The sequence below is a fragment of the Pieris napi genome, chromosome 5 (assembly GCF_905475465.1).
Source record: "Pieris napi chromosome 5, ilPieNapi1.2, whole genome shotgun sequence".
Lineage (NCBI taxonomy): Eukaryota > Metazoa > Arthropoda > Insecta > Lepidoptera > Pieridae > Pieris > Pieris napi.
In genome coordinates this window covers 5,423,359-5,711,716 of record NC_062238.1, presented here as the reverse complement: position 1 = coordinate 5,711,716, position 288,358 = coordinate 5,423,359, and the positions used below count along the sequence as shown (strand labels likewise).

General features: G+C 33.5%; 6 protein-coding genes, 1 long non-coding RNA gene and 3 other non-coding genes across 19 annotated transcripts; 7 read left to right on the top strand and 3 right to left on the bottom strand.

Moving 5' to 3' along the window:
• Window positions 1-111,752: 111,752 nt before the first annotated feature.
• Window positions 111,753-146,833, bottom strand: LOC125049383 (monocarboxylate transporter 9-like). Of its 2 annotated transcripts, none has more exons than XM_047648613.1 (5): window positions 146,452-146,833; window positions 123,935-125,593; window positions 123,451-123,684; window positions 116,643-116,925; window positions 111,753-114,443 (listed from the first exon to the last, which is right to left on the bottom strand). In XM_047648613.1, exons 2-5 carry the CDS (start codon window positions 125,486-125,488, stop codon window positions 114,259-114,261), a joined length of 2,256 nt encoding a protein of 751 aa, XP_047504569.1. In that variant the 5' UTR covers window positions 125,489-125,593; window positions 146,452-146,833; the 3' UTR covers window positions 111,753-114,258. The 2 variants fall into 2 exon arrangements, with proteins under 2 accessions (XP_047504569.1, XP_047504570.1); XM_047648614.1 differs by lacking the exon at window positions 146,452-146,833 and adding an exon at window positions 131,986-132,109.
• Window positions 146,834-150,271: 3,438 nt separating this feature from the next.
• On the top strand, window positions 150,272-161,580 carry LOC125049946 (cilia- and flagella-associated protein 52). The gene is made up of 16 exons (XM_047649490.1): window positions 150,272-150,564; window positions 150,971-151,233; window positions 151,615-151,819; window positions 152,628-152,763; window positions 152,949-153,097; window positions 153,813-153,958; window positions 154,590-154,783; window positions 155,449-155,597; window positions 156,494-156,639; window positions 157,196-157,347; window positions 158,189-158,333; window positions 158,589-158,681; window positions 159,280-159,423; window positions 160,354-160,512; window positions 161,129-161,273; window positions 161,452-161,580. The coding sequence occupies exons 1-16, from the start codon at window positions 150,519-150,521 to the stop codon at window positions 161,511-161,513; spliced, it is 2,334 nt and encodes a 777-aa protein (XP_047505446.1). The 5' UTR covers window positions 150,272-150,518; the 3' UTR covers window positions 161,514-161,580.
• Window positions 155,909-156,111, top strand: LOC125050010. Its single transcript, XR_007117091.1, has one exon. It is a non-coding gene; the product is annotated as a small nucleolar RNA U3 (small nucleolar RNA).
• A 447-nt stretch (window positions 161,581-162,027) lies between the features above and the next one.
• LOC125050011 lies at window positions 162,028-162,237 on the top strand. The gene has a single exon (XR_007117092.1). It is a non-coding gene; the product is annotated as a small nucleolar RNA U3 (small nucleolar RNA).
• Window positions 162,238-164,526: 2,289 nt separating this feature from the next.
• LOC125049964 lies at window positions 164,527-165,979 on the top strand. The gene is made up of 3 exons (XR_007117077.1): window positions 164,527-164,633; window positions 164,965-165,139; window positions 165,388-165,979. It is a non-coding gene; the product is annotated as an uncharacterized LOC125049964 (long non-coding RNA).
• A 9,397-nt stretch (window positions 165,980-175,376) lies between these two features.
• LOC125049474 (ubiquitin carboxyl-terminal hydrolase nonstop) lies at window positions 175,377-187,391 on the bottom strand. 2 transcript variants are annotated; one of them, XM_047648791.1, is made up of 10 exons: window positions 187,256-187,391; window positions 186,993-187,164; window positions 186,260-186,495; window positions 185,766-185,931; window positions 184,889-184,999; window positions 184,078-184,217; window positions 183,602-183,781; window positions 182,194-182,499; window positions 180,229-180,378; window positions 175,377-178,676 (listed from the first exon to the last, which is right to left on the bottom strand). In XM_047648791.1, exons 2-10 carry the CDS (start codon window positions 187,110-187,112, stop codon window positions 178,622-178,624), a joined length of 1,464 nt encoding a protein of 487 aa, XP_047504747.1. In that variant the 5' UTR covers window positions 187,113-187,164; window positions 187,256-187,391; the 3' UTR covers window positions 175,377-178,621. The 2 variants fall into 2 exon arrangements, with proteins under 2 accessions (XP_047504747.1, XP_047504748.1); XM_047648792.1 differs by having other exon boundaries at window positions 187,367-187,382.
• Window positions 187,392-189,999: 2,608 nt separating this feature from the next.
• On the top strand, window positions 190,000-225,694 carry LOC125049595 (cytohesin-1). 5 transcript variants are annotated; one of them, XM_047648981.1, is made up of 9 exons: window positions 190,000-190,161; window positions 190,280-190,353; window positions 212,944-213,076; window positions 216,730-216,928; window positions 217,211-217,472; window positions 221,408-221,526; window positions 222,570-222,681; window positions 224,333-224,463; window positions 225,140-225,694. In XM_047648981.1, the coding sequence occupies exons 1-9, from the start codon at window positions 190,083-190,085 to the stop codon at window positions 225,273-225,275; spliced, it is 1,245 nt and encodes a 414-aa protein (XP_047504937.1). In that variant the 5' UTR covers window positions 190,000-190,082; the 3' UTR covers window positions 225,276-225,694. The 5 variants fall into 5 exon arrangements, with proteins under 5 accessions (XP_047504937.1, XP_047504934.1, XP_047504935.1 ...); XM_047648978.1 differs by lacking the exons at window positions 190,000-190,161; window positions 190,280-190,353 and adding exons at window positions 191,986-192,097; window positions 193,787-194,092; XM_047648979.1 differs by lacking the exons at window positions 190,000-190,161; window positions 190,280-190,353 and adding exons at window positions 191,986-192,143; window positions 193,787-194,092.
• A 21,123-nt stretch (window positions 225,695-246,817) lies between these two features.
• On the bottom strand, window positions 246,818-248,842 carry LOC125049413 (protein yellow-like). The gene has a single exon (XM_047648679.1). It carries the CDS (start codon window positions 248,770-248,772, stop codon window positions 247,417-247,419), a length of 1,356 nt encoding a protein of 451 aa, XP_047504635.1. The 5' UTR covers window positions 248,773-248,842; the 3' UTR covers window positions 246,818-247,416.
• A 4,332-nt stretch (window positions 248,843-253,174) lies between these two features.
• On the top strand, window positions 253,175-253,246 carry Trnae-uuc. Its single transcript has one exon. It is a non-coding gene; the product is annotated as a tRNA-Glu (tRNA).
• A 4,209-nt stretch (window positions 253,247-257,455) lies between these two features.
• Window positions 257,456-286,169, top strand: LOC125049423 (G protein-activated inward rectifier potassium channel 3). 4 transcript variants are annotated; one of them, XM_047648699.1, is made up of 9 exons: window positions 257,456-257,871; window positions 265,909-266,414; window positions 278,246-278,687; window positions 279,266-279,445; window positions 280,213-280,402; window positions 281,595-281,719; window positions 282,286-282,391; window positions 284,739-285,111; window positions 285,767-286,169. In XM_047648699.1, the coding sequence occupies exons 2-9, from the start codon at window positions 266,053-266,055 to the stop codon at window positions 285,846-285,848; spliced, it is 1,860 nt and encodes a 619-aa protein (XP_047504655.1). In that variant the 5' UTR covers window positions 257,456-257,871; window positions 265,909-266,052; the 3' UTR covers window positions 285,849-286,169. The 4 variants fall into 4 exon arrangements, with proteins under 4 accessions (XP_047504655.1, XP_047504654.1, XP_047504658.1 ...); XM_047648698.1 differs by lacking the exon at window positions 279,266-279,445 and adding an exon at window positions 279,652-279,831 and having other exon boundaries at window positions 257,460-257,871; XM_047648700.1 differs by lacking the exons at window positions 257,456-257,871; window positions 265,909-266,414 and adding an exon at window positions 274,120-274,596.
• Window positions 286,170-288,358: the final 2,189 nt, after the last annotated feature.

The following is a 288,358-nucleotide window of genomic DNA, read 5'->3' as shown; positions in this document are numbered from 1 at the left end:
GCACGGAAATTCTTCCCGCCTGATAATTGCGAGATGGATGATGACATCCATCAAAGAATGAGAAAAACGGTTGAGGAAATGACCAGCAGCTTGCAGGGAAAAAGTGCTGATGAAGTGCCAATCACAATGGCGGAGCTCATCAGTACTGCTAGAAGTTTCAACCCGAGGAAGGCCCCGGGAGCTGACGGACTCACTGCGGATATCTGCTGCGCAGCTATCACGGCGAACCCGGAGGTTCCCTTGGCCATCTTCAACAAATGCCTCGAAGTGGGATGCTTCCCTGATCTATGGAAGGAAGCCACGATAGTTGTACTGAGGAAGCCAGGAAAGGAGGACTACGCGGCCGCCAAATCCTACCGTCCAATAGGCCTCCTGCCAGTCATGGGGAAGATACTCGAAAAGGTAATAATCAACAGAATAAGACATAGCCTACTCCCCAGGATGAGCAGGAGACAATACGGATTCATGCCAGGAAAAAGCACGGAGGATGCTCTCTACGATATCCTTACGAAAGCGAGAAACCACATCGGAAACAAAGAAATAGTGTTGATGGTGTCGCTAGATATCGAGGGGGCTTTCGACAACGCATGGTGGCCGGCGATCAAGTATCAACTGGCAAAGAAGGAGTGTCCCAAGCAACTTAGGCTGGTAGTGGAAGACTACTTTAAAGGCAGGAAGGTGGTGGTCCGCTACGCAAACAAAGAGAATGTGAGGCAACCTGAAAAGGGATGCATTCAGGGCTCGATTAGCGGGCCCACCTTCTGGAACATCTTGCTCGACCCACTACTGGTCGAACTAGAAGAGGATGGGACATACGCACAAGCTTTCGCAGACGATGTTGTGTTAATGTTCAGCGGAACGGACACGCACTCCATCGAAAACCGAGCAAACGTTGCCCTCGAGTATGTGAGGAAGTGGGGTATCGACAACAAGCTCAACTTCGCGCCACAAAAAACCAAAGCAATGGTCCTGACGCGAAGGTTGAAGTTCGATACTCCAAGAATAAGAATGAACGGTCAAGATATAGTAATGGAAAAGGAGATTAAATTACTGGGGTTGACGATAGACGATGGGCTAACGTTTAACAAGCATGTGCAAAATGTCACGAGAAAGGCGGCAGACATACACAAAAAAGTAGCTAGAATGGCGAAGCTGGAATGGGGAATGACGGGAGACATGGTTCACCAGGTATACCAAGCCGTCATAGAGCCGATAGTAACATACGCGTCGGCAGCCTGGGCACCGACAGTTAAGAAACTGTGCACAAGGAAGAAACTGGAGACGGTGCAGAGGGCTTTCGCACAAAAAATAGCGAAGACGTACAGGACGGCATCGCTAAATTCCGCGACGCTATTGGCGGGGATACTGCCCCTCGACCTCAGGGTGGAAGAAGCCGCCGCGATGTTTGAGGCCAGAAGGGGGTCGTCTCCGTTCATACGCGAAGGAGACCGGATTGAGCGAGCCGTACCTGCGTTAGAACAACCCCATCCCGCGGAAAAACCGGATATTAGCTTCGCCATCACCAATGACCCTGGCCAAATAGAAAATGACAACACAACGGCAATTTACACGGACGGGAGCAAGACGGAGAAAGGAGTAGGAGCTGCCTGGTCCAAATGGGAGAGTGGAAGGGAAAAGAAGTGGAAGAAGATAAAGATGGCCCCTTACTGCACCGTATATCAAGCAGAGCTGGCAGCTCTCGTTGGTGCAGTGAGGGAGGCGGTGATAGCGGGTACTGACGTGAATATCTGCAGCGACTCGCGGTCTTCGCTCGAGGCGATTGCGGGCGGACGCTCTCGAAACCCCCGAGTAGTCGAGATCCGCAGATACCTGGTGGAGAGCCGAAAAAAGGGCCAAAACATAAGACTCCATTGGGTGAAAGCGCACGTCGGCACGGAGGGGAATGAGAGGGCGGACGAACTCGCGAGAGCCGCTGCGGAGACCTCGAAGGTCAGAGCAGCTCACGTAGAGTACCCGCTGTCATACATAAGGAAAGAGATTAGAAGGAAAGCAATAGAGGAATGGGACCGGCGGTTCAAAGAAGGAACGACAGGAGGAACCACAAAACTGTTCCTGACAAATGTCACAGTGGCACACAAGCTAGTAAGGGAAAAAAGATTTAGTCCAGAGATGACACAAGTCCTTACAGGTCATGGGCCTTTTGCCGAATACCTGTACCGGTTTAAAATCAAAGACAAATCTGACTGTGAGTGTGAGAGTGGGGTGGAACAAACCATCCCACACCTTTTGATAGAGTGCCCCATTTTTGCCTCCTCCAGGTGCGACCTGGAACAGATGACAGGCATGTCGCTTAGTCTTCAGGGACTAACTGACATGCTAACCTGTAACAGATCGAATCTGGAGGATTTCTGCCTTAAAATAACTAAACGCACCGCAAAGTTCAATGGAAGTAAGGCCGGGGCGGGGACCGCGAGGCGGCCGGCGCCCACTTGCTAATGGGTATTATGAGGATACTCACGGAGAAGTAAAAGCCGCCCGCGTCGCGGGCCACGTCTCGTGATTAGAATGTTTAAACGAAAAGAAATAAATAAAAAAAAAAAAAAAAAAAAAAAAGTAAATAGGAATAAGACTGAAAATAAAAAACTGTAACTGTGATATTGTAACGTGTAAAACCCTAATAAAAATTAAAGTTGTTGTCTATTATTATGAGGAAGGATGATAGAAATGACGGAAGTTTAGCTTAGTCAACACCCCTGGCGATAAAGTAGCCGGGGAAGGTAGGCCTATTAGGTGCATTAAAAAAAAAAAAAAAAAAAAAAAAAAAAAAAAAAAAAAAAAAAACCTAACCTAACCTAACCTAACCTAACCTAACCTAACCTAACCTAACCAATCTAAATAATATTTGTTTTTTTGGACAGCTCCGACCTAAACAATAATTGTTTATTCAAGCCTCGGCAACTCGGCGTCGTGGTCGCCTTCGGCGAATAAATATTCATATACTGACCTAACCTAACCTAACCTAACCAATCTAAATAATATTTGTTTTTTTGGACAGCTCCGACCTAAATAATAATTGTTTATTCAAGCCTCGGCAACTCGGCGTCTTGGTCGCCTTCGGCGAATAAATATTCATATACTGACCTAACCTAACCTAACCTAACCAATCTAAATAATATTTGTTTTTTTGGACAGCTCCGACCTAAATAATAATTGTTTATTCAAGCCTCGGCAACTCGGCGTCTTGGTCGCCTTCGGCGACCAAATATTCATATACTAACCTAACCTAACCAATCTAAATAATATTTGTTTTTTTGGACAGCTCCGACCTAAATAATAATTGTTTATTCAAGCCTCGGCAACTCGGCGTCTTGGTCGCCTTCGGCGATCAAATATTCATATACTAACCTAACCTAACCAATCTAAATAATATTTGTTTTTTTGGACAGCTCCGACCTAAATAATAATTGTTTATTCAAGCCTCGGCAACTCGGCGTCTTGGTCGCCTTCGGCGACCAAATATTCATATACTAACCTAACCTAACCAATCTAAATAATATTTGTTTTTTTGGACAGCTCCGACCTAAATAATAATTGTTTATTCAAGCCTCGGCAACTCGGCGTCTTGGTCGCCTTCGGCGATCAAATATTCATATACTAACCTAACCTAACCAATCTAAATAATATTTGTTTTTTTGGACAGCTCCGACCTAAATAATAATTGTTTATTCAAGCCTTGGCAACTCGGCGTCTTGGTCGCCTTCGGCGAATAAATATTCATATACTGACCTAACTTAACCTAACCTAACCTAACCAATCTAAATAATATTTGTTTTTTTGGACAGCTCCGACCTAAATAATAATTGTTTATTCAAGCCTCGGCAACTCGGCGTCTTGGTCGCTTTCGGCGATCAAATATTCATATACTAACCTAACCTAACCTAACCTAACCAAACTAAATAATATTTGTTTTTTTGGACAGCTCCGACCTAAATAATAATTGTTTATTCAAGCCTCGGCAACTCGGCGTCTTGGTCGCCTTCGGCGAATAAATATTCATATACTGACCTAACCTAACCTAACCTAACCAATCTAAATAATATTTGTTTTTTTGGACAGCTCCGACCTAAATAATAATTGTTTATTCAAGCCTCGGCAACTCGGCGTCTTGGTCGCCTTCGGCGATCAAATATTCATATACTAACCTAACCTAACCTAACCTAACCTAACCAAACTAAATAATATTTGTTTTTTTGGACAGCTCCGACCTAAATAATAATTGTTTATTCAAGCCTCGGCAACTCGGCGTCTTGGTCGCCTTCGGCGATCAAATATTCATATACTAACCTAACCTAACCTAACCTAACCTAACCTAACCTAACCTAACCTAACCAAACTAAATAATATTTGTTTTTTTGGACAGCTCCGACCTAAATAATAATTGTTTATTCAAGCCTCGGCAACTCGGCGTCTTGGTCGCCTTCGGCGAATAAATATTCATATACTGACCTAATCTAACCAATCTAAATAATATTTGTTTTTTTGGACAGCTCCGACCTAAATAATAATTGTTTATTCAAGCCTCGGCAACTCGGCGTCTTGGTCGCCTTCGGCGAATAAATATTCATATACTGATCTAACCTAACCTAACCTAACCAATCTAAATAATATTTGTTTTTTTGGACAGCTCCGACCTAAATAATAATTGTTTATTCAAGCCTCGGCAACTCGGCGTCTTGGTCGCCTTCGGCGAATAAATATTCATATACTGACCTAACCTAACCTAACCTAACCAATCTAAATAATATTTGTTTTTTTGGACAGCTCCGACCTAAATAATAATTGTTTATTCAAGCCTCGGCAACTCGGCGTCTTGGTCGCCTTCGGCGACCAAATATTCATATACTAACCTAACCTAACCAATCTAAATAATATTTGTTTTTTTGGACAGCTCCGACCTAAATAATAATTGTTTATTCAAGCCTCGGCAACTCGGCGTCTTGGTCGCCTTCGGCGAATAAATATTCATATACTGACCTAACCTAACCTAACCTAACCAATCTAAATAATATTTGTTTTTTTGGACAGCTCCGACCTAAATAATAATTGTTTATTCAAGCCTCGGCAACTCGGCGTCGTGGTCGCCTTCGGCGACCAAATATTCATATACTAACCTAACCTAACCAATCTAAATAATATTTGTTTTTTTGGACAGCTCCGACCTAAATAATAATTGTTTATTCAAGCCTCGGCAACTCGGCGTCTTGGTCGCCTTCGGCGATCAAATATTCATATACTAACCTAACCTAACCAATCTAAATAATATTTGTTTTTTTGGACAGCTCCGACCTAAATAATAATTGTTTATTCAAGCCTCGGCAACTCGGCGTCTTGGTCGCCTTCGGCGATCAAATATTCATATACTAACCTAACCTAACCTAACCTAACCAATCTAAATAATATTTGTTTTTTTGGACAGCTCCGACCTAAATAATAATTGTTTATTCAAGCCTCGGCAACTCGGCGTCTTGGTCGCCTTCGGCGATCAAATATTCATATACTAACCTAACCTAACCTAACCTAACCTAACCTAACCTAACCTAACCTAACCTAACCTAACCAAACTAAATAATATTTGTTTTTTTGGACAGCTCCGACCTAAATAATAATTGTTTATTCAAGCCTCGGCAACTCGGCGTCTTGGTCGCCTTTGGCGACCAAATATTCATATACTAACCTAATCTAACCAATCTAAATAATATTTGTTTTTTTGGACAGCTCCGACCTAAATAATAATTGTTTATTCAAGCCTCGGCAACTCGGCGTCTTGGTCGCCTTCGGCGAATAAATATTCATATACTGACCTAATCTAACCAATCTAAATAATATTTGTTTTTTTGGACAGCTCCGACCTAAATAATAATTGTTTATTCAAGCCTCGGCAACTCGGCGTCTTGGTCGCCTTCGGCGACCAAATATTCATATACTAACCTAACCTAACCAATCTAAATAATATTTGTTTTTTTGGACAGCTCCGACCTAAATAATAATTGTTTATTCAAGCCTTGGCAACTCGGCGTCTTGGTCGCCTTCGGCGAATAAATATTCATATACTGACCTAACTTAACCTAACCTAACCTAACCAATCTAAATAATATTTGTTTTTTTGGACAGCTCCGACCTAAATAATAATTGTTTATTCAAGCCTCGGCAACTCGGCGTCTTGGTCGCTTTCGGCGATCAAATATTCATATACTAACCTAACCTAACCTAACCTAACCAAACTAAATAATATTTGTTTTTTTGGACAGCTCCGACCTAAATAATAATTGTTTATTCAAGCCTCGGCAACTCGGCGTCTTGGTCGCCTTCGGCGAATAAATATTCATATACTGACCTAACCTAACCTAACCTAACCAATCTAAATAATATTTGTTTTTTTGGACAGCTCCGACCTAAATAATAATTGTTTATTCAAGCCTCGGCAACTCGGCGTCTTGGTCGCCTTCGGCGAATAAATATTCATATACTGACCTAACCTAACCTAACCTAACCAATCTAAATAATATTTGTTTTTTTGGACAGCTCCGACCTAAATAATAATTGTTTATTCAAGCCTCGGCAACTCGGCGTCTTGGTCGCCTTCGGCGACCAAATATTCATATACTAACCTAACCTAACCTAACCTAACCTAACCTAACCTAACCTTACCTAACCTAACCTAACCAAACTAAATAATATTTGTTTTTTTGGACAGCTCCGACCTAAATAATAATTGTTTATTCAAGCCTCGGCAACTCGGCGTCTTGGTCGCCTTCGGCGAATAAATATTCATATACTGACCTAATCTAACCAATCTAAATAATATTTGTTTTTTTGGACAGCTCCGACCTAAATAATAATTGTTTATTCAAGCCTCGGCAACTCGGCGTCTTGGTCGCCTTCGGCGAATAAATATTCATATACTGATCTAACCTAACCTAACCTAACCAATCTAAATAATATTTGTTTTTTTGGACAGCTCCGACCTAAATAATAATTGTTTATTCAAGCCTCGGCAACTCGGCGTCTTGGTCGCCTTCGGCGAATAAATATTCATATACTGACCTAACCTAACCTAACCTAACCAATCTAAATAATATTTGTTTTTTTGGACAGCTCCGACCTAAATAATAATTGTTTATTCAAGCCTCGGCAACTCGGCGTCTTGGTCGCCTTCGGCGACCAAATATTCATATACTAACCTAACCTAACCAATCTAAATAATATTTGTTTTTTTGGACAGCTCCGACCTAAATAATAATTGTTTATTCAAGCCTCGGCAACTCGGCGTCTTGGTCGCCTTCGGCGAATAAATATTCATATACTGACCTAACCTAACCTAACCTAACCAATCTTAATAATATTTGTTTTTTTGGACAGCTCCGACCTAAATAATAATTGTTTATTCAAGCCTCGGCAACTCGGCGTCTTGGTCGCCTTCGGCGATCAAATATTCATATACTAACCTAACCTAACCTAACCTAACCTAACCTAACCAATCTAAATAATATTTGTTTTTTTGGACAGCTCCGACCTAAATAATAATTGTTTATTCAAGCCTCGGCAACTCGGCGTCTTGGTCGCCTTCGGCGATCAAATATTCATATACTAACCTAACCTAACCTAACCTAACCTAACCTAACCTAACCTAACCTAACCTAACCTAACCAAACTAAATAATATTTGTTTTTTTGGACAGCTCCGACCTAAATAATAATTGTTTATTCAAGCCTCGGCAACTCGGCGTCTTGGTCGCCTTTGGCGACCAAATATTCATATACTAACCTAATCTAACCAATCTAAATAATATTTGTTTTTTTGGACAGCTCCGACCTAAATAATAATTGTTTATTCAAGCCTCGGCAACTCGGCGTCTTGGTCGCCTTCGGCGAATAAATATTCATATACTGACCTAATCTAACCAATCTAAATAATATTTGTTTTTTTGGACAGCTCCGACCTAAATAATAATTGTTTATTCAAGCCTCGGCAACTCGGCGTCTTGGTCGCCTTCGGCGACCAAATATTCTTTTACTAACCTAACCTAACCAATCTAAATAATATTTGTTTTTTTGGACAGCTCCGACCTAAATAATAATTGTTTATTCAAGCCTCGGCAACTCGGCGTCTTGGTCGCCTTCGGCGAATAAATATTCATATACTGACCTAACCTAACCTAACCTAACCAATCTAAATAATATTTGTTTTTTTGGACAGCTCCGACCTAAATAATAATTGTTTATTCAAGCCTCGGCAACTCGGCGTCTTGGTCGCCTTCGGCGACCAAATATTCATATACTTACCTAACCTAACCAATCTAAATAATATTTGTTTTTTTGGACAGCTCCGACCTAAATAATAATTGTTTAGTCAAGCCTCGGCAACTCGGCGTCTTGGTCGCCTTTGGCGACCAAATATTTATATAATAATAAGTCATTTAATCATTTAGGTACAATTTGTACTCTTATGCATGTCAACTCCCCATCTTACAGCGGCACTAGTGCCCACACATTGTCATCGTCTATAAATTCCCGAACAGTGTAATATCCTCCCTTTGTTAGGGTTTTCTTGATGCAAAGCTTAAACTCATGTATCGGAAGTTTGGTTACACGGTCCGGAATCTTGTTAAATATCTGTATACATTTCCCCATAAATGAGTGAGCAGTTTTATGAAGTCTGAAAGCTGGAAAATCAAGTCTATTCCTACTTCTTGTGTTTAAATTGTGACAGTCACTGCGCTTTATAAATTTATTAATGTTTTTATAAACGTACATAATATTTTCATACACATATTGGGAGGCAACTGTTAAAATACCAATCTCTTTAAATAATTCTCTTAGCGAGTCACGCGGTTTTAATTTGTATATAGCGCGTATTGCTCTTTTTTGTAAAACAAAAATATCTTGAATATCGGCCGCTGAGCCCCACAACAATATACCATATGTCATAACACTATGGAAGTAACTGAAGTATACAAGCCTCGCCATTTCGACATCAGACATCCATCTAATCTTTCTTATCGCAAAAGCAGCCGAACTAAGTCTTGCCGATAGATTTGTAATATGGGGCTTCCATTGCAAACGAGAATCTAGAGTGATCCCTAAAAATACAGTTGAATCAACACATTGAATTATTTCCTCATTAATATTAATGTTTGTACTGACCTGTTTTACGTTAGGCAAAGAAAATCTAATACATTTTGTTTTATTAGAATTTAGTAACAAGTTATTATAAGTAAACCAACACATAACTCGGGAAAGGGCATCATTTACCTCGTCAAAATTTATTGCGTTCCTACTGATTTTAAAAATAAGAGATGTATTATCTGCAAATAATACCGTTTCACATAAGTTATTTATATAAAATGGCAGGTCATTTATGTAGATAAGAAAGAGCAACGGCCCCAATATCGACCCCTGAGGCACACCCATGAGAATAGGAGCTCCTAAAGACTCTGCTTTATTTATAACCACTTTTTGTAATCGGTCACTCAAGTATGAATTTATTATTTTTATTGAGTTTGCTGAGACGCCATAATACTGTAATTTTCCCAATAATGTTTTATGCTCTACACAGTCAAAAGCCTTGGACAGGTCACAGAAGACAGCTAAAGCATCCTGTTTATTTTCCCAGGCATCGAATATTTGCTTCATGAGCTCCACACCCGCATCCGTACTACATCTACCCTTAGTAAAACCGAATTGTCTATCATGAAATAGTTTATTTAATCTAAAATGTGAAAGCAATTGATTATGAATAATTTTTTCAAATATTTTACTTAGAGTTGGTAAAATTGATATAGGGCGGAAATTCGTGGGGTCCGATTTGTCTCCAGACTTAAATAAAGGAATAATTTTACTATATTTCATGAGATTGGGAAAAACCCCATCATCGAATAGTTAACTGGTTTAATGTAAATAACTTATTGCTTAATGAGAATAAAACAAAATGTATTAGATTTACAACTACTAGCGTAAAGCGAGATATTGGTAACCTGAAAATTAAGGACAGTGAACTAAACTTTGTTGACAAAACTGTTTTTCTAGGCATAACAATAGATAGTAAACTCCAATGGGGCCCACACATAGAGACTCTTTCGAATAGGCTGAGCTCTGCAGCATATGCAGTAAAGAAAATCCGACAGTTTACTGATGAGGACACGGCTAAAATTGTGTATCATAGCTACTTTCATAGCGTTATGTCGTACGGCATTTTATTGTGGGGTGCTGCTGCAGAGGTTCAATCCATATTTGTGCTGCAGAAGCGGGCTGTTCGGGGTATTTGTTGTGTTTCTCCGAGGGAGTCGGTACGGAATAAGTTTAAGGAATTAAATATTATGACACTATCTGGTCAATATATTCTTGAAGCCTTGTTGTATGTCCAAAAAAATATAAACGATTTTAAAACAAATGGTGACTTTCACCAGTATAATACGCGAAATAGAACTAATTTGAGTGTACGACCAACCAGGCTCCAAAAGATAAATCACTCTTTATATGGAAATTGTATTCGTTTTTACAACAAACTCCCAAGCGCAATTAGAGAATTATCACTAAATAAATTCAAAGTCCTCGTTAAACGAAAATTAATCAACAAAGCTTTTTATAAATTTGAGGACTACTTAAATGATCCTAATCCTTGGGATTGAATTGCTCCAGTTCAAACAATTTGTATGACAATACTTGGCGATTAAAAAGAGTGGCGGAAAGTTTCTTGCCAGTTCTTCTTACCCGCTCTACGCCCTTGACTTGCGAACTGGTAGTAAATGTAAATTTACGATTAATTTAACTTGACTATTCAAAAGTGTACTTAGTTACCTACTTGAATAAAGATATTTTGAGTTTGAGTTTGAGTTTGATACATCTATTAAAAATAATCGTTAGATAAGGAGAAATATTTCCAATTATTGGTGCTATTACAGCTACTGATATGCCCCATAGATCTTCTGTTTTCTTCTTATTCAACGATCTAAATGCCTTTACAATAGAATCCGTGTTAATTTTATGAAAATCGAATGCACTACTATTTTTATTTGTGCTAGACGTTAAAAGTGAAAGCGCGAATTGCGTAGATGAATTCAGTTTACTAGTGATTCTTGCAGGGATTTCAGAGAAAAAGGACTCCATAGCATTTGCGACCGCTGCATCTTTTTTTATAATTTTGCCATTAATATTAATTTCAAAAGAGCTATCTTTAAATGAAGTTTTACCAGTTTCTTGATTAATAATGTTCCAAGTGGTCTTAATTTTATTGTCCAATTTTTTTATTTTATTACTCAAACAATTTGCCTTTGCTATATTACAAACTTTTTTAAATATTTTTGAATAATTTCTGACATAGTTTATAAGCGACTGCTCAGTAGAAATAGACTTTTCATAATATAGATCATACAATTTTCTTCTACTAACGTAAATACCTGGTGTGGCCCAGTCACAGAATTTCATTTTAGAGTTTAAAGAAACAGTTTTTTGTTTAAATATGCTAGCAAATTCTATGCTTATTTGTTGACATAAATATTCGTATTGCTCATTAGCATCATTTGAATTTTTAAGAAACCTAAGTTTAATATACTAACCTAACCTAACCAATCAAAATAATATTTGTTTTTTTGGACAGCTCCGACCTAAATAATAATTGTTTATTCAAGCCTCGGCAACTCGGCGTCTTGGTCGCCTTCGGCGATCAAATATTCATATACTAACCTAACCTAACCAATCTAAATAATATTTGTTTTTTTGGACAGCTCCGACCTAAATAATAATTGTTTATTCAAGCCTCGGCAACTCGGCGTCTTGGTCGCCTTCGGCGATCAAATATTCATATACTAACCTAACCTAACCAATCTAAATAATATTTGTTTTTTTGGACAGCTCCGACCTAAATAATAATTGTTTATTCAAGCCTCGGCAACTCGGCGTCTTGGTCGCCTTCGGCGAATAAATATTATTTATTCTATCAAGTATGATTTAAATGTTTGGACTTGCGTAAACTAAAAACAATAATAGCATGTGTTGCGTTCCTTATATATACTTAAAAGTATGATTATTTTTGAGGGGTTTACAGCGTAACAAGGCATCTGAGTTCATTTCGACGTGATGATATCATAAGTAATGTGACATTTTAGTGCCCATAAACTTGCCTACCAGGAAAATATCAATAAAATTAATCAACTTACATTAATAGGTTGTATATAGCAATTTATATTATATTATTATATGTTTATATAACACTTTGCTTGGCTTACAGAACTAGTTATACATGGTTATAGCACAGCCATCTGGGCGAAACACTTTCACATAAAGAAAACAGACACATCAATATATATATCCCAAAATTTAAGTAAGTGTATAGTGTACAGCTAAGCTATTTTCTCAGTCAAAGCTGTTGTAGTTGTTAAGGAACTCCGTTGGTTCTTTTGTACAGTTGTTTAACCCGTAAAAGAAAGTATCGAGACGTAACTAGACCTCGTTAAAGTTCAGCAATTAGCAAAGTCAGACAAAAACTAGTGTCTGAAAAAGATTCTTGAAGGTAATAATTAAGAAATGGAGTTTCTCTAAATACAAGTGACGTGACAATTCCTTTTTCTGAACTTTTAAGGGTCCCCGCACATGGCGGCGTTTGTGGCTGTGGCGTGTGGCCCGTGTGCGGCGACAGTAAGTGTAGCAATCTCTTTAATCGATATCTTAAAATGTATATCTAATACTATACATTATTTAATACAATCTCTTACCTAGATATTAGAGTATTAAGATCTACCAGTAATAGTAGTTTTAACCTGGCCCTAGACTGTTTGAGAGTAAGTATAATTATTATATATTGGTAGCCATTCTTCTCTTTATTGCATTGCACAAATTCTGGAGTATTGTCTATCACATGTATACTTAAATATTTAATTTACATCTATACTTATAGCCGAATGGCCCAAGCGCCTTTATTCCTAAGGTAGTAGTTACGTAGTTAGGGAAAGACATTTATTTTTGCCATTTAAGGTTTTTTGCCTTCTCTTTATGCTTGTCTGAGAGATTAGCTGTAACACTATTATTGAATATTTTTGTATTAATTTCAATGGTAAATTTTCTAGAAATCAATAATAAATCTTATTTTAAATCACTCAGTATCAGTAATAATCAGTTTAATGAATCGATATTTGGTTGAGAGATTTAATGTAAAATGCTATGTTTTTTATTTAGTATGTCATTATAATTGTATCAGTTCAGTTTTACCAAGGGTCGCTCGACAGCCGATGCCGGTGTTGAGTTATATAGATATATAATTAAGGCTTGGGAGGAGTCGCATGACGCTTTAGGTGTTTTCTGCGACTTATCCAAAGCATTTGATTGTGTCCTTGTCCATTGGTTTAGTATGAATAACCTTCTACTTAATGCAAAAAAGACAAAATGCATTAAATTTTGTGCAAAAAATTCAAGGATTATGGATACTAGACCAATTATAAACGGTGAGGATTTGAATCTGGATGATACAACTGTATTTCTCGGAATCACCATGGATTCAAAACTTCAGTGGTCCCCTCATATTAACGGATTGGCGAATAGACTTAGTTCTGCAGCCTACGCGGTTAAAAAAATTCGCTCTCTAACTGATGTCGATACAGCTAGACTTGTTTATTTTAGTTACTTTCATAGCTTAATGACTTATGGCTTATTATTATGGGGTCATGCTGCTGATGTCGAAACTATTTTCATCCTGCAGAAGAGGGCTATTCGTGCAATCTATAATTTAAAATGTAGGGAATCTCTTAGAGATAAATTCAAGGAAATTAATATACTTACCTTTCCCTCGCAATATATTTATGAAAATATTATGTATGTATACAAAAATAGTGATAAGTTTACTAGAATAGAACATACGCACAATGTTAATACACGGAACAAACGCAGGCTGCAATTTCCCCGTACTAGACTATCTAAAGTTAGTAATTCTTTTTTGGGGAAAGGGATACTCTTCTTTAATAAAATCCCAGAAGCTCTTTTATCACTGCCTTTCAATAAATTTAAGAAATGTATTAAAGAAAAGCTGTGTAAAAAGGCTTACTATAAAGTCAACGATTATCTAATTGATAAAAGGGCCTGGGACTAGTGCTAGACAGGCTACTTCTAATTAATTTGCGATATTTGTTATAAATAAGTTTTGTTTGATGATTTGCTGTTTTAAAAGAGTACCGAGAGTTTTTTACGCCGGCTTTTTCTCTCGGCCTACACCCTCTGTCTTCTTTGCCGATGAGTAGGGATGCCTTCAAATTTAATGACGTGGAATAAGTGATACATGTATCTTACGTTCCATAATAAACATATTTTATTTTATTTTTATTTATTTATCAATTTGGTCGCAGGAAATATGTTTATGTGTCTTAATTCTGCACGTAGCTTAGGTGCCTATTTGATTTAGGCGTGACGCTCATCTCTTCCATCTTATATACGCAATCCTTTTTAATCCTCTGAAAGATGCATTAAAAATTCCATCTCACATCTTTTTCTCATAAATGTATGATGTATGTATGATATGGATCTACGAGGATTATGATACACGCTCAATCGTGATTTTTGTAATAAATTCTTATTGAATTTTGGCACCTAGCATTAATTGTAGTTTAGTTTTTATTGTTACTGGTGATTTTATTTTTGTTTTCCCTAAGAATTCCTTTTATTTTAGTTTTTTTTGCTTCGGTTAACGATAAGGCCGCGTGTTTAGAACCCAGGTAGGGTTCCTGTTTTTATCTGTATTTATAATATAACAAAGTTTCATTAAACAAATATATAATCAAAGATTTTGTTCGTATATTTATTTTGTAGTAAAATATTGAAATAATTTGAATCGAAAACCTTATTTAAAATTATTTTAAAGGTGAAGGAATTATTATATCTGAAACGCTTTTCACATTTTCCAACCTTCAGCTCACCTGTCAGGCATTTTGAAATCTGATTTTGATTATAAATTAAAAATAACCCGAATTCGCGTTTTAATGAACGGTGTATTCAGCTAGAACTTGGACAGAAATTTAATGAATTGCATCCTTCACTCAGACGTTAATCACGGCTTTGATCTGATGTCGAATGAAAAGGATAGCGCGACAACCAATCAAAGCTTTGTAATTAGTCCACTCGCTATGTACATTTCGACATACAGAAATAGATTTTTGTGGAGTCATTTAGCGAAAAACCATATAAGCTTTCGCTGAGTCGTTTTAGCAACCATACTATGTTAATTACTAACTATTGTTATTGTTTTCTTTTGCTTTGTTATATTTCTACCTTTATGTCTTTAAATTGTATATTCGCGAATGCCTGGAACCCATGCGACTCCTTCGATACAAATATCCCATTGGGAGCGTGCTGCGATAATGCTGGCTACTCGATTGTGACGAAATTGCATTGATCTGATTAGCGCTGCGACTTCTCAAGTTCTCATATCATTGTCACACATCCTTTTTGACGTGATAACGTCTTTAAAATCGTTTTAGTCGGGTGACATGTTCAGAAACTTGTGTCACACCAAAACCTCACGAGCGCGATCGCAGGTATAACGAGAGAGAGACGGACCGATCTCCCGTCTCATCTCGAGCGCTGCCAGTCATTCCGTGAATGTATGAAGAAAAATGTATATCATAGTCGAATATGTAAACTTGTCATTTTACACCCGAAATTTATCATCAAAAGTGTGAATAAAACGATAGATGTAATTTAAAATTTGAAAAAATTGTTATCTTCATTAATTCCTTACTTCCCAAAAACTTATATCACCAATAAGACGTTATCACGTAAACATCTCGATCGTAAACCTACTTTACACACAACCAATATTTGTTTTTTAACATATTTTCAGAATCGTGTTTGATTATCTTCATCAAAAAAATATATATGGGGCTTGGGCTAAGTGCCTGACATCGTGGGTCTAAGATGACGGTTTCCTCACGATATTTACTTATTACGTGTAATTGTGAATTGCGCACATATATAGAAAATCTTCAATCAACAGACTTCAGTAAGAGTTGTACAGTTATATGTTAGCAGTTTACGATAATAATACTCTGCAGTGAAACATGAATTTGCTATAACGTCAATCCTCAAAAATTTCACAAAAAACACTTGAAAAACAGTATTTAAATTCTTTAGTCTTACTAATTACTGTAAGACAGATTTTGATTGCAGGATATTTTGAGCAATACCTATTCCTGAGCAAAATCTTTGCTATGGCAGTAAATATCTCTTTTAAATAAATCATAAAAACAAACAAAGATGATTTTTTTAATCCTCTTTAGTTTCCTGACACATCTCTTGGTTATTTCACTACAAATTTTATAAAACGTTTTTCTATAGTGGTCAGTTAAATAACCGCCAAAACTAGGATTTTCTCCTGCCTCTTTTCAACACCGTACGATCCGAACGACCTCTAAATTTCACCAGCATCATCTTGATGGTTGGTGGTCTTCCACAGTCCGTTTCACAAGGCATTTTCTTTTGCGAACTAGCGAACTGTGGAATCGGCTCCGGGGGGGGGGGGGGGGTCTTCCCTCAGAGATACGACCTCCAAAAGTTCAAAAAGCGAGTCTACTCCTCCCTCAAAGGCCGACAATGCACCCACTAAAAATGGGTGCCCTTTTTGGTCATCCCGCAAGCTCGTTTGCCCCCCTATTTTATAAAAAAAAATTATTAGAATAAACGTATTGATTTAAACAAGCGGAGATAAACTTAGCCATTGTGATGTTTTTTGTCTACCACTAAATAAATAATGACATTCTCATATGTGTTGGTTCACTCACTTGGGTGAGTCTCTTCCTGCATTTAAATATACCGTGCCAATTTAAACAATCCGTGAAACAACTAGAAATATTTGAATTTGGAATTTATTGAGAGATATTTCACATGTTACAATATAACCGATGCTCTAAAAATAATAGATAAAGTGTAGTCCCATAAAACACAGTAGGTTTTCAGATTTGCCTCACGCCCGCGGCTTGGCACCCTTTCAGGAAATATTCAAACTCTTTTTGCACTTTGAATGCATTTTACATTTTTAATACTTCCCGCTATTGAGTGTGAATTATGGACAAAATGGCGCCTGATCTGCTGCTAGTCTGAATGCGGATAATGGGCTGCCTGATGAAAAATCTCTTTGTGACAAAATCAGGCGAGTTATTAAATTTTTGGTCAATAAGTTAATCGTTATCTGCGATCGATCAAGTTATATTTTTTATATTGAACGCGTACTGTTACGAGTTTTTGAGGCTCATTTTCTATAAGAAAAAATCGTAGTCATTGAATAAGAAGAAAGCAATGGTTTGGCAGTTCATAAGACCAACTTCGAAAAATTGTATACTTTGTTAGACCAACTAGGTCCAACTCCAATTCAATAATTGAGTTAATAATTGCTCAGTAGTCCCGAAGAAAAAATAAAATTAATGATAAAGCCCAAGTTCGATGTAGTTTTAATAATCACTGATGACGCAAACACGTGATTACGCGGGATGAAAACTCAATAATCAGATTGTTACTGAAAGTTACGTTGCCTTTCAAACAGTTAGATTCCCGCTCAAACAATTGAAACAATAATAATAATCCATTGGCGCGTATGGGTGAAAGCCTCATATTACATCTGTTCTGTGATCATTTTTTATCATCAGCATCACCTACTTGTATATAAAAGTTAGTTTCTTCGCAATAATTTCCTTAACAGGCAAGTGTTCATTATAACGCACATAGAAATAATCTTTTGGTAAAGAGGAATCAAACGCACGACCTCACAGTTGAACGGTTCACTTAACACTGCTCTATAGCAATAATATAAAAAATCCGAACGACATTATTTTACGATTTGCTTTTTTGAAAAATTAAAAAAAAACGTTTTACAAAATGTATGTAAATTATTTATTGAAAGTCAGAACAGATTGAATTTCTAACATAACTTTGGAATTCATTATAAGCAGAGCAGGGAAAGGGAAATGGATCATTCGCCCAACCAAATCTATTCATAGATATTCTAACTTTACTGATTTTCATCTGGAACTCAATTCTCGCTACTAAATACTGCTCAAAACTAATAAACCTCAAGGCACACGCTTATATTGTGAGAAAAATTTCACCGTAGAAATGTTTTTGTGGCTTCGCGTTGTTTACGTACAAATTACATGTAATTTATCTTAAAGCTTGGAGTTTTTGTAAATTTCAAAGTTTTAAAAGTGGTACATTTTTATTTGTCATTGAGACAGTGTTATTCACACATACACAATTTATGTTAGAAGAAACGTCTGCTTCCGTGAAATTGTGTTATTACTGTGATAAAAATAAATATTTGAGTACTTTAAAACAGTGCAATAAGATAATTATGTAAGGAAAAGACGACAAAGTAAACAAAAGACATTGATTTTCATACAATATTATATAGTACTAGTGGACCCGACAGACGTTGTCCTGCATGATATTTCAAGCGATTAGTAAAGCAAAGTATGAAAGTACCGACTGCAGCGCCATCTGGCGGGCTGATTTGTGAATCTAAACCATTCCCAGATCCCCTTGAACACACACAAAAAATTTCATCAAAATCGGTCCAGTCGTTTGAGAGAAGTTCAGTGACATACACACTCACAGAAGAATTATATATATATAAAGATTAATAAATGCGAGTTTAAAACACACTTTTTAAAGCCAGGAGACATTTTGGGTCGCAACTCCAAATTAATAAAGGCGTAACGACTTAAGCTAGAACAGATATAATATATTAAAAAATGAACTCCTTTATCATACGTTACCAGTATCAGCTGTAACGTGTTAAAATATTAAAAAGGCTATCAAAAGGTCAAAGTTCGCCCTCTGAACGTATGAATAACTTACACCTGCTACGGTATTCGGTTTCTTGGTGTTTTATCAACCTTTGTTGCTATGTTCTCAATGGATGTAGAGGTTTTTTGAGAGACAAATGTAGGTTAGATTTTAGGAAAAACATTGGTACTACATAAATAAAAAAAGGGTGCGTGTACTTATGTACGCGCGTAAGAAGTTATACTTCTTTGGCATTATTAAAAATAGTTTTTGATTGCATGCAAATAATTAATTACAATTAAATAATCAAAGACTAGAAAAGGCGTCATTATAGTCAATAAAGTTCAGTTTACATTTGAAAAATTAAGTAAATAAATATTTATTATTATTCTCTTACATTAAGTGTAACATAAATTCTATAATTATTCGAATGTTGTTTTTAAATTATGTCCAATGCCGTAGCATCTTCTGTGGGCAACTTCAGTTAGTTAATTTTGTGTCACGGTGCGCGCGCATCGTAAAATTTTACTCTCATCAATTTTTCATAACGCGCCTAAAGAAGTATAACTTCAAAAATATAATGTCCCTCATTTTAAATTCATTACAAAAACTTTGTTATTTAGTGAACAAAAATAATATATAAGATTAGTATTACAAATTTAATACTTTTTATAAAACGATGATCTAAAGAAATAAAGCTAACTACTTATTTATTCTCAAGTTATATATTATATACGAAATAGAGTGAAAGGTGAACGAACACTCCGCCTACGTATGCACTTCACCTACAAGAAATAATGAGGGTCGAGATAAAACTCATAGCTCTGCCCTACATTTTAATTATCAAGGAATAATATTAATTGATATTTCCATGAATATTCAGACACTTCCTTTAATTAAGAGGCAACGTCCAGTAATTGGTGGTTTTTGAAGTGCCTCGTCGGGTAACGGTTTGGTTAGAGACAGCAGATTATCTTTAGACTGGCAAGCTCTAAACTAGATCGTATTACATGCTATTTACAACGGTTTAATTGACTGTCCTGACTTATTGTCGCTTTTACTATTTCACACCCCTTTGTCATACAAAACGAGGCAAACCCAACTAATTCAAATTCCTCGGTCTAATACAAACTATTTAAGTAACTCAGTCATGTATCGTATATCTTCTGATTAGAACACAAATTATCAGCAAATATAAATATTTAATAAAGCTAAAAAATGCTTCAAAAACTTTGGTATCCTTTATTAGACATAATGACTTGTTATTCCTCTCTTATATTAAATATTTCAATGATCATTACATCTTACAATTTATATATATATTATTTTTATTTGTATAAATAAGTAGGTAATAATTCTTAGCTGTGTTTTATGTTTATGTTTGAATGCGTAGAGAATTGTTCATACGACTTATTTCAGTTGAATTTACAACTGGGATTCTAACTTATATATGAATGGTTATAAAAACGCTAAATGCACACAAATTATACAAAAACTCTTGCGTGGTATGCTAAATAGAGAGAGATCATGGAGCGATAACAGCGCTATTAAGATAGAATATTTATTTATTTATTTATTTATTTATTTATTAGCCTTATATCAGAATACAAAATATATACAATATAACTGTTATTTCCTTAATCTATGATAACTGATTCTGTGTGCCTACGGGCAAAGGCCTCCCCCATTGTCCTCCATTCTTTCTTATTGTAAACCAATCTCGTCCAGGTCTTAGATTTTCCTGCCATTTCCACGATTTCATCGGCCCACCTCTTAAATTGCCTACCTTTGTTTCTTTTATGGCCTCTTGGTTGCCATAGTGTAACGATTTTGCTCCATTTTTCTGCTCCTCTTATGGTATGTCCAGCCCATTTCCATTTTAGTAATTTTGTTTTATACACAACGTCAGCAAACCCTGTTTTATCTCTTAATTTTTTGTTACTAATTTTATCAATTCTTCTTTTCTTTATTATGCTTCTTTCCATGGCTCTCTGGGTTACACTTAATCTTTCGCATTGTGCTTTGGTAAGTGCCCATGTTTGACAGCCGTATGTAAGAATTGGTAGGATGCATATGTTGAAAAGTTTCTCTTGATGTGCATGCTTGTTTGACTATTTTTCATAACTTCTTTTAGGGACCAATATCTCTTCCATGCATTTCCAATTCTTCTGTCTATTTCCTTTGTAGTTGAATCATGGTTGGATATCAGTTGACCTAAATAAAGATATTCTGATACATAATCTATTGTGTTGTCATCTATTTTTATTACTCTGTCATTCCTGCCATTGGTCATTGCTTTAGTTTTTTGGATGTTCATTAAGAGTCCAACTTCTTTGCTAGCTGTATTCAGTTCTATGAGCATATTTTGTAATTCTTCTGCCGTATTTGCAAATACCACTATGTCGTCCGCGAATCTCAGATGGGTCAGTTTCTCGCCATTTATATTTAAGCCATATTCTGTCCAATCTAACTTTCGGAATATTTCCTCTAGAACAGCTGTAAACAGTTTGGGCGATAGTGGGTCGCCCTGTCTTACTCCTCTGAGGATATTTATGTCGCAGCCTTCCTTTTCCATTTTGATCTTTGCTGTGGTACCTGTGTAGATGTTCTTAATTATCCTTATGTATTTGTGCTCCACACCCTGCTTTCGCAAAGCTTCCCAAATTTTTGAGTGATCCAGTGAATCAAATGCCTTGCAGTAGTCTACAAAGCAACAGTAAAATTGGATGTTATATTCTTTGCACTTTTCAGCTATCTGTCTAGCAACGTGCATGTGATCCACTGTCGAGTAGTCGTTTCTGAAGCCTGCCTGCTCCCTGGGTTGATTTTCGTCCAAAGTTTTACTGATACGGCTTAAAATAATTTTTGAAAATACTTTATATAAGTTGGACATTAGGCTTATGGGCCTATAATTGCCAATGTCATCTCTGTTACCTTTTTTATGCAGTAGTTTAATAGACGATACAGTCCAGTGTTTTGGAATACTTTCCGTTTCCAGGATAGTATTGAAGAGTTTAGTCAGGAATGGTGTAATTATATGCTTTGTTTCAAGTAGCACTTCATTTGAAATATTATCAGGACCTTGTGCTTTGTCTCTCTTCAGTGCGCTGATTGCTTTTTCGACTTCGCGTATCATAATGGATGGTACTTTATCTGAGTCAAGTAGTTCAATGTGTTCAATTGTTGATCTTTTTGAGTACAGTTCTCTGTAATAATCTGTGGCAATACTTATAATATCTGGTCTTTTAGTTTTGTCTTTACCAGATAAATCTTTGAATTTGGGTATCCATTGCACCTTTTCTTGTAGTAGTGTTAAGGCTTTTTTAGTTCCTCCAGTTTTTTCAATTAGGTTTTCCAAAGTTCGTAGTCTATATAATTTCCTGTCCTTTCGCATACTCATTCTTAGATCTTTGCTTAGTTGAGCAATGACTTTTCTAACTTCTACTGTTTTAGGGGAAGTTTGTAGAATTTTTTCCCTTTTTTCCATTATTCGTTTTGTCTTTTCCGACAGTATATCTTTTCCTTTTCCATGTACTTCTTTTTTCGTACTAAATTTACCAAGAATATCTGAGAATTTGCTGTAGATTTTCAGTGTATTCAGCTCTGATAGATCTTCTTCTACGTTCTTCAATTCTACTTCCAGTTGTTTGGCTGTTAGTTGTGGTCCTTTATTTTTCGTTGTTTCTTTTTGGTGGTTAGTGAATTTTCTAGTACATTTTATTGTTGTAGATTTAAGCTGGGTTCGCACCATTCGATGGTTAGTGTTAAAATTTAAATTTGAAATGACTTGACAATCTTCGAATGATCTGGCACGATTGGTAAGTATATAGTCAATCTCATTTTTATAGCGCCCGTCAGGGGATGACCATGTCCATCTTCTGTTTTGTTTTTTCTTGTATAGTGAATTTAAAATGACTAAGTGTTGTTCGAAAGCTAAATCTATTAGTTTCTGTCCATTTCTTGATCTTTTTCCTTGGTAGTGAGGTCCCATTATGATTTCTTCGCCGTCTTTCCTAGTCCCTATTTGAGCATTAAAATCTCCCATCAGGATTAAATTTGTTGAACCTAATTCGGTTAAAGTGTTGTTTAGTTTTTTATAGAAGGATTCAATGGTGCTGTCAGAAGATTGCTCTGTAGGCGAGTATACTTGTACTATGGTCCATTCCTTTTTAAATAAAGGTAGCATGATTTTTAGGACTGCTATACGCTCTGAAACCCCTTGAAATTCAAGGATATTGTTTTCTAATTCTTTATGTATCATGAAACCGACGCCATATTGTCCTGGTGTCTCTCCCTTAGAACATAGGACAAAATCGCCATAGTCTTCTATTTTATCGCCCATGCGTCTAACTTCACTGATTCCTATTATACTCCACTTTATTCTCTCCAGTGCCATTGTCAATTCTAGCAGACTATCTTCTGTTCTCAGTGTGCGTACATTAAAGGTTGCTATATAAATCTGGTTCTTTTGTTGGTATTCTTTTGGGGGGGTGTGGTCTAATTCCCCACGGGGACCAGCCGGGTTGGGGAATGCTTCTTTTGTTTGATTTTGTTTATTTGATTGATTTTGTTTATTTGTTTGATTTTGTTTATTTGTTTGATTTTGTTTATTTGTTTGATTTTGTTTATTTGTTTGGTTTAGTTTATTTGTTTGATTTTGTTTATTTGTTTGATTTTGTCTATTTGTTTGATTTTGTTTATTTGTTATGTAAATATTGTTGTTATTTTTGTTTTGATTTTCTATTGTTGGGTTGGGTCTCCTGTTGTTGTCGGCGTCTGTTGAGCGTTTTTTGATGCTGAAGGTGAAGGTAGTGACAGTGATCTGCCACGTGCTACGTAATCTAGCATGCAAGTTTTATTAATCTTCTTTGGGCCCGCAGTACGTGTGTAAGTTGGAGATTTGCTTGGGGAGATAGAATATAACAGATATTAAACCCTAATATGAACTCCGAGGATAAAACGGCCATAGTTCATTATAATTACAGAAAAAGACAATGCCTGCGAAATTACCTTTTGCACAACATAATATTTAATATTTTCCTATACAAAAAACTCTTTTTATATTTTATTTTTCTTCTTTGACGATGTTTTATTTGTCACTTGACATACCTAATAGATGTAAGATGTTTTAATTTTTTCTTTATATTATTTTATTTTATAAAACCTAGAATATAGGCTTTAAATGTTGTTTGTTTTGTATTCACAGGTGAGTGAATAATTTGTAAATATATATTTTTCATTAAATGTAAATTAATAGATATTTCTTTTGTATTCACAGAGAAACGCAGTTGCGCCTTAATTAACCCCCGTACTCGTATAAGCGATTGATACCATTATATATATATATATATGATATCAGTGACCCTATTCTAGTAACGCTACACTTATCGCTTAGAGACAGCTTCACTGCACCCGATACATATCTGGGAGCATGAAGCAATATATATTGATCATCTGAGTTAACATTCCACTATTAAAGCAATGCATAGTCTAACAATTAGTAAACTTTACGACTTTAAACGTTATTGAACAATAAATAGAGTATTTTTATTTATAATCATCATTTATGTCTAGAATTTCACGAGCTGGAACATAATTAATTTTCTTCTGTGATTATAATTACATCACGAATATTTGATAAAAACTTAGAAAATTGAATATGAATAATAATTATAAATAAACAATATAAAGTAACCAGATTTTTAAATATTAAAAAAGTAGATTAAGGATTACTAATTATATAAAATAAAATATATAACAATTTATTTTATAAGTATTAATATAATATATATGTTCTTTACTTAAAGGAGATGAATTTAAAAACATGTGATCTTAATAATATACGCTATAGCTTAAACTGTACATTTCATTACACACAAATTCTACAACCGAAGAGTTTTAATAAAAATAAAACTTATATCTGAGTGTTGCGAAAAAAGTATTGGAAATCTAATATCTTTGATTTCAACTTGTCGAATATTGCAGAAGCGCAAACTGGAACAAAAGATGGAATTTATTCCCGTTTCCGTATATAAAGTATTCAGCGAAACTAACATTATACCAATATTATTCAAGTATTTTTTACAGACGGTCTGATCTAGAGATATGAAATATCCCAAATTATTCATTTATTATTGGCTTTACTTAAAAAATCTAAATATGATTTATTCTTGTTGGTAACTCTTATGTACTTATAAACGTAAACAAAATACTTATTTATTTACATTTATTGCCAGTTCTCAAATCAAGGGCGTAAAACGGACGAGAAGAACTGGCAATAAACTCTCCTCTCCAGTAATGTAACAATTTTGTTAAAGCTTCAGACTTAAAACTTTAAAAGAACTAGTTCTATCGTTTAGTGCGAAACAGAACATAATTTATACAAAAATTTCGTAGTCTGTGTTTGTTGCAGCATTCCTTTAAAACGGTTCAATAAATTTTTATGATCCTTATATATAACTAGTCAAAGTATTTATAATTTTTTAATATGGTTGTTCATTTGTTTTGACTTGTAAGCCGCAAGAGAATAAAATTTATAGGTTTTAGACATATTACTGTGCTTAATTAAAATAATTCTAAATGGGTTCGGCGAGAATCAAATCCTGAGAAAATTGAATAGACGCCGGTTTATGATAAAAGATGACCAATCACAATTAAACGACATAATTCGTTTTTACTACTAGACTAGCAAACTCGGCGAACTCCGTTTCGCCACCAGATGACTTCGTTTTATGTAACATTTCGTTTGGTGATCCCGCTTTTCTGTTGAATTTTCAACGAATCGAGCCCGAGACCTTTCCAACAAATGCAAAACCGTGGAAATCGGTTCGTGCGTTCTGGAGTTATAGCGTCAGGAAGGAAAACCCGACTTATTTTTATATAGTAGATAATGGTAGGTATGAGAACAGGTTGTAAACATACACAGTCACAATTGAGATGCGCTGTTAGAGCTGTCCTACGCTGGATCTCCACATATTCCCGGTTGCGTTTGATCTGCCCCAGGGCACTATCTTTACCTTTGAGAATTATGGTATCCTTGTATCTATGCATGAGGATTCATGGTAGCTATATTAATATACAAAGTTATTAAAGCGATTAGCGCGTTTTAGCGTCTTAATGTAACTAAGCGTTTCAGTGTATTTTTTTGTTTTGTCCTTTGGATTTTCTAATCACCAATTAATTGTTCTTTCTTCTTTTTAATATTTATATACTCTTTCTCTAGCGTATGCCTAGGGAAAGCCTTGTAATCTGGGGCCTCATCATTGCGATTTGGTGATAACAAAGCTTTCCCTTTCCAGGGACAGCAAAATTTTAGTGTATACTTTTATTTGTGTGACCATACTTCTGTGAAATTATTTTTCTTCGCTTATACCTAACTTTAGAAGGCCTAATCGGGAATATTAAAACAACTGTCTATAAACTTTATAAACCTAATCCTTTTGTAACTAAAGGAAATTCGAGTTGAATAAGCCAGTTATGTATTATAAAATAGCTCTAATTTTCAAAAATGCAATTTACAAAGCAAATATTCCTGTATTGTGTAGACTAGGGACCGTGTAAGGTATTTTCATAGATAAGCCAATATCGGAAAACAATAGTCAATTTTAGTATTCCACAACCGTGCGGGTTGGAGAGTATCCTTTGACCTATATTAATATTGAGATTAATTTATTCAATACGTCTTAATAAAGATTAAGTGTCTCTAAATTGAGTAAATTGTGAAAACACGTGTTATAATTATATTTTTAATGCTTTTCGCTGTGCGATGCACCGGGGGCTAGTTAAGTAAAATTTTACTTCTTAATCCTGAGGACGTATATATAATAGAACTGCATTATTGTTCTTTTTCGTCTATATGAATTATACGGAGAAGGAAACTGACATGTCTTACACCAAAAAATTAACATTTTTCAAGCATAGAAATCTGATCCAATCCATTTGAGCTTGTAGCTCAATTGTGTTATTATTACCTAGCGTAGATAGAGTATAGAACTAGATGAGCTTCTAAAATAACAATAATAACTAAAGAGAGAAGGCATTAACGTGAAATACTTAAGTGCGAGCGAAACAGAGTATCAGTTTTTCTGTCTCTATTTGCGTATCGGGTTTTATTTGTTTACCACCGAGCCCTTGGTGGTAAACAAGTTTTCACCGCTTACTGATAAATCTGTAAAACCCAAGTCAAACCCATATTTTAAGACTTTATCCTTTTAAGAGGTGTATTTAAAGTGTCAGTCATGGTGAATTGTTGCATAATTGGCTGTAAAAGCTATGGTGAACGGAAAGAACCAAACATAACCTTTCATCGGTAAGTAGCTTATTTTGTCACGACTCAGTAACTTTGCTCAAGAATTATTTTATATTATTATTTCATTCGATTGTGTATTTTGGTCAATAATAAGCAATTTTCAATGAATTAAAACTGTAAATACGACATAATATGTCGATCATTCGCTATCTCACACGCTGTACGCAGATGTCTGGTCTATACCATAGTCCGTCTACGTTACTTAGGTAAATACCTAACCCCATTGTAACTGACAGATTTCACATGTCACAGTGACAGAAAAATCAAACAAAATTATGAATGTAACAAACCTGAAGTTTTGAAATAAGTTATTATGAAATTTTCTTTCAAACGTTTCATTTCATGAGCTGTGTTTGCTAAAACGTTGTCAGTCGCTGAGTAAATATTGACTTGATATCATTTCGAATACAAGGTTGTTCTCGAAAAATACATCACGTTACTCTTTTAAACATTTCATTTGCCTGAAAACTTTAACGAAAAACGTAAGAATACACTTTTTAATTATATTTGTTTATGTACGGCACAAAGTGAATGAAATGAATGAATCTTAAGAAGTTGGTAGTAAGTCTTAGTTGGTAAGATCAAATTTACATTTCTTAATGTAAATAATGAATATACAAAACTCTTCATAGCAATATAGACCAGTGCAGATAGCCTTTAAAATAAATAAAAAGTGAAAAAAATTACAGTAGGATGAAACCCATTAGAAAAGGAGGGGAATATGATCAAAATGAAAGGAAAAATAAATTACGGTCGATCTGAGGTTGGGAAGGGGTAGGGGGGGGGGAGTTTTAAGGGTAAAAAACGGTTTATCTCGATTTCCGGCAAAACTAAAAGTTCTATCGAAGAAAGTTAAATGGCAAAGTTGTAGGCAATAAAAAGATCTACAACTTTTGTATTTGCAGATTTTTCACATAACCTCAAAATTTAGGTGAAAAATTCAAAAAACCAACTTTTTGGTTTTTATTTCTATCTTTTACAAAAATTTATTTTTTTAAACGAAATTTGGTGAAAACTTACCTTATTATGTCCCAAATATACTGTAATTTATTTGATTAAAAATATTTATTTTTTCAGCTTATTTTGAATTAATATCGAAAAAACACCCTAATTTTCAATCGAATATTCTGACGTCAAAATTTCAGCTTTTTTCAAAAAGTTGATGTGCTTTCAGTGCGTTGAAATCTCTACTTTTCTATGGTAAAAAAATATATATATATTACCATAGTAAATCTTCTCAGAAAATGCAAAAAATCGTATGCAGTAACGCCCAGACCCGTCATCCCCTTTCCTACTTCTCTATGAAATACGAAAATTTTAGACCATCTAAAGGCAAAAAAATTTTTTTAAGGTATATATAAGTTATCGTAAAATAGTAATAAATAGGCATCTAATTATAATTTAAAGAAGATTCATAGAGAAGTAGGGAAGGGGATGACGGGTCTGGGCGTTACTGCATACGAATTTTTGCATTTTCCGAGAAGATTTACTATGGTAATATATATATTTTTTTTACCATAGGAAAGTAGAGATTTCAACGCACTGAAAGCACATCAATTTTTTAAATTTTGACGTCAGAATTTTCGATTGAAAATTAGGGTGTTTTTTCGATATTAATTCAAAATAAGGTGAAAAAATAAATCTTTTTAATCAAATAAATTACAGTATATTTGGGACATAATAAGGTAAGTTTTCACCAAATTTCGTTTAAAAAAATAAATTTTTGTAAAAGATAGAAATAAAAAACCAAAAAGTTGGTTTTTTGAATTTTTCACCTAAATTTTGAGGTTATGTGTAAAATCTGAAAATACAAAAGTTGTAGATCTTTTTATTGCCTACAACTTTGTTTTTTAAATTTCTTCGATAGGACTTTTAGTTTTGCCGGAAATCGAGATAAACCGTTTTTTACCCTTAAAACTCCCCCCCCCCCCTTCCCCTTCCCGACCTCAGATCGACCGTAATTTATTTTTCCTTTCATTTTGATCATATTCCCCTCCTTTTCTAATGGGTTTCATCCTACTGTAATTTTTTTTGGTTTCAAAAATTATCGGCACTGGTCTAATATGTATATTGTATATGTCGGAGCAATGGCGCTTGTATCAGATGCCGTTGTCATTATAAATCTTTGACACTCGTTTCAATAACTCGATAGCACGCGGCACGAGAATACGAAATGTCAGGAAACTTGTTTATCACGAATTCGGGTTCCTCTGAAGGTCGATTTACATCAAACGAACATAGAGCTAGAGCTAGAACAAGAGCATTCTTTCGTAATCTTTTAGTGTAAACGAAAGCTAGAGGTATCGATTTACATCAAACGAACATAGACCTAGAACAAGAGCATTCTTTCGTAATCTTTTAGTGTAAACGAATGCTAGAGGTATCGATTTACATCAAACGAACATAGAGCTAGAGCTAGAACAAGAGCATTCTTTCGTAATCTTTTAGTGTAAACGAAAGCTAGAGGTATCGATTTACATCAAACGAACATAGAGCTAGAGCTAGAACAAGAGCATTCTTTCGTAATCTTTTAGTGTAAACAAAAGCTAGATCGAATGTTCTTTGCTCATTCGTGTCAATTCTGTGGTTAGTATTGGTAGTGCTTCGTTATGTCTGACTCTGACAGCGATATCATTATTGCAAGTGCTGCATTTATTATTTTGTCGCGAAAACTCAAAAATAAAATAATCAAAAACAATTGTTTTCCTCGGTTTATATTTGTCCATCAAAAAGTGCATGCTTTTAAATGCAAACCATTTAGAATTATAAATACAATCGGCACTGCTGCCTGACTTCGTACTCATTGTTTTTTGCCTTTCCCGGCGGTAAGATGCAAGAAGCGAGTCCTTTTTTTTTTAACTCTTCAACATTACATTCCAGTTGTTTTGCGATTTCCCGCCAAGCATCTTGTTTGTAAGTTGTATTTTTATAGTTTTCATACGTCGGATCCCACAGGCATCTGAAATTGCGGTAGGCTTCTATCATTAATAAACATTTTTCTTGAGACCAATCCATAATTTAATCGATAAGATACGTAAACAATCGCTAGAACACAAGAACGCTTTGAAAAGACCGCTCAGTGGCGCGAGCACGTCCGAACACGCTAGAACGCTCTAAGCAACTGTTCGCGCGCTCTTGCGCCGTTTTGCGTGTTTACATCAAGCGAACGAGCATTCTTAGAATATTCTATAGAATCTTTGCGAACGCACTAAGAACAACGAAAGAATGCTCTACGCCTGTTTACACTAGAAGAATTTGATGTAGTGGGGATAGAATGAGCATTCGCTCGTTTGATGTAAATCGACCTTGAGCGGTCGAACCAAGCAGAATCCTTAAAAATTAAACTCTTTTGTCCAAATTAAACAGCTGATGCCATCAAACTAATTTTTCACATCAGCACTGCTGTCATGTTGATGATGTGTCCGCTCTAATGACGTCATTATTTTCAATAGTTTATCTGCAGGTCCTACATTTTTTAAATTAAGGTCGTGCTTTAGAGTTATTGATTAGGTTATCCTTTATTGCTTTGTCAACTTACGGTCCCTATGTTGTACAGTATTCCTATCGTTAATTGTCAGTTGGGAGGCCTTCCTGCACCATTATTTAGGTGTTTCCCTGGTTCCTCGTACCTGTGACTCATTGTCTATAATCTATTACCCGCTGTCACTCCGTCATATATAAAGGAAAATCAAGATTGCCAGTAATCATTAAATAAAAGTAAAAACAAAAATGGAGGAAGTTTTATTGGTGCTAATTTGAATACTTTTCCTCGTCAGACATTCTGTGGTTTTATTTTTTCTTTAGATTTGTTGTCCAGTTGCTAACGCAAGCTATATTTTCTTAGTTACAAATGTTGCATGGAAAAACTTTTGTTTTTAATGTGCATAATATATCCTTAACAATAATATACAATAATATGGGAAATGTAGTAATATTAAGTATATTAATACATACATATATATTGCAAATAAAAAACGTGGTAAAATATTCATTAATTAACTCAAGGTACGTTTATGAGCTAGCTCGTAAGACGTCTTAAATAACCCATGTTATTCCTAAAAAAACATAAAGGCTTTGTTAGTGGGTTTCAAAATATATTTTTTCATTTTTCAATTCAGAAATTCAAGTTAACGTAAACAACAGTAATTTTGGACATTATACAAGCAGTGATAAAAATAAAATAAATGTTTTAACATTTTCTATTCTCTAACACTCGATTTTATAGTAACCAAAATATGTATAGATCAATATATGTTAGCTTGTACTGGATCATAGGTTTTACTTGGAAATAGCCAAATGGCTTACATTAGCGGCGCGGACGTGTTTGCGGAGAGCCGCCACGTATTTTCTGAAGCAACCTGGCTTTAACTAAGTCTACTGAAGCTTCTCTAATTTAATACTTTGCATGTGGAATATAATCAATATAGGAAAATACATAGGATTAAATTAATAATAATTTTAAATACGTAGAATAAGCTTAGGAAAATGAGTTAGACCAAAATAGATAAAATAAGATTAATAAAAGATTAAGTTGGCGTTTGGTCTATAGTACCAGACCCCAGAGCTGGTGTTTACCTCGCTCAACAAATAAGTATCGCAATACAGCGAGGAAATGCTGTCACAGTTAAAGTTACACTGCCAAAGGGACCAAACTTTTTGAATTTTTTATTTATCAATTTATAATAATTATTATTAGTATGAAGGTTATATATGAGGATTGTATTATTTGTGTGTTGGAAATAAATATTTCAGCTAGTAAAATAATTGTATAATGGTTTACTTCTCTATTCAAAAGCATATTTATTTAGTTTTTTACAGTTATCAATGTGGATTTTTTATTTGAAAATAACAATGAAATAGTTACTACTAGAAATACTTTTTTTATACATGTGCTTTACTAAGACATCATGGAACATTACGATCTAGCCTAACTTAAGACTAATAAGTAATTTAAGTCTAACCTAATTTACTAATAAGGAGACATTGTCATGTCATTTAACTCTACCAGAAAGATAATAATGTGTCAAAATAAGATAGACTTTTGACACGATTCCCGGAAGTACATTTATGAAGGTAGCTGATATTTCCCTTCATTACACTACACTACGAAGTCCTGGTTTTGATGAAATAGTAAGCACAGGAAACAGCTTTCTATTCATTCAGACACTAAACGTATTCAACGAACTTAGCTCACTAACTAAGTTATTTACTAATAAGCATTACTGAATCTCTTTTTGGTGTAATGTGAAATAGGGGATGTTCAGTGCTATCAAGCACCCTTTGTGGATTAACAATTTCACATTTTGGCCGAACAATCGACCTTTGTGCCACGGCTTGTTATGATAAATAGGTAGGCAAGATGCGTTCGTACGTGCTGATAACAATGTTTTGCATATTTACCTCAATTCCATTATTTTTTAATAACTTAACCCTTATTAATAGCTTCTTTATTTTCGTTGGAAGATGTATGCGTTAAATTAGAACTATTAAATTATATGACAGTCAGAAATGAATCCAAAAGTATTTTTATTAATACTCGACATGTATAAATTTTGCCGACGTAAGCCAATTACTCCCACAAAACACGTGAAGCATGTCATTCTTGAAAATAACCGTAAAAATGTTTTATATTGGTATTACTTGTACCTATTAGTACAAAATGTTTGATTGTCTTTAATATTAAAATTTACCATATCAATGGATTTTAGCGTTTACTGTAAATGTTATTTAACTTTAAGGAAAGGTAAACAAGTGTCTATTTCTAAAAGAGTAAAAGAAACCATAAAAATGGGCAAGAGAGTAGCTACAAAAATTCATTAAACCTTGTTAGGTCTTAAAAAAACTTTAAGGAAGCCTCTCACCACCACCACCTATCTCTGTTGGCTCTCAGGGGAGTTTCTCTAGGCATTCGCCTAAAGGAATAGACTCTCAAGCGTATTGCACAGAACAATTTCTTGAAGAACAAATTACTCAATCAATCATATTTTGGGTTCTGATTGGGAATGAGTAAAAGCCTCAACCTTGATATTTGTAACTTATCTACATAAAGTCTTTCGGAGAAGTTACAAGTTCGAGTTGGTTTTGACATTAATAATAATCAAACTTTCTTTAAATGGTCAAAGTCAACTTACACAATACAAGTTTGAGTACATAGAGAAATATCATTTTGTATTTTAAACGTTTAATATTGAACCTAGCGTTTTAGTTGAAACAAACAAAATGGCCATGTAACATTTCCACCTTTCAAAGGAAAAGAGACAAAAATCTGTGCAAAATACTCGATGTTCGCTGAAATTTGGGGAGCAATTTTGGTAAAACTGCGAGATTCGAATACGCTTGTGAAAAACAATGCCTTGTGTAACGCCAGACTATATGCTAAAAATTTTCACTTTTTCGTAAAAATATGTACAACCAATGGAACATAAGCCAAACTGAATGCGTTCTTGTTTTTAAAAACAATTATTCATAAAAACTCAGCATAGCTCTGTTTTATCTCAAGTACTATTTGGCATCTTTCCGTCACATTGTATTTACGCTTTGATACCTTGGTATCAATAAAAAAAAAAAAAAAAAAAAAAAAAAACTTTATTTTTCTCCACAATCTTACATTGATATTAACTAATATTAAGAAACAGATATATTGTCGCAAGGAAACATTATAAGATTGTGAGAGACTGGTGACTGAACTAAGCAGGGCTTGTATCTCAGACCACCAGCCTCTCCCCACATGGTGTAAAAAGTAACCAGTAACAAGAGTAAATTATTAATAAGGACATTTTACAGATGTAACATGGAGAAAAGAGGTACCTAATTAAAATATGTAGGTGTGCAATCGCGCCGATATAACATCCGTGCTAATTATTATATATATTATTATATATATATATATATTAGCACTTAGATAAATATATATATATTAGTACTTAGATAAATAGATAACAGTACATAAATAAGTATAAAAATAAATAGTAAATCAAAAATAAGCTATAAATTGTAAGTTAGACCATTGGTTGGATTAAGTTTTCAGTCTCATCATAGTTGAGACCTTGTATGTAGGCAGTGACCTTCTTTTTACAACTGAAGGATAAGAGTAAGTGAATATTCAGCTTGCGATTTAGTTTGTTGTAAATAAAAGGGCCGAGGTAACAGTAGAAGCGGTGGGAAAAGGCAGTGTAGAGAGAAGGAAGGTGAACAGGGGGTGGGCGGCGAGCAGATCGAGAGGAAGAAGGACTAGGTTTATGTTCGTGATGCTGTTTGAGGGCTGTGTTTAGGATGAACAGTTGACGTACTGTAAGTATCTGAGCTTCCTGATAGAGGGTGAAAGTAGGGAAAAGAATGGGTTTGAATAAGCAAACTTTTAGAAGAGCCCTCTGGGCACGTTCCAGGGACAGCAGATGGGTTTTGGCTGCACCACCCCAAGTGGTGATAGCATATAATAAAACAGATTGACATAATGCTAAATACATCATTCTGACTATATGAGGCTCGGCAACATGACGAATTTTCTTAAAGATAAACATGAGTTTGCGGACTCTACCACACATATTCATAAGATGGGCCTGAAACGTGAGTCGACTATCTAGTGTGATGCCAAGATACTTAACCGTACAACCTCTCTTCAATGTAGCGCAAGAGCATGGAACAGAAGGAACAGAAGAATGTGTATGGGCAGTTAAGGAATACGGGATTAAGGCTATGGGAGGAGTATATATGGAGAAGGTAAGATAGCAAGTTTTCTCTATATTAAGAGTTAATAAATTTTGGCGCAGCCAACACGAAACGATATCAAATCCGGTCTGTGCATAAGCGAAAGCTTCCCTCCAGCTTTTTGCAGAGAAAACAAGAGCAGTATCGTCGGCGTAAGAGACCAATTTGCAATTAGGTATTTTCAGGGAACACAGATCATTCATGTACACTAGGAACAGCGTAGGACCAAGAATGCTGCCCTGGGGGACTCCGAATTCCACTGGAAGGTAAGAGCTGACATGGCCATCTACCACTACACATTGACTCCGACCGCTGAGGTAACTTTTAAATAAGGAAAGTTGAACTCCTCTCACTCCAAGCGCTTCCAGTTTCTGTAGAAGGATTTGGGCCGAGACAGTGTCGAATGCCTTCGCGAGGTCTAAGAATATGCCCAGACACTTCCTATGGCTGTCCAAGTTCCTAACTATGTGATCGGTTAATTCATGGATGGCATCCGATGAAGATCTTTTAGCTCTGAAACCGAATTGGTTCGGAGAAAGTAATTGTTTATCTTCCAGATAACTAACGAGACGTTTGTTTATTAGGCGTTCAAGGATCTTGGACAGTGCTGACAGAATAGAGATGGGGCGATAGTTGTCGACACTGCCACGGTTGCCGGATTTGAAAATGGGATGCACTATTGCCTTTTTAAAAGCGGATGGGAAGATTCCCGTACGCATACTTAAGTTACATACATGGGCGATTGGTGTAGCTAATATTTTAAGGTTGCGTTTAAGTATGGCAGACGTGATGTTGTCCCAACCTGCAGCACAGCTTTCTTTCAAGGAATTTATAGTGATTTCGACTTCTTCAATAGAAGTGTCGAGCATGACGAATGATTGGAGAGGAAAAGGAGGATTTGGTCGTAATGGAGGTGGAGAGTCGTGTTGATGATTGGATTGTATATTTAAGGCAAGCGATTTTCCGATACCCACAAAGTGAGAGTTAACATGGTTTGTTGAGTCTTTTGGATTCGCTCTACATTTTAGGAGGTCACTTGGTCTATCATGTTTTTTATTAAGATTACTAACGTCTTTTATAGCTGTCCAAAGTTTTTTGGTGTTAGTTCCTGCATTTAGTAGTAGACCTTTTTCATAATTCTTTTTTAATTTCTTCAGTAGACTATTACAGAAGTTCCGGTATCTGTAGTATGTTTTACGCAGAATATCATTTTCAGGTTGCTTTTTTAGTTTGTAATGCATTCTATCTCTATTACGTATACATTTAAGTAAGCCTGGGGTCATCCATGGCTTGATGATTTTAGTGCGGTGAGAGCGAGTCATTACGGAGGTGTGCATAGAGATAACTGATTGAAGAATTTCTATCAAATTGTTGGTTGCTTCTTCACAGTCAGTGTTATTGAGAACAGATGAAAAATCTGTATTCAGGAGAGACAGTGAGAGGCTATCATGATCCAATTTTTTGATAGATCGAGTAGGAGCAGAGTAGCGTTTCTTTATATCTAAGGACATTACTACTGAACTATGATCAGTGATTGAAGAATTGATGACAAGAGTAAGAGCAGTAAGAGGTGATTTAAGAATACCGTGATCAAGACACGTAGAAGAAGGAAAACGAGTAGGGAAGGTATGAGTTGGGAGAAGCCCATGGTAAACCAACATGTTAAGATAATCTTCAGCTTCTTGGTTAAGATTCTCTGGAGTAATATCAATATTTATGTCACCTAAGATTATTATATTTTTGAAACTTTTAAGAGATTCTAGCAAGGTATTTAGAGAGTTAATAAAGTTCGTTTTATTTTTGAAAGCACTTGGTCGATAAATACCTAAAATTGCAGTATCAATATTAAGTTTAATTAAGAGAACGCTGGCTTCTGCTACAGAGGGTTCTTCAATTGAGATGCCTGTAATACAATTTTTGTAGTAAACCAGGACTCCGTCATTTTTATTAACTGGGTTACAGGAAGAGATGCTGGAGAAACCTTTTATGGTTGGTATTACCGGGTTGCTTTCTAGAAAACATTCAGTGAGAATGATAATATCCGGGATAGTATGAAAATTTGTAAGTAAAATTTCAAAGTTCGCGAAATTTGCCGATAAGCTCCGAATATTTTGCGTTATAATATTTAGGACTTTATTATGTTTAGGTAAATAGTTTCGGACTTCATGTGGATCACAGCAATGGCTTGAAGCAACCGATACATTATCGATGTTGTTTAATAATTGTCTATTATTACGATCGAATTTTGAAGCCTTGAGTAACTAAAAGTAACCAATTTGCTAGCACAATACAGTTATTAAATGGGAATAGCAGTGTAAGGTCAATGAGTGCAAGCACAGGTTTACTAAACTTAAGGATATATGCACGCATTGGAATTAGAGTAGAATTTAAATAATATATATCAGTGAGATAGTCATAGATTATGTATAAGAGAAAAGTGTCTACAATATTTGTGTGTGAATAAAGAGGTATGAAATTAATTACGTGAGTAACAACTCTAGAATAATATTTGAAAATTGAGCCTAAGGAACCAAATACTATCAGAAATGCTAAATTATATAGGTATATTATATGAGGAAATATAAAATATGATATAATACATATGTAAAGGCGCGTCGGCACTATAGCACAGTTACAAACAATGATTTTACCTAGTACTAATATCATAGTAATTAAAAAACTAAATCTAATCATAAACAAAGACGGAAATACGTCGCAAGGATCTAGTTTTTTGGCTGGGGGCCAACCAGCTGACTTTCATTAGTAACAACAATGAGTTTGGTGTGGTCTGCCTGCCTCAGCAGCACTCGGCCTCCGGAAGTCCAGCAATACTTATATTTTTCCGTCTTGGCGTATTCTCGAGCTAGATAGTATAGGCGGCGTGCCTGTGCCGTCAGATGCTCGGCGATGTAAATCGGGTGTTGCGGACCACCGACGATGGTGGAGTTGAGTTTGTTACTGCCTCTGTTATGTTCTTTGAAAGCCTTCAGAATTCTTCCCCTCGTAATAACTGAATTCAGGGTGCATACCAGAGTGATACTATCAGACTTTGACGGGACACGGCGGATATCAAATATCTCAGACAACGAGACTTCCACCGATATCTCCTTGAAAAGCCGAGTGACAACAGATATCTGCTCATCCTGAGACAGAGTTCTGTTTGCCAGCCGGATGTTACGAATTTCCAGGGAGCTCAGCCTAGAACGACGGTCCATATCCTCTGTTGTGTCTTCAACCTTAGATACACGCTCAAGGAAAGATTGTGTTTGTTTTTGATGTGAACTCAATTGTAACAGCAAGTCATCATACTTTTGCGACAAAAATTCTATAGATTTTTCTGTTTCACTCTGCGAAGCCAGAATTTCTGTGTTTTGTCGCACAACATCCTGCACGTACGTTTTTATTTCTGACAATTTCTCATCAGTTTCCTGTCGCCACATATTAATCGTGTTTAAGAATTTATCGATTTTTGACTCTTCCGAAACTCCACCACATTCGCACCGCCTTCGCTTCGAACGTTGAGTAATGTTGTCATCAATAGTGCTAGTATCACTTAGGTTTAAGTTTGGAGCGGAGCCATACTGTACATCTTGTTTACATGGACTTCTAATCATTTTGTGATCGCAAACAGAAGAAGCTATCCGTGTCAGTGCAAAAATATAAAGGCGACAACACTTAAAGTGATGTGCGATTTACTATTAATCTTATGGTATAATTAATAAATCACTATTGGGCCTAGTACTAGCCACGCCTCCTTTAACTTGCTCGTACGCAGGTGGGCGTTACTGCTAATTAGCCACTCGAATTGCGGGATGCGTAACGACGAGATGCGCCAAATATAATTATCTCACTCACTCTTATGCTGCGTTACTTGAGTGGCCTCCGAGCTTGGTGGGAGAGCCGTCAGTCACCTCGCAGTGCACGAAGCTTGTCTTGAGTATCCTCGGGAGTTATGTGCGCCTAGTACTCGAGTCACTTATTTTTGAATATATTAAATTTAAAAATATTTTTAAAATAATTTTATAAGGTGTAGCCGTAAAACACGTCTAGTCAGCCAGACATCCAAGGGGGGAGGAATGTCAATCAATGTTTTTAAAATGTACTTAGAGGGATTTTATGTGCTTCATAAGCGATAACGAAGATTTTGTTTAAGTATCAAAAGCTTGGAGCCCATGAATAAAGGCTCTAACACGTGAATGTCGAGGCTATTAATATTCTTGACACCATGGGCCTAGTTAGACGATTGAAAAAGACAAAACCATTCCAATTAGTGTACTACTATTAGTGCACGTGAGTGTTAAGTGCTAAACAGTGGAAAAAATTATACCCAAGAACAGAGGGAAGGGAAGACCGTTAATAGAAACTACAAGAAGTGTTTTTGGACACTTTCTTGTATGTTAAATATCGTTACTAAATTAGGCTAGACTTAATTAAGTAAGATTGTCATATAAAATAATGTCTCAGTGCAAATACAATTTATTTTAAAAAATATTATAAGAAAAAGTCCCCTATACTAGACTACAAGCCCATGGAAAAAATTAACCTTTGAAATGAACCAACGTGAATAACGCTTAGAAGGCTGCTACTATATCAGAAAATAACTCTGAGCACTATGCCGTTATTTCTGAGCGGTACAGGCGAGTACAATAATAGGAAATACATATGCAATGTGGAATTAATGAACAATATGTGACAATTTAATGGACCTATAGCCGCTACAAATTAACCTTATTCACAAAAACTAAAGTACTCCTTCGTAGCTTCAGCATGGAACTCTCATCCCTGAGGTCATAGGATCTAACGCTGGCTGTGCACTAGTGAATTTCTGTCTATTGAATACTCGCTTTTACGGTGAAGACATTGTGCGACCCAAAAAGAGATGACGTGTCTGGAACAGAAGGCTGATCACCTACATCAAATGATCACGACACAGATACAGAAAACTGAAGCCAAGACAAAGGGTTGTGGCGCCACTGGTTTTTTTATATATACTAAAGAAGTTTTATGTAATGACTGGGCGTTTGTGCGATGACAGATGGGTCAAAAAATAGCCTTACTTGGAATAAGCCAGTTATAGAAAAAAGAGAGGAAGCCATATGCATCACAAATAATTAAACAAACTTGTGTACGATTCGTGATCCAGCCCTGTGATTCTGTAACTCACTTTTCGAACTCACACAGCGGTTTTCACAGCGGCGGTCGCGCTCAAATCAGTCGTGAAGCAGTCATTTTATGATTTAGCATTCTGATAAGGTCCCTCCTTGTAGTTTATTGTTGATTAGAATGCCAAATCGTAAAATGTCTGCTGTTACGACTGATTTGAGCGCGACCGCCGCTGTGAAAACCGCTGTGTGATTTCGAAAAGTGAGTTACAGAATCGCAAGGCAGGCAGAAGGGTTTTTAGAAAGATTTTATTTTTACTAATACAAGTTTACCATAAGGCTGCTATGATAGGACTGTCTTCTCCTTGGGAGCCTTCCCAGGTCTCTCGTAGTTGATCCTACGGTGGTATCAGATACAATGCATACTTTATTCTAGATACACCTAATACTTATTGACAATAAAATCTTTTTGGGCTAAGGCTAAATATTTTAAAGATTGGTGAATGCGGATTATCAATGAGAAGTAAGGGTACCATTACTTAGTCGACTTCAAAAGAATATTTTTTAGCAGGCCTTGAATATAAAGATCTCTACATAATACAGGCCGCTTTTGACTATAGTCTAAGAGTGATATAAAAACTACCTTTACTTAAAAAATAAAGAAACTTAATAACATCGCTTTAATAACTTAATTAAATAAATTTCGTTTCGGTTTCATCAGTTATTTTAACTTACAACTGTTAGTGATAATATACTAATATTATTGCTGTTTTAGTTTTAAAACCATTATGTCATTTTTACACTTATTTTGCCAATAAAGCATGAAAACTGGTTAAGTTTTCTATCCGTTTTACATTATTTATCTGCATTTATATAGTTTTAACCTTTTCCGTATTAATTTTGTTAAGTATCAATTAGAATGGGACATAATAAGTAATAAGTTCTTACTTACTTCATTTACATTTTAATTTAAGCATTCGATATTGTAATTCTTTGTTTTGGAGACATCAGCGGCTCTCAGCCTAAGAAGTCAAGAAGAAAATGGGTCGGCTAGTAAGTAATCGGATTACTTTTAGCCAGGTTACGAGGTACGGCTATCGCTTTATTCGCTAGACTTATATCGGATTCAACTAATTTTATAATTGTACCTCGGGTTATGCTCTTAAGAGGGGTAGCTCTTTGACTTAATGGTTTTAGTAGGATTTAATAAAGTGTATTTTAATTACATTTGTAAATTGACAAACTTCAGAAACCTTAAGACCTTAAGTACCCCAAAGAAGATATTGAAAAAAGCTATTCATTTTAATAAAACGTCTAATATAAACGCGTATTTATTATAATACAACTAAACGTTTCAAGCTCAAAGGTCTCTAATAAGTTTTGTAGTACTACAAACAATATTAAATAATATAGGTACATAAAAGAATTGAAGATACTTAACAAAAGTATTTTAGCCCGCGCTATATATATAGGTTGTATAGGCATTCCCAGGTACAAACCAACAATGCTGCACAACAACATTCCTCTCTCATTTGTCTTTGACCTAACAATGTTCTATGGTACTACAATTACCATAGACACTCCATACCTTGTGTCAAAGTATTGACCGGCCGTTGAGTCCTCACTTAAATGTGCAAGTGATTAACTATTGACTCTATTTATTTGACGTGAAAGTTTAAATATTCTTGAAAACCATCTCTTTAATTCTGACTAATAATATTTTTAATAGCCGTATATGTGAGACGTTCGTAAAATTCTATTGTCATACTACAGCAAATAACCCTTATTCGTATCCTAAAAATGTTCGGAACAGGTTTTAATATTAATTGAAGAGTACCCCACGAATGTAGTTATTCAATAATTCAAGGGAAAAGGCTCGGATATTGGCGAAGCATATCACAGATTAAAAAATACACGTAGCTAATATGCAACATTTATCTATAACTAGTACCTCCAAATAAGCTGATAATGAATGATAAAAATATGACAGCTACAGCTTTATTATACGAGTAGTACAGTTTTTTCTGTCTAAGGTATTAGGTGTTAGGTATTTGGATTAGATACCTCATCAATCATGATATTTTTATACAGTTATTACAGCCACATCCATAATTATTGTTACAGCATCTAAAATGTTGCCACCTGTTAATTCTAAGTAATCTTACAGCTAACATACATAGTATTATAAAACAAACACTTAGACAGTACAGAAAGCCAAAACAGATTACATAGATAAACAATATTATTTACGTCAAATAAAACAAATAAGCACATCATTGACAAAACTATATTATAAAGAAAACTGAAATTTAAGATTTAAAACAACAAATAACACTTAATATTTCAAATCACTACCTAAACAAAATCAGAGTCTTTTCCCGCCTCTTCAGATACTTTCTCACATCTTCTTTGGTGAGGTGGAAAATATCAATATCCTCATAATTAGTGTCATAGTTAGATAAAACCCGAAACATTACGGTGAATTATGCAAGTTCGAGTTCGTACGAGGCACATGGAACAATTTTGTGTGTCTTGTAGTTAATAGTTTTATATCTAGCTCATTCGTTTGAGATCACTTTGAAGCAACCGTTAAAACTATTCTGTGTCTGGTTTCCGTCTATACAGTGAATAAGTTATAAGCTGTTTCGTTAATGGTTAAACTTTGCAAATACGTTTGTTGTGGGACGTGTTCAGTTTATTTAGTGTTTATTAAAAAGTTAAGTGAATTAGATAACTTTGTATAGGACTCGGTAAGGATAATACGAATGAAATAATGTATTCAATTATAAATCCTGTCATATAACGTGCCCATTTTTAGAAGGTCAGCAAATACGTTGGAATCAGTTTGATTTCGGGTAGTTAAAATACACTTTGTAGACAAGCATATTACAAATAAGAGGATTATATTCAAGATAAAAATGCTGGCCCATATGACAATTAAACTAAAATCAACTGGTTGCTAATCTAGTCATATAAACAAACGTAGGTTTATATTTGCTTTTATTTTTATTTATGTAAAATAAATCAACTTTGACGTAACTCACACATTGTTTAACTGTATGTTAACTATGTCTTTTTTTATAAAGAGTAATGTAAAATCTTTAGATGCAATATTTGTGAGCACCATCTACGTACTAATTTAGTTATCTGCTGCATTGTTTTTTATAACACCATGCGCCTATTTTATTTAAGTATAGTACTTTTTTTTATTCTAGGAACATGTTGTTCACATATAATTATCAAATTAATGTATATGTAGGAATAGGCCCAGACATCAGAAGTAAATCATGAAATACAATTATTAATAATTTAGTCAATATAACGCAATAGCAGTGAGGGAAAGAGGTGACAGTCAGTTAAGACTGCGCTCCATGCGCCTCGACGCATTCAGAAACAATGCGTGCCGATACATCATATGATCATACAGCGGCGAGGCGGGTTTTTATACACCCGAAACCTAGTGGGGAAATGACGTCATGTGCACGTGCAATGTGCACGTGCGTGTGCACGTGTATTTGCAGGTGCGTGTGCAGGTGCGGGTGCAGGTGCGGGCGCAGGTGCGGGCGCAGGTGCGTGTGCACGTGTCGATAGCGCTCGATAACGCTGTCTCATTTGTACCAACTATCATCTATTGCCGACATTTACAAAATATTGTAAAAACCATTTTAAAACAGTAAGTATGGAGTTCCTTGCCCATTCTTTGCCGTATGAAACTAACTTTTGGAAGGGGCAAGAAGTAATTTTTAAATATTTTTAACTTATAATTTTGTCTTTCAAAAGTGCCTTTTAAACAAGCCCAATTGAAATAACTGATATGATTTTGATTTTGAATACCGCATTCGCGCTCTATAACATAAAAGCAGCAGAACCTAAAAACTACTAAAGATGCCCGGAAAAATTAAAGACGATATTGGTTTAAAGCGGGTGAAGGCAATGTTATGTTTAAGCCCCCTGTGTCGATAAGGGTAACCCTACGGTTTCTTTATATCAAGTAATAAATTAATGTAACGACCTCATAAATTCATGTTAGTGACACAAACTAGGAAGAGATTCAGTCTAATCGGGTATTAAATGTAAATTTTTTATAAGATTACCATCCATAATCATATATTTTGTCTTTTAATGGAATAGAATTAATAGTTATTTCAGGACCTGAATCAACTAATTTAAATCCAATTTCAAGCGGAATTTTAATTACCTATTTGAAATGTACTGAGGACTGCATATAATTTACAATCGCCAAATAGGCAGAAGTGTCTGCCTATTTGGCGATTAATACCTGTGGAATTCTCTAGAATTTTCTTTAGTCATTAATAATAACTAATTATTTCAAATTATATATGTTACGGGTAATGCTAGAAGGTGGAGTAAACCTAGGTTTACTCGGGTTGACTTAGTATTACCCAAGCTTCTTGGGTAAAGTCCGAATAATAAGTAAAATAAATTTTAATTCGGGGTTTACCCATGCTCTACTCAACCCAACCTAGGTCTACCCAACTCTGGCTGGGTAATGTTAAAAATTTGTCTAATTAATTAGTGAAATGAAAATCCAAGGCCATTTTAAACATTTATTATCTGAAAAACATACAAACATAAAAATTATTTATTTGAGCAAGATAAACTGCTGTGACATTTTGAGTTGCATAATTTTCCTGCAGCTTTGCATGAACACTTCTTTGTGGCACATTTTGTTTTGCAATTACACCTTTTATAACCCTGGCCTCCTGAAAGCGACTGTTCATTTGCAAGCTCTCGTAAACTTTTTTTTTCTGGTGATATATTTTCGATATCAATCAGTTTATCATGACACACAGAAAACTGATTCCTTGAGAACATTTCCTCAATAGTACCACGTTCGTTTCCTAGCCTATACAGATCACCAGCTTTTTCTATAACTACCATAAGCACGTTCCGAAACTCGCCTCTTCCTCTATCGACATCTGGTATTTGGACTCTCACCGTATCTCCAACAGAACATGGAGGAAATTTTAAATTAGATAAGGCTTTCATTTTCTTAGCTTGATTTTCTAAGCTCAATCGGGCAGATAATCTATGTTTATTTATATTTTGTTGAGTAGTACAAATTTCACATAAGTTTATTTCTTGTGTACTTGTGCCTACTACATCTACTACACTCTAATTCGTCTTTCTTTTTGGCCGTTTCTTCTGAATTTATTTCTAATAAAACGTTCCTTTCACCTTCTTTTGTATTTAAAACTTCTGTTTCGATATCGCTTCTCATCTCCGTGTTCTGTAAGTGGTAATTCTCTGATTCCAGCTCTACATTTAGTAAATCTTCTTGAGATTCTTGTCTAGATTCCGGTCCTTCTTCTTGGGATTCTGGACTAGATTCTGCTTCGGTAGTAAATTCCGTCAACATTTTCTCGAGCTCTTCCTCAGTGTGAATATTGACAATAACTTCTTTTGGAAGAGAAGATGACGCTAAACCCACCTTGACATCACTACCGAACATGGCGGTATAAGGAGCTCGTTTTATTCCATCGTGGAATGCCCTATTTTTCATTAATTGTACGAACTTCAAACCTTCTGACCAACGCTTACAATTTTCGTCGTTCATCCACGTCATAAGCATATTTTGTACGTCTTGATTTGCTCTTTCCACACTACCTTGAGACTGACTATGGCGAGGTTTGCCATGTACTATCTTCAGACCGCTCCACATCGAGCACAACTCTTCTATTACGTGATTTGCAAACTCGCGGCCATTGTCTGATTGAAGAATTGAAGGTGCGCCAAAAATACAAAATATGTCCAAAAGCTTATAAGCAACTTCTACGGCTCGTTTAGATGTTAACGCGCGCAGCTGTACAAACTTTGTCAAATGATCTTGATAGACCATTATGAATTTGAAGTCGCCGTCAGGGTTAGACTGCATGTCAATTAAATCTACTTGACAGCGACTATTCATTTCTGTTGACACCAATGGTTTGACAACAATTCCTTTTTTAGCAGACTTTAACTTTTTTTGGCATGGTTCGCATAGTCGTAAATATAATTTGATTACTTCTTGAGTAATATTTTTATATTTTTTTTTACATTCTTTTTCCATTCGATGTTTTCCTCCATGTCCAACAGCCAAATGAGTTTCATGCAAAATATCGAACATTTCATCATTAGTCACGTAATATTTAATTGTTGTCTCACTTGAAGATAGAGGAGCAATCAGTTTCTCGACGCCACTTACCGAGCACAAATCAAAACGCTTCAATCGCCGGTATTGTAAAGTAGTTTTCGATTTAGCTTCTTTTGCACTTTTTACCGAATTAATTATTTCCAAATACTGTTCGTTACTAAAGTAAAAAGAATTTAATCCTTTCGCTGAGAATAACTCTTGAAATTTTGTATCAAAACGCTCTCGAAAAGAACGTGCACTCTGTTCGGTCGCCATTTTGTCACTAAGCAAGCGGCGGCGTGGCCAGTGTTGCCAACAAGACTAATGCAAAATTTGCTAAACTGTTGTTAAAATTTAGCCAACACATTACCCAGACAGAGTTGGGTAGACCTAGGTGAGCATGGGTAAACCCCGAATTAAAATTTATTTTACTTATTATTCGGACTTTACCCAAGAAGCTTGGGTAATACTAAGTCAACCCGAGTAAACCTAGGTTTACTCCACCTTCTAGCATTACCCGTAACATATATATGAATAGGTTAGTAAAAAAAAACAAAACAGATACAAAAGAACTCCTGTAGTGGGGGATGAATATACCTTTTATGAAATTTGTTTTTTATGATCAAAACATTGAGGATACTAATTGTGGTATGCCTAACACGATGTATCAAGAATGCCATCTTTTTACAAATGATGGCAATAAAACCGTCAGTTCCGGTCTCGGCAAACATACCTGATTGAGGAACAAATGTCATTTTTGTCATTCATGGATTACATTTTATTTTGTTGTTTATTAAAAATAGACAAAAATATTTGAACTACTTTGAAATTAATTAAACAAAAATAAAGACGTGATGTCATCGTTTACAATAAATTATTGTTTGGGGCCATCATTTCTATTACAAAATAATATTTACAAGTAAATACACAATTTCACAAAATAATAATAATCGTTATTTAACTTCATATCGGTAAATATTGAATGTTGCTTATTAATCGTAAACATTTATATAGGTTTCCATTTTCACTGAAAATTTACTAAAAACTAATTTCACGTTTCTCTACTGACCCGAATAGAAATTTAGGTTCCGCTACACTTGTGCGGAAAATGTAAGAAAATATTGCGTTTCAGCTTGCTTTGTATGGCTACGGAAGAGGGTGTGAATATTTTCGTAGCCAACGTAGCACTCGTAGCTCTTAGTGCTACGGACTTAGCTCGACGTATTTTTAAAGAATGAAAACCAATTTCGAAGTGATTTTTATATCTGAAAACATTCTAGATACATACTTGAGGTCAACGTTGTATTGTTAATACTAGAATCGCACTTGAGATATGGGAAATTACTTTATAATCAATATTTTCCTATTATCTGTCTAGATATAAAATAAAAATTTCTAAGAATGTTCATAAAACACGTTTTTACTATAGGAGATGTTATTTGGTTCTATTTCTGATTATTATATACAATTATATTAACACGTATATACACGGCGATAAAAATATAGCTATATTAACGAACTAAAATATTACTAAGCATAAAAAAGCGATATTTTTGACCCGAGAATTCTCCACTCCATTTTAAATTTTCCATTGCAATGATTATCGAAACTGCTCCTTGCGACACGAAGCTCTAAATTAGGTCATGGCAAAAACCGTGTTCAAAAACATATTTATTCGTTAATTTTGTTCTCTTTTATTAAACAATTTTCAATAAAAAAGCACAAAGCAATAAAAAGCGTAATCACACATATTTCGTTTAACAAAAAGGAACATCATTCGTGATTTAAATAATTTCCTGTGAGATATTCCACGTTTCATTAGGAACATTAACGAATCTACATGAATACTAACAATTGCTCGGATATGGAAAACTCGGAAATCTATAATTCGCGCTGGGGATGAAACTTTTTATTGAGTTTGTTTGCTTATTAATGTTCTAATTGGCCCTTACTTGGTAAAGTTATATATATAATACATATCTTTTATAAGATGAGAGATGAGAGAAGATTTAATATTCCTTTTTTTATGTTTACGTTAATTATCGACATTGTTTAGCAATTGACTGGGATAACGTACATAATTTTTATATCTAATAAACTATGCGCCTTTCTTACTTCTGTATAGGTGTAATTATTGTCTATATAGAAATTTCGCAATTCCATTTGTAATATTGTCTATGTATCAATTATTTCATAATTCCACTTGCACGTGGATCATTCAGTCGCCCTAAAACCGCCATGTAAGTCAGAGGACAATAAAGACAGTGAATTCTATTTCGGTTTTCATTTGGTGTACCTCAAACACTAAACTTCGATGGATCGATATCGACAGTATGTGTCAGATACAGAAGGTTGATCACTTACTTTTACTAAGTAAAATCATAAAGAGAGAGACACAAGCATTATTAATAATAGTCTAGAGGAGCAAACCTATAGGGTCTCAGATTACAACCGTTTCTTTGATAGTTTTTCAGATTTTCAGATTTCTGTGCCTGACAAAAATCGTGAATTTTTATACTAATTGCCGGTTTACTTACAATATTTGCCTTCACCGTAGTAGAAAGTAAGCTGTCAATCGAATGTATAATAGGGAATGCAATCCCGATCCCGCGGGATTCTGATCTCGCGAGATCCCGTGTAATTTTTCGGGATCAATCCCGAAGCACAATATGACGAGATCCCGTTCGAGATTGACGGGATTGGGAGATACTGATTTAGTTAGGGCAGAACATACGTTGCGTTTCATGATTCGAAAGCTAGAAGACCTAAAAACTACTCTCTCAGAAAAGTTAATCTCTTCGATGAAAAATCCGAATAATTTTCAAGATGATTTGGAGCAATGGAAAGGTAACGAGACTTTCCAATTGCCAAGCAACATAGACATATTAGAGTCAGTAATAAAAAAAGAAATGGATTTATTTGAGTGTGAGGAACAAGGGGGCAATTTTTGCAGTTTACATAATATAATTGCTTATTCACGCTGTTGCCAACCAGTGATGGAGAGAGCATTCTCAGCAGCTGGACATCGCAACGAACATTAGATGCCGGTTATCAGATAGCATTCTTGATACACTTTTTTTTAAAGAAGTAACTTTCAAAATTAACTACTTTTTAATCTCCTTAAACTATATCTAGTTTTGTTTTGATTATGTTTATGTTAGTAAAACTGTTAATTATTAAGTTAGCCTTAGTTTTCTTTCAAATAATTAACGACATTATCACAAAGAAGCAGTTTTCATAGTATTCAGTCATGTGAAATTCAATTTTTTTTAAACTGGACGAGATCCCGAAAATCTCGGGATCCCGCTGGATTGATATTTCTAATCCCGCGGGATCTCGAATTTACGATCTCGAGTCGGGATTGCATTCCCTAATGTATAACCTCAGGATTGAGAGACTTAAGGCATGACGCCAAAACTGCTCTGATACAAACATTACAATTGTTTTAAATCCTAGAATAGATCTATGCTTTTATATACGTCGATACTTAGTTAAATTCTAAACGTACATTCGTAGTTAATTGTTAACAATAATCATTAACTCCCGTCGTTTCGCCGAATGAGTTTTATTACTTTCTAATTTCGTCTTCTAATCACAGTCACCGTTAAACACAATTAGCTTTAATTAAAATCTACCATTCGACTTTCACGTCTCTAAGATTATCTCCAACAGCTCTTACAATTATAACTGAGTGATGACATTTTCTTATATATTTAAATTATGTTCTACTATTATACATTTTTAAAATACTTCTTTTGACCGGTTAACTAACACAGGGTATACAGAAGTGAAGCCGCTTTTAGAAGATCTCTTCTTGAGATGAGATCTTATTCTTAAGTACCCTGATATATCACAAAAAGATAATGAAGTGATAAGCTGGTAGCTGGTGGTAGCAGCTACCTTCGTAGCATCGTCGTCGAACTCTTATTATATGCACATGACTCGCGACAATTCTTCATTCACATCACCCACAGCACATACCTGTTATTACTTAAAGTAAAATTATTTATATATATATATTTTTTTTTAATATCTCACTTGAGATATTTTCACTGAGGAGTTAGAAACTATAAATTCTTGCCGATTATGCATTTTGGAAAGTCGAAAATGAAAGGAGCTAAACGTAGTAAAGTGATCTATAAACAGTTTTAATGTAATTTTTTACGTTTTGCAAGAGTTCAACCGCATTCAAAAACTAAAATGAATACAACTTAATACTAAAAATTACGCTTCTAACTTATATAAGGAGACCCCTTAACCCTTTGTCTCATCGTGTCCAGTTTTATGGGTAAGGCTACCTAGATATTTGGTTAAAATATATAACTTTTTTCATAGGTTATTACTTCATACTTGTCAACAACGGGGATTCAAATCAACGACTTGAAGGTTGAACTGAGCATTGCACGCTTTAACTAATACGCTAACACTCTAATTTAATATTAAAGAACGATCTAATTAACGCAATATTAATTTTAAGATTCCTTTCAGCATATATTTATAATTAATTTAAATTAATTAAAGAAATTCTCGCCCAAAGTAAAATTAATTAAGGAAAGTGTCGACCTGGCTTCAGTAATATTTGCAAATGGCGACATGGTCTTAATTTTAACAACTGGTCCGGTCTAAATTATAAACTATTAACGAATATAAGTTTTTAGGTTAAGAATATTATTTGTATAGGGAGCGTTCATGTATTACGTAACGAATTTTGGGGGGTCCTTTTGTAAAATGTTACGATGCGAGGCGGGGATTGAATTACGCGTTATTTTTAATATTATTTTCGACTTTCCAGTACTTTACACCACATAATGGTAACTTTTAACTATAAGGTCAAAAAACGTCACTAGGTGGTCAAAATGATGGTGATGTGTATTTTGACGTGGCATCATCGTCTGATGGTGGGTCTGACCACACCCCTATCATAGCAACATTTAGCGTTTCCGCTATACACAGAGCACAGAGACTGGCGCTATATAATCATAAAACAGACTGGGACGCATTTGCTGAATACTTAGAAGATGAAGTTGAACTAAAGGTTAAGCTCAAGACAGAAGAAGATATAGATGAGGCAACATTCTACATCACGAATCTCATACAAGTAGCTGCGTGGCGTGCCACCCCTACACTGAGCTCTTCCAATCAATTAGGTAACATACCACTGGAAATACGCAACAAGTTGGAAGAAAAACGGAGACAAAGAAGGCGATTACACACTAGCAGATCAGATGTAGACAGGTCGGAATTCAATAGAATATCTAGAGAACTAAAAGAGTTAATTAAAGAAAATCAAAACACAACCTTCCAAGAAAAACTCTGTACACTCTCGCCTCATAAGAAGGATAATTACTCACTCTGGAAAATAACTAAGAACTTTAAAAGACCACATAACCATATACCACCTATAAGGATATCTACAAACGATCCGTGGGCTAGGAGCGGCAGTGAAAAAGCTGAACTTTTCGCTAGACACTTAAGCGAAGTCTTCAAACCAAACCTATCATCCATGACTGAGTTTGAAGAGGAAGTGGATAGAATGATCAATAGTGACCAGCAGTTATCACTACCGCTAAAACTTGTCACTCCACAAGAATTAATGCGCACAATAAGCTATCTAGAAAACAAAAAGGCTCCTGGTTTCGACCTAATAACGGGTGAAATCCTTAAAAAACTACCTAGAAAAGCAATAGTACTCTTAACAATGTTGTTTAATGGCATTTTTAGAATACAGTACTACCCAAAGCTATGGAAGATATCACAAATAATTATGATTGTAAAGCCAGGGAAACCTCCAACAGAACCTAGCTCATACAGGCCTATAAGTCTTCTCCCAACAATATCTAAGGTTTTTGAAAAAACTTTTCTTCGGAGACTAAAACCAGTCCTGGACCAAAACAGAATTATACCCGATCACCAATTTGGTTTCCGGGAAAAACATGCTACTGTAGAACAAGTACACCGAGTGGTTCACAAAATAAGACAATCGCTAGAGAAAAAAGAATATTGTTCAGCAGTATTCATAGATATCCAGCAGGCATTCGATAGAGTTTGGCACAAAGGATTGTTGTACAAGCTGAAAACCCTCCTACCAAACTCATTCTATATGATCCTAAAATCTTATCTAGATCAAAGAAGATTCCAAGTAAAGTACGAGGAAGAACTTTCAAGGCTCTATTACATCACTGCCTCAGTTCCACAAGGATCAGTGCTTGGCCCAGTCCTTTATTCAATATATACGGCAGACTTGCCTGAAACAGAAAATGTCGTAACAGCAACATACGCAGATGACACTGCTTGCCTTGCAAGCGATGTGAACGCGAATAACGCTTCACTGAAACTACAGGAACAGCTCAACAAGGTGAACGTTTGGCTGCAGAGGTGGAGAATCAAGCCTAGCATAGCTAAATCAATACAAGTAACATTTACACTGCGAAAGGGCGATTGTCCACCTGTGCATATAGAAGACAAACCGTTACCAAGCAAAAACAGCGTGAAATATCTCGGACTGCATCTGGACAGAAGACTGACCTGGGCTAATCATATAAAAGCCAAGAAAACAGAAGCCACCTTGAAATTCAAAGAGCTATCATGGCTTCTAGGCCAGCAATCTAGGTTGACCCTGAGTAACAAATTGCTTGTTTACAAGGCTATCATACAACCAGTGTGGACATATGGAATAGAACTCTGGGGCTGTGCAAGCAATTCTAACATCGAAATCCTCCAAAGATTTCAAAACATTGCACTGAGAACTATTTCAAGTGCACACTGGTTTGTGAGAAACAAGGAAATACATGAATATCTGGAGATGCCAACCATTAAGGAAGTAATCCGCAAGAACAGTACTAGATACAGGGAAAGGTTAACCAAACACACCAATGAACTGGCTAGGAGTCTGTTGGCCCCGGGAGATGATGTGGCTCGCCTAAGGAGATGGCAAGTGCTGGACCTGGACCGGAGAAGCTGACCTAAAGTAAAGAGTCCGGTTTCTGCCAACACGTACGGTGCCATTCAATGGAATCGCACCCAACCAAATTTAACCTCGGAAAATATCTGATCATGGCTGATAGCCGATTGCAGATGAACAAGAACACAAAAAAAAAAAAAAAAAAGGTGGTCAAAAAACGTTACTGCTCGTTACATGGGGGGGGGGGGTGTCAATAATCTCCGAAAATTGCGTGACGTAATACTTGAACGCTCCCATAGCTATGTTGATAAACTTGGTTTTAAGAATTTTGATTCTTTGCATTTTTACTTCCATATTCATAAAACCTATATTATCTGTCTCATTTTATTAGAGCGCTAACATAGTTTGATAATAATACTTTATAGTTTGGAAATAAATATAGCCTATATAACTGAGATATAATGTAACATTTTAATGAGGAAAGATTTTTTGAATCAGTTTAGTAGTTTTAGTTTATCATTTACAACCAAAAAATCTTTTTTCTCTTTAGATTAGTAGATAACGAGCATACGTTTTTATATATATACTCTTTTCCAATTATTCGCTTCGAATCCGTGTACTGTTTATTAGCTCAGTAGATCATGGATGATTAAACAAACAATATCCGAGTCCATAATATGAAGTTATCGTTAAAACTTATAGCCGTAAGATAATAAGTGTAAAGCAATTTGAAGCCGCCCCGTTTTAATTTTCCGGACTGCGTCATACGTGGCGTATTAAGTGACTATACATGGACGATTTAGAGAAAAGTGAATAAAATATTTAAATTTTCTGCTAATATAGAGTTTTAGCATAATTTGATAGATCTGTCGAAGACAAACTGTCAAATCGTCAACGAAACCAGAGTTTATTTATTTAATTTAAACCTACAGGAGCTGCAATGCAAATTATTTATTAACTTATTATAAACATTATATGTTAGATTAAATTATTTAGTTTTTAACTTTCCTTTATTTAAAACTTTCTTAACCTACATAGTAATAATAAATAAAAATTGATAATGCTGGCAGAATTTCCACATTTTAACTAATTTAAATCAAAACAAATTTAAAAAGTTTGGTCCCTGTGGCAGTGTACCTTTAACGCTGGCAGCATTTCCTCGCTGTATTGCGATACTTATTCGTTGAGCCAGGAAAGTGCCAGCTCTGGGGTCACTGGTACTATCAACTAGGCGCCAACTTAAATAGTAGCCAACTAGGCGCTTATTAAAACTCTTTAATAAGCGCCTGTGCACTTGAACCCCACGGCCCAAGAGTCTCTACTCCAAAGGGAACAAAATATGGAGGAAAGACTCTTATATTTGTGCCGTTTCTTATTTTCTGCCTGCTCTGCAGCCGCCCCAGATGTCTGTATGTTTTTCATATACTATTCGATAGATGCTGACGATTACCCGATTTCAATTTGTATTGTGTAACTATAACGGTGTATTAATTTTTATAATAATACAAAAACAGTATAGCCAATAAAAACGACTTCCATTTTACATCCTGTTGCAAGTATCAGTCGCAAATGTATGAACGCTTAAATGTTGTGAATCCAGAAGCTGATTAGTTTCGGGTGTACAAAACGAGAAACCGATCGATAGAATCGCATTCTGAACGTCAAAGTGATTTAATGTGATCTATTCGGTATGCTCTAATAGTTCATGGTATAATCCTATTTGCTTACAACATATTCGCAAGTCCTTTGGATACTTGGAGCTTATCGATTGGGCAAACTATTTCATAGTTTTAAAAAAATATATACAAATATGTAATTATTTTCTTACCAGAAGTGGTAGGTTCACCACATTTAATTTTAAAAATTGACAATCAAAGTGTTCAATTCTACGAACGGGTTACCACTTATAGCAGTATCATGTCACAAATAAAATTACATAATATTAAATAACTAATAGAAGCTTATAGTCCGTTTATGAACAAGACTGTTTAATTGTCGGCATAGCCTATTTTAGGCATTGGAAGTAGTTCTCTTTAATCCTTTTTCAGTACAAAATGCAGTACATTTGGGCTTTATTCCCGGTTACCTAATAGCGACTCCATCAAAGCCGATTAGTTTGGGTTGTACAAACGTACAAGCATATTGATTGCCGCAATTGTATAGCGGTAAATAGATTTCCACATTTCAATTAATTTAACTCAATACAACTTCATAATTAATTGAGCCTTTAATGCATTTATTTCGCTTTTTGACTACTTAAAAAGTAAAATTTAATTAAGTGCATTTTGGATTAATATACTGTTCACGAATCTGGTCTTTGTGAGTAAATGTATTACCGCGAATGAAGCCAGGTTTTAGTTCTCAAGTCAGTTTAAAAGTTTTTTCTATTTCTTAGAAAGTATTTCTAAGGTTCGTTAGTAGGTTAAATACTTAATACGTGTTATTAATATAACGCATTCAGCGTTGAAAGTTTTAAATGATATTTATTTTTAGATTATTATATATAATATAATATTTAATGTGTGCATAACTTGACATTGATGTATGTATCTGAAAATGATGTATCATAAAGATAAAACTATTTAGTATTGATTTAAAAAACTCATCGGGCATTGATAATTCAGAACAGTATTGGCCTAGTGACTAAAGAGTGTGTTTAGGGTGACTTTCATAATTAAAAAAAGGCGTGAAATTTATTTACAGATATGGAAAGAATTTTTAGGTATTATGTTATTCATTTTTCTACAAATATAACGAAATATAAATAAATAAAATAAATATAATCGTTTTCATAAAAGGTGGTCTAACATATTAAAACTGAGGCGGAGAAAGATTAAACTTCTTTCCTTTGAAAAGTCTACGTTTGTATGAACCAGTTGGATCATTACGATACACCCAGTGGGATTAAAGTACGTATTAAAAGTGTATTCGAATACTACGCTACTACTAAATATACTTACAATCGTGGAGCTTGAAAGGTTACGTCTCATTTAGAAACATACTAATAGAATTACTACTGTATGACAAAAACTAATGTCCTGGGTCCTTCAAGAAAAGAGCGTACCGATTCTTAATAGGCCGGCAACGCACTCGCGAATCATGTGGAATTAAGAGTATCACGTAACATCAGGTGAACCTCGTGAACCGTTCATTAAAAAAAAAATATGCGGAAGTCACACTTAGCGTTCGATCTTGACTCTGAATCCTTTTGTGTCATTTTCCTTTTCCACTAAACGAATAACAGTGAGAAAAAAAAATATAATTTATTGAGGCTTTCATTAGCGTATAAAAAAAACATTACATCGAAGCATACTCAACAAAAAATTTAAAATGTCAAACAACGTGATGAATCATATTAATAGCTATGTACAGCTTTATTAATAAAAAAATAAATTGCATCGTATTAAATAAATTATCTACTCATCTCTTTTTATCACAGCGTAAATACAATTTAAAAGAAAGAGAGGTAAGAGTACTTTGACTTTGACTAACAGAAGATGAGTTAACTAGTTGTGTATTCTATGATATTGAATAAAACTGACATACGAGTATCGAGCTAAACGAACTAACTTACTAATATAACGAAAGATCGCAGTACTAGTTTATCAAATATATAACTTTACTGTATATTTGATTAGTGCGGTGGCGCTAAGTATTCGTCAAACAGCGTTTCGTATATTTCCAAATATCTCTTCGTTTCGTCAAGTACTTCGTTCTACTGCTTCGTCAAAAATCGTTAACTGAGCCTTATGTTACTAACCGTTGTATTTTTTGTAACAAATTGCAATATGTTGAACTAAATGTCATAAAACAGTTCAACAATCTAGTGATTTTTACAATAAAAACCGGATACAATACAGGCACTTTGCACTGATTACTACACGAGTAAATACTGCATGTCGATTTAAATTGAAATCCGATGTTTTCAATTTTCCGAATAACGTACACTACACAAGTGTGATGAGCTTTTCCTTAAAAGTTACGCTTAGGGGAAAATATCTGCATATATTTGAGCATTCGTAGTTTATTTATTTATAAAGTCACACCTTTTTCCCGATGGGGTAGGCAGAGACCACAGATATCCATGCTACGGTCCTGACTCTCTAGTATGTTGTAGTATGTAGTAGTTTATTTATGCGCTTATATAAAATATCTGTCTGATAAGTGTTTTTTAGAGATTCTTTGGACCAATTTGGTAGTATATTCGGACAAAGTATAGTTTGAGTTAGAGTTTTCAAGGCCCTCGAAACAATAGGTATTCGAAGTTGGACGCAAGAAGCACGAGATTGATTATGATGGCTAAATAAACCTATTACTTGTGGAGGCTAAGGCCCATTTATGTACACATTGTAGAGCCAGTGATGGTGATGATGATGAAAAAAGAAATGCTTTTTATGATCTTTCATACCCAAAACTGCAGGCATTCCAGGTCCATTCCATTTTCAAATCAGATATTTTTTGTTTCAAAATAAAACCCAATTCAAATAAATTTAAGGCATTGTTTAGGTTGGTTCGTAAAATGCGTAATTGATAAATTATGGTTAATCAGTAATAACGTATACATATATATCCTCTATGAAACATTACACCTTAGTTACACACAAATCGGACAATGCCAGCTCGTATAACCTAATGTATATTATATATGTTATATTAATATTTTAAACGATTATACAGGTTCATTAAACTAAAATCGTTTAATAAAGCTACATTGTTAGAATATTATTACAGTTTCATAGGTTTGATTAAGATTTAATTAATAGTTTAAAGTATCATTTTAATTTAAGATAACACACAATTACATTACATTTAGATGGTTTGTGTTCTATCAATTTAACAATTTCCTTAAACCAGAAGTTACCTGACAATTCCACGCTTAACGCGATGTCTCCCACAATCTTAACAAGCATTTAACACGTTCGTTATAAATGCAAATGAAGTAACAATAGCTAATGTAGAACTTCTAATTAGGTTCATTTATCGAGATACGTTCCGCGCCAGTTAATTCAATCAGAATCGTTTGCATGCCCGAAATAGTCACAGATCTGAATAAACAGCTACAGTGATGCGTGGGGACACTATACATTTCTCCTTTAGTGTTGTGGGGATATGAGCATAGAATAGATGGAAGAGTAACGCATCTTTTATACTTGAGGAACACTGACGTAAACGTATAAAGTAAGTACGTAGTAAGCCGTTAATATTAAATAGTTATATTTCATAGATATTGGTTGTGTGAAATTAAATATGACAGACAGCGGTGACACTTCGTATATATTTTAGTTGAAATTTGGCCATACATAAGCTGTAAATAAATAACTGAATGTATGAAGAACTGACCAGTCTTAGCGGACGTTGACGTCCAATTGCCTAGCCTTGCCTGAACCGTTTTGTATGAATAATAGTAATTTAGTGATTGCCATTACGTTAACATAACATAGATAAAGAAACTGAAATCTCTCAGCCGTAAGATATTTATGTACAATGTAAAAAAATATTAGAAAAACTAAAATGTTTCATTCTTTCTTTTCTCACGACTAATAATGTACGTGATATCCTCTGTATTGCTAAAGTGACGTAGCCCTCTAATTCAATAACAATCACATCGGACGTATAAATCTAAGAAGTCCCCCAAGCAATTATTCCTCCTAGTACATCTGATCCGACACGAATAGGGCAATTCAACAGAAAATCGTCCATAACGATCACAAGAGTGCTCTTAAATTTTGTCACGATGTTAAAAGCCGAAATTTTGTTGCGAATAAAACATTTTATTGGTAGGATTTATAGGTGGCGAGCGGCGCGACGCTGTGCGACCGTAAATTCACCATTTGCATATGAGCTAGAATATGTGACTCAAAATTAAGCTTGAAACTTGTATTCCAACTTAATACCGATTCGCTTACGGTGAATGGATTTTACTTCGGATGAATGCTTTATGCATTCGGCGCAGATTGCATGAAAAAGCTTATGAATTTTTCGGATTGCCTGAAGAATGAAATATCGAGGAGAGTAACAACATACATAATTATTATTATTTGATTTAAGACATAAATAATCGGCTTTGGTCTTACAGCGGAATCATACCTATTTTGTTTGTTAATTGCTCGTCCACAAATATTTATAGGTCTTGAACTTTATTGACTTGCTAAGAATTAAATGCTAAACGCATCTCGCGAACACCTGCAACGAACAAACGTGTTGTAAACCTTCCAGAATATGATAAATACTTGATTGACGTCACCTAAGTCGTAAAATATCCTTATTTGCTCGCACAAAGCGTGTACTAAAAAACTAATTAACAATTGAAACACTACTTTGATAATACCAAATTCAATAATAATGGATTCACTAAACGTCAGATTAAGGAACTCTTTTGAAATAATTTTATTTGACAAATACCTGCTTCTTAACTCTCACGTACAGGCCCTGGGTAACTCCCGGCCGTATATTATCCGCAGCTTACTACGTGTGATATTAGAGCGATATTATATAAAGGCCGTGTGTAACGCCACGTTTCGAACGCGTCATCGAAACGCGCCGGCGTATATGTTAATACACATATTCTTACATACACCTTGACAGGAAAATTATTAGTACATTATCTGAGTTAGTCGTCTCTTCGTTGTTTATTTGGTGAAATCCATGTGGCTATATTTAATTATATCCAAAATTAAAATTTAAGAAAATTAGTTAAAATGCTGTGGATTATTATTAATAAAAAGTTAAATAAATAATATAATAATTAATAATTTTAAAACCTAGAAGCTCAGTTACAAATATTTTTATAGAAGTAGATTTAGATTTTTGATTCACTTTTTTAACTAAAGCACTCTAAGCATCTCTTTCTGTTGAATTGTGTTCACTCTGTAATAATTGTGACAGAACGGAAAATACAATGTTTTGTTTATTATGGATGGAATATAAAATATTAAGAGTTCATTAATTTCACTTTTTTTTTGTTATCTTCATAATTCCTTTAATTAGGGTTGTCTGGAAGAGGTCGCTTAGTATCTATATGGCCGCCCGTTGCACCATGTTATTAAGGTTTATTGTTAACATTATTTTTTGTCCAAAAAGGTGTAAATATATTAATATATATATTCAGTATACGCGGTGTGACACGACTTGTATGAAAAGGCCTAACGTAGAAAAATGATGCGCTAAGCGAGATACATGGTGTCCATGAATAATTTAGCACTCGTCTTTGCGATCCAGTCGTTTGCAGGCACTGAGCGTCTTTACCTTGCATTTATTTGAGCCTATAGAATTTACCTCACCGTTCTTGGAGGTTGTATACGTATTATAGATAAATGGACCTATTAACGTACCATAGATAAAACCATAAGTAAGTAAGAACCATAGATAAACAATGCATTCCTAAAGTTACATTCCCAAACATTTAATTGCTATTCCCCAATACATTTGTGGTACATTTATAAATAAAGCTGAATTGTTTACATTTGCACTATTAAAATTTTAACAATAACTTGAATTATCAGTCAATTAATTAAGTAGAGTCAGACTGCAATTGATAAGTTTTAGGAATACAAACTATTTACGAGAATATTTTCGAATAGTACGTGACAGTGAATAAACGGATAAATTTAAAATATGTAGTAATAAATATACATTTAAAATTTATTATCAACTGAAAAATACCACAAAAATTTAGCGTTATAAAATATAAAACCATTTATATTTTATAACAAGTACGTGAAGTTTAGTTTTTATGATAGATTGTTCATTGTATTTGATTCTTTAATAAAAAAGAAATGGACTTTCTGTCTATGTGCTCTATGTACTCGCTCGTAGGGTGAAGGAAAATTTCGTGAGGACTGGCATGTCACACATTTACAAATTGACATATGTCATATTTCATAGACAAATATGAAATAAACGAATACAATCTGTGCCATTGGATTATTTTTATTAGGATGAATTTGCCTTAATATAGAATATATTCGCACAAACATCGCTACAAAATAACAGTAACACACTATTTATTCCGAACGTTGCGGTAGAAAACTTAAAATAAAACTTGAAAAGATAAATAAGTTAAAACTGTGTACAAATTCTTATCGCGAGTGCAGATATTACAACACGTACGGAATTCATGGCGTTGGATAATCCTACAGTATATAAGGCACTTGATCAATTGAAATGCTATACTTTTTACTTCATTTAAACTTTTATTTTAACTTTTTATTTGAACTTTGAAATTTATAAGTACTACCTATACGTTTTTTTATGTATTCTACCATTGTACATAAAGCGATAAAAAAAATTATGGTCTAAGTATGCATTTCGAGTCTAGTTCGGTTTTAAAATTATTAATTTGTATTGAAAATCATAACGTTATTATCGAATTAACTTTATCATCAACACTGTTTTATAATTTTAGTAGACTATAAATTATTGCACATTTTTGAAAACGCATTTTAATACTTCAAATTAGAACGATGATAAACAATTATATTTAAGCCGTTGAAAGCATGAAAAATGGTTTATGTCATCCCAAATAATACTTATAATCTAGGAGTTTAATTCCAGGCGAAATAACAATTATTACGGATTAAAATCGACATTAAAATAGCTATGAAATGAACGCAGATGTGTGTCTGCTTTATACGTATGATACTGCATAGAAAAGAGATAGATAATCCATAAATTCTAGAGTAAAATCATCATCTAAGTATGTGTAAGCATGTCAATATTTTATGGATTTCAGTATCTTGACATGAACTAACTTCAAACGAAGGAAAATACATGTTTATCTACCAACTCCCTCTCTTGGTCGGTAACTAATGTCTGGGTATAGTGGTCAGCTGTGGTCAGATTGTTTCAGATTTTCTTCACCAATTTCGGTCATGCCCTTCTTTTGCAACAGTGTATAGTTTTGAGGACGACGATGAGTCTTTGTCTTGATCAGTTTCTCAGGGGATTGAATTACGCGTTATTGTTAATATTATTTTCGACTTTCCAGTACTTTACACCACATAATGGTAACTTTTAGGTATAAAGAGTCACTAGGTGGTCACGAAACGATTAACTATACTTGGGTACAGAAAAAACTTACGGCGCGTTACATGGGGGAGGGGGGTTAATAATTTCCAAAAATTGCGTGACGTAGTACTTGAACGCTCCTTTGGCATACGTCCACGCGATTTCGTCCTTCGGTGTTGCCAATCACGATGAACTTCTTTAGGCTCTCGTCGCCCCTACGCATTGTGTGCTTACTGTACTTTGGAGAACGAAATGAAATTATCTACCAACTACGTAACTTTAATTAGGCTAGATTGCAGAAATAAGAGAACAAAATTGTATTACAGTGCATTACTCCCTATAGGCACAAAAAAAACATATTTTCGCTTATAGTAGTGAATGAACTTTAGCATATTTTTACGTTTATGTAAGTTAAAGTAACCTCGTCTTTTGTTAAGTTAGTAGAATTATAACGCACGGAGGACGCCACGAATTTGTGAAGTAATAAGTTTAACTGTAATATGTGGAAGTTAGGACGTGTTTGGAATATTCTCAGTTACTTTGTTAGATAATTATTCTCTTAAGACCTTTCTCAGGCTAATGATCAAAGGGGTTTGAATATATTAAGTGTTAAAATTTTAGACAGTGCTTTTATTTTCAGATACCAACTATTAAGCGTCACCTTGAAACTTAGCTTATAAATAAGAAACTATAGGAAACTTAAATATATAATACTTCTAATTAGAGATAACGATCACTTTAGCCATTAAGTAAAGATATTTAAATCTATTAAGCGTGGTAACATTCAGACACACAAAATCACAAGTGCACTAAATTTTGTACCTAAACCTAAATATTAACATGCCTGTTCAGATTTCACGTCAACTACTGACACGGCTCTTTTTCATTGTTCCAAATTTTATTAGCTGAACATGTGATACAGCGACAGATCACAAGAGTAATTTTATATATGTCTGAATAGGTGTTATATATTTAAGATATTGTTTTATAACAATAAATCTGGTTCGAAAATTGATGTCTTATTAATTTTTCTTATACTCTCAAAGTGGTGAAAACTCCTTCAAGCCCTTTATTTTCATGGTGAACCTGCCCGATAGCGTTGAGATAGTTCCACCTTTGAACCTACCCGTAGGGCTTCGCTTGTTGCCGTAGGTATATTGGTGTAGACATCCCGTACTTGTGGTAGGGTACATCTGTAGGGCTTTAGGATCGGTAGGGTAAGTTAGGTTCTTAGTTCTCAACCTCCCATATATAAGTTATCTAGTGCAGGTTTCAAATACAAACACTACATATACCATACATATACTCCTGACATTTATTAGATACAAATTCGACACACATTTCACAGTTCACTGGCTGGCAAACTGAACAATGCCTATATGTTTTTACTTTTATTTTAGTCACGCGTTTGCATGCATGTTCTTTTTTATTGTCAAACATTATAAATAAACTTTGGGTACAGGCACTAAAAAACAAAACAAAAATAAATATATACCTACTTAGGGCCACAACTTGCCTTAAACATACCCATTTTTTTTTCGTCCTAAAATCACCATGTCATATTGACTTAGAAAAGGATTTATATTCCGTAGCAGTGTAGACAAGAACGAAACGGGCTTTGCAAGGTCTCGGAACGTCTATCAGCTAAGAAACTTCGCCGTGCATTTGAGTGTCCGGTGGTTGAAAGGTAATGGTGGAATTAGGTGGTGGGGCCGACGCAATTGTATATCGTCAGTCTCAAGGTTATTACGACTATTGTAGCACATTTGAAACATCGAGTTAGGTACAATTAATTCACATTAAGAGCATGCTAGTATATTAAAATCGACTATTCCTTATAAAAAAAAACATAGTATATTACTGATTATTTTAGTGAGATATTGTAATTTATATTAAATTGATTTATGTAGATGTGGTGACGTACTTTATTTATTCATTTATTTATAGCCTTATATCAGCATTTATTTATGTCTGTGAACGAGCGTCTAAGAAATTATTACTATTCATTAGACACATAATGCCTGTTGTAACATGGATGCGACCTACCTGCACTTTTCTAACAAATATGGTACATATTGTTAGAAACTTATATTTTTATTTTATATAGTTTATTGTCAAATAATTATATAACACGGTGTACATAACTAACTGACCCTAAATTTTCTCGCTAAGTGAATGTAATTCTTTGAGAAATAAAGTATCTTTGAACTGATATCAGAAATACAAAATACATACATTATAGTTATTTTTTTTTAATCTACGCCCTACGACGCCCTCTAACCTACGATTCTGTGCGCCTACGGGCAAAGCCCTCACCCTTTATCCCTTATTGTATACCAATCTCGTCCTGGTCTTAGTTTTTCCAGCCTTTTCCATGATTTCATAGGGCCCACCTTTTAAATTGCCTACCTCTGTTTTACAATTTTGCTCCATTTATCTGCTCCGCTTATGGTATGTCCAGCCCATTTGCATTTTTGTTGTTTTGTTTTATAATATGAAAAGTATTTATATGTAACAATTAACTATGTGATAATGTATGTATAATTCAAAGACGAATTGGCACGTCATTGTGTGTTGCAGAATATGCGATAAAAATCAATTAATTATTCCATGTGTATTGTGTACACTATATGTATTCTTGCAAATCAATAATAATCACTCCAAAGCGTCAAAAGCGCGTCTATCGAGAAGAAATACTGGCGTAAACAAAAAGCACTTTAGGAGTTAGTCTTTCTAATAACATTTACATGTATTAGTTTCCTGTACATATGTAGCGGAAACGTAGGCCGACAGAGGAAATACAAAGCAATGGCGGGCAGCTAGTCTTTTGTTAAGCATTTATTTCCACAGTTATAAAATGGCAGTTTCGACGGGTAATAAAAGCGATTACACGCGTGTTTAACATTTATTGTTGTTTGAGTGCCAAGTGTACTAATGATGGCTATTCAACTTTCTCATCACTATTTTCATAGAGTTTTGCTTCAGTATCAGTCGATTTCTTACTAAATTTAAAACTGAATAAATAACCAACTTCATTAATTGGTCTTATTCTAATTATATAACTTTAAATATAATTATTCACATGCACCCACACTCTCACTCATGGACTCAGGCGTGATGAAAACAGTTGGAAAAATAAAAATAATTAAAAAGATGTAATTAAATTATACATTCTTATGGAATTTACTGTTAAGTTTGTTATGGAAAAGCTGGGACACAGGTATTTTTTTACTTAAAAATCGTTCCCAAATCTTACACATTATAATGAATTGTTGTCAAATGAATAAAGAATTTTTATTAATTATTATTTCTTAGCGTCATCCTTAAGCTATACAATTATTTACGCGCGATTTACAACGAGGTCGTATTTGACAGTCTTGTTGCTGTGCCAAAGCTAATGGAAATATATGGAATATAGTCAGATGTATTACGAGATAATTAGTTAATTATAAGGTTAGTTAATCATAGAAGTTAACCATAAAAAGGTATGATATGTAAATAAAATATTTTATGTACTTTATTTAACAGGTAGTATTAACTAGTCTATCAATTTGCAAGTAATGGTATGAAAATATGAAAAATATTGCAGAGGAATGCTTTGTGGGTCCAATTAGTGTGCGGTATTTTTTACTAAAAGATTAAATAATATAGAATATTACAGAAACGACAAAATATGATCGATTATATTAAGGAAAAACAACATAATAGGCTGTTTATTTATTAGTTGTTGATATTGGTAATTCAATTCAAAAGTCATTTATTCATCTAGGTACACTTTGTACACTTATGCATGTCAACATGTTTACGGTAAAAAAATTGGTCTTTAAGTTGTACTTACTAACTAAAATAGATCAGTTTTATCTAAATGGAATTATTATTATTAAATAAATATAAATTGAATTTTCTGAAGTATTTTTGTCTCTAAAAACAATATCTGCATATTTCATATATGACTTTTCATAGCTGCCGAATCAGTGTGTTTGGGTGTTTTCTACTAAAACATTTTAAACTTCGACCATATAGGTAATTTGAATTCATCTCGATGGCTGGAAGTCTTCTACAAGTCGGCTTTACAAGACAGTTTCCTTTAGCGAACTAGTGAATTGTGGAATCGACTCAAGGTGGGGGGACTTCCCTTGGAGATACGACCTCCAACCGTTTAAAAATAGAGCATACTCCTCTCTCAAAAGCCGGCAATGCACCTACAAAAATGGGTGTCCATGGGCTGCGATTTCTGATCATTTCGGCGTCCCGTATGCTCGTTTGCCTCCCTACGCTATAATATATATTATATATATATACATAATATATATTATATACGTACAAATATTGGAAAAAAATATTTTTCTCGTGATTACCTTATAAAATTAAACACGACAGTACCAGGAGAGCTGAAATGCAGACAGGTAATCAGATATTCAGAATTGCATGCATTAATCTACACCGGAATCCATTAAAGATAAGAGTTATGAACCTACGGGATATTGCTGCTCAGGGTTGACACCAACTATAACGATTTAGCCTCGTTAATGTTAAACTCAATTCTCTGTACATTATATTGTATCAACAAAGATTTACGTTTAAAAATTTATAAATGAGTTCATATTGTGATACTTAATGTATGTAAACAGTCTTGATTTATTTCCAAGCGAAATTGTAACTTTTAATTCTTCAACTATTAATCTCTTTAATTGTTTTGTATAAGTTATCTCTTTTTATTGAATTAATAATGCCAAATAGGTACCGGTATCGTCAAAAAATTAGCGTTGTTTATAAAGCCACTGAAGCTGTAATAAAATTTCATGTTTTTGATAGATAATTTGAAATAATTAAATAAATCATAGAATATATGTATACCTAATATTGGGTAGATTTCTATTTTGATGTAGTAATGCTTCAATAAGCAAAGTGACTTAGTGCAAATGACGTCACAGCCAAGATTGGATATAACCATTACGCTGTGACTAATTGTTCGCTAGATATTACTAATTAGCCAGACTTCAGGTGCACTCACGCCTATGTATGAGTTAGTAATAGCTCTTGTTATGTAATTAATATATATCGAGAAGCACTTCTTCTTAATGTACTTCAAATTTCCACCGAGTTTCCCGAGTAATATATTTTTTTTATTTGTTTGAAGGCAGTTTTTTGGATATAATTATATGACTAACGCTCAGCGTTTTAATTGCACGAATGGTATTTTTTTTATAAAGCACGCCTTTGAAAGCAAGATTTTATTTGCTGTAATACTTAACAAAGTAATCATTACAAAGGTTAAATTGGCAAGGAGTAACATCAATAAGATCAGTTTTAGTTCTAGCGATAAAATGTGTACATTTCTCTATGTTATGATAGAAATGCATGTCGTAATGATGCTTTTATTTAATTGATCTTATCAACTTATTATTTATTAATATTCAGTAGCTTTATATATTACACATTTTATATTGTTTTCCATGCACGAGCATATATTAAAATCACATAATTTTATATAGGATGTCAACATAGTCGATAATATAAAGATCTTACCTCCAAGTCTCAAAAACGACTTCAGTTGACTTAATTTATGTCATATGACCCATGGATGGGACAAAGGGGTTCCACAATGATCTTCGCATCTCACCTTACATCGTAGCCTTTCTGGCTCTCTTTTCTACATCTGCAAGCAACTTCAACTGTCACCTAAATCTAACATTATTAAAAGTGAATAAATTAAAACTAACAATCGAATTTCAACCTTTTTTTAATTATTATTTTCACCGATCAATCTCCTTCGTGCCTCCTTCATCTACACAACACTGGCGAAGTACCTTGTGTCCAGTTAGCACAAATAAAAGCCATAAAAAAAATAAAAAAACAGTGAATAACTACAACAAAAAATACAACCTTTTTTATTAGAACTATTTGGCAATTTCTTCTCAAACTTTGTGGTACGATACAAAACTGTTACCGTAAAGTGGTTATTATAATTCCCGACCTTAATTAGTATTAATTTTAAGTTTATCAACTTCATTAAAACTTAAGCGGGTGAAGAATTAATTAAAAAGTACCTCATTTCAAACTTTAAACTAGAAGTCTGAAATTGTCTATAATTGACACATAATTAGACTATATTTTTTTTTAAATGTAGTTTTATTATTTGTAAATGGTTTGTTTGCGTGTTAATAAATTATTTTTTTTCAAATAAAATGTCATGAAGTAGGGGTTAGGAAATGCGCGTGCGAAGTGAACTACGCACATTTTTAAATTTCACTCGAATAAAAGATCTATTAAGTACGATTATTTGACCTTGATTGTGCTTTGTTTGGTGCCATTACAGCCTTGCGATCCTGTAACTCACTTTTTGAACTCACACGGCAGTTTTCGCAGCGGCGGTCGCGCTCAAATCAGTCGTGAAGCAGTCATTTTATGATTTGGCATTCTGATAAGGATGCGAATGAGCTTGTAGTTTATTGTTTATCAGAGACCGCCGCTGTGAAAACCACTGTGTGAGTTCGAAAAGTGATTTACAGAATCGCAAGGCTGGATGTTGGCCGTCAGTCTCGTGAAACGTGTCTTGTCTTGTGCCAGATGCAGCAACTCTTCCGCAGTCCCAACAGCCCTCCACTGCCTAACGTTGCGAAGCCATAATATTTTCTTTCTACCAACATTTACCCAGGATTTTACCCATTATAATTAATTGAAGGAGGTAGTAGCGGTCATTGCCCAGGTATTTTCCGTTGTTTAATGTTCTGCATATGTTATTTCGACATTCTAATTTTCTCGGTAGAGACTTTCTGGATCCAGCCTATACGATGCATGCGACGATAACGTCACAACTGAAATGCTTCTAAGTGTCGGCGAGTATCTTCTTTTATTTTCCAAGCTTCACTGCCGTACAGAACAATCAGCCATATGATTGTTCATAGTTCTATTCGCACATGGTGAAATCGGGATATAGAGTTAAACAAGATAATGAAAGTCACATTTACCACGGAGAGTGTTCAGAGGAGTTATTTGGATTAATACCTGCAACTGAATACGGAATTCCACCCGTATCACCACGAGCTCCGTCGTTCCACAACTAAGCGTTTTTTAAAACAGTGTTTGCCACGCACCAACTCGACCATTTCCGAACATTTTTCTTAAAAGGCCGGCAGCGCAGTTGCGAGCTCTTTGGCAGTGTGAGAGTCTATGGGTATGGGAGCAGTATCACTTAACATCAGAAGAGCCTGCTGCCCTTTTACCACCTGTTATAAAAAAAAGAAACGCGATTAAAAGTATTATGAAATATATTTTAAAATTAAAAGTAATTTTGTAATTTAACCACTCTAATCAATATTTTTCACTAGAGGTTCTTAGATCGATTTTTGGAGAGATAATAATAATTAATAATATGGGTTATTGACCGTCTACTTTCTCAGCCAAAAGTGAACATATATATATTGATATCACCAAATATGTTTCGCAGTTATTTTATAATAGGGGAAGATCGTTACCCTTCGTACGCGGGGCACATTCATACAGTCAAAATAAAACTTGAACGAAACAAAGTACAGTCTGTGCTTTTGTATGTGTGCATGAGTCGAGTTACCAACTATACATCAACGAAGTTTCGTGAAATTCGCACCGATGAGAGTGAAGTTACAGGCATGGACGTGTTTTCGCGCTCGGTAAGTAATTTTTTAATCTATGTTTTTATCTCTTGTTACCGTAGATAAAATAAGTTTTCGTGTAGAGTATTCTATCAGTAACTAGCAAAATATACTTAAGATACTTCTCCAATACTTAATTTATGACGTTTTCCTATTAATATTAAAATAAGTTATATTTTGTTGTTATTCAGTTAGTGGGGTACATTCGGACAGCACTAGATGGGGCACATTTGAACGAATAGTACAACTAAATTTGTATGAAAATTTGTCGGCGCGAACTGTCATTTTCATACAAATTAAGTTTTCGACTTTCTACATATCACACTACTGTTAAGGCATCTTGACTAAGGTTGATTTTGATGCTTGTGAACCAGATGCTGTGAATAATTTACCAATCCATCAAATAGTAGTTCCTTCGAAGTCAGTTTTGACACCAGAGGCATTTCGACCCTATCCGCATTTTGTAAGAAGTAATAAAACAAACAAAATGACGATGACGGCCAGGAAAACCACGAATTTATACTGCCAAACCCGAAAATAAGAAGTGCTAATCTACACCAAAGAGTAAAAAATGTGATTTTAAATTTAAGTTACCTAACTAATAAAATTTTGTTTTACATAAGAAAAGTATTTTATTTTTGTTTAATAGAAGTTAAATCTTTATTTTTGTGTTTAATTTCATTGCTAATAAATGAATTTTGAACTACCCCACAGCGTAAGAAGGTACCCCCAACACTGTACGAAGGTGCCCCGTTGATGGGGCAGATTCGTACGAATTCCAGATTTAGTTTAAATCATAATTGTGGTTGAAACATCGGATGAAATCATTTGTAATTTTTTTATTTGAATCTCAGATAGTTAGACTATAAATTTAAGCTATCAGGTGATTGATTCATGGAAAAAGAAAAAATTAAAAAAATAAAATGTGAAAACCGTACGAAGGGTCCCCACCTTCCCCTATATGTTTTTATTCAATATATTGGAAGTTAACATTTACTAAATATAATTGAAAAAATTAGTACAATACTTCATTGATCTTTTAAATTGTCAAAGGCATAACGGGAACGGCAAAGTTTGTCTGAATCTGGTTCCGGTAGGAATCTGCGCTCATTTAAGATAACTCCGCTTTTGAATAGAATGATTATCCAATAAACTCGTCGATCGGCTTTGTAGTTTTTCTTAAGGAAATTCGATAGCTGAGCTCAAATTGTGTAAAGATTTAATTCCTTTTTTCTTAAATGTTAAACAGGTACATTTGTTTGTATTTACGTAGCGGATCAAGATCCCATTTTATCTAAGCGACTTTTTATCCTGATTAAGACAAAGTTAATAAATTGGGTAAATTTTCATTCGATATATTTTTTTTACACGCTTTATATTAGCTTCACCTGTATGTATGTATGTAATCGACTCCTTCGGACTCGATTTTGACCCACTTTTAACGGACAGATTTAATTCAAACTTTGCGGACCTGTCAAAGATCGATGACAATGCAATAATCCGAAAAAAAATAATGAAAAAAGTAAAAAAATATTAACTAAAAAATAAAAAATAAATAATAGTTTAAAAACACGCTTTTAAAGCATATCAAACTAAAAAGTGAAAAATAATTCCTAATTTAGGCTGAAAGAGGTAATGAACAAAAAATACTGGTATTTTTGTGAAAAAGCGTGGGGCGCTCTGTGCCATATTTTTCGTCTATCGAGCAACCCACGTAGTTTTTTTAAACTATTATTTATTTTCATTTGAATTTTATTTTAAAATATAATATACTGTAAATATTTGCGATGTAGGTAGAATAACCAAAACTATGTTTAAATATGAATTAGATTTATAATAACATCGCGATGAATCTTAAATTTACGCTTTCTAAATGTCAAAATTTCAAGTTCAGTTCAATCTAGAAATTTAAGAGAATTCAAAATAAACGTGACGCCAGTTATATACTTCAGTTTCCTGCCCAATTCAGGGTTCTATAGTTATTCAAAAATAAAAAGTAAAATAATTATGGTATGGTAGTTTGGCACAAGAACAGCGTGTGTATGACATGTTTACGTTTATAAATTGCCTTATTACTGCGACGCCGCCATCCCGCGGTGCGATGATTTATATCTAATGATAATAGCTTTATTTACGCGTCTAATTTTAGTAAATATTAACTCAGTTACATTAAACAGTGTACTACACACATGAAGTAAATATTACGATTAGATACAATATTGAAAAATTAAAAAGTATTGGTAAAATTAATCATTTCTTTTTAAACTTTAGAAAGCAGTTTGAACCATCGAGATAACCGCCGTTTGCAAAGTAATCCGTTTTTGACTACCGTCTTTCGTGCTCGTCTAATAAATATTAAAAACCTTATTTTGATCGACCATTGTTGTTAAACATCCCATTAGCAACCAATAAACACCTAATATTTCACACAAAGGCTTGAAAAAACAAAAACCCGCACAATAGAAGCCTCGAGGGTAAAAATAATGAACGAATTAAGTACACACAAGAACTTTCAATAGAAGAAAACAACCCATGTCATTATTTGAAAATATAAGGAACAATAATGATTCGTGTAAATTAATACTCTTGTGGAATGTATTCTTATAATGATTTCTATATAATTCTAATGAGATATTTGAATGGAGCACGTACAATTCTGCGTATATGTTGTTATGTTATATCTATCTATATATATAAAAAAAGAAAATGGTGTTCGTTTGAGGCTCTTTCACGCTTAAACCACTGATCGTATCGACATGAAACTACCACCATTCGATGCGAAATTTTTCTGTTTTACTTTTATGAAAAATTTTCCCGCTAATAAAAACAAAAGAGGCTTCCTAGAACCGCAAAACGTGAACATCTGTTAAAAACTCGATTTTCGAAATATTTCAATTTTCTTAGCGGGAAGTTAAAAAGAAGAATAATAAAAATATGAAAAAAATTAAAATAATGAAACATAAAATTTATTTTAATTCGTCCAGCAAAGCGGGCGCGAAACGGCTAGTTTCATTATATTTATACGTTATAGTTGTGTTATATATAAACAAGCAATCAGCGAAAGAAAGAAAGAAATACGCATTCATTGCCTGTCAATCAAGTCTTGCATTTTTTGGGTATTAGGTTTGGGTCTTAAGTACGCAGAAGTCTATTGATGCAAAGCCATTGTACATGCACGTCGTGTGTTAAAAATTAGTTCTTATATAATTAGTTATTTTATAAATTTACAAATAACGATATAACGCCCCAATGTAGTGTCCTTGTATCACGATAAATAATATTTACGAGTATGTTTCATTTTCTATGCCGTTATTATTTAGCTAATAACCAAGTCTGTAGATTAAAGTATTCTAAAAAAATCTGAATAGTACACAGAAAAGTCTGGAACTCGTAGCAATTACAACTGACCAATATACAACCAGAAGGATTGCCGAAACCAATAGGCCATATATTTGCCTAAATCTGATATATAACATTCTCGTGTCACAATGTTTGTTCCCATACTCCTCCGAAACGGCTAGACGATTCTTATGAAATTTTTAATGCATATTCAGTAATACAATAGGCTACTATTTATCTTGCAAACCCCTAAGTGATAAAGGGTGTCCACCCCAAAAAATTTTTTTTTATTTATTTTATGATACAACTAACAACATATAAAAATACATACAACCCCTAATTTTCTCCCCTCTACGATCAACTCCTATTTTTTATTTGTTAATTTAAAACTTATGACTTGAACTCAGATGTTTATATAGAGAAAAAATCACAGAAAAACTAAAAAGTTTTCATTCCGGAAAATCGAACAGTCTCACGCATAGCAAAATGTTCCATGTTGCTAGGTACAATAAAGGTAGGCTAAGTAAAATCACATTAAGGAGAAACGAAGTTCGCGGGCTTTATAGCTACCGCTAGTATGCCCATAAAATCAAAATTAAATACTTTTATGTCATATAACATTGCAATTCTAAACTTAAAACCATAAAATGGATTTAAATTAATAAAACCGATAATGATAAAGATGATCAAGATTCAATAAACCAAATTTTGCATGTGGCTACCCACTAAACCAGAGCACTGTGTCATCGAGGATAAACTTTGAACAATTTACTACCGTAAAATAATCGCATTAGCTCCCTCTGGATTAAAAGCTTTGCGGAACGATGCAGATTGATTGGATACTTTGAATGTAATCGCTCCACTCAATTTACGATCGCATTCGTGCATTACTCTAGCCCGGAATTACCTAAATATTTGAATGTTCGATTATTTTGATTGTAGGCCAGACAAATCCCTTGTTTCGAACTCAATATCTTGCACATGTATAATCAGCGATTCAATTGGTAACATAACGCCCTATCTGGAAATCGTTGTATGGAGTTGAACAAGAAGTATCTTTGTATGAAAAAAAAAAAAAGGGTGAGTGTACTTATGTACGCGCGTAAGAAGTTATACTTCTTTGGCTTTCTTTATTTTTTTTCAATATTAAATAATTAATAATAAATATTTAACGTTAATAATTTAATAATATTTAATATTTAGTATATTATTCAATTATTAATTAATATTAATAATTATTATTATTTATTATTTTATTAAATTATTCATTCAATTTAATAACTAGGTATGTTTCATAACCTTTTAACTAAGTAACAATAGGCCTTTGTGAAAAAGCATTGCTAAATTTCTTTGAAAAAATAATTAAAACTCCTTTATTTGTTTAAAAGGTACTATAAAGGTCATTATGGTCATTCAAAATTCTTGGCATAGCTGCTTACTTCACGCATATTCTATTTCTTTATACTTGTAGATTGTCTTATTCCCATCTCGCTCGCGTACGCCCGGCGCCCGGCTGGTTTATAAACTTCATACTGATAATTTTGTGTCACGGTGCGCGCGCATCGTAAACTTTCACTCTCACCAATTTTTCATAACGCGCCTAAAGAAGTATAACTTCAAAAAATATCTTTAATTGCTTTAAATCTTTGAAATAAATGTAAGTAAGTTTATTATGTGACTATTTTATGTTAAAAATTACTCAAATACTTATTTTGTACTACATTAATTCATTCTTGTATTTTTCTTACTTACTTCGCTACAGATGTTTATAACTGAACGAATATTCATACATCTACGATATCGTTATCAAATTAAAGATTCTGAGTACGGTTGTTTATTGCATATTTAATATGAGGAAGACACATCGAACTTGATCATCAATAATGCCTATTCTACCGCGAGTGTTATACCACAGTGCTGTGAACTAAATGTAGCTGGAAATATTACTATTGAACAATTGCTTTGTACAACATACAAAATACTATGACAATACTCGAGAAAAGCTAGTAACCATCAAGTCATTAAATATAAATATATTTATTTTTAAATACATAATTTTATAGATGATATTCAATAATAACACGCAAAATTAAAAAAAACTAAATTAATAGGACATAAACAAATGAAAGTGTTCCTTAGTGTTTTTCTAAATTGTTTTTTGATAAATATTACTAACAAGTTAAAAGGATACAATGAGATCGAAATAATTTTTATGAAAGTATCTCTAATCGTAGAACGATGCAACACGGCTGCGAAATTTAATTGTCTGTAAGGCAGCTTATATATGTATATACTTATAAGGTACAACTAAATGAACCACTTCGTGAATAATTTTAAGACTACCAAATTATATGTTGTATAAAAATGGCCAGATATCAATTTAAACCGCACAACTGTTCTACAAACTGTGTTTTGTTTGGTTTATTTGTAATTAGTGGTGTCTACGAAACGTACGTACCTGGTATTGTTACGGCAAATACTAAAATAATTGGAATTGTATAAATGATAAATAAGAGCTATCTTAAGAGTCACAAAAAGTTTTTTTATTACAATAAAGAAAAGATTTGAGGAAAACATTTGAGACAAGTTTCTTCAATATTTCACTTTGTCTGTAATTCGTGAGTCCATCAATGTAGGCTTCGTGGATGGCCATTGAATTTTTTACGTAAACAATTCGGATCATAACTCAGAGGTTTTTTATACTATGACCTTACAAAACATCAAAAATCTTTTAGAGATTAACAAGAATATATGTTTCAAACATCTACATACATTTATTGGATTAAAAAACAGATTCATAGACAAAATTTTACAGAATTAATTATATTGAATTGAAACAACTAATTTATTTAAAAAATATTTTTCTTAGATGTTGGAAATACCAATTCTAAGGCACCATTAAGTAATTAAAAGCAAACTGAACGTAACGTAAATTTAATACATGTTTATTATGTTATTCTCTGTTATTCTAAATGATGTTATTTCTTTCTTTAAAAGATTCTTAGAGTCCTTTGAGACTCAAAGAGTTCTAAGAATATCAAATGTCAACCAAAAGCAAAACCAAATACTAATACGCGACAAAAGCGCCGCTAGAGTGAGATTGTTTACATTTCGAACTTAAATTAAAAACTCAAAATACTTTCGCCCAAAAATTGTAGGCATTTGGTACTCTGATAATGCCATTTGACATGTGAAATAAAATCAGCAGTGAAGTCGAAGTTTTACGTCAAATCAAAAGTTGCTCGTTCCTTAATTAAAACTTTACCCAAATATTAATTATTACCTAGACGAGAAAAAAGTCGAGATAAGTTCCCTTATAGTTATCAAGAAAGTCCTTGCTCCTACTCCTTGCAAATTCAAAATTCCTGATGGTATTACCTTTGAAGAAGAATATCAAATTTGTATCAATGACAAGGCCCCCAGAGTCTTTTACCCAGATAAAGAAAGACACTAGTACAGTCGTTTTCAAACGATTGAAATTCAACTATCCTTCAATTTATAATAAATGATAACACATTTATTATAAATGTGTTGTTGTGTGTAATGGTAGACAAAACATAGGTAATATTTTTTTGAAGTGAAAACTTCTTTAGCGGCGTTGTACACTTTTTTTGGAATGGGTAAAAAATGTTAAACTCGCGTCAGGACTAATTCGTAAGACGGATGTTTTTATTAAAGGATTATGAACCTTCGTGCTATATAGTTTTTATTAATTTGTCTCTTTCCTCAGATACATTGATGCATGTGGAATTGGAGCTTAAGACAATAACTCAAGGTTTAATTTTGCGAAACGTCTAAAGCTTTATTATTAACGATTTGGTCAAACTGACGCGAATAAAAAATGGCAACTTAAAAAATAGTGAATTTTCCTAATTGAATTATTATTTTGTGTAGGTTTCGTAAGACGGATGGAGAGTAGATAGCTGGCGCGGCGTATTTAATGTAATATAAATTGTCATGTTTGTGTACTATAGCGCAATAAATAAATATTGTATTCTACCACATAAATTATAGTACTTTTATACTGATAATTAAAGCAATTAGTGTAAAATTATTCCCTAACCATTCCAAAATATCAAAAATGCACAACGTTAATATTCAAGTTTTCACTTCTGCCGGTACTCCCGGAGTGCAACCCGTCGTTTTTTTGTGTGTTTGATCTCTGAATCACTTAAATAGGTTGCAACTTGCAATAGAAGTTTCATGCTCTCAACAGTACCAATACTAGTTTGGCTTCTTTATAGATTACCAATATGTAATTCTACTCTGACAAAATATTCTATGAAAACATTGGTACCTTTAATAACATTTTGAAAACTTAAGATATCTCCATCATCATTATTGTAGATGACTCCCGAAATTGCTCAGCTAATTAATGTAAACAATTAACCAAAGTAAGCCAACAATGAAGAAACTTTGAAGGGTCCTCTTTATTTCGATGTTTACAAACTTTAGTTCAAATATTACTGAACTGTATATTAAGGAACAGATAGTATACTCGTAGGAAGTTGTTATTAAGTTGGCCGCTCCCATGGCAATTGTTCCAACGACTAGTTTATTGTTTCGAATTATAGTTTCACGTCTAGAAGTCACCCGAGGACGGCCAAAGGATGGATAAAGTAATGAGATCAATTAAAGTAAGCGCGGATAAGTTCCAGCCTCCTCACCCATGTCCTTATTGAGGAGTTATAGATAATAAATAGCTTTGGCTAGGAGGCTCAGAGTGCGACACAAAATCGTGTCACGGCTGTGCTACGTGGTGTGTGTTAAGGTAAACATGGGAAGGAATTAACGGCGTGTGTCAGGCACAGAAGGCAGATTACCTGGCTATAAAAAAACAAATGCAAGCTGTGGCCAAGACCCTATAGGTCGTTGACATATGATTGGTCAACATTATAAGTATATTATAGTAAGGAAAATATATTCTTTACTATAAACATACCTATAACTTGTTTCTATACGTGGTATTTGAAAAATAAGTGCACGTTATTGTTTGGCAAAGCAATGCGCCTTGTAAGTACCTATATATGAACACTTACCGTATACCTCAAAAACCTTATCATTAAAATACAGCGTTAAAGAAATTATTGACCTCAACTTTGCCCAACGTTCAAGTTACCTGCTTTACACTTTGTATCGAAACTTAACGGTTTCAACTTGCTTTAATAACAGTATCGAATACTAGCAAATTCCGAATCTCAATTAGTTCACAAAAGCTGGTTTTAGTTTGCTCTTACTCCTTTAATTAGCGTTTCGCAAGCTTTCCATTTAATTGCAGGGAACAAATATGAACGCGACTTGTGTCGGAATTGCGTTTGTGAATGTTTTTTGTGGTTTTATTTGCGTGTCCTGAAACGAATTTCCGGGTCGTGATGAAGAATGATACTAAGATAATAATTACTTTTATTATAAATTTTTGACAGTCAGTATCGTATGGTTAATATTAATGAAGAGTTCTGGGTTTTCGCTTAACGGACCTCTTTGTCCTCAGAGGTAACCGTTGGTAGTAAATTGTGGGCTCCAAGTTTGCGGTAATATTTAAAAGTAAAAAACGCTTAAAATATTTAATTAATGTACCTCGCATTTTGTTAAAGGATTAGTAGAAGTTCTACTTTTAGAAGTTATAGTCATCCCAAATGATAGGAAGAAAAGTATTTGTTGACCACATCAGTTTCGTACGCCGTAAAAATGCATTGCCATTGTTTCATGTTAGTCTCTTGATAGATCTAATATTTACTTTTTTTTATCTTTTAATTAAACAGCTACACGATTCATAAAACCTAAAATAGATGCACAAAAGTTTCTTCATAACGAAATATAATTTATTCAAATAGAAATTGTAGTTTCCATTCTGATCCAAGTACGAAATATGAATGCTATAACAATTCTGCATTTCCCTGGCACCCACGGGAGTTGGAAACTGGAAAATGAACCTATTATTATTGCGTTTAATTAAATATCATCTTATTATCATTTTAAGGAATTTTCATATCGCTGTTTGTAGGGAATTTCCTTTGAGGATTTTCGTCAAATAATTTGAAGATATAATACTATTCTTATTTACATCAATTATAGAGAAACATCTCTGACAGACATATAGATAATAATTTTAAACGTTTGATTTGTTTATTACCATAAAATATATTTTTTCTATAAATAAGCTCTATTATGGAGAATACAAAAATGCTTCGTATCTGCCTTGTGATTCTGTAACTCACTTTTCGAACTCTCACAGCGGTTTTCATATTTTGGATAAGGAGGGAGCTAGTAGTTTATTGTTTATCAGAATGCCAAATCGTAAAATGAATGCTTTACGACTGATTTGAGCGCGACCGCCGCTGTGAAAACCGCTGTGAGAGTTCGAAAAGTGAGTTACAGAATCGCAAGGCTGCGCTGAAATATTTTGAACTATACTTACTAAATACTGATTTTAACTGAGTTTTAAGGGAGTGATACAAATAATAATGTAAATATGTATAGTAGGTAAGGTACCCGGAGTAATTTTTTATTAAATTATAGAAAATTTATATTGAAATAATAACATATGAAGTAGCAAAACATTACAAACTTAAATAAAATGTCGAATTATATCAATAGTAGCTTTCGCCTATAAATTGTAAGTTTTCATACTTGTCGGAAACTTAGACTGAAATATTATACCAATGTCTAGAATCAATCACTTTGATCCCCGCATCAATTTCATTTTGTAATCGAATACGACATATCTTTATGTAAGTGGATTCTGCAAAGTTAGAAGAAATTTATAATTATGTGAAATCACGATTCGAGTAAAATAGTATTCAGCAGAAACTTAATTATAAAGCTTTATATTATATTTAGTTTTGTTGTACATTAGAAATATTACTAAATATTCCAAATATCAAATGTATGCACTTTTTAGGTGAGCTGTTAAACATAAAGTAATGATTCTATGGGTTCAGCATGTGATTTATAATTATAAACATCCATCAAAATTTAGATGAAACTATGGAATGCACATGTGTAATAATATATATATCATTTTGTTTCTGTCTAGTTACACTATACCTAGTATAGCCATAAGTTATGTTACAAACGAAAATGATTTTTTTTTAATAAAGTAATGTATTATTTTTAAAATTTATAGGTACATATTTATTTAAGTCTCAGAAAAATAAATAAAATATTCTATTCGAAACGGCTTTTTTACTTGCTTTGAATCTATTTGGACACGAATCTTTTGATTTACGTACTTTTTACAATGGAAATTGCGTCACTACTTGCTTCAAAGATTTCTAAAGAGACTCAATGTCACCGTGTCGTTTAGAGCAGGCCATATCCTCTAATGTCCCATAATTTGAAGTCTGAAGTGGTTGCGGTCTGGGCTAGACGAGGGCCAGTTTTCACTTTTATCCTGCTGGAAAGTCCATGGTTTATTTTTAAAAAGGGTATTGCTGAGAGGTTTCACAACATGATCCAAGACTGTATCTTGATGCACCTTGGCTGAAGATATCACTCCTTTTTCACGAAAATGTAGTTTTGTGACTCCTTGATTTAAGTTTTTTATTCATCACAATAGAGAAACATTTCTATTTATAATAGTACCTACTGTTGATAAAAGATTTGTAGAAACGCTAGAATGTCTCAAAACGTATAATATTCACCAAATTACCGCTCTTGTACAATTTCAAGTTAATTAAAACGTCTGTTAAAATTATATACGATACTTTGGGCTGGGGATTAGGCCGCGGGCACACGCGCACAAGCAAATTCTAATAATGCTTGAATTCCTTTTTGAACACGTATTATTACTTTCTTGCCTAAATAACAATCTACTTCTTCTACTAAGAGACTATCAACTGTTAGTCAAGTGTCCTTTTTAGGGGATTACATTTATAATAATAAAAACTTTATTTATGACCAAAGGGTTGTGATAGAATTCATATATCGCTAGTCCCCACACAGGGAGGCCCTGTGTTGTGGGTAACTAGAAAACAATTATTACGTGGTACATGTTTTAAACAGACATTTTTTACCAACTTTGTATTTTTTTTTATTTAAAACTGGACATACGTTCACGGCCTCAATCCCACCTGATGTTAAGTGAGTGAGTGAGTGATGTAGCCGGGAGGTTGTGACGAACCAAATCGCCGCAATGCTCGATTTGGTGGGGGTCTGGACACCTGAGGATCTCGACAACGAAGGGGTGAAACTCCAGCATGCTTCTAGATATATTTTTATTTTACAAATATAACTTTATTTTTAGCATATTTTTATGACAGTGAAACAGTTACAAAGTATTGTGTTAGATAAATGAGTGGCTCACGTTTAACTAATATCGGTATCGGCTTTCAAAGTGTTGATTATCCGTTGAATTCACACACAGTGTGTGATATTTATGTTAACCGTATGATGATGTATTAAGGAAAATATCAGCTACCGAGAATCTTTAATTAAGTAAAATAACTATAACACATTATGCACACTCCCTAACAATTTTGTTAATACCCTCGTTATTGTGCCAAACTCATACACATAGAACGTCGGTTTTAATATCACACTATGATATTTATAACCGTTAGTTTTACCACTAAGTGCCAAAAAACATAATGAATATTCGAGGCAGTGCCAACAATGAAACTACAGTATAATTAAGTGAAGCATTTTTCTCCTTCTCGTAATTCTATTAATAGTTGAGAACTATTAAAACCGTAATCACTATGTTCCTTTCAAATAAATAAACGAAAGATTTAATACTAATTCAGGCTTATGAATAAGACCGTTAATTAATACTTACTAATTACCGACGACTCTTAAAGATTTTCTTTGAATTTTATAGGTTATTAAAAGCAAAGTTAAATTCTTTCGCAGATTCACGTACACATAAATAATTATAAGTTCTATATTTAAATACATTAATATTAGATATATATATTTAAATCTAGATTTCTTTTAATTTACTTTAAATCACTAAAATGTATATTATGTGTTGAGATAGATACACAAAATGGCACTAAATATGAAATAATTATAAGTCGTTCTGACCTCTCAACTCGATGGTAATAGAAAACATTGGAACCGAGCGTGGGTTCGTTTGAGTTCCTTAGAATCTGTGAGACTTAGTCCTGAATTGGAAAATCGGAAGAAAGGAAAAGACATGTCGCGATAGTGGAAAACACTAGAGGGGGACGCATTTGCGGCTGAGTGCGTCCTAATTAACATCCTAATGAATGTTGACTAATTCACGGACAAAATAATTTTTAAAGAAAAATCTAAGGTGAAACTTGTTATCAAAAGTAATAAGGAAAGTAATGTCTTATAAACTCGCAGCAAAATGTAACACACCGCGGTAATAATCTGCTTGGCAAGTAATATAACAGATATTACCAACTGTTAATCCAGTTGATACCGGTTATTACGTGACCTGCGCCGGTTCTCGCCGGTTCAAACTGGTATTAACTGTATACTACGGTAAATCTTGTTGACAGGGGATTTTTACAGCTTTTCCTTAGTCAATTGTTACTAACGGGTCTCATTTTCACCTTTATAACACTTTCCTAATTTGCTAAAAGTAAAATATACTGCTCAAAACAATTACGGGAACAAAACTTTAAAGTAGAACTAAACTTTTTACTTAAGGTTTAATTATTACTGGCCACTAGATAATGTTAAGGCATTGTCGAAGAAAATAAAAAACAAAAGAGCATCGGCGTTTTGGTTAGTAGTCCTATAATAAAGTGGCAGTGTGTCTACAAACACCTAAAAACAAAGTGACGTCTTTGAATTTTCATTACTTTCTAATCACAGAAAACACATTTTAAGTAGTTTTTTTCAATCTTTTGAGTATTAATAGAAATTGAAGTGAGCCTTTTGAGTGTTGTTATTCATTGAAGCGAGTGAGTTTAGGTCATAATGCCAGATCTGGCTGAATTGCATGTCTCCCGAGCTATCGCTTTGCTTGAAGAGGGTCGAACTCTGCGTTATGTAGGAAATGATCTAGGAGTAGCCCCTTCTGTTATCTACAGACTTTGGAAGCGATACCGTGAGACGGGAGAATACTCACGAAGGCGTGGTCAAGGTCGAAAGAGAAAAACTACACGTTTGCAAGATCGCTACATCGTCAACTGTGCTTTACGTAACCGCACCACAACTGCAAGAGATCTACAAAATACACGACGGCTACTGGTGTAGAAATTTCCGACCAGACGGTAAGAAATAGGTTGTTGGAAGCCAATTTGAGATCACGCCGACCAGTTCGGGCTGTGCGTCTAACAATTCAACATAGACAAGCTCGCCGACAGTTTGCGCAAAATCACGCTAATTGGCAACTTCGACATTGGAGGCCAGTGCTTTTTACTGACGAATCACGATTCCGTCTAACACGTTGCGATGGTCGTCTCCGTCTTTACAGACGCCCAGGCGAGCGATACAGTGCAGCAGCAGTCCAGGAATATGACAAATTTGGATGTGGCTCTGTGATGGTTTGGGGCGGAGATAGTTTGGACGAGCGCACAGATCTCGTCGTTGTTCCCGGGCGCTTGTAAGCTCAAACTTACATTGAAAATGTGCTCGAAGATCATGTTTGGCCCGCAGCATATGGTATGGGCACAGATTTTCTTTTAATGCAAGATAATGCCAGGCCGCATACTGCAGCCATCACGTCAGATTACTTACGACAGCAGGAAATCCGTGTAATGGAGTGGCCTTCCATGAGCCCTGACCTAAATCCAATTGAACACATTTGGGACTTGCTTGACAGGCGCATCCGGAAGCGTCCGATTGCACCTCAAACACTGCAGCAGCTCACTGAAGCGTTGATTGAAGAATGGGAGCGAATTCCACAAGAAGATATTCGGAGGATCATACGAAGCATGCCGCGCCGTTGTCAAGCCGTGATTAGGGCTCATGGAGGCCACACACGTTACTGAAAGTCACTAAAGACGAATATTCAAACGATATAAGAATATTTCTTTGATGGACCTTTTTTATCATAATTAGTTTTTCGTCTACAATGCACATTTTATTTTTTTTTAATAAAAAAAAACAAATTGATTTTTTTTATTAATTGTAGTAATTAACAAATTAACAAGGTAAAAAGTAGCGTACAAGTTAATTTAAATCTAATTTTAGTTTAAGCAATAGAAAGGAGAAAAATCTTGTTCCGCTAATTGTTTTGAGCAGTATATACTCGTAAATAAGAAAGGAACTGTTTCCATTAATTACATCTTAAAATAAATCTGTTCTATTCAAAATTCAAATTTGTTCGTTTCATAAGTAACTAAAATTATTATATACAATGTGTTTTATATTTATAGCCTTTCAAGTAAATACAAACTACTTGTTCCAGGGAAATCAGCTCTCTAGATTATCTCTACTCTGTCTCGTAATTTAGTATAACGCGAATAATTTCCCACTTTACCATTATTAGCACGATTAAAGTGCAAACTTTTCTTCAGAAACTATTACAAACATAATAATATAATGAGAGTAAAAAATATATCTTAGTAGAAAATACAATCTTACTTGAAAAAATAATTAATTTCCGTACGCATAAAAAAATTAAAACAAATTAGTGTCGCTACAACCTTTTTAGGTCTGGGCCTCACATATTTGTTTCATGATCATTTGTAAATATTATTATATTTAAAAGGCAAAAAGGTGATCAACCTTCTGTGCCTGACGCACGCCGTCGAATTTTCGGGTCGAGGCAAGCCGGTTTCCTCACGGTGTATTCCTTCACCGAGCGAATGTTAAATGCGCACATAGAAAGAAAGACCATTGGTGCACAGCCGGGGATCGAACCTACGACCTCAGGGATGAGAGCACACTGAAACCACTAGACTAACACTACTTATACCGCCGTCCGCATACCGAAACTATAAATAAAGCATGTTATCAAATAATATTATTTTTCATTAATTTAAAAAGTTTTAAAATATTAGGAGAGCAAAAAACAGCGATTTGATATTAAGTTCTTAAATTATATTTCATATAGTACATGACAGATACTTCTCTGTTCATTGAACGTTATTTTACATATAATATGTATATACTGAAAACAACACTATCAAAGGTAGGTATCAAATTATCAAATAATACTCTCGCAAAGGCTGAAGAGACTCTTGCTTTGTTATCTGAGGGACCAATATAATATTAAGAATTAAGGTAAGATAATTATAACTTTTGGACTATAATAATAAAGACGTATCTATCATCATCGTGATTACACACAGTACACAGGGTACCTTATTTCATGTGCTTTGTTTTGTTTCCATATTTAGATTTAAAAAAAGACACAGTGCTGACCTGCGAGAGATAGAAAGCGATAAGGCCGCCAGTTGCCCTCTTCTTTTATTGAATTATTTTAATTGTACTGAATTGCTTGCAACGAAATGTAAATAAATGTCTAGGTAAAGCTCTAAATCTAATATAGATTGTCAACGTAGATATCGCAAATAACCCATGACAGCAGGACATTTTTTTCAATATAGCCAAATGTAGAATACCTTTGTAATGTTAATGTAATGTTATTTCAGAATATACTAAAATGTAATCACATTTTATCTAGATCTATTCGGGCAGAAAATACAAGGATGGGATTTTAAGGAAAGCTACGATTACAATATTCAATCAAAACTGTATTATTCCATAACGCCGATGAACAAAATTAAATAATTTCATACAGAGAGATATAATAAGATTTTTTTTTATGTTGTCATATCTTATAACGTTCAGTTTTGCGGTCATTTGGAAGGAAAGGCTCTAAGCCTCTAAGAAGCCTGTAGTATTTCCGAACCAATTCGACTAAGGGTCTTTTAAGAAAAGAACGTACAAATTCCTTAAAGGCCTGGCAATGCACTTGCGAGCCTTCTGGCAATGTAAGTGGGTGGGGTGGTATCACTTAACATCACGTGAGTCTCCAGCCCATTTGCCTCCTGTTATATAAAAGTAAAAAAAGAAAAAGGATTGTGTGGTTTCATGAAACCACGGTAAAAGTGAAACTTTTTTTCACATTATAGACATTTAACTAAATATTTTTGGAATAACATTCCATCAAGGGTATATATATTGGTAATCGCTTTATTAATCTTAATTGTATACTTGGAAAATTGGAATAATAATGGGAAATAATCAAATTTGACTAAGTCTCTCTCGTCAAGACAGTCTTAGAGAGTACGACCTCCATAATACTTAATTATAATAAAAGATTATAATATACACATATTAAATAATAGTCTATACACTACACGGTCAGCTGCTGCGAACTATAGGCGCCGCCATATTGGCCTTGGCTGCTATGACGAGCACCTTTCACTTTATCCCTACTCCGCGGCCGACCGTCACGCGACATGCAACACACAGACGAAAAAGTTTGAGACGATGTAATAAAAGTTTCACTTTAAAAATCACGGTTAGCTATTGCGGCTTTTACAGTACATCACTTTGGTAAGCTTGGGTACGTCTCCTGTATGGCTTGAAATATGTCCTTGAGGGCCGGAACGACTACACTCGAGTAAACAAAGGTAGAATAGTTCGCGCGTTTGACGAGGAAGGCATTTTAAATTGCATGTGATATTTGGCTGGTCATTTCGATATTTTAACAGCATTACATTATTGGGAATAATATTGATTGGACGCATGCACATTTAATCAAGCGGTTCCTAATAGCATTAGCCGCATACTCCAGAAGACTTGTTTGTATCCTTATTTCAGATGAAGCTTCAGTATCGCCGCGATTAATCCTAACTAATAATCCCACAAACAGGCAACTTTTGTGTAGATAAAAATTCAAAACATGTAAGCACTACGTTCATAACGCGTGATGGATCGAGGCACACGAATGGTAAAGTTTTAAAACTGCTTTTACAAAACTAGTTCACGAACAATCTATCACTGCTTCGAACTCGAATACGTGTTATTCAAAATGTTGTTCTGACACTTTACATACATTCAATGAAGGTTTGGTTCGTTGTTGAAATCGCTAATCGTAAAAATACCAAAGAAGTTTTAAGTATGTAATCTTTTTAATATATATAAATATAATTTGACTATTTGAAAATTGATGATTAAGTACAATTAAAGGGGCCTCATAGCCTAGCGGTCTTATTAAGTGGCAGCTAGGTGAGGGGTACCGGGTTCGATTCCCGGTTCGAGGGCAAGTTTTAATTTAATTTAAATTTGTTCTCGGCCTTTGGGAGGGTTGTGCGGTACCGTGCGAGTGCCTAAACCGTACATGGAGGACATGGTCGAATTTCTAAGGCAAAAAGAACGAATTATAAAAATCTTATACTTGACGCTGGCTAATGCACAAACCGTGCCAGAGCCATAAAAAAAGCACAATTAATTACGAAAAACGCACCGTAACCTTTTACCCAAAGTCATACATTAATGTTAAATTCTTACGAAACATACGTTTACACTATAATAAAAGCTTGGATTTCCATTTATAAGATATTATAACGTAATAATTATGATACAGCTTTGTATTATATATATTTACTGATTAGAGCTGAACCCCATATATTTAGTTAATTGCATTCCGAAAGTTACAAAATATGGATGTGACAATATTATTCACTAAGGACGCAAAATTAGCATAGAGCATAGTTTATCTAAAATTATAAAACCTGATAGAAACTGAGAACTTAGATCAAATTTAATTAAAAACCTTTTAGATCTGGCCCACAGATTTCTGTATTTGTTTTGTGATCATTTGTTTTTTCTAATAGGCAAGTTCTTAAAATGCCTGACACAGGCCGTCGACTTATTGGGTCTAACTAATGTTTTCCTTCAACATCCAAGTGAGCGTTGAATGCGCACGTAAACCGAAAGTCCAGCCGGGGTTCGAACTCAGGGAAAAGAGTCACACGCTGAAGTCACTAAGCCAACACTGCTCTCAATCTTAAAGAAAACGCAGGCAGCTTGTGCAAGAAACAACTGAACATCTTTTAGAAAACGGAAATAAAACAGAACACGCGTTTTTCAAGAGGACAATAACAACAATATTAGACATCAATTTAAAAAGTTTGTTGTCGAATGTTTTATAATTTATCATATCCATAGCTTTCGCAATGAATGTGTTTTGTAAGAATAATTAGCAGGTGTCTGAAGTTGCGGCGGATGGATAAATAGCGGAGATCAAGAGTGCAAGACGCTCGCGAGCAATGTATGAAACGCACGACTATATAAGGTGCAAAATTTTAGAATGTTATTTTGCGTATCGTAGTCGTTAGAAAAGCAGTATTCTAAGAGTTCATTATTATTCATATTCATTATTATTCATCAGTCATTAAGTTTTCAATAATTATTTACAATGATTATTTCATGCCAAAGAAATACTGGCTAAGCGTTATGTAAAACTTCGTGTAATAAATGTATTATACAATGTTTTGACTAGGATGGAAAATCTTTTGAGTTTACTTGACTTCAATATATTTACATTTAAAATAAAGACGCAAGAGTTAGGAAACCAAACCATTTCTTATTAATACATAGTTATTGATAAAAAATTAAATAATTGAAGACTTATTTTTATATAATAAGATAGATTAAATAATTGAATTACTGCTATTAAATAATTATAATTTTACGATATATTTATATATATAATTGATTTTAGTATATAAGTTTAAATCTCATCGACGTCCTCGTAGACAGAAAATCCGTGTCCAGTTTATGTTTCCACCACTATTGTTAACTTCATTTATTTTCTGATTATGTATTCAATAAATAAATAAAGAGTTAGCCTAACATCATAGTTTCAACTGAACCCGTGATTAGATTAATAGGTATCTTCAATAGATTGATTAAAATTAAAAAGAATAACGAAACCTTGAACAGTACCGCTGTCTTCAATAATCGATAATTTATTACTTTTATCTCTATTTATGAACGTCAAAGTAGTTAATAAACTCGTAAATAAAGTTCGAATAAAAGCGGCTAATAAAAAATATATTAGGTAAAGATGCCTCAGCCATGCCCCGGCTACGAAATTGAAATTCATCAGTCAATGTCACCCGCCTCGACATCAGATAGATACCTCCCTCTGATAAGGTTTACAGCTCAAACTATCTGCTACTAGGGCTGACAACATTACAAAGGTTTTACCTGTGTCCAGTTATTTTACAAATAAATTGCTGAAGTTTAATAGTTTTTACTTGTTTGTGAACAATTTGTGTATTCTTCGTATTGATTTTATTCACAGTAAAGTTTAGCGCAATGTTTTAGTTAGTTAATTACTAAATTAAGTTATTAAATTAGTTACATATTAAGAAAAGCCAATATTTTTGTGGTACCACATAGCTTATAATTTATTAAATATGAAAACTGAATATATGGTTGTATAACTTACACCTATTTCTCTGTAGGGTAGGCAATGTCCGAAGAATCATAATATTCTAACTATCATAATATTCTACATTCACGCTCGTCGATTATGGATGCTTCTGACCTGCCCTTTCTCAATCTGAATATGACTCAGATCAAATCAAATCTACCAGGACCCGTTCTCATCATCCACACTCGTTACGTACCTTGTCCCTGCATCCTCTTCTATTCCACATATTCTGATAGTGCCATCTCCTATCGAAGATTGGCGATCATCATGGCTTATTTATTTTGGACACCAAGCTTATGAATAACCATTTGGAGCTTTGAACAAACCATTGACGAAGTTTATTAAACGTGCGTCTGGTGCAGGTCTACCTGTCACTTTGCCTAAAATTTTTAGTTGAAGGAGGTCTTATTCCACATACAAGTAGTTAAGATTACGTTTAGATGAAATGTGAAATTATGATTATGTTCTATTAATTTATGGTGGAATACCAATCACGTTATTATTTCACCCAAATATAGAGTTTTTACTTTAAACTTAACCTACATTACTATGTATCAATCAATATTATAAATTGATAATTATAAAACTAAAACAAATTTAAACAGTTTGGTCCCTGTGGCAGTGTACCTTTAATACTGGCAGCATTTCCTCGGTGTAGAGTTCAAAAGAGTGCCAGTGTTTGGCGAAGGATAAGCATTAAGCAAAAGAGGCTTTTCTAGATCCCACTACCACCAACCTTGCGGGGTCAGTCATTTATCAAAAAATAAACGTCTATTTGAAATTATTGAATTAATAAGAAAAGAATAAAGAAAGCAAATTGTGTTGGAAACTCCTTAAATCATTAATACCGTTAGGCAACCCTGTCCACAACCTGACATTTATTGCGACGACATTTTAATTGCAAATACAACTCTGTTTATCTAAATGGACTGCGCTGAAATATGAATATGGAAAATAAATTTATAGTAGCAATATTTGCAGACGTGTTAGATAACGCCGAGTTGACACTAAAAATATGTTCGCAAATTAATTCACTGAAAATGTAATTCACATTGTTTTTTTTGCTATTTTACGTAACATCCGAAATTTCCCACTGTTCAAACAATTTGTCCGTTGTATTTTTTGGAAAATTTACAATTTCCCTTGTTGGAAATGGTAAAATCCTGTGAACTTATTAAGTACAAGTAAATCAACGTTTTCAAACTATTACATATATGTTTAATTACATTTCTTATAACCTGTTTAGTTTGGGTTCATTGGATTATTTAATGAAGTTTCACTGTCTTTGCGCGAACGAGATATGCGAAACCAACACGTCTGCATTGCGCTCTGAAGGAACCTGTATTCCTGTTTTGTCTTTGAACGTAATTAACAATAAGCAGCTCATTAGTTCAGCAAAATTAAACCCAAGTGTCACTCGGAAGTTAATTATTTAAACTCAAAGTCTCTCAAAATTTATTCGTAATAATAAACGAGAAAATATTTTTCATGAAAGCATACAACAGGATGTCTCCTATTTATAATAGTACGTTTTGCGTAATTGCGTACGTTAGCGTAAATTTATTAAATATATGTATTTAGTGTTTCATCTCACAGATATTTGTTTATCACAATCATAAAGTGTCCGGATTTTACGAGTAAACGGTAAAACAGGAAACCTATTGCTTACCACCTAAGGCTGGTAGAGGCGGTTTAGAATAGGTAGTAGATTGTTTTTAGAAATATTTTTTTTTAATTATCCTTTTCACGTATTGCTTAATTTAGCTAATTAGATTAAATAACAGAAACAAATCAAATATGAAAATCTTATGTTCTATTTGAAAGTAATTTAATAAAAATATAATATCCATAATAGTAAAAATGCATTAATCATTTCCAAGCCATATGTTTTATGGTTTATAGTGCGAAGATTTTGCTGTCTTAATATAATAAGTGTTTTGTTTTAATTTTTAAAGATGTCAAACAAACGATGTGCGTAATGCCGATTGCCGGTCAATACAGTGTTGGTCTCATCGCGTTCATATAGAAATAATTTTCTATGACTGTTAGACCTCAGCCCTGCGATTCTGTAACTCACTTTTCGAACTCACACAGCGGTTTTCGCATCGGTGGTCGCTCTCAAATCAGTCGTGAAGCAGTTTTTTTATGATTTGGCATTCTGAAAAGGTGGGAGCTTGTAGTTTATTGTTTATCAGAATGTCAAATCATAAAATGACTGCTTCACGACTGATTTGAGAGCGACCGCCGATGCGAAAACCGCTGTGTGAGTTCGAAAAGTGAGTTACAGAATCGCAGGGCTGCGTTGTCGTTTTATATTCACAATTCAGGCCGGCAGAATGCCGAGGCGCTGCAGTCGGTATCTAGGTTATTTATCTATACTCCAACTAAGCAGGTGGTTTTTCAGGTAAAAGACTCGGATAGCTTAATTGGTAGAGCTCTTAACTCGCTCAAACGATCTGGGTTCGATTTCCAGTCATCCGAATTATTTTTCGTTTGTATATAAACAAACTATTGTCTCTTGTATTTGTCTTCCATACTTTGTTTTATATCCTAATCGCTTGAATATCACGCAAGACAACGTATGTCTGCTTATCTATGTAATATATATATAAATTATGTCACGATGTTTGTAACTATCGGATTTTTTGGTCTGAGGTTTGAGATTGGGTCGTAAACTAGTTTTTATACGTCTTAGTATAAAAAATAAGGTCACCACAAATTTAAGGCATTTAAAAAACTCACCTTTAATTTTCACCCTTCCAACAACACTAATTTTTTAATGGCGATGTTAGTACTTTAATAATCTTTATTGTCCGGGTCAACCAGTAAAATATATAAGAGGTTTTTATCGTAAACTAAATCGTCCGTTAAATTAAATCATTTACCCTGTTAAATACGAAATGACATTTGACTACTTTTTCAACTTAAATTTTTACTTTTAGCTTCGCCATTCGCTGTAATTATATTTAAACCTGCTCTCAGAAGAATAATAACGTTTCATCTAACTTTCAGCTAAACTTGTTATATTATGTCGGACTAAATGAGATTTAAACTTTAAATATTAAAAAGTTGTTGGTTTATAAATGAAATTCATCACTAGTTTTTGCTTGTCTTACCATCGACTAAAATACTCGGGTAAAAAAATATGAAAAGATATTTAGCTAAAAAAGCTAAAAAGTATTTTTCTGACATAAATTGAATGTAAGAACATAGTTTATTCGCACCTAACTGAACCAATTTAAAATCTTGGCTATTTTGCGAACAAGATTTCTTATTAGTGAGTTTCTTAGTAGCGTACTCCGATGTCTTCTACTGCCCTATGGTATTATTATTATATTAAGGTATGTATGTATTTATCAAACATTTATTTTTATTTCAATAACGTAAATATAAACAATTCTATATTTCTTATAGAAAGAATAAATAATCTAAGAATCAAGTAGTCTGCGGTCTATATCGTATTCCATTTTTACTTAGCTGTGAATGTGCCCGATTTGCATATTTTGCGCGGACGGTTTTTTAAAATTATAATTTATTTATAATGTAGTGAATTATATTAATCCTTATATGTTTAAAAAAATTAACGATAAGTTATAAGCAGATGAAAAATACAAATCACAGATGGAAAATGCCACGTCTTAAATATTTGGAATAATACAGACATCGACCCTTAGTTAAATTGTAATAATTATTCTCTTTGAGTCCTTGTTGTGAATTCAGTCGTGAATTTACACTTTAAATGAGAATCAGTTATGAATGGGTTAAGTTTTAAAGTCATTTAAGGTTTGCTAATGTACTACTGTTAACCATTGCCCAAGAGTTCGTTCGGAATTGAATTATTATGATGACGCAACAAGTTTTGCGAAATTATTTTTGGGAATACCGATTGTATTTGTGAGCTGTACAAATGGTTTACTTATATTTATTTACTATGTTTTATTTTGAAATCGTTAATCTATTTAAACTTTTACATAATTCTAGTTAATTCTAGTATTCATAAGCTATAGAGCTGTGTACAAATATAGTTATCTAATAGACTAAGTACTGACGCATTTCAAAACGTCAACATAATATGACAAGAAAGAAACACCTTAAAATTATGTGATTGACATACTTTTTAGGAAAAACTAGCTTCTTTTTTATGTACACAAGGGGTGAGACTCACTGTAATACAAAATCAGTAAGAAAACGTAGTTGGAATAATAATGAGAATTAAACTCAAACTCAAAATATCTTTATTCATATAGGTAAACAAATACACTTGTGAATCGTCAAAAAGAAGTTAAATTAATTATAAATTTACATTTACTACCAGTTCGCAAGTCAAGGGCGTAGAGCGGGTAAGAAGAACTGACAAGAAACTTTCCGCCACTGTTTTTAATCGCATATTGTCATACAAATTGTTTGAACTGGAGCAAATCAATCCCAAGGATTAGGATCATTTAGATCATTTAGAAGTACGCAACTAATCAAGCCAAGTATTTAACATGTAATAATAATAATTTATTTGTAAGCATATGGTACAAAAATGTTATGGTGGTACAATCGAAAGTTCGCATGCTGCTACACATAATGTAATTATTATAAAACATTTTTCCCAGGGAATAAATACGATAACCTTATTATTGTACCTTCAAATAAATTTAGTGCATTTGCATTTACCGCACATTTTTAGAACGCAATAAATCTCAACATTCTGCCGTCATAATTAACAAAAGTTAGTAGGTTAAGTACATGGTATTAATTTAGCTGAGTTAACAGTAAAAGGCTTTTACCGAATTTATTGTAGCTCATCTAGTGGCTGAAACATGAGAAACCTCTTATGATAATAAGTAGGGATTATTCTTAACGTGCTCATGCCCAGATCTTATATGTTGGGTTATGAGTGTGCAGCGGTAGTCGCGTGCAGCAGTCCAGTTTATTAATAATTGACAATATAAAAACATAACAAGACCATAGCAACGCCAACTTTAAATAACGAACTATGACGATATAATATGTATGCAAATTACCAAAGAGTTTCCTCTAATACACCCCCTTGATTTGCATACACATTTAACAACAAATATGTACTAAATAGTCATTACAAAAATATACAGACATGCAATCTTAATCTACACCTAACATTGAGATGCAGCGGTAATGTTTCTGTCTTTGTAAAGCTTTTGTTAGCACATCCGCCGCCATCTCCTCGGTAGACACATACGATAATTGTATGTCAGTATTCTCCCTTAAAACACTTCTTATAAAATAATATTGAATATCGAAATGTTTAGTTCGGGCGTGGAAGACTGGATCCTCCGATAGAAATAAGGCACCTTGATTATCGCAGTACAACACTATGTTCCCGAAATCGCGCAACCCTATCTCTTTCATAAGACTATTCAGGTAAACTGCCTCTTTTATCGCCAAATTTAAACTAATATATTCGGCTTCGCACGTTGAAGTTGCTACGCATTTCTGTTTCTGGGATTTCCATGAAATCGCAGCCCCTCCTAACAAAAAAGCATACCCGGAGTATGACTTCCTATCTATAGGACAATTTGCCCAGTCAGCATCCGAATAACCAATTAAGCTCTTACCTGTTTTTCGATAAATCAGTCCATAATCGGCTGTCCTCTTAAGATAACGAAGTAATCTTTTCACCGCATTCCACTGTATCTGTCCAGGATTATCACAAAACGCTGCTAATCTTGTCACGGCGTGTGTGATATCCGGACGAGTTCCTGCTGAAAGATAAATCAAGCTTCCGATTAATTCTCTATATGGACATTCCTTCTCCAGCGGAATTTGTGAACCATCGGGTCTAAAATTCACCTCCATCGGCGTGGTCACTGTTTCTTTACAATTCTCCATGCCGAATTTTATCATCAAATCATTAATATATTTTTGTTGTGACAGTTTCGTGGCATACTCATTTTTGACAATGTCAATGCCTAAAATATATTTCGCCAGTCCATAGTCTTTTAAATCAAACTCTTTGGAAAGTTCATCTTTGAAAGATTGTATGAGACCTTTATTGCGTGAAACTATCAGTAAATCATCAACATAAACCGCTAAGTATATAGACGTATCAATGGAGTTACCGTCCAAATAGTAGAGACACGGTTCCTTCAAAGACTGTTTAAAATGCATTGACTTCAATTTATTGTCAAGTCTTTTGTTCCATTGACGTCCAGCTTGTTTCAAGCCATACAGTGATTTCTTCAATCGACATACATCTCCACCTGTCTTCAGATCATTTAACATCTTACGAGCCTGCTCTTTTAAGCTTTCGTCTCTTTCTTCTTTAATAATTCTACCTAAGCACTCTGTCAACAATTCTGGAACCTCCATATAAATTTCCTCGTCAAGATATCCATTCAGATATGCAGTATTGATATCCAACTGGTGTATCTCCATGTCTAATTCAACCGCGAGCGCTGTAAGCAGTCTTACCGTGTCTAGTCGGACGACAGGTGAAAAAGTGTTTCGGTAATCAATGCCATATCGTTGACTGTAGCCCTTGGCTACCAACCGTGCTTTCTTCTTCTCGGTTTTGTCAACGTTAAGCTTCGTTGTCAATACATATCGGCATCCTACCGCTTTTCGATTTCTCGGCTTTTGAACAATTTCCCATGTTTCATTTTTTACAAGACTTTTGACCTCAGACAATATTGCTTCCTCCCATAGAGCACGTTCAGCGCTACTTAGGGCATCCCCTAAGGAAGTTTCCACAGTCAACGCAACATCCTCAGGTAAAGTTTCTTCTGCACGGCCATTATTATCATTGGGTATCATTTTATAGACCTTCTTAGGTCGGCCAACTTGGCCTTTCTGAAGTTTTGGTCTTCCGGGACCTCTCTTATACGTTACCTCTGTATCAGCTTGCGCTATTTCACTATCTTCCTCATGACATAGAGAAGGTGAACCAAGGGGTGAATCAGTCGTCTCCACGATCATTTCTCGAGTTCCTGAATAAGATATACTTGGTATTACGTCCACCTCTACATATTTCGGCTTCGGTGTATCAACATCAGCAGAAAATTGATCTAGCTGAAAAGGATCATGAGTAATTGCCGATTTCCTGTCATCATTAGTATCGAGCCTCGTCTTGCAGAATTTCACATCCCTAGCTATAATGGTTTTATGGTCTACTGGTATCCATACCTTATATCCCTTTTGGTTCATTGGATATCCAATAAATATTCCATTGACACTTCTGGCAGCAAATTTGTCCTTGGTTGGACTCTTGTCTAGAACATAAACTTCAGCTCCAAACTTCTGAAGATACTCAATCTTCACTGGAGAGCCAAACCACTTCTCGTACGGAATTGTACCACCCAAACTACTCGTGGGACAACGATTCCTAATATGACATGCCACCAATACAGCATCTCCCCAAAAACCTGCTGAGAGATTAGATGAAAGTAATATACACCTAGCCATTTCAACTAATGTCCTGTTCATTCGTTCTGCTACGCCATTCTGCTGTGGGGTTTGAGGTATAGTCAGTCTTCTTATTATCCCCTCTTGTTTCAGGAATTGATCAAACTTATTATTACAGTATTCTCCACCGTTATCAGTTTGTAAATACTTTATTCTCTTAGCGGTAAGGTTCTCAACATAGCTCTTGTATTCTTTGAAACATTCCAGAACACCACTCTTACTCTTCAGTAAGTAAACTTCGCACCATCTAGTACAATCGTCAATAAACGTGACAAAATATTTTGCACCACCGACAGTTTCATTTCGAATTGGCCCAACTACATCGGAATGGATGATGGACAGTTTTTCGTCACATGGTCCACTCGACTTGGAAAATGGGAAAGAAGTCATCTTACCCTGCACACAATACTTACAGTCGTATAAAATATTTATATTTGACATATCAACTTTAATGCCCACATGACCTAATACTTTTATTAAATCCTTCACATTTAAGTGACCTAAACGTTCGTGCCAGGATAGTAAATCGTTCTTAGTTTCGGAAATCGCAGAAACAGAAGCATGGCCCTCCCGCATATAATAAAGGTTGTTTTTTCGATCTGCTATGAACTTAATATTCCCTTCAGAATCGGTTACATAAGCTGAATCTTTCTTAAAAGTTACATTAAAACCTTTGCTTGTAATTTTAGATACGGAAATTAAGTTGCATCGCAAATCGGGAACATATAAAGTGTCTGATAGTTTTATCGGAACCTCCCCATTCAAACTCACAGTTCCTTTACCTTTTGCAAATGTACTCACATTGGTGGCCAAACTTAACTTACTACTGCAATTTGTCAAGGTGTCAAATTTTCCTTTCGATCTACAAAGGTGCGATGTATACCCACTATCTATGAGCCAGTTTCCTCCACATCCCGAACCAATCACTCCGTTACACTCTGAAACAGATAGAACACATGAGTTAAAATTCTCACTAGCACCTAACTCACTAACACATTTTGAGTCCTGCCTTGTTCCTTTACACGGGCATTCCGAAGCTTTATGCCCAAATTTATGACATCTGTAACATTTAAATTTAAACGCTTGATCCGGTTTATAATTCTGCGGATTTTTAGATGTAGAACTCTTCGTGGTTTTTCTCCTAGCGAACATTGCTGACGACCCCCTCTCTGTCTCCTTCCTTTGCTGAGGCATCTTCTTCAAGAATTTTAACTTTCAAAGAATTCGGGTCTGGCAATGAATCTCTAGTCTCCATCGCACATCTAAAGTTCTCATAACTTGGGGGCAGACTATAGAGTAAAATAATAGATGCAAGATCATTATTTATATTTATGTCCATGTCTAGTAACTTTTCTTTGGCTTCAAAGAAGCTTAACAGATATTCACGCATGTCGTCCTCCTCACACATCTTGTGTAATATGAGCTGCTTTAACAGTGTCGCTTTCTTAGCGGGACCCGAAGACGCGAAGATGCTTTCTAATTTGAACCAACATTCTCGCGACGTACTCGTCCCCTTAATGTGTCGTAGCTCACCTGGACTAATTGAGAGAATAATCTCCGCTCTCGCCTTTGCATCCGCCGCTTCCCAAAGCAACGCCTCTGCTGGCTCAGCTGGCTTCTTAATGCTACCATCCACATAGCCCCACACATCGCTCTTGATCAATAGAGCATGGGCCTGGATTCGCCATGAGTCGTAATTATCACGGCTTAGTAATTCTATCCGCACACTCGCCATCGTTACTAGGTTAAGCACTCTAGTTCCCCCCTTTTTTTTTATTAATTTACTAGACTATGACTGGGCCCATAACCTTTGTTGGGTTATGAGTGTGCAGCGGTAGTCGCGTGCAGCAGTCCAGTTTATTAATAATTGACAATATAAAAACATAACAAGACCATAGCAACGCCAACTTTAAATAACGAACTATGACGATATAATATGTATGCAAATTACCAAAGAGTTTCCTCTAATATTATAGTGGTCCGTAATTATTTTAAGGCTTTTGTTAAACAATTCTGAACGGTTTGGGATCCGTTGGTCCTTCAACCTTTTAAGGTCTGGGCCTCAGATTACTGTATTTGTTTCGTGTCATTTGTTTTTTTTTCTGCAAAGGACTACTTACTTCTCTTGATCCACTATTTGTGAGTGTCATATATATATGGCTATATATTACCCTAAAAATTGACTTTCTGTGGCAGTCGGATTTGCAAGGAAAGTCGGAAAAAATCGGTCGAACGAAAACGTTTCTTACGAACGCTACCTAGATTAGAGATATATAATTGAGCTGCTGAGAAAAGTTGTGTGCTTGATAATGATTAAAAGTTAGCGAAAGCATGTCTAACTTTTATAGTATAGTCTATATATAGTCTGCCTGTTCGCCACAAACTCAAAAACTAAATATATAGCGGATCACACCAATATCTAGAAGGATTCTAGAGAAAAGTTCATGTATAAAACTTTTCAAGGTCAGGGTAACAGCTGCCCGTGCTATCACGGTTCGGGTCTAGATAAATGGACTATCAAGAACAAATAGAATTATTCAATTCAAGACCGTCGTTCCTATAATATTTAGAAACATTTTTTATTAATGCTGTGTTACTATTGGCCGAGTAATGTTATATCGAAGGGTTAAGCAGAGTTTCACTTGCAACCGTCCTGTATCTTTTTTTTTTAAATGGAAAATTCACATCAATTGACCTAGTCCCATGCTAAGCTGGTGAAGCTTGTGTTATGGGTACTAGGCAACGGATATAACCCACGCTGTACACACCACACTCAAAAACATAATCCTTTCTAAAACAAAAGAAGTGTATGGACTTACAAATAAATGTTTGAATTAATCTTTACATTTTAACTATTACAAAACAATTGAACTCACTCGGTTGAAATAAGCATTAGTATTGTTTCACCCCAAAAACGTTTAAATTATAACGGTGAAGAGAATGGTTTAATATGAAAAATTCCTTCGTTTGCCCAGATGAAAAATACAAATCACAGATGGAAAATGCCACGTCTTAAATATTTGGAATAATACAGACATCGACCCTTAGTTAAATTGTAATAATTATTCTCTTTGAGTCCTTGTTGTGAATTCAGTCGTGAATTTACACTTTAAATGAGAATCAGTTATGAATGGGTTAAGTTTTAAAGTCATTTAAGGTTTGCTAATGTACTACTGTTAACCATTGCCCAAGAGTTCGTTCGGAATTGAATTATTATGATGACGCAACAAGTTTTGCGAAATTATTTTTGGGAATACCGATTGTATTTGTGAGCTGTACAAATGGTTTACTTATATTTATTTACTATGTTTTATTTTGAAATCGTTAATCTATTTAAACTTTTACATAATTCTAGTTAATTCTAGTATTCATAAGCTATAGAGCTGTGTACAAATATAGTTATCTAATAGACTAAGTACTGACGCATTTCAAAACGTCAACATAATATGACAAGAAAGAAACACCTTAAAATTATGTGATTGACATACTTTTTAGGAAAAACTAGCTTCTTTTTTATGTACACAAGGGGTGAGACTCACTGTAATACAAAATCAGTAAGAAAACGTAGTTGGAATAATAATGAGAATTAAACTCAAACTCAAAATATCTTTATTCATATAGGTAAACAAATACACTTGTGAATCGTCAAAAAGAAGTTAAATTAATTATAAATTTACATTTACTACCAGTTCGCAAGTCAAGGGCGTAGAGCGGGTAAGAAGAACTGACAAGAAACTTTCCGCCACTGTTTTTAATCGCATATTGTCATACAAATTGTTTGAACTGGAGCAAATCAATCCCAAGGATTAGGATCATTTAGATCATTTAGAAGTACGCAACTAATCAAGCCAAGTATTTAACATGTAATAATAATAATTTATTTGTAAGCATATGGTACAAAAATGTTATGGTGGTACAATCGAAAGTTCGCATGCTGCTACACATAATGTAATTATTATAAAACATTTTTCCCAGGGAATAAATACGATAACCTTATTATTGTACCTTCAAATAAATTTAGTGCATTTGCATTTACCGCACATTTTTAGAACGCAATAAATCTCAACATTCTGCCGTCATAATTAACAAAAGTTAGTAGGTTAAGTACATGGTATTAATTTAGCTGAGTTAACAGTAAAAGGCTTTTACCGAATTTATTGTAGCTCATCTAGTGGCTGAAACATGAGAAACCTCTTATGATAATAAGTAGGGATTATTCTTAACGTGCTCATGCCCAGATCTTATAGTGGTCCGTAATTATTTTAAGGCTTTTGTTAAACAATTCTGAACGGTTTGGGATCCGTTGGTCCTTCAACCTTTTAAGGTCTGGGCCTCAGATTACTGTATTTGTTTCGTGTCATTTGTTTTTTTTTCTGCAAAGGACTACTTACTTCTCTTGATCCACTATTTGTGAGTGTCATATATATATGGCTATATATTACCCTAAAAATTGACTTTCTGTGGCAGTCGGATTTGCAAGGAAAGTCGGAAAAAATCGGTCGAACGAAAACGTTTCTTACGAACGCTACCTAGATTAGAGATATATAATTGAGTTGCTGAGAAAAGTTGTGTGCTTGATAATGATTAAAAGTTAGCGAAAGCATGTCTAACTTTTATAGTATAGTCTAAATATAGTCTGCCTGTTCGCCACAAACTCAAAAACTAAATATATAGCGGATCACACCAATATCGAGAAGGATTCTAGAGAAAAGTTCATGTATAAAACTTTTCAAGGTCAGGGTAACAGCTGCCCGTGCTATCACGGTTCGGGTCTAGATAAATGGACTATCAAGAACAAATAGAATTATTCAATTCAAGACCGTCGTTCCTATAATATTTAGAAACATTTTTTATTAATGCTGTGTTACTATTGGCCGAGTAATGTTATATCGAAGGGTTAAGCAGAGTTTCACTTGCAACCGTCCTGTATCTTTTTTTTTTAAATGGAAAATTCACATCAATTGACCTAGTCCCATGCTAAGCTGGTGAAGCTTGTGTTATGGGTACTAGGCAACGGATATACATACATATTATAGATAGATAGACATATAAATACATATTTAAACACCCAAGACCTAAGCACAACACCAAATGCTCATCACATCGATGTTTGTCTCAGCCGGGGATCGAACCCGGGACCCATGGATTCGCAGTCAGGGGTGCTAACCACTTGACCAATGAGCCGTCAAATCTCTTTCGCTTCATCCACTTTCATAATATTTACCATGCATGCATCTGTAGTACGTACTGAATTTGGTCGAGATATGTACAACAAGACCATATCTGGCTAACCCTCTTTTTTTAACCTGGGGAAACCCGATTCCGGACAATGCGCCTGAGCAATTTTTTAAATGGCGCGGGGAGTGAAGATGCGATGACCCCATACCCACTAAAACTACCAGGGCCCACTGTTCGCTATGGGACGAGGGCGGGCAACAGCTAGGCCTTTTCACCGCGCACCACCACCACCTTTTGTCCAGTTATCCGGCTAACCTAACCCAATCTGACTTCTGACGCTTCTCATACATGCGTTCTATATGGCCAAACCACCTCAGCGTTCCCTTTCGCATCCTAGTCACTTCGCCTTGTTTTAACCAACGCTGTACACACCACACTCAAAAACATAATCCTTTCTAAAACAAAAGAAGTGTATGGACTTAAAAATAAATGTTTGAATTAATCTTTACATTTTAACTATTACAAAACAATTGAATTCACTCGGTTGAAATAAGCATTAGTATTGTTTCATCCCAAAAACGTTTAAATTATAACGGTGAAGAGAATGGTTTATTATGAAAAATTCCTTCGTTTGCCCAGGTTATTAAGATCTGACAATCAAATTATAAACAGCAAAAAGCTCTTTTCGCCAGACTTGAGCTTTACGTGACAAATTTTGCTTTGCCCTTTTGATAAATTAACTAAGCCTTCGTTAAACGTAGAAACTAAATGGATGCTAAACAAATTAAATATTTTTAGAATAAAACGAGCGAGTTCAAAAACATTGTTTAGATTTTTTAAGTTACTGTACTAAGTTATTAACTTAATACTTATTAAGTTGTTTGAGTTACTAATGGCTCGGAAAGTATGTTCAACAAGAAATCAATAATTGTCAATTTGTCTAAGTATGCATAAAGTTCAATTTTTAAGCCAGCCATTAGTAAGTAATTCGTTCATAACTCTGCATATTACGTTTACTTAGATGATGTTCAAGATAAATCCTATAAGCAAAAAAACTATTTTTTTTAAATTATAATTTTTTTTTAATCAAAAAAATCCCTTTTTTATATACAAAAATATCTGTATATCTGCAAATATTCAAACAAAACTATTACTATATTCCGACAACCGCACACTTATCTATTATGCTATCATTCGCATTATTTATTATATCATGTTAGTTTTGAAAAAACAACTTATCAAGAATCGTTAGTCTTAGGTGATATTTCTCAATCTCGAAGCAATAATTCAACCAAACTTAGGTTATTAATTTAATGGGCATTCTCTTGTTTATACGCTTAAGTAAACCCAAAGAATGATGAAGTTAAAAACTCAGCAAACCGCTCCTTGAGGAAATCAAATCATTTGCTTTGAGGAATTTTGTATTATGGGTTGGGAAACAGAATTTCTCAACCCCGGTTGCTTTGACACTTTTATAAAATATTTTTTATTTTAACGAATGTTAATTGTATACGTTCATTTCACTTTAAAAAAACACTTGCAGAAAAAATATTATGTTTAGAATGGAGAACAAAAGACATGCTATTGTTGTGTTTGAAGTTGAGACGCTTCTGACCAATAACGATCTAGTATATTTTTTTGAGTAAAGAAGAGAATTTAAGAAACAAAATTTACTATCACAAAAGCCCCAACATACTGTATTTATTGTTACATTCATACTTATTTAAAAAGAAAACCTTTAATTAATTACCTGATTTCTCACAAAGAACGTTATCTAAATTTTAACAGCTGTGCACACAAGATGGCGGCTAATATTTCTCACGGGATAAACGAACATGATAATCTGAAACAGCCACATTTTACAACACGATTCGCACGACACATCGCAAAATTAATTTAATAATACCCGCTTAGTATTAATGCTGGTTTTAAATGGCTTAAAGCAAAAGCTGCAGCGGTAAGATTCTACTTTCATTTACGAATAAGCTTCTTATTTTAATGTAAACAATGGTTATATTTCAGATGTAAACTAGAAATACTTCTAATGTACATCGCTACATAAACTTCGAATTGACGAATGTACTTCTATTTATAATATTTTATAAAGAAAACTCACACTAAGCTCACTCAAGATAATCAAAGTACTATATGTTTTTCTAAAGACTTTTGAAATCATTTATGTTTTATTTGACTCATATTTAGAAATCTACAAATCACAATGCTCTGCACCAGCTCTCACACCTCGTTGCAAAGCGCAATTGTTAATTTCCGATTTTTTAAATATTATTTTAAAGCTTATAACGCAGACCGTGTTTCTACAACGCGGCTTTTGCCAGCTAGATTACCCATTGTGTAGCAAAGCGCAGTTTTTCGGGCAGATTTTAATAAGTGCGGTCTCTACTGGGATTTAATTTTTGCTGTCACTGACACCAACTTGCTGAAAAGGCAAAATCCTTGCCAGTTAAATAACATATAAATGGTAAAAATAAAGATAAAAGTGATTGTTTATATTTGTAAACTATATATTTTATGATTTACAGTTCTTATTTACCTAGATTGCTATAAAAGAAACTTTGAGTATATTTATATGATTCGTTGTTTAAACAAATTCGCACTTACATAGGAAAATATAAACATAACAATTTATATTGTAAATTTTCATATGTAATATAGTTGTTTAATTAATATAGTTGTCATGACGACTAAGTCGTCATGACGACTATATTTGTTTGCAACGAACCTTGAGGGAAATACCAGATAATTTTGAAGCTCGAGTGGTATTCGGGGGATTATTTTTCCGACCCAAATGTCGGCCAATAGAATTGCACCATGAGACGAAATGTACAGTTAACAAATAAGAATTTCATAATGAATAAAACAACTACTTAATACTTTTCTTGAAGCAACGACCAGAGAAAATTTTCACAAAAAATTTTCAGTATAATACCATGTAGGTTGTACCACGTGACGTCGAATGGTGCAATTCTATTGGCCGATATTTGGGTCGGAAAAATAATCATATCTATTAAAATTTATATCCTTCACACTAAATATAAATATGCGTCAATAACATTCGATAGACGGGTGTCTCTTTAGGTAGGTTCAATAGGTTCAATAACACATTACTACAACTTATTGCTACATACGGTTGACGTAATAAAAATATTCTCATTTCTAGAAGTTCGGTATTCCACACGGTATTGGAAGATATTTTACGACTTCTCATCTGGCCACGTATTGAAGAAATTACTGGTGAAAAATAGCTATCTTATTCGCTTCTTAAAATATTATTTACGTGCGTATACTGAAGGCACCTATAGGGCATGTGTCTGTATATGTGTCTTATAATTAATTTTATAGGTACGATATTATAACCAGGAATAGAAAATCGATTATCAAACTATTCTGCTATTCAAAGACATAGACATAAAAATTTAAACACACAAAATAACAATATTCAAAAAAATATAAAAAAGAATGAAAGGTAACAATTTTTTTTCTTTTAAAGAACAAGGTACGTTTTAAGTGTGTAATGAGAGTATTCGTAAAGTAACAATCATATGCCTACCAAAACCTCGTACAGTGTTCTATATCAAAGACAGCGAATAATTTAACAGCATAAATATCTGTAAAGATTCAATTTCGAGTTTCAAAACTCTCAAAACTCATATTCTGTGTGATCTACGCTATGTATAAAGTATTCCAAGTGTGAAGTATATTAAGCTAAATTATTATTGGGTGGGCAAATAAAAAAAACCATAAATAATACTCCTCTAAAATATTTGGAGGAATATTGGAGCTTGATAATGCGACACAGCTTGCTACGACTTGTGTAGCATTAACAAGCTACGTGATATTTGTACTATGACCGTGCCACGAGGAGTTTGCTACGTTGTTTAAACTTGTTATAAACATTGCATATACGAGTATCGCTATTTTTAAGTTTATAGAAAATGTATTATGATGCATATTACAATTATTTTTATAGATTTAAGGAGAGGGATGCTCATGTGATGGAAAACTATCCATGGAAGTTGACTCACGTGGGCATTGAAGGTCTTATTCAAACATTGTACTTATAATTAGTAGAGAAAAAAATCTTACTACAAACGCTAGCTATAAATAGCCAGTTAAAAATAAAATCATACATTCTTTGAATTTTAAACATCAAGTTTCAAGGCATAAACAAAACGAACTTGAGATAAAGACACCGTAAGTTTTCTTTATAACAAATATTTAATATTAAGGACGAACTTTCTTAATATTCCAGAACTTCTAATTCTATCAGGCACGTATCCGGATTCCGGTACGCGGGATCAGACGGGATATATCGAATCCCGTTCTGATTGAGTCTTTGGATACGTGATCGACATAATCTTAACAAATACTTTTGCTGTTCTAGTATGCCTTTGTATGCAACAGCAACTCCTTTGACGCCTTTTCAATTATGGGTTCATGAATACAAGGCTTATTAGTTCGAGCTCTATAAAGCAACTGTTTATTTTATATTACATGTGCTCAGCGGTTACACTTGCATTGATTCGCTCGCAGCGGCATGCTACGAAGACTTTCTTGAAGAAGATTATCGCGTTCAAGTAATTAAACGTCAGAAATATCGACGGTGATATTGGCCATACTCATATTATGGTGAAATTTGAATTAGAAAAGCGGTACGGAAGTTGAGTCATTTCCTTGTGAAATGCTATAATAAATATGGGACTAATAAAATAGTACCCTAAATACGAACAAAATGACACAAATTGTAAAATTAATTGCTTCAGTTTAGAAGTCTTCTAGCAGTTTAAATGTTTTCTATCTATATTATACTGTCTAACGTATACATCATAGATACTTTCTATTTTGCTACTGACTACAGTTTCATGATGTTAAACTATAAAAATGATGTTTCTTTAAAACTTTCATTTTACCAAAGAGATATTAAAGAGGAATTAAGGAAAATCTCTCCTTAGTGGATAATTACATCATCATAAATCTCAAGTCTCTAATCGTCCTTTTATTAGCTATTTCATATATCAGAGACGCCCTTAATGAATCAGTGAATTCAATTTCGCCATTTAATTCTCATTATTCAATTATTCAACGAATGAAACAAAAACAGCTCATACATTAACTGCACTTATTGGATCCAAACCTTTGACATGGCTTTTAGTGATTTTACCCTTAATTAATGCAATGTACTCGGAACACTCGTTTATCAAATTAATTAACTTGACACAAAATACCGCTTGCAAATGTCAATTACGAAATCTACGTGTCAGCTGTTTGTTGAATAAGTTTTTAATAAAGTAATATAAACACCTGGCACGTAGTAAATAGTTTTCAGTACATGCATGTACTCACGACTTCGTCTGCGATGTGAAACAAAATGTAAATTAAATTTTCCTACAGCTCCTTCACTTTTTATTTATGTATTTGATCTATTGAATGTTTTTACTGAAACAAAAACCTAATAAAATACAGTTTTTGTCATTGATTTGAAAATTATGTTAGAAGCACTCCTTCCAGATAGTGGTCAATGTTTAAGAATTACGTTACCAAGACACAGCAGAGCAAGACCGACATTATATGAAAAAAAGTGTTAAAAAAGGTATGTGTTACTAGAGCGTAAAAATTTTACACGTTCCTTGTCAACATATATCATATGTTATACAAAATACTGTCGAAAATTTAATGTAGTTTTCGTGTTGTCGCTCCACGTTACCTAAAAGCTTTAGACAATATATTTTCCTTTTCATTTAGTACGAGCGAAATGTTCGTGAAACACGACGGCAACGAAATACAAGTTCAAAACTTTTTGCTACCTTTTTAATATTTCATACGGAGGGCAATTATTCCCTTTAATTAAACAACGTTTGTTAATGAAAGTTTCATGAGTTTTAACATTGAAATCAAGCTGGGTTCTAAATGTAATAGTGAAACCCTATAACTTATGGGGGATTTCGAAAACTGGCAATTTATAAGTCTATCTATCTTTTTTTATTATAGATGATTATTTTGCTTTATTTGATTTTTTTTTCAATGGAATTCAGTTTTCGCTTTTCTCTCTGTTATCGTCCATTGTAGTACTCAGGCTGACTTCGTCCTAAGGATTCCGAGATAAAGCGGTATATTTAAGTTAAATAATTCGCAAACGTCAAATATTAGTAAATGTTATACAAAAAAAAACTAAATTATGTTGTCCCTTGTGAGAATTTCCTCGTGCTATAAAATATGTTCATTTTCTATGGCGACGACTGGTTATGGCGTCAGCATCAGCCGAAGTATGTCAAGGAAACAAATGAAAGACGTCTTGAATAAACAATTTTTATTTTTTACCTTAAACTAATTTACAAGGGTATCGTCGAGCCCTATATTAAAAGGCCCCGTTGAACTACAAAGTTAAGTATGAGGTATTTAATTTAAATTGATAATAGCAAGTCCTTGGATAACTATATATTGGTGTTAACTTTAAAACGTCCTTAAGGAGCCCAAACACACTCGAGACTCAAATTCGCGATCACATAATGTTATTTTCAAATAAAGCAATTTTAAAATTCAACTCTAAATGAATAAATAATAGCTTAAAAAAAATATTACTTTGATTTTTAAAAATTGAAATTAAAAAATTAATAAGCGCGATGGTTTTGATCTCGAGTTCTCGAGTGACGTCTCACTCAAATCTACTACCTACTTCCTGTAACAACTACCTTTACTTCTCTTCTAGTTCCTCTTGGTATCGCATCAGCTTCATGGAGAATCACATGAACTCCATCATATTGCCGTACGGTTAACAAATATAGGTGCTCATTCATTGTTAATTTTCTGGCTTTATACAACTCCTACTAGTAATTTTCAGAATGCAACTTCTATTGATGGCTTAAACCGCGCTGCTGTTATTTCACTTGTGTCACCTCAGTATCTCAAAGCACATGAACTTCTCTTATTGAGACATTGTTCGAATTAAGTCATGAAATATTGAAAATATCACTTCTGAATTAACTATTCAATTTTGAGTTACTGCGGCGAGTAAATCATCTATGTTATTGAGTTTTTTACGCCGGCTTTTTCTCTCGGCCTACACCCTCTGTCTTCTTTGCCGATGAGTAGGGATGCCTACAAATTCAAATTTAATGACGTGGAATAAGTGATACATGTATCTTATGTTCCATAATAAACATATTTTATTTTTTATTTTTTTACTAAACTAACTTTTAACGTAATGTTGCCATTCTCAGTTCATTTTCAATAATAAATGGCAAATTGCACTTCTTTATGTATTAACGTTCTCTCAATAAACAGCGTACTGGTTATAATTGACCATGTGATGTGTAGTAATTGTCATACGCAGACAAAAAAAAATCAAAGAAAAATACAAACAAAATAAACTCAATAATAATTTTACTAAGGACACTCACAATATAATACATAAATTATACCCGTTTCGTTTCACCACAACTTAAACCAATATACATATTCAATACCACTTTCCATGTTCAAAATATAGCCTCTTTCCAAATCGGAAATATAACTTACAAAAATAAAGGCAGAGATTCAGAGACCAGTCTAAGCGCGAATTAAGTTTCCCATCTATTAAAATTTTGTTAATTTTAAATTTGATAAGAGTAAGGCGTCGTCCTAATTGGGAGCGATCGTACGATGGCGCGATGCGTTTTTCATCTCACGATCAAAGTGGTCGTGCGATGACCTAACAGGTGTCCTAATAGATCGCGCGATGTCTATCGTGTGATGCCATCGTTCGATGGCTGGCGCTCGCCACTTTAACAATCGTCGACGCATCGCGTAGTAACCGATTAGGACACTCAAAAGAGATCTGTTGCTTTGATTACATGATCGCACGATCAAACGCATCGTACGATCGTTATTAAAGCATTTCATGTGCTCGCACGATTACTTGCGAGGCAAAAAGGACACTCTGATGAAATCTGTATGTTTGAACTCATCGCACGACGAGAACGCATCGTGTCCCAATTAGGACGACGCCTAAACGTGTTCATCCCCACTTACGCTTGTCTCTGATTCTTTCAATGTCGGAACTAATAGTACATAATAGTAGAACGCAATTAAATTAAGCCTATTTTAAGTTAACTTCTCATGTTTGATTAATTTGCCTTCGCTTCTTAGGTCGATGGTTGCACTTAAGGCTGCCCTTTTTATAGGCACTTAAATCTGGAAAAATAGTCTTAAAATTCACAAATGTGCACGAAATAGATAAAACATGAAAGATCGTGTCTCATGAATAAACATACATAATAAATTTTGGTAGGAATACAAGATTCTACATCTTTTCCAATCATCGTGGTACAAACTAATACACAAATAATACTCGCTAAATCTATGTCTATAGTATTTTCCTACGTGAGACTCGTGTCTTGCAAATAAAATAACTTAAAATTACAAATTCACTAAAATAATCACTTTTGTTTTTGCATTTTGAACGCTTACATTTGATAGTCCGTTTTATTTGTTTATGTAACGGACCGAGTACGAGTCTAAGTGCGGAAACAGAGTCCACCAACCAGTGTTAATAATTTAGTATCATAAAACCATACCTAAACCTTAAAAATCGTAAGATAAAATTGATAATTAAAACTAGATATAAATTTCTTAATATTATATCGATACCAAGCAAATGCTTTAAGAATCCATACAAATCAAGCATGCGAAATAATGGCCGATTTACATTATCTTAGTGTTTAGGAGAGTGCTTTAGTACAACTTGAAAGGCAAGTTCTTTAGCTTAGCGTTTACTAAAGCAAGTAGCGTTTACATGTTTCAACTAAAGTACTATCCTAAAGCACTCTCCTAAACACTAAGATAATGTAAATCGGCCTTAACATACACTTGCAACAACTCGCAATTTAACCCTTGACATAATTAAGCTGACACTTTCTGACACATGACCTTTCTTCATCCTACTAAAAACTCCTACAAAATGCACCTTACATCGATAATTAACTTCAAACTGCTACAATCTACCTCTATGGGCTTTTAAAAGGAAACAGTCTTTGGTGTTTATCTGTGGTATTACTTAATAAGTGTCAATCTTGAGCACAAAAAAATCTTATCTAGCAACCCCTTACTTGGACTATATAATTGGCATATTTAGAAAGCACTTACCTTTCTACTACCTAAAGGAAAGATCCTTAACCAGTCTAACCACGGATTGACTCGAAGGCCCCAATGGCTAAGGTTGAGATGTTGTATAGATATACTAGTATTGACGCCTCTGTACTGATTGCAGCTGTATATTAAGTAAACATTTTATATATAGTATAAGATCCCGATATACAACGACCTTCACCGAGATGCTTATTTAATGAAACGTATTTTATATTTAATTTCATATGTCAATAAATATAATCCATATGGGTTGCCTAGCAAATTTCAGTCCAGAGTATGTTTAATTAATATTTTAAAATTTTTTTTCTTTATAATTTGCATGCAGTAAATTTTTTTATTTTTTTCAATCAATGTTTTTAATCAGGGTAGTATTATATATGTATCACTATAACTTTCTTTTTTACTAAAGATGTATATATATGTAAGATGTATATATAAGATGTATATATGTATATATACTATATGTATATAAGATGTATATATGTATATATACTTTAGTGTCACATAAAAAATATACACATAAATAATTAATTGATTAAAAACAACCTAACGTTTGCATATTCTATGGGCTTCATACTTTCGATTGGTATAGAATTTATCTAATAATCATACCGGTGAAATGTTTAAAATTTTTTTTTTTTTTAAATATTAATTAAAATACTCTAGACTGAAATTTGCTAGGCAACCCATATGGATTATATTTATTGACATAATTAATTAAATATAAAATAAGTTTCATTAAATAAGCATCTCGGTGAAGGTCGTTGTATATCGGGATCTTAGACCAATATAGATTCGTTTTGTAGCGTTCCATTTTTGAATTATTACCGTTTCTCACAATCATATCAAGTCATGTCTGCTTTTCTCAGTTTGTATATACCTATTGGGTCGTATAGTATTGGATAATCTAAAAACCACAGTGTAAAGTCATTCGATTTATCGTGAAACTTCCTTTTTTTATCCAAACTCCATAGAGATAATAATGACGACCATTAAAAAGAAATATGGTAAAAAAATCTCCTAAGGTTTTCTCTGAATTGATTAAAGTAACGAACAAGGAAATTGAATTTCGATTACATTTTCACTTTAGTAAACGATGGTAAAACATTTTAGTGGTTTTGTGAACCGTTGAACTTCACAATCAAATAGCCCTTTTAACTCTAATATTTCTTAGTGCTCAAGTCTCACTGCCTATATATTTATTGCTCTCAAAATACATACTTATGTACGAATACATAGAACCTCTATAAATCGCAACAATATAACATTAACTTTAGAATAAAATAGATTTTACACTTATTCTATTATGAACAGGCGATCAATCTAGATCAAAGATATATTAAGTCAGGAAAAATCTCACTTATGATTAGAAACTTGTAATCACTACAATATAACAAGTTAAACGGGTACTAAGTTCAAAATTATAATTATTATAACATTACATGACAGCACACTGTTAGTTTATTGTATAGAAAATCGTGTCTACCTTAATAAACGTACTATACACGTCAATACTTGGGAAACACATGGTAACCATGGAAACAGTGACGTATTTTGCTAAATGACACAAGGATTAAACAGTTTTAGTACTATAGTACGTCTATGAGAATGGGTGTTAAAATCTTTTTGTTTTCTGTGCCATATTTGTGTAAATATAAACATTCTTAATTTGATAATTGTATACGTAATACGTACACTTCAAACTATGCAACGTATTCATACGCATATAAAAATAATAAAAAACCTGATTAATTAAAAGTCCAGTTATAAACGCACTGCACTTGTTTCAATATTAATTGAATCAGAGATCGCAAGATCATCTTCACACAAAGCAAGAACTTAGCACATACTTAAAATTACAGCCGCCTAAATAAGGAATCAGTGTCAATTTTGTGGTTCATTTAAGTAACTATCACTCACGCTGTTTAAATATATTAACTAATTGCGAGTCATAGCTTTTTCTATGAAAAATACCAGTTGCCAAATGCATCACATATAGAAAAATCGACGGCTCATCAATTGGAACTCATATTTAGATATAGAAAAAATAATTTGTATTTCGACATGTAATTATTACATCCACAGACAGTTCACATTTTCTCCTTCACTTATCAATCAACCGATACAGATAAACATTAGGTCAATCTAAAAATATTATCTACACCTAATATAATAATATTATCTACATCTCTAGCATTGTCTATGTCTACGGGAATCTAAGGCCATTTGAAATATATTTAGAATATGTTTATGGAGTATGTGGGAAGACTGAATTAATCAAGTCTAATTTCTTATTCTATATTTGTGTGGTATTATATCAGTTGAATATTGTTAAAAATTTGCTACAGAATTAGATATTATAAATGAAAATGGAATTAATTTCGAAAATATTATACAAGTTATGATATTGAGACAAGTATTAAAATTCACTTCGAGTATATATGTAAAGGATACATATTTAATAATATAATTAATAAATCCTTCTCACGGATGACATATTTTTTTCTCAAATCGCGTGAATCCTATAAAAGTATATGTAAAATATGTTACGATAGTGATAGATAGATATTTGATTAGTAAATGTTTAAACTATTGATATATTAAATATTTGAACCATAATAATCTTATAATAACTAACTTCTTAAATCTAATTCAATTACATCTCACATTTCGTTATGCGTCAAAATGGCGACAATTATAATCATGTTTTCCTTGTAAAAAATACTTTCTTTGTATACTTTGAAGTCAAAAACCAGTGACAAAATATTTGGTTAAGTGAAAAATTGTATTGAAATAGCAAATACAACTTTTAGTAGTCTTTTTAACTTTCACTATTGGAGCCACGTACAAATGTTTTCGCGTCTCTTCATATTGCGTGCATACATAATTTTTTGACCTAGAAAAAAGTTCCCTTGATATAGGTCTTTGACAGTCTCTTTTGACAGATCAAAAAAATAAATTTGGTCGTAGGCCCCTTTTCCAGAAGATCTTTTAAATCTAGTTTCAAGAACTATGATTTTTTGTTTCCGCTCGAAGTTTGACTAACGTTAAATGGAGATTATGACTTGAGTTATCTCTTGGAGTAAAGCGAGAAATTTATAAAGCGTACAACTCAGACTTAATATCATCTTGAATCATTCAATATCTTTGTTTTTCCAGATCAAACAAATTAGTTCAACTATTCGTATTATTGCTTCTTATCATAACTGGAAGCTAATTACGCTTATAAATTCCGTCTGACAAATTATTTTGATGACAAAAATTGTTATTTTTAAGACTTCAAATTCTCACACTTATGCCATAAGTTTTCCATTGGCTTTAACATCGCCATTGATAGTCGCTTGCGTGTGTCGCTTACGTCGTTTTCTCGCATGTTGGTACACTGGTAAGACGAGAAGAACTAATCCCGAGATGCCGATGAACACACCCGCTAAGTAAAAAGAGAGATCGTAGGAGCCTCTGATATCGATCACCCAGCCTGGAAATTGAAAAATCATTTTGTACGGTTTTGCATATGTTGGTTAGTACAGACATGTAGTAATGAATGGAACGCTATTGCGCTATTCAGTGTATTCACTGAACGCAAAAGGAATTAGATTTACGTGTCAATGGCACAAAAGCTTTCAAACACCAGTTACTTATTTTTAAAAGTGTCTTTGTTTAAGGAATATACGTCTATGTGTGCATTTTAACACTCGCTCGTACGGTTAAAGAAAATATCGTGAGTAAACCATGCCTTGGACTTAATAGCCGACGGCGTATGTCAGGCACAAAATGCTGATCAACTTTTTACCTATTAGAAAAAACAAATGATCACGTAACAGATACAGAAATCAAAGGCCCAAAACCTAAAACGTTGTAGCGCCACTGGTTTTTTTAACAGTACATGGCCGCGTATGCTAAAACTATTATACAAGTAGTTTGCGGTTACTATGAACCTATGTCGCCATTCAGATTTGTATGGAAATGGTCACGTGACGCTGTCTGTTGTGAAGTCTCTGCTAGCCATAATATTAGGTCCTTACATATGACATTGGCGTTTTGTATGGGAGGAACAAAAAGTCGAATATTTTTAAATATAATATATTTAATTAATCAAAGTATGAACCATTGCTTTCTATTAACTTTTGCCATTTCATAGGTAGTTCATTGATCCCTTTACTAAAAAAACCGGACGGGAATCAATAAAATCTGTAAAGGCGATTTGGACTGCCCCATCAGAGTTAAATTTTTTCCCGTGCAAGAAGTTCTCCAAATTTCGAAAAAAATGGTAATCTGTTGGAGCAAGGTCCGGGGAGTACGGAGGATGTCTTAGACATTCCAATTGAAGCTCTTCTAATTTGGAAGCCGTCTGTTGTGCAGTGTGTGGTCTAGCGTTGTCGTGAAGTAGCAGTGGCGTGGAGCGATTGACCAGCCTAGGTTGTTTAGCCGCTAGCTTTTCCATCATGGTTTGCAATTGCTGACAATAGACTTCAGCCGTAATAGTCTGGCCAGATTTGAGAAAATTGCAATGAACAATACTGGCACTAGTCCACCAAACGCTTACAAGTAACTTTTTTGGGGTTAATTTTCGCTTGGGGCAGGATTTGGCTGGCTGGCCAGGATCCAACTATTGCGCTGAGCGCTTCCGATTATCGTAAAGAATCCATTTTTCATCAGAGGTAATGATTCGGTTTAAAATACGTTCATTATTGTGCCGGTTCAGTAATGTAACGCAGCAGTCGACGCGCGTTTGCCGGTTTGCTTCAGTCAATTCGTGAGGTACCCATCTTTCAAGCTTTTTAATTTTCCCAATTTGCTTCAAGTGAATTAAAACAGTTTTATCACTAACACCGCACCCTGCAGCTAACTCGGACGTGGTTTGCGATAGATCCGCTTCCACAATAGCCTTCAATACTTCATTATCAACTTGGGTCTCAGGCCGTCCACGGGGCTTGTTCCGCAGGTCGAAATTTCCAGAACGAAAACGTTGGAACCAAAAACGAACTGTCTTTTCTTTTGCAACATGACCGCCATACACATCATTCACCCTTCGAGTCGTTTCCGCAGCACTAGTGCCACGGCAGAACTCGTACTCGTAAATAATGCGATACTTTAAGTTTTCCATTTTGTAAAATGAGTGACGCAAACAGAAAAAAACAGAAGAAAAAAAAAAGAATGACGGTCATCGAAGCACAAATACATGAGTGAGAACATCGTGATTAATGTGGCCAGTACGAAAAACGCCAATTTCATATGTAAGGACCTAATATTAGCCAACAGTAAGTGCTTCTACAAACGTCACACCCACAGAATGGGTATGTAATAAAAGGCAATCCAGACACCGCAAGCGTAATATTTACGCGAGACTGGTGCTAATAGGAGAGTCTACGATATCCGTTTCAACTAACAGAGATGACGCGTCTACGAGATGGACGTAGCGTAGTTTCTGGTAAACTTTACTAAATGGCGGTAATTTAAACATTTCTTACAGTCTATTTGCCACCATTTAAGGCATTATATAGTCTGTTTTCTTGGATTTTAATTTCGAAATTCAAAATATCACACTGCTATTAAAAAAGTTGACGTGTAGTTAGTAACTACACAAGTTGAAAACAAAACATAGAAAATTATTATAAAAGGTAACCTATAGGTACCAATGCCCTATGTACAAAATTAGTAATCAAACAATATTTACCAGCAAACGATGGGCCTACAAGATTTGCGACACCCTGTATTAACAGCAACAATCCATAGGCATTAGTAAATTTCTCAAGCGTAATTTGCTCTACCAGTATAATACTGGTTAACGAATAGTTGGCTGCTATAAACGCTCCGAACGCTCCGGACACCGCTGCCATTGATATGTATGAGGTCAGTAGTGGCATTATGAGGGTCACAGCTCCACATAGGACCATACATCCAGCGTATACTATGCTTGGGTTCACGGACTCCCAGTCGCCAACCCAGCCAAGCAAGATCTGAAATTGCATAAAATTTATGTCAATTTACTTCCAAAAAGTTTGGAGCTATTTTGTTATGTATGATCGTGCTAGCGCGTCATATTGAGCCTTTCAAGTTAACGAAATGTATAATATTCTTTCCCTTCTTAAGTCCCATTGATTTGTTACGGGACACAGTGTGCGATGCGTACTACTTGAGGATACTTCTTTCGAATGTACTATATCCAGCTTCCATATATTTTACAAAATGCAAACTGGTGACGTTGAGAAGCGCAATGAGCTATTGGACAAGCTCTTAAAAATCATTTCACTTTATTTATTAGTGACTATTGCCATAACCTTTTTTTTTGCATTTGCACGGCATTTCCGCTCAGAGTGTGGGACTCGCTCTAAAAACTACCCACTAAACCCCTCCCACCAATCACGTCAGTGTTGGGGTAACTTGAGGTCGCGTAAACATTCTACCAAGTGACTATAGCCATACCTACACAAATTGTTATTTATAATAATAATTTAAAATAAGTCCATGAAACCCCCAAAACTCTACTCTTGGCGAAATGGCATCGCAACTACGCCCAGGGCTGTATGCATAAACTAATGTCAACCTTTTCAAGAGTTAATCTATTTTTAAACCACACAAATACACATTTATTATACTTTGATCAAAAACTGCCTCTGGCGAGATTAAACTCCAATATAGTATTAGGATTAGACATGTACTAATCTGTGACCTAATTAATTATTAGGATTAATTTGAATGATTATTTACAAGTTATTTTTCTACATAACCCCCTGTAAACTCACGTTTTATACAGATCACTCTTACTTTATTTTTCATACTGTCAAATAAGCCTATTGTACGGGCTAAGGCCTAAATTATTTTTTTATTCCACCTACGGAAACAAAACAATTCCTTTATCATTTGAATACACATTTTAATTATATAAAATAAACGTACTTGTTTCAAAAGCACTTTCCTTTGTTCGCAAAACTAACAGTTTATTAAAAAACGCTGAAAAGGACTTTAAACGTCGCATACAAAGCGGTGGAGTAATTTTCGCTGAAAATTAAAAGGTAAAAACCGTCTATTCGTACTTCGCTAATGAGTGTATTAATATTTATACAGACCGAGAGCGCTCTAAGGAATACGCGTATTTATCATTTTTTAGTTAAAATAAAATGTTACATCGAGCTGGAAGATTGGCATTGCGTTTGCATAGTTAAAAAAAAATCTAAGCTAGACTGAAATTGAAATTATAGTTTTAACCACATTTAAAAAGCTCCTCTTGAATAGGAGATATACAATTCAAATTTAATAGTTAAACTAATTATAACCTATTAAATAAATGTTGATTTTTAACAGATGTTATTTTGAATTTGAAGTAAAACTTTTAAGTAAATTAACCCAGAAATAATTTGTAATAATGTCTTTAATTTTCTAAACAACGAAGATTTCAATGTTCATACTGACATATGAATCATTTAAACGCAGCATGCTGTTATATAACAATCATTATCGCTCGTTTATCTCCATACAAAATAGGTCAAGATAACTATGAAGTGAATAAATTATTTTTATTTCTAATACACGCTTATCGCTTGTACTATTATAACGTTATATATGATTCACGTTGTAACGCACGAAAAGTGCGTAAAATTAATGGTATTTAAGAAAATAGTTACAACACACTGTATGGAAAATTATAGCTATATTCATGGTTCGTATAAGTTCGTGTAACACAAATTGTATGCAAAAGCATTCGAGTAAGCAGACGTATACAAATTGATATTTTAAGGCCTCTTAGATATCGCATTCGATTCTCAGTCATAGCGTATATTGTAATTAACGTTTAATTGGTTCACCGCCTTTGGAACCTGACCGAGTAGTCAATCCACATGGCAGTGACGGTAAAACTAACATCAATTGTGCGTGCTAACGTAGAAGACAGTGTTAAGCGGGCCATAGACGGACCGCATGTTGCAGCCGATACCGACTCCTCTAAGCGGTCGCCGCACGGCGATCTGCAGTTTCCATACTGAATTCATATTCGCAATACACGGACCGCTCGAGCAGTTCCTGAGCAAACCGCATGTTGCAGTCAGTCTTGACTGACAACTTGACTTGACAATATGCGGTCCGTCTATGGCTCGCTTATGACGCTGAAACGCGCTAATCGCTTTAATAACTTTGTATATTAATATAGCTGCCATGAATCCTCATGCGTAGATACAACTAACAACTAAAGATAGTGCCCTGGCGCAGATCAAACAGCGCATCTCAATTGTGTCTGTGACTAGCTGCGCAACGCGAATCCACCCCTGTTCATTTCATGTTTACAAACTGTTCTCATAAAATTCGATTTTAAAGGAATGCTGCAACAAACACAGACTACGAAACTTTTGTATTGATTACGTTGTTTCGCACTAAACCATGAAACTAGTTCTTTTCAAGTTTTAAAAAAGTCTGAAGCTTAAACAAAATGTTTACCTTACTGGAGAGGAGAGTTTAGTGCCAGTTCTTCTCGTCCGTTTTACGCCCTTGATTTGAGAACTGGCAATAAATGTAAATAAATAAGAATTTTGTTTACTGACGTTTATAAGTACATAAGAGTTACCTACAAGAATAAATTATATTTAGATTTTTTAAGTCAAGCCAATAATAAATAAAGGATTTGGGATATTTGATATCTCGAGACCAGACCGCCTGTAAAAAATACTTGAATAATATTGGTAGAATGTTAGTCCATATGCCGCGGCCCTCTGGATTGTTTAATTCTATCCCAAAGCTAGTTACTAATTACGGTAGTTAACAAACTCACGAAATATAAGCATTTCCATTGTCAAATTTTATACTAGCACAGCATATCCGTGTTTGTTATACTTATATTATCATTTATATCGAAAAAAATATTATTGATGTTGCTGTGCGGAAAAGAGTACACATATAATACAAAGGAATGTAGTGTATAAATTGAACATTATAGTTCCATTTAATGTCAATCATTAGTACACGCTTCCAGTTCCATAGAATTGTATCTCTATAATTTATAATTTTTTATAATTATAAAATATATAATTTATAAAAACCTACTTTAGTATATTGGCTCAAAATAGATGTCTTGTATGCCGTTTTGAACGGGACTGTCCCTTTTTCCAATTACGAGTCTAGGTGTCCCCAAAATGAACTGTGGGACGCAAAATTGTCCCGCTTTCAGAAAGCGGGCGAAAATTTAAGCAGCTGAATATAAAAAGAACGTGCCAAGAGTTTCATTCTTATTTGAAACTCTTATTAAAACAATCTCCATATTAAAACAAATTTGTTCTTCTGGTTAATATAACTAAAACTTTTTGGGTACCTATATTTTGTGATTCGTAACTTTTTGTAAATAAATAACTTTAAAAAAAAATTTACCACTTATTATTTGACCTAAATGAAACCGTTTTGAGTCAAATAATAAATGATCACTTTATGTATGCCCCAAGCGTCTTGATAACTCCCGGAAACAAAAAATGTATAGACATTCGGGACGAGTTCCCGCTAAGTCTTAACTCAGAATCTTAACTAAGGGATGCCGTGATATATAGATAAAGGCACCAGTTGCCTAGTAAGTCCTGTGTTTCTGTATTATAAAGGAAAATAATAATAATAGTGTTACTCGTGTAACTTATATTGTTGTCAACAGATATCGTTAATTATCGAGAGCTTATGATTTGCGTTATCAGATAAAAGTTATTCTATGAATTGATTGCGGCATTATTACGCGATAAATATACTACAATAATTACTACTTAAATAATATTTAAAAAAAAAAATTCTTGGCATTGGCATAAGGTAAAAACTTCTCATATACAAATTTAATTAAACAGAAAACTAATACTAAATAAAATAATAACTGCTTCGTAGATTATGATGGCGATATATTAAATTAAAATAACGACTTTTGAGTAAGAGTTGACGAGTAAGAATTGATGTTTATATAACGAGCGAACCAACGTTCTTCTGTACTCATATATGTAAAATACAAAAAAATACATCTAATTGTAAATCTAAGGGTGCGTACAGACTATGTAACAGATTATATAACTTGTGTTTTATAACACGTCCACATTATCTGAAACATGTTGTATAACAATGTTGTATAACAATGTTGTATAACATGTTATGTTATATAGTCTGTACGCACCTTAAATTCTCGTATCCACTAGTACACATACAAATTTCTTCAAAAGCCAGTTCCAGTTAGGGGTAGTTTAATTAAAAACACATGCTTAGAAGATATATTCAGTGTAAACTCTTTATAACGAATTTTAAGGGACTGAGCATTTTATTTCGTTATAGAGATATTTTAGTTGTAACAAATAACGTTATAAAGACTTTACACTGTATATTTAAAAAGATGTAAGGATATCGTTGGAAGGAAGCGAAATTTTTCATTTACTGAAATGTAACTAAACAACACAAACTATTTCGGATTAAACCGTATACTTTTACAAATCTATAATTATTATTTTTGATCACAAATTAATAATATTGATTTTAATCAATTATAAACATTTATTTAATACTTTAATTAATATTGTATTAATTGTAATGATATAGACCACCCTTGCCAAAAATCCCTTGTAACAAGTAACAAATTCGCGCTTCTAAAGACTTAAGGCCGATTTACATTATCTTAGTGTTTAGGAGAGTGCTTTAGGATAGTACTTTAGTTGAAACATGTAAACGCTACTTGCTTTAGTAAACGCTACGCTAAAGAACTTGCCTTTCAAGTTGTACTAAAGCACTCTCCTAAACACTAAGATAATGTAAATCGGCCTTTAATATTGAAATACCCTGAATCCTGATTCAGTAAAAAATAAATTAACGACATCCTAAAATGAGTCGTGTAACGGAGTTTGTAGCCTTTTGCAACTTCAAATATTCTTTTCAACTTTCACAGTACTCAATATTAGGTTTTCGTACCAGTTTGCAATTTCGTATCAGCGCTACGGGAATTAAAAGTACTGCATCGTACTTGTGCTTCGTTGTAGTTGACGTCATCAGGGTTCAAAAGGAGTGTTAATGCCATATGAACAATTGAAATCGTTGGTTTAACATAGTAACGGGCGGTCCTATACCGTGTTATATTTGTTAAATATGACTTCAATGAGCATTATCAAACCAATACTAGTTTTAACAGCTGTTTATTTATCTCAGGGTTTTGACTTTTGACAATACAATTAATTTCAATAATGTTTCATTTACTCACTACAAGGCAACGATGAAATGTATTATGCTATTATTTATTTATTTATTTATTTTCTCACAAAAACTTAATCTTAGGACATAAGCAAGTGACAGTTATATTCATACTTCTGTTAATGGAAAAAGCTAGTCTAGTATTATGCTATAAAAAACATAATTTGGTTACAATTATAAAATTTATGTAATTTAAATAGTTTTTGTTTAATTATAGCTAGGTCTTTTCAGTAGTGTTAGCGACATTAAGTAATTATAATATTTTTGAAGTTATACTTCTTTAGGCGCGTTATGAAAAATTTATGAGAGTGAAATTTTACGATGCGCGCGCACCTGTGACACAAAATTGGGAGTGTGATTATAGCGTGCGCGAGCGAGATAGGAATAAGACAATCTACAAGTAAAAAGAAATAGAATATGCGTGAAGTTCGTATGCCAAGAATTTTGAATGATTATAATAACATTTGTCATTTACCTTTTAAACAAATATAGGAGTTTTAATTATTTTTTCAAAGAAATTTAGCAATGCTTTTTCACAAAGACCTCTTGTTACGTAGTTAAAAGGTTATGAGACATACCTAGTTATTAAATTGAATTAATAATATAATAAAATAATTAATAATAATAATTATTAATATTAATTAATAATTGAATAATATACTAAATATTAAATATTGTTTATTTATAAATGCTAAATATTTATTATTAATTATTTAAAAAAAATAAAGAAAGCCAAAGAAGTATAACTTCTTACGCGCGTACATAAGTACACGCACCATTTTTTTTTTTTTGTTATGTTTGGACGGTGCCAGCGATTTAGCTGCGCCGACGCCGCCCTTTAGTATTTTCGCGCGTTGCGAAGTAAAGACGTGACGTCTAATTATATAATTAAATTTTAATTGGCACATGCTATTATTTTTTGGAATATACATTATACTTACTATGTTGGTTTATGTGAAGTGTCCTTTACACTGCTTTATGTTATTTTTTTTTCTATTTGTTTTTTTGTATTAATTGTATTTCTTTTTAACTTTTTAGGAATTTAGATTTGTACTGTGGTGTAGCCTTTCAGGCACCAAAATTTACCCCTAATAGGTTTTTTGATATTTCCTCTACTTTTAGTTTCTATATATCAAGCAATAATAAGTAAAAACCTCTCTCTCCGTCGTCTCGTCTCCTTCATATTTCAATAAAGAATTCATGAATATCTGTTCAGTAGTTTTAGCATAGGGTAAACAGATCGCACTTGCTAAGATATGCTTAATTTACGATTCGTAAAATTTCAAAAAGCAGACACTTACTTCGCCAATCATATTGAGGATCCCGATGATAGATATCAGCATGGCTGACTCTGACGCGTTGAAGCCAATGCTTTGCGCGTAATCCGACGTATACATGTACGGCACATCATACCACATGTATAGAAGAAAATTGGAGATCGCAAATACAAGGAACGCCGGGTTCAGGAAGTGAGAGAAGTCCAGGACGTCCACAACGAGATCCCAAAAGTCCCAGAGACCAGCGTACCACTGCAGCTGAAAAGTGATGATGATAGATTGAGAAGAAAGGTCTTGGGAACCGGCAATAATAAGCCATCAATGAAACACTAACATCATATAAAACCTAGCCGTAATTAATAGTAAGATTGGATCTTTAAAAACAAAACTATGCGCCATTACGTTTTTAACTTAAGTTTTAACTGATCATAACTCAAAGATATGATCATAAATCAATTAAAATGATATGACTTTAACGATCGGTGACATCGTCGTCAACTTAACTAACCTTTTCTTTAGCAATGGTGGTCATAGAATTTCTAAATATATTAGGACACGACGAAGCTCTTAGCCTATATCGGTTTATGTTAAGCATAGCGCCTCTATACGTTAAAGAGTGTCTGTGTATCCTCAAATCTTTCAAAAACGCTGGTGGTTTCTTTGTGGTACCAGTTCCCTGCCTTTTTAACCATAACGATAAAGCTGCTTTATCATTTATAGGTGCTTGTGATGCATTTGTGGCTGTTACAGTATTAGGAGACATTGGTCCCGGTGAGGTACAACCAGGCGACAAAATCGCTTTATGCGGATATTGTTCGTTAAGACGACCGCTGTCACTAAAACTTCTAGACGGCAACATCACGCCTGGGTAATTCTGGGCTAAAATCGCGTAAGCTCTGCCGCGGTTTGACATCATTTCAAATATTTCCAAGGGAACACCTTCATCGCCGGTCATAAAGGTGGGTAGATCAACCAGCGAACTAAATTGTGGTACAATCGTTGCTGTTACAGCTTCAATATCTGGATTATCTCCTATTTTGCCTGATCCTGCTGCGCTGCTTTTACTGTCAGACAAGCTATCTGCAGATGATTCGTAGCGTTTATTCCGTTTTCTTTCCCTTCGTCTCTTTCGTTCTTTTGCCCTCTCTTCGTTCATTGTTGCTGTCCACGGAAGATCTCGGAACAGCAATCCACATACTGCCATATTTAAGAACAATCCGGCAAGTATGAGTGTTGTTCCCTGCCAACCATACTCATCGAGTAATATGTATGTTAATGGGGCAAATATAAAAGTACCAATCCCACTACCGCAGAGTGATATACCGGTAGCTAAAGATCGTTTCTTTTCAAAATAGTATGCAACTATCACTACTGCCGCCACGTAACATAAACTTAATCCAAAGCCGGCCATAATACCAAAGGTCAAAAATAATGTTTCAATATTGTCTACAAATGCTGAGATTACAAATCCTATTGCTGCGAGAATAGATCCAAAAATGGTCATACGTCGACAACCATATCTATCCGTCAGAAAACTAGCAATGGGGCCGGATAATAGTGGCATCGCCATGAAAATCCCGCCGATCCATGCAGTTTTTCCCTTGCCCTCGTCAAAGTAGTCCTGAAAATATGGAAGGAAAACTCCGAAACTGAACGTAATGCCGTCAGCGATGAGATTAACCATGAATGAGGCAAACACGACGACCCATCCCCAGCCCCCATCTGGCGGACGCGCTTCTGTGATGGAGACGTCTTCATCATCGGAACTTGAGCTGGAAGATGAGCCGGTAAGAGACTCTGGCGCGGGCGGAGATTGCGTATCGAATTTGACATGGAGCAATCGTCCATTTTTTCGCGGCACTTCACTGACACTGAGCGGGTCGCGGAGCAAGGGCTCACCCTCGGGTATACAAGGCAACGCGCGCGGCGTGGGCCGCGGAGTCTCTGGGTCGTTTAAGGCCTCCGTGGGCGCAATGGCCGTGTCGATGGTTCCGCTGGATCGTCCTTGGATCGGCCTATGATTCTCGCGATCCGGCGACGGCGAGAGGCGTGCGCGGTCCATTCCGGCAACGCTCGGCGAAACTGCGCGCGCAACGTGTGCAGCGCGGGGTCAGCAGTCCGCCGGGCTTCCATGCGTATGTAACCACAGCGCCGTCGCGACCTCATGCTGCAAAAAAAACAATCATGCGTAAATTTTTGGTTAAAGTAAAAAACTTGATTTGTCCTATGCTTAAAGATTTGAAACACAAGTTCTTAAGAGCTACCAGGTGTATGGATAGTCCAAGAAAATAATTCGTGAAATCTATATACACATACATATTATATATAAATAAAAAATGCAGAATTGTGTCTGCTTCACATTTATACGGTTCCAAAACCATAGGTTATACTCAGATTTAACAATAATGGGGTTTATAATACAGAACTAAACGCATTATCTTAAAAAAGCAAACGTACGAGCGAACGAAAAGTAAGTTATATTTATAAAAAATATGTGTTACACTTTCACGAATTTTATCAGGAAAATAAACATAATAAAATGCGTTAAACCAACATGAAAAATTATAATAAATGACAGGCACAGCAAGATTAAACCATAAAACTTTACAATCTTGAAGTAAACAAATGGAGGCGGTAAATTATCTACGTAACTGAAATATCGTTAGTAAATTTTACCGTGAATATCGTAGCCCGTGATTTATTGCTTAAAACTTGGATTTATCCGCAACTCAACTTTGTGTATAATCTTAAACGACCTTCATACAAGGGCGCGAAATATTAATGCGCAGTTTTACCAAATATATGTACATAATTATACACTACAGTTCTCCTGTGGATTTTCTTCGACATTGTTATTCCTCTTGCTATCTTAATCTGCATAAGACGTAATATGTCTGCGTAACTTCCAAATGTTTAATACGAACATTATCGTTTAATACTTGTCAAAAATTGTAGGAAGTCTGTAGACAGTACACAGTTCGCAGGCTCACCCGATTTCAAATGATCACGGTCTATGGAAACACATCTATCATTTTCAGTTGCCCTGCGTGTGCGATACTGGCCTTGCTGATCACATACGATCTTAAATTGTATTGGTACGGATATATGAACACTTTATTTTTTACAACCCTGTAAAACTATACTAGTTTTATTGCAGGAGTCATAATTTCAAGATCAAAGTCATATTTATCTTCACTTTGTATGTACCTTGTATGACAGATTTCGCAAAATGAATTGTACATAATGTAAGTACGTTACTGTGAATATTTAGGCCGTTTTATATACATTTTTAATTGTACCTAAAATATTTTCAACTGCAATTACAACTATTCTCGGTCAAGGGCAGCTGTTCTTCATGACTTGAATCGAGGTAATTTCGTGTCGTTTAAATGGGTCAATGAGTTAATATAACAACTTATTGTTAAAAACAATGAATAGGTAAGTAAAGTAGTACAAAATAAAGTCCCAGATTTCGCAGAATTATAAAAAAATTGTATCACATTCCCAAACTTATGACATACATATATAACAAATTATTAGCGACGCGAAGCTTGTATGAAATAAGAAAACTCCAGAAACATCAAAGACGTAAATTGCATAATTTAATTTAACTTTCATGTCTGCCAAAATTATCGAGAATTCCGTATAGGACTGGAAAAGAGACATGTGGTCTGACGTGGAGCTGGCTCTTCTCCAAGCCTATGTTTACGTCAAATTCTATAAATAATTCCTAATGTTTGGCAACAAACATCTACCGATAGACGCGGGAACAGATGAGCAAAGGTTGATAAACTTTTACAGCCTGGTTACATTATCGATTAAACGAATTGTATCAGGTACCGCAACGCTACCCGTGGATAAAATTGAGAAACCCACAGATACCTTTTTTCGGGTTGAGTAGTCAGTAAGCATAATTCGCACATTCTTTCTTCATTACAATAGAGTTTTTTATTCATAAGCCCATATTATCGTAACATTATTCAGATAGTGATGTTATAAATTATGGGCCAAAAAAATTCCATGTTGAGATGGTATCTATGGTAACAAACACCTTACTAAATTTAATGCACGTTAATCACATCCGATCACCAAAATCCAAAAGAGATACGTGTTAGAGGTACGTGTTCATTAGATTTTTATTCGAGTATAAGACAGTAAACGCTTGCATAATTTCATATTTTCGGAAAGAATATACTTTAAGTAAGTAATTTTAATCTCAGTCTCTCTCTCTCTGACTGATTTGCCGTAGAAGATATAAGAGACATAGAGATATTTCCACATGTAAAGTAGAAAAAAACCTTTTAAGGTATTCCTAAATAAATTTAATAGCGTTTATGAATAAATATTATGGTTTCGAGTCTTATATTTTATGTTAACGTTTTAACTTGATGGATAGAAGAGTGTGACTAGTGCAAAGTATCTCAGTTAATGTATTTCCTGCATTTACCCTTTTCAGACAGAAGCCATTGTGGTCGACGCTTTCTTATTGTCGATATGAAAGATTAAGACTAGCATTTTTTAAGTATAACGATAAATGATATAGCATAATAAAACCTGAAACTTGCATTAATAATTGTCAATAATGCAATATCTGCCGTACTCAGAGGGTAGATTAAATCTAAAAACGGTTTCAGAAACTAAATGTTGAGTCCTAGTTAGCGAGTGATTTAAGTATAGAGCAGTAGCACCTTTGTTCACTTCCAACTGGATTTATTGGTGAATTAACTAAATTAACCGTAATGCTTAATGAACGACTCTGATTCTACAGGCCAAGCGTACAGCCAGTGTTTTAATTAATCAAAAATAATACCACAAAATACTCATGGTGTACAATTTTTTAATATTTAGTTGTATATGGTATGTAAAATTAATTAATTCCGAACAACAAGGTTTAACCATGGCTATATTGTGTATAGACATACAAATATTGGCAAGAAATAGGTATAATTTAAAGAATCTGGTTTTATCAAAGATTTGTTATCTTGACACAGACCTTCGTTTAAAATAACGAAATAATTCACGATAATCAATTTTCGGATAGCGATTACATTCCAAATAAAATATTATTAATATTAATTCACCTTCTATTCGTAACTCTGCTCATTCTAAACAGATATTTATTGCTTATTATATTCGAATTTTGATATTAAATTTTTAGCGAATGAAAATTTTACAATTACTTTTACAGGCACATTCAGGAATGTTCAGTTATTTCAAGTATCTCTCTCATCTATTACCAACTAGAAAACAACGCACAACGGACCAACTAAGTGTCTAATTGCGGAAACTGAGTCCACCAACCCTAACCCCAACTAGAAAACGTGGCAGTAAACTCGTCTTTCCCAAACGCCTAAACTTTCACACTTCGTTCTACCAATAGAGTAGAACAACGTGGGAGGTAACGGCGGGCCCTCTCAACCACAGTCGCGTGTCATTGTTTAAACGCGTATTATCCATTTAACACACCATTCATCCAATCATACAGTTAAACGAATCACTCATATCACTGGTCTAACAAGATAAAGCTTTATCTATAAGTTCAGGTGAAGCCGTATTTAATACTAGATGCTGCGCGCCATCCCGTCGAGTTAAATTTAGATATACATACAACGATATATCATTTACTCGACTACTACATTATATTTAAATAAAGCTATGCGATGCCTTTATAAGATACGTGTATTACCAACATTCTTGCAGTATTTTAAACATAGAACCTTATAAATTCAAATTAATAATAATAAGATACCTTTTCTTTTTAAAAATGGTACAGCGTGACTCACTCCAGGCACTCGGCTACTAAGACACGGGTGAGCTATACCCACTAAACCACCTTGGGTAATTAACACGACCGCATCAAAGAGGCCCCCGGGGTCCAAAATATAATTAGTTACCTTTATTAGATATTTGATGAAGTAACTTAATGAGCTTATTACGATATAAATATATTTTAATATCAACTTGCAATTTTACGCACTATTATACCTATATTAACTTTTGACTTTAAATTAAGAAAAACACGCGCCTAATTTACTATGTAAAAAGGGAACTCAATTTAATAACGTAACAACATTTCAATCAGTAATCGAACCAAGATGATACAGTTTTATTATAATTTAAGGCCTAATACTGTCACGTAAGTCATGTTAATACAAAACTACGAGCTCCGTACGACCCCTAGGGAAATCAATACCATTTCATAGGAGCTTAGATAAATTCATTACAAATTCTCTTAGAAACTGGCTTATTTTACACACGATGAAAAACCTTTATTTATATCGTAATAATGACATAAGCTATGATTTACGAGTGTAAGTGCTGACGAGCTCTATGATAAATATATTAACGTCTACGAAACCAAAATACTAATTGGTTTGTCAAAAATGAAGCCCAGAAGAAAAGTGATCCACGCAGGCGATAGTTTTGGAGTTAGCTATCCCGAAATGTGTAGCAGCTATTCATCTCATACCTTAAAAATTATTTAATACTGTTTGATGAAATCTCTCTATGTGAAATAAAGAGATTAATTTGATAAGTTTCCCTACATATTTTACCATTTGCACCGAGAATTTAGCACCAAAGCAATTCCTTTACGAGCCACAAAGAAATGCGCTGAAAAATACTCCTGAATTTTCTCGGAAAATGTGTTCGAAGTGAAATTAAGCTGTACTAGAACAGGCATAAAGTTTACGATCCGGAAAAAGGCTTTCGGGTCGCTGGCTTAATGCCAGTTTCACTTGCCTTAGTGTTTTCATGAGACGCAACAGGGTTAGATTTACTGGGAAATCTTAGTATGACATTTATCTGGCATAAATATAGTATAACAATAATGTTTTACTCAAAGCCTACAAATATTCTTAGGTGTATGAAACTTCATATTCCTGATGTACACAAAAAATTGCTTAATAGTAGGTGTACCACAAAGAACGGTTCGGTGGCCGTCGATACACAATTTTTTATTAAAATAATAAGTCCTGAGAACATACCTCATCTCGATATATCCTTATCAATAAGAAAGGCAGTTTTGGAATAATAAGAGAGGTTAGACTGATAACCTACTACCTTGCCTTACAATAGTCACAAAACGCACAAAACACTCACTACAAAATTATAAAACTGAGGACGTAACGACTAACAAATATAATTGGCAAAAAGGGAATCAAAAAAACGCGTCCAACACAATCCGAGTGAAACAAAGCAGTAAGTCTATCAAAACATGTGACGATCGGCAGTAGGTACTACATATATAAGTTGTTAAAGTGTAGTAATTTATAGGTATTATATATATAAAATAATGATTATGTAAATTCATTATTTAATATCTACCCTTGAATGCTTCACAAAAAATCCTTATACTTGTATTGTATTACGCTAGGTTCAAATTCAAAATATTAGTTAAATTGCTTCGTATAATTATTTTAATTAAAGCACATTTTTTTTTTTTTTTCATGGTTTCTAACTCAAACTTTCAACTTTACATCAAAAGTTTTTACAGCCTTTGGAATGAGGATTACATTTCCAATTAAATCTTAAATTATTACATCTTTCCTGAATTGCTTAAGTGACCTTTCACATATAGACTCAAGATCACACGAGATCAATTACCACTAAGTACGATCTTCGTTTGTCGAAAATGATGTTGACATGAAGGAGTCAAAGTGAAACGTCTCTATTCTAAATCAGTGTAACAATTGCTTATCTGTTTGTAAATTATCAAAATTGTAAACAATTACTGAGAATAATATCTCGTGGGTCACAGTACGATAATGTTATCATAATAATATAGGCGAACGTCTGCTCCAAAAGCACTCTTGACCACGCTTTGGGCACGTTTTTACAAACCGGAGGTAAGATGAATTTATAATTATTTGACTATTATTTAGCCGAGTATACATAAATACTATTATGTATGCAAGAAGCGGATATCTGCAAGTATTTTGTAAAAGAAATAATAGTCATTTTACGGCTCAATTTAAGGCGAATGACGTTGAAATTAGAAATCAACTTAAAACAGTGGATACATTTATTTTACTAAAACAGGGAATCAAGTAAATTTGTAATATGATTGTCTAATTCTAGGTTATACACCAGTTGAAGAAAATTTCGTACAAATCAAATATTGCTCTAACAAGGCAGTAATTAAATAAAAACATTTCATTATTCGTCGTTTTCTTTATAAATTACACGCTCCAAGAAATTAACATATTTCCTTAGTATATTACAGAAACCCTTATAACAGCAATAGAAATCAAAATATTATTCAGTATATTTGCTTATTTAATAACTCGCACTATCTCTATCGTCTCAGAATTAATTCAAGAAAAAGAAAGAATAAAATTCATAAATGTATATCTTTCGACACATTTAGAAAACACTTCCGAGAAGTATTCTCAAACTACTCGGAAACAAGTTGAAGCTATGTTTGCTCTTCAAACGGATTACCTGCCATTTGAACTAAGCTTCGAACGAACCACACAATAACTGTTTAATCAACTCCAACTGTAAACTTCTACGAATTTGTATTAACATTTCATTTACGAAATTGTAAACAACATTCACCTTTATTTGTATATCCATCTTGGCCGTCGTGGACAATCCTATTGCCAAAATCCGTTGAATAAATCACCGCATTCTCACTTATTAATCACGCTATATACTATTAATACACTGAACACTTCACTATAAATACTGAGGAAACTAGAAGGGAATTTAGGAATTATGGTGTGATATTGAGGAGTCTACGGCCAAAAGACCACTGAGCGACCGGTGCTCAGCACGACGTCTCATTATTTAATAGCCAGATAAAAGATTATCTATTGAGTCGTCCTCGGTCAATACAGCACTAAATTACTTATTATCGTATGAATGAAACGACAATTCAAATAGAAGCGCAAATTGAGGAGCCGGAATATCTACTCGTCTGTGTGATCTTTTCTAGAGACATTTTGAATCCATTTTGTTTTAGAATATATCGAATATGTAAGATTTATTTATGCTTTACACTATTCTAAACAGGTATTTAAGTTTATTAAAGTTAGTAGTATGTAGGTTCATAGCTCTACTGGATTAAAATCGTTTCAATTAGTAATAAAATTGCGAATCGCGTGGTCAAAACGGTTAAGACTATTTTCGCTTAACATTAAAGAATTTTTTCGCTAAACCCTTTTGAAATAATATGATAAACAGCTGTTACACCGCTTAAAATCGATCATTTTCATAGAATTAAACATTCCGTCTTTCATAGCAGACAATAATTTACGTTAGAATATTCTAGAATAAATTCCTAGTCGATTCATGTATAAACTTAAAACCGGCACAATATTCTAAAGATAATGTCGTCAAGAGAGATAAGTCCTTTATATAAGTAGGATTACGAGTACACAGTACAATTTGTGATTTATTTTATTTGTATTAAATTAGAACAATGACCAATTGATTTTTGATTTTAAAACATTTATTACATTAATACAATAGTAGTAAGACTGAATGTATTACAAACTATAAATTATGAGGATATATGTTTGTTTTTACTCTCTTCTCTGACTATTTGGTAAGTATATTCTTTGCCTCAAGGGATTATTATTTCGACTTGAATTGAATCTAGTTCTTCCGAAATAGATGGAGATTGTTTCTGGGAACTATGAATAAAATATGCTCTATATTATTATACAACAAAAAAAAATATTATTAGTATTACAGTCACTACCAAGTAAAGTCAAATAATCCTATTCCTCAATCAATCAATAATGATGATTCTATTCTAAAAGTCTAAGTATTATTAATAATCGATTATTCACATTCATATCGGTCTATAAACAACTGCCAACTGACAAAGATATCGTGTCAAGAGCTATGATTAGTGAGTTATGAGAGAGCTATGAATTATGTTCTGTGCAATAAGTACCTGCGATTCTGTAACTCACTTTTCGAACTCACACAGCGGTTTTCGCATCGTGGTGAGAGCTTGTAGCCCGGTCATTTTAGACATAAAAATAGTGATCAAATAAAGAAAATTCCGACAAAGCCAAATTTTCGTAGAGACCTTAGGTTTACCACAAGGAATAAAGTGTCAAAAGTCCCCATCAGTCCCATGTGAGCTTAGCGACTTATTCGGGGTCAAAGGTCAAAATTTTAGGTTTTTTGGATTTTTCTCGAAAACGGTAAGTTTTATCGAAAAGTACCTCAGAGCACAGTTGTAGATCTTAAAATTCTCTAAAAAAAATGGTCCCTATGATTTTTTCTCTAAGACTCACTATTTCCCAGATATTGCGCTTGTAAGAATCATATTCCACATATGCCACGTATATACATATTTAGGTACTCAAGCAAGCAAAAATGCCTACTCGTGTCTCTTTTATGTATACATTATTAGTATAACCTGGGAAGGTGCAGCAACGGACAGAAATATATTCTTCTAAAAGTTTGTCAGCTTATACAAAATGCCAAAACTTTATTTTATTTTTACATGCGATGACCGGATGCGATACTACGTTAGCAATGTTTAGAAGGGGCAAAAATTCAGTATTAAAATTATTTGAAAAAAATGATTTGATTGACTGCGCAAAAGTATTTACAGAAATTAATTCTTCACCTCAAATACTAATTACTAAAGGAATTCGGTTTCTTCTTGCGGTTTATGGAGCTCCAAAAAAAATTGATTGCATAGATACGTACAGATATTTAACATTTGTAAAAAATACACGAAACAAAAAGCAAGTACAACTATCTTGTCTTCCTCCAACATCGGCATCTGCTAGTCAACATTTGTTTCGAGTATACTATCAAGTTCAGACATGGCAAGGCAATGAACTGAACCCTGAAGACTGGGGTTGGAAATTGATAAATAATACTTTGGAACCGATTCGAACTTTACTGCCCCCTGCTCCAGAAAAAGTTCTTAACGCTATTTTTTGCAATTGCAAGAAAGGTTGTAGTGCCAAATGTGGCTGTAAAAAAGTAGGCTTGCAGTGTTCTCCAGCGTGTACCAATTGCCAAGGTGTCTCTTGCTCAAATGTTCAATTAAATACAAGAGAGGAAGATTCATGTGATTTTGATGAAGAGACAACTGATTCATCTTCATTTGAACAATTTCTAAGCGCTTATCAACAGGAAAGAGAAGAAGAAGAACAAGAAGAAATTGAAGAAAACATGATTGTTGAAGTTGAATATGAAGAGTATGAGTCAGATTAAAGTAATAAAAAAAAGTTTGAACGACAGTTAAACTCAATAACCCATATCAATAATCTTCATACTATTAAATAATTATTGTTCCTGAAAATATCGTCACAAAGGTTCGTGAAATAGGCCTACCGGGGATACCACGTTAAAAAAAACGCGCCGAGTACACTACCTCACAGGTGGTGAGGAAATGTGTGCATATTATGTAGAACGTGATTCTTACAAGCGCAATATCTGGAAAATAGTGGGTCTTAGAGAAAAAATCATAGGGACCATTTTTATAGAGAATTTTAAGATCTACAACTGTGCTTTGAGGTACTTTTCGATAAAACTTACCGTTTTCGAGAAAAATCCAAAAAACCTAAAATTTTGACCTTGGACCCCGAATAAGTCGCTAAGCTCACATGGGACTGATGGGGACTTTTGACACTTTATTCCTTGTGGTAAACCTAAGGTCTCTACGAAAATTTGGCTTTGTCGGAATTTTCTTTATTTCAATTGTCTAAAATGACCGGGCTATTGTAGTTTATTGTTTATTAGAATGCCAAATCATAAAATGACTGCTTCACGACTGATTTGAGAGCGACCGCCGATGCGAAAACCGCTGTGTGAGTTCGAAAAGTGAGTTACAGAATCGCAGGGCAGAACTATATTATGTCAATTGAATGTTGTAGTCTGTGAACTGTTATAACCCTTTTTTACCCGGACAAGTATGTCTTATTTTTAGTTTTGTTTTTAATACTATAATAGTATCGTTATAATAAATAACAGTTTTATGAGTACATTGACTATTTAGGGGGTACAAAACTTGTATGGAAGCCTGCTATACTTTTTTACAGCCTATGAGTGCACGTTATATTATATAAACAGTATAACATTAAAATTAACTTAACCTTAACAACAATCGACGGTTAAAAAGTAAAGTTCTAATTAAAACTCGATATTCAAACCACAAGCTATTTTAAGTTTTTTGACCGACCTCTGATGTGTGCATAGGTATCACAGGGTCAAAGGCTATTGTACGATACCTTTTGTCTTTTCGGTCTACCGCTTTTTGTCTGCTACAATGTGGGTACAATATCCACTTGTTAGTCTGACGCGAAAAAGAAGTGTTCGTTTGAAGTGTGTATGTTTATTGCACTATACATATATAAAGCGTTTATAGTTGACCGCAATTGTCTTTATGACAGAGGATAGACATCCGTGCCAATGAGTGAATTTCATAAATTCTTGCAGGGCACGGAGCCTTTGCACATTACCTGTATAGGTTTAAAATTAGGACAAGCCCAACATGTGCCTGCAGTAATGAAGAACAAACAGTAGAACATGTGCTTCTACATTGCCCTATATTCGCATCCAGGCACGACCTGGAGCAACAAATGCTGACTGTAGACCGTAACGGCCTACAGGACATGTTAATAAAACACAGACCGTGCCTGGAACGGTTCCCCAAAAAAAAAAAAATGTATAAAGACGGCAAACAGAACTGAAAGAGCGGGTCTCGCGAGGAATTGCGCCACGGCTCGCCCATGAATATTGTAAATAAAAATATTACCGATGTAGCCGGGGCGTATTTGGCGAGACGCGTAACACACCATTTGTGAAGTGGTTTATTGTAATTAATATCATGTAGGTATCATATTTTTGTAAAAATTTTAGAAATAGAAAAAGTCCCTGGACACAATGGCAGGGAAGTAGAGTATTATAAATAAATAAAAAATAAAAAAAGTAAAAGTCCCCATTCATTTACACTTGAAGTGAGCATGGAATCTTTAGAACTACGCAACAGAGTTGTTACTGAGAGATTAAATGAATAATATATATAATATGTATATATAAAAATGAATTGCTGTTCGTTTGTCTCGCTAATGGCTGGACCGATTTGGCTAATGATCTTGAAATATTTGTGGAAGTTTGGCGAAGTTTTAAACGATTTGAAACATAAATAATAAGTAAAGAAAAATACTGAAAGTGTTCCTAGCTGGGAAATATTTGATGTCTTTTGTTTAATAAAAAATTGTTACTTGGTAGTCATATATTTATAGATACCAATCAGAAATTTGTGTTTCATAGCTGTAGTATGAGGTCCGATCTCTTTAATCTGTTTTACAAATGTTGTATTAAGTTTTGACACAAATATATGTAGGTGATACGAAGTAGGTACGGGTCATCTAGTCCCTTATATAAAACTACGCTTTCCTGTTTCAAAGCTTACAAAGTAGCGCGCTAATCGAAGTTTATCTATATAATCGAAAATCTGATAAAGATCTTCGTAGATAATGAATGTAAGTAGCTGCGATATTTTTATCAACGGTAATTTTATCATATAAAAGTAATAAGTATTAAATGCGAAAAGAGCCTAATACGAATACAATGCAGACGTATTAAGAAATGTTATTAAATAACTCTTACTCGTTTACTCTCTCTTTTATTTAACAAGTTTTGTTAGGTTTAAATTAAACTACATATATGATAATATTTACTGATTAGTCAAAATACAATCGATAAAAAAATACTATTTCAAATAACCACATCAAATGTAAAAAGCAGGAGCTACAGCCTATACAGAATGTTTGGAAGAAACTCGAGATTTTCTCTAGACAGTAAAATCCTTATAAAATATAAAGTCACCCTAAAGCCCATTTGGACCAATGCACATGATACCAACTTACTCCAATATACTTCAGCGACAACAGACCAAGATCATAAGAGCAATTGCAAAAGTACCATGGTAAATAACCACCTACAAACGACAACCGAACGACAAAGTTCACGTACACCTTGAAATGAGAACAATCAAAGAGGAAATCCGGAGACTGGCAGCTAAATACAAAGAGCTGTTGATCTGTCATCCGAACGAACTTGCTCGCCAACTCACCATAGGACAGTATGTGAGACGACTAAAACGTCACCATATTCTAGAGCTGGAAGACCGGCAGTAGCTCTAGGCAGTAGATAGTAGATGCTTCCAAAGGGAAGCCACTACACATGACAGCACCACAGCACAAATTCGCTCAGTCTGGCTGATTGCAAAGACGCGCAGAAGAAAAAAAATTCAAATAACCATGCGTTTTTTTTATTCTGTCACATATCCTGATTTTTTTTTCAATTATATCTAATTTATTGCACGTGGCAAGAACAATACTCTCTGCATACGCTCTTTATTAACGCTTTATTACAAACACGTGTGTCAATACGTAGACGTCATTCAGTAGGTACAATTAAACTAAAAAGCCTTCGGTCTTATTCATAAACTCTTTACATTAATTGCGATTTGCGTTGATTTATGCATGTTTCATTAATCAATATATTAGGGAAGTACCTAATCCTCAGATTCGTCGACATTTGGTGCTAAGTGTAACTGCCGTAGGTCAAAAAGGCATTGGATTTGACAAACGAAAATAAAAATTAGTCCTTAATCGCTCTTTCTTACGACCACACAACATCGTATTTTTGTTGACACAAGCCGTTTTTCTTAGACGTGTACGGACAAATGTTAATTGCGCTCATCGAAAGAATCATCGGTCGGGGTTAGAGCGCACGACCTCTCGTTCACATCTTTTAGTTATTTTAAGCCTTAACTGAATAATGTATATTTCTCTTCATTTTTGTCTATTTTAAAGAATATCAATTTTTCAACTGTTAGTTTCCGTTAATCAAAACGAGTAAATACTACTTTGGTAATTGATTTAATTTATTTTTTGCTAATAATATGTTATACTACGTATTTTTTACTGGAAAGTCGAAAATAATATTAACAATAACGCGTAATTCAATCCTCGCCCTGCATCGTAACGTTTTACAAAAGGACAAAAAAAATTACGTAATACTTGAACGCTCCCTAATGCATCCATTGACATACATCTATAGTTAATCTTACCCTTCTTAATAATCTTAGAGTAAATGTAGTTTGGGTATTTATATATATCTTCTTTTATTTCTAAGATAAGAAAAAGATAGCTAAACATACAACCTGGTCTCACTTTAGACTGTGTAATTAATAAGACTCAGTGTTTACGGCTAAAGAAAACCGGGATCATATAATATTCACAGAAGGAAATTCGAGGCGCTGCAATGCGGACTTTATAAACTGCATTTGATTGCAACAGATAATCGCTGGCTGCAATGGAGATGCTTAGCGACAATATTAAATCTTAATAGGTATTTAAATGTATCTAATAAATAGATATTTAATACATATAATATACTTGCTTTAAACCATGACTAGAAATATAAACAGAAAGAGAGGATCGACATTGTAATTTCATATCATAAGCAAATACATTAAAAGGCAAAGTTATGTAGGAACCGCAAGCGTGCCGCAAATGCAAAGCGAACCGCGTCATTAAACAATCATTATTGTTTCATCACACAAATTTCATAGATTTTAAAGATGCCAGTCAAAGCCGCGATAATTTTTTCGGAACTTTTTACTATTCTGTGGCACTGCCTTTATTATCTTATACATATAATAAACTCAAACATTTGGTTCGAGGTGTTAGCTATGCCTATGTCCATCCTTTAAAGTGTGTATGTTAGTATCACGTATGAGAGAACAAAACTTCATAAGGGTGATAGACTATTCCTTTGGCTACATCTGGGTCGCCTCACATAACAAGTGTCAAGGAGTTTTCAAGGACATTGCGACAAACTTCGCGTTTGCTGGCTTTGTATATTCTATACAGTTGTACTCAGTTGCGAACGTAAACTTCGGATCAAACCACTCGCTTTGACCTACAATTGGCGGTTTTAAAACTTTTGCTGCAGGTTTTTCGATGTGCTTCGATTTTAGCCTCCATTCCCTAGTAATGGGTTCTGAATTCAAAATAGTAGTTATAATAATTGCTATGAATCATTTTTGTATAGAATACGTACACTTTTAAAATAACGCGTGGCCTGTTTAAATAAGAACCCGAGTGCAAAGAGATACCAATATAATCAATTATTTTTACAGTTCAACTTTTTAAGTAATATCGTTTTAAATAGACTAAGATCCAACTGCTCGATTCTGCAGCTATCTATCATTTTGATGAAATTAATTCTAAATGAATATTGAAAGGAAATTATGTATTTTTTTTTTAAATTGTGGTCAACAGCTCGGTCAGCAGTTAGCAGGTATATTTTTGTTAATTATTTAAACAAAAATATACCTGTTTGTTTTAAACTTTAATGAAAAATTATAGATTTTTATTATATTATACGATAATCCATGGTTGCCAATTAAAAATGTCTGCAAGCAGAGTTTGACAAGCTTTTGATTCTCACTCCAGTTACTACTAAGTGTGAGCGCAGAGGCACAGATTGTTTAGCGCAAGAGTATTATGTAGTCTGGATTTAGTTCTAGTATTTTCTTTTTCTAAAATTTTTTCGCAGGTCAGGTAACCTCAGTTGCTTTATTCGTCTTCATAGAAACTAATATGTTATATCTACAATATGTGATACCAATGCTAAATTGGCATGGGAATTACTATGACACGACTACGTGACTGGAGAGTTCGAGGCGTCGTTATATAAGCATCCGACTGATGTACTAGTTAATATTATACGTTTTTGCTTTGATGATGTATGTTATGGAGAATTGGAAAAAAGTAATATAGTAGGTATTCTTATTCCTCACTTTTCAAAGGAAACCTTTATAGTATTACTAACCGACTACAAAAATCTCGGAAGTGATTAATAATTTAAAACATATGTTTTTTATTTCATAATATCCTACCGTATTTTTATTACAATAATTGTAATTGTAATCAATAAATTGTAATCAAATTTTGATTATTTTCAAAAATTAATAAGACATTGTTTTTTTATTAAAGAATAGAAATTGTGTTATTCTATTGAATTTTAATAACATCCGATTAATTAAATTCAACTATCAACCTTGAAATTATTAATTATTCATGTACAACTATTGATCCGCTTTTTATTAAATTCATTAATTAATACAATGTAATGACTGTTGAATTGGCAAGTTAACTAAAGTAGAGATGGCCCGGACCTGTCGCAAGAACTAAAGACAATCGATGGAGTAACCGACTCCTACATTGGCATTGGTACAGAGTCTACTTGACGGGAGGAGAGCGCGAGCTGAAGAGGAATTTGGAAGGAATAGGAGGAGCAAATGCCTATATATGGTTACCTCACCGCATTTATTATTAAAATTAATACAATGTAATCATTAAGACATGCTACAGAAGAGTGAAGTCAGCACCACTGACGAGTAAAATCTTTAATAGCACTTAAAATAAAACGTGTGGGATGACACTTAACCTTTAAAAAGTGCCCTCATAGAGTTGCATTGTCATCGTAGAAACCTGAAAACGTACTAGACAAGTTATGTAACATCTCCAAGTGACGCAAAAGATTTAAAGAGATCTTTGAGGCGAATATGAAAATGTTTTGTTGGTGACTTTCGAACTTAGACTTTTACAGTCTAATTTTTTGGCAAGTACGAACCTTGAAAAGAAGTCATTATTTGACATGTACTGCTACTAAATTTTGAGATAGAATAAACGATGAGATTAATGTACTACGCGTAAATAGAACTTTCAGTATCTATTTTGTGATTAGTTGTAATAGGCATGTAGATGATCAGCCTTCTGTGCCTGAGACACGCTGTCAACAAATGATATTGGTGATATTAAACAAATGCATGCGGAGACTAATAATTTTTGTAGAATATCTTCGTTTTACTTTAGATTCAATATTTTAAAGCGATGGTTGTTTTATGCACTAATATCTATTGACATACAAGAGTTGGGTAACAAACCACTAACTGAAAGACAAGTTGCTAATACGTTCAACTTAGATATAATGTAGGAACAAAGAATTTTAACCGCAGCGGAAATTTAATACCTACAGTACACTTCTTTGAACTTGATAAACAGAAGCCTTAACTAGTGTCTTCCTGTGGTCGATAACACCAGCTTCTGCTTGATATTTATTAGTAGATACTTCTTTTTTTTAATGGCTCTGGCACGATTTGTGCATTAGCCAGCGTCAAGTATAGGATTTTTTATAATTCGTGCTTGTCTTTACAAATTCGACCGTACCCTCCATGTACGGTTTAGACACTCGCCCGGTACCGCACAACCCTCCCAAAGGCCGAGAACAAATTTAAATTAAATTAAAGTTTGCCCTCGAACCGGGAATCGAACCCGGTACCTAGCCTAACCTAGCTGCCACTTAATAAGACCGCTAGGCTATGAGGCCCCCTAGTAGATACTTATAGCCTAAAAACAGTTTTAGGACTATACATATTTAGTATATCAAGTAACAACCGCGTGGTCAGCGCTGTCAAATATGTCCAACTTTATACAAGTCTAATGGTTTGACAAAACTACAAACGACCAACGGTTTGACAGATCTTGAAACTAGATTTAAAGTATTCATTCTAGAAACCGATTCTTGATAAATGAACTAAAATGTGTAACTCAAAATTAAATACTTTATGCGTAATCTTAAAACGTAATTTATCAACAGAAACCTAAAAATTCCAAACATATACTTTAAAAAGCGTTTAAATTAACTGACCTCGTTTAGCGGAAAAGTTGGCTTAATACAGTTGTTTCCGAAGAAGGAAGCTTTCCACGCTTGCATTGTATTTTATTAACTGTGTTATATCCGGTAATTTAAGAACTTTAAAGAGACGAGGTATTAAAATGCCTGGAATTATACCTTGATAATTTCTGGAAAATAAGCTGTTGTTTCACAACCCTTTTAAACACGCCTTTACTGTCAATTCATGGGTTAAAATACCTGACCTCGTTTGACGGAAAGATGACTTAGGATAGTTATTTCCTATATGGAAGTAGGAAGCTTTGACGCTTACGTTGTCTTACGAGTATCAACGACAGTATTCACGTACTAATTCAACATGAAAGGTTAAAAAATTATGAGGTTTTATTATACTTGTTCGAGCGAGGCAAAACTTGAAGTGAGAAAGTTTATTTTTTCAAGTACGTATTTAGTAAAATTATATTATCTTTCGATTCTAATGGAGAGAAAAATAAACGCAAATACAATTTGTAATATATGATAACAGATTTTTTAAAAAGAACGTAATATTACGACTATATACGTAGTTGGTCTCATAGTTCTGTCACTGGCACATGATTTTATAAAAAAATTATTGCATTCTATTTTTGAATGTTTGACTGTTGTTTTAAAACAAAAAACAATCACTTTCCGTAATTTTTACGATGGAGTGGACGTTGAAAGAAAACCGAATAGCTGTTATTGCGTTGCACCGCTGTGGGCACTCGCCGAGTACCATTTCCAATTTGTTCAAAATTTTGAATATAACGCTTAGGTGTGTACTGAACTATTGAAAGGTACAATGAAGTCCCCAGTGTTGAGAACAAGAAAAGAACTGGCCGGTCACGCTCCGCAAGAACACCAGCAGTAATCAAAGCGATCAAGATGATCTGCAGCTGATAGCAATAAATCCTGTCCGAAAAGAGAAGTTGATGGCTTGGTAGATGGGTGTCAGTAGGAAAACAGTAAAAAAGGTTTTAAATGAAGATCCGTGATAAACCCCATAACAATTTTGAGAGTCTGAAGTCATCTTTAAAAAAAGCAGTCACTGAAATCGAAATGAATATGGTGCGTGCTGCGATAGACGACTGGCCGCGGCGCTTAAGGGCCTAATAATTTTATGCTATTTCTATTCCTTAATTATGTTTGTATGACTTGTATGACTATGTTTGGTTATTAGTGGAAATGCGGTCAGAATATTTATTCATGTAACTATTTGTACACTAATCAACGTCAAAAAATTAATGAACTAATTAAATTAAGTAACTAATTCATTTAATTAAGTACACGATAATAACACTGGTGATTAATAAAATATTAAATTACTTAATAAATAGTTAACAGTAACCGAAAAACAATATCAATCAATAATGCGACCTACGATCATGAACTTTCTATATCTGACATTGCGCAGCCAATATACGTCCATGGCAATTATTTCTATCAATGACACCAAGCTAGCTGATTGAAATCACAAATCATTATTTAGAGCTTAACGATCGAAACGCGACAGGTTTATTTCATCACAAAGCTGACCCAGAAACGTGTGGGAGGTGGGAACACGGCAGATGCTTTTATTTTTTAATTTCTGTGCACCCTTTGTGTCTGCAAAAGTTTTGTTGAAGTAAATGAATGGGATATAGCAACTAGGAACGCGTTTTGCGGATAGGCTTTAATCACACTAATGTGCCTACTTTGAACCACCGTATACTTAACAGTAATCCTTATTCTCTTTATTTGTACCAACAGAGGTGATTAAAAAATAGCAGAAATACTGCCGAGTTTTGTTAGACTCAAAGATGCGAAGAAAATTTTCAATCTCATTTATATTAATACGACAATATACTAAACAAACCTATGTATTTTCAAAAATTTAAATGTTACTTTATTTAAACACTATTCTCTTATCAGAATAGAAGCAAGTAGCGAAACATCATTTAATTTATCCGACGCAGCCATGGTGTGGAAAAATCCTATTCATACATTTAACATGCTATCTGATGCGTAAATTTTCATACTCCGCACAATGTTTTTATCGTAATGAAATGATTTGAGAGTTAAGAAAAAAACTATTGTGTGGACTGTAGTAATTGTTATTTATAGTGTTCAATGAAACAAAACTGCATTTTTAGAAAATAATTTCAATTAGATTCAGAAATGTATAACTAACAGTCATCACTCAAAAACCATAGATAGCATTAAATAGTAAGAGAGCTCCAGTAACATACTTATTGTATGTCACGTGTAACGCGTGTGTCCCTGAAGGTATTCGAGAACAATCTGAAAATAAATTGACCTCAGTTTCCAATTGCTCCTAATTACCGCCATCAATAGACTAATGATCACTTTATTGGGAAATAGCTGTATCGCATTTAAAGGATTCTTGATTAACGATACTTTTCTAAAACGCTGTATTGTGTATACTAATCTAATAAACTGTAGAGCTTCTCTCTATAACCTTGATGCCAAATCATATTATTATGGTTTTATGCACATTTATCGTATCATACGAATAGCGATATAAACAAAGTTTAACAAACAAAGGTATTTTAGCTTAGTTCTGCCCCTTTCAGTAAATTTCGCACTCATGTCGTCACAATTTTTTATATCTTTTTATTGATTCGGGTTCTATGTGCGCTCGTTAGCGTTTATTGGTTTCGATACGTATTTAAAATGTTACTGAGTTATCGTAATCGTAATATAGTAGAAATAAATAAGTATGAATTTTAATTCTTTAGGAACAACACGAGATTTGGATTAGCACAGCCTACATTCGATCAAAGGTAAATATCATCGTTTCAACGAATTATTTTCACGAGAACCGGATTCAATAGAGGTTTCGTGGGTTAAACAAAAATTGCCCGACCTTTATGTATCTTCAGTCGATCACAAAAGAATCCTCGGACTCATATTTGCATGGCTGAGTTCTAGAGCGAGTGATAACGCAACATGCCCTTGAATATATGTAAAGATAATAATATACGAAATGGGTCTGCAGTGCGCTTTTCGCATCGATTCCAGCCTATCCTGGAAATATCCCCTGACCTCTCGCGATGTTCCAGTTTTATGTCGCATAAGGCGATTACGGAATTTCCAGAGAACGAGACCTTAACTGAATTAATATGAGATATGCTACACTATAATAACTATAAACATCTAGCTGAAAAGATTCTTTGTTTTGATAAGAAACAAATCACAGGAACTACTGATTTAAATTGAAACATATTAGCGAAACCAGAGGGTACAGCCTATTACAAATGTATGTTATTGCTTGCTCACAAAAATTTACCTATTTTGAATTGGTTGACGGTCTTTCTCTTATATATATTGATACATTAGTACCACCAGTAGAAATAGTTGCAGATGCTATTATTTCTACAGGTGGGAAGGTTGTTTAATGTTTTGTACTGCATGAGGTCACTACTACACTTTACACTAAAAGTGTTTGCACAGTATAGTATACATTTTGGAATCATTTTTATAATTATGTAACAATTGTTTACATAAAGTATTTATATAGAATTAGTAAAGGGGGTATAGTATAAAATATAATGTATGACAACCAAATATATGATTATAGCTCAAGGCAGTTATAACCGATTTTGTCATTTACCTTAGGATGTACGGTGTGTACCCTTTTTACCCACTCATGTATGCAACCTTATTTACTCTTGGTTCTGTAGGCTACAACAAGCTTAGAGTACGCCGAGAATTCGCGCTTGTGATATACTTTATAAATTTGTTACATGGCAAGGACAGTAATTCCAGTAAGTAAGACCTTTTGCATTGTCCGTTAAGTGAACTGTCAAAAGTTCTATTTTTTGTTAGTGCCTATAGTAGTTAGTTCATTTCTTGTATTATTAATAATGTGATTTTGTTTTTCCTAATTAATTTCTTACATATGTTTTTTATATGTCAGTAAATTTTAGTCACTTATTGTGCACTCTTGTCAAATTAGGATTGCCTGTTAGGGCAGGAGTGTTTTTAATAAATAAATAAATGTTACACCATTGTTACATAAAGTTATAAGTCAAAGCTATCACAATAGTTGCATATTAGTTACATATTATGGATAGGTACACTAAATGTGTTATGAAAAATTCATTAATTACCTTATTTACCAAAACCTTTACCTTGTTTATCAAAAACTAGGAAACAGTTATGTTGAATGTGTAGAAGACAAAAGGAGAAAATAAACATGCAATAAAGAGTCAAAGTAATTATAATTACCTCCCACCCAAATGTTCTCAAGGTAAAATATTAACAAGTGATGAGTGACAGCATTAAGTCTATATTTTATTAAAAACCACTTACCAAATTGTTTCACACCACTGGACAATGCTAGAAAACAGCTCGGACCATTGCAATACTAGTTAAAACGCGTAACACTTAATTAATCTTATAGAAAGACTATTTCAAATAGAATAACAAAAGAATAATTATTCTATACGTTCAGGCACTTGTTTCGATTAACGTAACTATTGCTTATTTATTTGTATCGAGGTATATATTCTTAATTTTATTATGTACGAGATATGTAAATATTAAAATGAGAACGCTTTTATTTCAAAAGACTAAATTTATGTTTACTTTCTAGTTTCTACTTTCTGTATCTAGGTAAATAAATTGAAACACATTGGTAACTGGTACAGCGAACACGAAGCAAAATGTGAAATGATTAATGATGCAAACGAACTACGAATGATGAATGATTTGTGATTGGTCATTGAAATGAACACAGAACCGAGAACGATAGAGACAAATGTAAAAAAAAAATAACACTGAAGTCTGAAGTTGAACATAGGTAAACAATTTTTAGAGGCACAAGTGCTCGTAATTATAAGAAATATTTATAATAAAATAATAATTTTTCGTAAATTGAGGCAAATTTATTTATTGAAGTGAAACTTCTTTAGGCTCATAGGGGTAAAATTTTTACCGAACGTCTCGAAAATGTGCAGCGTTTTTGACAAGAAAAGGGAGAGAGCGATTTAGACCGATTGAGAGAGAGTGAGAAGGGCGAATTACCATATTGATATTCTATTTTTAAAATTAAAATTTCGTAAAGAGAATTTATGAAGTATTAGTATTATATTTTTTATGCAAAATAGTTTATTTAAATCTCATATGACGAATTGTACATTAAAATGCCACGTGTTCATAAAGTTGAAGCTGTTGCCATAATATTAAAAAAAAAAAAAAAAAAAATGCCACGTGTTTTTATTATCGAAGAAATAAATTCAAAAAATTAAATTTATAATTTGTATTAATTTTCGACACTTAATATTTTAATAACAATTAAATTCCTAACATATCTTCCTTTTTCTCTCCCTCTAATCTCGGAAATCAAAAGTTTTCGATTTGTATAAATATGAACATGACTCATGACTTAAAAATTAGTTTGCCAACTGCCATAGAAGTTACACTTTTGACATGTGTAGTGTGTACTTTGTACGCACGCACTATTTTTTTGGGTTCACTAACAGGTATTTTATTAAATTTTTAGATCATTTTATTATTACAAAAAGTAATAAAACCAATTCTTAAAATTGTGACAAAACAGCTGTTGTTTTTTTATCTTAAACTATTGCTCTTTAACTATTCAATATTGGTGTATGCGTTGGGGCTTAGTCACGATGCCTTAACAGTAGTGCATGTAGAAAGTATATAACTAAATTTTTATAAAAATGACAGTTAGTTTTGGCAAATTTTTAAAAAGCCCCCTTATCTATTTTTCTAAAATATTGAACTATGAATACAATACTCGTAGTGATATAGGTCCGTATTCTAGAACGCCAATCAAATTTAAATCTAGTTTCGAGATCTTTCAAACTTCATACAGAAAAAATGGTTTGACAGCTAAAGAATCTAGAATTAAGAATTAGTATAAATTTAACATTCTGACGAAAATTATAATAATATTTTATAAAATGATAAAACAAAATTTACTTCTCTATAAACATTTAGCATCACTTGAACCTATAACTATAACAGACACAAAATAACAAATATCATCTATGATATTTATTCTGCGGTAAATGTCAATTTAACAATTGACAATTGACATAAACTTTTGAATTCTACAACGAATTCTTTTTCTTCATACATATATTTTTTTACAAAAATTATCTCTTTTCTAATTTCTATCCTGTAATCAGAATAATTGAAATGAAAAACCCTTCGTTATTTATGGTAGAGGAGCGAGTTAAAACATTTAAAATTTGGCCATTTAGTGACAAAAATCGGTGTAACATCCGTAACATGGCAGAGGCTGGATTCTACTCTGTTGCAACAGGAGAAAAAGATGCTGATGCTGCTAAATGTTTTCTATGTGGTAAGGAGTTGGATGGTTGGGAGTCGACCGATGATCCGTGGGAAGAACATAAGAGCCACGCAGCGAGATGTGCATTTGTTCAACTCGGGAAGAAGCAAGACGATTTACTGGTACGTACTTCCGAAGGACGGCATATTTATTTAAAAAACTGGACTCGAAACTTGCTAAACTCCTTCCTTTTACATTATAATTTTCGTGCTGCTGTAAACATAATATTGTAAAACAACTGCATTATATTTTTACTCATTAGGGTTTCAGTCCCTTAACCAAAGATTTCCAGATTTCTAAATAATGGAAAACTCTTCTGTAACAATGAACCACATTTCATCATCAATAACAAAAGAAGACTTAACTTTGAATTTCTTAGATATTTGTCATTTCCAGTTAATATTATACACATAGCCAATAATGAAACCTATCTCTCAATCTTTATTGAAAATTATATCAATTATACTCTCTTTCTACTCAACATCTATAATATTATTTTTTTTTTAGATTCCAGAGTATCTGTCAATAGTCAAACAATATATGATAAATGATATTAAGCGAATGGCAGATCTTGCCAAGGAAGCCATTGCTCACAAAGAAGAAGAAGTAAGACGTCGGTGTGTAGGACGAAAGTAACCTCTTTATACTTAATCACTATCTAAAAATATGATTCTGTACATATAATTATATATATATCTGAAAATTCTCAAATATCTCATTGAGACTATAGTTTCTTCTTTGTGTTTTAATTCAAACTGTTTGAAGTGAATTTTTTGTGAATGATCATGACCATGAAAATTCATCTGTCTCTGTGACTGAAAATAAAGTATAAGCTTAGATCATAATTTAAATAGTTAATTTTACTTAAGTAACATAATTATAAAATGTAATAAATATTTTACATAATGTTTCTTAATGATTTTGTTTAATTTTTCTTTTAAGAGGGTTGAGTGTTGAGTGTTGAGGGTTGAGTGTCGCCACTTAACCACTAGGTCTACACCACTAAAAACCATAGTAAAATTTATAGAAGCTTAAAGGTTAATATGACAGAAAATCTGAAATCACAGCTGCTGCTGTTGTCTGCTACCAAACATTTTATAGTAGGCACTATGTGAGTTTTTTTTTGTATTGTTATATCACCAAGGACTTAAGTATCCTCTAGATATCTAATAAGACTGCATCTTACTAAAAGTTATTTATAAGTATAGGTCGGTTATCGAAAGCTGGCGGGTTCACAGTACTCACACTAATGCGATTTCACATACAGTATGTTTCAAAATATGATTTTTTTGCCATGCTATACATTTTAGTCCACTCTGGTTTTAGTAAGGTTGGGTGGGTTGTAAATAAATAAAAATGTGTCAAATACATATAAATATTTGGTGCATACGAGGGTGGATCCAAAAGTTCTAAGCCAGACCAAGAACGTGAAAGAGTAGTTCATGTAAATTCATTCCAGTACATTCATTCATTTCATTTTTCGACATAAGCTCCATCTAGCTCAACACACTTCACTTTTATTTCACTAACTATTCTTTCAATACTCCTCTTAGAAACCCCAGTCGTATCTGATGTCAAATTAAATATAACATTTTTTCATTAAACTGTTTTTATTAAGATGCTTAAAATAATTAAAAACATTGTGCACCAATTCACGAGACTGCCCTGGTAATGTTTGAAAAAAGATCAACATGTATAAAATAATAATAATATAAAACAGTAAATATCAACATAAACAGTAGCAAAAGAAAAACAATAACTGTCTCTTTTATACTCATAAGCTTGACCGAGCGCAAGAGAGACGGACAGTCTTTTCGTGATGTATTTAGCCGCGTATCGACTACGCGCTCCAAGAGGGCGAACATTGGCGCGCGCTCCAGCCGCGCGCAATGGATATATCACCATGAACAACAATGTTTATTATTGATTTGTTTCCATAGCAACACACTATTTTCAAACATTGTTAAGGCAGAAAATCAGCCTAAAAGAATTACTTATTAGTTAAAATATATATTTTTACAATTTAGTAAAGAATTTGTAGTTACATATATTAATTAAAATGGATGTTAAAAGCTTAGAACCATATTCAATTATAGGATTTGATGGTAAGATTTTATTCAGTCCATTGCTATGAATGTGTATACAAACAGAATACAGAAATGCAAATCTTTTGCTAATTTTTATTACAAAGCGATTTTCATTTGTGTCTCAAAGCGATGTTTTTTGTTATACTTAAACATCTCCAAATAATCGACGCGTGTAATAAATAGTTACGGTGAATCATTTCGCAGTATTAATAAGCCTTAATTTTAATAATATTTAATGAAATCATTGTAACGTAACTTAAATAAATTTAGATGCGCTTTACATTTTGTTAGCTAAGTGTTGAATTTGCGACAAGAATAAGTCATAGAATTAAGTAGGGACTTACGTAATCACTTAACAAATTTTGCCTCATCCTTTTTCGCATATTAAGGCATCATCATCATCATCATTATTCAAAATATACAGGTTCAGCAATAAGGGGACTTAAAGTACATCCAGATGGTGACCATATAGTGTACCCCATGGGGAATAAAGTCTGTATTCAAGATTGGAAAACCAAAAAGATGTTTTTCCTTAGCGGCCATACAAATAGCGTGTCGACTGTAGCTGTATCGCCTAAGGGGACATATATCGGGTCTGGTCAGATCAACCACATTGGTTTCAAGGCATCTGCCAAAGTTTGGGATTTTAAAAAGAAGACCCTTCTTGGTACACACGAACTACATAAGGTACGAACATTAAGAAAACTGTACCTACCTTGATTTCACATAAAATAGATGTGTGATATAGAATATATGTGATGATGATTGATATATACAATAAAATATATTTAAAGAAAAATTAATATGCAATACAAAAAATAAAGTTATGTGTTTTCTTATATCACTTTACAAAATATAATTTTTTCATCGGCGTTCGTTCGGTATAGCCGTGATATAGGCCTTCTTCGATTAATCGACTATCCGACACAAAGCAAATTTTTCATTTCGAACAAAACAAACAATTTTTTCAGCATTATAATGTTAGTAAACCACAAGCCACAGATTTCCCTATGCTGCTTGAAACATAAATTCAGCTGTTATCTATCGAAATATACCTAAACAATTTAGGTACGAGTTGAAGCGCTCACATTCTCTTCGGATGAACGCTACATGATATCTTTGGGTGGGCGGGACGATGGCTGCGTGGTGTTATGGGACTGTATCGCTGGAGCTGCTACGGGTACAGCGGCTGCTGCTAGACTGACCACGGGCGACGCTGTCACACTTACTGCACTGTCACAACGCATGAACTCATTTGTTACTGGTGGTGATTGTAAGTAACGAGGTGATTGTAGGTACTAAAATCTAAGGGAACTAACGAATGTATTCCCGATTTACTTTTTCAACTTAGAATTAAGTGCCAATCACTGCCCATTGACACCTGCAACGTTTGGAGGCTTAGGTAGAAAAGCGTTGCCAGTAGGGATGACCGGCTCGATGATTATCGATCATCGAGCTGGTCATCAGATCTATTAAAATTTTGAATGCCTATTGATCATTCTTTGCGCCTAGGTCGTTCCCTTCGTTCGTTCTTCATAGTCTCGCTCGCTCTTTCTCTCTTACACTTCCTCACTACTCTTTATCAACAAAGAAATTTATTAAAAGGTTCTTCTTTATCAAAATTACTTTCCATTCAGTCAGTTGATAAAAAATATCGTAATATGTAATTTGTTCTGTTTCTTGATAAATTTCGAACCATGCGACTGTATTTTATTTCTTTGTCAATTATTAATTCAAAAATTATCGATGTTGATTGTTGGACAACATCGATGTTCAGTTTTCGATAAATATCGAACATCGATGTTGGGCTTTCGATTATGACATCGATGGTTTTATAACATGGATCATCCCTAGTTGCTAGTCTTTAAATAGATACATTCATCTCGTAAATTCCATTAAATGGTTTTCGTTCGTAAATACCTGGATTGACCTATTTCTAATGCGCAGTAATAATGCTTTTAAAAGCTTTAATCGAACATATTATTAGTATTAGGTCCGAAGTATTACATTTTTATGTGGGTCTTTAATGTTAATAAGTGTAGATAAGCTTTTTTTAAAAGATTGCCTATTCTTGATTCTAGCGAACCTTCGAGTATGGAATATTCGTGCGGCGAGCAAGAACCTAGATGTTGTCGATGTAACATTAGGAAAATTGCGTCGGAGTGTACGCTGCATTGCGATCAGCCACGATGACTCCTATGGGATAGCTGGAACAACGTAACAATGGAACTTCTAAAAATTACTAATGATTTATATATAAAATATTTTGATTAAATTTAAACAAAACTGAAACTATTGCTAGCTATTATTGCAGCCTCTTAATATATTTGAATATTAGTGAATTGCTTTGATTTACTTGCATGGATACGCGACCAACAAAGTACAAGAAAATATGTTTATAGATCGGGTGATATGATAAAATTCTCCTTAAACTACCCTCCGGATCCAATGGAAGATGTGTCGCATTGCAAGCCATCTTTACTCGGCTGTTTGGCAAAATGCGGTCCATGGAAGAAAGGAAAACGACCCGAGTCTTTATGCTACAGTCAAGGTAATGTCACTCTGTCTCTCTCTCTCTCTCTCTTAAGTCACTTATTATTTTTTACTTTGAATTTTACTATCACTACATAGTATAAAAAAAGTCACTATCTTTGTCGCTATGTATGCTTAAATCTTTAAAACTACGCAACGGATTTTGATGCGGTTTTTTAATAGATAGAGTGATTGAAGAGGAAGGTTTATATATATATATATAATAACATCCATCGAGATTGAGGTTTCTAATGTGATGTCGTAAATATTAAAAAAAAATCCGCTTACATTGCAAACGCAGGCTCAACCCTACGAGATTTATCAAAATAATGTACTAAGTACCTACACAAGGTCTACAGAAAACTTTTTTGTCATTTACTTTTATTATATATTAATAGTCAGTGAGAAATTTCGATCGATGACTGTTTATCACGGAAGTATAAGCAATTTTATCTGAATAACACTTGCACAGCAGTTCCTTTATCTAGAATTTCCAATTTACTTTATCTAGAAGGCTATACCAAAATTTACAGTTCACTTATTCTTAAAAACTAAATTATTTCACGGGTAACTAAATTAATTCTCTTTCCATTAAGCCGTGTTAACATTGTGATGAAAAGAGACAAACCAGTAACTACAAATTATTTATTCTATATAGTAAGACTGATTTAGTTTTTATATCGCGTGATACATGGTAAGGACAAATCCGTAAGCGCTGACTGATTATGTTTTAGGCATTGAGACAATAATGATAATGGACGATGGCTGCCTTATCGTGGGGTCTGGGGACGGAGTAATAGACATATTAGATGAGATCAACTGGAAGGGAACGTTTCCCAAGGGAAAATTAGTAGACCCAAATAAACCTCACTATAAAGCTGTAAGTATCTATGTAAGGATAGTTATAATATGAACCGCCGAACAAAAGGCAAAAAAAATTGTATTGATAAAAGTATACTTCATAATGGAGCACAGGAGCAAATCCCGTAACACCCTAACGGGCTTACGATCCTGAAAGATAGGTGATCAATTTTCTCAACCTCAACCCGAAATCATCAACCCGAGTGGGGTCACTCTGCATCTTCTACCGCATTTACCATGGAGAGTGTTCAGAGGAGTTGTTCGGATGCCTGCAGCTGAGTTTCATTATCGGACGTTGAGGCAGAATACGAAATTCCACCCGTATCACCTCGACGTCCGCCGTTCCACGACTGAGCGTTTTTCAAGGCAGTTTTTGCCGCGCACCACCACTATGTGGAACCAGCTGCCCACTGAAGTATTTCCGAACCAATTCGACTTAGGGTCCTTCAAGAAAAGAGCGTACCAATTCTTAAAAGGCCGGCAAAGCACTCGCGAGCCCTCTGGCATTGAGAGTGTCCATGGGCGGTATCACTTAACATCAGGTGAGCCTCCTGCCCGTTCTATTAAAAAAAAAAACTTGCTTAACTAGCTGAGATTTATCCACATTAAAATCTGAAAGATGAAAACAACTAATGATTTATTCTGTTTAGTTAAAAAGCGTAAAATTAAACGGTAGTATAACATCGCTCGAGTTAATGGAGACACCTCAGTTGCGAGGAGATAAGCGTCTCCTATTGGCTGGAACACGGACAAGCGAGATATACGCTATAAACATACAAACATTTGAACCTACACTCGTTGTTACGTGCCCACGATGCGCCATCAATCATATCGCCTTTCCGAGGTAAGAGTAAAAAAATCCGAAACGTATGAAAATATAACGTCATGTAACCAATGGTGCCGAAATTGATCGATTGCAAATATGCCGTAATACATGGAATATAATAATTATACTAGCAGACCGGCCAAGCGTTGCTGTGGCTAAAGTTTTTGTTATATTACATAGTAGTAAACTATTCATGGGAAACGGTAGGAGAACCAGTCATGGGGACCACCATGCTTTTTTGGTGGTTATGCCATTAAATTGTAGCTTATGTGAAACGTTGGTACTTTCAACACAGCGCCATCTGTTAGAATTGTGACTAACAAATAATAAACAAATATTTTGCAATAAAATAATATTGCGGGTATAAATTGAGATGTAAGCTATCCTATCTTTTAAGTTGGATCAAACTACACACGGTGTGCAAATTTGATTGAAATCGGTTCGGTAGTTTGGGAGTCCATAGCGGACAAACAACGTGACACGTAATTTATATATATTAAGATAAATCACTGTAGAGCATTTTTAGAGGGCCCATCTAAATAAAATAATTGAATCTACTAGAACGTTTTGTTTCCACTGGAATCGAATATTGTTTAAAAAATGTTTATAGAAAATAATATTGTATTTTAACACTTATAGCAAGTTTTTGGTTGTATTATCATAATAATAATAATGTTTTTCAGAGGTATGTCCGGAGTTTTTGCGACGGCAGGTGCAGGTGACGTAAGAGTGTGGTGCGTGAAAACTGCGCAGGAGTTGCTAAGAATCGTTGTTCCTAACTTTATCTGCTCATCGGTTCTCTTCTCTGCTGATGGGAAATCTATTGTATCTGGTTTGTATACTGAACCGTATAAAAAATATAGTGCCTACAAGAGTCGTTTCAAAGCTTAATCATAAAGCTTTACTATTGGGTAGCGCAGTGCGCTATTATTATTTTTCAATATAAAAAAGTACCTAATATATTTGCTTAGTAACAAAAAGCTTCACTAGATGTCGCGAACAAACAGCGACTCGCATGCGCGTGCGCATGTTAGTTTTATAACGCGAATTCTAGATGTCGCTAGCCCAACATTGCGATTTATAAAACACGCTAGTGAAGTATATCTCAGGTCGTACTTATTATCCGCGAAAAAATATTTCGACAAGACCTTACTTCATAGGATCATTTCTATAGTAAGCTCTTCACGCAACTTCTCACTCTACGTGGGAAATTTCCAGCCATGATGAGGAGACGTGGCGCGGTACCCTGAGCGTGAGGCGGGCAGTGACGTAAGTCATTAGCCTTCGATGATCGTTCACTTTTCCGCTTGCGGGAAAGCGTGGGGTACTGTCGCTGTCTGAGTGGCTTTTTAAACCTTATAAACTAGAATAGAAGTAGAACTATTATAACTTAATAATTAACATAAGTCATATCATATCTATAAAGTATAAATAAATAATAATATTTACTAATTACTATTAAGTTGATTATACAGTAATTGCTAAATAATATTGTTTACCGCTGACGTAACTTTATTGCAAAGCGTTTTTAATCATTTAAATTTTTTTTTTTAATGAAGATTGAAGATCGTCTTTTATTTAGGTCACCTACACCAAATACATATATGTATTTAGTATTCTTAAAACAAGATTTTTTACTTACAATTATCTATTTGGCTTAATATACTTTCCGAATACCTATATATACAAACCTATTTAAGTATATTTATGGTTGCTTTTATTTACAAGGATGGAACGACGGCAACATACGAGCGTTTACACCACTCACTGGCAGACTAATGTACTGCATCTTCAATACTCATAATAAAGGCACATCAGCCCTCGACATGACCACCGATTGTAAAACCCTCATATCAGGAGGCTGCGAAGGACAGGTAGTGTTTTGTATATCTGGTTTTTTAATTAAGGCACTTTGTTTGTTCCATGTAGATAAAACCTTAGAGGTTTCGACGAATACTTTTTACATGATCCACAATCTCATATGAAATAATGTTTTATTAATAAATTATATTTTCGTTTCTTATGAAATTAATTAAATCAGTCGTCGATTAATTAGGCATTCAATTTCGTAGCAGTTTTGCATCACTCTATAGATAAAATTTCTGTCAAAAGTCAAATATTCATTATAGGTAACACAATATACACTTATGAACGTCAAAAAAGAAATATACCAGTTCTCAAATCATGGGCGTCGAACGTAAGAGAACTGGCAATAAACTCTCCGCCGATCGTTTTATCCTATCATTTAAAAAAACGTATAAAAAGAGTTTGCTAAATTAGATCAGACTCAAATGTAGTTAATAAATAGATAATGTATAAATATTTATAGATTGTTTAGTCAAAAGACTTATCTTCTAGAATCCATTTAACGCTTTATTAATATTCATATAATATTTGACATACTGTTTGAAGTAAACTGTGCATTTTAAGGTGCGTGTATGGGATATAAAGCCAGAGTGCCAGTCTTTGAAGAAAGTTTTAAAGGAACACAAGAGTCCCGTGTCCGCCATACAAGTGTCTCCCAACAATATGGAAGCTGTTAGTGCAGGGACCGATGGCTCGTGCATTATATGGGATCTTGTGTAATATTTTCATCTACTATATAAAAATAAGTCGGGTTTTCCTTCCTGACGCTTATAACTTCAGAACGCACGAACCGATTTCCACGGTTTTGCATTCGTTGGAAAGGTCTCGGGCTCCGTGAAGTTTATGACAAAGAAAATTCAGGAAAAATTTCAACAGAAAAGCGGGATCACCAAACGAAATGTTACATAAAACGAATCCATCTGGTGGCGAAACGGAGTTCGCCGAGTTTGCTAGTAGTATTAACGCTTATAAATTAATGTTTATCAGGGCAAGGGGAGGCTATATTCTATTCAGTCATTGATTCCAGGATTTATTGAAAATTTTAGAGGTTTATCGAAAACCAATACTCGCTGATTCAGAAGGGAAACTAAACTACTACAAGTGATTGTTTAAATAGGTGCACAATTCTCTGTGCACTATGGTTTCGTTTGCCATACGTAATTAATATTAAATAGTAATTGGTTATATACCTCATTTGGGGTAAAAGGGGTACCCTATGTAGTGGTGTTAATCGTGTTAAGATTACAAGAAAATGTATGAATGTATGTAAAAAATGTACAAATTCACGTTTGAACTACCGAAACTCAAACACACCATGTTACACGATTCCTACAACAACCTTTAAGGATGTTGTCCTCTGATTTCTACATCAGCTTCTTCGAGCTTTTTAAAGGCATTAAGTTCATCAGCCTTCTGTGCTTTAACTACTGTTTCCTTAACGTTACAAGCCGGGTCTCGGCAAATATATTAAATACATTAATATTTTTTTATTATATAATAATAATTTAATATATAATAAAATCTATTAATTAAATATACATATCAATTATATTTTAGCTCACTGTCCCGTCGTCAAGTGATGTACGCAAATACATTGTTTATGTGTGTATGTTTTGAGCCACTCGGGTGTCAGTTATTGACGGGTGGGACAGATCGACGCGTGGCCTACTGGGAGACTGGAAGTGGAAACTTAGCTAGGGAAGTGAGTCTATTTTAAATTACCAGTACCAAAGGTACTATTGTAATAAAATGGTTCTAATAACATCCTCCACATCGGAAGTTATTTTTGTTACCACTATTTTAATTATAAATAATTTATAGTAATACTTTTTGTGCGTGTAATATTATATTTCCTTATGTATGTATTGCTTTGTATTATTATTTGTTGTTATTTATGTAGTTTTTATTGCTAATGACTAACTCCTATGAGTAGTAAATACATTTTTAATAATTGCAGTTAGAAGCAAGCAAAGTAGGAGCTATCAATGGATTACATATCACACAAAGCGGGGAATTTTTTGTGACTGGTGGCAATGATCAAATGGTCAAGGTATATTAATATTAAAAAGATGAAATATGTTTTATTGTTTGTCTGCAATGGACAAAGTTAAAAACAATAACTGGAACGTAATATTCTTTGGTTTATGCAAATACTACAAAGTCAATGTCTACCTGATCACGATTGTTGCAAATAATATAAAAAAAAACGCGTGTAGATAACATTGAAGTTCTAGGAACGAGGAACATTTTTAAATTCTTTCATCTCAAGTCAATCGTTCATTTATTATTCTTAAATATTTAGTATGCAATTTTCCATTGTATTATACCTAATGTTACAACCCTTTTTTTTTTTTTTAGACAATTCACACCAATTGTACTAGTCCCATGCTAAGCTGGTGAAGCTTGCGTTATGGGTACTAGGCAACGCATATACATACATATTATAGATAGATAGACATATAAATACATATTTAAACACCCAAGACCTAAGCACAACACCAAATGCTCATCACATCGATGTTCGTCTCAGCCGGGGATCGAACCCGGAACCCATGGATTCGCAGTCAGGAGTACTAACCACTAGACCAATGAGTCGTAAAAAATATCAGCAATACAACTATGCTATACTATATTTAGAATGATTACAGCTATGGAAATACCAAGAGGGAATCTACACACACACGGGGCTTGGTCACGCTGGAGCGGTAACATGTTGCCGTTTTAGTCCCGATGCAAAAAATATTGTTAGTTGCTGTGCAGCTGGAAGCATAATCATATGGAATGTGCCAGAGGTAATTAAATATATGGGCTGAGAAAAAATATACGTGGCTCGCTCAAGATTTTGTAATGGCGTCTCGCACGAGGGGTTGAGAAAGATCTAATTAAAATAAACTTTATTGTAATTTTCGTTTCCATTCGGAATGGAATCCGGGTTGTCCCGAATGAGTATCCCTTTCCTGTATCCGTGTTACTCAAAGTCGATAAAAAAATATGAGGCCAGTTAAAACACCCTTTGTCGCCACTCCTCTTTTCGAACGACACTCTTCTTAAAGCCATAGCCAGCATCGGAATACTAGGCAACCGCTTGCAACTCTATAAAGCGAAATTTCGGCCCCACATGGAGTACTGTTCTTTCATCTGGGCGGGAGCTCCGCGGGAAGAAGCTATTACTGGCTCCTTTGAATTCGAATCGTTGACGACCAGTCACTTTCCGAGCTGCTTGATCGTGGGGTCTCTCTGCATCTTCTACTACATTTACACAGAGAGTGTTCAGAGGTTCATCGGACGTCGAGGCAGAATACAAAATTCCACCCGTATCACATAACATATATCACACCACCACTATGACGTATTTCTGAAAAAAATCGTCTTAGGGTCCTTCATGAAAAGAGCGTACCAATTCTTAAAACGCCGGCAACGCACTAGAGACACAGAGGGCTCTCTGGCAATGAGAGTGTCTATGGGCGACGATATCACTTAACATCAGGTGAGCCTCCTGCACTTTTGCCTTTTTTTATAAAAAAGGCATATAAAAGTAAACAACACATTATATATGATATGTATTTAGAATAAAGCAAGCAAGAACTAGTAATACTCGAAAGTGCTTTTGAAAAGGTTAATTTGTGGTTTCTGTTCCTTTGAATGAATATTGATATAGTAATTAAGGTTAAAAATAACTTTTCTTTAACCAGATAGTATAACAAAATAGTTATTTTTTGCAGCAATACATACAAAAAGACTCGAAACCTCCGTCAGTGAGAAACAGTATATCCAAAGCACCAAAAGGATTGCAAGAGGAACTCCGCTTGCCTCTCGAAGAAAAACCTACTCAGAAAGCTGCGGGAGACAGACAGCCTAAAATACCTGCAAGACCTTCTAAAGTAAATTTTATGAATTAGTTTCATTATTTACTATTTTTTAACGAAAGTAAAATTATTTTAACTGAACAAACTATGGTTTATGGTTTGTGGACTCAGTTTCCGCACTTAGGTACGTTGTGCGTATAGTCCTGTGTAACTAAGCCAGCATAACTCCTTCTAAAAGCACAGAAGCCTCCTGGACACTTCGCAGGTTTACGGAGCGACCTCATCGTTCCGAGTATTTTGGCACGTTTTTTACACAGTCTCGCATTCCAGGACTACGTGGGTGATTGATTCCTCTGCGCTGAAACAGCCTCTGCGCATTCGGCTCTCTATTGCGCCTAGGAGAAATAGATGTTTATTAAGGAGACAATGGCCCGTAATTGTGCCTATCATTGTTTTGAGATTAGTTATGTTTAAGTTAATAAGTTGCTTTGTCTGGTTGCCTGCAGACAATCCAAAATGGCTCTGCCAGCAGTTATCCACAATTGACAAACACCTTCAGTAAAACTTAACTCTTAAATAGAGGTCGTTTTTATTTTATACAAAGATATTCGAAAAAGTGAATATTTTATCAAATGAAAAAAGATGCTGTATTAGGTATTACTAAGTTCTAAAATCGACATCTTTTGTTCAGGAAGAAAAGATAGGAGCGATGGATACGACGCGTAGTAGCGTACACTCTTGCTGTCCATGCGATACGGCACGCTCAATTACTTCTAACAAAAGTGGGAATAATGGAAAAAATACTAGCAACACTGTCAAGTGTTGTCGACCACCAGGTGAAATTTAATTTAGTAATGTAGCCTATTATCTGATCGTATTAGGATATTGCACATGAAATATTAATTAATTATATTAAACTGAATTAAACTCATTCAAATTAATGAAAAATCTTCAACTTAATATCATATTTTATTAAACTCAAAAAGTTCAAGTTTAACAATATTATTTTTTTAGACAATTTACCAACTCGAACAACCAGTAAGGAATATGTTAGTGGGAGTGGTGATCGAAAATGAAAAACTAACTAAATAAATGAAGACTGCTATTGTACTAAATTTTTTATTATATTAAATACATTTTCAATTATATAAAAATTTTCTTACCTATGACCAGCCTGTATTCGTAATAACTATGGTTTTTAATGCAACTTTTGCCCGTTACGTAATTTGTTTTTTAATTAGTGCTAGTTCTATAACGTATGGTGGAGGCATATTGTATCTGGTTTGTATACTGTACCGTTTTAATAAATATGGTGCTTACGAGACTCGTTTCAAAGCTTGATTATAAAGCTCTACTATTGGGTAGCGCAGTCAGCTATCAATATTCATTCAACATAAAAAAGTAATATATTTGCTTAGTAACAAAAAGCTTCACTAGATGTCGCGAACAAACAGCGACTCGCATGCGCGTGCGCATGTTAGTTTTATAACGCGAATTCTAGATGTCGCTAGTCCAACATTGCGATTTATAAAACACGCTAGTGAAGTATATCTCAGGTCGTACTTATTATCCGCGAAAAAATATTTCGACAAGACCTTACTTCATAGGATCATTTCTATAGTAAGCTCTTCACGCAACTTCTCACTCTACGTGGGAAATTTCCAGCCATGATGAGGAGACGTGGCGCGGTACCCTGAGCGTGAGGCGGCCGGCGGGCAGTGACGTAAGTCATTAGCCTTCGATGATCGTTCACTTTTCCGCTTGCGGAAAAGCGTGGGGTACTGTCGCTGTCTGAGTGGCTTTTTTAACTTTTATAATTATTTAAAATTTCAGTGAAAATTGAAAACTCATATTACTGTAAACATTTATTTAGGGATGTGACATTCTGCATAAAAAATCGTTTTTTTATTAATCGTTTTTTTTTTAATTTTTGAATTAACTTCAAAATAAACACCCTCAATATTTTATTTTTCATGGTTTTTTTAATTAAAAATAAACAATAGATATTATAAACACAAATTAAGGTTTAAGAATAATCAAAATCGAAATTAACTTAATCTCGTTTTAATAGATTGTAGGTGATATTTGATAAATGCTGAGCCTTTTCAGTAGCACATTGCAGTATTTTTGTTGTTGTCTTTTTAATTGTATGTACACTTGTGCTGCTGAATAAATTGATTTTACTTTTAAATTATAGTGTTCCATTCAAACTTGAGTTTTTGTAAAATTAACTGGTTTTATCATCCTTTCGATGTGTTACAAAAAAACAGGCATCGAGTATATCAATACGCACGTGTACCCAATTCGAGACTTAATTTATTCAATGAATTACAACGTGGTGACTGACGGCTGAATTTTTTGTTTTATGTGACAGGAGGAAAACGAGCACTTTGAATTAAGCGATAGCCGCCGTCGAAAGACACCTGCCTGAATAGCGGGTGTGTTGCCGACCTTTAAATCTTATCTCCCGAATTTGTCAAAAATGTACCAATAGACGCAAGTCTCGTTTCTGAATCTCCCTTGGAGCAGTTAGTAAAAACTAAAAAGCTTTAACTGCTTGATGTCTGAAATCTACGTAATAACATTTGCCCTTATTATAAATTATATTTATTTATTAATTATTTATATTTATAAATTCATATAAAATTACCACGATTATTTATTTTCTGCTGTTTCATCAAACCTTCAAAAAACTTGGCGATCAAAGTGTGACGTTGAGTTTCTTGCCAGTTCTTTTCGCTCTACGCCCTTGGTATGAACCATAGACTTAGCATATACTGGCGTATAGACCAACAAAGCGAGCGAGGGAGAAGAAAATCCCTTACGGAAATTAGGCAAGATAGAAAAGGATAGCGAATCCAATGAAACTGTGACTGGTTTTGAATGACAGGTCATCACAAGTCGGCACGCGGAGAAACAACCCCTAAAGGTGATATCAGACGGTTCACTCGAATGATTGTTCACTCGAGTGAATGCTTCATTGTTTTTTCATTCTATGTTCACACGGCTTAGACGAAATGATACAGAAATGAACATTCATTGTTCTTTCTTTTAAATATGTCATCGAATGAAGTCGTACGTCTTGGAATTAGTTTAATTTGTGATCATTTAATCAAAGAGTTGACAAAAAAGAAGCTAAGAAAACGTCGATGGTGGTTGGTGCGACCATGGATTGAAAGAAGAAATTTATTTAAAAAAAAAGTAATGTATATTGATCGTTCCACTTGAACACCATTTTGCCGAATGAAAACAATTTAATAACACACAGAAAAAAAAAGTTATAACTTCGTCGACAACGTGATGTCCGTCGGCTACAGGACTCGAAACAAAATGGCCGAATCCGAATGAACGTTCTCTCAGTGTTCAGACCGTTCATTTCTCGTTCATTCCGTCTGATAAGGTGATATCAGACGGTTCACTCGAATGATTGTTCACTCGAGTGAATGCTTCATTTTTTTTCATTCTATGTTCACACGGCTTAGACGAAATGATACAGAAATGAACATTCATTGTTCTTTCTTTTAAATATGTCATCGAATGAAGTCGTACGTCTTGGAATTAGTTTAATTTGTGATCATTTAATCAAAGAGTTAACAAAAAAGAAGCAAAGAAAACGTCGACGGTGGTGGGTGCGACCATGGATTGAAAGAAGAAATTTATTAGGAGCTTCCAATACATTGTTGAGAGAACTAGCCGTTGAAGATCCTGATTCATATTGTAATCATCTTCGAATGGATGAAAGTAAATTTGAAGAAAAGTTTAAAAAAAGTTATAACTTCGTCGACAACGTGTTGTCCGTCGGCTACAGGGTAACAGGACTAGAAACAAAATAGCCGAATCCGAATGAACGTTCTCTCAGTGTTCAGACCGTTCATTTCTCGTTCATTCGGAGTGGGAATGAAAGATACCGGATGCCAATATCCAACACTGTTGGATCGGTTCACTAATGAATTCATTCGGCACTCGTGTTTCATTTTTTGTTCAGACATTTCATTTCGAGTGAAATGTACCGAATGAAAGGTGAAAATGAACAAAAAATGAACCGTCTGATATCACCTATATCACCTTTAGTATTTTGGATTTTTTGCGTACATCGTGGTTTATTTTCAGTAAATCTAATTGTATTCAACAATGGTTACATGTTCTGATTGTGGTGTTAATAATATAAATAATCCTGAAAATTGCACATTTCACAGGTAAATACCCAAATCGTCATCACTGGCATGACGCGTTTATTTTTGGTTAAAATTTGTCTTTTATCCTATATAAAATATAAAATAATGCCAATGCTTTTGTTTACTTTCATATTTTGTATATGTGGAAGTCCATTTGTTGATAATTTACATGATTTTAGTGGATAAATATTTCATCAATTAATTTTACATGTACGCTAGGGATTGACTCAAATTAATCGATAGAATTATCGATATTTTATCTTGAATGTTACTTATGAAAATAAATGCTTGCTTACGTTTACCGTCTCGTATCTGAACCAATTTGCCCAATTTTGTATTATTTGTCCAACAGATTCCCTCTAGATACTATACTAAGAGGAAAATGGTTGAGATTAATTGGGCGCGTTGGTTGGAATCCAAAGAAGAACTCTACCATTTGCAGCAAACATTTCCCGGACGAATATAAAAGAAAAAGACGAATAAATACAGTTTTAGTTAAAGGAGCCATTCCAACTTTATTTGTACCAGTAAGCATATTGCTATTTTACGAATATCAATAACACCTATAGGTGAAAACATTGATATACGCTAGAATTGGTGAAATTTTAGGGCCTATTGCGCCAAACGCGTTGCCGGTTTGTTGGCGTTGATCGCCTGGTTCATTTTAAAATAATTGTAAAAAATACCAGATTTTCATCCAATATCTTTTTATTCTAATTTTATGAAGTTTATTTTTTTATTAAATAATGATGTATTTTTTTCTTCCCATTTTCAGGGACATATAAAAGAGAGAATCCCGTCATCGTATATCAATCGGGACATAGCTCTATCTTCGATATCACAAACTCCAGAAAAAAGTGTTCAGCTCACACCAAGAACAAAAAAGCTTATTAGCAAAAACGACAAACTGAAACAAAAGCTACAAGAAAAACAAAAAAAAATACGTAGATTAGCAGCAAAAAATAAAAAACAGGCTCTAAAAATAGTCACCCTGAAAGACGTTCTACATGAAATTCATTCAAGACCGGGATTGAAAGATCACTACAGTGATGTTACTATGGCATGCAGTAATGAATTAATACAGAATTTAATTAACCGGGTTAATGACAAAAAATGTGGTAAAGTGCAGTCTTCGTGTAAATACAGCAAATAATTACGAAAGTTTGCTATCACTATACACTTTTATAGTCCAAGGGCATATAATTATTTGCGTGAAATAGTGTGGCTTATTTTCGAGTTTGGAAAACCACAATTTGGACCAAGATATTTTAAGTGGTCATAGGTATTTAATAATGAAATACGTTATAGAAATTTACTTTGACATTCGACTTAAGTATGAAAGTAAACTTAATAATTTACCAAAGGAAACTGTAAGGAACCAGTTTAATAAGATTGTTCTGTTTAAAGGTCAATAAATTAAGAAGCAATGAAAAAAGTTGTTTTTTTTAGTAATGCATTTTTTTTTACATAATGTCATAATTATAATCTGGACAAAAACAGTCTATGGAACAACTTTCTCCAAGGGTCGAACATCTAACTTCAATAAGTTATCGATAGTCCTCCAAAGTAAAAGGTACATCACTAACTAATGCACACACTGACAAATCAAAATTGGTCACGCTTTATCGAGCTGCCTGTTCGTCTATACGCCAGTATATACTAAGTCTATGGTATGAACACTGGTAGTTATTTTTTTATGAAATTTGTCAGATTTTATGAACAATTAAATTTTTGACGTTGGCCTTACAGGCTAAAAATTAATCGAATTCGGGTCTTCTTTGGTTAGGGAGCTTTCAAGTATGACGTAACGCAATTTTGGTGATTTTTGAACGTAACGTAACGAGCTGTAACGTTTTCTGTACCCCCCTGACCACCAAGTGATTTTTTTTACCTAAATACAATTATATACTGTGAGGCATCGTAACTTTATACAAAGCATGGAAGTTGAAAATACTTACTTATAAAGAAAATGTTCAATTACACAGCTGCAGAAGTATCTCCTCGAGAGCGCTACAGTAGAAATAGAAAGTGCTAAGTTGGTTTGAGTTTTTGAAGGAAATAAGGTGATTCGCCTATACTATACAATATTATAAAGAGGAAAGATTTGTATGTAAATATGGTTGAAACGAATTGGCTCAAAAAATACTGGACAGATATGTTAAGATCAATTTGTAATGTTTTTAATTGTGATTTTTACTGTTTAGAACAATGTAGACTGTTTTAATAGTTTACCAAAAGATCACAAATATATTTAGAAAAATAATTTTACTTTTTTAATTGATTATTGGAAATAACAATTTATATATTCAATATTTTCTGGTCATTTCCGGTACAGCTACTTATATTCATAATAATTGTTTTTATACGTATTTTATAATTTGTCAATAAAATAATATTGAGATATTAATTATTGTTTGCGGTAACTGGTCTTAGTCAACTTAGTTATAGTGTCGACAAGGTATTCGTGTGAAAGGCACGAAACGAATTACTAATAAAGCCATCTTAAAGTTTGTAAGGCATGCCACAATTGAAAAGCAATTACAAGAAAGAAGACCTTTTTTATTTTAATTCGATTTTTGTGTCGGATTTTTCTGAAAACTAGTAACCCATCTACATTATTTAATTAGTAATAATAAATTGAAAAAATGGAAATAAATAATGTCTATTGTAATATGCCTACACAAAAACTTGTATATTTTTATATACTTTTTTTATTTACACAGAACAGGGGGCAAACGGGCAGGAGGCACACCTGATCCTAAGTGATGATCCGCCGCCCATGGACGCTCATTGCCAGAGGGCTCGCGAGTGCGTTGCCGGCCCGAAGTCGAACTACTAACTAACTATTCTAGGATATCGTTAAGCCGAAACTGAATTAGACTGGGTAATTCGTGTTAAAGGCTCATATTGAATTGAAATCTTTTCCATAAGCTAGGGACAAAAAAACGTTCAATTCGAACGGATAAAGATTTTGTTAACATGTTATAAACATAATAAAAAAACGTGTGTGTACTTATGTACACGCGTTAGAAGTTGGCGTAACAAGATAAAAATCTTTAAAAAACGACACTAACAATAGAAAAAAGGTATTTAATACATTGAAAGTTTTATTATAACGCATTATCTAGTTAAATAAAGTTTATTTAAATACACAAGAAATTGTTTCTACATAATTAAATAAATGGACATTTTATATTAAAAAAAAATTAACAATGCTAAATTCAGGGAGTCGGTTATTTGTGACAGTGTGCGCGCGCATCGTAAAATCGTAAAATTTACTCTCATCATTTTCCCTTACAAGTTACACGCCAAAAAAAGTATAACTTCAAAAAATACACCAAGGGTGACGCTATGGTATGGTTTAGTATGATTGGTGCCGTGGTGGACTTAGTGTGCGCAATGAGACGCTCATTAGGTCCGTTATACGTAAAGTCCTGGCTTACTAAGCCTTCCTCCCAGAAGCATATAAGTCTCCGGGGCACGTCGCTGGCTTCACGGAGCAACCTCTCTGCTCCGAGGCATAAAAAACTAAATAAATAAATAATTTAGCGCCTGGCAGAATATTTGCTGTTTACCGAGGTGCTGTCAAAACCTGAAATTTCAGTTGTAATTGCTTTAAAATTATCTTAAAAGCTATGTTTAGCATAATATGCGTAATAAGAAGAGAGATTTATGCCCAATGTCATGAGAAGTTAGTTGCTACTTTTCACTAGATGGCGTTGGTAGTCGAATGAAACGCGCTAGTGTTTCGCCTATATACAGCACTAAGTACTTATTGATTTGTCATTTAATTTTTTTAGGTCACCATAGACCGGCGACTCACAATGCGGCACCATGTCAACAGGGCAGTAGGGAGAGCCAAGGGTGCGACGTACGCGCTCTACCCCCTACTCTACGGCAACTTACCCCTCCGAATCAAGCTCGCGCTCTACAAACTGTACGTGCGCCCACACCTAACGTACGCGGCACCGGCGTGGTACTCCTACACAAAGGAGACCCACCGCCAGAGACTGCGCGCCGTACAAAACATCAACCTACGACGCGCAGTGGGGGCCCCCCGCTACGTTAGGAACACCACCATAGCGCGGGACTTGAGGATGGAGTCAATCGACGAGTTCGTCGCACGGCTCGCCAAGGGGATGTTTGATCGAGCGGACGCCTCTCAACATCCCCACCTCAAGGACATCGCGCCGTGGCACTCCAGGCCACCAGACAAATACAGGTATCCGCGTGAGCTATTCTCCGCGGATACCTCAACCACCGGACGTGACACCAGGGCAGCAACCGCGGCTACGACCGCTGGTCGCCTCGCTGGGCCTCCCCCGGGGCCACCGGGGGTCTCACCCGGCGGAGCTTGACCGCGAGCCGCGTAGCTGCCCGATACCAACCATTGAGACACCAGGGCCAAGTCGAGAATACTCCTTGGCCCCAAACCACCGGATTGACACCCCGGAATAGACCCCATCGGCTGCGCGCAGCGAGTTGAGGCCAACGTCTCCTTGCGCGCTGCAGCCCCCACCAAGAGGAGAAACCTCGACCCCGTACCGCCCTGTATTAGCAGGGCGCGAGAAGTCACACCACCCGAAGGGGGCATAGCCCCGAACGGGCTTAAACACACCCCTCTAGAGGGAGTGTGTAACAAAAGCAAAGAAAAATTTAATTTTAGAAAACGCTTTTTTAACCGGAAATTTTTGTAAAGCAATAGTTGTTTATTGCTCTTAACTTAGTTTAAGGGATGTGTCATGTGACATTCTATTATTTCTATTGTCTACATAAAAAAAATGATTTTTTATTAATAGATTATTTTTTGAGCATGAAAAATCGATTTTTTCCTAATTTTTGAAATAATTTCAAAATAAACATTAAACACCCTAAATATTTTATTTTTCATGGTTTATTTGATTAAAAATAAACAATAGAAATAATAAACTAAACACAAATTGACGTTTAAGAATAATCAAAATCGAAATTAACTTAATCTCGTTTTGATAGATTTTAGGTGAAATTTGATAAACGCTGAGTATATGCCTTTTCAGTAGCACATTGCAGTATTTTTGTTGTCTTATTAATTGTATGTAATCTTGTGCTGCTGAATAAATTTATTTTACTTTTAAATTATAGTGTCCATTCAAACTTGAGTTTTTGTAAAATTAACTGGTTTTATCATCCTTTCGATATTTTACAAAAAAACATCAATGCATCGAGTATATCAATACATCTTCAAAGAATCGGATTCAATGTACCTATCGCATTGTAAACATCGATGTATATCGAATATCCCTAATAGTTCGAGGTCCGTGTTATAAAAGACATAATGTCGGTAGGTGGCAGATGAAAAATAGACTATGATTGATTTTCAATTATAAAAATAATCGATTATTTTAAATATAAAAATAGCGTAAAAAAAACGATTATTTTTTCACATCCCTACATTTATTATTACTTTACTTTTGAGAAACGTCAAACGGTCTGCTTTTGTAACTCAAAGTTCAAACGTTGAATATTTAATATTTACATTATTTGCTAAATAATATTGTTTAACGCTGACATTTTTCCAATGACATAAAACTTCATCGCAAAGCGTATTTAATGAAAATATAGACTTTCATTTAGGTACCCTATACTAAATATATGTATATATTTAGTAATCTTAAAACAGGTTTTTAAACTTATTTTAATAAAGCGAGTGATGCAATTGCCTACCTTGATTGTCCTAAGTTTGGGGGATCGTAATCTCAGTTTCTTTACTTGGTGTCCCGGTGAAATCTCTAAACCCTAGGCCCCATCAACAATAGCAGTAATTCACTTGGTGTTACTTTAATGGATTTTATGTCTCTAGGCTGTCTTAATAAATGCAATATGTTCTTAATATTTGACGACTCATTGGTCTAGTGGTTAGTACCCCTGACTGCGAATCCATGGGTCCCGGGTTCGATCCCCGGCTGAGACGAACATCGATGTGATGAGCATTTCGTATCGTGCTTAGGTCTTGGGTGTTTAAATATGTATTTATAAGTCTATCTATCAATCTATAATATGTATGTATATCCGTTGCCTAGTACCCATAACACAAGCTTCACCAGCTTAGCATGGGACTAGGTCAATTGGTGTGAATTGTCTAAAAAAAAAAAATAGAGAGAAGAAGAATATGAGATTCAGCTCATTCTATAATAATATGTTTATTATGGAACGTAAGATACATGTATCACTTATTCCACGTCATTAAATTTGAAGGCATCCCTACTCATCGGCAAAGAAGACAGAGGGTGTAGGCCGAGAGAAAAAGCCGGCGTAAAAAACTCTCGGTACTCTTTTAAAACAGCAAATCATCAAACAACACTTATTTATAACAAATATCGCAAATTAATTAGAAGTAGCCTGTCTAGCACTAGTCCCAGGCCCTTTTATCAATTAGATAATCGTTGACTTTATAGTAAGCCTTTTTACACAGCTTTTCTTTAATACATTTCTTAAATTTATTGAAAGGCAGTGATAAAAGAGCTTCTGGGATTTTATTAAAGAAGAGTATCCCTTTCCCCAAAAAAGAATTACTAACTTTAGATAGTCTAGTACGGGGAAATTGCAGCCTGCGTTTGTTCCGTGTATTAACATTGTGCGTATGTTCTATTCTAGTAAACTTATCACTATTTTTGTATACATACATAATATTTTCATAAATATATTGCGAGGGAAAGGTAAGTATATTAATTTCCTTGAATTTATCTCTAAGAGATTCCCTACATTTTAAATTATAGATTGCACGAATAGCCCTCTTCTGCAGGATGAAAATAGTTTCGACATCAGCAGCATGACCCCATAATAATAAGCCATAAGTCATTAAGCTATGAAAGTAACTAAAATAAACAAGTCTAGCTGTATCGACATCAGTTAGAGAGCGAATTTTTTTAACCGCGTAGGCTGCAGAACTAAGTCTCTTCGCCAATCCGTTAATATGAGGGGACCACTGAAGTTTTGAATCCATGGTGATTCCGAGAAATACAGTTGTATCATCCAGATTCAATTCCTCACCGTTTATAATTGGTCTAGTATCCATAATCCTTGAATTTTTTGCACAAAATTTAATGCATTTTGTCTTTTTTGCATTAAGTAGAAGGTTATTCATACTAAACCAATGGACAATCGAAGACAGAGCATTGTTCACATCGTCAAAATTTGTTATTTGTCGTTTGATTTTAAAAATCAAGGACGTGTCATCAGCAAACAAAACTATCTGATGTTTTCTCTCTACCATGAAAGGTAGATCATTTATATAAACAAGAAAGAGGAAAGGGCCAAGAATTGAGCCCTGTGGTACCCCCATATCTACTGCCGACCCAGAGGACCTCTTACCATTCACTTCAACCTTCTGAGTTCTTCCGTGTAAATAGGAAGTCAGAAGATTCAGTGCGGTATTCTTGATGCCATAATGGCGGAGTTTCCCGATTAAGGTCTCGTGTTGGACACAATCAAATGCTTTGGATAAGTCGCAGAAAACACCTAAAGCGTCATGCGACTCCTCCCAAGCCTTAATTATATATCTATATAACTCAACACCGGCATCGGCTGTCGAGCGACCCTTGGTAAAACCGAACTGATTATTATGTAATAATTTGTTTACGTTAAAATGACTTACCAGTTGATTTAATATAATTTTTTCAAATATTTTACTACAAGTAGGTAGTACGGAAATCGGTCTAAAGTTACTGGGGTCGGACATACTACCTGCTTTAAATAATGGAATGACTTTACTATGTTTCATTAGATCGGGAAACTCGCCACTTTTAATACAATTGTTGAAAATTATAGCTAGATGGGGAGCAATTACATCAATTATGCTACTAATTATTTTTACAGAAATACCCCAAAGATCGGTAGTGTTCTTAATATCTATGGTTCTAAATATCCTCACTATATCGTCGGCACCAATGGGTCGGAATGTAAAACTGACCTTGCACTCGTTTACATTATCTTTGAGCAGCGATTCAGCGAGGGCGGGAGATGATTGAAGAGACTTTGTAGTCGAAATTGGAATGTCAGAAAAGTACTTATCAAAAACAATCGCTATCTCTTCGTTAGATTTGATTATAGTGTTATCGACACATAGTTCGATGTCTTGATTGCGATCCCTGACTCTTCCAGTTTCACTATCAATTATCTTCCAAGTCATTTTAGTTTTATTGCTACTATTTTTAATCTTGTTTTTAATATTTAAGGACTTGGCCGCGTAACAAACTTTCTTAAATAATTTCGAATAATTTCGAACATAAAGAATAAATTCTTCATTATGATTATATGACTTTTCAGCGTAAAGGTCATACAACCGTTGTCTACTTTTATAAATTCCCGCTGTCGCCCAATCACTAAACGATTTACACTGCGAATGAGAGACTTTCTTTGGGGTAAAGATGGTGTTGAACTCTTTATTAATACAATCACTTAGATTGTTGTATTGTATATCAACGGTAGTACCTACCGGTAATAAAGGTAGGTGTTTACCTATATTATGTCTAAATCTCACCATTCGCTTTTTATTTACTGGAACAAACACACTGCTCTTATTTACTTGTTTCACCACTTTACATTTTAGCGCCACTAACTGTCCACAATGATCTGAGCTAAGATCAGTTGTAATTGAGGTTTGCATTGCCTCTGCATCTGTAAATACATTATCTATACATGTAGCAGTGGATTTTGTAATTCTAGTGGGCTCAAGAAACAAGTTAACAAGATTGTAAGATTTTAATAACAGATTGAATTTTTTACTAATGGAGGTATTTTCTAATAAATTTATATTGAAGTCACCACATACAATAATATACTTATTGTTCTTAAAACTAACTTTACACAAAATTTCCTCCAACTTTGCTTCAAAAAAATCGTAAGATGCACTTGGTGGTCTATAAACACTTAAAATAATGCAATTCTCAATCTCTATACAGGCTACCTCCAAAGAGTGTTCTACAGACAGACACACGATGTCATTACGCTCTTTATACTTTAAATTTTTATTAACAATAATCAAAGAGCCCCCATGAATCGCCGACAATCTGCAAAACGAACTTGCAACTTGGTGCTGATCAAAGTTAAAGATGATTTGGCATTCTCTAAGCCAATGTTCGGTAATGCATAGGACATCAATTTTTCTTGATTTTAAAAACAACTCCAATTCTAATTCTTTGCCCAACATACCTTGCATGTTTTGATGCATCAAGTTTAAACAGTTGTTGTTAGTAATATTACATGTTTGTGTTGAGCTGAGTTGTACTAAATTATTGCTAGAGTTTGCCTCTATTGTCACACTATCTAATTTAAATTATTAATACTTAATGAAGTGCTACTGCAAGTATCACTACATTCTCTTAAGCTAAGCTGCTCAATAGAAGCAGTTGTCTCAAAAGCTAGCTGCTCAATAGAAGCAGTTGTCTGAAAAGCTAAATGTTTAGCTTTAGTTGTAAATAAAAAGTAAGATAGCATAGTAGCTATCTGTTGTAAATAATAATTAGGTAGGCGGAACCTATCCTTTGTCAATACATACTTATTTTTAAATATACAATTTATGTCCATTAAATTAGGTAGTGTACCTAAGTCACAATTTAATTGTATATTGTTAGTAGTTAATGAATTGTGCAATAGCATATTTAACTTATATCTAATTTTATTTTCCTTTGGTGCACCTTTGATGTAAGGAAATGTATGCAAGACAATATTCTCTACATTAAGTGATTTTAATTTATCAATAAATGACAACAATTCATTTTGTCCTACATTTCCCCTTCTCCCAAAAAGCAATATTAAAGTTGTGTTATTTGTGTAATTTCCACACAAGACTTTGTTGAAAATGGTTACAGGGGTGGCTCCGGGCATACAATGATTTGTTACAATTTTGCCGGAGGACTGATATAATTTAGTACCAATATTTTTCCCTATATCATCACTAATGTTGTTTAACTCTTCGGAAAGCAGAGTTTTAAGGGTAAAAAACGGTTTATCTCGATTTCCGGCAAAACTAAAAGTCCTATCGAAGAAAGTTAAATGGCAAAGTTGTAGGTAATAAAAAGATGTAAAACTTTTGTATTCACACATTTTACACATAACCTCAAAATTTATGTGAAAAATTAAAAAAACCAAGTTATTGGTTTTTAATTTTAATCTTTTACAAAATTCTTTTTTTTTTAACGAAATTTGGTGAAAACTTACCTTTCTATGTCCCAAATACGCTGTACTTTATTTGATTAAAAATATTTATTTTTTCACCTTACCTATTTTGAATGAATATCGAAAAAACATCCTAATTTTCAATCGAAAATTCACCCGTCAAAATATCAGCTTTTTACAAAAAGTTGGTGTGCTTTCAGTTCGTTGAAATCTCTACTTTCCTATGGTAAAAATATATATATAAATATATTCCCATAGTAAATCTTCTCAGAAAATGCAAAACATCGTATGCAGTAACGCCCAGACCCGTCATACCCTTCCCGTAAATTATTTTTCCTTTAATTTTTATAATATTCTCCTCCTTTTCCAATAGATTTCATCCTACTATTATTTTTTCACTTTTTATTTATTTTAAAGGCTATCTGCACTGGTCTACACTTCATGTAGGTCTGTAAATAAATACAGAATCCACTAAATTAAACTTTTACAAGGCAGATTATTACATGTAGTAGAATTCTTCCAACACGTCACAAGCACACAATTGTAGCTCGCTCGTTCCTTATGGCGTGACAAAACGATGATTTCAAGGAAATGATGTAAATAAAAAAGTAAATCATAATAATTTTTATTATAACACCAATTTTTACAATAATACAATCGAATATTTTACTGTAATACCTGTATTGAAAAATTGATTACATACACATCTAGTTCCTACATTTAACTTACGAATAGATTATCATATGAAGTATATGTCAGAAAACCGCTATATGTTGGTTTAATTCGTACATTAAATACAGGAAAGAGTGGTCAAGTAATTTAACAATTATTTGATTACATTTATACACATTAATTCTAAGGATTTTGAGAGGGGTAGGATCTAACTTATTAAATGCAAATAAAATTACTGGCGACATCTATTAGACATTAGGACGATGCTATTTAAAATCTAATACTCGTCTCAATAAGGGTTTTTTATAATTACTGAGAATCTAAAATTGTAACATACACACAAATTTGCTCAGCTGACATAATTTTCTAGAATATAATAATAATAGGAATATCATACCAGGGCCCTTATTCTGTAACTTCCGATAGCGGTTGCGACGTCAGAGCTATTGTGACTACATTGAACGAACAACGTGAGGATCGGCATCGCTGTAAAGTTACAGGGTACGAGCGCTGATTGCACAATTGTTGTGTTGTATAATACAGAATACGACAAGTGTCTCTATTTAAAAATTTAAGAAAATCAAGTCAAGTAATTTAATTAAAATAGCGTACATACATAACTTCTAAAGCTTATCTTATTAAAAGGATAACCTTTGACAGAGTAACACAAAATTTTAATAAAGTTGCACCAAAAACAATCTTTACATTTTAAGTGATTTTTTTTTACAAATCTTTAATAGTAATTTTATCATTCATAAATCTTTAAATTTAATATATTGTTAATATCTGTAGCAGATCCAAACGTCAATTTAAAATCAAACTTTAAATGAATAATTATGTCAAGAGATACACCTTAATGTCTTTTCCTGTTACGTTAGATGAACACAAATGAGGAAAATATCATCTTAACCGTCAGGAGATGCGTCCGTGGCCTATTAAAATTTATTAAAAATCGGTGTTCTGGAATTTGGAAAAGTGTAATTGTATGGTCACAAGTTACATATAAAATTAGTTTTATTTATGATAAAGGTATTCAATTAACGTGTTATATTCGTTTTTGAAATCCAAGGCTTTCGGATTTGTCAAATTAAAAGTCAGCTAACCTATAGTCTATTAGGAAATTGTTACGACTACTCATTACATACACATAAATATTAAATATCACAAACTAATGTCAGTTCAGTCAAGTTTTAACTACACAAAGCGATTGTACAACGCAAAATTATTTTATGAACACATTCTCTAATGAAACATGAAGCTGAAAACCACATAAATATTTATAATAAACCAATTTCTTACTCCCTAAGGGACTTTTTGTTCAAAAAAGGCATAAAAATTAATAAAAAAAACCCCACCGTGTCATATATTTATTATATGGGTTTTAAGTTACGTGGCCGCATATATGTGACTGTTTTTATTAAAGGTTTTCCTCTTTTTCTTAAGGAACGAAGGTATTTTAATAGAGCCCAATCTTAATTATTGTTTTTACTATTACATTTTTAAATTAGTATTACTTATCTAAATGAAATATTTTGTTTTTACGTAATTCAATTATTAGATATTTGGCGGGTATAGAAACGTTATGATAATGCAAACGATGAACAGCGAGGTAGATTAAGCATAGTTTGTTCAAAATCCATTCAAATGTTATACACGTATAGCTAGCGAAAGCACGTCAAAATGTTATATGTAATTAATTTATCAAAGTTTTAAATTTCCGTATTATCTATAAACATTTAAGGACATTAATCTCTATTTTTTTTAATGGAACTGAAATAATCTATATTATTTTAGTCAACCATTTACTAGTAATATGAAAACTGTCAACATTTATACTTGAGTTCCCATCTTGTTTGACGATTTTGTAAAACATAGTGCGTAGAGGATGATCTATTTTACAAAAATCTCAGCGTTGTATTTGTCATTTGCAATATAGCATGCCTGTGACAGCTGTCAGTGTTAAGTTTTGGCGCGTATCGCAAAACTACTAGGTGAATGTGTAGATTAAATATTTTTACATCAAATTAGATTTTTATCAAGTTGTCTATGTATCGTATAAATCAGCTACAACCGATTTTTTATTTCAAAACATTTAAGAAGGATAGAGTTTGCACGACGTCTATTAGAAGAGTTTGGAAAAGTAGAAGTACACTAGTATTCTAACACATATATTATATACTAAGATGCAACCATATACCGCCTTACTACAGAGGAATGAAGTTGGCTTTGGTGGCTATTACTCGCTCTTTATGTTCCGACATATTATTGTAACATCGTTGATGCTTATTTCTTACCATGGCCCATTCTAAATCCAGTTCTGAGAGTTGTCAATCTTTTAAAATTACCTCCAAATTGCGATCAAACGTGGTGTCTGCGTTTAGATTTAATGATTCTTTTGCCAAATTTTAAATCAGAGAATTTATCACTGGCAACATTTCTAGTCAATAAAGCGAATAGAAAACTAAAATAGTTGAGAAACATTCAGTCAATAGCTTATAAACTAACAAATTCGTTAGAAACGAACAGGTTACGGATATTGAGCAATTGAAAAGCGGGAATCTATTACATAATATTTTTAAGATAATTGAAAAAAGCTACGACTACAGCATTTTTATAGCTATTCAAAAATTTCGTTCAACGCTCAAAATCCATTCCTTATGCTATACAATAGCTTCTACACCGTAATATCACGATAATAGAGTTCAGTTTCTAATACAAATAATCGTTGACACCACTTTAACCATATACAAGCTTTGTTTCATCTGTGGTTTTTCATTGTCAAAATGGTAATTTCTCATATATTGTTTATATTAATAATTCTGTCAATGTACCGTTGGTATGAAAATTGTATTTCTATCGAGCCATTATAGAAAATATTTTCTACGAGAAATTTAACAATGGATTACAATATTTTTTACAAATTCCCTCCTTGAATATATTAAACATTGAATACACACACATTGTAGAATAATAACTTATTATTAATAAATTCAAAAGTAAAAATATAATTGGAAATTAACAAATTATTAAATGGCAAAACTTTGTTCTTTGATGTCCTGAAAGACATGATGATCATAAATTAAAAAAAGGTTAACAGCTGACATATTCCAAATTCAAAATCATGATAATAAATTAATAATTGATTGAAATTTGCGCATTACACATTATTTATATGGTACAATTTAGGAGACGTCACACTCATATTCCAGAACGGTCTTGTGGTAGAAGAGCAGGTACCTGTAAGTGAATAATAAAGATATAAGTTATAAACAAGAAATAAGTTCATGATAAACACGCAATTGACATTGGTAGGACTCCGAGCAGGCCAATCATTAAGGTGCGTCCACATCTGGCGAATATGCTACGAATGTGCAGCTCGCGAGCAGTTTGCGAGCTGCGCGCGTACATTTTTGCTCCTACGCCGCCCGCGCGCAGTTCGTTCGCAACGCACGCCTTGTACGAGCCTTGCATGAGATGCGCTAAAGAGGCGCACCAAACCATTGCCGTGACTGCACGCGCGCAGCTCGCGAGAGGCACATTCGCGGCACATTTTCCAGATGTGGACGCACCTTAAGAAGGCAAGCTAATTTTTGGTTTTACCTACTAAAATTAGTTTAACCCACCACGAAAACTTTTACTAAACTACATTCCCATACTAATATCGACACAATTTGGTAAGGTTTTGCTTGGTTATAGCGCTTTTACTCTAAGTAGTCACTTAAAAGACAAATTATGTGCTAACTTACGTGCCGGGAACTATAAACAATTTTTATTAGGAAGTACTAATGACACATATTTAATGAACAATATTAGTGAAACAGATGCAGTTTTTTCCCGTGCAAAATTGCAAGCATATCCATAAAAGACTTTTATGTTATCATACTCCGGGTGTCAAAAATCAAAATACTAATCGTAAATGCTACGAGTCGTGTATGATTCTACATTAATTAAAGAGAGCAAATATTTATGCATTTGTTTCATTTTCGCAGCATTCTAGTTTAATATAAATAATTATTTAAAAAAAACGTTTTGCCAATTGCATATTTAGTCATAGACAAGTATAACTAATAAGTGACTCGATTCTTTTGTTCTGTAATATTTCAGTAAATAATGAACGAGACGGAACTGAATATTACCAATGTGATATTTAGTTATTGTATCATAACTCTACCAAAGGCTGGGGGCATGAACCAAGAACTTTCTGATACTCCATTTAAACCTGGCAATAACGAACAGACATGTCAGTTTACAAACATCCATATAAAACTTAGATAAAAGTTAGTCTGTTATCATTTTTTTTTTTTTGTATATTCGCCATCTGCAATCAGTGCTTTCACTTTTAGCAAATATGTTGGATGCTTATCTCGTTCGGAGTGTGTCCTCCAGTGAGAACATCTACTCATAATTCTTCACATTATAGAATGTCTTTTCGCTTAAGGCGTTTAACATAGCTCTGCATCGTGAGCTGTCGTGCAAGGGGATCTGTTATCATGGTTAACATTTTATATGGAAACACCATCGTAACCATGGTAACAAATACAGTCTGTACGTAAAGAGAACCGTCATGGGATTGAAATCGCAGCAGTGCTTGCAACCTTGTTATATTAACAACATTGTTACGTCTAAATAGAATAATTCGACAGTAATCTTAATACTTAATATGAAATAAATGAAAGTATAAATTTTTTGTGGAAAAATAAAATGACGCCTAAATTATATTAGTTCGCATAATTTCCGCACAGACTACTAACTTGTGTACGTTATATGTCTAAAGAGGTTTTAATCTTACCCCTCACTATCCAGCACTTCCCTCAGCGAGGCCCGTGTAATCATGTGATCGTCACACTTGTACCAGCTGCCTTTCATCTGGCGGACGTACGCAGTGTAGTGCCCCGCGTCCAACGAACCGAGGTGGTTCACCACGGCGAACAATGAGTATCTGAAATGGTCATAATGATCACATTTATACTTTTATTTAAGTGAAAATGTTTGTTTACATTATTTATTCATTGTCAGTTGCATTTATTACGTCGCAAGGGCAATAAATAATGAACTGGTAACTTAATTTATTCAATACGTTTAAACTGTAGAACAAATAATTAGTTTTTGTATAGGAATATCAATCCAACACGGACATTCTGATATAAAAATATAATTTATTCATATACGTAGTTTAATATATAATTCATTATGGAAATTAAGAGGCTATAATAATAATAGGTAATTTAATGTACACTTATGAACGTCAGAAAAATAATATATTTACAAAATTTGCATTTACTCCAGACGAGTACTGAAATCAAGAGCGTCGAAAGAACTAGAACAACTGGCAATGTTTTTTTTTCGTAAGCACTTTATTAATTTGATGAATAAACTAGGTATCTTATATATATAAAAGAAAGTCGTGTTTGTTACAACACTTATAACTCGAGATCGGCTGGACCGATGTTAGTTATGTCTTTTTTGATGGATTTTTCTCCACTCCGAATAGCAGAATAAGTAATAAAATATCGGATAAGTTATCGAATAACAAATTATTAATTAATTAATTTTACGAATGCACACGGCATGTGGTGTGACATTTGTTGACAAAACTACGCATCATTTTACGTCGAATTCGTGTCACTTCAAGAAATTCCGAACTTGAGGTAAATGAGGAGATGCATAACCAGGCTTTGATCTTGATCGAAAACATGTGTTACCTCGTCAAAAAATGTTGTAAAGCAGAAAGTGCTTTAACATGCAGTATCGCAATATTGGCGATAGAGAGAAGAGGCCTAATGTGTAAAACTGCCATTCTTCTTTTGCAATGGCAAGCAATAAAACATTTCTCTATTTGCAAAAAAAGTTATCACCTTAATGAAATCCTAAAATAAGTTTAACTAAAGTAACAACGATATTATTATTAAGGCGGAACGAAGTTAGCCGGGTCAGCTAGTTATATTATAAATACTATTATTACAAAGGCGACTTCTTTGTAATACGCTTATCTTTAAAACCAGTGTGTCTACCTAACCCCTTAGCCTCATATATCTATATCTATTTCATAACCATTTTTTTCTTATAGCCAAGTCGGTGATCAACCTTCTGTGCCTGACACACGCCATCGACTTTTTCAAAACGCGCCTAAAGAAGTATAACTTCAGTTATACTTCTTTAGGCGCGTTATGAAAAATTGATGAGAGTGAAATTTTACAATGCGCGCGCACCGTGACACAAAATTAACAGAATGAAGTTGCCAACGGAAGATGCTACGGCATTGGACATAATTTAAAAACAACATTCGAATAATAATATAATTTATGTTACACTTAATGTAAGAGAATAATAAAAAATATTTATTTATTTAATTTTTCAAATGTAAGCTGAACTTTATTGACTATAATGACTCCTTTTCCAGCCTTTGATTATTTTATTGTAATTAATTATTTGCATGCAATCAAAAACTATTTTTAATAATTCCAAAGAAGTATAACTTCTTACGCGCGTACATAAATACAAGCACCCTTTTTTATGTATATGGCATACCAGTTGCCTTACATTTCCTTCATAGTACGAGCGATTGTTAAATGCGCACATCGAAACAAAAGTCTATTTGCACAGACGTGGATCGAACCGACGACCTCAGGAATGAGAGTCGATGAAACCATTCCTTATGTAACATCAGGCCTGATTAAAGTTAAAGGAAACACACGCACTTTATTCTTTTTAGAAATTACTTTTAGAAATTGCTAATTAAAAATTAATGGCTTACCTATTATCTTCAAAAATCCCTTCGGGTGCATTGTTATTATCGGCTGCATCTACAGCCCGGCGGTGAGACGACATAAATGGCGTCATGTCCAACTCAGCGGGGAACGAAACGAAGGCCGATATTTTTCTATCTATTTGCGAGGAATGTTCAAATCGCTTCAGGTGGAAACTGGCGACGATTGGCAGTGTTTCTAGGGTTAATTGTTTTGTGGATTCGCGGTACGCCCGGCAATTGGAGCATTTGATTTTGGCCGCGGAGCCCAAGTGTTCGGCCCGAGTGAAGCGTTCCAAACAGGCTTGGAGGGAGCTGAAAATGAAAAAGACTTTAAATATACACTGTATTTAGATCTTAATATATACTAGCAGACTCGGCCAAGCGTTGTTGTGGCTAAAGTTTTTTTATATTACATAGTAGTAAACTATTCAAGGGAAACGGTAGGAGAACACCAGTCATGGGGACCACCATGCTTTTTTGGTGCTTATGCCATTCAATTGTAGCTTATGTGAAACGTTGCTACTTTTAAGACAGCGCCATCTGTTAGCCATCATATTGTGACCGTCAAATAAATAATATTGCGGGTATAAATTGAGATGTAAGCTATCCTATCTTTTAAGTTAGATCGAACTGCACACGGTGTACAAATTTGATTGATATCGGTTCAGTAGTTTAGGAGTCCATAGCGGACAAACAACGTGACACGTAATTTATAATTATATTAAGATAAACTCCTCCTAACTACCTCCTCTCCTCCTAAACTACCGAACCGATATCAATCAAATTTGCACACCGTGTGCAGTTTGATCTAACTTAAAAGATTACATCTTCCTTTTATAACTTTGATTAAATTCTTACATCTCAATTTATTTTACCCGCAATATTATTTTATTGCAAAATATTTGTTTATTATTTGATAGTCATAATTCTACCAGATGGCGCTGTGTTGATGTCAAATGTGATATATTAAATTAGCCCTATATTACGAGTATGAACGGCTTACGAAGTAAAAATTATATTATCTTCTCTTTCTGTCTTTTTTTAGTAATTAAGACTTTATGAAAGTGCCGACGTTTTCGTTCTTTTCAACCTTAAAAAATACACTACGAACCAATATTTAATTTAGGTCTTTGACTAAACATTCAAGAGGTATTTGTGTATCTGTTGCATTATAGCTCCTAAACAGATGGACAGATTATGATGCCGATTTGTGTCACAAAGCCGTCGTGATCGAGATAGTTCTTAATTTATAAAGATATTTAACATTTCGAGGTCATGTCGGGAGTTTGTTAAAAATATGAGGAATATTTCGGTGACAAACTAGTCTTGAGCGCTGTCAAATATGTCAAACTTAATGATTGACGATCTAGAATTGGGGCCTTAAAATACGCTCTTCTTTCGAATGCATACTAACCCAGGTCCGGCAACATCCAGGCTGATATCCCAAAATGGATCGATAGTGGTAGAAACCCCAGAACAAGAAGTGCATACAACGTCACTCTGCAATCCGCCGGTGAATATCTGGTCAATGATGCAATTGCAGCGGCCATTCTCTTTCTTCTCCCCATTATCCTCTACTCCGTTCATGCAGTGTCTTAAATTACAATAATCCTATAGGTTATGTATATAATAATATGTTAATAAATTTAACTAACATCATAAATTATCATATACATATTATCATCATAAATTATTACGAGAAAACTTTCTGACATTAAACACAAGGCATACCTATAATTGTTATGAATAACTAAATGTATTTTTCACTATATACTACTTTCAAATATATTCTGATTATTGCCATAAAAATTGGGGATAACTTCAAATTATTCAAAAATCTGTCACGCAAAGAAAATCGGCGAACTGTAAGGGCTGGTGTAATAATCGTACCTATGAAGCACATCAAGTGTGGCTATGAAGAACTCGTGTGCATCCTGTTGCTCGTAGCCGGCAAGATGGCGTGCGTGAGTCCATATCAAGTGAAGAAGACGGTGTAGGGTCAACGGTGTTTTTGCGCCCGAGTAAAATTCCTAATCATCATAATAATCATACATTAAAACACCAGAACCATTTATATAGATTAAAACTTTAGTAATTCTATAAAAAAAACTCATTAATGAAAGCGTATATAATAAGTAAAAACCGCTAATTGCGCTTATAAGCAAGCTTATTTTTTTTAATAATTACGTAAACGACAACTTAACAAACTATTTGTATAAAAATATTTAAATAAACTCTCTAGATAACGTTAAAATTGTTTTTGTTTCCGAGGGAATAGATCTCCGCATATTGATAAATAAATTCAATTATTTAGATAAAAAAATAATTTTAATACACAAATTTTGTCTGGATAACGTTGCAAAGTGAAAAGTCTGTTAGAACCAATCTTGCACATTATAAATGCATACTTATTACGAATAATGATATTACTATTATTTATTTATTAATAATGTATAATATTTAGTAAATTCCTTCGAAACTGAATTATATTTCCCCGGGAATGGATCTCTAAACGTATTGACTAATCTAAATCTAATCCTCATATTAAAAACATAATAATTATTTATGTAAAAGTCAACAATACATATAAATTTAAAATCACATCAAAGTGTAATACGATTGCAACAGGTAGCGTCCTACGTTATTGAATTGCCGGTTGAGCGCTGACAAATCAATATTTCGCGAGTTATTTATAGCGTACCTGAAACAGCTTTGAAACCTCGCACACGAGGCACTTCCCCGAACTTTGCGCTTTGCATTTATGCTTCTCGCCTAGGAAATAATCCCTCAGCAATGGCGTGTGAATTAATGTCTGAAATTTTTTTGTGTTCTACAATACTGCCTTTGTTACATATTTTATACATATATAGAGACACATGAATATTAATTCATCTGAATTGACTCAGTAGTTATTAATTAGGATAAAATAAATTACGTTCAAAAACGACTATCGATTTTTCATATAATACCAAAAATTTATCAAATCGAACCATATCGTATCTATTTAATATAATTATATTAGTCAGTTTGTGTTTGTATTCTCCTCGCAGCTGACATATTACATTTTATATTGAAAATCGCTAACATAAATATAGCGATACGCTCCATTATGTGGGATTAAAAAAATCTATAATGTCCAAAAAAAACCTGAAGCGCGTCACAGGATGCGTTAAACGAACACAATATTATGTCAAGGATTCATGCCCGGAGACCCGTTATGGTTATTCCATTGCGAGTATCCGAATCCCTTATGACGTAATTCAAAATCATTCATCTGTAGAATATAAGGCTCTTGTTTTGGAGTCCAAAAGTCACTTCAGGTCAATGCACCAGTATGTTAGTTAACTCAATATACAAATATTGTGCATGAGTAAGCACTACAAAATAGCTTGGTAACATCATCATAATCTTATCACTATAAATGTTTACTAATTAAAGGTAGGTTGTTTTTTTCTGTTAGGTTATAACTTTACTTTAAGAAACTGCAGAACTATTGCACATGTATATTAATTATCAATTATTTACCAATAAGCAAATTCCATTGGATGTTGGCACAAGTTTCTTAGAGCTAAACTTACTTGGACAATGCAATTCATGAAGCATGTGGATCCTAGATTTTGTAATCCTCGTAGACCAATGGTTGTATGTGGGCCTATCATACGTCTTTTACGTAAACGTCGAAGTGCCAATGCTTCATTATTGTTAGGGATCCAAGGAGTAAATGGGACACACATTCCCAACGACCTAAACATATTGAATTACTAAAATAAGGCTGACCATACAAAAGGTATGTGCAATGAATTTAAACAATATCAATCCTATATATAATCACATCTGTTTATGTAACAATATTACAATACAAATTTAACATTATTAGTTAAACATGTTATATACTTTAACTTATTTAATTTTAACTTTAATAAGAGCACAAACTGCAGTTTCGCTTTTCAATAAAAACATGTAGCAACACATTTTAACAAATACTAATAACTATAGTTTTTAAAGCTCTACCAAATTAAAAAGTATGTTAAACAATGATATTTTATACACTTTGAAATTACTATTTACTCACTTAGCTTCTTTCAATCTATGTGACATTGCAATCTCAGTTAGTTCTCGATCATAAATGTAGTCTTGACACTGGGCGCAATAAACATTTCCATAGCTCAAGTCAACATACAGAAAATGCTTTTTAGTTTTGGAATGCTCTTGAATATGTCCACCATAACATGCAAAATATATGCAGTGTAAACATGAATGCATTCTTGGTCCAGGTTGACCACAAGCAAAACAAAGACATGAAGTAGCCTAAAATAATAAAAAAGGCACCATTATTTTATTAGTGTAAGCCTTCACTATTCTTGTATATAAAGCACCTATACACAATATTATTTCAAATGACAATGATGAATACAAAATACAACTTCTTAATAAAAAAAATCATTGGGTACACACATGTTGGGTAAATATAATGCCAACAATTTTATATGTATGTTGTTATATGTGGACAGTTGTTAACTAGATAGTAGTAAAATATTAAGCAAATGCTAATAGTATAGAATCTATTTATTAATGGCATGAAGTAATTTATTTCCAAAATGGACAAAGGATTAGGTGGTATATACACAGAAACACATAAAACCTTTCGCAAGTCGACGTAAAAAATACCTAAACAGCTGAAGGTTACGGATCAGCTGATTACGCATCATCTTTTAATACCTACAAATTGATTGTCTACGACGCTAGGGGTATGTAATGAAGTTAAAAAAAATTGTCTAAAAGTGATAGGCAAACCCTATTATTACCTTGTATCTTCTAGCTTCAAAGGATGTGCACGACACAAAAAATGCATGGATAATTTTATACGGATTGGTGCCTTTAGCGGCCTTAAAGTTGTTTAAGTGAATGCAACCTGTATCATTCATTTTGATTTGCTTGCGAAAAAGCCGATTAAGACAAACTGCGTCTTTTACCGATCTAAAACACAAACAATTTTAAATATATATATGGAGCGCCCTACATGCATGTATTTTTTTATATATTTTGAATAAATAAATTCTAGCTGTACTTTTCACTGGTCAAATGCTATTCAATAACTTGATGTTAAACCATTATCATCCTTTATTCTCTATTTTATCAAAACAAACGCAATGTAACAAAAAAGACGACCGACCCGCACCATTCAACTCACCAATCACCAGACGGCACTCGGCTCGGCAGTCGGCACAAGTGTTGCCAACAAGCCTAATATTCAATTTGCTAATGTAATGTGAAAATTTTGCTTAAATTGTGCTGCGCTTAAAACTTTCATGGATTAGAACTGACATAAAATGACAGACAGTGTCGGAATTTGTACGACACTTCGATAATTTAAAAGTTACGTCAGTCGACAAACATCATTACATTATAGTTTTAGTTAAGAAGGGCTGAGGGCTACATGGATACATACTATATAATAAATGCATTGAATTGTTAAAAAATAATCTTTACGCTGAACAAAAAAAGGGTACACGCTTAAGAAGTTATACTTCTTTGGCATTATTAAAACTAGTTTTTGATTGCATGCAAATAATTAATTACAATTAAATAATCGAAGACTGGAAAAGGAGTAATTATAGTCAATTAAGTTCAGTTTACATTTGAAAAATTAAATAAATTTTCTAAATAAAATTAATAACTTCATTCTGTTAATTTTAAGTCACGGTGCGCGCGCATCGTAAAATTTCACCATCATCAATTTTTCATAACGCATACTTCTTTAGGTGCGTTATGAAAAATTGATGAGATGACTTCAAAAATATGCCAAAATCATAAAAATAATATATATAATAAAATATGCGAAATTAGTGAAGCTGGACAGCACTTGACAATTATCTCCTTTAATTGTACTAAATGCTGCTTACTATATAGTTACTAAAGGTCTACCAGGATCTGATGGCAAAAAGGGAAAAAATAAATTGACGCTAGCAACACTGGAGAAATTGGCTTAAAACGTTTTGATACTTTTTTTTCCTTATAGCGGCTGATTCTGTGTGTGATACATGCAAATATAAAAATTTATCCAATGATCAAAGATAATATGTAATTGAAAATGTGGCGAATGTGGGGTTTGAAATTTAGATGATAACTCCAATTACTCATGAGTTCATGAGTTTTTTTAAACTTTTTTTTCCATCAGAATCTGGTAGACCTATAGTTACTTCTCATCTCTAGGTCATCTCACGCCTATAACAGTAGCATCGATAACGTGACCTTGATAGACTGATAGTCCACTTAATCACAGATTTGAAGATAAGTATAAATATAGAATCCTTAGGCCGTTTCTCCACTGCTCCGGTCCGGCAAACGTTAATTACCGATCCGATTTAGAAACTCACAACAGTACTTACGTGCTTCTCCACTACTCCGGCATCCGGTTTTTAACGGGCCGATAACTTGCTAGATCGGAACGCGGTGTTTTATCGGTCCAAGTATATCCAAGAGTTTATAAATTATTATTCATAGGTTTATTTATTTATAGTTATATTATATCATTAAGTATTAGTGAACTATTTATTAAGTAGATTATAATATTTCAAGATAGACAATATGAAAAAAGTTATAAACTAGCCAGGCAATAAAATATTCAGAATTTCGAACGTTTTATTAATAAAATAAAGTATATGGGTTTTAGTTAATATCAGTGTTGCATGATAAATATACAAGTATCGGTTATTGTCGGATCGGATATAGTGGAGAAGCGCAATCCGGCTTTCCGATATTTTTTTAATGACTCATTCCGGCTTCCGACGCCGGACCGGAGCAGTGCAGAAAGGGCCTTAGTGTAAGGTTCCGAGTCGAGACTTAGTGCGAACTATGTGCGTTTTCCAATTACAGAGCATAATGCGACTCAGTGCCGCACAATGCCGCATGATGAATTAGTTTTCAAATGCATCAGCAGAGTGCGCTAAGTCAGTGTTGAAAAAAAAATGTTCTGAATAGAGTTAGCAACCTCATTAATGTATAAATAATGTGGTTAACAATAATAATTGGTTGAAAACTTTTTACGCTTATTTTAATAATCAAATTATTTCATTAACATTTTTTTACTGAAATAAGAGAAAACCTTTAAAGAATATAAGGTTTTAACAAGCTAAATTACCAGTAAAATATATAGTTTCATGTATGAAATTTACATCATTTACGTTTTCAGTAATTTTTTTAAAATGATTTCTAAAAAAATTATATACTTTTTCAAAACCATTGCAATGTTTACAAGAGTATAATCCTGTAAAATAAATTTGTTTACAGATCCGAATTTTAAAATAAAATTGTGTTCATACTTATTTTAAATGTGGAATATAAAAAAAGTAACTATTTATACCTTCATCTATACTTATATTTTTTTTTTAGCAGTTTGAAATAACTTTAATTATTTTCAAAAAATACGACGAAACAAATTTTTCAACAATAAATAATATTTACTAACGAAAATTTCGATAAATGCCAACTTAAAGAAAAACACTGGTCAATTTTCTGTCACTGTGTTGGTAATTGGTATTTATTGCGAGAAGCACGCAAGAGCAATAGTTTTGAGAGTGCTCAATTCAATTGTGCGAAGCGTTGCTGTAGTTGGAACATTCAACTTTGAGCATAATGCCGCATAATGCGCTCTAGTGCTGTAATTGGAAAACGCACTATGACTCCCTGTCCTCCTAAAGATGATACGGGCGTGTATGATAATTTCTCAAATTGGTCGAAATACTTAAGCCAAGACCCAGCGAAAATGCAGTCATATCAATCATTGTCAAAATGAGAAGCCTAAAAATGGGATTGTCAAAGTAGTAAATAAATATGGCCGCCATTTAATCTTAACGATGTAAACTTTTGTTTATGTTTTTAATAAATTTTAAGAAATGATAAGTGAATTTGAGAATTTGTCTCTTGGAGGAAACAATTCTGCAAGCAGTCATGCAGATCCATTCACACATACTGGTAAATATGTCTTAAATTTCGTGTACGCTGTGGTTGTTGACCTCAATGAATATCTACTTGTATTTGGCTGGTTACCGTTCAATCTTCAATCTCACTTCCCGTATTTATTGTTTTTCAGAGTTAACACCCGAACAACAAAAGACTTTAATTGATATACGACGGCGGAAGACGGAATTATTGTTAGAGATACAGGTTAGTGTTAATCCTTGTTGCACATTATATTACATTAGTTAAACTGTCAGTAAACCTCAGTACCTAGTAAAGTTCTATATAAAATTAGTCAATCACTACTTATAAGTCATCATGATTTAACAACTACTGTGTAGTAACATAATAAAAGAGTAAATTCTAAATAGTACTTATATAAAAAGTAACATCATATTAAATATAAACAATGCCCAATAGGATACTGTTAAGCATTGATTTGGAAAACTATTGAGAGAAAGAAAACTAAGATTAATTTATGTATTTAGTCTATCTTAAAGAAACAATGCAATATTTAAGAACTTGATTTTACTGGATTTGTAAAATCTGTTTATTAAATGATCCTTTGATCATGAATAACATTTAAAAATAACCGATAATTAAAACAAGTTCTATATTATTAAAGGCTACTAAATTATGCAAAGACTTATAAGTAGGAGGTGGTTATCTAAATTGAGTTGGTAATGGCTTGTTTATCTGAAGTACGTAACTAGCAATTTATAAATGACTATCAATCCACACTTTACCGCTTAATGTTAAATGTTATAACTTCATTGACCAAATCCATTGTGAAGTAGCAGCAAAAGCTAACTATAATATGATTATGGATTTTTATTCAGATTATGTGTGTACATAAGCTATTGTAAACTAGAATTTAAATTAATGAAAGTCAAATAGGTAATATGAAAAACAAACACTCTTATTTGTTGTTGTGGTTGTTGGTCCCTTTTCCTTTTAATTGGTAGATTTGTTATCTGCCAATTAAAAAACTTAATTCAGGCAAATTTCATTCTTGGATTTTCATATAGTTCAAACTATATCATAGGTAAATAAACCTCTAGAAACTGGTGGATTGGACTTAACTTTAATAAATGTTTTAATGAATTAAAAAAACATAATCATAGGTGAAACAACCCTATTCCTTGGCCTCAGATGTCTGTATTTGTTTTTGTTGATCTTCTTTATAGACTCCCATGTAAGGCTTCTATGCCTGACATGCGGTGTAAATTCTTGGATGTTAGGGTGATACTTAGAGTTGAAGTTTAATGCTATGACTACCGTATGCCAATAATGTATTGGACTTTTACATGGGAGTCAAACTTAATGCTAAGCCTAGACTATCACATTTCAAAACGAACCAGTTACCTCACGACGAATTCCTTCACCGTGAGTGCTGCAATGTCAATTGCGCTCCTTGCCTAGTGGCTCATATTCGCCTAATGGCCAACAAATTTATGTGAATAAACTTAATACATGTTCTTGTTAATTTATTATTTTGCGTTGTTTATTTGTTACGCTATAATTTACATACTCACGATTTTTTAGTGTTGTCAAAAGTTTAAATTATAAAATTTACTATTTAATAGACATCACTTCTACCGATACATTTTCTAAATAGAAAATTGTGTGCAATAATAAAAAATATACGTTTGTATACAATTTAAAAAGAATCGGCTTCAAATGACGGGTACCTATTTTTTTTAACAAAAGGCCGGACCTTTTCATTGAAAAAGCTGTAATATTATCACAATGTAAGGCATCAATGCAAGCTTTTACTACGGTTGAGGGGCGACGAGAGAGGCATGACAGTGCGTACACCAGTCACCAGTAACTGGCGGGGCGCGTTGTGAGCGTGACGTGTTGCGGCGTCAGTGACAAAACTGAGCTCCAGTGTAAAGCTATATTAAAAACGCATTAATTGAAAAGTTTTAATGTTGTGATATTTTAAAAGGTTATATTTTGTGACGACTATCGCATTCTAGCGTAATAACTAATTAGTAAGTTTGCCAGTGATAAGGCGAGATAAGTGGAAATTGCTATGACTACGTTGGTTCTCGTTGATTTTGTATATTAGCTTGCGTCTTATGCCTTAGATGTTAATTAATAATTAAATAATGTGTAGTTTCAAATTAACTTTACATATTTCCAAGTGTTAATTCATGATTATTATGCAGTAATATTGCTTAATTTATTATCAAGTTAAGAAATATTAAATGTACGTAATAAGACAACATGTTATATTTCATATTACGTTCGGTAGAATTCTTAGTTATTTACTACCCACAAATTTATAAAAGTGTTGCTATGGTTAGTTATGTAACATAAACCTTATTTAAAGTTTTTAGGATTTTTTTTCAAACTGTTATTTAATCAGGGTGATCAAACTAATTAAAGCAGGTTAGTTGTTGTATTAGTTAATAATAGAACTCGATTTTGGCTGTCGATCAAATGTTTTATCAATTCAAGTCGTATTTCGTGTTATTTAGATTTACAATTCCTTTGTTTTTCAAATTAATCTTTATTGTTATTAAAATCATTTACATGTAATGTTTAATATTTAATTAGGTTCATTACTTGTTTGTTTGAACATGATTCATCAACATGTCTACACACCATCCATTACTGCTTTAACAAAATATTTTAAATGCAATACTAACAGTCTTTTTGCATTTCTGTTATGTAATGTTATATTAATAATAATTTATAATATACATAAATATCGATGTTTTTGTCAAACATTGTTGTTCGTTGGCACAAATTGGACCAAAATTAACGAATTTTTAACATGTGCTGGTTTTTGATTCAATTAAGCAATTGATTTCAGCAAAGACGTTAAGACTAAGCAAATTTGAAACGAAGCAAAACTTGCAAACTAAGATTTTACCACTGAAGTAGAATCCCCTTGAAAGTCTATATGTATTTGTATAATCTTACATTACATCTTGACCTTACCCTTCCTTGTATAAAAATTCCGGTTTTTCCCATATAACAAATTGGACAATCGTGTTGATTCATTTCTCTTATCATATTTCCTCTGAACACTTCCGGCCCTGTATTTCTGCTTTTGATAGTAACACCCACACTTTAATTGCAAAAAGTAATGAGTAATAAAATAATATTATATGTACTTAGATTTACTTAATGTTTGCAAAACTTTTTATTTCGTTGTAATTTATAGTTTCAGAATTTTACTTTGAATATACAATACAACCGGTGATAACGGTTGGTTGCGTTTACTCATACGTGTTGTAAGATAATTATTATCTATAGGTGTGCGTATAGTTGTTGTCAGTTGTCACATTGCCAAACTGTAGTGGCGCCCGCGCCTGTCTTCAGTCTATAACGTTCCTTAGCGGGAAGTGTATGGCGCGCGATGTGTTTACATTTTCGCCTTCTGTGCGAGGCGCTCTGGTGGCCGGTGCTGTTGAGATGTGCCCGTCCTACGCACACCTATGATGACGACTATGATCAGGTGCGTTAAATACGGTAAAGATGCCGCTTTATGCACAGCAGAGTATTGGCTTCGTCTATATTTGGCAGTAAGACGTAGGCTAACGACACTCATATCGACAATCTGTAGTCATTAAAATTCCACTTGTTTTGCTTTATAAATTCCTTAATTTTCTTATCGGGCTTGTAGATTTTTGGTCCTGCTTCAATTACCTTATCCGTAAAGTAGGCTGAGACTTGTGTTTGCGAAGTGTAATGCGTTTGGTGTGTTAGCGCTTGTGAAGTTATGTTTATCAAGGCCGGGCCCGTGGCCGCTGAAGATGAGCGCCGTGGCTCGGTTTCAAATTGGTTTTCTTCATTGAGACGAGGAGGTCGGCGTAAGCGCGAAGAGAATGGAGTACCATCAAATTATGGGTCTTTGGGAAGACGAAAGGATGGTACTCAGTCGCGCGGCAAAACGAGATCTGCGTGGGATTTAACAACGGTCACAAGAATGGTCTGTATTTTGATATTATTTAGATTATTAAAGGCGAAAGTTAAGCTTCACTAGCGATTGAACTTAGCTGGAAAATGAAATTTTGGCCATAATCCAAATTTGCTGAATCGATCCTGGTACGGGATACTGCGAGCAGAACGATGACTGGACAGTATTCAATGGTATCGCGGTCCTCGCTGTTCATAATATTATTGTTACTTAGTCGAATGAAGAGATCACTGCATTACCTCCCTTAGTCCCACGACCTATTACAATAATAATGCGGGTGTATTTATGTATTCAATGGCTTATTTAATCTTTCAATCGAGGGGGCTTGCATTTGTTAAATTTAGGCAGAAATCTTTTTACTTACAAATTGTAATTTATGACTCACGGTTTTTCTATCAATTACATTGTCTAATGATTTGTTTATTGTATTAAAGATAACAATATTCAACTAATGGTCTCATTTATCATATCAATATTTATTGTTAGTCAAACTTAGATTACAAATGTCCCTTTTTATGTTTTGTAAGTTTCCTAATATTAAAAAAAACACGATGATACCACAGAAATGAATAAATTTGTCGTGTAAGGTAATGAAAACAAAAAAATTTAAATTAAAGAGACATAGAGCTGTTAAATTTTGTCATTGGGGCAAACTTGTACCGAAATGGTAGTAAAAGACCACGTGTTCCGATTGCACGTGGTAGCGACGTTCATAATACATGGAATCTAAATTAAGAAATGTTTTTAAAGCAATTTTCTTATAACATTCATGTTCTAATAATATAAAATGTATTTTGAATGACGTCTGGAACTGACTAAAAGTGTGTCGGACCCAAATTCGCTTTAGGTTTGGTGCCAATTACAAAGGTTTACAGTTTGACATACCTTGACCGTAATTACTTCCGTTCAACTGTTTTAGAAATGATTCTTTATTAATTTAAAGATTTTATTTTAAATTTCGTTGTCTATATGTTGTTAGAACATTAAGATAATATCAGACTACCTTGTATCACTTGTATGTAAATGACATGGACGGCGATATTTAGTATTAAATCGAAATCAGAAAAAAAATCGGGACATATATTAACACAGTATATAAGTTTGAGTCCATGAAACGGAGTCGTTATTTTTCCTCTGTCCATTTTTTCTTACGGTACGCTGCACAATCAACGGCGGATCCAGGGGGGGGGTCATGGGGGTCATGACCCCCCCCTGAGCAGGACTTAGGTGGACCACTAATTGAACATAATGATTTTATATATAAATTTGTCGCCATACAGATTATATGTTACTACATACCTTCAATATTCAATTAATTTTTATATAATATAATAACTTTGTATGATGGCAAACGTTTGGGAAACGCATCGAAAATTTGAATTTTCCGCGCCATACTTGCGCGCACTTGTCGCTATGAAACGTCTAGCTAGACCTTAACTCAATCGGAATCGGAACGACTAAACTTCAACATATCATAACATAGTCTTATTTTAAATTGTGACATCAATATGTATCCTAATAGGAAAATTGGATACACTACCCTGTCAGCGAAGCGACAGCAGAAAGGTCTTTCTCTACGTTGCGCAGAATTAAATCGTGGCTAAGATCTTCAATGGTTGAAGATCGCCTAACCGGACTGGCACTTCTCCACGTTAATGAAAACGTACCCGTTGACGTAAATGACGTATAACGCGTTTCCGGAAAACACGTTAAAGAAAAATTGATTTAGTTATTAAAATATATGTATTTTGTTTGATGGAATCCCTTGTCGTACCATCTCTTCACTTTTGCGAAGTTTAGCGTAATACCCCTCGACATACCTCTAGCTGTTATGACAAATCATTCATCACGGTTATGTCATATAAATAAGCTGCTTCATTCCGTACGTGATAGTCAGGCCGAGCTAAGCTCGCCAAAACAGCCCAAGCTGAGCTGTAAAGGCCCTAAAGGCCAACACCGAGATACCACTTCAAAAAAAAAATTTAATAGTGTTTCTCTGGATGTCTTCAAGAGAAGATGGTAATATGTACGTGTATATAGGTTGGTTCAACTAGTGACGTCAATAATTTTTTTTTAGATTCCTCACCTGGGGGTATACGAAAATATCCCATGTATATTCCGCGTTTTTTGTCGTTTTCGAGTTATAAATTTTTTTGTGTTTTTTCAATATTTTCTGCCAGCGAGGTTTCAAAAATTCATATCTTTGTTGTAGGTATTTTGCAGTTTTTTTCTGTTAAATGATTCCAGAAAAAAATCCCAGCTTCTTAAAATTAGTTAAAGCTACTCAAAAAAGGTTTTAAAGTTAGAAGTTTTGTTTTTAGCTGAATTTGCCCAAACATTCGACTTCAATTTAAAAATACAAAAAGAAGTTTCCATAGCTTCTGGCTAAGTTTAAAAACTCCACAGGGTTCTAAGCTACCAAAATCATAGAAAAAAAAATGGTACTTAATTGGTCTTTTTTGTTGTAATCGGTGGATTTTTTTTGGTGGATAGGCTATAAATCATTGAAGCATTAAAAATGTATTTTTTTCGACTTTTATTATTCTTATGGTTAATTAAACTTAATAATGTGTTTTTTTAATTAATTTTAATACCCGTAAAATAAATCTAGCTTTAATCGGCCTTTTAATGTGGATAGGCAAAATATCATTGAAGCATTAAAACTGTATTTTTTTTAACTTTTATTTTTCTTATGGCAAATGAAACTTTACGATCTATTTTTTACTAATTTTAATACCCGTAAAAAAAGTAGCTCGTGTAATTCTTACAATAATTTTGGTCTTACCATTCAAAATTCAAAATGTTATTCGAAATGATTATTGCTAGTTATGAAATTACCTGTTTTTTAAATAACAAATAAAAAACACAATTTACTGAAAAAATACTATTTCTAATATATAAAATTCTCGTGTCGAGGTGTTTCGACAATCGAACTTCGTTCGAACTTCTCCGAAACGGCTTGAACGATTCTCATGAAATTTTGTGTGCATATTGGGTATATCTGAGAATCGGACAACATCTATTTTTATCATTTTTGTGTTAAGGGTAGTCCACCCCTAAATTATTACTTTTTAATTTTTAGATAAAGATTTTTTTTTATTATTTCATAATACAGCATTAAAAAATACATACAACCCCCAATTTTCAATCCTCTACGATCAACCCCTATTTTTTATTATAAATGATATACATGGCAAAACGACGTTTTCCGGATCAGCTAGTATTATAATAAATTTTCAGAACTCCTTCCTCCAACTTGAATACATAATGACAACGTTTGGGGATTTTTCAAAGAGCTGGTTTACCCGAAGGAAAGCTACTTTTTTTTAACGGGTATTAAAATTAATTAAAATCACATTATAAAGTTTAATTTACCATAAGAATAATAAAAGTCGAAAAAAAAAAACATTTTTAATGCTTCAATGATTTTTAGCCTATCCACCTTAAAGGCCGATTACAACAAAAAAATACCAATTAAGTACCATTTTTTTCTATGATTTTGGTAACTTAGAACCCTGCGGAGTTTCTAAACTTAGTCAGAAGCTATGGAAACTTCTTTTTGTATTTTTAAATTGAAGTCGAATGTTTGGACAAATCCAGCTAAAAACAAAACTTCTAACTTTAAAACCTAATTTGAGTAGCTTTAACTAATTTTAGGAAGGTGATATTTTTTTTATTTAAACAACATTTAAGACAATCATTTCATAGAAAAAAGATGCAAAATACCTACAACAACAAAAAGATAGGAATTTTTGAAACCTCGCTGGCAGAAAACAATTAAAAAAACACAAAAAAATTATAACTCGAAAACTACAAAAAATCGCGGAACATACATGGGGTATTTTCGTATGCCCCCTGGGGGCATGTGAGGAATCTAAAAAAAAATATTGACGTCACTAGTTGGACCAACCTGTATGTACACAATATTATGTGTTAAGTTTTTCAAGTGTACAATAAAGAATAAATATTTTTAAGTGCAACACTTTCGTACATTAATAAAATACCTACTTTTTACTTGTATCTATTGTTATCAAAATTAAATTATAAGTTCTTTACTTGACCACGATTATGTGACCCCCCCCTGGCACCAAAGCTGGATCCGCCCTTGTGCACAATAGTTATCCCACATTTTTTGTTCCCACTTACTATCTTACCACGTCCGACGTTTGATGCACTTTATTGTTACAACGTTGAACGCTCTTTCACTTGCAGACTTCACAACTATCCAGCCTTCGTGAAGTGCTTTATATATAACACATATGTTGATAGTATACATGCACTTATTTCGCTTGTAGCAAACATTAAATAATTTACTTTCTAGTATACATTTATCTAAGAACTTTCAAGTGCGAACATTTTCGGCTTCGACGGCAGGTAATCCTAACCGTAAAATTTATCCCTACTGTTATTGTAAGTCCCTGATTTTATTATTCACCGACCAACTCGCCTACATAGCATTCTTCTCACTTATTTAAATTATTATTCTCCAAACGTGTCGAGAAAGGAAATGTAGAATTGTGCTATTCTTAGTAACAGTTTTAAATTCGCAACGAGCGTCTTTTTGTCAATAACAACATTCGTGAGTTAGTTGTTAGAGTCGAGGTGCATGTTAGTATTCATATTAACGAACACACCATCTAGTTCGTTATACATTACCATCTGAATATCATTTGCTATTCAGACATTTTTTTAATTTTAATTTAATTTTGTCTTACCAAAATCACATGCCAGAGTTTTCTTATTAATTGGGCTTTTATTTTTGGAATTTACGGACATCGTTTGATAATTACGTCTCAGTGTTAAACTAATATAAATAGCTTAGAAGCACACTTAATAGTGCTTTGATTTCAGTTAAAGAATGACGATAAATAAGGCCTTAAAATACCACACAAATACAGTTTAGATTAATTACCTCCCATCGCATTTTTAAAAAGCTAATTGAAAATAATAATTTCGTGCCAATTCACACTTGCATTTTCTACATACTTTTTATTTAATAGCTGCAATCACCCAGACTCCGCTGACCTTGAATCTGTATCCGCATTGCGTTTGGCAAGGAGAGATTCTCTGTACTGAAAGTTATTAGCTTTTTAATTAGTCTATAACGTCCTTGCGAGCCATTTAGTATGTGTAGTGAAGTGTGTCAAGTGAAATACTTAGGACATAATTATCACAAGAATGCAAATTAGACTTATTCGATGGCTCTAATAATTAATGTAGTTTGCGTATTTGTAGAGTATAGCAGCCACTAGATTGTACATTCGCAATGATTTTCATAAACTTTACTTGTAGTAAATACGCTCTGCTATAAGCAAACACTTTGACAGACAATTTTTGACATTTTATTTAAAGTGGACCTTTAAATAAAATGTCAAAAATTGCGATGCAATTCAAAATCTCTATTTTCTTTCAATTCGGCTCCGTGCCAAAAACTTTTGCAGTACGATTGTTTGTCAGTTTTCTAACAAGTTTAAACGTAGCATTTATTTCCTTATTGATTAAACGAGTTGTTTTCGATTGTAGATCTTGTTTCTAGAATAAATCTAGACGTAATTGTATGCTTTTTTGTTTTTGTTGGCATTGTTGTGCGTCGTTCCAGGAATAGTTTTTGTCAAAGGGAGTTGACCTTGCCAGGGGAACGGAGGGAAGGTGAGTAAGAACTAAGCACGATCGACGACCTGCTCGACAGGTTTAACATGCATTGCGTTATAATAACCGCCTTTTACAGTTAGATATCGCGACAATTATTAGCAAATTTTATTGTTCTCCAAGAACGGTGCAAAATAGAATGTTATTTCGAAACGAAACCTCAAATACCCTTATCTGTTTATAGTGTAAACTTCTATTGCAAAATACCTTTTATTATATTTTCCATACATGAAGTTTTAGAGATGTGACATATTAAAATCATTATATTAGTGTCCTCGGCTTGGTACCCGAACACGACCTCGACAAGATTAATAAGCTGATCTAGAAAATTCGATGGTCTAGGGGTACTACGATCGAGGTTGCTGACAAACTTAAGTATCTGAAAAAGTCATTGTAGTTGCCTTTACGTTGGCATTTCTAAGAGCGTTGCCACTTGCGAATCTTGCGACATTTAGATCGCTAACATTTGAAAAATCTGCTACCCGTGAAGATATAATTAAAATAAGTTATGTTTTATAAAGTAGCTCTTTGGGTGTTTTCACAGACATGTGTCGGGAAACGTTGCTTCGTTTATTTTCCTTCAAAGTAACTCCTGTTTAATGTTACCCGCATGTCCTTTGTCGTTATAAACTAAGTTCAAGTTATTTTTAGACAAAGTAAACACGCTCTCAAAGTCAACAGTTTTGAAGAGATTACTGAATACCCTATTTTTTGGGTCTGTTTTAAATTTCAAGACACACTTGAACTCTACTTGACTTTTTTCATTGCATGTATTGATATATGGAGAAAACATGTTTAGATAATAAAGAAAAGATACGGAATAAATAATAGTTTAAAACATTAAACATTGTGTCCACAGCAGAAAATAATGTAAGATAAATATTAACATAATGTTTTGGTTGTAAAAATATGTGTTATGATTAAATTTCGGTTTTCACAATTTTTGTGAAGTAGTTAGTGAAAACAAATAACCTAATAGTAAAAGCCAAAATTGTATAATGAGATGAAAAAAAATTCAAACAAATAATTGTAAAATATGCGTTTTTATTACACCAATTTTCAATATTTCTACGCCTAGACGATTCTAAGACTAAAAGACAATAGGAGCTATTTGTTTGACTATAATTGAGTTTAAAGATGTAGTAGACTTCCGCGGTCTACGGCATTGAACTTTATCACACCATGTTGTAATTATTTTAGGCGCCGCGCTTGTACTTACATCTCTGATAGTCATGTTTATATACGGTCATTACAGCCGCTTTATTGCCCTTATTAAACAATATGTCATACAGAATGTAACGTATCAACGACACTCTTTTCATATATAATATTCTCTTTACATTTAGAATGTACCAATGCCATGGTCACGGCCAATAGAGTGGTTTCTATGATCCCACTTGAAAACATTCCGTGATGATAAACAGGGTATCTACTCTTGAGGTTTATCATTGCTTTTAACTCATTCAATATCTAAGTATAGCGTTTACTTCATATTATTAATTATATTTATGGGTTAAAACAGCTGTATTAAAAATACATTTAATAAATCCATTTCATACAATTCACCTGGCGTACCGGAATGACTAATAGAAATAGTACACGCAGCTTACACCTGCCCTAATTGGCCTCATTTATTTAATAGTTAGGTTAAAACTATGTTATCTATTGAAGTTCGTTAAATTTATCAAAAATATAATAAAGGTCTACGTCATTTATGTACAACTTCCGGTATATTAAGAAGTGATGGTCCGGTCACTTTTATAATTCATTGATGTTCATTTATATGTGTTAATTAAGAAACTTATACCAAGCGCAACGTGGTAGATAACAAGAAAGGTAATTAAAGTTTTGCTTGCCACATAAAAAACCTGTTTAGTATCTTAATTCATTGAAATTCAAATATTTAAAGGTGGGAACTGACCAACGTTACGAGGTGTAATGTAACATGTAATGTAATGTTACTCAGCGAGCATTCGTGCAGTCAGTACGTCGTGTTACGGGGAAACCAGCGAGCAACGAGCCGCTCGTTGCTCGCTTTGAGTGCTCCACCCGGCAGTCGGTTTTTTGGCGAATCCTTTGAGTGTTACGCGGTTCGGTCAGTACGCTCTTTGTCAAAAGTCGTCCCGAGCGCACGCGCGTCGCGAGTAATCACACGTCAATCAATCAATCAATCAAACATGGAGTGGAACAAAGAAAAATCTCTGTATTTTTCTATAAAATGGAAGAAAAGAGGAAGTGTTGTGGAACCCAGCTCATCCAGAGCATATAAATTCAACAGTTCTTCAAAATCGATCAGAGACATGCGTACAAAGTTTTTATACTGTCCAGTAATCATTTGGTTTTTCAAAGTTGCTATCAATGACAAACCACCACATACGCCTCTGTTTTTAAATAAGTTTGATCTCCAGTAACGTTTTTTCTTCTTCTTAATTTGGAAGAAACAATAATTAACTAGAATCAAAGATACCAACGCGTCCTCGCTGTCGGCCATCTCGTGAACACTGGCGGCGAAAGCGGAGCACAGACGTTTGACGAGCATGTTACGCCGATTTTAATACACAGCGTAACATGCTCGATGCGTTACACGCTCGATGCGAATGCTACATTACACATCGTAACTTTGGTCAGTTCCCACCTTAAGAAATGTCGATGAGTCATTCTGGGTTAATTTGACAGACGCAGGCGACCTCGATGCCATTATCGGACACGCATTATGCATAGGTATTTTCATATTGCACAATCCTCTTGTGTCTGGCACCTAATATTAATACGTAAAGAAAACCTTTTGATAATATGTATATGTGAATAATAATATTTTAAAAGAAATCACGTTGCAAATAAAATATTGCCATATCGAATTCCATTTTGCTTGAATGTCATTGACGTTGTTTGAATTTGTGCGGGCGTTGGCCGAAGTCTTTGCATGTGTTTATCGCCCCACTGCTTCTATACGAGCCGTCTCATTAGCTCCCTCCGCGAATACTTTTGTTTTTATTCTGTCTGTTTAGCCCTTGCAAATGGGACTGTAAGCACAAAACAATTGTTGTTATCTATGGAGCTTGAAAGCGTTTATCCAATTTCCAACATTTAGTTTGAAAGATAGCAGTAAATTACATTTTTATTGCGATGCAATTTTTCACATAGCACTTTGTAACGATCGCTATTCCGTTAGTAGTACAATCGTATTTATTTCTAGTAATATGCGGGTATTCTGAAGCAAAAATAAATTTTAGTTAAATATACATGTTAACTTTACAATTCTTCCGTTTTGGCTTCCGGCCAGTTAGACAAGCAGTGTTCATTTACACCTAGACTTCAAGTGCGTATGAGTTTGCTCAGTGACCGTGTACCGGAAACATGAACGTATTGTTTGTTCTCTCCTTTTTAGCCAACCTCTTAAGTGTCATTGTAATGTGCATTTCTTTATTTCCCTTGCACTCATTCTACGAACCACTTATTTGCATGGTCCTTTGTACTGACAAGAATTTGCATTTCTATTGACTTTTATTAGTGTTATTTGCCCTTCAGATAATACCTGGTGACTAAATTTGTATGCATGCTTCTCCTATTGTTAAAAAGATACGTCGGTAGTATAATATAACTGAACGTATTTTGCATCAAAAAATGATAACATTACTTAATACAATATTTATAGTAGCCTATGTCAACTTTATTAATCACCCTTTTTAGAAAATATATGCTTTAGAAAATTATAACGAATTGTATCTTCGATATACTTCAAAGCAATATTTTGTCATCTATACTTCGTTGGTTTGTCGTGTTGCATGCCGTGCTTGTTAAAAAGTTTGAAATTTCATTTGAACTCTAGAGGAATTCATATGTAGTTTACGCGAAACATACTCCATTATTCCAAGAAATAATGACACACAATTTTACAATGTTTTCACCACTTAATGGTCGATGACTAATATTTTGTTTTGTCTATGCTAAACTATCTCGGTAATCATAATATGTTCTCTCATGTGATTACTGATATTATGGTGGATATAAAGATAAGGGACACGATAAGGATAACATTCTATAGTATTTTATACATAACCGTTAACTATACATAAAATTATACCATCGACAAAATAAATACTTCCACGTGAAGCACACGCGACGTCCAATATATTAAAGTTTTTCACAAAGCCAAACAACGATGAATCATATTTTAACTCACAGGAAATGCGAACCGTTATAAAAGAAACAAAAGAGATTTAATGTGAATTTAATCCGGTTGCATTTGCTGTATTTTATTTTAATTAATCTACTTTTGTGCTATAAGATGTATCTCCAACTATAATGTTTTATGTATTAAATAGAGATCCTGAATCATAAGACACCGCATTGACCATAAAATCTTAATATATATAAATTACGTGTCACGTTGTTTGTCCGCTATGGACTCCTAAAATACCGAACCGATTTCAATCAAATTTGCACACCGTGTGCAGTTTGATCTAACTTAAAAGATAGGATAGCTTATATCTCAATTTATACTCACAATATTACTTTATATATGATAGTCACAATTCTAACAGATGGCGCAGTGTTGAAAGTAATGGCATTACCACCAAAAAAGCATAGTGGTACCCATGACTGGTGTTCTCCTACCGTTTCCCTTGAATAGGTTACTACTATGTAATATAACTAAAACCTTAGCCACAGCAACGCTTCCCCGGTCTACTAGTTATATATATAAAAAAAGTTTTTTTTTCCAAAAATAACGTGATAAGGTTGATAGACTTTAATTGTCATTGATATTAATTTCTTAGCTACTGCAGTTAAACGGACTAGGACTCGAGCTCCTAATTGGCCAGTATTACCGGAGTATATTATCGTGCGGGAATTGAACGTTACAATATGGATATCATGCCTATTTATTATGCGCTATATAATAAGATTCAAAAATATCTAATGTTAAAGGAAGTAAACAGTATTACAACATTTGCAAGTTGTTTTTCTTGGACTTCGAAGGTTATACCTGTCATGCGATGATGTCGTCTACGTACATTCCTCGCGAATTGCGTAATCATTTTGTCGTCAATACTTTTTGTTTGCAAGAAATATGTAAACTAACTTAAATTTAAATATTTTTTTAAAATGAACTTTGTTGAACTTTACTAATTTCTTCAAATGATTGTAGGAAATATAAGATTAGAAATAAATCGTGTCTAATATGACAATAGTTGTTAAGAACGTTCCTCATACACCTTTCACTATGAAACTTGCGTGAATGCAATTGTTCTTGGCCCAGTTTGAGATATGTAATAAATGATGAATTCACATCCGAAATATGCAATTGTATCAGTATCTCCATGTTACTACACCTTGAACAATAGGTTTAGAAAACTTCATTGAATGGTATAGGAATCATTCAATTGAGGTTACTGTAACTTTAAAAAAGTCATAGTTCATAGTTCAACTTAAAATGGTGACTCGTTATTATTAGTGTTGGCAAAGGCGGCCGAGCAAACTGAAATATCACTAGGCCATTTGAAAGAACTTCAAATTTTTAAGCTATACTAATACTATGTCGTAATAAACCAGTGGAGGATTTTTAAATCCGGGTTTGTATGCTTCAAGAGTTCAAAAGTGCCTACTATCAATTCTGCATTTGTATGAAGGTCATATTTACATATATGCAGAAACACTATAAATAAACTTTGGAAGATTGCCAAAATAAATTATTTGCTTTAATATTAATGACCGTCGTCCCTGTGTCTGTGCGGAAAATTCGAAGAACCATTAAAAACGTATTTTCTCTTTGATGTCAATGAGAAACAGTTTTCAGTAATGATTGAAATAACGTTACAAAACATCAATTGTTTAAAATATATAAATATACTAGCTGACACGGCAAACGTTGTTTTGCCATGTATATATTATTTCTAGGAAACATTTTTTTAGTTCAATAAAAATAACTATAAAAAATAGAGGTTGATCGTAGAGGGGTTGTATGTATTTTTGTATGTTGTATCATAAAAAAATAAACACCATTGGGTGCACCACACATTTAGAGGGTTGAAAGATAGATAGTAGCCGATTCTCAGACTTACTAAATGTATAAAAAAAATCATAAGAATCGGTCGATCCGTTTCGGAGGAGTATGTGAACGAGCATTGTGACACGAGAATTTTATATATTAGATGTATTATTAACTCATAATGTGCCAACGTGTGGAACATGTATCTATATTATTAACATATTGTAATCATATAGACACATAAAACTGATAATAAAATAATATACATTGAAATAAATAACTAAACTTAACATAAACTAAAATATATCATTAAAATTCCGAAGATACTGGCAGCGTTCCCCCTTTGAATTGCTAGACTAATTCTTTGTCCGAGGTAGCTGCCAGATCTTCGGTCTCCTGTGATGTCGACTAACCTTTTTGAAATTTCTTTAAAAAGCCTTAAAGCGCTAGGACCCCACGGACCAAGGGTCTCGACACCGAATGGGACAAAATCATATTCTGAGCCCAGAATATGATTAATTATTCTTTTTTACATCATTTCTTGACTTGATGACTCAGTTGGTAATGTTATACTGGGCTCATTACTACTAACACATTTTAAAGCAATTTTTTATCTATATCGACATGGGGTCGAAACTAAAAACGGACCGCCGAAAAGTAGGTAGCTAATGTTATTTATGGATTGGCTTACATCGGCCATTAGGCGATGTCGCTAACCGCCCTTTAATAACATTGCTATTATATCAGTTTAAAAATAGACGTATCAGTTCAAATTATTATTTCCTTGGTCAAAATTATTTAGATGCGCGGTTTCATTTGGGTTTGCGGTTTGATGTTTTTATACGATAATAATTCTTTCAACTAGTATTTTTTTCAATTTTTTTTTTATATTGCATAAATCAATATCAGTTTAAAGCAAGTAACAAAATGCCTACTTTGGATCAATTTTGTAAGTACGACACTCCTAGCGTTAAAAATAGCACAAACTAACGTAGTTCAATTCATATATGTACTAAACATTTGTTTAGTTAACGAAATGAAGAATCTTAATCAATTCTTCGTGACAAAATTAACGTAAAGGTCAAGGTTTTAAAGTTAACTCGAATTACTTGACAAAAGTACCGAAAAACTGACTTTGTACCAAAAGTACAGCGTATGAAAGAAACGGGCAAAGCGCATAGCAAAACCGTTGATTAGCTATTAAAAATACATATATAAGACCGAAGCTTTGGAAACAATTTATTTATATAATTTTAAAACATTTCACAAATGCAAAAATGAATATTACTCTAGTTAATAATTCAAATAATGCCTTTTTTAATCCTTTTCAAAGAGCTGTTGTTAAAATAGGAAAATACGTGGACGATACCTATGAGAATATACAAAACATCCGCCTTACGTTTCTGAATGCAAAACAACGTACCTAGTTCTCTACGCTTTGTTGATATACGTGATATAATACCTTTGTTTAATATCGTTATTTTTTGTAACGTTATCACTTCTATATATAGCTATCACTTAACTTAGATTAACAGCCAAGTAAAGTAATGTAAAGTTTACATTCCTTTACAAAATTAACAATTCGATCCTTATGTCACATAAATATTTAAAAAACTTAATTTGTGTTTTAAATCTCTTACTGAACGTGAAGATTAATTAATTATCAGCAAATTTAACATCCAGGTACAGTTTTATATTGTCTGATTTAATTTTAGCTATAGGTTGTACTGTAAATACAGAAAATAATAGACTAAATATACAGAAGTCCATCATTCATTTTATTTTTTGAATTACTTTAGATTAAGGTACTATGTATGTATATAATTTTTTTTTTATATAACATTTGTTTCTGCACTTCTCGCACGAATCATGTTTCTTTTTTTTTTAGTTTTTTCTTTAACTAGGGTTGCCTGGAAGAGATCGCTTATTAGCGATAAGGCCGCCCGTTGCATCCCTTATAATTTTTTTTGTATTGTGTTTGATTTTTTGTTTTTTGCAACGAAGTGTTAATAAATAGGTAAATAAATAAATAAATTCATTCATCGTCCATCAGGCATGTCAGGCAGTTGAAAGACCCGTAAATTAAAAACCAAAGCACACTTTGACGTGTTTGAGAAACTCTACTTAGGGAAAGTGAATTAATTGGTGAAAGTCTTCAAAGGATTCGCGAACACGATCGTTTTACACTCGTCTTATTGGAATCCTTATTAGTTATGCCTGTGCGATATTTACGCTTTATTGTTTTCGAGTGTAATCATTATTTAATGGAATTCAAACCCGTTAGGAGGCTGATATTATAGATTATACTAGATACTGAGTTACTGTACGGATTGTATTTATTAAATCACCATCTTTCAAGTAAAGAGCAGTATTGGCCTAATGCAATTCTCATCTCTAGTTCGAACGAACCCGGGCTGTGCACCAATGGACTTTCTGTCTATGTCTACGATCTAAACATCGCGAGGAAACCGTGCATGCCTTAGACACAAAAATTCGAAATTATATATATACCATATATACATACATATACATATATAATTCGAAATTCCAAAAAACAAGAGATCATGAAACATACAGAAATCTAAGGCCCAGACCTAAAAGGTTGTAGCGTCACTGGTTTTTTACCATAATAAAGTTTTTATTTTTTAGAGAGATAAGAAACTAGCACTATGCTTATTTGAAGTTTCATCTTATCTAAAGAAATAATCTATCTTAAGTCGGGTCAAGTACGGAAAGAACTTATATAAAAGATAATATTGCTGTTATAATTTTATGAAATCGACTATGAAACACTTGAAGTTCATACTTTGAACCTATGCAGTATTTTTTTACGTTAAAATATTTTTAACACATGGTCCCATTTTTAAGAGCATTTCTTCTATCACTGCATAACCAGATATAAATTGAATGATTTGTTTAAAAATGGAATCAATGTTAAAAAAAATTACCGCGTCCGCAAGTAGTGTCTAATAACGCTGGGGTCGCGACCCACAGATTGGAATACCTATCTTTAAATTGTTAACTTTAACAAGGCATTGTGAACTGATAGTAACTAAATAATACAGAATTGCATACAACCATTTGCAGTTTGATTGCATGATTGGTCGTGTTCACTTTAATATAGATTTATGGACGGTGTTAGCGTCATGGAAGTTTGCGATCAGGTGACGGATCTTAGTATACAATGCTACGATTTTAAAGAGATATCTTTTTAAACAACTTCAAACAGCCCAAAGGAATATTCACAATTCGATGTGTAATTCTTTTGAATGTTCAAGCATTGCTCATGGACCGATCTGGCCGTCGAGGTGTGAAATGATTCGGATTGGCAGCGAATTGAGAATATACACCCAAAATATGTGTATAAATAAACTAATTAACATTAAATGTGTTTGTTACAATGGGAAAGAAATATTGTTATTAAATACTTTTTAGTAACGTAACGAAAAGGTGCTTCATACATTTAAAGAAAATTATGTATAGTAACAGTTTCAACCCATTATTATGAACGATTATTACTAATAGTTCACGATGGTGGCCTGTGATTTGTTGTAATAATGGAGTCAAATTGAAAATAACACTCTCAATTGTTCAATTGAACTTATGAGGCCCTGTGAGGACGGGTTTATCGATTTCAATATCTTCATACAGTTCATAATGTCACGTGTATTCTTAGAAAGGACGCCGGTAGTTCTTATAAACCTGCGTTGCCTGGAATAGTTTACAAATTCATTTTGGTTTATATTTCGGCCTAGTGCTAATGTATCGTAGAAGCAAGCCTTCTCTTGAAAACGGTGCAAGTTTTTAAGAGTTATGAATTCGCGGATTAATAATAATTAATTAAACATTTATAAGGGCCACGTCAAATAAAGTTCTATCTATATGACAAGTATAAAAATATAGTTTCATACTCTTTTATGTTTGGTTAAGAGACCATAAAATAATATCGTAATAGTTTAACAAAATGTACGCCGTATTCTAAATGATGATAGCAATCAAATTATATTTGAAACGAATCGGTGAAAGTGTGACCAATAATTATTATTATTCAATACAGAAACGGACAGAAACAATCGCGTATTTTGTTATGGCAATAATAGTTATTGTACAATATTTGACTTACTCACTTTCATTTCTTATAAAGAATTTGATTCGATATTACCTATAATAGAACTGAATATTAAGATAAATTTTCAATATAATCGGGCTAATTTAGTATTTAACAGGATTCGTTTTATTCCTGGCTTAGCACGATAGATTTTCCTTAATCCTTAAAAGGAACCCAGTAGTCAATAACATTTAAGAACCGCAAAGCTCTATCAAGGGTTCATACGGATAACGATGCCTTCGGCCCTCGATTTGATACGATGACGCTATTAAAGTTCCTCTTTTAAGAGGATTATTTGTAATCGCTGCACTCCAGTTTACGGGCACGATTCACGCCTATAGCTCTATAAATATTCCGCTATTTACTCTTAATGTAAACATCTTAGTATTTTATTAATGTCTAAATATCCATTTGCTTAAAATAAAAGTGACTCAACATGATTGAACAGTGATTCAGACATGACGGTTCTATATGTCTAGACACGGTAGTGTAATGCTTATTGTTTGCTACTAGGAAAAGAATTTTAGTAGTATTCAAAGGATTTTTTTATTAACATTCGGTTAAAAGATATAGGTTAATATAGCAAGTAAATAAAATTGGTGCATTCGCTGTTGCCTTTTAATGAAAATTACAGCAGAATATGTAAATATATATTAAAAACTAGAATAAAATTCAAATTATACAAAATAATTATAAATTAAAACAAGCCTAGCGTGATGAATATAGATTCTACTCTCTCTTTTCTGGTTTATATGAAAAATTGTAAAACAAATTATTATTTTCACAACTTTGTGACTTCCATATATAGCATCGAATTTAACGCATGCGTTCACTTTTATCGGTGAAAGGTTCTATTTTAACCACGTTTTAAGCTTTGACGTAGATATGAAAGCTTTGAGATGCAACATTTTTTATTATATGGTTTTAAAATGGATAAGGAAAATCGGTATTAATGTTTTATTTCATTTTGCCTTTATCAGCTATAATTAATTCATATGATAGATTAGATACACGGGGTTACCCGTAGATGTTGATTTAGATTCCCAACAAAGCACCGCATCGGGTGGCACAGGAGGTTGGTCACCCACATAAGTCTATAAAGAAAAATATTATAGAGGCGTATAACACAGTAAGACTGTTTTAGGGTTACATTGCGAAAGTAATCTTAAGCCGAAGGTACACCTGTCATATGTTTTTCCTTGTACCTTTCTATTTTCAGTACATATAGAGAAAGACATCAAGTTTAAAGAGAAAATGAATACTAGAAAAAACCTGTCTAGACAGTCTTAATAAACATCTTGTAGGCCCTTAGCTCTCATATCGTGTTTACTTAAGTAGGGTATCGATGTTAGATAAATGGACGGTAGTGTCGTTCATTAAATCGCTCTAATATTTATTTTATTGCTCACAAAAAGTATAAAACAATCTAATACTAATATTATAGAGAAGAACGATTTGTATGTAACGAATTTGCTCAAAAAGTACTGGACCGATTTTAGAAATTCTTTCACCATTTGATTGCTACATTAATTTAATTGCAAGAAAAATATAAGGATCCCTACTAAAATTACAATAATGTTTACCCAGGGAGTAAGAAATGCCTATAAAATATCTTTTATCAAATGCGCTGCGAAAATTATTGATGATAGAACAATAAAAGGTCCAATTTTTTTTTATTAAATGTCCATCCGTGCGAAGCCGGGACGGGCCGCTAGTTAAGAAATAAAACACTTGTCTTGTATAAACGACCAATCTAAAACTAATCTTAAAATGTTGTGTTAAATGAAATGTAATGTTATCTTTAAATTAAATAAAAAATTGAAATATTCACGAAGTTATTATTTTTGTGGCATTTAAAGAAACTGTCTCTTGTCGTATGAAATAAAGTATTGTTATTTCATCGTCTAGACACGGAAGACCAGTAGCGCATCCCTCAGGGGAATAGGTTGCCGACCGCAAATTATGTTGGAACGCCGTCAGACCGTATCGCGGCGAGATTCAAGACACTGAGCCCTGCGCCTTTAAATAATGCATACATTATATATTAGAGTCTATAAAGCTAACGAGGAATATATCTCCTTAAACAATCTTTCGTGGGGTTCTAATAACCGTACATTAAATTATTTGATTGTATTTAAACTGGTTATATAATATTAAGTGTACCGCTCAGCTTTCTTTTGGAAAATTAATATTGAACATGTGTGGTTTGCATTATGAAAATGTAAATTACATTATTAATTGTATAGACGTATTTATTGTATAGAAGATCTTAAGACTATGTTAGTTCCGTATGCGAAGTCGTGGTTAAGCTCATAACTCTGTGGATTCGGTAACAGAACTTCTTCAGTATGTGCTTATGGTATAGAACTTAGTCTTGAGTTGAGAACTGTTTCGTCATTGTCTTGCTGCGAAATTGAATACTTTATTTACTTGCATTAATAGCAGTGTTTATCCTATCATATTGTTATAAATTTATAACAAGAAATATTAAGCTTTAAGATTTAATTATATTAAGTTCTTGAAGTCAGTAAAACGCAGAAACCACTATATGCAATCATATAACGATCAAAGGATCGACAGACATTCTAAACAAAGTTAAAGTATTCACACAAAGAATGAAGACAGCGCAGGCTTTCAGCTAATGTTATCCTAAGGGATGTTATTTTGAATAATTGAAGCTGCATGCGATAAATGGCACTGGCGTTCGTAATTATTTTCATCTGGGCTCACTTTTGTTCAGGCTACTGAATACGATATTTTCTTTGTAGCTTTAACCATTGTGTGCACTGACGTTCAGTTGAAAAACTCGTCCTATATTTTTATTACAAGAATAAATGGTACCTCTGTTCTAGATGTGCTTAACAAACTTTTTATCTTTTTATATGAAAAATGTTAGTCGTAAAAGATTCGTTCCACTAATAAATGTATTACAATATATTGCTACAGTCTGACACTTTACTATATTGGGCACATGATGATAAGCATTAGCTAAGCGCTTTATCTTCTCCAAAGGAAAGATGGTGAAAATGTATACAAATTTGTTATCTTTCAAGGTCCTTGTTTTTTTAAATTATGTCGCACGTTGTTTTTTATTAAAGTCCGTTTCTTTCTTTCTAGCAACTCAAAGATGAACTTGGTGAAGTGGTGGCCGAGCTGGAGGCCCTTGACGGGCAGGAGGAGTGCAAGCAGAACAGTAAAGCCAAACAGATGAGCATAGGCAGAAAGAAATTTAATATGGATCCAAAGAAAGGTGAATATAACTGTGATTTAAAACTACATTGGTATCGGAGTACTCGCTTTGTTAGACAATGTCTTGACATGTTTTATAAACATCTAATTTAACAAAGAAGTATTTATTCGATGAATCAAATAAAAAAAAAAACATACTTTAAAAACCGAAACTATTTAATGAACATAACATTATTAGGGGTTAGTATTAACACATCTTCGGCCTTATCCACCTGAAGTTTTCATGATTGATCGCGAGAACTTTAAATGATGGTATAAGTTTAAAATTTTTATATCGAACACACCTACCGCCTAAAAGTAGATATAACGTTAAACATAACATTCAGTTCACTTGTATAAACAAGGACTATTACATAAAATTATGAATATTTAATATCAAAATTTAAATTCCATTTACATACGTGATACAATTGTACGCAATATTACGTAATATGTAAAATTATTCGACCGCAAGTTTTAGAAACTGATAACTAGGCACGAGTTTCAGGTTAGGTTTCCTTAATTAAGTAGGCAACAGCTATAATTGATTTTATATTAGAAAGTGTGTTTGTAATGTTTAGTGCTAAATATGTTAATATTATGATCGATTAATGACAGGTTAACACGCGTCTACACAAATATTAAATAAAAAATAAAAAGTAAAGATTCGATGGTTTGTTTGCATTGATAAGGCTTAGAAACTACTGGAACTATCTAAAAATTTAATCACCGTTAGATATTTTTGTAAAAGTTAGCGATCTGTATGAAAACCGATAATCTAACCCAATAAATAACCATAAATACCAATTATTACCATATGTCTAACTATTATATATTTAATAAAATAAATATGGACCGACCATGCAAAGTCTATATTTACTCGTTGTATTTTTGAATTCAGTCGTGTGTTCATATATCTCTAGGGAAAAATATGTATTCGGTATTAGGAACCAAACTATGTCAAGTTAAGTCACTTCAAGATAATCCAATCGCGTAAAAAACCTTTACATCATTTCAAATATTGAAGGGTAGTCTAGTTTTTATATAAAATATAACCTACCTGCTATGCTCGACGATAGAAGCAGATATGCTTTTTATAATGACTCGGTAATTTGCTTTTCATTATAAGCGTTTATACAAATAACTCTTGCTTCTTTTTTCCAGCTGTCTGCACGTTTAGGTGTATAGTTGTAGAGTTGGTAGGTACTTACGTTGCTTCCTCATTTTTTATCTAACATGTTCTTAATTCAAACCAGTAATTTCAGCTTTAAAATAGTAGTTTAGCAGTGCAGTAATACATTAGATAATGTTATATATTTTTTTAATTCTATGAATTGTATGGGAATTTTACTGATGATATTTAATAATTGTGTGTCAGCAATTGAAACAGGTGCTTATTTTCTCACGGTTGTCTTGCGAAATTGCATGGTTGACACAGACCGCCTGTTATTCATTTTACACTCATCTATATGAACAAAGATTTATGAGTATACATAGTTTCTAAATCACTCGACGTCAAAGGAAAACGGAAAATGACAATATGTTAACTTGTTTTTTAATCGATACAGAAATAATTAGTTTATATAACCTGTTTTGGAGTTCCGCGATGTATATTAAAAATATATATATTTCCCTTTTGATAATAAAACAATTTTTTACCGGATTATAGTTATGTATTTACAATTATTTTTCATTATTATCCTTAGTTATTTTACTTAATTAGCCGATACCAACTCCGGGGAAACAAATACAAATAATACAACTTTTTCTACAGCTGTGATACTTTTTGACATTCAACACCTTTTGTCTTCAGTTACCGTGACCACGCACGCTGTAAAGCACGAAACGTCGGTTAAATTTAAAATTATGGAAAAAAATTGTAAATACATAACTTCACTCCGGTAAAAAAATTGTTTTATTATCAAATGTGTGAAAGTTATGTCAATAAAAGACAATACTATATTTACCTTATTTGTTTTGGACTAGCTTCTGACGTAATTTCGTTTACCTGACGACAGACTGGTTATTCCTTTTTAATATTTTCTATTATTCATAAGACAGCTGAATAATCAAGATTCTTTGGGCTTATAAGAAGCACACTGAACATCTTATTGCGACTTAATCTAATAAGTTTGTGCCTTTTTACTATATAGAAACAGTTTCTCTACCTCCTCAGGTCCTGAGTTTCGGTTCCTTTAACGAAATCCTTCGTTGTTTAAGTATTTGCAGATCGGTTATGGTTGACATATGTTTATACACTTAAAATACAAACTCACAGAAGCTGTAAAATTACGTTATATCAACATCAAAAGCGACAACAATTTGTCTCGGTATAAAGTAAAAACGTTATCTATTCACAGCTCATTTATTTTACTGGTATTCCTAATAGTTCGATAAATTGTTTTAATGGTCTGTGTACAGAAATTACTACGCAATTGCACTTCAATACTAACTCTCATCATGGTCACATTTGTCATCGTTAATATTGCAAGGCTAATAAAATCAGTGCTTACAGCTGCAATTTATGCGAAATCATCAGTCGCTACTCGTTAGCAAATGCTATCTTCACTAGCAGCTTTTTTCAAAACAATTTATTATCCTGCTATTATCAATTATTCACAGTCCAAGATTATGATAGCATAAAAAGTTAATAACAGTCTCCTCAGTGTAGCACTATTTGAGCGAACTAGTTACTTATAAGTGTTGTCAAAAAACTTTTTATGTATATAGTGGTGGTACTTTGGTAAAGATTTGTCTTACTCCTCACTAAATTATAAGAGTGTAATCCTGTAATTTATTTATATGTTATAATAAAAAATCAGTAAAGAATTCACGATTAAAATAAAGTTTTTCAAGCGCGTACTAAAACAGGGAATGATCCTATAAAAAAGGATTTTATTCAGTAACATTTAGCATTGGATTTCTTGGAATGTGAAAGCCTACTCGGGGTGTGGGTGTGACGTCAGAGGGTAGGCAGTAAGGAATGACGATAGTTGCGACAACGGGCTAAAAGTTATTGATATAGTTTTCCGATATGCTATGTAATACATACAGGGAAACTATATATTATAATAAAATCGTCACAAAACTGAACAAAAACTTTTATATAAAATTTGCACTAAATGGTTTCTAACTTTGAGCCAATTTATATTTTATTTCACAGCTAGCAATTCGTTTCATTAAAACCAATTTAACAGCATTACGTATCTTATAAATTGATAGCTTTTTTTTACTGATATAGATCTTGTTATAAAGATACCTTTGACTATCTCGTTTTTCAATTATGCCAAAAAGCCTAACCGTAGACGGCGTGGTTGAGCTTTGACGATGTTTCGTGCCTTGAACGGTCTGCATTATGCAAATGTTTTTTAAAGTAGAATAGCTGGAGTAGGTAGATTTTTAATCTCCTAATGTAAGTCGGGCTAACATCTGTTATCGTAATTATGGTAGACCTAGATAGATACAAAAACTATTTATCTAAATACGTCTATCTGTTTTGGTTACTGTAGATAAAAAAAAACAAATTAATTTTACTTTACATTTAATACAGAGTCATATATAGAAACCTCAAAGTAAAACCAAGCAGAGCTCATTTTATACTTGACTTCATTCAAGTAATTTCGTACTCGAGCTGTTCATGCTGGCATGTTAATGAAACTGTAATGGAACTTACAGGTATAGAGTATTTGTACGAGAACGGATTACTACAAAGGACACCAGAGGACGTGGCACAATTTCTACATAAAGGTGAAGGCCTGAGTAAAACCGCAATAGGCGATTACCTAGGCGAGCGATCCGACTTCAATGAGGCAGTACTGAGAGCATTCGTCGAGTTACACGACTTCACAGACTTGATACTTGTTCAAGCGTTAAGGTACATTATCTAGTATCAATATTGGTCGATCGTAAAGATGTTTTGTTTGAGTTTTTACCTGATTGTGTTGGCTTTTTATAAGCAGTTTTTGATTCTACTTTATTCTTTGCCAGCTATGTTTAGTGACTCGGGTTTTTCATGCGAGTTTGCTACCTAATCAGGTTTCGATTTTGAAGACAATTAGATAAAATTTCAAAAACTAATATGTAAAATCGTTCACAGTAGCATTTTAGGGAACGTAACGAAGATCTAGAATAATCAACAGTGTTTCTTAAATTTCAGGCAATTCCTATGGAGTTTTCGTCTTCCTGGCGAAGCGCAGAAGATTGATCGTATGATGGAGAGTTTTGCACAGCGGTATTGTCAGCTCAACCCCGATATATTCACGAACGCGGATACATGTTATGTACTCAGCTTTGCGATTATTATGTTGAATACGTCCCTACATAACCCGAGCGTGAAAGACAAGCCTTCGCCTGAACAATTTGTTGCCATGAATCGAGGGATCAATAATGGGGGTGATTTACCTCAGGAGTTGCTCTTGGTGAGTAAATTCATGATTTACGATGTCCAAAGACGGTTCCCGAAAACTGTAGGTGCCTTTTGTTCGCCCAAAACACCTCCATATGAATACATACTATATGAATGATTGTGTATGGGGCCGTTCAAGTATTACGTAAGTAGATTTACTGCAATTAATCCCCCACCTTCTTGTCAGCAAAAGTAAGCAAATCTCTCAAATATAATAGTACATAAACGTATTAATTTTTGTAGGAATCCTCGAAAATGCATTTCGTTTTGAAGCAATGTGTAAAAAAGTAAATAATTACTGTTGACGTAATCACCAAATAAGAAAATCAAAAACCCTCCCTCCCCCCTATAGTGCTTACGTAATACTTGAACGCTCCCTGTGACTATATTCATAAAAACATATAAAACAATAATGCATATGTGTCCCAAAATATTTACCTAAAGTAAATTATGTCCCGTTTAAACACCCTTGCATGTTAATAGTACATGACAAATATAGGCGACATTATTCTAACTCGTTTATAATATTAGCCTACTTTTGTGGTAACAGAATTACAAACATTTTTCAACCTGTCAGGTTAGACGGAATAAACAATGTTAGTAGGTTGTGTTTATTGAAATTTTTAGGATTAGAAATTTATACATTGTTTCGGTGATGTGTGCGTGACCTTAAATGCGTAAATATAAAATGTTTAGTTCTGAATTTAAGAAAACCATTTTCAAACATATAGAGGCCAATTTCAACATATCAGCCCTATAATAAAATACGTTGCTTTTAAAAATCAATGGCTTTTCATCAGTAACATTTTACGTAAGACACGATGTCCGTCGTTCCCCAACTGAGCGTTTTCTAAGGCAGTTTTTCCCCGCACCCCCACTATGTGGTACCAGCTTCCCACTGAAGTATTTCCAAACCAATCCGACTTAGAGTTTTTCAAGCTTACCTATTCTTAAAAGGCCGGCAACGCACTTGCAAGCCCTCTAGCAATGTGAGTGTCTATGGGCGGCGGGGATCACTTAACATCAGGTGAGCCCGTTTTTCCCGTTATATACAAAAAAAATTAAACCAAATAATCTAAACAAATCAGAAATCCGTTCGTCTCTGTTATACAACTTTGACTTTTGTCTTAGTTTTAACAATGTTAATAGCCGTTTTAAATGAGCCTGTTCAAAACACGCTCATAGTTAATAATAGTAATAGGGAATGTCAAACTTATCCAATTTTACTTAAATTTTTTGTCTTAATAGAAATCCATAAAGATCTGGTGTGTGTCTGAGAAAAACAGCCAAGAAACTTATCCTAAGTATTTATGACTTCCAAGTATCAAAATCTCATTATCCGCAAGTCTCGACTCTGACTTACATACCAGAGATTAAATACAATTTAATGTATTAAACAATAACTCAGATTAAAATACGGCTTCTGCGTTTAAGTAAATTTTTTGCGTAATCATTTATATTTTGCAAACTTATTGGTGTTGTCCAGAGTTTAAACGTTAAAACGACCCACGAAACATACACATGACATTTTGCTCGTAAAACGGTTTTTCTCATTTTGTAAGGACCAAATAAGGATAAAGATTAATATTGTAATTTTACCTTGTACGTGTGTGTTTCAAATCATTGAAACGCCTTCACACGTACTTGGCGTTTTTAAATTACATACAGTCAAAACCGGTTATAACGACATTGAAGGGACCGTATAGTTGCCGACGTTATATCCGATAGTCGTTATAAGCAATGTCATATACATAAGTACAGTACATATGTATGTACATTGTACATAGTTATATTATCATAGTTATCGATCTAGAATAGGTAGGTATGGGTTATAATATGGTATGTTAATATTATAATATGTAAACGAGTAAAAAAGAAACAAAAATATTTATTACGAAATAATTAGGTACAAAAGTCATTCAGTCATTTTGGTCTGTTTTTTTTTAGCCCAGTCTCAAATATTTTTTGCATTTTACGTTTCATACTCCTCAAGGTATGAAGTACCTATCACCAGTTTCAAACTGTTCGTTAAAGGCAACAAATTTTTTTAAGAGCCTCGGAAATCGTTGTTGGCTGAAACTGTTCGTCGGGAGAAAGTGCGTAGGTAATAATATGCCTAAATATTCATTCAATGCTTATAAATAAGATTTAAAATCGTTTGTATTGTTTTGTTTTGCTGAGATAAGAAGCGGTTGGTCGTTATAGCCGATGAATATCGATAAAATTTCGTCGTTGTAAGCGATATGTCGCTGTATCCGATGTTGTTATAAGCGGTTTGTTTACTGAATAGTTTAATAGGGATTCGGACGGGACCATACAATCTGGTTGTAATAACCGATAGGTCGTTGTAAACGATGTCGTTATAAACGGTTTTGACTGTATGTATAAAAAATATTTCCTCAGTTTTCCAATGTTATGTTCAATAAAGTAAATATTGGAGATAAAGATACAAGCCTTTTTTTGTTACTTCTTTTTTTGACCTATTACCAAGACACCTAATAATATGTTTTTTTTTCTTTTCAAATCGTTAAATTTTTTCAGTTTTTATGGAAATTTTACTATATTTAAAAAATATATACATTCGGTGTGCACAATAGCCTTGATTATATATAAGACAATCATATTAAAATACACACCAGTAAGCTTTGACCATGGGTGGCGGTAGGCAATCACATAAAAAGTACAACAAAAATAAAGGGAAATGTAAAGGAGCTAAGAGAAAAAAAGCGAATATAGTTTAGTTATTTAAAACATTTTATGCGCCAGACTCAATTAATCTTTAACATTGCATGACGACTCGATTATAATATGGAAAATATGTAATGTAAATTGGTCACGGTAAAACTAAAAACATTTTTCCTGGTATTCCATTGGTTATCAACTTCTCTTTAATCAATTAGGTAATTAGGGCTTATTGTGTGTAATAACGTTGATAATTTTATGATATCCACTACATATTTACCTTCCCGTTGGTACATAATAAATGTGTTATAATATATATCACAAACGGATATATAAAAAAAAATAATAGTGTAGGATACTTGCTGAATATATGTAATATTACATAGTTCGTATTATTGAAAGGTACTTAATTCGATTTGGAGAAATAATATTAGTTTCGGAAAGGTATAGAATGAAAGGTCTATTATTATTGGTGACTTCAAGGTCCAGATACATTAAGAATAATTTACAGAGCCATACTGTTACGCAATTTTAGTGTACGATACTGAACTGACCAAAAATGGACATGCGTCAGGCAAATTATCAATAAAACAATGCAAAAATGTGTCTTCCGTTTAAGAGTTACATAATAAATACATATCCATATTTATAAAAGGATACTTTAGCTGTGACATGCAAACTGAATTTGTTACTTAATGTATACACTCATTTAATCTGTCACTGACGTAAATGGCACATTATAAAGTAAATAAATGATATTTGATGTCACTCTTATCGCCACTTTGAGCAATGCCCGATAATAGTTGCATTTGACGGACCGGTTGAGTAAGTCGTATTTATCAATTTCAATTTGTATTAAATGTATATCGCGGAATTGTGTGAAATGTGTTTTATGTGCTTGGTATAATTTCAACCATTTATTACATAATACTTTTGCCGAACATTATTTATCATGTTTGAGCATCTTTTATTTTAGAAACCCATATCTTTATTTCTATTAAATTTTTGCTTTAACCATTGGTAAGCGAAGGGACGTTTTGTGTGCTTCACAGCCTTCATGAAGGAATTGAAAAGGATTCACGGATTGAATGAATTCTAAAGGTGTACATACATGTCAAAAGTCAGCAACATTTAAGTGTAGTATTGTTTTAATCACCTCCGTTACTTAATTGTTTTCTAAATATTTTTAAATCGCCTTGGTTTCATTACCACTTACCTTATTAAGAGTAATAACTATTATTTAAAACAAATCTCATTTATTTTCAGTCCTTATACGAGTCGATAAAGACGGAGCCATTCAAGATTCCAGAGGACGACGGCAATGATCTTATGCATACCTTCTTCAATCCGGACAAGGAGGGGTGGCTTTGGAAGCAAGGTGGCAGGTGAGAGAAATTATAATATCACATTACCTAATACGTGGGTAACACTGAAAATGTTTAAAACTGGCCAGTTAGAAACATTGCTAATGAAAACTTTTTTGAATTTCAATTTTAGAACTTGGTATTCTAATGTAGTATATTGCATTTATTGGTGATTTGTTTTTGTGAATTGGGGGAAAATCTAAAACTCTTGTTACACGTGAAAATGAACCTTACACGAGAAAATTTTCGGTCAATGATTTATTATCACTTTCATGACGAATGAATGCAATATACTAAATTAGGTTACCAAAGAGTTCTAAAATTGAATTTCAAAAAGTTTTCACTAGCATTGTTTCTAACTGGCCAGTTCTTAACATTTTCAGTGTTACCTACGTAGGCAGGCTATTCCTGAGTCGACCCTGCATAAGGAAAAAAAAATTTCTATATATTTCACCTTACGAATTGTCAAAATAGATAAATCATATACCAGAATTATTATTTAAAATCGATAACTATATTCCGAACATAAAAATTAAAAGTAGTAATTACAATTAGATATTAATTAGTATTAATAAAAGATCACTGAGCTTCATTGATAACAAAAATAGAATTTTGAATTTAATGGAAAATAGAGAAAATTTATAATACACAAAATTTTCAGTAAAGTAAACATTGTATATTAGTACAAAGATAAGTGAGATTAAGATAGCGTTTAGGCTCGGTATTATGCCGTTTATTATCTACTGTATCACATTATTATTATGTTATGTTAGCGACTAGAAACTGCTGTAAAATTACTTCTTCTATTTTCCTCTCTTCACGTAACTCTAAATCACACTTAGTGCTAAGTTAGAACTCGAGAAGAGATTCAGAAATAAAACTTAACTCTAAGTCCGATCCGCCAGAAATTTATTAGACTTTGACATACAGGTGTCAAAGTCTCGTTTCGGATTCTGATCCTAAATCTTAATGTAGAACTCTTGCAATGATGTTTAAATTAATTTAAAAATAAATTAGTATAAAAAAAAAATTTTGTATTACAATAGTTTTTTTTACAATTTCAGGTATAAATCGTGGAAAAGACGATGGTTCATTCTGAACGACAACTGCTTATATTACTTCGAGTATACGACGGATAAGGAGCCTAGAGGAATCATCCCATTAGAAAATATATCCGTAAGTTTACTCTCGTAATTATTCACTGTTTTATAAGAAAACCTCGTTTATTTTATAAAAATTTGTAGGTTCTATACACCAGTACTATAACGGATTGCTGTAAAACTCGCAAGTTTATAATACATAAATCCATTATAATCTAGTAAAAGTGTATTTTCTTGCACATGTGTATGCGCTTATTAAAGTCTCGTATATGATTTCGTATACATCTCATCAAAATTGGTGTTTGCCATTTCCTTATAAAATGCAACATCGGAAGCTTCCTTGTTACATCGGAAATTTAACCCAAGACAAGCGTTAAAGAAACAGTAAAATAAACATTTACAAATAGGTATTTGGTCCTTTTAAGCATTTTTGCTTTATTTATTCTCAGTTAAGAGCTCAGTTTTAATTACATACTACCACGCAGAGAACGCAATTTGGCGCATTTGGTGAACATATTGTTGGATTATCTCATGCATCGTTTATCTTAGTTTAATGTCTTCTATTTTATTATATTATCTTTAACGCGCATTTGATATAAACTGATATAATAGTATTTGGAACAAAGAATTTATTTTCACGATATTGAAGATTTAGACTAACACTTTGTAGATAAATGAGATGTCAAATCAAATAAAGAACAAGGATGTTTTTATTATCATTTTTTTATGATTGAGTAGAATATCTAGTTGATGATAAATTAGTTTATATATATCTAAACCTAAATTAAAATAGATTTTTGCCTTCAAAATTTGGTTCACTACATTCTTATTTTATTAGTAATTTTAGTACAATTTGTATCATGAAGTGTTTTATAATTTACATGGTCTTGTAATTTTTATTGGGCTAAAACCTTTATTAGTAATTTCTCGTATTAGTATCTTGTTTTTAAACTTAACACGCTTAATAACTTTAATCACTCAGTTAATCTAACAATTTTCCGTTTAATTTCACTAACCTTTTCTATAACCGGTGTAATTAACCGAGATAAGATAAATGCATACATTGCAAATCACCTTAGTAATCTAATGTTGATACCAAATTAGTTCGACTATTTGTACGTTCACTTTCTATGTTATGCTTTCCAACGAATCTATAACGTATCATTATCGGTTACACGCCATTGTTTTGTGTCACTACAATACCTATATGTAACAAACCGTTAATCTAAACAGGATATTCTTTCAATACAAACTTATCAATGTGCAATTGTGCAAAATGTGAAAAAAAGCTAATTTTTTATATTACTGACCCAACTTTATATAATATACATGTCATAAATAGAACACAGATTATTTTAAATACCTAAATAATAAATGAAATATCAGACCAAGGATTTTTCGGATTATTATCTGCTGAAGTCCATTTTCGGATGTCGAGGCAGACTACGAAATTCCACCTCGATTCCTGGCGTTCCAAAACCCAGCGCTTTTTAAGGTACTTTGTGCTGCGCACCACCTGTTTGTGGACCCAGTTACCAGTGGAGGTATTTCCGTACATTTACGACTTCCTTGGAGCGTTCTAAATAAGAGCGTACTATTCCTTCAAAGGTCGGCAACACACATGGAAGCCACCGGCTCGTTTGCCCCTTATCCCAAAGTCTGATTTAATTATTTCGTTTATACGGATCATGTCTTATCTTTAGTGACATAATCTTTGTATGTATTAGGTCCGTCCAGCAAGTGATCGTCAACGGCCGCATTGTTTAGAGTTGTACGCGAGCGGCGGCGCGGACCTGATTAAGGCGTGCAAGACTGATTCTGAGGGAAAGGTCGTAGAGGGAAAACATACAGTATATAGGTTGGTTTTCTTATATATATAGTTATAGTTTTTGATTAAATATAATAAAACTGTAGAGATGTAATAGATTGGATTTCATGTATATCTTACACTGCTCTTCTAAACAAACCATCTTTACACATGACTTAGTAGACCTGTGGAGTAATCTTAATATAATGACATAAATTTACAAAAAAAGCAGTCACCTATACAATGTATAACCCTTGAACTTGGTGCAGATATCTGTTTACTTAATATTTTTTCTTATAGTCAAGTAAGTCGGTGATCTGCCTTTTGGCCTGTAGTACTTATGCTTTTGTTGTCGTTGTCACAATGTTTTCGTTCACTGTATGTGAAAGTATTATTATAATTATTCGCTGCTTGGTGATGTGATATGAAGCATAGTGTAATTAATAGTGTGTATTAATAGTTGCAGCTCCTTACAAACATTTTGTAAAACTAAAACTTGGGGATTTAAAAGGGCGACAAAGATTTTATTGTCAGTTCCTCTCGCCCGTTCTACGCCCATAAAATTGCTCTTAGTAAATATAAATTTAGAAGCATTTTTTTATTGACATTAATAATTGCATATTCTGTGACCTATACAAATAAATGTTATTTTGATTATATGCATTTTAATACATCAGGCGGGATTAAAACGCGAGAATATCACCTCAATAAACAATTTTAATTCCAGAATGTCAGCCTCAACGGTGGAGGAAAGAGACGAATGGATAGAATGTTTACGACGATCAATTAGCCACAACCCATTCTACGATATGTTGGCGCAGAGGAAGAAGAAAGCGCAACACAGTGTGCACTCAGCACATTAGCATCGAATGTGTATGTAAAGGACTCCAAATATATCTGGTTTATTTAATTGTACCAAACTAGAACTCATCAGAGAGTGAAATTTTGTTTAAATGTTATTAATTTAGTAAAGCAACGCGAATAATAGAAGAGCGTTCGAAGTTTTGTTTGAATATTTTCTTCGGACGAACGAAGTTTTAGCTCAAAATGTCACAATTATCTGAAACAATGTCTTTCATGAGAGTGCGATGTGTGATGTCTGGTATAGAGGGCGTTAAATTAAATATTGGTATTAGATTTTTATTGAATATAGATCGTGCCATCCAAAAAGACTAAAAAACAGTTAAAATTAAGTCTGAGTTGGAAATATTCTCAATCCGCAATGCGCGGATCCTTTATCTTGTATTAGTAGTAAGGGGGCGTCCATAAATTACGTGATGTGTTTAAGGGGGGGGGGGGGGGGGGGTCTCTCATTTAATCTTACGTTGGAGAGAGGGGGGCAAATATCACGCAATTTTTTTTCTGACTGAAAAAAAACTGAAAATTTAAAAAAACACCTCACGTAATTTATGGACGTCCCCTAAAGCATAAGTAAGGAAAATTAAATTTTGTAGTACTAACATATACGAATAAATAGCCTACGCGGTTTCTACTACGTGAATAAATAAAAATACATTTGCGGTATTTTATCCCGTAATAAATAAAAAATATTTTAACGTCACCAAGAACGGTTTTAAAGGCAAAGGGAAACAGTAGATTATTTGTTATCAAGAGGTTATAGATGGCACTATCTATAGAGGCCTAAGTATTACGCAAGAGCGTCTGAATATTGTATGTGAATATAGATGTTATTTTATTTTTAAGCTAATGTAGCGATGTTCGGTGTACGAGTCAAACGTCCGTATAATACATGCGATTATAGAAGCGCAATTTGGGTCTATTAAAATTGTGTCCCTATTATGTAACACGAAATGTCCAAAGAAAAACAATCTTGGGCATGAAGGGACTTAATCAATCTATCAGAAAATAATCATTAAACTAAAGGCGATATCACGAGGTCGTAGGTTTGGATTCCAGCGAAACAATAATTTTTAATAAAAAAATATTACTGGGCATAGTCTTGCATAGGTGATCAATGAAATAATGTATTATAAATTTAATATTAAACGACTCTACTCTCTTGTCTTACATACGGTTTATATAATTTACCAGTCGTAATAAAGTCAGTCAAAAATCTATGACCAAGCATTTACGAATGGTTTTATGTAACCCGTTAGTACATCATTTGATAATTTTACGTAATTAATAAAATCGTAGTCGTCCAAATTTGATATGTTCTATAAATGGCACTAGATCACAAGGTCTAGCAATTGGATTTTAACATCACCTGAACGTTCTAAAACGAGTTTCTATGGAATCAGTCTGAAGAAATCTTGAGTTCGAATTAGAAATGCGATTCCAAAAATTTTAAAAAGGTCTTTTACTTGAAAGAATTTTTTTTTTTAAAAAACACCTTATGAAATATTTTTTGAAAATTAATGTTTTTCAATGGAATTTAAATTAGTTAAGATTGTATTCATTTATTAATCACGAGTTTGGAAAAGAATTGACCCTCATGATTTACGAGTCCGATTTCTGTATAGTAAGGATAGTGTTTCTTTTTAAAAATCAAAATTTCCTTTGCATAAAATTATACACAATTTAAAGTACTTCCTCAGTAACTTCTAGCGATCCCGAGGTCAATGTTGAGTTTTTGTATCGCGTGATTTCCATCTCATCAGCGCTACGAATATAGTAAATACTATACAGAAATTACATACAAATCTGTTATTGATTTTCGAAGTTGCATAGTACTGGCGCAGGTGGTGTTAAACTCTCGCTCTTACTGTCTTAGTGAAGGATACAATATTTATTTTGGCTAATGTATATAAACACTAGATTACGCACTGTCTGCAGATAAGACTATACCAAAACTTATCGGCGCAATAGCAGGTCAGTAGATGATAATTTTTCGTGCCTTGAAATATGGATTCGTACTATTGGGACTTTGTCTAAACGAAATTTTTCTAACTAAACGTGTTTTTTTTTTTCATGTATTTTGTTTAAATTGTTTAAGATATACTATGATGGTTTTAATATTGTTTTGATAATACTTTGGCCAATTTAAAAGCTACAATCTCTAAGACAGTACATTAAATGTAAACATAAAAAAGACTGAAGGAACTTAAAAATAAAACTGGAAAGCATACAAATTACAAAATATATTATCTATGTATGGCCTAATTTTAGCTCACTCATGGAAAGAAATGGTACCTATTTCTGACTTTTTCCGTATACTTTCTTATATTTCTAATTAGTTGCTCATAATTTCTTGATTTGCATTTTTAACTATCTTCAACATCTTTTTAACACAGGAAATTAGGTGTTCTTTCCAGTTTTATAAATGCTAAGCGAAATAGCGGGATTCATTACTCAAATATGGAAAAAAATGCCTTATTACGAAAGAATTATGGGTTTTTGTTGCGCAGGCCAGCATCGTTTGGTCGGCCAGTTGATTTAGTATATCATTAATACTACGTTACCACGACAATAAATTTCCGAGAAACTGCCAAAACGGCCTAATTAGGATTCATCTTAAATCCTAGATCTAAACACAGTTTAGGAGCCGAGCACAAAAACTTAACAAAAACTTAGGTACAATTTTATTAATAAAATACGTCGCATCGTTTTCAGTTTTTTTTAATCAATGTTTCTTTTAAGACAAGTATTGAAAATAGTTAATAAGTATTAATAGTCATGTTACGATTTCATAGGTTTTTGGGCTCAGGTCCACGTTTTAACGATTCAAAGTTTCAACTTTTATCACATAGTTAGTTTCTCTATTGTAGGACTAACAGGGTATGAAGTTTAGGTTAGAACATATAATCAAACATGTTTTCAAGATCACGGAAATATCGTCTTGTGAAAGTTTCATATAATTATATATTATTTAATACAATACAATTTAAATATAAATATTTTATGATATAACAATTGTCATGGCAATTTCTTTTGTAATCTTATTAATAATAGCCAATTTATTTTAAATCCGATACATTGCTTTAATATTTATTAAAAACAATTTAATATATTAATTTATTCTATATATGAATAATATCACATATTTTTATCTAAAACCATACGAAAATGATTAAATAAGAATGTTCACGAAAATTTTCCAAGGTACATCTGGTAATTTGGTTTTGGTCACGAAATAGTTTTGTTGCAATGGAATAGGAATATAAGTTAAAAACTTTAGACCATCATACTTCATAGATTTTGGATGTACTACGTGAAATTGTGTTGTCAAAAAGGCGATACCTATGCCCTTCCAACAATATCTATTCCATGACTTTAAAACATTGAAGATCATAACAAAACCTTTATAGATAAATATAATAATTGCCTACACAGGCACTACGTATTTGTATATAGATAGAACACGTCAATAAAATATGTATATTATTAGTGCGTTTATGTCGAATAATTATCTAACTGCGCATATACTCAAGGCGATGTATTCTAGAAGTTACTAATACATCCACCAATATAAATGTAAATAATATATGGACTCTACACAAACCAATGATGGACATATATCATTATTGTATATTGCGATTTTAATTTATAAAGCAGCCATCATTTAAAATTCCCGGCAAGTCCTTTAAGTGTTTTCATACTAAAAAGCGCTATCACATCGTGCCGAGATAAGTGCCGGGACCTACATGTATATCTCTTGAAATTAGTCACCAAGGGATATTTTGAATTTTTCAACATTCCAATATTTATTGCTTTTAAATTTGGGGAGTTTGTAGAGTCCTTTAGCGTGTTGTATTTAGGAAATGGTGCCTATCGATCTGTTTTAGATGTAATTATCGTTAATGCTATGTAAATGGCCGCAATTAATTTATCTCTATTGTATATGACAATGGATACATGCATAATAAAGTGTTGTAAATAATTTTGTAAGAAAAGAAATACATTATTATCTTTATTTGTTGTGTTTTATTATCACTCCGCTGGCACTATGAACCTAAAAAGTGTCTTAGCCACCGAAACGATAAACTTCCAGCGCTCTACAGGGAGCGCTCCCTGTCCTCTGCCACCTCCCGCTATTTCCAGGCTATCATCGACAGCAGGTCCAACTCAACTCGATCCAGCTGTAGGTACCTAGGCCGGCTCAAGTAAACCTCCTCTTCACTGCCCGATCTTGGCCCATGCGCTCAAGGCCAATTGTATAATGTTTTATTGTCTCCTGATTCTAATATCTCTATCTAATATATAAAATTCTCGTGTCGCGGTGTTTGTAGTTAAACTCATCCGAAACGGCTCGACCGCTTCTCATGAAATTTTGTGTGCATATGAGAATCGGACATCTATTTTTCAAACCCCTTAATGTTAAGAGTAGTCCACCCCTAAATATATTTTTTTTATTTTTAGATATTTTTTTTGTTTCTATTTTTTGATGATACAGCATTACGTTTGCCAGGTCAGCTAGTATTTTAATATAATTCACAAACTGCAGCCTGTCCTTGCATTGATACACTTGAAGAGACGGTAGTATAGTACAGTATAGTGTATGGCTACAAAAGGTACCACACCGAACAAATTATATTGAACATAACATAAATAATGTTGAATAAAAATTTTAGACACCTTAAAATTTGCTGTAAACAATACAAAAAGTTGTTTAAATAAATAAGTAGTTATTATTCATACTAGTTACATATACTATTTTGCTAATGATACACATACTTTACTTACTCCAAAGACAATATATTCGAATCGAAATTTCCCAAAAATAAATTAGCCAATAATAGATAACCCACATATTTATAAGCCAAATTATACTGTTTTCATTTACTTTCACTTTCCATTACAGCTGAAACAAAACTTGTTAAAAAGAGATGAATAATTAATATAATTAAAAGACTTATTTGTCTTAAGGAATAAGGTTGAATGTTTTTAGCTATTATCAAACTCTTAATAAAATGTGACAAAACCTTGTAAATGTTATAGGTTTATAGTACTTATGACCTTATTCCATAAGTATGAAATTGGTGAATGAATGATTTGCTCATATCTAAGATCCTGTATCTTCAATACAATATATATAACACTAAATAGTTATATAATCTAGCTAACTTGAACTTGGTCTCTCTGCATCTTCTTCCGCATTTACCATGGAGAGAGTTCAGAGAAGTTGTTCGAACTAATACCTGCAGCTGAGTTTCATTATCGGACGTCAAGGCAGAATACAAAATACCATCCGTATTACCTCGACGTCCGTTCCACAACTGGGCGTTTCTCAAGTCAGTTTTTGCCGCGCACCACCACTATGTGCAACCAGCTGTCCACTGAAGTATTTCCGAAACAATTCGATTTAGGGTCTTTCAAGAAAAGAGCGTTCCAATTCTTAAAAGACCGGCAACGCATTTGCGAGCCTTCTGGTGATGTGAGTGTCCATGAGCGGTGGTATCACTTAACATCAGATGAGCCTCATGCCCGTTTGCCACCTGTTCTATAAAAAAACTATCGACCCTTGATTAGAATTAATTTGGTAAAATTATTAAAACACATAAAAAACATTATACCCACATTGTATTGAAGTGAGTGTCTAAGGGTCGATTCGACCAAACTTCAATTTATACACGAGTAACTATACCAAGAATAATCTATTCCATGATTTTAATCTCGAGTAAATCCATAGTCGTTTGTCCACGTAATCGATAGTATAATAATTGTGCTAGGAATAACAATACGCGAATAGCAAGAGAATGGTGAACGAAAATAAAACTCGGCAAATAAATGTTGTTCTACAACGGGACAGTGTAAGAGCATACATCATGTCAACTCGATTTTGCCGTATTATAGTGTGAAAAAGTAGCTTTTAACAGGTGTCAAACGACAACAAAAAGTTTTTATTTCTTGTTTGTTTGAGGCTTTCGTCTAAAAAGGAACTTCTGTTGAGCCCAGTTGAATTTCATTCTAATATTATAGAAAATAAAAAATCTAAAAACAAATAAATAAATAATAAATTGTTTAAACGTTTCATTATACAATGCTAGACTATTAATTTAGTGCGTTGCGTTGACTTGAAATTAAAACACAGAATACATATTTGTGAAATGACAGAAATCAGCTGATTGGACTGACTGACGCCATTAAATTATTCTAGGATTAGCTGTTATTCCGTGCGAAACGGCGGTATATTAGCAATTCCCGAATAGCCCACTATTCTTAGAATTTGTAGTTGGTAAAACGTAAAATTGATTTACTCTCGATTAACTGACGATTTATTCTAAGATTAAGATTTACTCTTGTTTGGTCGAATCGACCCTTAAGCAGTTATATTTCAGCTCTGTCCGAGCGTGAAGTGCTTCCTTTTCCGTCGGTGAAACGTTAATTGCGTAAATGTTGCTGAAATAATACACTGGAACACTATTCGCTTGTTCTTGATGATCGATTATGTAAATGCACACTTAAATCATACTTGAGCTAATTCTACGGTTTTTTTAATGATTGCTCGCACTTCCTTATTCTTTGAATTCCACAAAAAACAATATCACAGAGCTGTTGTGTTTAGAGTAAGTCGTAATTGAGAATGTAGGTACTATTTTGAGTCTGCATCATTGATATTTTTAGGAATAGCAGAGTATCGGCCTTAAATACTTACCTACAAATCCGAAACCATTATTGGTTTGCCGGGCATCGAACTGGTACGTTAACCATTTTCTACAGGCAGTATAATTTATATATTGTATAAGTAGCGCAAAAGCAAACCACTCTAATTTCTTGTTCTTAAAAAAACTGTTAGTAATATAACAATTCATTTAAAATTTGCCAACATAAATCTATTTTTTAGAAAGAAACTCCACAATGCGGTTGGCTAATTATCTTCTAGTGTTACGGTTGACCTGTTTAATAACAGCTGTTATTTTTAAACGGTACTTGTGGTATAATTCTTAAATTCTTGGAAAATTTGCAGGGTAGAAAGTACGTCAAGCAAGATAAAAACAAACTTCAGATTTATTATGTTCTAAGATACGGGCACATATATTATATCTTATATATACTTGACACACTCTCAGTGTCTGCCATGATATTATTTTAGTACTAAGCTACGTGCCGAGTCTAATATCAGAAACAGGCTTGTGTTTGTAAAGAGTATCTTAACTACTGATCGAAAGTACTTTACAAATAAAAAGCTATTATTTATATATTCTTGACTAACATTGGCATGACGCTTATGAATATGACAGACAAACAAAGTGCAGGTTGTTAATAATAATGAGGTAATATCAAAGTATAGAATACCATGACCGGACCCATGCCACTTCTATGATACAAATGTCCCCACAGGAGTTGTGTGCTGCGATATTGCGGTTACTCGATTGTGAGGAAGTTGCATGGCTTTGGTTTGCCTGCGCCGTCTTAAGTCATTTTTACACGTGTATATCCTGTCTCTTACACATAGTAAGTGTTAGATTGTCATCACTTTAACATGTGTGATGTTTTGAGAGAATAAATAAATTAAAATCCTTCCCTTAGCTACATTCAAAAGCAGTTTAGGTGCGTCCATGCGACAAGTTAATGAATGCTAATAGAATCGCACCTCGAAAGTCGTGACATGTTTAGCTAACTCTATGTTACTAATTCTAGAACATATATAGGCACATGCAAATATGCATAAAGTATTGGCGCACACAAGAGTATATTTTATATTTTTTTCCAAAAATAGATACGTAATTATTTAATAAATTTTAATATAAATTTAGACTGGGCTATGTTTAACTAAATAATTTTGTTTTTCTAAAACAGTGTCTTTTCACTGAGACATCATTGAACATTAGATACGATCTACCCTAACTAAGCTATTAAAAGTAATTTAAGCCTTACATAATTTACTAATATTAAAGGATATTAAATATAAAAAAGTGTCCAATAACACTACTTATAGTCTCTATTAAGGGGAAGACACTGTTTAGCAATTAAGACTAATGCACTAACACTTATTCAAATGGTTTGGTCCAAATTATTTTATAAATCAATATTTTAATACGAGACTATGATACAGTGTAGACGCTTTCCTTACCTATATTACTATAACGACAATTAAAATTCTCTTTATACCTATTTCTAAATACAGTCAAAACCGTTTAGAATTACATACCGGTTATATTGACCAAAATCAAAGGTCCCGGCTGAATAGTTTAATAACAACGTCAACGGCATACGACTATCGGTTTTTACGACCAAATATAAATGGTCCCTTCGATGTCGTTCTAACAGATTTTGACTGTAAATATAAATATAATAATACCTCAAACTTATCTGTATAGGTAAAAGTAATAAAAGTCCGGTCTCTGTTACGAGAAATAACGTTATTACAATTATACTCACACGGTTAAGGGATAGCGTGATAAATAATGGTATAAATTGTTCAGTCAATTTCCCATAACAGATTACTAACAAAGAAAAGGTTAACGTCAAGGTCTCTAATTATAATATGAACTAAGATTTTACTTCTCGCCTCTAGGCAACTTTCTAGGATATGTATGTCTTTCAACGTACCTACTTTTGAGCGCTACGCTGTCTTCCGGATTTAATAAGATAACTTTTAAGTAGTGCGAGTAGTCTATTAATTTTTATTCACATGTATGTGTATTATATTATGTGCTACTTCATAATATCCCAAAATTAGGCTTTTCAGTGCTAAAATATATTTACTAGTTCTTTTCAATCTGTGCTTAATTTATTCTTATATTTTTACAATGTATTAGAAAAGTTGTTTTTATAATACGTAATTAAAACATTGTAATAACTTTCATATTAATAGCACATTATTAGGTCATTTACATAACTTGTCGAGTTCAGTACTCCTTTTTGCTTGGTCAATGGACGCAGTGATTTTAATCTAAATTATACAATTAATATCGGATCAATGCATTACTGCTTTTCATTTCGCTTATTTCAGACTTAATCGGCTTTTAGTTAGATATCCTAATAGAAATAATTATGAATGCGTAATTTTAATTTCCATTACATAACACGTCGTTAAATAGTTATTGATCTTCTCTCCAAATATATCTTAATTAATAATGGGACTTAGTTCCTGTTATTCAATAATTCTAGCTTTGGCTGGCTATACTCTAAAATCAAGTACGCATATAAGAGATCATAATTCAATAAGAAGCAATGATTTTTGCATTGTCTATACCTACTATATGCTGAATGAAGATACGTTAAATCTACTTCCTTAATCAGGTAGAACGTATTGTTTTTTTACAATAACTGAAGCCGTTGGCTTACTATGATAAATAAAATAAAAATCAGGTGCTTTGTTGAGTAATAATATAAATAAAGACAAGATAATCATAGATTATAAGTTTGTAATCCACAAATCGCATTTGCATTTAGATAAGACCTGTGGCGTTCTAAACCTATTTCGTACTAAATGTGATTAAAGGAAAATCTATACTCATATTGCGTAATTTTGCACTTTGAATAGGCGCACATACAAACAACATAATGGAGTTATTTAAATGTTAACCTTGAAAAATAGCTTTGAAGTTGCACCTTTAGATGTCTAAAAGAGGGTTCTTGCCCTAACAAATACGGAGACGAAATCATTTTCAAAGAGCTTAACATTGAAGAAAAATGTTCTTCATTTTAAATTTCTTATTTATTTTATACTATCTGAATAATTTGGATGTTTTAGTAGATAATTCCATTACTATTTCAGAGTTGTAATAGCAAGAAAGAAATTTTCTAATACATAGTTATAATAGTAATACAGGAACTTACACTATACCTATGCAAACCTGGATCCGATATTTAAATATGACCGATTCGTCGTTTTTATTTCTTTAATTACGTTTTTATTCAATATATTTTCTCTAGCATAATATTTATCTGGCAGCTACCTCAGACAAAGAATTAGTCTAGCGATTCAAAGGGGGAACGCTGCCAGTATCTTCGGAACCTTGCCTAAAGGGACTCCTTTTGTTATATATTACAATGTATATTATTTTATTATATATAAATAAATTGTCTATAGACAAAGGATCATTTATATACAGTATTGATATTGAAATGAACTTACGTGACTTACCTAGGCACTATCGTTCTTACAAAGTGAAATTAAATTGGCTTCCATATACCGGCTTCACTTAGAAGACTATCTATTGTAAGGAGCAAGCGACGTCATAAAACCAGTTTGAGATGCGGTTTATATGCGCATCAATATTTTATAGAAACTAGAGAATGCTACAAATGCGGTTTTGATTTATATTTTTTAATAGTTTTTACGCACTTTTCCGTAGGACAAAAGTATGATTTTCACACCAGTTTACTAATTTTCATATATATTAATGCAAGGTTTGTAACCGTTGTTTTTTTTTCACAGAATATCAGTAGTAACAGATTTAATTAATTAATAAGAAGTGTTTCCCTTATAACATATGATACTTTAAAACTAACTGACCCGGCAAACTTCGTAAGGCCTAACAGTCAATGAATATTGTGTTACGGATTAGCTGAACTTAATTTATGATTTAATGAAAGTAATACAATGAAAACAAAATTAATATTAATTTCACCACTAGCACCAAATTGCAATACTCATGTTACATGTGCCTTGGTTTGTTGTTTAAGTAGTATTTAAGTAATTTGATATATTATCCTTAGTTTATACAAAAAAAACTTCTTAACTCAAACGTAATTTGACCTCGAATATATACGTCAATCCTTTTTCATTATTGACATTATTCTACATTTTTTTTTCTAAAAAACGCCATTATCCGATTAATATGTAGTCAATTTGAAACCTTTATTTAAATACGTTCTTTATTTTTAAGGGGAATACTTACCGTATCGACGATACCCATAAACATTTTGTATCAGATTTTTTTTCTTTAATTTTTTGCTGTTCGGGACAGAGACAATAACAACAAATCAAAACCCATGAAAATCGGTCTAGCTGTTTCTAGCTCTTGCTCGTTCTCGAGTTATAAGTGTTCGAACAAACCCCGACTTTGTTTTATATATAACTTGGCAAAACTATCTTGATTGATTTTCAATTTTCAATTTTAACTTATTGCTTTTTTAATTACCATCCTTAAAACCAAACTAAATTGTATACATGCAGACTTCTCGCATTTGTGCTAACATTGAAGTAATTTGCATAATAATATATATGACCTGGTTTGGTGAGTCACTTCTCAGTTAAAATATGTAAGTTAAATTATATATTTGATAAAAATAATTAAATGTTACTAAACCAAACGTTGCATTCCAAGCAGCTATTATAAGTTTACTCAGTTAAATTTAATGAATTATGATATTTTTATATAGTATAAACCCGTCTTAGTAAGATGATATTCGGAGTTACAGATTTCGAAATACCGGCAAAACAATAATTGTTATATTTGTTTGTTATAATTGGGTGTAATTTTTGTCTAACAACATAGAAGGGTTGGCCACCACAAAAAAATAGGTACATCAACTTTCATTTTTCGTTGTGTGATTACCACTAGAGACGAAGTGCGTTTGATCGTTCACTTTCTAATTAAATTTTAAACTCTAATTAATTTGAAGGTCACATTATAATATCAATTATAATACTTTCACAATTGCCATCGCTCAACATAAAAGGTCGGTGACCGAGAATGTTCTTTTGTGTAGTCTTAGGTAACTAGATATTTCGTTATAACTCCACATACAACACGCAAACTTTATCGATTACAATATCTTAATTTTACGCACAGCGCTCGCGAAACTACTCCAAGTGTTTTGCGGCAGGTAATTTGCTATGACAATATAAAACTGCAGAACCAACATTATCAATGTCTCCATGCAGTCTGTTTACGCATGGTCACGGGACAATTTTCGTACAGAATTAGTTGGCGAAAGCGGATATCGAAAAATACTTTATTGTACGGAATGTTCTATGCACTATTTTTGAGTATGAAATATTGTTACTTCGAAACGAATAAAACAATTAATAGGCGACAAAAGACGCTCTAAACAAGTATCCACTCATAAATTTTTTATATATCTCCGACTCGACAATTCAATCACTTGGAAGTCTGTAGATTATTTTTTTTATTGAGGAACATACGATAATTAAGAATATAATAATTTATAGTCATAAAAACAATAGTTTATTGAGGTTCAATATAAATTGTAGGTTTTATGCCCCAAAGCAAATCACTAAGCTCTGGCATAAACTTGTTAAAAACTTGCTGGTTCTTTATTAATGTATTTACTGGAATTTCCCCCATTTCACCGACCTTACTGTGTAAATTGGCTGAAAATAAAGCTACAAGGCAATGCATAATTTTAGCTAATAGTTCGTGTTCTATGTTTGTTCTGACTATAAATAATTTAGAATATGCCTACGTTACAACGGTGTAGGTCGCGAGTGTAGCGTGAATAACAGCTCTACAATTTCAGCTTATTAGCCTAGGCCATGATGCAAATGTTTAATAACCTTCCATGGTTAGAAATGAGAAAATGCATAGGCTAGACCTACGATAAAGGTAGCAATGATTTTATAAAGTTCACTTTACTAGACGTCAAAATCCTTTGAAAATCACAACTTATCATTATAAAACTGTCTGGCGGTCATGTGTGATGACTCAAAATATACTAAAGGCGTGGAGTCGTATATTCTTAAATAAAAACTTAAAAAATAAAGTGTAATTTTTTTTTAATGCGTGGTCAGTAAAAAATCATACTGTGTAGGTATACATCATAACTACTACGAGGGGTGTTCAATTAGTAGTGATACTGTGATACATCCACCTTGGAAAGAAAAAAATCCTCTATGTTCCTACTCTATTGTTTTTAAAAAAAATGGTGTCATTTGTTTGCGTCTTGTCGGAACGTAAAACTTAAATGGATACGATTGAAGTTCGCCCGGTAGAAAATAAAATATCTCTGCTTTAAAAATTTTAATACAGAGCTAGCAAATCAATGACGTAAGAGCAACATGGGTTCATGTTTCTTGCGGTTGGTGAGCTGAGGGCAAACTAGGATGAACTTTCATTAACCACCCCGCACAGGATGCGTTACATTGGTAGTAACTGAACATATAATTATTGTTGTGTCCCTATTTATATTATAGCAGAAGTAATGCTATGAAAAACACGAAAATCAAAAAAAGTCCATGACATGACCATCATCTCAAACTACGAAGAAATTTAAGGTGATTCAATCCGCCGGTGTGATCATGGGCTGTTTTTCTGGGACAGCCAGTGTTAATGATCAAATATCTTAATCATGGAGCCTACTAGTACGGTAATTTTATACGCAGGACAAATATCAAACAACGCCGTAGCATACTCGGTAAAGTTGTTTTGTTTTACCAAGCTCAGAATTGCGATGGCTGCCATTCAAAAAGCTGGCCGAATTGATGGAACAACCTTCATATTTACTAAACCTAACTCTAAGAAACTTTTACCAATTTCCACGGTTAAAGGAAACTCTTAGATGTTATAAATTTGAAGTAGCAGTAGCCGCCGATGTATAGGATTTTTTAAATAAGGAATCAGGAACATTTTTTTTTAAAGAGAATGTTAGCTTTAGAAAAAGGTTTATAAATTATAAAAACCTGAAAGTTTACTGCGTCGAAAAATAAAATAACATTTAATAAAAGATAATTGCGTCATGTTCGTTATCACTTTTTATTAAATAGTCCCATTATTTCCATTTCCGACCCGTATGTACTCGTACCTATAACACGTATATGTGTGACTTTGTAAAATTCTATTGATCTGTTTTAAATTTGAAAGGCGATTCTTTAAAAAAATAGTAATTTGTTTAAGCTAAACTAAACAGTATCAGTGGCCTAGTGGCTGCAGCGTGCGACTCTCATCCCTGAGGTCGTAGGTTCGATCCCCGGCTGTGCACCAATGGATTTTCTTTCTATGTGAGCATTTAACATTGTCTCGAACGGTGAAGGAAAACATCGTGAGGAAGCTGGCTTGCCTTAAACCCTAAAATGTCGTCGGCGTGCGTCAGGCACAGGAGGCTGATCACCTACTTGCCTATTAGATTAAAAAATGATCATGAAACAGATACAGAGGCCCAGACCTAAAAAGTCTAAACTAACATATACATAGTTACCATCAAATAAAAATAGTGTAGAGGGTGCGTAATGGGTTGCGGTAGACACATTGATTTGTATTTTGTATTCTATTGTATTTCCTTTTGTATTTCCATATCGTTAAGTTCCATTTCAAATGTTATTAGTAGTAATATGTTAGTCGCCTGTGGATATTCACAGGACCCCCTCTTGGCCTCCTAGGAACCTTTCCAGATATTTCTATCTTAGCCAATAGCAGATTGGCTTATGTATGTAAAAAATAGAACTCTAGATGGACTCTCGATTACATAACGCTTTACATAATAACTGACAATTACAAATCTTGCACAACACGGACATTAAAGTCATCCTCGTGTCATTAGTAGTTACTACTTACTAGTTATGGGCGACATAACAATAGGTTGCATTTTTACCTAATAATGGGTTCTTTTAGTAAACAACACCTAAGCAATTATTGTTTATTTCATATCTTTTATGACTGGAAGAAGGCAATACATGGACCAACCTCGTCGACAAGCGGCGTGCAAAGCCGGCAGAAGAAAGCATTCTCCAATTTCAATCTTGAGTTCAAGATTCAGAGAGGTGGAGTTTGTTGGAGACTCTAAAAAATCTTTATCTAATATATAAAATTCTCGTGTCACAATGTTCGTTCCCATACACCTCCAAAACTTGACCGATTCTTATGAGATTTTTTATGCATATTCAGTAAGTCTGAGAATCGGCTTCTATCTATCATTCAAACCCCTAAATGTTAAGGGGACCCATAAATTTTTGCTTTTTAGATAACTTTTTTGTTTTTATTTTTTATCATACAGAATACAAAAATACATTCACCTAATTTTCACCCCTCTACGATCAACCCCTATTTTTTATTATTGTAGAAAGTTATTTTTATTGAACTAAAAAAATGTTATAAATAGTATACATGGCAAAACAAACGTTTGCCGGGTCAGCTAGTAAATATATAAATGTAATCAAAGTGTCAGTTTGATATTAATTTAATGTACATATTATTTCTGCATTAATTGTTTAAATAGAGTGCTTGAACGATGTTTTTTTTTTTATCACAGTTTAACGAATCATATAGCAATGAACACAACATATAATCAAAACAAACATTAATTTGAGAGCATTGTTCAGATTAACACAATAATTGCAATGATAAACAAACAATTATAAAGCTAATGTAAATATAAATCGTTTAGTCAGCGTAAAAGAATTCCTTGAATAAACATTGGAGAATTTATTGTCATTGAAATAATTATTAAATACTTTGTTATAGAGTTTTATGCTTGATATTTTATTAACTACTACTTGTTATCATTGAATTATAATATATGAAGAATATTATATGTTTATATTAAATTTAAATAAGCTAGTTTACCTCTTTTTTATATAAAAAGATTCATTGGAACTTCAAAAAACTGTATGAACTAATGTATGATTTAGTTATTAAAATAGGTGTAAATGTTTGTTTTGAGTCTCAGATACGGTATAACTCAACTGTTTCTAGATTGATACAGCAACCCTCTTGGACATCTTAATTTTGATTGATATTTCCATCAGTCCCTAATACGGTAAATATTAAGCGAATGATCTTAAAAAAGGTCTGCAAAAAAAAATTATGCTGCCGCGTCGTAGTTATCCATGATTCATAATATTACCAAGAACGATGCACCGAACCGATGCACAGTTATGCACCGTTCAAAAGTCCAACCGTAACATTAGAATGCACCTGTCCCATCACCATATATGTATATGATAACAGCACAAAAATGTCTATAAAAAAATATATAGATGAAATACCGATATGTATGTACGCGCAACTGCTGGACTGCCCCAAAAAGTGTTTTGTTGTTTTATAATTTATAGTCACAAAAAAGGACCTTTTTGCTTTAAATCCCACAATATGTATGTGGAGATGATAGGCTATATGTACTCGTATTACATCAAGTTACAAACGAAGGTTACATTTTTAAAAACATTATTATATTTTACTCATAGCTTACATACATCTTTATAACAACATGTTTTTATAGGCATGACATAATTTAAAAAAATATCGTAGTTAGTAATCTTATGAGCAACAGTAACAAGGTCTACGGAGTGTTTAAGATTGTCGTTAGCATATGGTCACATGGAAATCACACATGATTGTACTTTAATGTGAACATTAAATATTATTAGCACGCTATATCCTTGATTATATACGATTAGAAGACCTTAAAACCAAATAGGATCAATTTTAAAGTTAAATTTAAAGTAACTTAACTTTTCTGTTTAACACTTATCGTATGTTTAGTGAACAACGGATGTTAACTGTCATGGTAGTCGGAAAGTGCGTAACCAACCTGGAAACAGTTTTTCATAAAAATACAAACATTTTAATACACGGTATTTTTTTCAAGTCAACGCACAGGGGCACTTCTATTCAGTGTCTCCCACATTACATATATACTTCTACCTATCCCATCACAAAAGTTACTTTTAGTAAGTACTAAGTTTTGCCTTAAACCCTTCTTCGGCTTCAAATCAAGAAGGAATAACTAACTTAAGGAAGATATACTTGTCTTAGTTGACTAAGTCTCTTAGTGCTAAGGTGCTTACTGATATATCCAAAGTGGATCCTCCATTCCTGTGTAATTGAGGAAAAAAAGGGATATTGTTCAAGGGATTCAATTTTCTCCAGGTAAACCCTTTGCTGGTACACAGGTTTAGGATAAAAAAACTTTTGTCACAGCAAATGCTAATATTTCGGAAGAAGAAGAATCATCACCTGATCATTAATCACATCAACTACCTGTGTCTCACCCACACTACCGCACGCAAGGTAGAGCGCCGAGCGGCAGACGAGGAACTTACTATGTATAGTAAAGGCTTATAAAAGACAAATTATATTTTTAAAACATAATTATTAACAACTTTTTGTTGTTAGAACATTTTTATTACATATATACACTGTATCACGCATGTTGATGAATGATTTTTCAGTAGGAAAATTTAATAGGTATGTCAAGAAATCGGTGTTTTTAATTTAACATAACGGAGAACATAAAGAACCCAATAGAAGAAAAAAATACTTATACAAACCCACCTATTATGTTTAAGCGCCTAAAGATTAATCTAAACGAATTCGAATATAATAAATTGTAAACCTAACAATAACTTATTATTATTCTGTTTTAAGGATACAAATAAAACCGTCATGATATCATGCTCTGACTAAACAACAACGTAAGAATGGTGACATGAATTTTAAAGTTTCACTTTATTGTTTGTTGTGATATTATCTAATGTGTCACTATTTTTCGTACCACACCGATATCTGTTTAAGCGATTATCTCTTTCACAGAAGAAATTGTTAGATTCTTAATTATCACAAGATTTATAGTTTATACTAGCAGACCCGGCCGAGCGTTGCTGTGGCTAAGGTTTTAGTTATATTACATAGTAGTAACCTATTCAAGGGAAACGGTAGGAGAACACCAGTCATGGGTACCACTATGCTTTTTTGGTGGTAATGCCATTACTTTCAACACTGCGCCATCTGTTAGAATTGTGACTATCATATATAAAGTAATATTGTGAGTATAAATTGAGATATAAGCTATCCTATCTTTTAAGTTAGATCAAACTGCACACTGTGCAAATTTGATTGAAATCGGTTAAGTAGTTTAGGAGTCCATAGCGGACAAACAACTGTTTCCAAGTTATAAACCCTGTTATAATAAAATTAGAACTATGTGATACTCAAGTTAAAAAATATTGTGAGCTAAAAAACGAGTGGCAGCTTCTGCCTAATGAGGAGATTTTGTTGTTTTAGGTTATTTATTCACGCATTTCACCACCGACCACCAAAGACCACGGATCTCCACTTGCTCTCGCTTCATACATTTTCATGACATTCACCATGCATCCGTGTTTTTATGTTTTAACTGGATTATATAAAATAATGGGCATTCCTATAAATTAGGTGTGGTAGGTCGCTGTCAACGTTTTAATTGGACTTAATTTACAGAGCACAACAATTTTAATCAAGGACACATCTGTATAATATCCTAATATTCTCTTTAGTAGTGACGTAAACTATAGAAATCTTATTATTATGAAATGTTATATTGTATTTTCATTGAAACCATCATATCATTTACATAAAATTAAAAAAGAAGTCGCAATACACTGTTAAAAATCATTTGTAGGTACAGGTTAAAGTTTTAATTGCGAAGTTATGGTATCTACTTGTCACGATATTGTCAAAAATAAAACTGAAAATCGATTTAATTACCTATTGATTTTTTTATTACACTTAACTTAATATTCTATTAAGTTTACGTGAACTTATATCAAACATCTTTGACGGATATAAATTACTAGCGGCCGCTCCCGGCTTCGCACGGGTGGACATTTATTTTTTAAACATTTTGGCATTAACGTACAGTAAAAGTGGACATATGTTCCTAAACGATAATGTGTAACTTGATGAAAACAAAATGATAACAGAAAAAATGATATCAACGGGTAATTTCTAAAAACATTTCACAATGGTTTAGAATATATATCCTTGCAATTAAAGTAGTCTATATTAATCAGTAATAATGTAGCATTCAAATGTTGAAAGAATTTTTAAAATCGGTCCAGCACTTTTTGAGCCAATCCGTTACATACTTACGTACAAGGCTTTCATTATTATAATATTAGTATACCTAGACATAGGTTACGACGTTGTAAGCAAGAAGTAGTCGTGGTGGATAGTTTAAGCCTGAAGTTGTGGTTAGTTTTGAAGCATGTGGCTCTATTGAGTTCTACATTAGCCTACAACGTTTGTCTTCGCCGTTCAAAGATTTAATATAATTTTATCTTTTACTACGTCAAATATTATTACAGATAAGACATAAAATAATTAATCCGCGTAAATGAGCCCGCGAAACGTATTTACTTAATACATACTTTAGTGTATTAAAAGATTTAGATTTAGAAACTCTATATGTGCAGGTGTTATTTATTTAAAAGTCTAAATAAAATTTACCTATTCTATTATATTATGAGACGCCACACATCGTAATTTTTTGGTTCTATGACATGCCGATTTCCTCCCGATATTTTCTTTCACCGAACAAGCGTTAATTGCTCTATAGAAATTGATATATAAACCCCCCTAGGCGTCACAGTAGCCAATTGTAATGAGCGGGTCATTCCTTTTTACAAAAAACATTCGGCTAATATGTCTGTGAGTCAGTGGCGCGACGAATTAAATTACAAAGAATTGAACCGCAAATTTATTCTTTTGTTTTGTGGTTTTTTGACGTCTTCAGACGTTCACATGTATGTTGCGGAAAATCTAGTTCTCGGGTATGAATAAAATCAACAACTATTTAACTTAATACCCAAAAAAACATCTCGCTTCTCTTAGTTAGACAAACTTAGACATTATCATTCGAGGTGGGATTTGAATATGTAAAGTGATTATAAGAAAATATAATTTAAATTTTATGCCAATATTTATAAGAAATAACGAATTTATAATTAATTATACACAATTCGCGATTCAACCGTATTTCGTAAATGTATTGCAAGTAGAGTGTGTGAGCAATACTAATCAAGAAAAGTAATATGTATTTGTATAGTAACACTTCAATGGAAGCGTTTAGATCCGAATAAACTGAAGCACGCCACATACTAAATCTATGGTAATCGCTGTGATGGTGCTGTTAGCAAGTAACGTTATTATATCAAGCGGATATTCGTTTATAGAGGCCGATTCATTTATAGAGGCACGCACTCACAGGGGATGACCATGGGCTGCGGCAGCTGCCGTAGGTTCGTAGGCTCGTTTGTCCCCCTATCATATAAAAACTACTTCGTGAAAATACTTGATAAATTAATTGTGTGCAATGGAAGCACAACAATAACAAGTCCTGCATTGTTTAAAATTAATTCTTAAGCAGTATTAAAAAATTGATAACTAGTCTTGTCTTCATGTACTTTATCAATATGTCGTATAAATTGAGTTCCTGGTTCGATCCCCGACGAAACAAAAATTTATTTCGATTCTGGCATGATCACCCTACATTACATACTGGGTCTGTTCATTTATTTGAAGAGGGATAACAGGATATCAGATAGAATTAGACTTATTTATGTCTAAATTTTTTTATTGTTTGCCTAAATTTACTCGCATTATAATAAGTATGAAACTCACCTACAAGTAACTTTCGTTACAATTACTTTCTAAGCTATCCTTTCTAATTAAGATCGAAAAAATTATGTCAATATTAAAACGAATTAAAACCAGTTCGATATCTTTCTTAGATGTCAATATTTCAACAGTAAAATTATAGGTGTATTAAGCTTAGAAGTGAAAGTATTTTTTACGAAATGTTTAAAATCTTGTATTGTTAGTTCAAGAAATATCTTGCGTTAGTGTTTAGTTTGTAATTATTATTCATTGTCAAATTCGTGTAATTAGCTCGTAATAATACAAAACGATATTGAATTCAGCCCTAAATAATATTATATACTGTATCTAAGAAGAACTAAAAGTTATTTGCAGCCGTACTCTGTCGTTCAATCAGAGTTAAAGGATAGCGTAGATCAAATTAGAAGCTTTCACTTCTCTATACAGGACTTAGATCAATCATCTAACAGAGCAATAAATTTCATACTTGAGTTGCACTGCTGTTTTAATACGTAATTATAATATTAACATATAAATTTATAGACATTAAACATTTTTTTATACAAAATATTATAACTACTCGTACGCCTTCTGTCAAATTGAATTAACACTATTATAGAAAGAGACTAACAGATAAATACAAAAGACGGTGCAAATTTATGTTTTATCAGTAAGGGAAGTATGTAAACTATATCAATTGGTAGAATCGGTCTCAATATAGAATTCGGATACGTACGTATTATATATTTTAACATGACAATTCAACTGAAGTATAAGTATAAGTCTTTGGAACTATGCTTTATAATTATATCTATATTTTATGCTTAAATCACTATATTTTTATGGATTTCGATCTCTATGATCTTGTAAGAGCACAGGGTACCTATTTTTGTCTCCAGTTTACTAAGTACTGTAATCGGCTATAATTTTTAGTCTCAGTAGCAATACCATTTATGTATTAATACCGCATTTCCTAATAAATGTCATGATAGTATGCCGTCACATTCCAAAAATCCCTAAATTCCAGGTAGCTTTATTCCATAAAATTGAACCATAAATTTTTACCTGAGAAATTGAAGTTTGTCTTTGATAATAGAACGTTTTTTACTTTAGTGTTTTATTTTCATTGCCTTGGTAAGCTGCGATTATATAGGAAACATAAAAAAGTGTTGTTTAATCTCATGCCATCGGAGGCCGATAACAAAGTCACGACAAACGAGCAGGTAAATAAAACAGGTAAATACCATAATGTGATAAACACGTTTATTTTGCGTCAAACATCCAGCTTGTCCACAAGCAGCCACATAATAATTATACATGCAGTAATATATTGCTTAGGTTTCATATTCAACTATAGTACATATTCATATTGTGTTATGATTACAAAATATATTTCGACACATTAATTTGCTGCAGTAATGGATTACTAACTTGTATCTAAACAAACTTAAATAAAATCATTGGTCTTGTTTCTTAAATTAATTCGTGATGTCACAATGCACATGTCGCATTACACAAATAGTTGGAATGTTTATCGTTGAGCGAATCGAGGTATTTGGCAATGCGTCCCCGACCTTTTACTACAAGTGTCATGACTCGTCTTCAACACGTTTCTGACCTATATGACCCGATGCGCAAAAGCCACTGAATATTCATAACACACCTACACTAAATATACAAATAAAATATACAAAGCTATCTACATTGCGTATTATCAGTATCACTGCGACCTCGAGGTCAAGGTAACTTGTTAATTTTTGGTAATGTCACACGTTAGTCCGAACGTCAATAAATAAATACGTCTTAATCGACGCTGTATAGGTTTCCCTACATTTTGATACTAAACTAGGATATGGGAAAATAATAGCAACAATATAGAAGCGGCAATCGTCGGAACTGCGGCGCCGCCGTGCTGATGGTCAGGGCCAGACGGTGGGGACAAGTCCTCGCCATAAATGTAACTCTTCAAGCCAGTGTGAGACCTTAAGATTCTGTAATTCACTTCTTCAATAGAAACTTGGTTTTTTACAAAGTTGAACAATCTATTGACCATAACATAAATGTTACCACGGTCATCGAAAGTGAAACGGTCCACCCATTGAATATAGTTAGGATCGCGGGCAATCGTGCGTTGACCGGTGCGGAAATCAGTTGTGGTATTCCATTCTGCTATGGTCGAGTTGCCAATGAGACCATAAAAGAGAATGCCTGTCGAGTCCATCTTCATCCCGTCAGTTTGCGATGTTTTAGTTCCCAAATCTACGACGTATGGTTGAAGCGCTCCTTCTCCCTGTTCTCCCAAGGACTCATTTCGCAAAATTGATGCGTTGATGGCGTACATATGGTAACTTGATAAAGGACAGTAGTAGACAGTGCGGTCGATGGTTTGGTCTTCCGTACGAAATTGGGGTCCAAGTGCAATTCCATCCACATTCACTGGAAGGTTTACCGTAGTTCCGTTGATGCGGAAAAGTGTAGCTTCCGGAACAGACGACATTGATCGTTGGTCGCGGAGCTTCCATATTTTCTTGTCACTTCTGCGGAAAACTATGATTCCTGGATCTACTGCACTGTTGTCTGTAATATAGGCGTAGTCTCCGTCGCGGTTGTCCACTACGAGGTCATTTAAATATGTTGTGTTGGGGTTCACTATATCGCCTGGTAAGGGGATGCGTTCCATTTCATTATTTCCAGTTTTCAAGTCTATCAGTACAATGGACGGCGGGCATTTAGAGTCCGGTTTTGGGGTAAGTGTTCCAACTCTTCCATTATCTAATATCCACATTATACTGTTACGATCGATTTCAATATTTTGCACAAATTGTAAAGCAGCACAGTCTCCAAGTTTGTTTTGCGCCCAGCTCGGGAATGGTTTCAATTTCGGCGCTGTAGTTTCATTTTGAAAAGCAGGTATCATCGCCAAAGTAGCCGGGACGCCGTTCAACATTCGCGGCAACGTCATATAGAGGTTGTCCCCATAGAAATTAATTCCAGATATTAAAACATTTTTAGGAATATAGCTAGAGGTGTTGAGGTAACTTTCACGATCTTCAGGAGATTCCCATTCGAAGTCAACAGAGCGCCATTCGTAAATCACTCTAAATTGTTCGCGGTGTGGAGTAACTGATTTTGCGGTTGGTTTGTCATTTTGTGCCACAACAGCGGCAACGACGGCGTAAAAGACCAGCAAAAGCATGGTCGGGATGAGCGCGGTACTTGGAGCGTGTATCGCGGTCGGCGCGAGCAATGCGACTGGCGGATACTTTGAGCACCGGTCTGCGTGACTTGGGACCCTGTTGCGTGTGTCACCGGTCTACGTCATTAATAATGATGTGACGATTAATGCATTCTTAACGCATGAACGAATTTATCTTAACAGAGACAAATTTTTCCCCTGGAGTATATCTCAGTAAATAGTCATTGTTATACAAATGCAAATATATTTGAGCAAGGGTGCACCAAGTACATCCGCCTCACCCTAACGAAGTAGGGGTCCGACAGTCTAGCCGTTTATGTACAACGTACCGAAATCGATTTCAGCTGCAGCGGATTTTCTAATCTTCTAATGTCTAAAGTAAACCTAATTTACTGACGGATAAGACGTATGTTAGATACGGCCACTCTCTCCGTAGCACACATATGTACATACTGTGATTTCAATGGGCCGACAAGTGCAAATTACCTTATTAATAAATAAAATTATGATTCTTATAATAAACCAAAAAGCGCTTTATTATTCAAACTAATGTCAACAAATATTGATTGTTTACATGTAATTTGTTATTCAACTTAAGTCGCCAACGAAAATTGCAGAGAAAATTATGTAGACAATATAAACCTAAAACATTTCATCTAATATTAATTAATTTCAGCTTATAGGACAGGACTATAAGCTGCGCAGTTAAAACATAATGATAAATGAATAAATAAACAAATGATAAATGAAACGGTCGCAGAAATGTCTGCCTTTCGTTCTGTGGCGATGGGGGACAATACATAAAAATATTATCTTTTTCAAATTCACAAGTCTTACTAGTGTGTTAATTACAGATTTAATATAATATCATTATCATAATACACAAAAACCATTTATTAATAAGAAATAAGTGATTCATTGCGAGGATGAATCACCGAACTTGGGAACTCAAAACAATGCCAAAAGATGCGTGGGATGTAACCAGTACCCTGTGCGAGAACAATAATATATTAAGTTGTTACAAATAATGCAAAATAAATTAGGAATATTTCGCGAATATATTTCCTTTTTTATTGTAGGTTCTGGTTAAGCCCAGAAACGGATCCATAACAAAGTCTGTGCACACTGCACATGGCCAAACTGACGTAACCCTGCTAAAGCCATCACAATTCAATAAGTTATGTGACCTTAATGCAATACCATAGATTGCAATGTGACCTTTATCACCGAGCCTAAGACATTGATTTGCAAATTAAACTGATACCTTGTGGTTGACTGCTAAGGATCTTCCGCGGCTCAAATATATAAACATTTATAATATTATGCATGTAACAATATGTACAGGAAATAGCATTGTGATAAAGCATTTTATTATCGTTAAATGTTCAATGAAGGTGAAATGAAATGTAAATTTATAATTAGAGGTTCCTTTGACGGTGGCGGTTAATCCCACAGTAAAACCTTGAGACAGGTAAGAAACCTGAATACTGAAACTTGGCTCACGAGGTCGCCTTCGCATTCTTCTAGGGGTAAATTCTAATTTAATTTAAATCTTTAATATAGAAAATGTTTATTAATCGCTCTACTAATAGCTAATCAATCTAAAGCGAAGGTTAAGTAATTACACTATTATATTAAATCTGAATAGATTAACAAATAGTCTTCAGAAAAAATCGTCATAAAGTGGAATGGACGAATTTACTAAATCGGTTTTGTATTGATGTTTAAACATTACTTATTTTAAAACTCTTGTCTTAACAAAAGGTCCTTTTCAACTGAATTTAATTAATAATTAAATGTAATACAAAAACAGACGAAATATTTTTTTTTTTAGTAATAATAATATTAATATTAGTCCCCTATTGGGGATGAAATGATGAGATGTAAAGAAACAAAGATATACGATGTGTGGGGAAAGCGTGTATAGATTATCAAAATCGAAATGCTCTATCGAATGCTTTAGACGCTTTAGCTCAATGGTATCTTAAAAATCTTGCGCGCAAAGGCATTGTAAAAAACGTCAAGTTATTGTAAGGATATACATATTGGAACCTTGTAAATAAAAGGTTCATTCACGATTCTTCACGTGACATTTAAATCAGGAAGCGCTGTCTGTTTAGAGCGATTAGCACAAAACTACGAACACAAAACGATCTGTTATTGTCTATACATGGTTTAAATTGAGATTTTAAAAGGTGTATTTTGTAGTATAAACTTGATATATAAAATGCTACGTTCTATGGAGGCTGAAAGTAAATAGATAACTTGAAAACTCCGCGTTTTAAAAGTGAGTGGGCAATTCATGTATCTTTCGATTCGATTGGCGGCTATATAACAATTATTTCGAAAAAGTTTAGCATGATTAAAAATGTCCACATTGTTAAGAGACTTTTAACTATCTCCTCGTTATTGTAGGTCAATTCATGCGAAAATGTACGTGAACATTTTCGCGTATTTCTTCAAGTCGGAAGTAACACTTTTCATATTTCCCGACTGCTACGCAGAACACGCAATGTTATTGCAATAAAGCGAAACTGCAAAATACGTGCTAAGAAAATGCAAAGGTTGTTATCACTTGTCCTTGGTTTATTTTTTGCATCATGAATAATGCAATATAGGCCTACATTAAAAGAAAGTTGACGCCATCTATCTACTTTTATCATCACTAAATTCATTCTTCTTAATAGGTTAATAGGTGTTGCTAGTAATATTTTATTAGTCAAGAGGTTGAAAGGTCGAATGGATTTGGGAGTTGAAGTGGTTAGGTTGAAGTGATAAAATCTTAATAACCGAATAATCTTACTTGGGTGTTTATAACTTTTTAAGGTTTATGGTGCGTTTAAGTAATAGTTTTGAAACCTAAAGAAATATAGAGTTATTGGACATTTAGGATTTACGCGTAACGGCTATTGTTTAGCATTATTATATTTTTATTTGAAAAATCTTGCAGCGCCCCTAGTGTTAGCGAGCAATACTAAAAATGTTGATCAATACAAATATGTGATTACAGCTGTATATAATGGCGTTTAGGTACTACTAAAATGATCTCAATCAGCTAGAGATAAGGATATGCACTTACAAACTAGTAAACACAACGATTGGTATTCTGTCTATATAAAAGTCACAAGTAAAACTATTAGTCATTGCTGTACAGAAGTAGGTACCCGTTTACTTATAAGAAACTAGCAAACTCGGCGAACGCCGTTTCGCCACCAGATGGCTTCGTTTTATATAACATTTTGTTTAGTGATCCCGCTTTTCTGTTGAAATTTTTCCTGAATTTTCTTTGCTATAAACCTCACGGAGCCCGAGACCTTTCCAACGAATGCAAAACCGTGGAAAACGGTTTGTGCGTTCTGGAGTTATAGCGTCAGGAAGAAAAACCCGACTTATTTTTATATAGTAGAAGATGGTGCAACTAGCGACCTCTGTTATCATTTCATACCATCAATAATATTTTTTTTTTGTTGTTGTAGTTAAAATATATAACATAATAAATAAATTAATAATAGTTAATAGAATACCTAATTATTGTCACTTGTGAATTTCACGATCATCTCACGAAATAATATTATAGATGTTAACGCCATCTTCTGACAGTAGTGTTATACTAGAGGAACAGTATAATTCTAAAGCAAAAAAACGTTATAAGAATGTAACAGTCACCCACTAGATGGCGTGAGCGGCCAAATATTACAGTATTGTTGTTATAATATGATGTGTGTTATCTTAATACATATATATAAATTACGTGTCACGTTGTTTGTCCGCTATGGACTCCTAAACTACCGAACCGATATCAATAAAATTTGCACACCGTGTGCAGTTTGATCTAACTTAAAAGATAGGATAACTTACATCTCAATTTATACCCGCAATATTATTTAATTTCAAAATATTTGTTTATTATTTAACAGTCACAATTCTAACAGATGGCGCTGTGTTGAAAGTATCAACGTTTCACATAAGCTACAACTTAATGGCATTACCACCAATAAAGCATGGTGGTCCCCATGACTGGTGTTTTCCTACCGTTGCCCTTGAATAGTTTACTACTGTGTAATATAAGAAAACCTTAGCCACAGCAACGCTTGGCCGGTCTGCTAGTAGTTTATAAAGAAATGAGACATACTACGCGTTGTTAACGTACGTACGTTGTTAATTACGTTATTTTATAAAAATAATATATTTATAATTTGTACTTTAGTTTCCCAGACCACACTAAAAAAAAAGGTTTTGTTTTTTAGACTATTGAAGGCTAAATACATGCTTTAAGTGAGTTCTTATGTATGCAATTAAGAAACTATGTTAAAATAATTCAGTCGACGAAATAATATTATCATTATTTATAGTAAGAATTATTATGAAGGATTTAATAAGTTTTTTCTCTTCAATGTTCATATCCCGTATGGTCTAGTGGCTAGGATACCTGGCTTTCACCCAGGAGGCTCGGGTTCGATTCCCGGTACGGGAAAGTACCTTTTTACAGTTTTCTAAATTAATTTTAATTGACCAGTTCACGATCTATTTGAGATCTATTTTTACCAACATATTACCGAAGAGCACTTTTGCAAAATAATAATATTTTGCAAAAGTACTTTATTATATTTGGTATGGTAAGAATGGTTCCTAAATAAAATTAAGTACAAAATCGATTCGTTTTTAATTGGACGTGTCACAAGAGGAATGCGAAATGCCATTTCGTTAAGGAGGCGGCCTCTTTATTAGAAATCTTTGTGTAGCAGTCGAAATGGCAAAATTGTGCAATTATTGTTAATAAATGCATTGTTGGTTATACCATCACTATTTATGATACACGTTAGCTATGATTTATCTTTAATATTATTCATCAATTGGTTCTCAAAATGCCCCCAATAAAAAAATTAATAGAATTTTACACTATTATAGCGAATTTTGAATCGGTAGAATGCCAGGTGCAGGATATGTCAACCATATCCAATTTTTTCATAAAGATCTTAACTACAATACAGGAATCACATTAGAACAGACTATATCAATATCGCCACCACAGTACTTACTCTGCTTTGAGTTTGAAAAAGTATTCAACGATAAAAGTTTCTATGGAAAATTAAATAAATTCGATGGCATTATATAGTCTAAGAGCCAGCTCACTTTTGCAAGAAACGCTGTAATTTTTCCTTACAAAGAGAAATTTAGCTATTTCTGTAAACTTCCTAATTTTTCTTACAAATATTGATGATTTTCGTTTAACACAGTAATCGGTTGCCAGCGATAGTGATCGCGCGACAAATACCGATCGTTCGAGCTTGCCTTAGTACCGGTTGTTTCATTTCATAATAACCCTGCTATTCTAATCTATTCGTAGCTGCCGGTAACAGTCACTAGCGAGACGCGTGACAGAATAGTTATATTTAGACGTTCAAAGGTCATTTAGTTTTACATTGAAAACCCAAATTTTCATCGACATACACTAAATTAGCATTACTTCAAAGAAACTCTAAATAAGTAGCTTCCATAATTGTGGTAGTAACGAACAATGCGTGTATCTAGGTCTTGGTCAAAGACGAATCAGGCTGACCTGATAAAGGAAACGTATGAGATGTAAATCAGACTCAGAATGTACCAAGATATAACTTAAGATATGAAACAAATTATTTTAAAATATTTCTACAAGCATTATATACAATCGATTCCTAACAAACAAAATAATTTAAACACCATAGTATTCTTGAAAATCATCTCTGTATTCCCAAGAATACAATATTTGATGTATACAAATCTGTGGGTCCACGATCACCGGACATTAACCTACTCGACCTCTTGGAGAAGAATTTTCCAGAAATTTCATTACGTCGTGTAATTTTGCAGATACTTTTATCTCAGTGGAAAAATTTACTAAAAGGAATGAACATGCAAGCAGAATTAACCCATCAAGTTAATTTCAAGTAATTAAGTTAAATTTAGCTATTTTGTAATTAAGAGAAAAGGTCATTGTAATAGGAATTTATTGGATATTAATTACTGGAAAAACAGTGTTAAGTGAGTTATACAGAATCTCAAGTTTCTCAGGCATGTTTTTTCTTTCTTTGGTATATATGACCATATTTTTTTACACCACATATATACACACATATGTACACCTTATACTTAGGGGAAAAATTAAGCAAAACATGACATTTGAATGAGATCTTTATTTACGAAAAAAAATATATGACATATTATCATTGAATTTTCAAAGGTGCCTTAGAAAATTTAGACCATAAGTTTGACAGCAATTATAAATAAGTTAACTTATTATTATGACATTATGTTAATGTGCCTATTTATATATGGCTGATTGCGCGATTTTATAATTAATTGCCCCATCTTAGCAAATAAACGATTTTATTATTTATTATTATTTTATTTATTTGTAGTAGGCATCAATTTCACATTACAAACTTTTGTGAAATCTCCCTCGTTAATTCATTTTTCTTGATCTACGATGACGTTGAGAACTTGTTTCAGTCTTAGCAACGTTTTCTATTTTCCTATTTCCTTATAATAATAACAAGAATAATATTTTTCTGGTTTATACTGGACATTTTTTAAATGTTATTACAACTAACTAACAATCATACAAGTCACTCAAAATTGCATGATATAACAAAACTTTCGACTTTGGGTTTTTCAAGAAAAGGAAGTAACACTTAAAAGGCACCGCACTCTCGAACCTTCTGGCATTGGTAGTGTCCATGGGCGGTGGTTTCCCCTGTCCTATAAAAATAAACTTTTAATTGTGACTAGTGAATATTGATGACTTTTGTATGTTGTTTGTGGCACATAAAACATGATGAATCATAAATCTTTTAAGTACGAAAGTATTTTAAGGATTCCTTCGACAGTACTTAAACACAAACATATAAGGTAAAGCAAGTAAGTGAAAACAGATTTAATATTTATTAATTTAACCGCAACTGAGCAGTGCGTGCGACTCTCATCCCTTAGGACGTAGGTTCGATCCCCGGCTGTGCACCAATGGACTTTCTTTCTATTTGCGCATTTAACATTCGCTCGAACGGTGAAGGAAAATATCGTGAGGAAACCGTCATGTCTTAGACCCAAAAAGTCGACGGCATGTGTCAGGCACTGGAGGCTGATCACCTTCTTGCGTATTAAATTGAAAAATGATCATGAAACAGATTCAGAAATCTGAGGCCCAGACCTAAAGAGATTGTAGCGCCACTGATTATTATTATTATTAATTTAACCGCAATATATAATAATTATTTAAAATAAGGGTCAATGTCGCATTTATACCGGCCTTGTACTATAAGAAGTTATAAGTTATAACCTTTGTGACAATAAATAATTCAATAATAATAATATATATACAAAGATGTGTTCTTAATTTTAAGTACAGAGTGTGTTTAATTCCCATGTTTCATGTATATAACTTTTGTCAAGAATACAAACTATTTAGAAAAATATATTTAATGAACTTTTTATTCGTAAATCTATCTTTTGGCATTAACCAACTCCGTAATAAAATTAAGATTCCTGCAGGGCTAATCTGTAACAACAAATTAATCTAAATTTCTTAACCATATACAATATTAAGTCTATACGATGTAATTCGACAATTATTGAGAGAGTCATTGACATCGTTACCTATTTATTGGTTTTATAAAGTAGCAGGGCATCTGCATTGACAACAACTTTATTCAGAAATAATCGCATCACAGAGCGATAACCTATATTATTTATAGCCTTGATTGATCTTTGAAGAAAACAAATCAAATGTAAACAATTCCAGTAATGTCAGAATAAACTATGTAGGTACATATGTACAAGGAAAAAGGATAATTCGCCATTGCTGAATAAAGTTATTTAATTAAATTTAGTGAGTTGTTGCCCCACATATTTTTATGTTGCCACTGGCGGTATTGTTGTGTACCGGGTTGTGCAGCTCCCTCAAAAATGGTTGACCTGCATGAGCTATTCGGGGCATGCTTGCCGTCTGCTGGCACAGGCTTGCTCAGATCGATCTGGTTCTTTCTTCCAAAGACCAGTCCAGTAAATACTCTGCATTTGTTTACACCAATTTATTAATTTATTATTGTATTATCTGGACTATAAAAGAGACTAAGACCCCCGAGTATGTTTCGACATTTCTTCTCAGGGCAGTCAGTTAGAAAATGTCGACTTCATCTAGTTTAGGAAGACATTGTAAAAGTGATTTATATAGTCCTACTTGCAAGAATAAACTATTTCATTTCATTTCATTTAAAATGAGACATCTTTTTTTCTGTTAATTCTCCATTTAATGCAGAATTTTAGATCGAAGAAGCTACGTTAACTCGATCGGCAATACTTAAAAAACACATATTAAGGACTTTTTATTACTATCAGCTAGCATTTAATTGAAATGTATATAATGATAAGATATAATGAAATAACGAACAGTAAATCGTTGACATTGACATTAGACAAAAACATAAAATATTCAAAGTCCTGTTGTTGTCAGATCATTCAGATAACTGATAGAAATTAATAATCAACATTAATTAAGAGGTTACACGTGACGCAAAACGTGTAAAAGAAACGAAACGGCTGAGTCAATCTTCAACGTCATTCGATTTCGCTAAATCCACGTTGGATGTGCCGGTTATGTTAGATAACCGTTCCTTTGAGCCTTTGAACACCTCGGTGTATTTATTTTTTAACGGTTGCGAATATACAAGCGTAGAATAAAACATTTATTCAGCCAGTCACCAATCTGAACGCACAGGCGCCATTCGTCGCGCGCACCGTCGTTTCGCGCGGTCAATTCAAAATATTTAAAGAACATCATTCGATTCTTTCAATTCAGAAATTAAATATGCCTAAAAAGAAATAGGGAGTTTTGTAAACGTGATATTTTTTATATTTATTGTAAGTTATATCTGAAAATGTGCTAACTGGCAGTGTTTAATGACTTGTCGCGTATCGGATGATTAACGCCGTTTTCGTCAGTCTGTGATAGCGTGTTGTGAAGCTATTTAAAGTGTTAAACTTTATAACTTTAAAATTGTTTCGTGAAATTAATTTCGCGAAACGCTGAAATAAACATTCTTTATGATAGGTCCATATATGAAGGTGAGTTTTTTAATATCTATTTGTAATATTTGGTAACATTTTAAATTAGTTGCAGTATGTACATAGTTTATGTAAATTTATAGTTGCAAACTAGGTCAATGGTTGGATTTACGTTGATAGCTAGGTACACACGCGTGATGAATGTTACCAACATTATTATATTAGTAAAGCTATACACTCAAAGTGTATAGCAACAAGTAATAGTCATGGAAATGTAACCTAAAATTACGAACAGCTGTATGAAGAATCACAAAATAAAAAATATTTTACCAAAGGGAAAACCTTACCTCAGTTTTGGTTTCCCAGTTCAGGTCAAACACAACTTTCCTCATACTCAATCTAAATAATAAGAACTGAATATAATAAACGTATTTATGTCAGTAAGTGATATGTGTAGTCTAATTTTACCAAAAGTAATTTGCAAAATTCCCTAATTATAATTTTTGGGGCAAATGTCAAAAGTGTAAATGCTCCACTTTCTAAACATAGACATCTCGAATAAAGTTAACGGTCGCAAAAACGTCGTACATGAAAGTTGACAGTTGACACGTCTTCATAATCAATTTGGAGCAAATCAGATCACATCTATGGGCAAGCCCCTTGAAATGTAAATACTAGATTATAAAAAAAAATTGTTTTTAATTCAGCATATTATGTTGAATATTGTGATTTGATACTATGTTATTAGAAGACACATGAATCGTTACTTTTTACGTCTAAGTAGAGCCAAAATTTTTTAAATTTCGAATTTAAATTCAATTACTTTAAAAATGCATCGAGTTAATAGCTGATGTAAATATGCGAAATATTTATTAAGTCTTTAAATAATTTTGTAATACAATAATAACGATAACAACATTCTATTTATGTCTCATGTAGGTAGTTATCATTAAATATTGAGAGTGAAAGTGATACAAAAGTTAAAAGGTTATGACTTTTCTTTAAATGTCATTTTCAGTACTGCAATTAAAAAGCAAAAGTGGAATTAATTATCCGTTGACACTGAAGATTGTATTTAGGTTAATATATAAAATAATGTGATGTTATTTTATACTACAAATATACAATACGCTAGTATAACTTTTAAATGATGAAATATAAAGATCTTAGAATCTAGACGCAAAACAGAAGTTTGGCATCGCATGTATAATTTATTATTATTACATGCAACTCAAATATGGCTGGGAAAATATTGTTCGACAAATTTAGAGAATACGCTAAATATCATACCTATAAGAGTCATCGTCGTAACACTAAATCGATTTTAAATTATACAAGCAATTTGCGTTCTCATTGCTAAGAAGATACGGTATTTAATTCAATGACATTCAAGCTACCTCTATATTAATTACATTCAGGGTTATTACGAGTATAAAAACATACCAAAACTTCCGCGCAACCCAGTATGGTTATAATCAAATTTATATAATTATCAGGGGTAATTAAAGTAATTCGTTTCAGAAGATTTTACCAGATCCTATCAATTACCCCATTAGAACAAACAAACACATGATATGTATAAAACACTACATCTGTATGGGTTCATACAGATGTAGTTAAAATTAGGTAGAGTTCAAACATAACATCAAGAGGCGATGCGGCATTAAGTACGTATTCAAAGTTGTCTTTTTGGTTGCTTCCTGATGCTAAAAACACATAAATACAGCGAAAAAATATTCATGTAAAGCACCTGTTGAAAACACTGCCCCAGTACCAAGAAAGCTAATATAAATCCTTTTAATATAAAAATGCGCTTTAACTGTAAAACTTCATTTAAAGAAAACCCTTTTATCAGTAACTATTAGTTGCTTCTTAACGCTTTTTCTATGTCGCGCCAAAAATTATCCTTAGATCGAGTTTAGGATTTCATCAGACCTGCATCATAAAGAGGCAGGTCTTTTTCGTTTCCCACTTCGTGGCTACCACTCCGTTATGATACTGTTCCATTTTTGCTTCTTTTCTCGCTCTATTCTCGGTTTCATTAATATGTGTACCAAAATTCATCACAATAGCTATTATAATTTTATGATAGTTGGTAAGAAATAATTCAGCTTAAATTTTCAGAGCCACGAAATTTTTCACGTTAGAACAGCGTGGTAAGACCTCACACAGTAGTAGTTATATAGTTGTCAAGCACGTAGTTTAAAGTTTATCGTCAATTGTCCCTCAATATTTACATCACTGTGTACGTCAGTATGTGCAGATATTGCTTTGATAATAGTAATCGGAGTGACAAATTACAATATTAACGAAATGAAATAATACATTTATTTAGTAGTGAGATAAAAACGTTGATTCCCAATTGACATGGCTAAAGGAAATACCATTCGGCAAAATTTTTAACAAGCCTTTTTTCTAAGGCATGATTCATAGAACCTCTATGTTACAAAAACCCCAATTCAAAGTCATCGTGCTGGCTATTCTGAATCATCGAAACAGACAAAAAATCTTGTCTAGGTATAGTTCTTTGTAATACCAATTTTCAGATCTTGAACATACCTGTATTATTAATGATATAGTATACATCTATCTATATATATATATATATAAATGAATTGCTGTTCGTTTGTCTAGCTATACTTGAAATATTTGTGAGAGTTCAGGGAATGTTTAAAAGGTGGTGAACATAAATAATAAGCGAAGAAAAATACTCAAAAGTACAATTGAATTTTGCCATAAAAACTGCTTCTAGCTGGAAAATATTTGATGTCTTCTCTTTTTTAGAAACAAAAAATGGTCACTTAGTTGTCACATAGAAGACAGGAGAAATTCAGAAATTTGTGTTTCATTGCTGTAGTATACGGTCCGATCTCGTCACCTGTTTAACTAAAATATATTAAGTTTTTACACAAATAAGTTCACCGGGTCATCTAGTCACTAATAAAATGATATTTTCACGTCCGTGTCGGAATGACTAAGTAGACTTTGAATTTAGTTTACAACAAAACTTTAACTTTCAAAAACAACCGTTCGTTAAATTACCACTGTTATTTGCAATATAAAACCCAGTTGGAAGACGCATCTTTTGTCTTCATTTGAAACTATAGTTTTTAGCTTACACGCAATTACAAAGCATTGTTCAGTTTAACCCGTCAGCTGAATAAAATGGCCGAGTAAAGATTATTTTATGTTTTTAAAAGACTTTCTTTAACTTGTCAGCAAACAGCCATAGCAACGCAACATCAAACGTGGTAAAAGAATATGATATTAGAATCGAGAATAAAACATGTGTAACCCATATCTTGTAACTTGTTGCTATGTTTGCTATAAGCTCTATTTTATGTAAAAGAACTAGTTTCCATAATTGTTTAATATTTTTTTATATGTAAATTTTACCAGTCATTGAAGTATGATAGCATTTTTTTGATTCCGACATAAAGTTAAATATACTCATTAAATCAACAATACCATATGTTTTGTACCTAGTTTTAAAATTGAAATATTCATCCCTTAAATTGTTATCTTACCATTTATGTTTTCTCGATAAAAACATCGATATATAGTCGTCAATTGTTTAATGTTTTACGGTAATAGATGACAAAATCACGTACACTGTATGTACGTTATATTTTTAGAAACTTTAGTGAAGTCCCTCTACTAATTAAGTAATGATTTATCGACATTTGTTGATTGTAACGGAAGTGAAATGATAATATTACATTGTGTACTTTAAACAAAGTTTTTTGGGGATTGGTTTTGTTTGTGGGTAACATTTCATCCAATATGTTCATCACCTTACACAATCACAGATTTAGGGTTTTCTAGGATATTCAAAAAAAAAAAAAACAGTAGGTACAGGAAATTATATACACGTTTTCATGGAAATAGGGAGACTGAAATAATAAAACAGTAGTAGACAATGCGCCTTCTAACGACTTAATGCAGAAACGATATCTAGCTATTATACGGTTTTATCCTTGATGAAGTACTTATTGTAAAGGTGTATGTGTGATGTCATTGCCCTTGTAACATTGGCACCGAGTCGTGAAAATTCTGTTAAGTTCCTTGAGTTAGTTCTGTACAGCAAAAAAGTTATACCTTGAATGGTGTCCAAAGGTCACATTAACACTCCGAGTCACTAATTTAAAAATAATTGCTTTCAATACGCGGAATATCTCGGAAGAAAATGCACATCGCACTTTTCCTGAAAGCGTATCACGTGATGGAAATAAAACAATTTCCAAAATAAATGTATCGTTTCATATTTATCTCGAAGCGGTGAATGAACTGTTGATCTGGTTCCTTTAAGTCGAAATCGTAATACGGAAATTCTAAACACGGTCAAGATTGTCATATTACTTGATAATTATGTCGAGGATGAAGGGGAAAAATTTCGTGACGTAAATTTATTCTTTTGTCAGTAATTCGTCAATTATATTGCTACAGTAGATATTCAGAGATTGAATGTGATTCGCAATTTGTGTCACGCGACTGTCATGAAAATGTATTTACTCATAAACCTATTCAATTCACCCAAATAGAATCACGTATCAGACACCGTTAGTCAATTATAAGTTCTCCGCTTTTTTTGGATTGTATTTATTGGAAAACCATAGATTTTTCAAAATCTTACTCAGTCCTCAGTCAATGACCTGCATTGAAACGTGTAAAAATGCCCATTTTTTATTGGTATGCTATGAAACATAAAGCATTTCCACGTGTATGCAATTAGTACGCAATCTTATTATTTATATTATGTGAAATCGATAAGAAGCGCAAGTTTAACAATATGTTATGGCTGATTTTCTAAGAATCGGCACTAATGGGTAATAAAATATGAGTGCAATTATAAGTGTTGATAAAAACAAGTGGCAGTTTGTTAGAAATACATAAAATATAAGATACTGTACCTATTGCATTGTTATGAACTCAAATGATTCTGGATTTCACAGACTGATAGCTATGATAATACAATAATTATAGATAATAACATCCTCATACGTTCTAATCCTAAAGTACGTTTTATTTAATTTAATGTGACAAGCAATTAATGTCCGCGACATCTGCGTAGAATGTTCATAAAATGCTTACAAACTAGAATTATATAGAATCAATCTGCCCGATTATACGTCAACGCATTTGATACTAAAATGAGTATAGATTGTTCCTGAGTTATACTGAAACTAATAAAATTATACTCTTTAAGTACGTACAGACAATTTCTTTGCGATGATAAAGTTTTCGATTTTCGATTTTGTTTTTTCTTCTACAGAATAAAATATTTAATTAAAATTAGTCCGCATGATTGGTCTTAGAGATCATTATTTTTTTATTTTAAAATTAGTTATTTTTAGAACTACATAACATGTTTAGTTAAAATACAGTATTAATCTGTGTCAATACATAACGTTACTTGTCAATTACTACTGACAGGTGATCCGCGGCCAATTATTGGCGGGAAGACGTAGTTTTTCCCTTAAGCTCACTTAATTTCAATAATGCTTTTCAAATTTCAATACCTTCTGTGCCCAACCACTTAGTACTTAATGTGGCCACTTAACTCATGAAATTACTCCCGGTATGTTGTATAATAAAGATAAATGTCCTTTTTACGTCTAACATAATATCAATCATATTGGCATGTGAATGTTTCAATTACGTCAGTGTTCGAATAACTGTGATTTAAGTAATCTCCAGTCTCCTAGTTAGTTATTCACTTGTTGACCTCGGCTTGTTTATTGCAACGAAATGCGGCATAAAATTAAAACAGCATTGTTTCTGGCGCCGACAAGACACGAAGCCTTCCTAGAATGTTCTATTAAAGACTAATAGGCAATAATCGTCGTACACTGTACAGCCTAGATTTCCACGCAGTGGCATAGGCAATATATTCGTAGCGTAATTATTTATTTAATTGAGTCTGTAATGCTTATATAGACCAAATAATATTCTGTAAAAATAATATGTTACCTATACTTTTTATTCGTACTTTTCTTAACGGTAAGACCAACTAATATTTTCTCTCGTTTGCATGTGGTAACTTCCCGTTTAATGTGAGTTCATAATACTATTAATAACATATACAAATACTTTAATTTTAATTTGTAGTTCTGAAAGGCTATCTTATCCGTATCTTGTTACGAAGCTGCAAGAGCATTGACCTACATTTTATTCGCACGGGAACAGTTGGCAAACATCGTAGACTAATATTGGTCGTAAAGGAAGCTACCTATTTAATTCAGTTTTTTATCCCTTGAGAATTACTTCAAATAACTTATAGTACTTTTAAATGCGTTTTGGGTTTTGGCGCCATTTCTACGTTTTTGTATTTCTGTGGTACTGTGTAACTTCGACTTCCTAGTTCCTACGAAGTTTTAACATAATCAAGAAATTTCTATGGGAATTGCTACACGGCGCATTTAATATACATATTAGTTTAAGGCCAACATATAAAGTAATGAATGAAATTGCACACAACCAGGTATGAAAAAAGCTTAATACTAAAAAAAACAAAAGTTACCAATCGCGCTAATTATTTAACCGTTTCTTACCTACTCTGATTCTTGGTATTTTTGTACAACAAAGTCCAAAATTATCACCGTTTTAAGATATCCCGACAATAATAACTATTTATATATTAGTCATTGAAATTTAAAGTTGATTAGTCAACATTCAATAATACTGTTATCTCAATTGAAAGCGATATTTCAACGTGAACGTGAAATCACGTGAATCACACAGATCTTGTGTAACATTGAAAGTAGATAATGGATAGTAGGTAATGTAGTGGAAAATCGAAAAAAAGTTATTTGGATTTCTTAGTAAAGTATACTTTGGTATTGTAATATTTGGACCACGTAAAATATTTTAAACTGTTTTAAAAGAACTCGAAAGGAAACGATTACAATTACAAGGCTTCAATACGATATGTTAGTCAAGGTATTATAAAAAACACTAAATAGGATTTAATTATTAAAAATACACATCTAAATTTCCCTAGTCAAATATTTAAACAACCGTAGGTAGTCGTTAGCAGTTCAGCCCTGCGATTCTGTAACTCACTTTTCGAACTCACACAGCGGTTTTCGCATCGGCGGTCGCTCTCAAATCAGTCGTGAAGCAGTCATTTTATGATTTGGCATTCTGAAAAGGTGAGAGCTTGTAGTTTATTGCTTATCAGAATGCCAAATCATAAAATGACTGCTTCACGACTGATTTGAGAGCGACCGCCGATGCGAAAACCGCTGTGTGAGTTCGAAAAGTGAGTTACAGAATCGCAGGGCTGTTAAAACATTTTCGCTATTCACATACACAGAATAATATTTTTGATATTGAAATACTACTCATGAATCACTACGGATGTAGATTACTTATGTCGGTTTTTATTAACATTATCTATTTTCTGGATAAATTAGTTTCCTAAATTAAGTAAATATTAAAATATTAGGAATATGTTCAAGCATCTGTAATTCTGTAGAAATGCTTTCATATATTAATGATTAACGTTATTAAACTTTGCTTTCCTATTAATGGGGATAAAATTAATTAAGGATCTCTGTACGTTCAACCAACTACATTTCAAGTGATTTAAGATTGCATAAAATAATTAAACTTTTATTGACAAAAGTAATCATGTCTAAGACTTTCACGCAATTTCAAATTACGTAATTTTTGTGCCGGAATAACTAGCGGCAAATTAGATATTAAGAAGACACAGGTTTAAAAACGACACGAATTATTTGAAAGTAGAATTCTGTAACCGCAATGCCTAGATAATTACTAAATAGAAAACTTTAGAAAGCCTCTAAATAGTTTATTACTTTCAAGAAATGTTAGTTTACTAATGTTGAGCGAGGATTATCTTTATTTTCTTACCACGATTTTGAAATAAAGTTACTTAGTTTTTGATTATATTTAAAACAAAGATCTTTCAGACGTATTACACTAGCAATCGTTGTTACTCGTTACTTAAATCTATAGTTGTTTCCTTATTTTTTATGTACCTCTGTTAGTAGATATCGATGAACTAATAGGTACCATTGTTAGTTTGTACCTACTCTATAATCAGGTATTAACCAACCTCTTCTTTTGTTTCAGTGTCAACATTTTTATCCCAAACATTATGATTTACAAATGGATATTATGATAAGAGTGAAGTGTTGTCAAGAAACTAAAAATCCAAAGTGACGAAGTGATTCGGGTGTCTGTTTTGTTACGTTCCGTTGCTTTAGAATAATAATTATGTCAGATAAAACGACTTCGTCTGTTGGACCGAGGAGTTTCGAGACGATCTCCGAGGAGGATGGTGAATCGCCGTGGGATAAACTGTTAGGTGATGTGCAGGCTGCTGTACCGACGATAATAACGACCAACCCGTCGACCGCGACGATGTCCCCAAGTGGGGATGTGTCTCCGCCCCGTGTGGACGTCGAGTCGGCCCTGACGCGGTCCAAAAGCCTTAACCAGCGCAGAAACAGCAGCGGTCTTCTCGCCACATTCCCGAAACAGCTCAGACTGTCTCTCCGCGGTGTGCGCAGTGAACCTTCGAGTGTCAAAGACGCACCAACCAGTAGAAACGAAAGTGCCCTTAATCTGTTACTCAAGTAAGTACCGGTTTGAACTATTATTCAGATAATGGACAAAAAGAAGCCTATGTCAATCAAAATTTATTCATATGAACACACGAGAACATAATTACAACTTACTTCTCTTAACTTTTAAAAGCATATGGGTGAAGAATATATGCTATTTGATTTTTTTGTGTCCCTGAAGGAAATGTAATCTGTTCCATTCAATATTGATTATTTCTCTATTTGACATTATTTTGTAATTTGTATGAGGGCCAGAAGATTTTTCCATTTTTTTAAATTTTATAAGCACCAGAGGAAAATGTGTTACCAGGGGAGCTTCATGAAGCCTATATATAGCTGTCCTCTAGGGGATTAGGACAATGACATTGGTATTATAAATTAATTAATGTCATAAAACCGACACTCAACGAATTGCGTCACGCTTCAACCGAACGTTTTTATATAAGCGTCAAAAATCCATTAGTATGGTCATCCGAAACAATGAACAATTGGAAATTAAGTGTGTGGAACCTTGCTATTATGAATTCCCATTATTAAAAAAGCGTTAAGCATTATCATCCTGCTGAAATAGGATCTCAATGACATATTATTACAGTATTTCTTTCTTTTACAAAATTTCGTTTACATTTATATTTATTTGCTAATAAAGTTTGCACATAAAGGAAAAGTAGGACGCGTATTCTAAAATTCAGTAGTTATGGAGCAAACTAAAATGTTAATCATTTACTGTAATTATAATGATACCCTTTTTGAATACAACTACCAACAATTGTTGCACAATTGATGACCGAACAATTATATTTAGGTATTAGGTAAATACTATATTATCGTATAGATCTTTGGCATAGAACTAGCTAGAGTGAAATCCTTCATGAGTGCCAACGCGTGCTTCTCAATATGATCATTTAAGAATTCTCATTAGACAGGCGTAGAGGTCGTAATGGCGCCCATGGCTTCATCGGTCGTTTTATTGCTTATTTATCACTTCAACTAATTTATTTTCCAACCCTTATACGGCTTCATATATCCCGGTTCCATACATACTGTGTCAATCTACAAATAGGACAAAAGGCTTAGCAAATGCTCACAATATATTCTTTAGCTAAAAGTCTATCTTTATATATATAATTCTTCTGTGAGTGTGTATGTCACTGAACTTCTCTCAAACGACTGGACCGATTTTGATGAAATTTTTTGTGTGTGTTCAAGGGGATCTGGGAATGGTTTAGATTCACAAATCAGCCCGGCAGGTGGCGCTGCAGTCGGTACTTTCATACTTTAATATCCTAATAGCTTGAAATATCATGCAGGACAACGTCTGTGGGGTCCACTAATTTATTTATAAAGTTTTACATTTGTAGGAACAAAGGAAAAATATTTATCACGTGTCTTACAAATGTAGGTCGTTATTGGCACCTTCTCTAAATGCTGGTTGGACATATGTAATGGGAAGTGTTTGATTGTGGGACTATAAAAAACATATGGGCACCCACAACAATCAATTTTGTCACCACCATATTTCTGTCTTGAATAAAGTTCTATAATTATTGTATCAAGCAACAGCTCAGATGGCTATAAAGCTAAACAACATATGGATGTATAAGATCTGAAATATTATTATTATATTTAATTATTATATCACTGTAATAAGAGTCATCAATTAGTAGGTGACTGGTACAAATTTAATTAAGTTCACCATCAGAATTGAAAGGTTGTGCATTAGTTTTGTCGCTGAGTGCAACCGTTTCAACGCCTACCATTCTCAGTTCATATCTGAGTACGTACCCGTAAACAATGAAGTTACGTTTCGTTAGATTCCTAGACGTGCAAAAAACCGTCGCATCTTAATGTATGTAAATGATAGCAGAGGAAACGGACGTCCTTTGAGCTCTATAGGTATTAACAGGAAACCTGACGCCGTTCTAGATGCCACCAAAACAATACCACTTTTATAGTGAAATCACGCACAGCCTTTGAATCAGGGTAATTGAAATGTCCTGCTTGCAATCAATTGTATAGACGTATGTTGCTTGACGACAAAGTTTCATGACCGACTTTAAAATTATAATAAAATAAAAAGTATTTAAATATTTTAACGTCTCATTTAAATCCAAACATCAGCGGTTCAGTTTAAAAGTCTACATATTAAAGAATGATTCGGGGTTTTTTATACAATATGTATTTTAATATTCCTCCTCTATTTTTATTTTACTCATATAATTTTTTACCATGTATTAATTGCATGAAGGCATCTAGAGGGGTTTATCAGGCTGGCAACCAGTTTAGAACTCTTTTTTTTATGGACCCCTACATCCTAACCCATCAGGCGCGCAATCAGGCAGATATGTGACCGAGTGGCAACAGCAGGGGAGTGTCGAAATCTCCCCTTTCTGAAAAAGGGACTATGTTACCTTAAAGAGTTGGCGTCTCCCTCCGGGCCCGGGCGACGACTACTCCGGAAATATCGTCATAATATTTATGGGCGAGTCGGGGCCGCCCGGCGTTTAGAACTCTTTTAAAATAGTCCCTTATCGTAATGCTCCTATGTAACGAAAAATCTGTCGAATCTAGCTCATACTTCCAGTCTCTTAGCATGTTTTCTAACATTATTTTACGAACGGGAAACTTGAAACTGCATCTAAAGCCTTCGCTAACGCAGTGAAACCGACACGTAAATATTGACGAAGCTGTGAAAGCGAGGATGTGCGAATTGTTAATGTTGTTCAAATTCTGACCGCGTCCACACCAAGAACGTCGCGAGGCCGATCACTTCCTCTTCACACCAATATATTATAAATTTATCAGAGGTATTTGGCGTGATATTTGACGTGTGCCAAGAACAATTGCAATCGACACCCAGCTAGGGTTACCATTCGTTTTTTTACATAAATAATATTTATCTAAACTAATATTATAAAGAGGACAGGTTTGTTCTCAGTCTATTCAATTCAAACAGCATTGACCCCAAAACTACTGTAACGATTAGCAAAATTCTTTCACCATTAGAATTCTATTATCCCTAATAAACTATTGAGGAATGATGATGAAATAGGCTATAGAATTTAGTTAAAATAAGGGATCCGTATGAAAACTTCGAAAATGTGTGAAAATAATACTAATAAAAATCCCCCTATCACGTTCGTTGCGGAAACTACTGAAAATAGAGCAAAGTGGAGTACAGTTATATAGAATATATCAATATCTACAGCCCAGGATATCATATCTCAACTATTACATATTTAATAAAATAAATATCCAGCCGTGCGGCTGCCGGACTGAACACTTGTACTATTTTAAATATTGCGATTCTTAACATATAAAACTGTAGCATAGATCTTTTATAAGCTTTTATATTTCCACCGTCCCGCAATATAGGCAATATCTAGATGTATATACATGGATCAAATGCTTTTGAAGTTTTTAACTTAATTTATAACGTACATATTTTATTTAAATCCAAGCTTGTCAGTTGTTATAATAATATCTGGTACCCCACTTCCGGGCGTGCCTTATCACTAAAGGGGCATTACCACATTCAAGGCACGTTTTGAAAATTTCCTCCATACACACGGTTTAAGGACATTACAATTACTCAAATGTTAACGACTGCTAACTAAATACCGTATACTTGACATTTTCCTAATATTATTATCCATATTTTCCATTATAATTAATGCGAGCTATTTTATCATTATTTTCATATTTCATTTTATAAATCATACCTTGCAATTACAAATGATCAATCTGGATATAAATATTTCTTTTTATGGATTTAAATCGAAATTTAAAACTAATCGGTTTGGCCACAGTCAATGAATAAACATTTGTTACAAAGAATACTCGAATGGATTATTTAAAACGCAAGAATCCTTTTCGACCTCTCATTATAATGCAAATGTATGGTTTCATAGTTAATGTAAAATTTTATGACTCATAAATCCACTGCATCGCTCAAACGGGTATTGTACTTACTTTGTCTTCAAATCCAAACAATACATCATAAATATTATAATAATTTTTATTTTACTACTAGAAGACCCGTTCGTTCTTAATCTTTAGTTTGGGTTTATTCCTAAATTCATTATCGTTAATAAAATTATCCAATTAGTATGTAGAATTCCTGATTTTAAATTTAGTAAAATTATAAATCAAATCATAAATAATATCTAGCAAATCATAAAATTTAACAAATAAAATTAATCAAACATTTTGACATATTACGTAAACAAACCTTGATAGGAATTATAGCTGTTTTAGGCATCGGCACTAAAATGGTTTATTTAACCATTTGTTATAAGCACCGCAATACAGCAAGAAAATGCTGCCAGCATTATTGTAAATTTTGGTTTACAAATTGTAATTTTTTTATACAATAATATTATTTCGAAAATATTGATTTATTTTCGAACTGCTATCTTAAAATTGCTTTTGTAAATAAATAGGTATTATATATAGAAAAAGTGTTGCTAATGAGATTTCCAAGGTAAAAAGAACGTGGATTGACTCATCATTAATCACATATTACCTTGGTTCTTAAAAAAAATGTGCAAGTTCTACTAATTTCGAACAACATACTTTTACTTAAACCATATATTTATGAAAAATACGCTGGCATTGTTATGGCCTTGTCTAAGCTGAACCTTTTATCCGGAACAAATCACTAATCAATTTTATGTTACAATCAATGGAAAATACCTATTACCTTTGAGTACTTTAGCATGTTTTAAATGTTGGGTCGAGTCTCGTCAATTAAGAAGTAGGTATCTTAACCTGACTGAATAATTCAAGTTTGGTGAAACAAAGGTACAGTACCTACGTAAAGTGGTGAAACAGTTGTTTAAATATAATGTGACTAATAATATTGATGTGCCGTTTGACTCAAAGTTTTTTCTACTTATTATTTATCATACAATACACAAAATGAAACGTGTGTTTTGGTAGTGAACACATTTTTTAGAACAGACATTGTTTGAAAAGTAGAGATGGTCATGCTCTAATATATCTCTACTAATATATATAAGATATCATTTATATCTTATTTTCTAAAAAAAAAATTAAGGTTTATTATGGAACATAAGATACATGTATCACTTATTCCACGTCATTAAATTTGAATTTGTAGGCATCCCTACTCATCGGCAAAGAAGACAGAGGGTGTATGTAGGCCGAGAGAAAAAGCCGGCGTTAAATCGACACTTAATTTAAAACTAATGATTATAGCAAACTAGAGATTGCAATGTTTTATTAAAAAACATTTATACTTGTTATATGAATTATCAATATAGAATATTAATGTACTGATCTTAAAGAGTACCAGTATATTCTATGCAGCTATGTTGGTTATGTACTGTATAGATTTGGTTTTTGTTTTTGACGTCCATCTTTCAATAAAGCGAAAAACTCCAGCTTGTAGCCAGAATACAAACAAGGGTATGACGGATTTACGAACATCTAAAACTACATGTGCATTAGCATTGTAAATATTATGATATGGTTACTTACAGAAACTTGTGGGAGGTCGACAAATGATCTTAGATCGATGAATTTGTATAGACAGTTCTCGCTAATAAAACCAATGAAATTCTTTATAAAAAATCCTGTGCATACATATTGTTTTTATCTGGGTTCATAGCACGAAACCAGTTAACAATAATCATGTAAACTTTGGTCATGGTCACAGACGCAACCGCCAACCCAATACCTTATTATATATATCTTAATTATTTATGTCACTCACTCACGTTCTGTTCTGGTCGAGTTACTTACCAAGTATAGTTATATTAAAGTTAAAAACTAGAGAAGAGGTATTTTTACTAAAACACTGACGTCAGATAAGTTTGTATTAGTCGTGGCCATAGATTATTGAGTAGGTACCATGTAGGTAACTTTATGATGCAATAGGACAAACATAAAATCAATTATGACACATGCATCGTGTATAGTCGCTATTAGATGTTTGTAGTTAAAACGAAAAAGTTATTATAGCGAAAGCTACCTTTACGGTAATAAATTGTAGGCATTCCAAGGTATTCTATTATTTATTCAAGTTTTCCACGTCAAATGATACGTTATCTAAAGTGTATAACACTTTTATCTAAAATGTATGACGTTGTAGGTAAACATAAATGATACAAAAAAAATAATACAATTAAAATTTATGCAATATTAAATAAAACATAAACAAAAAACCAGACATTTTTGTTACTCAGAAAACATTTTTTTCTGGTAATTGACTAGCAAAACAGCGGATTAGCTCTACGAGATAGCTCTATATGCTCTTTAATCCGTTATAATCGCGAAGAATTCGAAAGAGAGGTGCCTGAACTCCTACGTTGGTTTTTTCGATTAGTAGGTAGACTTTGAAAAGTTCAGCGTTTTAAACGTTTGTTAAATACCTTTAGTTAATACGTAATAGTGCATACGACTTCTAAATGGTTCGGACCAACGACCTCAAGAATGAGAGTCGCACGATGATCATTTTAGTTGTCTTATGGCATCAATTAACCTACGAATTACTGAACAGTGTTATTTTTTAGCTTTTTACCTTAAAATGTTAATGACACATGCAAGTAATTAAGTGATGTCATATATCAGTAGGTATTTTAATGCATGACTATTAGTTTTACAAAACCCGATTACGCCATTATGTATACGATTTTTTGGAACACGCAATACTATAATCTATTTAGGTAAACCTCTTTTATTAAAACAATTGTTTTAATTATGGTAACGAAAATCGTTACCAAAAAATAAAATTTAATTCACTTAAGTATTTAAAACTTTAATGTACTTGATCAGCTGGGGGGTTAAAAGCCGTTTAGATATTAACAATGCAAACATTTTCATGTACACATTTCTTTATAATACTTCGATACTTCATTGAAATATGACACTGTTACAGTAAAAAATAAATAGAACCAGAGCCATCTAGTAGAGAGTAGCTAAAGTTTATCTAACCTATATTTCAGTACGATTTCAGGAATAGCACGTTGTCATGATATATTTATAAGTATAGAATATGTATGCATAGTTTTTTAACTGAAGTGTCACCGTATTTATTTGACTTGGCAACGACATAGAGAACAAAGTTCAGAAGTATGTTTGGCTTCTAAAGCATTTCTTATGTGTACGTGTACCGTAATCCTTCGTTGTACTTACTTATAATCTAATTAATAATTCAAATATCAAATATACTTTTGCGTATTCCATATCTTATTAGCCAAAACTTTGATATATCGGTATTTATAATTTGATGCCACAACACCTGCTACGTATATGTCGAATATCAATTATAGAAATAGTTCTAGAATAAAAGTTATTTTTTGCGTCAAATTACTTGAGTTTTCAAACGATATCTTTTCTTTTATTATATTCGAAAGTATTGCCTTAAACCATCAAGCCAAATGATCTTATTGCTTATCGAATTCTCTAGTAAACGTTACATCCAACTAAAATAAATGAGGAAATTAATCAACTAATGCCCCTTTATCTTAATTATCTCTGTAATTTCCGTTGTAAAGACGTGGCTTTGATCGGGCAAATTGAAATGTAATTGATATAATGCAGAGATTTAAAACGTCATCGGTGTTTGAACTCATTTAATTTGATGATACATGTCGTAAATTACGTAGATGTATTTAGTATGGTGAAGTATATTTTATTCAAAAAATAGATGAGGCGACAGAGTCAAGACGCGCGGCGCCACTGGCGTTGGCACGGTCTTTATGAACAGTGTTTGTTTGTGAACGTCTTCCCATCTGTTTCGTTAAACATCCGTCTGTTTTAGTATTGAAGCAATTCTCTTCACAATCAGTGCTAGTGGAAAACACGTTGAAAATTTACGTCGTCATTTTTGTCCAATTAAATCCAGATCGCTACCAAAATGATCTCTGTGTTACGAAAGTTCGTTGCGTTACTGTTTGATATTAAAGAAGCTTTCAGTGAATTCCTTATTAATGTACTGTTGAAAGATAGAGCGGAGACAATCCTGTAAGACTACGTGATTAAATTTCCTTCTAGTAATACGCTTATTCGTGTAGGAAAAGACAATAAGACTGTAACAGGTCAAGAAAATTATTTCAATGTTTAGTAGAATGTCGGGACTAAAACGATGTATAAGTCAAGTGTCAATGTTTCTTATGACCGAAAAAACGGTTAATTCTTCAGAATCAGCTTGGAAAGAGGAGCTAAAAAAGTGAGTAGCATATTTTGAAGAATGATGTAAAAATATGTTTTACTGTTAAAACACAAAGCGTTCGTTCGTATATAATTCGAGTCCTTAGAATAGGCTAGGAATATGGAAAAATAGTTTCTTCCTACGAAGCCATCGAGTTCTTTTTCATAAAACAAAAGTTTAAAAACGACGCTTTGCAATTAAACGGTTGATAAATAAAAACGATTAAACACAAATTTATTTTATATTTTGTTTGTTTAACTAGGTGTCACACTAAGTAATGAAAAATTTTCAGCGCTTATTCAGGTTGGTCAAAACAAGTTACAAACATACGTGATTTGTATGTAATTTATTTATTTTCAAGTGATCTTTATTGATATCGTATGGCATTCTTCTTCGTCGTTTGCTCTTTATCTCTGCTTAAAGTACAATCAAAATAAATTGAAACACGCGTCAATTTGGCGATGTTTTTCAGCTCATTCTTTTAATCTTAAACTTTTATCTTTTCAATAACCTTACCCTTAGATATAATTAAATTATACTATGACTTTATAACATATATTTTTTACACATAATAAAATAAAGAAAAGACAAATATTCTACAAACTAGAACTTGTGCGGCCTCGATGATTGGTGCGGACGGAGTGCACAAATATAATGCTTATAATTTATGTAATTAATAAGTTTACACAGATTATTATTACAAAAAAAGATCTAAAATTATAAAATATAGCAAACGAACCTAAGAGATTGATGACAGCACGCCCTTTCTATATGAATGGGCGGTCTGAAAAAATATCAAGATCGCTCGGGCACATTGCACATTCTAGCCATTCTTCTTTTGTGGAGCGTAAAGCTAGAACGCTTAGTGGAGATAAGCTTTTTGCTCAAATATCTAGGACTATTCGGATAGAAATGTTCAATTAAAATAAGGTATGAGGTGAGATGAAAATACAGTACAATAAAAAAAATTCAACCTTATTAAAATTTATTCTGATAAATATTTTGAAAACAATTATAAGCCAATATTAGTCATGTTTTCTTTTTTTATGAACGAATGAACGGAAAGGAACTTGGTGAGGGTTACGCAGCTGTATAGTGTTACATATATCTTTAAAAAGTTTACACACAAGATTATTTTTATTCGTTTCAGCCGCCTAGATACCAAATTATTTTTGATGTATATAAAAAATAAGTGCTGCGAGTCGATATGAAATAGGTGAATCTGATAGGGATTGTAATTATAGCTGGAAAGATGTCTAATTTAAATAAAATAAATTAATAAATCAGTGGTGCTACCATTTTAGATCTGGGCCTCAGATTTTTGCTTCATGATCATTTGTCGATAATATATCTATCTAAATAAGTGTAATGCCTGTCACACGCCGTCGACTTTTGGGGTCTAAGACAAGCCGGTTTCCGCACAATCTTTTCCTTCACCGTTCAAGCGAATGTTAAATGCACACATAGAAAGAAAGTCCATTGGTTCTCAGCCGGGAATCGAACCTACGACCTCAGAGATGAGATTCGCTCGCTGAAGCCAACAGCTGTATATCTAATTTAGTCAGGAATAAACCACACAGAATTATGATTCATAATCTACGAATTTCTCAGCATAAAGACAACAAGCAATTCCGAAACAATGATGTGTATAAATATACCAATCTAACTTGATAAATAGCATTCATACAAAATAAATCATTCATTCAATACAAAGTCAACTAACAAAACACGTTTATTAAAGAAACATTATTATTAATGGCTTCTCATTCGAAGAAATAGCGATGTTTTGCGATTTCATTTATTTATAAAAGATTCAACGGGGTGTTTTATCAAAGGAAAAGTGATTGCCCGCCCATGGCAATTATTTAATGTTTTATTTTATTTATTTATTATTCTTCCAAGTTTTTGATTGACGTTTTATTGCTTATAATAACTTCGCGGTGGCTTTGAATAAAACTTGACATAAAGGATATATAGAATATATGTATACCTTTTTATATACTAGAACACCAGAACTATTTGTTTTCTGTAAAATGTGAAAGAAATTAATATAATTTGTACACCTGTTACCGTTAAAAATATTTATAAGAGAGGAGTTTGATACTAAATCAAATAAAATACATACAATTATTATAAAATAAATACATACATACATAAATACATACATTACAATTAATACATACCTATATTGTAAAACAGTAATCTATATTACACAAGCTGATTTTCCGACCTTTTATATATTATGTTGAATGAGCTTTACACCAATATCATACAAAATGGTTGAGCAGTTTAATAATGAAATAAAACGTTACAATACCATTACAGCCAATCAATATATATACATAATATACATTATATATTATATAAGGTATACATTATAGTATAAATTAGATAGATACACTAATAAAAAAAATGTACCACAATGTTCTTTAATGTTAAACTAAAACGTATTAAAACTTTGCAATAGGTACATTGGTAATTATTAGGATGAGATAAAATGTATTATTTTTGCTAGTTTATTTGAGTTTCGGTTAAAGCATTATCTACATCGATAAAGCTTATCTGCATTTTGTTTAACCTAAGGGACATAGTGCTTTTGCCTTTTAATCAATTTATTGATACCATAATGCCGGATTGTTACAACAATACAAAAAGATTTCTGCAATACTCAAACACATTCAAAGTCATGTTCATAACATACGTGTATGTAAATTAATTTTTCCTGTTTCTATTTTTCTATTTTGATTTATTTGTGACGTTTGCAGTCAATGTGCCACCTATTCTTTAGATTGGTTATATCGTAAGTCAATAAATAACTATTAATTACCAATGATAAGATTGGAAATATAATTTATAACTTCCTTGTAACTTGAAACAGATCAATGAACTGTTGTAAAGAAAAAAAATTATATAATACACGTCATGTGATATATAATAATTCATAATATATAAGCTTATCTGAATAAAAATAAGCAATTTAAGCGTAAACAGATGAGGCACTTGAGATGATTAATTTCAGTGATATTACGCAGGCATGAGTTGACGTCGTTTTGAATTCGATTAGAATGAAACGAAACACTCTTCAAATGTTTGTGAAGTTAATGTGTCTGTAGAACACCTCTATACTATAGATTGTTAGTTTTTACTAAATGTGAATAAAACCATTATGGCCTATTAAATTTTAAATGTGCAATGCATGCGATATTCTGTTATTGTTATATTAATACAAAAATAAATTATAATAATAATAATCAGTGGCGCTACAACCTTGTTAGGTCTGGGCCTCAGATTTCTGAATCTGTTTCATGATCATTCTTCAATTGAATACGCAAGTAGGTGATCAGCCTCAAGCGCCTGACATACGACGTCGACTTTTTGGATCTAAGACATGTCGGTTTTCCTTCACCGTTCGAGCGAATGTTAAATGCGCACATAGAAGGAAAGTCCATTGGTGCACAGCCGGGGATCGAACCTACGACCTTAGGGATGAGAGTCGCACACTGAAGCCACTAGGCCAACACTGCTGAAAAATAAATTATGTCTCTCCAAATACAATATTTTCGTTCATCCCAGTCTGATACAATATCCTGTAATAAATGATGTACTTTGTTTTCTAAAAGAAATAAATATGTAGTGCCCGGGTTTAATGTGTCATTTATATTTTCAGATACCGCCAAGCCAGATACGCAGCGAGACGCGTGAGAAAGCGCGTTATCTTCAAGCACGGAGATTGTAATGTAGTCCAATGGAACGTGGCTAAGCGCAGGCGCCGATACCTTCAGGATATTTTCACAACCCTTGTGGACGCTCAGTGGCGTTGGACGTTGCTCGTGTTCGCTCTATCCTTCATCCTCTCCTGGCTCCTGTTTGCTCTCATCTGGTGGCTCATAATCTTCACCCACGGCGACTTGAATCCTTCCACTAACTCCAATGAAACCTTTATTCCCTGTCTTAATAATGTCAACTCCTTTACTGGCTGCTTCCTATTCTCTGTGGAAACACAACACACAATCGGTTATGGCTCCAGAACAACAAATGAAGAATGCCCCGAAGCGATTTTTGTTATGTGTCTTCAAAGCATTGTCGGTGTTTTCATTCAAGCTTTTATGGTGAGTTTTACGTTTTGTTTTGACTAACGAGTTTAATAGTCTTTAAATCTTACGGAGTTATTTTAAAAATCACACCACAATGTGCTGGCCTGAATTTATGACACCTAAATTTTTATTGGTTACTTTAGATTACAAGATACCTACATTTTTTGTTAATTTTGTATGGATAAAGTAGTAAATAATAAAAATGAAATCTAATATCTCTTCTATAAGGTGCCTATCAATACGAGTTTTCTATAGAACCCTTCCTGCTTCAAAGCCAATAAGATAATTTCATATCGAAATAAACTTGACAGACTGCCAAAATTATAAACGTTCTAATTTGTGATCCAGATGCTCTTAAAAATTATTACTTATTTTAAGAAACCACGTAGGTTTATTCATTTTTAAATCACGATAAATCTGTTTGACAACGTATTCATTTTATCTGTCGTTAATTATTAGTACCGTTCTCAAAACAAAAAACTAGTAAGAAGTCTTCTTAAATTTGGCAAATAGATTTTGGGTTTTTGTCCAGCGAATAAGTCAGACGTCATCAACGACTACGTCACTGATTTCAACGTCGCATCTAATTTTAGGTCGGCATCGTATTTGCCAAACTCTCTAGACCTAAAAAACGAGCCCAAACTTTATTGTACTCCCGCAACGCTGTCATTTGCCTACGAGAGGGTCAACTGTCTCTGATGTTTCGTGTTGGAGATATGAGGAAATCTCATATAGTTGAGGCACATATAAGAGCTCAGATTATTCGCCGCAAGGTATATTTTTTCGACAAAGCGGATACTGGTTAGTGATTGGGGATATCAGACGGCACGCTTATAAACTTTCAATAACTTGAGGTGACTTAACAACTCCCTTTATAAAGAAAAGTGGTCGTTTGAATTCAGATAAAGTTTCATACGTAACGTAATTTTAGGTCAACAGTTTCTTTATGAATCTCAAAACCACTTTCTCTTGTCCATAGGTGGGTCTAATATTCGCAAAGCTGGCTCGAGCCAAAAAGCGTAACACTACACTCCTGTTCTCGAGGAACGCGGTAATTTGCCTGAGAGATGGCGAGTTCTATCTGCTTTTTAGGGTTGGAGACATACGCAAATCTCATATTTTGGAAGCGCATGTTCGTGCTCAAATTATTAGAAAAAAGGTACCTGTTTTTTTAATTACAGCTACTTTTATATTGTTGGTTTGTGTTTATATGCATTTTAAGTCTTAATGGTTGAAAGGTGTTTTTATTATTAGACCCGTCTATGGATTCCCCGGCAATCATTCATTTTAACCATTCTTGCATGATACTTAGTACTAACATTATCTTCAAATTGTATGCACGATACGCTTATGCTTATTCCACAAGTTAACACTTGTTATTTCAACAGCAACGTTTATTAACACTTTTAAATTCTTTATTCGTATTTGGTGCTTTTATGTGTGTAATGTACTTTGGTTAAGCTCAGCTTATGAGGTATGATTTTAATAGTAAAATGACAATAGATGTACAAATATATTAATGTAATGATAAATTTAATAGATTACCAGAGAAGGGGAATTATTACCATTCTATCAACAAGAGTTAAAAGTGGGAGCTGACGGGGAAGAAGACAGATTAATGTTCATTTGGCCCATGACGATAGTTCACAAGATCAATGAAAAGTCACCGCTATACAACCTTTCCGCCTCAGATATGTTAAGAGAGAGATTCGAAATTGTAGTTATGTTAGGTAAGACGTTATTTTATTTAAATTAGTTCGTAATGAGTTTAATGAGTCCACCGATCTCCACTTGCATTCACCATGCATGCTCGTCGGTTATGGGTACTTTTGACCTGTCCCTTCTCTAGTTTGTCCTGGATTTGGACAAGGTATTACACTATACACACGATAATAGAGCAGTGTTGGCCAAGTGGCTTAAGTGTGCGACTCTCATCCCTGAGGTCGTAGGTTCGATCCCCGGCTGTGCACCAATGGATTTTCTTTCTATGTGCGCATTTAACATTCGCTCGAACGGTGAAGGAAAACATCGTGAGGAAACCGGCTTGCCTTAGACCCAAAAAGTTAACGGCATGTATCAGGCACAGAAGGCCTATCACCTACTTGTCTATTGACAAATGATCATGGAACAGATACAGAAATCTGAGGCCCAGACTTAAAAAGATGCCGCTGATTATTAGTTCGTAATGATGATTATAAATATTAAATAGGAAATACGAATAAAATCGGCCGCTAAACACACTCAATCTCAAACTAAAAATAACTTTATTCATATAGGTAACCAAGTACACTTATAAACGTCAACAGAAAAGATGTTAAATTGATTCTAAATTTACATTTACTAACAGTTCGCAAGTCATGGGCGTATAAAAAAATATTTCAATATTCTGTTATAATATCAACAACGAGATGTTCTGTTAAACAGATCAGTCAAAATTAAATGTTATTGTTATAAACTAAATATTACAATACATTCGTTCGTATATTGTTGGCACTTCCTTGACAGTGAATTGGTAGATTGCCCTGCCTTTACATCGTAATAGTTGATAGATTATTCATAAACTTTATTGCACCATTCCATGAATTGTTCCAGAACTTATGTATACTAAAGTAATCAATCAATGTTATTGAATTCATACAATTCAATGTTCAAACCATGAGTAAGACTGTATATTCAATAAATACGTATCTCGTATATGTGAAATTCAACGATATTAATCATGTTTAATTTAAATTTTATAGGCTCTTGTCCAACATTAAATACATTTATAATTGTGAAAAAGTTTATACTATATAAAACATTATTTACCGAGGCTGCCCTTCGTTATTTTAGCAAACATACGTTCTTTATCTTTTCTAAATAAACTTCTTCGTTTTATAATAGTTCTAATAGTTTTTATATGAGCTTGCGCAATATTTTCAGAGGGTGTCATCGAATCAACTGGTATGACAACGCAAGCAAGGAGTAGCTTTTTACCATCTGAAATTTTGTGGGGACATCGATTTGAAACTATGGTATCTTTTAGAAAGGATACGGGTGAATATGAGGTAATTTCTTTTAATTTCTATGATAAATTTTTGTTTGTTTGTTTTTGCAGTTTTCAGCCATAACACCAATTAGAAACTGATTTTCCTTATTGAATACCTATATGTAAAGTACAAACTTTTCCATATTTCCTTATAATTATAATATATACCATGGCCGTAGATATTACTAGCACATCACGAACTATAATACATAATATGGATAATTGCGTGTATTTTGATGAATACGTATAGAACAATTGAAATAGTCCGAATCCTATACAATTCAATGAATTAATCCTTTTCCTGATCCTGATGGTAAGAGATCACACACACTGCCAAAACTGTGATAGGCGTATATGGCTTCCTTGTTTAGCTCAGGATTGACTATATCTGCCTTAGGATGGTCCTTGCCTACCCCAGAATATCGGGTTACTAAATGTACAAACGGGGACCATTCTTAAAAAAATACTAGAAACGTCAATGAGAGGCTTGCGAGACCGTTGCCGGCCTTTGTTTTTATCTAAACAAAGAAAACAAAAGATTTATTATCTTCTATCGCTTATGAATAACACCCTATGATTATTCAGGTGGACTACACGCGCTTCAACAACACATATGAAGTGGACACGCCGCTCTGTTCCGCGAAACAACTCGACGAGCTCCGAGCGACCGTCTCCACTTCACAGAAATTAGGTATATTTTTCTCTTTATCCTTTTACTTCACATCTAAATATAGTTCATGAGTAAGCAGATTTCTACAGGTTTTATAATTGTGTAATATGTTGAATTCGTGACTTTGAATATTCCTTAGATTATATACTCGTAGATCTGAGTTTCTCAATCATAATTTTTATTGTTTTCAAAACTTGAAGTTTCTTTGTTATAAAAATAAGTAACGGCATTCTTATGATACATTGAGCCTTTATTCGTTTATATCGACAAAGCCATCAGTTTTTAATTTGTTGTTATACATAAATTATTATGTATATTGTATAACATATCTATATCGTGGCACGTCCACGTTAAATATAGAATTTATACGGGAAATACCTTAACCGAAACTATAGGCACAAATTGGATATTATAGTAGTCAGTTTTTCCCCTGGTCTATCGTTTTATTTATTAGATGATGTTCAGAAATTCAAGATTTTTATCCCGTATTATCTCCAGAAATCGAATGACGTCCGATAGTTTTAGAAATAAATTATAATAAAGATTATTTATGAACGCGACTCTACGCTATTTCCGCAAAAGGTTTTGTGACGTTAATAAAAATAAGTGTACCTGTCTCATAGCTATTTATAGATTATGAGTAAGCGGTATTTTTTCTCAATTTCTGAGTTATAAGGAAAGTAAACTAAAGATTATGTCACTATTGAAGCCAGATTTTTTTCTCGGACAAGTTAAAAATATTAATATCTGTGCATGAAAAATATTTTCAATATAAATAATATGTTTAAACATAAGTAAAGTGGAAAACCCGGCAGCTATTATAGCTAAATCTTATGACTCTATTGAACGAGCGGTTGAAGATGATACAATATATTATTAAAACACAGTTAAGAAACTAATGATGTATTGAACTACGAACGTAAGGCACTTTTTCAAGGCGTGTTTTTAAAATGTTTAATAAAGCCTTCGAAGTCGTTATCCTCGTGATCTTTCAAGAGTACAATGCAAATATTAATTCCGTACAGCGAAGAGTTTGAGGAAAATATTGACATTAATAATAAAACCGACATATAAATAGGTACAAATCATTATCCTTGTTTATTTTATTTAACAAAATCAATAAATGAATGCCTTTAAAAAAATTAAATACAAAATACACTAAATATTTCTATTGTATTGTGTGTGAGAATGTATTAAATAATAGTAAATATCTTAAAACCGTTTTATCGATAAAAGTTAATAAACCACCGACTTATAAGCGACTAACCACGACGTGGGGGTATGATAATTTCTGCACATACTAAAAATTATTAGTCATTACAAAATCTTATAAATCGCTGAAAATAAAATTATTTGACACCTCGTTCATCCAGATTGGTCAACGGACAGCCGAGCTTTTGAATATACACGAAAGAATTACACTTCGAATTGATAACGCCTTACGGTGTTTTATAAGTCGGTTAAAAATGTATTCATGTAAAAAAACTAAAGATTTGATTAATTTAGAGAGAGCTCTGACTGAGTTTTTATATTTTATTTTTGGTACGGAATTTAAGGAAAAAATAATACTATGTAACCAATTTACAATAATTATAAGAAATTTATCCTATTGGTCGCTAACGAATAGTTTGACCCTGCGGTTTTTCCTCGATGGATTATGATTCTAAAACTGAACTTAATTAGCTTAATGTATTATCGAAATAATAGTTTTACGGTTTCAAAGTCAACGCATACTTTACTCCATGCTACAACTATGTCTACCTGTTCAGATTAAATTCCCTTCATGCGTTGTCAAATCAATCAAAAGAGTCAACCAGGAACCTGCTTAGGTGAACTAAAACGCACATGTTCCATGATAAATAAATAATAATAAAATAATAATAAATTAATTATTTATCCTTCAATGATTATTATACTTTATAATAAAATTTCCAAATCTATGGATTCTGAGATCGTCAAACTATTCAGATATAAACTCACAAGTCACATAGAAATTACACTAAAACACCAAATTGGAATCTACAGAGGCATTACTACTTAATTAGAGGTATGACTTTGAGGTTTCAAAAACTAACACAGACCCAGTGCACGATCATAAGAACTTTCAGCTACACTCTCAAATACATGCGCATACACACCCATTAACACACTCACTCATTAACTCATTCTTAATTTGTAACACTAAATTAATTATTATTCTTTTTTTAACTGTTTTAAACATGTACCGCGTAATAATTGTTTTCTAGTTACCCACGACACAATGCCTCCCTAGGGTGGGGTACGATATATGAATTCTGTCACAACCCTTTTGTCATAAATAAAGTTTTATTATTATTAATAAATTAATATCGACAATATTTAATTCCAGATCGTATGCTCGGCACCATTCCGAAAACCTTCTCCAACGACACCTTGGACATGAGCTCCGTCGATTCCATGTCTCTAGACGAGCACATAGAAATAAAGATTCCAGAGTCAAGGGCAAAGGAAAACAGACTCATGGCACAAAACAACTTTGTCCAACACATCAACGAGAAGTCCAGAAATGCAAGTCACACACATTTAGCAGTCGAAAATGATTTGCAGAAAATTAATTCCGCTGCAGCCATGACGGAGAGAGATGGTCATATTCATAGGAGTCATAGCCACGCTAGCATGAAGAGGTTACATGGTCCAACGCTCAATGGCGTCGCGCATATGGCGAATGGCCATGATCATAGGGAACACAATAGAATCAAAAAGTAAGTTTGTTCATGACTCTTGAAACTCTTTATAAATTTTGACTATTTTCTAGATAAACCTTATTTTTTACTAAAAATAAATCTTTAATTCCAACACACACAGTATTTATTTTCTTAACCTACATAGTTTTGATTGCGTGCAAATTATTAATTACAATTAAATAATCAAAGACTGGAAAAGGAGTCATTATAGTCAATAAAGTTCAGTTTACATTTGAAAAATTAAATAAATAAATATTTATTATTATTCTCTTACTTTAAGTGTAACATAAATTCTATTATTATTCGAATGTTGTTTTTAAATTATGTCCAATGCCGTAGCATCTTCCGTGGGCAACTTCATTCTGTTAATTTTGTGTCACGGTGCGCGCGCATCGTAAAATTTCACTCTCATCAATTTTTCAAACGCGCCTAAAGAAGTATAACTTCAAAAATACATTGCAAAAAAACAAACAATTATTCAAGTTATAAACACAGCTTTAGTACAAATTAAATGTAGCCAAAATTTAAATTTCTTAACAAAGGTCAAGGGTAGGGTCAGTCCTTACTTTAGTCAAAGCCGTTTAACGTTATTAACTGAGAACAAAGTGTCCTAATCTCACCTAGTTTAATCGAATCGTAGAAATTCCACCTTAAAAGTGTTTTTCCATTTCAGGTCACCAAGTGACAACCATATAACCGATAAAGCTACAGTAATCCCAATTCTGGTGACGTCACCGGCGCCGGAGCCTGCTTGACGACAGCCCACCCCTCAGTACAACTCTGATTCCAATTGTAACCCACCCACTGAGATTAATCACTCAAGTTATTACTTATCCAACCTTACGGCTGTATCTTCTACTTACTTACACTTACCAGGTGACGTACCATATGTAAGTTATACACACTTACCCAGTTCACGTTTACCTTCTACAAGTTATACAAACTCACCCGGTCATAATGATTTAGTGTCTGGAAGTTATACACACTCACCAGGTCTACATAGCTTACATTCGACGAGTTATACGAACTTAACCGGTCAAAGTGACGTACCATCTACAAGTTATACAAACTCACCCGGTCATAATGATTTAGTGTCTGGAAGATATACACACTCACCAGGTCTACATAGCTTACATTCGACGAGTTATACGAACTTAACCGGTCAAAGTGACGTACCATCAAGTCATCATCGTACAAGTTATACAAACTCACCCAACAAAAATTACTTAATTAGAACGCCCTCTAATCGTTCGGTGGCTAGTAATTTTTCTCCTGAAAAGTATGATACTTTGACGATTAATTCTACTCGTAAACTGCACGTTAGGTTTTCTTATAATGAAAAAAACTAAATGAAATTACTTAATAAAAATATCGCCAAACCAAGTTCCTAGTACAGAATTAATATAACACAATCGAATTTAAATGGTATTAAAATTAATTATTTTTCGTATTTGAGAAGCGCTCCGTGGGCATATTTGGAACTACACGAAAGCCCAACAAAACATTTAGAATTAATTGGTGCAGATATAAGAATTATAGTATGGAAAATAAATAATGTAATATGGTCATTATTATATTGACATAAATTATTATATTAATCGTAATGTACGGACGTATATTTGCTTTCGATTAGTATTCATATAGTAAACTACACCGCATGTATCGAATAGTAATATTTGTACGGCAAGCAATTTTTAAAAGTAAAAACACCGGAAATATTTGAAATTATACAAATATCGTTTACGTTTTTAAAGTACCAAGTATCTGGCCTTAAGCCAACATTCTCTACGTAGCAATTTATATAAAAACGATTGTGTAAGTCATACAGCGTCACCGACCTATGGTCCAAGGGCAACCTGCGACAATATGGAGAGTAAATAAATGTTAAACACAAATATACAGTATTTACGACATTCTTAACCTACTAGTAATAATAATTATTAAAAATAACTAAAACAAATTTAAAAAGTTTGGTTAAGAAATGCTGGCAGCATTTCCTCGCTGAATTACTTATAGTTAATAATATTATGAAGGAAATATATGTATTGCGAGTAACGTTTTACCATTTTTGTTCTTAGAAATAGTTTTAGATCAAAAATAACAGATCACGTCAGTATAAACAATTTGAGTAAAGAAACCATAATCTGTTTTTTACTGTATACAGTTTTGTATTAATAGAACGCGATTTTTGGTTATTTGTAGCGCATAAAGCAACGTCCCCACGGCTTTATTATGAAACATGAATAGTACCGTTTTTGTTATCGTAGTTACTAACCTGTTATATTGAAATTACATCGTGACCATGGTGACTAGCTAACTTTTACTTACGTTTTATAAAGTCTAAAGCGAAGATTTAGTATTAACGACAAAACAAAATACATTAAATTTGTTATTAATTGGCCCATTCTGATTATTAAGTGTAAGTGAATTTCAAGAAAAAATTCTTCGCAGTGGTGGGTGGGGTATACCTAATAATGAACCTTATAATTTCTTGGTTTGGAACAGAGTTGTACATAGAAAAGTATTTATTAATTTAGTGAAATTAAACATAGGGCTAACGGAATTTATATTGAAATATTGTTTAAAAAACGATTTTTATTAATAAATTTCATCCTTATGTTTAGGTTAAGGCTTCTAGATTTAGAATTTCTATCGCCAGTCAAACTATGGATAGAAAGCTTCCATTAATTAGTTCAAATATAGCCTTTTTCATACAAACGACGATATTCAAGATTTTTGTACTGAGGCCCGTATTCTAGAACTTAAATCTTGTTTCCAGAACTGTCAAACCATTTTTTCTTTACGAAATTATGTTTGATAAGACTGAAATACGTAAGAATACGGACCTTAAAGTATTCTTAATAGAGGAGGTCTTAATTTCTACTTTATGACCAATTCAATTTCTTATTAATAATTATATTTTGTTTCTTAAAAAAAACTGTAAAACATTATGTAGGTAATAAATTAATATAAAGTTTATTACTATTAATAAATTTAAAACCTCCTCTAACAAGGGTACACTTTCGTAGATAATTTTTTTTCATAAGCTATTTTTGTAATATTACAGAAGTGCTTCAATAGATAAATTTAACCCTAGCGCCAAATTGTACGAATTTATTAAGGAAATGAAGTATTAAATGTTATCCAAATATAAGAGAATAAGGAATGTATAAAATTATTGGCTTATACAGTTTCTAATTATTATTATTATTATACATTAAATTATATCTATGAATTAATCATAAATTTGAAAAATATTGTATAC

Excerpts from the sequence above, each read along its gene's own strand:
- LOC125049383 (XM_047648613.1), bottom strand. The coding sequence starts at position 125,488 with ATGGACCGCGCACGCCTCTCGCCGTCGCCGGATCGCGAGAATCATAGG. Across the intron at positions 123,685-123,934 it reads CCACCATTGCTAAAGAAAAG|CTGCAGTGGTACGCTGGTCT; the intron begins GTTAGTTAAGTT and ends ATCACTTTTCAG. Across the intron at positions 114,444-116,642 it reads TGTAGGCCCATCGTTTGCTG|GCTGGGTGATCGATATCAGA; the intron begins GTAAATATTGTT and ends TTCAATTTCCAG.
- LOC125049946 (XM_047649490.1), top strand. The coding sequence starts at position 150,519 with ATGGATGTTAAAAGCTTAGAACCATATTCAATTATAGGATTTGATG. Across the intron at positions 150,565-150,970 it reads TTCAATTATAGGATTTGATG|GTTCAGCAATAAGGGGACTT; the intron begins GTAAGATTTTAT and ends CAAAATATACAG. Across the intron at positions 161,274-161,451 it reads CAAGTGTTGTCGACCACCAG|ACAATTTACCAACTCGAACA; the intron begins GTGAAATTTAAT and ends TTATTTTTTTAG.
- LOC125049474 (XM_047648791.1), bottom strand. The coding sequence starts at position 187,112 with ATGAATGATACAGGTTGCATTCACTTAAACAACTTTAAGGCCGCTAAA. Across the intron at positions 184,218-184,888 it reads AGGTTTCAAAGCTGTTTCAG|GAATTTTACTCGGGCGCAAA; the intron begins GTACGCTATAAA and ends TATGATGATTAG. Across the intron at positions 182,500-183,601 it reads CTGGATGTTGCCGGACCTGG|CTCCCTCCAAGCCTGTTTGG; the intron begins GTTAGTATGCAT and ends TTTCATTTTCAG.
- LOC125049595 (XM_047648978.1), top strand. The coding sequence starts at position 193,883 with ATGTTTATCAAGGCCGGGCCCGTGGCCGCTGAAGATGAGCGCCGTGGC. Across the intron at positions 217,473-221,407 it reads TACCTCAGGAGTTGCTCTTG|TCCTTATACGAGTCGATAAA; the intron begins GTGAGTAAATTC and ends ATTTATTTTCAG. Across the intron at positions 221,527-222,569 it reads CTTTGGAAGCAAGGTGGCAG|GTATAAATCGTGGAAAAGAC; the intron begins GTGAGAGAAATT and ends TTACAATTTCAG.
- LOC125049413 (XM_047648679.1), bottom strand. The coding sequence starts at position 248,772 with ATGCTTTTGCTGGTCTTTTACGCCGTCGTTGCCGCTGTTGTGGCACAA.
- LOC125049423 (XM_047648699.1), top strand. The coding sequence starts at position 266,053 with ATGTCAGATAAAACGACTTCGTCTGTTGGACCGAGGAGTTTCGAGACG. Across the intron at positions 278,688-279,265 it reads TTTTCATTCAAGCTTTTATG|GTCGGCATCGTATTTGCCAA; the intron begins GTGAGTTTTACG and ends ATCTAATTTTAG. Across the intron at positions 282,392-284,738 it reads CTCCACTTCACAGAAATTAG|ATCGTATGCTCGGCACCATT; the intron begins GTATATTTTTCT and ends ATTTAATTCCAG.